The 251,816-nt window shown below is 41.8% G+C and overlaps 1 protein-coding gene across 1 annotated transcript; it reads right to left on the bottom strand.

The window, feature by feature from the left end:
- Positions 1 to 125,034: 125,034 nt before the first annotated feature.
- On the bottom strand, positions 125,035 to 225,361 carry LOC124613902 (venom allergen 5-like). The gene is made up of 6 exons (XM_047142650.1): positions 225,272 to 225,361; positions 172,381 to 172,492; positions 148,065 to 148,229; positions 143,798 to 143,879; positions 134,092 to 134,227; positions 125,035 to 125,568 (listed from the first exon to the last, which is right to left on the bottom strand). The coding sequence occupies exons 1-6, from the start codon at positions 225,286 to 225,288 to the stop codon at positions 125,340 to 125,342; spliced, it is 741 nt and encodes a 246-aa protein (XP_046998606.1). The 5' UTR covers positions 225,289 to 225,361; the 3' UTR covers positions 125,035 to 125,339.
- Between the last annotated feature and the right edge of the window lie 26,455 nt (positions 225,362 to 251,816).

The following is a 251,816-nucleotide window of genomic DNA, read 5'->3' as shown; positions in this document are numbered from 1 at the left end:
TAGCCACTAGATAAACCTACGGTGTCGACATTAAGAGCGCATGAGAACCCACTGGTACGCGCGTAGGAGAGAGAGCTGGTAGGTAAAATAGGATGAAGACCTCTACGCGGGAAGGTCTTTAATGATGAATTGATTGAGGAAGGAAGAAGAGGCGGCATGGGAAACGTAGGGGATCGCGTAAAGAGCGTATAGAGTTTAACAGATCTTTGGAAGACAAACTGAATAAGGCAGAAGGCAGAGATAACACATTTCGAAACTCCCGATATCACTGGTGACGTTGCAGCCGAGCGACTATTCAACTTAACTGTAGACTTTCTCAAAAATATCATCCGCACAGTGCAGAACATCTCAAGAACAGGTAAGTGTCGCACTATCAGGTTAAAGGCTCATGCATCCAAGTTTCTGATAAGAATAATGTGCTGAAGAACGGGAGCTGGCCTCTAAGGCAGAGCGGTTCTAGGCGCTTCAGCCCGGAACCCGCGACTGCTACGGTCGCAGCTTCGAATCCCGCCTCGGGCATGGATGTGTGTGATGTCCTTAGGTTAGTTAGATTAAAGTAGTTCTAAGTTCTAGGGGACTGATGACCTCAGATGTTAAGTCCCATAGTGCTCAGAGGCATCTGATTTGAAGAACGGGAAAGAAAATTGGGATTATTAGTTTCCGTTTGGTTTCTGAAAGGTAAGGGCACCAGAAAGGAAAATCTGATGTTGCGATTGACAATGGAAATAAATCTTAAGATAAATTAAGAGCAAAAATGTATGCATATAAAGTTGGTAACAAAATAGAGAAAAAATTAAAAGGAGTTAAGAAATGTGTAGTTAAACACAGAATAAGTTTACAAGATTACAAAAACTATTTGTTTAACAATTGAGCTGAAGCTTAGAAATCGGTTGGAATGATTTAAATACACTGAATTTAAAAAATCGTTTGAATTAGTCAGAAATTGCGGTATTGCACTAGTGGGTGGTCTAGAACATGCAAAAACAATCTACTGTAATACAAGTTGTAAAATGTGAATTTTCGCGGCCGGAAATGTCACGCTTATCAAAATTTGCCGTGGCCGAATGGAACGTTCCGTCCTTGTCTGTCGAGAACCAGTTGAAGGGGGGTTTTGCAGCTTCTATGAACGTCTGGTGTCTCACTACTGACTGCGCAGAGGTGTACTATCACACGTTTTCAAAAACTTTTAATAAGTTTGACATTTCCATCCGCGAAAGTTTACATTTTACGATTATACGCCTCTGAGAGGAGAAGACGTCAAGAGCTGAGCGACGCTGGAAGACCTCCAGAGGAAGCTTGTGTGTGCTCTCCCCTCACACCTACGTGTCGTTGCAGAGCAGTCGTTATTCCGAAGTTTCTGGGCTACTCGACTCTGCTAAGGTGCCGCCGATTTTCAAATAGACGGAGGCGGTGTTAGCACGAAAGCGCGTTCTGCGCACCCGTCAGAACTTGGCAGCCACAGCATTAAGTAGTCTGTTTCAGATTGCTACCCACTAATAAATTGTGTATAATTACTATTAAAAACAGTCTTGATCACGATTTATTTTACAGGTGACCGGTTTCGACCACTACTGTGGTCATCTTCAGACCAATGAGTAGGAGGTAGGAGCCCCTTTCTGTTGGAGAATCTCCAACAGAAAGGGGCTCCTACCTCCTACTCATTGGTCTGAAGATGACCACAGTAGTGGTCGAAACCGGTCACCTGTAAAATAAATCGTGATCAAGACTGTTTTTAATAGTAATTATTTACAAGACATTGATCACTGCTGTTCCCATAATGCATTCAAAAGTAATAAATTGTGTGTTGATGACAGGGATAAAATTGATAGACTGTTGCATAGTATTATAAGGGAAGCGTATATTGGTAATTTCCAGTGTGATCAGACGACACAGTACTTAGCCGTTTCACGCACTGTTACGGCTTTATCTTAATATTAATTATACCGGGTGATCAAAGAGTCAGTCTAAATTTGAAAACTTAATAAACCACGAAATAACGTAGATAGAGAGGTAAAAATTGACACACGTGCTTGGAATGACATGGGGTTTTATTAGAACCAAAAAAGAAACAAAGTTCATAAAATGTCCGACAGATGGCGCTGGACAGCAAAACGTCAGTGACTGCGCATGACAATCGTATTACAGAATCTCATCATCACCAGTCTAGCTGATAAACACCTGCTGGAACATACGATGTTTATGCAGGATGGCGCTCCACCCCATATTGCTAGACGCGTGAAAGATCTCTTGCGCGCGTCGTTTAGTGATGATCGTGTGCTCAGCTGCCACTTTCGTCATGCTTGGCCTCCCAGGTCCCCAGACCTCAGTCCATGTGATTATTGGCTTTGGGGTTACCTGAAGTCGCAAGTGTATCGTGTTCGACCGACATCTCTAGGCTGTCAGAAAGACGACATCCGACGCCAATGCTTCACCATAACTCCGGACATGCTTTACAGTGCTGTTCACAACATTATTCGTCAACTACATGGTGGACATATTGAGCATTTCCTGTAAAGAACATAATCTTTGTTTTGTCTTACTTTGTTATAATAATTATTGCTATTCTGCTCAGATAAAGCGCCATCTGTCGGAAATTTTTGAACGTTTGTAATCTTTGGTTCTAATAAAACCCCATGTTATTCCAAGCATGTGTGTCAATTTGTACCTCTCTATCTACATTATTCCGTGATTTATTCAGTTTTCAAATTTCTACTGACTTCTTGATCACCCGGTATGATGACGATAGGTCGTTGCTTGCCAGTGACAGGAATTTTGCCGTTAACTTGTTGAGCCTACGGAGGAAATTTTAGCCTGTGTACGAAGCAGGCTTTCATAGTACGGACGTATTGATAGGTGAAGAAATCAGTATGTAAGTGAAAGATGACAGTGCTAGCCATATAAACCTGAACTATTATAATGGGTCATAATGTTTGAACCAATAATCTGACTCATATGCAGATTTGGGAGAGGATAATACACACTAACAAACAAATTATGCGAAATGAAACCAGCTGCCAAAAGGTCAATGACAGATTCTTTTAACGAATCTGAAAGCAATATTTTATCTGCAGATTCTAAAAATGACCCCAAAAAAATTTGGTCCTACGTAAAATCTATGAACGCTACAAATAATTCAGTACCTTCTCCTGCTGACAGTACGGGTAATGTAACAGATGATAAACAGAAGACCGAAATTCTAAACCTAACTTTTGAAAAACTCGTATACGGTAGAGGACTGCAGCACCATTCCCCCATTTAACTATCGAACAAACGTAAGGACGGCTGATATATTGTTTGGAGTACCTGGGATTGTAAAACAGTTAAGATCCTTAGACGCCAGGAAGGTACCTGGCCCATACGGTATCCCCGTAAGATTTTATGTTGACTATGCTACAAATATAGAACCATTCTTATCCATCAACTGTCAGATCACTGGAACAGCGGAAAGTTCCACGGGACTGGAAGAAGGCCCAGGTCATAGCAATTTATAAAACTACCGGCCAATTTGCCTAACATCAATTTGTTTTAGAATCATGGAACATTTTATGCTCAGGACATAATGACCTTTCTAGACTCAGAGGAGCTCATCTGCGGAAACCAGCACGGTTTTAGGAATCAGAGGTCATGCGAGACACAGCTGGCCCTCTTTGTGCGTGATATACAACAGGCTCTAGATACCGGCTCCCAGGTTGATGTCATATTCCTCGACTTTCGAAAGGCGTTCGACTCACTTGCTCCAAAAAGTGCGCGCTTACTTTCTATCCGATGACATATGCGGTTGGATAGAAAGTTTTCTAACAGACAGAGAGCAGTACGTCGTCGTCAATGGGGAGACTTCAAGAGAAACAAGCGTAACATCAGGTGTGCCCCAGGGCAGCGTAATAGGTCCGCTGCTTTTTACAATTTACATAAACGATCTGGTTGATGGTATTGACAGAGGCGTTAAACTGTTTGCCGATAATGCTTTAGTCTACAAGAAAGTATTATCACACGAAAGTTGTGAACAAATCAATGAGGATTTGCAGAAAATAAATGCGTGGTGTAATGACTGGCAGTTATCTCTCAATATTTGTAAGTGTAACCTATGTATACCAAAGCGAAAATCCCCATTAATGTAAGAGAGCAAAATAAATGCCCAGTCTTTGGAAGCAGCAAATCCGTCAAGTATCTGGGTGTGACTGTTCGAAATGATCTCAAATGGAACGATCAGATTACACAAGAAACGGGTAAGGCGAACTCTAGATTGCGGTTTATTTGTAGAATACTGAAGCGATGCAGTCCTTCAACAAAAGAAATTGCTTACAATACTTTAGTTTGTTCAGTATTAGAGTACTGTTCGTCTGTTTGGGACCCTTACCAGCTGGATCTGATTCAAGCGATTGAGAAGATCCAAAGAAGAGCGGCAAGATTCGTGACTTGTACATTTAGCCATCGCGAGAGCGTTACAAATCTCATAGAAAGTTTTAAGTGGGACACACTTGCAGATAGACGACGCGCTAAACAGAAGGGGCTGCTCACTAAGTTCCAAAATCCGATCTTCGCCGAGGATGTAGAGCATATATTACTACCACGAACTTTCAAAATCGCGCAATGAACACTATTCAATGATAAGGGAAATTAGAGCTCATCCTGAGGTGTTCAGACAGTTTTTTTTCCCTCGCGCGATCTGCGAGTGGAACAGACGGGAGGTGGGGTGGGGAAAGAGTATGACTTTGGCGCGAATAATACCCTCCACCACAGACTGCTTGGTGCGTATATATATAGATGTACATACATACATACATACATAGTCCTCACAGCGAATGCTGGAAGTGCCCTCCACCAGCATTGATGAACAACTGTATTTGTTTCACTGTATGGAGCCAACAATCCTGAAAGGTGACACCGCGCATCACACTCCAACCTTTGCGTTATGTCGCTGTGTTTCGCAGATGATACGGGGATTTACATCAGCTCAGTATCCGCTGTTTTGCGTGTCGATGTAATCTGACATACGGAACCATATCTCATCTATAATCGAGGTTATAGAGAGAACGTCTGGATGTTGAGTAAGAAACCCTGAAACCGTCGAGAGTAACGCATTCTTATTTCGTTATCTGTCTCTTGCATTGTTTGCATCATGTGCACTATTACGATGGCAATGTCTATTTATCATAGCTCTCTCATATGTGTCATATGAAATGCCTGTCTCCTTGCTCAATCGACGCAACTATTTCCTTAGAGAGTTATGCAAGCTCTTCGAACATTATCAATAATCTCTGGACTCATTGATAGTCTGTGTCTACCACTGCCACTGTTTGGTGCACCAGTTGTCTCCAACTTCCTTACATTCGAAAAAAATTGTTGTCTTTGTTGGAACATCGCACACAGTGATTCTCTCCGGCGTGCCCATTGTGTTGTATCCACTGAGTGGCTCAATATGCTTTCGCATTAAAAAAGCGCTCTCGAAGAGTGTACTGGGTGTTTCTGCCAGCTAAAGACTGCTAACGAATCCGTTTCCTCGCGACTTTCACGCAGCCCTAACTACACACTCAGACTTCACAAACCGCCAACGACGAGGGTTGTCCGCGTCACATTGGACGGCGCTTCCGCGAATAGAGGTGGAGCGGCAAGGAAGAATGGAAGGGACGGGAACTGCGTGTGCGTGACAGCAGAGGGCTGTCAAAGTCCACGTTGCCGAACTGTGTTACTGCGAACAATACTCAGGTACCTTCGCCCACGATGAACCATCGTATTCTACGTTCACAGAGTTTCAGGGAGAGCATAAGGGAACAATTGACAGGAATGGGGGAAAGAAATACAGTAGAAGAAGAAAGGGTAGCTCTGAGGGATGAAGTAGTGAAGGCAGCAGAGGATCAAGTAGGTAAAAAGACGAGGGCTAATAGAAATCCTTGGTTACAGAAGAAATATTGAATTTAATTGATGAAAGGGGAAAATATACAAATGCAGTCAATAAAGCAGGCAAAAAGGAATACAAACGTCTCAAAAATGAAGTGCAAAATGACTAAGCAGGGATGGCTAGAGGACAAATGTAAGGATGTAGAGGCTTGTCTCACTAGGGGTAAGATAGATACTGCCTACAGGAAAATTAAAGAGGCCTTTGGAGAGAAGAGAACCACTTGTATGAATATCAAGAGCTCAGATGGCCACCCACTTCTAAGCAAAGAAGGGAAGGCAGAAAGGTGAAAGGAGTATACAGAGTGTTTATGCAAGGGCGATGTACTTGAGGACAATATTATGGAAATGGAGGAGGATGTAGATGAAGATGAAATGGGAGATAAGATACCGCGTGAAGAGTTTGACAGAGCATTGAAAGACCTGAGTCGAAACAAGGCCCCGGGAGTGGACAACATTCCATTAGAACTACTGATGGCCTTGGGAGAGCCAGTCATGACAAAACTCTACCATCTGGTGAGCAAGATGTATGAGACAGGCGAAATACCCACAGACTTCAAGAAGAATATAATAATTCCAATCCCAAAGAAAGCAGGTGTTGACAGATGTGAAAATTACCGAACTATCAGTTTAATAAGTCACAGCTGCAAAATACTAACGCGAATTCTTTACAGACGAATGGAAAAACTGGTAGAAGCGGACCTCGGGGAAGATCAGTTTGGATTCCGTAGAAATGTTGGAACACGTGAGGCAATACTAACCTTACGACTTATCTTAGAAGAAAGATTAAGAAAAGGCAAACCTACGTTTCCAGCATTTGTAGACTTAGAGAAAGCTTTTGACAACGTTAACTGGAATACTCTCTTTCAAATTCTGAAGGTGGCAGGGGTAAAATACAGGGAGCGAAAGGCTATTTACAATTTGTACAGAAACCAGATGGCAGTTATAAGAGTCGAGCGGCTTGAAAGGGAAGCAGTGGTTGGGAAAGGAGTGAGACAGGGTTATAGCCTCTCTCCGATGTTATTCAATCTGTATATTGAGCAAGCAGTAAATGAAACAAAAGAAAAATTCGGAGTAGGTATTAAAATCCATGGAGAAGAAATAAAAACTTTGAGGTTCGCCGATGACATTGTAATTCTGTCAGAGACAGCAAAGGACTTGGAAGAGCAGTTGAATGGAATGGACAGTGTCTTGAAAGGAGGATATAGGATGAACATCAACAAAAGCAAAACGAGGATAATGGAATGTAGTCAAATCGGGTGATGCTGAGGGGATTAGATTAGGAAATGAGACACTTAAAGTAGTAAAGGAGTTTTGCTATTTAGGGAGTAAAATAACTGATGATGGTCGAAGTAGAGAGGATATAAAATGTAGACTGGCAATGGCAAGGAAATCGTTTCTGAAGAAGAGAAATTTGTTAACATCGAGTATAGATTTAAGTGTCAGGAAGTCTTTTCTGAAAGTATTTGTATGGAGTGTAGCCATGTATGGAAGTGTAACATGGACGATAACCAGTTTGGACAAGAAGAGAATAGAAGCTTTCGAAATGTGGTGCTACAGAAGAATGCTGAAGATAAGATGGGTAGATCACGTAACTAATGAGGGGGTATTGAATAGGATTGGGGAGAAGAGAAGTTTGTGGCACAACTTGACTAGAAGAAGGGATCGGTTGGTATGACATGTTTTGAGGCTTCAAGGGATCACAAATTTAGCATTGGAGGGCAGCGTGGAGGGTAAAAATCGTAGAGGGAGACCAAGAGATCAATACACTAAGCAGATTCAGAAGGATGTAGGTCGCAGTATGTACTGGGAGATGAAAAAGCTTGCACAGGATAGAGTAGCATGGAGAGCTGCATCAAACCAGTCTCAGGACTGAAGACCACAACAACAACAACATCTGTCACGGGAATAATAAATTTTAAAATTCATTTCTTTCAGTCGTCCTGAGAGAAGTCTTACTTCAGATCTTGACGACGTTGCGTCCACTGCTCCGTAGCTTTATTCTACGTGACGTCGGAAGGCGAGAACAACTGACACAGCTTTGTGAAGGCGCCAAGTACAATTTCCTCAAAATGACTATTGCCTAACGAGAAGGTAATTGAAACTGCTTGCTATAATTGTCAGCTATTGCGATTTGGACTGTGTCTTAAATAAAAACGTAATAAACAGCAAAATTAACTTTAAACACCAACCAGAATCACATTTGCTTGACAACTGCTGCTGCTTCACACAATATTTGCAAATTTCTATAAGGTGTGTGTGGTGTGTGGTGTGTGTGTGTGTGTGTGTGTGTGTGTCTAAGTATACTCAGTCTGCAGAAAAAACAATTGTTGGTAGAAGAGACTAACATAAAAGACTATTGTAAAAATGGTCGGCATGTTGTATTTTTCTCTGTCAGCGGACATTATGAGTGCAAATAAACCCGTTCGACATTACATTTATAATCCATTGAACAAACAACCAGTGAACCATCTTCTGTGAATAACTAAAGGGAATGCTGCCCAATAACATCGAAAACCACCGGTATCTCGACAGGTAATCGTCCCTATCCTTCTAATGTATTTCCCAATTCGTACCTGTGGGAATGTCTGAGTTTTTGACGAATTTATACGGCTGCATTCTCGCGAGTTATTAGAGCATACAACAAGCTTGGAAAGGCTTAACTTCTCCTTGGGCAATACACTAATGAGCCAAAACATTACAGCCACCTGCTTAACAGCTTGTTGGTCCGTCTTTGGAACGAAATACATCACTGATTCTGCGTATCGATGATCCAGCAGCTTGTTGGTAGGTTTGTGAAGTTATGTGGCATTAGATGTCTACGCAAAGGTCCTGTAATCCGCGTAAACAACTGGTCGCTGATTTACAAAATGGTTGAAATGGCTCTGAGAACTATGGGACTTAACTTCTGAGGTCGTCAGTCCCCTAGAACTTAGAACTGCTTAAACCTAACTAACCTAAGGACATCACACACATCCACGTCCGAGGCAGGATTCGAACCTGCGACCGTAGCGGTCGCGCGGTTACAGACTGTAGCGTCTAGAACCGCTCGGCCACCCCGGCCGGCCGCTGATTTACATCCTCGGTGATGGCGCCAGATAGCGACCCAGGTGACTTCCATAGGATTGACATCAGGCGAATCTTGCCGCCGAGACATCAATGTGAGTGGTTCGCTGCTGTCAGCCTGTCTTCGATTGCTACTACAGGCCCCACGTAAACGCAGGAGAATGTCTATCTTTGTATTAATACTGCTCCCACCAACCTGCGTCCATGGCGGGCTGCAAGGTTCAAGCTGCCATTCGCCTCTGGCGGCTTTTGTGGAGAGACAATCGACCTTGTGTAGCAAAAATGTCGTTCACTCGAAGAGCTAACACATTTCTATTGATTGATGGTCTGATTCCGATGGTCCCGTGCCCACTGCAATCTTAACTGACTATGTTGGGTCAACGTGTGAACATGTACTGGTGGTCTGCTGCCATGTTCAGCAATGTACTATGAACGATGTGCTCCGAAACAGTTGTGTGCACTAGCATTGTGCTCTTTCAGCAGAGATGCCACAGATCACCATCTGCCCTACTTTACACAGCCCTATATTCTATGAACAGTCGCGGACGTCCAATAATTTGGCGTCTATTGGTAGTGTCATTGCCTTACCTCTTTCCGTAGATGCTCACGATAGTAGCACGTGAACATTCGATCAGCTTCGCCATTTTCGACATACTCCTTAACAGGCTCTGCTTAATAATAATCTGATCTTTGTCAAAGTCACTTATCTCAATGGATTTACCTATTTGCAGCCCATATCTTCCCTAGGGCGATCCCCCGTCCGCGTCGTCTCCGCTTACATGCTGCTGTCACCGCGTCACATGCCCGCACTGTCACCAGGCAGTGGGCAGTGGTCGTAATGTTTTGGCTGTTCGATTCATGTTGAATAATATGGGACACACATTCCTAATCAATAAAGGCTAGGAAGTTCTCGAATACTACGTGTGTAACTGAAATGTTGACAACCATTTCCTAAACCATGGGTCTTTAAAACTAAGAACTATTATTACTTTACTTTGTTCCAAAATTTACATCGTTGTACCATCCTCACTGCTATCTGAGTGAGTCCAAACCATCTGACTATGTTTACGATAATAGGCTCAGGACCTATATCAATCTTCACCTCTCTGTAGCTTCTCAGTGTGCTGCACAGAATGCGCCCAATGCGCCCTATGCGCCCTATCTGAAGGGGGCAGGGGGGGATTATGTCTGTTGCTTCATGCACAAGCGATTCAGTGTAGTTAGCCTGAATAATGTTTTTCCTCACTCATGGCCTTAGACTGCGGCGCGGCAAATTTCTTTTTATCTGCCCTGCCCGTGTCCAGCAATGTTCATTTGTCTAGCTAAAAGCTGTAGTAGAAAATACTAGACCACTAGTGTCTACTGCAGGTCGCAACATACATAGAATTGTCCGGTAAACGGGATGTGGCTAATACTGAAATAAAAGTTTTAACTTGGCAATGTAAATTTTCAGGTGTAATTTTACGATAAAGATCACAGTTAATACTGCGAAGTCCGTACTAAGTGTCTACACAATGTAAGCTCCCACGCACACCACAATCACACACGTAGCCAGTTGATGGTATTTACACCCGTTACCGAAGTTAATAGAGTTCACTAGACCGTTTAGTTATGAAAATGGTCGCCCAAATGTTGTGCCCTCCGCTCTACACGTAATACCTGTTCCAGTCTTAGACCGCACAACACGCCACGTGGTTTTAACTAACAGTCAAAAGCAATAATTTTGATATTCCTTACGAAATTCCACACGACTTCCACTATACCGTTCACTTAAATACGCATTGTACTACTTCGCGAACTCGTAATTAGTATTTTTCCGCGATTTTACAGTACTTTCGTCGGAGCTGCTTTCAGTGAGATGTTACTAGTTCGAACCCTAAGCCCTGACTTACTTAGATCACACCAAAGGCTTTTTTCCCAGCATAGATTGGCGCGAGCCTGCATTTTTCTTATTGGCTGATATCACAAACAGCAAATTAGGTTGCAGTATTATCCCGCGCTAACCCGCGCTTTACTTCAATGACCAATCATAATAAAACATTTCTTTCTATGGCAATTGCTAAATAAATAAATTAATTTAGGGAAGTATCAAATATAAAATTACTCCTTCTGAAATTACCGATTAGTTTGTGTTCTACTCACGATTCATTAGTACCATAAACTGACTGCACAATTATAGTAAATCCCTGTATAGTTTAACTGGTACTTCGTGAATAAACAAAACAATTTTCATTTACTTCTGTTCTTCTTCACTCATACAACACTCACACTGCTTGTTACTACGCGTATAAAGCAATTATAATTATGCAAATACATTAAATATTAGTCAAACATAACTTTACAACATTGTTTTGACTACGACTGCTAGCACTCTCCATCAACTGCTGACCTCTGCCGCCTACTAGTACAACTACGTGCAGTTCTGTAACTCATGTCCATGTCAGCTGGTGACATCTGACGATGACTCATGCCTATAACGATATCTTCCAACCAAATGACAGGAGCGATGCGAAGGCGCTACGCCTCAAGACCTTTGCCCAAATCAATTCCATGGGATTATACAGACAGTAATATGTGGGCGACAGCAAGACTGTGTGACAACATTCACGTGCAAGGGAGTAAAGTTTGTCCATATAAATAAACGAGCTGCAGGAGTTCGATAAGAGTCTGGTTCGTATTGTGCGAAATATTTCTTATTTTTAAGCCAGGGCAAAATATCTCTACAACAGCTGAATGATAACTGATTCGGTAATTACAATGACAGACTTCGAAGCGAGGTATGGCAAGAATTGTTCAGTGAACCTCTTCACGAAACACACAGCGATCATTTCAAAAGAGTTAAAACCGCCAGTATCATCATACATTTTCCAGCGCGTTTTCCTGGAATGACTGTTTCGTCTATGTTTCAACAAGGTGGCGCACTGTTTAAATACGTTCTTCTCTTACATCGTGCATCTTTATGTGGGAGATGGTTCGTGCTGCACCTATGTCCTTTCTTTCAACTAAAAACTCTCTTCTTAATATACTCTATTTGAAACCTGTGTCGTAAAATTCTTTACATTGACGAAGGGCGACCTTTGAAGCCATGCGTAACTGTAACAAGTTTTTTGATGTCTGATATGGACCGCTTTAAAACGTCGTTGTCAAAACCATCCATTTGCATGACAGGTATCTTGCATTATCGATGCTTTGCAAGAGACACAAAACCAATTTTTCATAAGTTTCCTACAACTCTGACACTTCTGTTTACAGTTTCCTTTACAGTTTTTTTTGCCAACTCCACACGTTCCTGCAGTTCGTTGTTGTGTTGTTCAGATGTCAACAGCAGAACTCTGGTTTTGAAATTCACATTTGAAAAAGTTATAAATGCGGTTGATAATCCCCCTCGCTTGCTTGTGAAGCACTTCACGTTTATTGTCAATACCTGAAATTTTGTAAGCGCATTAAAACATTTGCAGATACGCATTTAAAACCAGATTGCTGCAAAGAGGACAAAAAGCACCGATTGTTGCATAAATAATTCGGTTGTCACGAAGTACGGCAGCACGTAGGAGAGAGTTTCTCGCTGTGCAATTGTAACTCGCGACTAGCCGCTCGGAACAGAATGAATCTTATTGGCTGCAGTGGCTAATAGAGGGGGACGCGCAGAACGGTCGAAAATTGAGCCGCCTTCCTACGTGACGCGGACTTTCAATCAGCTTGCCAACAAGGGTTGGTACTTTTCATTCTCTCAGAGATGAGTAAAACAACTTTCCCGTCTCTACGAACTTTCGAATGGAAATTATGATCCATTTAAGTAGTTCAGGTTTATAAGGATCGCCCTGTTTTAGCTCGGATGGAGACACCTGAAATTTTACAAAAAGGTAATAAAAGTGTGGGTGGAATGAACGCTACGTGATGCCTTTATGACGACGATGGTGCTATACTTCCCGCTGACAAGGGCACTGCAACAGTAGTAATGGAAGTGGTCGACTGTGGTACTAAGAACACGTACTTATTACATCAGCAAACATCTAAAAATCTGAACAAAGACCTTACCGATGAAGTCCTCGGAACTGTAACAATTTCATAAAAACTCTTCATTCGATTTGAACACGCAGAAGTCTGTTCCGTTCAGCTGCGCTACCGCCGAGGCATATGCGTCGTCAAAAATTCACGAAGGAGACGTTCCGCTAAGTGCCATTGGTGCACCCACTTATGCGACTGCGATGTCCTTGACAACTCTATCACGACCGCATTTACGCTGATCGGACTCTTACATCAAGCATGTGATATTAGTAGACTTAACACCACGGCGATCCAGCAGGAGAAAATTTGTGGACTTAAATGTGGATGGTGTGTCCTTGCTGAGTCCGGTTGTAGCAAACTTATTTGTGGAAGAATTAGAAAACGAGGCACTGAGAAATGTCACAGAATAAACGAACATAAAGCTCTTCATTTGTGGGGCCATAATGTCCGTAGCTGCTTAACAGTTCCTGAGGGTATTTTCGTTCTCTCGTTGAAAACCACAAGAGAATGAGTGTTTTTTTTTCACCAGACACGTTTCGTTTTATTGAGGGAAAGCATCATCAGTGGGCTGTAAGTAAAGATGTGTGTAATTTGATTTGTTTTTCAAGATCGAAAACTGTTAACAATATGTTGGTTTTTACTTACGGTGATTTCCGCTTTGGACACCTCCGAATGAACAGACTCCAAACACTTATATAATTTGGTAAGCCTAGCTGGGCAACGAATCCACCTTCTTCAGTGCGGATGCACAAATACGTCCCACCTCCTGTGGGAATCTTGGAAGAGCGAATATGGAGGAAACGGACCGGGGCTGCGGATAGGTAGGTGGAGCGGCTGTGAGGCGAACCGAGATAGTCCATCCAGTTGCGATAACACTGGGTCCCACACGGCGCAGTGTTTACCGCACCTGCCTTAGTAAGCAGGACATCCAGGGTTCGAATGCCAGTCCGGTGCACATTTTCACTCGCCGCCGCCGATTCCGCGTAATTTCCCAGTGCAGCTGACAGCAGTGAGCCCTCCTCATTCCTTTCTTCTCCTCTTCAGCTTCAATTCACATATAATGTATAACAGCTGCGAATTCTGCGTGGTGTCTATTCTTTCGGACATTTCCGAAAGAACAAGCACCACACATTCATAGAATGCCATTACCTGGGCAGCAAAATAAGGAATGACAGACGGAGCAAGGAGGACATCGAAAGCAGACTAGCAATGGTAAAAAGGGCATTCCTGGCGAAGAGAAGTCTTAGTATCTAACAGAGGCCTTAATTTGAGAAATAAATTTTTGAGAATGTTCGTTTGGAGCGCAGCACTGTATGATAGTGAAACATGGGCCGTGGGAAAACCGGAACAGAAGAGAATCGAAACATTTGAGATGTGTTGCTACAGACGATTGTTGAAAACTAGGTGGGCTGATAAGGTAAGGAATGAGAAGGTTCTGCGTAGAATCTGAGAGGAAAGCAATATGTACAAAACACTGACAAGGAGAAGGGACAGGATAACAGGACATCTATTACGACATCAGCGAATGACCTCCGTGGTATTAGAGGGAGCTGTAGAAGAAGAGAGAGGTTTGAATACATCCAGCAGGTAATTGAGGACGTAGGTTACAAGTGCTACTCTGAGGTGAAGAGGTCCGCGCAGGAGAGGATTCGTGGTGAACCGCATCAAACCAGTCAGAACACTTGTGACTCAAAAAGAAAGTACAGGAATTATGGGCAAGGTTTAAATTGATAATATATCGTGCTCAGAAGAAGTTGGTTCCGAGTAACTGGATTAAGGACGGGAGAACCCAACATGAAGTTCAGCTTCCACCGAGAAAACTTTGGTCCCTCGAAGGCTGCTGTCCAATTACTCGTGGACCAGTCTGGTTTGGCACCAAAAGGAAAGCTAAAGTCTCAAATTTCGCTTTTAAAAAATCATTCACAACGACGGTGGTACACTTTTACCCTCGTTTATCAGTCGTATTCCTTTATGACGGACTCACGAATATGTACCTCTGCTGCTGACAAGCAACAGATGAAAAAAAAAAGATTCTAAGTCCGATTGTAATCGCAGCTCGGTTTTACAGGTATTATTCTACGGCACTTGCACCTCAGCTTACATTTATCGTGAATCACTAGCCGAACGCGTAATCCCACCGATTCGAAAAAGTGCATGTGACTCCTGTGTATAAGAAGGGTAGAAGAACCGACCCCAAAAATTACAAACCAGTATCCTTCAGAAGGCGTCGCTCGTGCTAAATTCAGTTCGTCCTTTTTCCACACATCGGACGAACCATATTTCTAGATTTGCGGTAAGCGTTCGACGCGGCGCCCTATTGCATACTGTCAACGAAAGTCCGAGGGTAAGGAATTGGTTCCCAGATACGTGAGTCGGGTAGCAGACATCGTTAACAACAGCACTGAGTACGTTGTCCCTGGACGGCGAGTGTCTTTCAGAGAGCAGAATGTGGTCAGGAGTGCCAGAGGGTAATGTTACAGGACCGCTCGTGTCATCTATAAACATAAATCATCTGACAAAGTGATGACACTGCAATATACGAGAAAGTACCGTCATTGAGTGACTGTAATTTGATGACAATTTCTATTTGTTATGATGAATGGCAGCTTGCTCTAAGTGTAGAAAAATACACACACCAAAAAATGTTCTGCATCATCTCGGTTCTGAGAGTTCCGGAACCTGTGCAGAAAATTGGAATAGAGATCAACATACACATCATTTCAGCCCTTTTTATTGCTCATGAAAACAACACATTGCATGTTGTACCACCATAGAGCGAGACCTTCTGAGGTGATGGTCCACATTGCTGTACACAGCTGTACCTCTAATACCCAGTAGCACATCCTCTTGCATTGATGTATGCCTGTATTCGTCGTGGCATACTAACCACAAGTTCATTAAAGCACTGTCGATTTGGCGTGGATTCCTCAGAGTAGTTGGTGGATCACGAAGTCCATAAACAGCCCTTTTCAACCTATCCCAGGCATGTTCGAGAGGGCTCATGTCTGGAGAACATTCTGGCCACTCTAGTCGAGCTATGTCGTTATCCTGAAGGAAGTCATTCACACGATGTGCACAGTCGGGGCGCGAATTATTGTCCCCGAAGACGGATGCCTCGCCAATATGCTGCCGATATGGTTGCACAGTCGGTCGGAGGATGGCATTCACGTATCGTACAACCGTTACGGCTACTTCCATGAGCAAAAGCGGCTTATATCGGCCCCACATAATGCAACCCCAAAACAGTAGGGAACCTCCACCTTGCTGCACTCTCTGGACAGCGTGTCTAACGCGTTCAGCCTGACCGGGTTGCCTTGAAACACTTCTCCGACGGTTGTCTGGTTGAAAGCATATGCGACACTCAGCATGTTGTTGGGCCCATTTCTACAGCGCTGAACGGTGTCGTGGTTGCAAAGACGGACCTCGCCATCGACGTCGGGAGTGAAGTTGCACATCATGCAGCCTATTGCGCACAGTGAGTCGTAACACAACATCCTGTGGCTGCACGAAAAGCATTATTCGACATGGTGGCTATGCTGTCAGGGTTCCTCCGAGCTATAATCCGTAGGTAGCGGTCATCTACTGCAGTAGCAGACCTTGGGCGGCCTGAGCGAGGCATGTCATCGACAGTTTCTGTGTCTCTGTATCTCCTCCATGACCGAAGAACATCGTTTTGGTTCACTCCGAGACGTCTGGACACTTCCCATGTTGAGAGCCCTTCCTGGCACAAAGTAACAAAGAGGACGCGATGGAACCGCGGTATTGACCGTCTAGGCATGGTTGAACCACAGACAACACGAGCCGTGTTACCTCCTCCCTGGTGGAATAACGAACTGATCGGTTGTCGAATCCCCTTCGTCTCATAGGCGCTGCTCATGCATGGTAGTTTATATCTTTGGGACGGTTTAGTGACATCTGTGAACAGTCAAAGGGACTGTGCCTGTGATACAGTGTCCACACTCAACTTCTGTCTTCAGGAGTTCTGGGAACCGGGGTGATGCAAAACTTTTTTGTGTGTGTGTATAAGTTAATGCGAATGAGTAGGAAAAACAATCTTTAAATTTGAAAACAACCGAATGATGTACTGCCTGTGACAGTCATAACGATAAAATATCTAGTTTGTAGCGTTGCAAGGCGTTATGAAATTGAACGGGTAACTAGGAACAGTAGTAGACAATACGAATCGCGGACTTCGGTTTATTGGGAAGATTCTAGGAAATTTTGTCTACTCCAATCTTTGGAATGACGACGGTATGACAGTGTGCAGACAATGGGCGTCGTTTGGTTCAACACGTGACACACTGTTTAGTAAATTGGGCCCTTTCGTTTCTCTCATATTTCCATTTGCGAATGGAAAAAGGAGGGGGATTATTTGTAGCAGTAGAAAATACACTCAACCACGCACTTTATTGTGGCCTGAGTAGTATGCATCCTCAGTCAGTCACTAATTTCATATTTTCATTGTTATTCCATTATATAACTCATGGTTGACCACAGTCGCAACTGCGAATACGCTCTTTGTCTGCGATCATAGCGAGGCTGTAAATGACAACAGAACTGGCCCAGGCCTGTACATAGAGAGAAACCGTTTGTGCCCGTGACTGACTGGAAGATCCAGGCGGTCTCCGACTCCCACCCTGTTCCACAAATTCATCAGACATGGCTGGTACAGCGTGGCTCGTACAGAAAGACTGTTCTTATGGCACCAGGTTTTGGGATAAGCTTGCATCACGATTAGTGAGCGGTGATTTATTAAAATGAGTCTTAGTTAAAAATAAACAAAACTTGAATATTTTATCACAATAATGATTCATCTTTACCCCAGTGAAGTTTTAACTATGGCACAATTGACTATTAGCAACCATAACCTGTATAAGCAGTTATCTCTGACAATGCTTTAACCTCAGAATATCCGAAAGTAAGTCATACCTGCCTGTGGTTCTTACCTGTACTGTGCATCCACTTAACGTCACAGACCGAACCAAACGGGTCGATTCTGATTTCTCAATCTGGAAATTAAGAAAATTATAGGAAACTTATTATCGAGCAGTTACATTCATGTGGGTGCTAGCTAAATAACAAGCATATGGGAGTAACTTATCATTTCGTCGAACACTTAGGCAGTAATTTTGTAAAACCCATGAACGGATGTTCAAACGATCAGAATTTTGGAAGAGTGCCAGTCGCTAGTTGAGTGAATTTGTTCCACAAAAATGTCAAATGTTTTTTATTTCAGTCTTTGATCACAACATAAAGTCCTCCAACGATGACCGTTTTCAGTTAGTAATGACTTCAGTATGTTCTGTACAGTAACGCCAGCTGCAAAGTGACTGGACGATATGGCCTATTTGATACCATATTTTAGTTCTACGTGACGATGCTTTGCTGAGTGTATTTATATGTTTTGACGATCCCTTAACGACTTTATAACATCAGGACATGGTGTAGAATTAATCTGAAGATGATCATTATTGATTGAAACCGGTCATCGTCGAAGGATCTTTTTATTGTGGTCAAAGACTGGAATAAAAATCATTTGCCGAATGGCGAATGCTAGAAACACAGTGCCCAATACGCAAAATGATCTTGCGGTGAGAGGGCCGAGAGGAGGTCGTCCAAAGCCGCTGGGAACGGCTTAATTCCCCTGAAGTGGTGATTCCAAAGAGAGAGCACCTGCTGACAGACGGAAACACGGAGGTCACAAGAAGAAATGGAAGAACTAGCGGGCCGAGGTACGAGGACTGTAGCCTTGGCAGCAGCGTCAGCGGCTTCTTTTCCCGTCAGACCAACATGACGAGGAACCCACATAAACATCACAGTGGCTCCATCAAGAATGAGCAAGTGACAGTTTTCATGGACACGTTGCACTATGGGATGGAAGGTGTGCAGCACACGGAGGCTCTGAAGGGCACTGAGATACTCGGAGCAGATGCCACAATTGAAAAGCCTTTTTCGCCAGATGTACTGCTTGGCCTAATACAGGGCGAAGAGCTCTGCTGTAAATGCTGGGCAACGTCTCAATACCGAAAATCGTCGGTGAAGATGAAGGCGCACCCGACACCACGGTCAGTCCGAGAGCCATCAGTGTACACAAAGGTACTATCGCGAAGTTCTGTGCGAACGTCGTGAAACTTACAGTGATAGAGCGAGGCTGAAGTAGTGTCTTTAGGAAGGGAATAAAGGCCAATATGTACACGGACAGCCGCACGAAGCCAAGGTGGTGAACAGTTCACACCCATCGTGGAAGTGGCACGTAGCGAGAGCAGAAGCGAGAACCATAACAAACTCCAGGAGATAACAGAAGATGGACGCGCCCCCATACAGGCGATTAAAGCATCATCGAAGAAGGAGGTGTAGGATGGTTGGCCAGGCATGACAAACAAATGGGATACGCATCTGCTGAGGAGAAAGTTATGGCAGTATGGCAGCAGTAGTTAGGTAGCTTTGACAAACAGACACTCAACCGGGCTAGTGTGGAAGGCCCCAGTGGCCAAACAGAAGCCACAGTGGCGGATAGTATTCAGACAGCGTAAGATTGACAGCCGTGCAAATGCATAAAATGTGAACCCATAGTCTAGTTTCGTACAGACAAAGAACCGATGAAAATGGAGGAGGGTGGTCCCATCCGCTCCCCACGAAGTACCGCTGAGGAACGTTGAGGGATAGCGGCCATGCGGACAGATAAACACGTGGGAGGACGAAGAAAGCTTCCTATCGAATATGAGACCCAGTAATTTCGAAGTTTCAACGAACCGAAGAGCAACAGGCCCAAGATGTAAAGATGGGGGCAGAAACCCATTGCGCTGCCAGAAATTAATAGAAACGGTTTTGTCAGTGGAAAAGTGAAAGTCATTGTCGATGCGCCGTGAGTAATGACTATCGAGACATCACTGAACACGCCGCTCAAGGAGACAAATCCGTGGAGAACGGCAATAGATAGCAAAATCATCAACGAAAAGGGAGCCATACGTGCCCGGCGGGAGACAGGAGATTATATGTTTAAGGGTGAGAGCAAAGAGGACGACGCTCAGGACGGAACCATGAGGAACAGCGTTTTCCTGGATAAAGTTGTCCTACAAGGCAGAACGCACACGTACATTGAAAACTCTGTCTTTTAAAAATTCCTGAAGGATACAGGGCATGTTTCCACAGAAGCCGCATGTGTAGAGAGTACGAAGGAACCAGTCCTCCAGCAGGTGTTACAGGCTTCCTCCAAATCGAGGAACATGGTCACAGTCTGGTATTCCCGCAGAAAACCATGGATTGACAAAGTGATGAGACAGCCAATTGCAGATAGGAGCACTCTAAATCCACACTGCAGTGGCTAGTATATTGCGAGACTCGAGCCACCATACCATAAGTTCCATTAGTTTATATACACAGCTGGTGAGAGAAATGGGGCGATAACTAGAAGGAAGCTGTTTGTCCTTGCTGGGCTTACGTATGGGTATGACAGTGGCTTCACGCCAGCGCCTGGGAAACATGCCCTCTGCACAGATGCGATTGTACATATGAAGGAGGAAGAGCTTGCCCGCAAAAGAAAGATTCTGCAACATCTGAATGTTATCGTCTTCCAGCACTGGGGCAGAGGATCGGGATGAAGTGAGAGCACGCTCTAGCTCCCCCCATAGTAAATGCGGCATTGAAGCACACTCAATTCCGAGAAAAGAAGTGTTCGCCCGAGCCACCTCCACTCGTTTCCGATGGAAGAAGATAGGGTGATTGTGGATGGAGCTCGAAATCTCCCCAAAATAGCGTCCCAAGGCGCTGGAGATAGCAGTACATTCCACTATGACATCTGCTACTGTCACGCTGGAAGTTAAGGAATGGACCTTGGTCCCAGAGAGCTGTCGGAGGCTGGCCCACACGGCGGAAGAGGGAGTGGAACTGTTGAAAGAACTAGTAAAGGAAATCCAGCTGGCTTTTCTGCTACACCGAAGAACTCGACGACACTGTGCATTTGACATCGTAGGATGACGGTTGAAAACGTGGAGAGCACATCTCCCCACACAAACTGCGTCGCGGCACGCCTCAGTCCACCAAGGGACCGCGACACAGCGCGGTAAAGAGCGTGATGATTGGTTTGTGGGGGCGTTCAACTGCGCGGTTACCAGCACCCGTACAAATTCCCAACCTTTGCTCAGTCCAGTCTCACCACTTTCATGAACGATGATGAAATGATGATGACAACACGAACACCCAGTCATCTCGAGGCAGGTGAAAATCCCTGACCCAGCCGGGAATCGATCCCAGGACCCCGTGCTCGGGAAGCGAGAACGCGACCGAGCGAGCACGAGCTGCGGACGCGGTGTGGGACGGCGGTTGGAATTGGTCGTTTATATAAATGTTTGGTTTGTAGAATGTAAAACCAGTTCCTATTATTTAGAATCTTATTTATGCTGTCTTTCGCTGTTCTCAACACTGGCTCTCTAACTACAATATTGGCAACCAGAAAGTGATTAGCAAAACGTGAAGCCTGTAATTAGAATTCCTAGTGCCCACTTCATCTGAGAATACACTTATAGTTACAGCTTTTAGCTCTGAGGAATTAGGAGATTGTCTGGGATTTCTAATTAAAAACGGTCGTGAAAAAACGTTCTGTATTCTGAAAGTCACAGATGAAAACAAAAGAATCCACACAATCTAACTAACAGAGCACTTCAGAGTCTAATACGCTGATGCTACTATAACTGTCCAAATTAAATATTTGTCCCGCGGCGGCACGTGAAAATTACGACATACGCAAACTGAAGCTAGATAATGAAAATCATTCCAGAATTGACACTTCATTCGAAAATGATTTCATGGTTACGCGCATCCCGAGCAACTTAATACGGCATCCGAGGCTGTTTGTAGCAATGATACCGACTCGACGCGACTCCTGACACAGATGGCGTGCTATTCAGCGTCTGGAGAGAACTGGGGCCTTCCTTCCTCGCGCAGCGTTCTTATATATAAAGCCGCGGTGCGGACGGCTAAGGGAACGCCTGATCAAATCGGCTCTCCAGACTAGCCGCTGGGCTAGTAATGCACCACTTTAAGTTACCGAATAAATCATAGCTTCTCTTGCTGATGGCCGATGAAGCTCTTAATTTAAATGTGCGTTCAGCACGCAGGTAAGTATTGATAATAAAATTTTGACGTGGCTAAGTTAAATATTTTGGGCGAGAGAATTAATTTAATTACTCTGCACACAGTAGACGAGCTCTGAACTGGCCCTTTGGAGATACGATATCGCTATAGTTTTATAGGTATTCAAATGAAACTTCTCACATCCTTATGGTGATAGCGGATCTCCATTCTACTTAAATATAAACATCCTAGTCTTATTTATTAGCCTACTTAATCTATCTTGCTTCCTTAAGTTTTAAGACAAAAACCAGAAAATATTGAATTTCAACTAAAATCTTAAATTGTGAGATCCAGAGTACTGTTTTTATCAAATTATTATGAAAAATGAATCTAATTATAAATTTTTATCTCTCTAGCTCTTTTCTGTTGCGCCAATGATTTTTACAGAAAAACGTACAAATTTCGAAAATGGCTAAAGTTATCGAACTGATATTCAACACACATTAATTTAGTATTACTCCTGACATGCTAGAAAAATTTTAGGTTATTTGCTTAATTTTTAAAGTATTGCGCAACATTTATGACGTCAGAGCTAGTTACAGCGGACTGGTTGGCACATAATGGAAAGACTGATGTGAATTTACTACAGCGTGAGTAGGCTGCTTCCCTACAGCGGTAAAGAAGAAATGCGAAGTATGGAACGTTCTGAGGCGGTAAGGATAACGTTAGTGTGACATTCTACCTGGGGAAATGTTTGTGGAAAGTCGCCAGGGAGGATTAAAGCCTCCATGCAGCCTTAGAAAGCTGCCATTTGGTGTGCACTTAGGTGGGGTAGGAGTCAGCAATCTAATAGCACACTGGAAATAGTCAAATATGGTTCAAATGGCTCTGAGCACTATGGGACTTAACATCTGTGGTCATCAGTCCCCTAGAACTTAGAACTACTTAAACATAACTAACCTAAGGACATCACACACATCCATGCCCGAGGCAGCATTCGAACCTGCGACTGTAGCAGTCGCACGGTTCCGGACTGCGCGCCTAGAACCGCTAGACCACCGCGTGGAAATAGTCACTCGAGTAGGTGTCAGAGAGAAGGGACCACTCCAGACGATGGGCAAGCTGGGTAGTGCAGAAGGCGAGGTCCAAATGGGAACGGATATGCTTGGAATCTGAAAGGAACATGTGTGCTCATGTGTTAAATGAGGTTAAGAAGATAGCGAAGTCAGCCAAGAGGGCACCTCTCAGACATATTCTGGGTGAACTACAAAGGGGATGGTGTGCTTTAAAGTCACTGAGCAGCAGAAAGGGATGAGAGAGTCACCCAATAATGTGGACGAAGTCTGCCCTGGTGGCATCAAATCACAAAGGGATGTAAACTGTACAAAGGGAAAAGTCAAGTGAGGAAGGAAAGTGTGGACTGCAACATGTGGCAGCTGGGTTGTTAGGGAGGTGGATTGACTATGATCATCATCCTGGAAGGGCAGCATGACTCTTCCATGAGAATGGTTTGCCATCCTCAGGGGGAGGAGGGGTGGTCAAAACGGGACTGGGAAAAATGGCAGAGCTCAAAGTGGTCGTGAAGACTTAATTCTGTTTCCTGGAGGCAGGGAACAAGTCGACACTGTGTTTCTAAGATCAGCCGTAAGTCCTCTTTGTGGAATCCAAGACCTTAAATGTTGTATTGGAGGAGAGTCATGATCAGGAAAGGGGAAGAGGGAACAGACGAAGGGGCGTCATCTAGGTTGCTGAAAGACTCACTGCTACAGGGCGAAGAGGCTGGAGGATCATACTCCACGAGATCTATAGAGACGTCGGCATACTTCTTCTGTTGATCTGGGAAGCCCAGGGCAGAAAAACGGTTGGTAGTGCACACCAGCGACACTGAGGTCGGCTGGGCGAGGGTATCACGTGGCGACAGCGTCGAAGAGGATCTCTTAGTCAGCGAAGAAGAAGACCATATGCCTTTGTTGGACTTCTTCAGGCCTTTTCGGTTGTCAGAGGAAGACAAATGTTTTTTTGGTGGAAGTCTTCTCAGGATCATTCCTTCTGTCCTTTCTGACCTGACAGTTTGTTTAGCAGGTGCCTTGGCCATGTGAGGCGAAAGTTTGGTGCCTTGTTGCACTGCTGGAGGATGAGACAGGGACTCGACCATGACACTTCGCAATTTCACAACTGCAGTGCTGAATTTGATGTCGCATGTCTGCACTGCCATGTCCTTTGTGAAGGAAGAGTAGCAAGAACATTACTGTAAGTGTTAGATGGTAGATTGCACGGTTTCAAACTAGCCGACATCTTGCAAGCGACCAGGTAAGGTACTTTTCCCTTCACTTGGATCTTCTGGATAGCCTGCTCATCGAGATTCATGGGACAATCTCTGGAGAAGGCAGCAAGGTCGCCATTGCAGTTGACACAAGAGCAGGCAGACAATTGCCCTTGTGAGCATCCCTAGCTCAGGCTACACATTCGGGAATGTTTCGACAGGACATTCGAGTTTGATTGGAATGATGACACTGATAGCAGCGCATTGGGTTCGGAATGTACAGCCAGACTACGATAACTTCATAATCTGCTTTGATCTTTGGCAGAAGCAACACTCTACCGAAAGTGAGAAAAGAGTGCGTGTGGGCACTAAGGACGCATCTATCTTTTCCATCACACGATGCACTACAGTGATGCCCTGATCAGAAATGTACGTCTGGATTCCTACCTCACTCAGATCATAGAGCAACCTAGTGTAAGTAACACCACAGGAAGAAATCTGCATTTGATGGGCCTCTACATGAACAGGATAGCCTTGGAGGAGCGAAGCTGGAAGCAGTTATTGTGCTAGAGAATCAGAAGTTGTCTCCAAAAGTGCCACTGCAAAAACGAGAGCAAGATTTCACAGGGCTGTTGACTGCATCAACGCCTTTCTGAATAATAAACGGATTTACTGTAGCAAAGGACTGACTGTCTTCAGTATGTGAAACCACGAGGAACTGTGGTGCAGCTGGGAGGGTCTCTGAATCGTTAGCCTTATTCCGTTTACGTTTCGAAGCCATTGACTGTAAAGATAACTGGCCCATGGCGTGAAAATCCCCATGACTGCTAGGATTTATGATGGTGCACTCCTTCCAGCTGTGGGCCCCCTCATAGGGGGCGCACCCGAATTCGGTGATTGTTCACACTTTAGGTCACATCTTCTGTACACCGGACAGAGGGACCAATTGGCGATTTGGGAACGTAGCAGCTAAGGCAATCACCCCTCCCTGAGCCTGACCTGTACCAGGGGATACGTGTGAACCCTATCTGTCAACCTCAGGCGGGGAATTATGCATTACCTGTTACGTGTCAGATGAGTGGGCTGGCCTTCAGGAGCACTTGGGGAGGAAGAAGAAAAAGAGTAATTTCAAACGCTGAAGCAGAGGAACCAGATGAGAAGGGAAACAAAGAAAGGAAAAGGGAGCGGAAAACAAAGGGGATTCTGTTCTTATGTCAGTGCCAGAATGAAGAACGTTCCCAATAACACCCCAGACATGTGCCCCAAGGGAAGGGAAAAGAACACCAAGACGATAGACATGAAGCACCAAAGGGAAAAAATGCTGCAAAGGCTCGGGGGCCCATAGTAGCCAAGCACGAACCTATGAAAGAGTAGCGAGCCCCCTGTGGGAGGGGTGTACGGAGTTGATATGGTGGAGTGAGTTAGTCGGTCACTCAGTCAGCCAGCCAGTCCCATAAATCTCATCATGAAGGAGAGTCCTCTATTAGAACTATCCGAAACAAAATCTATCTGTAGATTTACACGAACAGTTACTTCCCAATTATTTCTACTTAATCTTTTAGTAGATCCTCGAATTGCTTAATGAAGCTAACGTTTACTTTTGGGGGTCTTACAGACTGGCAGAGAACGTAGTATTCACTAATGCCTATAGCTTGGAACTGTCCTTTTTGTATCCAGCTACTCCCCCTGTCCTCATGTAATGTGGCACTTACTGCTACCCATCTAGTAGTGTCTGTTTCATTTCTTTGACTTCCAAATGATTTGTTAACAGAGCACATCTCTAGAAATATTTCTAGTTGTTTCATTGTTTTGAAATGATATGAGCTATTTTTTTTCACTGAACGAGCTTTTAATGTTTCGATACAAAAGTCCTAATGCAAAATTGTTAACCTTTGTGCTGTCCAACCTACCATTTTTTCGCCAGTTTGGCTCATGGAGCTTAGCATTTACACATTCTACAGAAAACTTAGTTCAGGGCTTGCCATATCACTCAAAGAGATATATGATCCTCATTTTTATGTGAACAACATTAACAAGTTTATTTCTGATATCCTCAATTGGACAGCAAATACACCTGCCTACCCCAATAGCCACTATATGATCCTTGCCAATATCTTTCATCAGAGCCGAAAACACACAACACTGCTGAATCCTACATTCGATACAGGTTTCGTTCCATAGGCCCAGAATAAGATGATTCTCTTGGTTGTGGAACAAGTCAAAGTATTACATGAAAAACACAAAACATTTGAATATGATACTCACTTCCCTGATAATTTGTCAGGAAATTGTCAAAATACGTGATTACATTACAGTAAACTGGAACTGCTGTTATTTACAGTATTAATGGTTGCTGATAATTTATTGAAAACGTTTGTTCCTGAATATTTGCCCCCTTTCTTGGACTAAGGTAAGTGATTTCTCGTCTTTATGTAGATTGTTCTTATTCCTAGTGTTGATACTGTGTATTGAGCTATCAGTTGCAAATAGAGGTATATGACTTGCAGTTAATTTCATTAAGGAATAAATATACTGAGGAGGAGTGGTTAGAATACAAAGGTCATTGAACAGATTTATACATGATGATCTTTAATTTACACCACAAATGAATCTCTATCTGCATGTCTTCATAAGTTATACGTATGCTAGAAGGAAATCTTACATTTTCTGAACTGCATAGAGTGGGTATTCACAAGTTTAATAACAATGAGAGCTTTAAACCATTTATTAAGGGCAGTGAAAGTTTGATTAGCAGTCATTTCTAAATCTGTACTTTGCTTGATATTTACTGCAATGTTTGTATAATCTGCAAACAAATCGAACTTAGCATCGCAATGTAACAGACGAGAGGTCATTAAGGTACACAGCAAAAAGCAACAGAACCTGGAGGGAACCTTGAGGAACATCACATGTAATTATTTCGAAGTGTGACTGGTTACTCCGCAGGTATTTCGCAACGATATCCTTTGTTTCTTGCTAGTTAAGTAAGACTAACCATTTTGCACCACTGCCGATAACATAATATTCTAATTTACTTAACAGAATGCTAGGATTCACACAGTAAAAGACTTTTGACAACTCAGAGAAAATGCCAGTAGGCTATAATTTGTTATCTAATAAATTAAGTACATTCTCACTGTACATGCAAATAACCTCTATTATGGGATCCCCAAAGAACGCAAACTGTGACTGTCTATACATCATTAGCCTTCAGATGCTTAAGAAGATGCTTTAACACGTTTGTTCCAAATATTTTTGAAAAATCATGAAAATGTGAAATTGGTCGATAGTTTGACAGTACCTCTTTATCCACATTCTTTTAAACAGGCTTAACTGTAGCATATTTTTGCCAGTCTGGAAATGTTCCGCTGATGAGAGATCAACGTAAGAACTCAACTCAGATGAGAACTCTTTCATTAACTTCACTGATATGTCATCATAACTACAAGAATATTTTGATTTTAAGGATTTTATGATGGATGTTACTTCTTTTGGAGATGGGAGTGTCATTTTCATTTTACTGACGTTACTTGTAACTGCACTTGGCCTCAAAATACTAGTTACCTGGTATCCCCGACCCATGGAGTTCTGTAAAACATAGTTCAAACATTCACCTCCAAGGACTACTCCCTAATAGAAGAAACTTTTTCGTCTCTACTTGTCTGAAACCATTAATTTTAACTTGGACTATTTTATTTGTCTTGTCAAAATATACAACTCTTTGCTTTGTCTGCACACTTGTCCATGGTCTCCAGAGCAATGGATCCTTCGGAGACATTTAGACTGAGGTGACTGAGCACGGAAGCGGGAAACCCCTGTGTGAGGTCTGGAAGGCCTCTGAGAACTTGTGAAGTGCTTGCGACGCTAGTAAAACAAAGTTCAGTCACTCATTCACTGTGTTTACAATTCATTGCGGTCCCGCATCAGCCTCGACAGATGTTGGTTGTAACTGCCGTATGTTTAGTCACCTCAACATCTGCACCCCCAGGTGATGGTGTCAATTACCACGATGCCACAGAGTGCTGCTGGTTAGCAGGCTGCGGCCGATCCTAGCACGAGAGTTTGGTGTCGCTCTGGCTGTTGGAGTGTTCTCGGTTCCATTCCGAATTCTACGATGATCTGGTGACTTAGTCGTATGGTCGGTTGATCTCCTTCCTATCGACCTGGTAGGTTCCAGCATCTGGAGGATGCTGGGTGCTTAACACGAATGTGGATCCCAAGAGGCCCTATTGCTGCCTACTGCATTGACGTTCACTGCTGGCAACACTGAAATGTAGTGTTGTTGGATCATAGGTTCATACAATATCGTAATCGTAGAATCGAGTGGCATTGCTGTGAATGCCATCGACCCCCATGATCGACCGATGAGAGCTGGAAACTAGTATTTAAAGGAAGCTAGCATGATGCTACGACGTGAGACTGTTCGTAAGGACCGCTTGTACCCTCACTCTGTCATATTCATTTAACAGGCTGATAACTGCTGTATCAGGTCCTCACTGTGTGTTCTTGTGAAACAGGTAGACATTCTTGCCCCATTTCTTACAAGCTAATGGGTATGCTTGTCTCTCCCCCCTTTGTTTTAGTTGCTTGGATGGTTGATTTGTTTAATGATTAAAGGGACTAAACTAGAAGGTCTACGAGGTTATCAGTCCCTCCTACCTGGAACAGAAAGTCAACAAAACTACGCACCAAAGAAGGGCCTAGTGCGTGAAACCCAAAGAAAGAACATCCCAAGGTCTACCTCAACGTCAACAGAGTCTAGAGAAGAGGACGAGGAAGAAGAAAAGGGGAAAGAGAGAAAGGGAGACAGCAAGGTACACCTTCTCAGCAGCAGCCAGAGTCCCTAAAAGACAAAGTGTGGTAGAGAACATATCTCCTGCCACTTATCAGAGGCACCCCACTTGACGATACTCAGCAAAGACTAGCAATATGGATAAGGCAAGAGAAGCACATGAAAACAGAGGAAGACTACTAACTCAAACAGAACACATTAAAAGGGGGAGACGAGCAAGAGAGCTGGTGGGGCGAGGGATGGGGTGTGTCATCAAGCCCAGTAAGCCACTGAATATTCCAGGTAGAAAAGGCAAGAGGGTGCTCCGTCAACCTCTGAGTGGGATAACAGTGATGAGGTACCCTCCATTAGAGATAGTGGTAAAATCGCCCTTCACGAATAAACTGTAAGACCATCTCTGCCACTGAAGCATTGTCCACTGACACCACTGGTAGGGAGTCAGGAAGATTAAGAACCTGCTGCAGGGTGACCGCGTTATGACAGTCTAGCAAAACTTGGAACACCGTCAAACACACCTCACAGCAACAATGGGTGGATCCTAGTGATGGAGGAGAACCACGTCAGCCCAGTATGGCTGATACAGAGCCAGCAAAGGATGATGAAGTACTCGCAAGAGGTCCACATGAAGGACCTCCACAGATTCTTTGTCTCCTTTATCACCCTTAGTTTGTTTTTCAGAGTCGGAGTACGCTACTCCGAATTCCAGATCCTTAGAACTTCATGGCATAATACTGATCGAAGATCCTATTCCAGAATATCTATCTCAAGAAGTGGCTTGCTGGCAGCCAATCTGACCACCCCTTGTCAGCGAGTTCATTCCCCAGGATCCCAATGTGACCCATGGTTCAGTTGAAGTCCAAGTTTCCACCTTGTTCAACAGCAAAAAGGGAATCCTGAATAGTCAGGACCAAGGATACCCAGGATGGCGCTAGTCAAGATGCTTATAAACTGCTCAAACAGTCGCTACAGATGAGGAAGGCTTTGCGAGTGTAGTAATGGATATGCTCAAGAACACGAGAGATGGCTACCAACTCTACAGTGAAAACGCTGCCATCATCCAACAAGGAGTAGAGTTCATTATATCTCAGATGAGAGTAAGTAAAGTCAACATGACTGGCAACCATCGAGCCATCAGTATAGTCTAGTTCTGAACCCTGAAAAGTGCTGAGAATGGAGAAGAATAAATTGGCTGCAGAGGGCTTCAGTATGAGGCCAGTCTTTTGGGCCTTGTGGTAGGTCAAGACAGCAGTAGACAGGGGATGCACCATGGTTGTGCACGTGGGTGGGCCCAAAGAAGAGGTGGTGAGGGGAAAGTTGGAGTTCAGTGGAATGCAGATGGTGAGGATAAACCCAGGTTTGGGCAACTGTTGCAGGAAGTGGATCTCCATACGTGGAAAGAGGATATGGTATTTTCGTTTCTCCAGGGAGCAGCAGATGCTTAACACAAAAGCAATCAATCGTCGTGGCTGCAGAATCTTCAATGATGGAACCCCTGCTTCTATTATGAGGCAGATCATGGAACTAGTCTGAATGACACTATTTATCAGTCATATCCCATAATCGAGTATTGGGTACATAACCTGTAACGTCGAAAGTGATGTCAAGCAGTAAGTGAGACTCCTGTAATCGAGATGGGACTGGATCAATGAGCCAATCAGAGTAGAGTGATCTGCACTCCAGCTGATGTTGCTGAGGTAGTGAAGGGCATTGAGGTGCTATCAACATGTCCGCTATAGTTGATGACGTTGGGGAAGTTGGGGAAGCCATGTCAAACGGGAATCAAAGACCAGTCACAAAAGAAGATGAGAGTACACCACATTGAGAGGCTGGCCATCGTGGTTCAGATCTGGATGGGGGTGCACTGTATGATGACAGAAATGCAAAGCACAGGTCTTGGCAACCGAAAAGTTTAAGCCATGTGTGAGAGCCCCAGATTGTGCTCAGTGTCGTTCTCCCTGCAGTCTCCCAAGTGGACAAACGAAAATAAATGCAATAATCATCAGCATACAAGCAGGGAGTCACCATAGGCCCCACAGCCGGCAGCAGACCTATGGTAGACACTGAAAAGAGAGGGACACTCCAAACAACTATGCAGAACCCCATTTTTTTGCAGATGGGAGGTATTACAGAAGGCACCAACCTGTGTCTGAGAAGTAAGACGTGAATCTAAGTTCTAGTTAAAAGTCGTGAGTGGGCCATGGAGGCCGCACTCACGTAAGGTGGCAAGCAAGTGGTGGTGCCATGTGTTGTCATAAACTTTATGTAGATCGAAGAAGACCGCAACAAGATGATGAAGGCAGGAAAAAGCCATTCGGACAGCAGACTTCAGGTGGACTAAATTATCTGCAGTAGAGTTGCCTCAGAGGAGACCAGCCTGGTACAAAGCCAGGTCTCGGCCGTGCACTCACCACATGTTCAAGTAACTTGCAGAAGACATTGGTTAAAACCATAAGATGGTAGACAATTTACACAATTTCAGACCGGGAATGACACTTTCTCGCCACTGGGAAGGGAATTTCCCTTCGCTCCAGAGGCTATTAAGAAAGGACAAGTATACGACGTTGGCTAGCCACTGGTGAGTGTTGCAGTATTTGGTTGTGGGCTATCCGTCCAGGAGACTTGATGGGATAGAGATCAAGGGCGCTGGTGAATCCCCTCTCACCAAACTGGGTGTTTTAATTCTCCAGGCAGCAGGAAAGGAAAGATAAAGGATTCACTCCAAACATAATTTAAGAAGACAGAATATAGGCGGATAGTGGGCCGACACTGAGGCATGGGCGGAATTCTAAGCAAAATGTTCAGCGATAAAGTCCAGGCTGGTGGCAATGAAACAATTCACGGAAATTCCTGGGACATGTCAGAGACGGCGGCTAAAAATGCTGCTTATTTTTTCCCATATCTGCAAAGAATGAGTATGCAGCCCTATGGATATAACATATATTTCCCAAAAAAAAAAATAAGTTTCTGGTGTTTAAGAAGATGATGAGCCCAGTGAAGAAGCCATTTAAAGGCCAGGAGGTCGTCGGGAGATGGATGAATTGGTAGCGTCGGAGAGCGTAACGGCAATTTTTAATAGCCGTAGAAAGTTTGAGGGTCCACCAAGGGACAGTCTTCTGTCGAGGAGAACTCGTTGATGAACGAATCGCCGAAGCAGCTGTGAAAAGAATGGCGTTGGTCGAACTCCGTACAGACTCATTAATGCCATTCTGTGGTGGAGTGGGTGGGATTAGGGCGATTGATAAAATATATTTTTTTCAAAAAGATACCGGTATACATCGATATTGAAATGTAAATATCGAACTCCGATATATCATTCTATTTTTTTCGCAATTCTTACTACTATTTACTGCGTTCAACTTTTTACAATTTGTTAAGTTCAACCAGCGGTAATTTTTGTTGCCTGCAGGCCGCTAACATCCCAGTTACCTACCCTGAGGGGTTAGTGTATGTAACGGCAGTGTACGTTTCCTCGACTTGCCTCTGCTGTCCGGTAAGGAGTGTAGTTTTGACATTCTTGATTGTAGGCAGTTTGGTGATTCTTCTACTCTGGTAGTAGTGGTTCCTTTCTCGTTCCAGGCGCTCTGAACACGGCATTCTGCGGACGTAGTGCAGACCACCGGTTCCAGCATTGGCGTATTGTTACATCGTTGCATTTGGTTTATCGAAAGCCAGGTTGCTTCAGCAAGATTATCATTAGTCATTCGTTAGACTGCTACTAGTTTGAGTTATCTTGTGAAGTGAATGCAACTATTGGCTGCCTATCTCATCGCTCGCGAAAGTGTTTGCTCCCAGGCCTTCTCAGAGGTAGATTCCTGGAGCACCGTCTGTGGCCCCTTGGTTCTTGTGAGACGTGTGTGTTCTGAAAGGAGGACTGGTGGCCAATAGTTCAGTGTAACGCTCCTTCAGTCCACGCCTTCTGCGGGTATAATCTGCCTCAGTACCCTTTCAGGAACTTATGTACTGGTCTCTGTGTTTTATTATTGTATTATTTATTACAATAGCTTGTAATGCCTACATGAAATGTTATATATGTCTAGTTAATAGTTATGGTCGCCTTCTGGAATAAATCTAGCACTGTAGCGTTCAGTGGACGTTGAGGGTTGTGTTACAAAGTTTACCGTCATCTTATTTCACCCGTCTGGTGATCAGTTGCCTTTTTAAATTAACCTTCGCTATTGTATTTGCTGTTTTACAGCAGGTTTCTAAATTCTTTATATTATTACCGTTCTTGGAGTGTAAGGCATTCAGCCGTGATTATGGTCATTTGCCTTAAAATTCTAATTTGGTATTTGTATTTACGCAGTAAGCCTTTAAAGCCTTATTTAATGCCATTCCTTGCGTCTGGTGCCTTCCGCTGTCTTTGTGGCGACTTGCCTTTCATATTTCAATACCTGTAATTTGTAAGTTGTAGCGAGTTTTAAACAATTCTTAATTTATTGCCATTCCTGGCGTGTAAGGCCTTCTCCCCAGATCACAGTGGCTTGCTTTTAAAACAATATCTGCAGTATCTGTAATGGTGATGTGCTAAATTGTAACTCACTGAAAACACTTATTTACACAGTTGTTTATTCCTTAATTCATAAGGTGTGGTATTTTTATTTATTGTTGAGTCTCGAATTACTGGTTTAAAACAAATTGTGTGTAACTGTAAAAGGCAACCAACAGTAACTGATTACGGCCCCATCCACAATCGTAACCGAACCCTGCCTTCCCTTGACTACCAGGTTTCACACTCTCATGCAACACACCCCCAACACCCTCTGGAGCGCTAGTATTTCGATCACCGCCACGAACCAGAGGACCCAGTCAGTCAGTCAGTCACCTAGTCGAGTCTCAGTCGCGGCCCAGTCACTTGCAGTCACAGAGAGAGTCTCAGTTCCAGGCAGTACATAGCAACCAGAGTAGTGTACATAGCGGTTCTTGGGCTTCACCATCAGTGAGGCTGACGTGGTCTATTACAGAAGAGCTTCTACCACGACAACTTGCTTTAAGGTAAGTAGCTCTGTTTACAGTACTAAAGAACCATGTTAATACACGCTTGCAGTTGTGTTACAGAAAGAGGATACCGGCCACCAAAGAAAATCCTCTCCTTGCTTCCCATTGGACAAGCCTACACTGACAACTAGACGACACGAAAGAAGGAGAGGGGTGGGGGGTTGAACTCTCGACAGATGACAAGAAGAGCGTGTAGAATAGGAGGCCAGTCTGGACGAAGAAAGACTGCATGTCGTTATCACAGACACTACTGCTTCCAGTCTGGAACGAAGAGGAACCCAGGAACCAACTATTTCCATGTGTACCGTCGTACAGACACCACTTTGGGCTCGCAAAGTGCTGACCCACTTGGGCTTGGAAGCTATGAAGAGTCAGCGAATGAGTACCCACAAAACGAGGTTCCTGCAATGCAACCCAAGCCACAGAATAGAGAGAAAGAAGAGACTGCAGTTCTGGAAGGTAACGGTAGTAAACATTACAGTTCCATTGGAGGAGTATAGTACAAGGTACCAGATGGACATTGAACATACTGGAATCAGTCATTGCGCTGAGTCGTCGTCTGTAATCCGAAGGGACATCTGTGAGCGTAAGATCGGATCACAATTGAGAAGTACTGTGCGTCACCCCTTCAGATGTCCAGAGGCTTCATCCCAAGACTTACGATTTTTCTTCTTCTCCTTTGGAGGGTGAGAGAAGCAAGTGTCAGCAATATCAGGATCCGAAATGAGCAGCATTGAGGTCCACAAAGGGCAGGTACCGTGTCTGACTCTAAGCAATAGCCTTCTCGTCCTGGAGACGACAGCGATTGGATTCTGGAAGGGAGCCCCATCCCCATCCTGGGTGAGTGCCAGAGAAGAGGTTTTTTTCTCTGGTCGAGGAGGAGCAGCTTTTGTGGGAGGTGACGGAACAGGACCACCAGGGAGGAGCAAAGTGAATGGAGCGGGATGGAGATGAAGTAGGAACAGTGAAGGACGCAACATAAGCAAAGAGACATTAAAGATACTGGTCGGTGACGATCGAGTTACTGTCGAGCCTCTGAGTAGGACAGATAATCGCAAAGTCCTAAATTCCTGAATATTCCTTTCCTTTTATTAGATCAGACAATCAGGTGAGCAAGGAGAATGTGGCAAGAACACTTCACACACTTTAGTGGCGTGGTGCAAGAACCTCTCTCACATGGAGACGGCGGTCGCAGCCACTACAAACAGGATTCACCTCGCACTGCGAACAAAACAGATACACTGGAAATATTGCATGGGAGGTTGGATAGAGGCTTCACGCCATAACAGTAAATCATGACTTTTTCCGTATGGGTATCCCTATCAAAAGCATGGATGAAACTGCCACTATCAACGCAACTGTCGTTAAGACCTCTCTGGACTCACCAGACGAAAGGAATGTCATGGTATGCCATATTAGTTCACAGTTCCTCGTCAGATTGAAGGATCAGGATTAGTCTCCTGTGGAAAATAATGTCGTGGGTCATGTTTAAGGTCTGGTGGGGATTAACGCTCACCAGGGTGTCTCCTAAGTGCTCGCAAGCACATATGTATGCTGATTGGCAGAGGTGGTTTCAATCAGTAGGGAACCAGATCGCAGCTTAGCAATCAACTCAACTTCACCAAACTTATCCTCGATATGTTCTACATAAAATAGCGGTTTGTCAGCGGTGATAGTCAGCTCGTCTGTACTGGAACGAACGAAGTAATGGAGAAAGGGTTTTGCTCCAAGCCAGTGGGCCCGATCCTCCTCCCACAGGATGGCCATGGAGGAGAGAAGGCCAAGAAACCAGGAGTAGAATTGGAGAGAGAGAAAGAGAGAGAGAGAGAGAGAAAGAGAGAGAGACGTTCGTGTCTGTAGAGACACCTGTGGAAGACTGGCTAGAAGAATGTAGCCTAGTATTTTCAGGTGAATCCAATCAGGGGCTCACCCTGGTGGCACCCCTCAGACGTTGCAAGGGCTGCCTGGTACAGCACTCATTTCCAGGAGTTCCAAGGCTCCCCAAAAGATGAATAACCATTCCTAGGCACACATGAGGCAGTGACAGCTCAGCTAGCAGAAGTGTGGTAATTATGGTGTCACGCGCCTCAGACAGATGGGCACATGACAGTCCCACTACATCGACTGGCTATACATGCTGGTGACCTAGCGAAGGGACTGTTACAGTGGAAAAGGATGGGGGGAAGGGGAGGAGGGAGGGAGACAGGAACCCATGCCTGAGATGCTCTGAAGCGAATTCTTCCCGAAGTGGCTCACACTACGAAAACAATTTTACAAAGGGAGATCAAACCCCCAAGGCAAAGAAAAGAGGAAGTGGAAACAAGACAAGATCAAAAGGGAACAGCAGAACTGAGGTAATAGCTGTGTCGTCACAGAAGGAAACACTGATGGAGAAAGAGAGGGTCGCAGGAAGGGGAAGAGCTAGGCTGAGGAGGATAAGATAAAGGGAGGGGAATGCAACCTGGGAGAGATGAAAGGCAACAATGGCTCGGGGACGCTGCACACGTACCTGCAAAAGAGCTGTTGGCCCGTAGTGGCTCTTCCCTTGGTTTTTATCACAGTCTCCTTGCTGCTGAATATGTGTTACTCAGCACACTGTGTATTAATGTGTCGAAGGTATGACAACTGTACAGACCGGTATGCATCCTGCTTCAGCCTCTGTCTCTAGCTTAACATTATACTGACGGCCGCAAAGTTAACAAAAATCCTTAATTTCCTACCCGTTACGACCCTGTGACTTAACAGATTCTGGCGGACTTGCATCATCTCTATACCCCATTGCTAACTTTACAATGATGAAAGTCGTCTGGACTACTATTCCCATTACTAAATGTGTTCTTCTGTCTAGCAGATCATCTTCAGATTTGGTACTGCAAGGTGGAGACTGCCAGTACCGGTACGAATTCTTACCACTGCTGACGGGCTGCTGCTTGCAGCCTGAGATCTGATGATCTGCTAGTATGATCGAAACCAGTAGTTATTAAGAAACAGTGACCCTCACTGCGTTTTTCATTATAACAGTTCATGGTTCCAGAGACATGGCCTCCATTATGAAACGCTAACTTTGCCACTACCGACTACAGCTCCACTTTTTTAATTCTACTCGTTCTGATGCCACATCAGCTTTGATTACCCACGGCTGCAGAATCCATTGGCTCAACATGACTCAAGGTCCAGAATTAATTCTGATGGTAAAATGAAGCTGCTGTTCTCTTATTACTTTCTACATGGCGCAGAAATAGATTGTACTATACTGATGGAGCTATCCCGGAACACGTTTAGAGCGCATATCATACAAACATGTGAACTATGTAAACAGCAATGAAGTCAGTGTAGCACATTTTATCCAGAATGACATTTTCTGTCTGTAGCATGTGCGTATTTCCACGGAGGAAGACGCTGAGTTTTCCGAGTACTGTCAGTGAACTTCGGAACCAAATGGTTCAAATGGCTCTGAGCACTATGGGACTCAACTGCTGAGGTCATTAGTCCCCTAGAACTTAGAACTAGTTAAACCTAACTAACCTAAGGACATCACAAACATCCATGCCCGAGGCAGGATTCGAACCTGCGACCGTAGCGGTCTTGTGGTTCCAGACTGCAGCGCCTTTAACCGCACGGCCACTTCGGCCGGCGAACTTCGGAATAAAATCTTCAGCAATCACTATTATTCATATTTCCGGAGTAAAACCTAGGACAAGGAAAGAAGAATCTAGACATATTATTAATCAGATAGCTCTCAAGACAATGATCGGGCTACACATTCCTTAAGATTACTACCACATGAATCGTGTGTACAGTACACGATAGCAATGTTTGTCATATATAAAATGAGAACACTGGCAAAAACGTCTTTCGGAAATCGACTTGTTTAAGTAACTTAGCAGTGGCGTACTTGTAAAGGAAAGCACATTCTTGAAAATTTTGTTGCTTGTCTATTACATTTTTATTTATGCGAATATAAATTATCTTCTGTCCCGCCAATTTAGGATTTCTCTTTTCATTTTTATAATATTGTTCTGTTTTAACATTGTTACAATACTTATTTACTGCCTAAAATTCTGTCTAGGTTAGTTTATTCGGACTACTATTCGCAACGTTTCTGGATTAGAAATGGATGCCTTCTGACGGAGAACGCCGAATATTTGTACCTTGTAGAACCGTTCCTGACGATGGACAGCTAGATGGTATGCAATCACTGTGAAGACACTTGTAAAGAAACAGACTATCACATAACAGGTGTAAAAAAAAAAAAAGCATAGAACTACAGTTAGAGAGATGTTCAGTGAAATGCATTTGGCTTGTCAAGAGACCGATGGGTGACGCCATCAGTGCCTACCATGGCTGAATATTCTCTAAAGATCTTTCGCGAAACCTAAAGAACTTTTGGTCCTGTATAAATTCCATTAGTGGCACCAAAGAGGGTCTAGCGATTCAAGGAGACGGAAACAGAGGATAGCAAACCAAAACTGCTTATCTGCGTGCTCAGATGCTTCTGCTACGATGTTTGTTTACAAAGGAACACCGAGGAGTTACTGTCCCAGTTTAATTCTCGTACCACGGAAAAGATGAGTGAAATAGATATTAGTATCGGCGAGGTTGAGAAATAACTGAAATCGCTAAAATTTTACACAACTGCAGGGCCTTATCGAATCCCCATCAGATTCTATAACGAATATGCAGCTGAATTAGCTCTTCTTTTACCCATACTCTTCCACAGATCGTCCAAACAAGAACCGTACCCGCTAGTTAGAAGAAAGCCGGCGTCACACCCATCTAAAAGCAGAGTAGCAGAAGTGATCCAGAGAACTTAGTCGATTATCCTTGACATCCATTTGTTACTGATTCTTATAACACATTCAGAGCTAAAATGCAGTGTGGTTTCTCGCACAGAATAACATCGTCCATGCTAACCAGCATGGAGTCTGAAAAACATCGTTGATGTGAAACGCAGCGCGCACGTTTCTCACATTACATCTACTTACTTTTAACTTTCTGCTGTCGCGGTCTCAGTGACGGTTGGGTCTACTGCTTCGTCAAAGCTGTGTAGTTTTTGCCGTAGTATTTACTAAATGTATCCTTTACCGCACCCTGAACCCATTACGTAGGGGTACTGACATTTCCCCCACGACAGTATTAACGTCTCAAGTCTCTGCACAATTCTGTAAACATGTGACGCTGATGCATCAATATGAAGCACTCGATAGCCCAACGATTTTCTCTGACTCTCCAACATCGCTCCTAATCTGTCTCCTTCGGATAAAATTGTTACGCTGTCCATAGTGGCCTAGGGAACGGGCTGCAGAGTCATTCGATGACTAGGCCCTCCTTCCCTGCTATTAATTTTCTGTATAAGCGTACGTTAAGAAAATAATATCTTTCAGTGGGAACGAAAATATAAATATGGAATACGCAATATATAAGAGGACAGATTGTCACGACTAATACGTTGGCTTCGTTAACTCGCTACGAGTCCTTCACATCCTGATGTGACCTAGACCTCGAACCTTGGTCTACAGATTAGTCTGTCGACACAACCATTTTAGAAAGGAGCTGACTGACGTCAGTGGTAAGAAACCTGTACGTTGTGAATTTCAGTACATCCATTATTTGTAAGTCATGATTAACCCTGACATTCAATAATACACAGACGAAATGTAGCTACTATATCTTTGTATTCGTGAAACGCGCAAATTTTATAGGCTCTGTATGTAGAGCTGGCGCCAGTTTCTGCGTCAGACTGGTCTTGAAAAATTTTTATTCCTCGTATCACTACGCGCTAGTGTAGCGTATCTTGGCAGTTCTTTCTGCCGAGAGCAAGGTTAAGGGTGAGGGGAGGGGGGGCACAAAGAAAGAAAGAGAGAGAGAGAGAGAGAGAGAGAGAGAGAGAGAGAACTGGATTAAGGGCATTAAGAAAATCGACAAACACTGAAAGCATCGGGTAACAGCTAAGAGGCCAAGCTGAATTCCGCATCGTCTATGTCTTCGGAACACATGCTTGTTTTGTAGTGTAGCTTCATCGTTGACTGAAAATAAATTTCTCTTCGTTTGCAGGTTTAGCTTTCTGCAGCATGAGAAGGGGAAGATACGTAGGTATGAATGACAACTTATCTTTGTTTAAAATTGTGTCGTAAAGAAGTTCTCAGACTTTGCACTTCGTAAAGAAAAAATGTGACTCGATTAAAATAATCTTTCTTACTTAAATACATCAGTAAATTCGCTCTGTACACTTAAAATATTTTATTCTCTTCGAAGATAAGCTACTAAATGCGCAATAACATCACATTAATAACGCAAATCCATTCTCAACAATCTAAGACACAAATGTTATGATAATATCGAGGAGAAAAGGAACAATACGAGTATGTGTACATTGCTCTGAGGGACAATAGCGTTCTGAGCAGTCTGTCTTTAGAGGTAGCACACACATTTTCCCCTTTAACAGTTATTACATGAAAAGAGAAAAAAATATAATTTTGGTAGTCTTACCACAAACGCACATTTTAACATACAACTGGTACAACAGTTTGCTCATACCTTGGGTCAACGATTTCAGGTGAAAACAGTCACAGACAGTTTCCAGACACTATAGCTTCCAGGCTGGCCAGTTTGTTCCAGGTACGTCATTCTAAGTCAACATGTGTCTCAGTAAGCCACTGTACATTACGTACCGACAGCTGAGATTTTTCTTTCTTATTCGTCTAGCGAACTGAGCGAAGCAATAATGACAAGACTGTTATCGCGTCTTTATCTCGTCTCATCCTATCTTATTCTCATGATACGTACCCGATATATACCATGATGGTACAACAACTGTCACACAATATCCGATATCGTTTCCGAAGGTTACCAAATGTCGTTTTGAGAGAATACCACCCTCCTTCCAAGAATTTCTATTTGAGCTCCGCAGGTATTTGTTTCACTTTCGTTTGGGTTATATCGACCCGTTACGGTAATGTAGCATTTCTCGGAAACCGTTCTATGTCAGCTGTCACTCCTACACAAGGCTTACAAAACGCTGGAGCAGTACTCAAAAATGTTCGCATTAGCATTTGCGTCCAATCTCTTTCAGAAATTCACTGCACTTAACTGAACGCTTTTATAAAAATCCGGGTCTTTCATTAGCTATCTCTGATACCGAATTTGCGTGTTCGTCCCATTTCTCATCACTTATTTGTGTTACCAATAACTAGATTTATGATATTTTCGTTTCTGATTAAAATTATCCGTCCGGCACAACGTACTGGGTTCTCTAAACCAAAAATTCTTGAGTCAGCAGCATACCTATGACAATACTCGAAACACTAGCATCTTGGCTCATTAAAGTTTAACTTTGTTGGTTGGTTGTTGGTTGTTTTGTGGGAAGAGACCAAACAGCGAGGTCATCGGTCTCACCGGATTAGGGAAGGATGGGGAAGGAAGTCGGCCGTGCCCTTTCAAAGGAACCATCCCAGCATTTGCCTGGAGCGATTTAGGGAAATCACGAAAAACCTAAATCAGGATGGCCGGACGCGGGATTGAACCGTCGTCCTCCAGAATGCGAGTCCAGTGTGCTACCACTGCGCCACCTCGCTCGGCTTTAACTTTGTATATGATACAGTATTGTGCTACCAATAGAACTACGTGACCTAATAAAGTTCTGTTATGGGTTCAGTCTCGCTGCTTTAGTTTTAGTGGATGTGACTTGAGATATTTTTCAGTCCGTTGAAACATTCTTGCCGTCTTTTTGTCAAAGCTATAAAATTGGTCAGGAAACGACTTAACTACACCTAATTTAGTAGCAGTGACAGACTAAATATTATAACTAGCAAACGGGTTTTCATGACTATTGGAGTCCCTAGGGTTAAATTACTGCTCCAACCACAGACTGCTCGCTCCCACGGTTTACCTAGGAGGTTGACTAGTAGTCAGTACTGATTTCAGATTTTGTTACAACATTTATGAAAAACAAGGTTGTGTCCGAAGCTGATTTTTGTAATCAATAGAATTTCTGCGGAGAAAAGTAACAGTTCATTATTAATGAAAGCTCTAGTGACAATCCTAAACCTTTCACGTCATTACCCATCGAAGCACAGTGTTATATGCGTGTCAGTATGACGAAGTATTTCATTTTCCTATTAGGAAAAGTGACGTCTGCCACGGACACTTAAATTTTGGGCCAAGTTTAACTGAAAAATTTAAAACTTAGTATTTCAAATTTTAAAATATAAAGAAACTGACGAGATTAGTTTTTTTTAAAAATAGACGTTAATTCTCCCCCCCCCCCCCCACTTGAAATCTCTTGGTACTGGGAGAGTTTAGTGACGGCATAAATTACAAATTAAGATACTGTTGGGAGCGGGAAAGGATGTAAATGTATAAACTATTTTTCCAAGGAATTAGTGTGCTCTGCAGGCTGTATATCGATCGTTAACTGATTTTCACAAGTTAATTAGCCATCTCTGCTCTCTACACTCTACTGCCAGCGTATGTTAAGACCAAGCTTTGTGGTAATGGAAGCTCTTTGCTTACCCTCTGAAAGATGTTAAAAGAAACTGGATAACTGATTTAGTTTCTTGAAATAAGAGCTGTTTTATCAGCACGATAACAAAGATTTACTCGTATCTTACCACCCTTGGCGCGTTGAACTGCAGTGGACAGTGACGAATGTCTGGTGTGCCATTATCTGCAAAGAAAATTATGTCTGTGTCACTTGTGGGTATTAAGTCACACATGAAGTACATCGTAAGTCAGTAGTATATGGCAACTGCTACTTTCAATGCTGCAATATGTCAACATCAGAATAATGTACTAAGTTCTTGTGAGTGCATCACTTTTTCTCTCTCAATATCTCAATTTTTTATATATAATGTTAGTTTCGAATGAGATTAGCTCGAAAACTATACATCGGGTAAAAATAGTGGTAAGACAAGTTCATAAGCTCAAACGGGGACATCAGATGATACTACACGTGACCTCCAGCCACCAGCCCTTGGGTGGGGTGGGTGGCAACTTTTGAATCTTAAATGGAAACACCCATTTTTTATGGCAGATTCGGAATCTCCTTAAAAAAGTAATCAAGTTTTGTTTGAAACATTTTGAAACCATTGACAGATGGCGCTGAAATCGAGAAAAAAGTAAAATTGCCGAAGAACTGATTTATTTAGAATTATACAAGAAAGATTCATCAAATCGATAAAAATGTGCACAAATTCTTTCGATACGCCAAATTAAGCTATTTTTTGTACAAAATTTACTGTATTCTACTTGTAGCGTTACCCAGGAACGACGACATGGACATAGTAGAATGATGTTCCCATGGGGCGCTTCGTTAGTGTGAGACCCTTGCATCTCCCATGTTGGGGTGCAAAAATTATCCCCATTTTTTCAATGCATTAGCAGCACATCCCGTGGTATGGCTGCACACGCTCTTTATGTACGTTGCTCCATATCGTTTCGGGTTATGGACTGTCTTTCATAAAAAATATTTTTTAAATAACCCACAAAAAAAATCAGATGTTAGGTCTGCTGAACGTGGAGGCCACTGAATTGGTCTGCCGCGTCCTATCCACCGACCAGGGTACCGTAAAATTTAAAACGTTCCGCACATTTTTAGCATAACGGAGAGCTGCTCCGTCCTGTTGGAACCACATTAGTTGCTTAGTTACTAAATAAACATTTTCCATTAGCTCCAACAAATCATCGCGGAGGAGTTGTAAGTAAGATTCCTCAGTAACATGTCGGTCAAAAAAATACGGTCCTATCAAAGTAACCGTATAAAATTACACACCAAACCATTAACGACCATTTGTGTTGATTATTAACGGGTCTGTGCCAGTGTGGATTGTGGAGACCAATGACAATCATGACTGTTTAATTTGCCATTGTTTTTGGATGTGGCTTCATCGGTGAACATAACACATCTAAAAAAAAATAAAACATTGTCACCCCTTATTTCCAAGGCCCATTGGCAGAAATGCACGAGTATTTGCAAATCTTTCGGCGTTAATGGCTGCGTCAATGTGATATGACACGCATGATATTTATATGCCTTCAAAATCCTGCAAACATTTGATTTCGGAATTCCAGTTTGGTGCATGTATCCAGTTGGAAGGTGTATGTATCCATTTCGTCGAGTGCAATTTCGTATAATGTTTCCACTTGAATGTCGTCTGTTTGGGAAACGATCCGCATACAATAGCACAGCTGCAGCGTAGTTGTTACGGCAATCACCTATAATTAACATCATATCAAAAATCTCTGTAGGAGGATAGTGAGCCATGTTTCGCTAAAGAATAATGTACTTTCGTCGGTTGATGTTTACGGTTCACAATCTGAAAGTGAAGTGACGTCTGATCGTATTGCACAGACCTTTATACTGAGCCATAGTTCGCAGTTTGGCCTCGGTAGCACCACAGTCGGGTGAGTAATGCAATTGTGGAAAGTTCCCTATCGAGATATTATTACCATTCCGATTCCCAGCATCAAAAACTGTGGCAGGTAGGATATATTTTGTAAACAAATAGATTAATTTGGCGTAATGAAAGAATTGGTTCACATTTTGTATCGATTTGATGCGTCCTTCTCGGATCATTATAAGCAAATCGGAGTCCTTCACCAAGGGGGCGGGGGCTGGAGGTAACGTGTAGTATCATTTGACGTCCCCCTTTGAGCTTAAGAACTTGTCTTACCCATTATTTTTACCCGATGTATAGTTTTCGAGATAATTTCATCCGAAACTTCAGATGGACCGCCCTATATATATATATATATATATATATATATATATATATATATATATATATATATATATATATATATATATATATATATATATATATATATATATATTCACTAGGGGGGGGGGGGAGGCCTCAAACATGGCTAACTCATTAGGCTTACATTTGGCAAGTCGCTTGCCTACAACCTTAAATGAAAGACTATTTTGATATCGGTTCCTCCTCCCTCCCTCCCCCCTCCCTCCCTCCCTGATTTTGAGAAAACCACCTCAAATTCCGTCGACCCAAAATTGACGAAGTTGACGTAACTGAAATTTGAACATTTTGATCATCATATATGGCATCCGCAAACGGCTGCTTCCCCAGAAATCGATGAAATAAACTTTTTCGACTGCCGTTCGAGATCGCACAACTCTGTGCAGCTGGCATATCGACCAGGAATCTAGCTGTGTGATTCCGAAGTGCATTTATTTCCCTTTTTCATTTACACTTTTTCTCCGTTTTGAAGTTCGTAGTTAAAGGAGGGTTAATGAGATAAGTAAATCAATAAGGAATAATACGAGGGTCATTCAACAGTTAGGGACAAATTGGTCTGGAGAAAAACTTGTTAGTAGGGAAAGTTTTTTACTTTCATGGATTTAAGTTGACATCACCGGGACGAGCCCTGATCAGCTCATGTACCAACATTGTTTTGTTTATCACTTCAAAAATACATTTCAAGATATCGAGACCGCTTCAAACATCCTCATTAGTTGAACAACGTTCTGTTATTCGTTTTTTACTTGCTGAAGGCGAGAAACCAGTGAATATATACCTTATAATGTCTAAAGTTTATGTTGAAGATTGTATGATTCGTCCAAGTCGGTAGAGCAGTTCAAAAATGGTCGCGACTCAGTGACTAACGAACACCGTTCTGGTCGACCAGTTTCAACTCCATCACTTGAAAGTCGAATTGATGAAATTATTCATGCCCACCACCGGGTGACTGTGGAAATGATAGTTGACTAGGTTCAAGTTAGTACTGGTACAGTTCATAACATTATCAGTAACAAGTTGAAGTACCGCAAAACATGTGCAAGATGGGTACCAAAGGAGTTGACGCGGCTACACAGGGAAACAAGGTTGAGAGTGTCCACAGTGGTAAAGGAACGTTATGGAAAAGAAGGTGAGCGCTTCAACAAAATTTTAACTTATGATGAAACTTGGATACACTATTATGAGCCAGAATCAAAAATACAAAGCATGGAGTGGAAGCACACCAACTCACCTGTCAACAAAAAATTCCAAATCAAGCAATCAGCAGGAAGAGTAATCCAGAATGAGATTTTCACTCTGCAGCGGAGTGTGCGCTGATATGAAACTTCCTGGCAAATTAAAACTGTGTGCCCGACCGAGACTCGAACTCTGGACCTTTGCCTTTCGCAGACAAGTGCTCTACCATCTTTTTGTTGATCTCATTTGGTTCGTTGTAGTTTGTTCTATTTGTTCCGGGCGGACGTCCTATGACGTCCATTTTAAGTTCTTCGTTGATCCATTCACTCAGTTTTTTTATTGCATAGGGCAGCTAACCCTCTGACCGAACACGCTGAGTTACCGTGCCGGCTATCCATCTGAGCTACCGAAGCACGACTCACGCCCGGTCCTTACAGCTTTACTTCTGCCAGTATCTCGTCTCCTACCTTCCAAACTTGCCAGAAGCTCTTCTGAGAACCTTGCAGAACTAGCACTCCTGAAAGAAAGGATACTGCGGAGACATGGCTTAGCCACAGCCTGGGGGATGTTTCCAGAATGAGATTTTCACTATGCAGCGGAGTGTGCGCTGCAAGTAAAGCTGTGAGGACCGGGCGTGAGTCGTGCTTCGGTAGCTCAGATGGTAGAGCACTTGCCCGCGAAAGGCAAAGGTCCCGAGTTCGAGTCTCGGTCGGGCACACCGTTTTAATCTGCCAGGAAGTTTCAGGCAAAGTCATGTTGAAGGTGTTGTGGGACGCTGAAGGTCGAGTTTTTGTGATTATCTCTAAGAGCAGCGTACAATGAACAGCCAATACTACTCAGATTTGCTTTTAAACAAGGTGAAGCCAGCCATGAGAGACGTAGTGATTTCCATTTGTTTGGTGCACTGAAGGAGGCACTACATGGGAAGAGATTCCAGGGAACGAGGACGTGAATAGTTTGTGGGAAATTGGTTAAAACGTAAAGATAAAGAGTTCTTTAAAGCAGGAATGAAAAAGGTTGTAGCCCGTTAGAACAAGAGCATAAATGTTCAAGGGGATTATGTTGTAAAGCAGAAAAAGAAGTTTTGTATAAATAAACGGTTTTCTCCAGACCAATTTGTCCCTTTAATTTTTCAATGACCCTCGTAAATAGATGGGCAAATAAATTTTTCAGAGTATTTGGATTAGTGAAAAATTAATATTTATCCTCATTGAATGAAAATATTCCGAATAAGTCTGCTGCGAAGATGAACATTCGGTAGAAAGACTAACCCTTATTGCAGTTGGTAACGAACACAAAATAAGGCAGTCTTACACGGCGCAATGTACCATCACAGAATCTAGAAAATTGTTGCCTAAATTTTTCTCATGGTTGTAACAAATAATCATTAGTTTGGTCCTCGGGGTATAGGAGAGGTCAATCGTTTAACCATGTCAAAGTTTACTCCACTTGCTCCGAGTCCGGTATAGTAATAAATTAAATTTACAAAAATACCTTGAAAACGTTTTAAAACCATCCTTTGCGGGTAAGATGAGTGTGACGCTTGATTTCCGGGGTGGACAAACCAGTAGCGCCATTTATAGTAGCATGCTTATAGACGAGTGTCAACCTACTTGCTGAAGAAGCAATACCGCCAAACTGCATCCCTGTGTGCCACCTACATGATGCGTTTCTAGAAATCCAGCGGGAAATTTATAATAACGTGGTTGTAACGATTCACAGCATCATTCATGATGAACTTTCAGCACCGATTTAGGCATTGTAATCGTATGCGTAGTAAGTATCAAAATTCATTCCCGAGAAAGAAATAATTTTGAACGTAAACGAAATCTTTTTTCCGCCAAACCTTCGGAAGGGCGTAGATGGCCGTTGTTGCGCGAAGATCGCATTCACTGGATGTTTTTGGTGCCGCGAGTACATTTCCGTGTAGTGTCTACACGACAAGTACCATCTGTCTAGCTGTTCGAAGGAAATAGAGGACGTAACAGAGTGAGCAAAGAGACCAGGATTAAATTTTTAATTCTTTATCTATCGAAAACATTTGAGAAATTTACTTACCTACGCTGTTATTATTCCTTATTTATTTACTTTATTAATCCTCCTATTCCTACTCATTTCGAAATGAAAAAATGAAACATGAACTCCAGATTTCTTTGTCGCTATGCCAGCGGCGCTTTCGAGGAGTAGCGTGTACGTTATGGGAACATAAGCAGCAGTCGAAAAGTTTCTTCCCTCTGTTTCTAGGAAAACGCGTTTGCGGACCGACATGCGATGTTTAAAAATTCTAAGTTTTCGTTTATGTATCGGTCCCATCAATTTTGAGCCGATAGCGGATCATCAATCTTATGGACAGTTCTCTCAAAACCGGGATGGGGCGGGGGTGTCTGGGTGGGGGAGCCATACTGTCTTTCATTTTGCCTACTAAATATGAGAGGTATCGGTTGGTCTAGGACTTCCCCTTGTCAGTGCCATTGGACTTCAGTATTTATGAGACACTTCTACAGCAATTTTGCCAGTATCCTGATTCCAGAAGGCATGCACTGGTAATGCTGTGTATTGGAGTTTTAAATTAATATGAACATGTTGACTGGCCGGTGAAAGCCTTTCAACGTGGCGCCGCTTCGGTGGCTCGTGGGTTAACTTCGCTGCTTACTTTACTCCAGCTGCTGACCACAATTTTCCGCGAAGGAAAAATTTGGGAATTAAACACAAGATCTCCGGAAAACATCCAGCAACAGTAACCACTACAGAAACCGAAATGTTATTTAGGTGTTTGGAATCTCAGAGTCTGTTCTGTTCTTTTATAAAGTAAATCGTCATGAACGTCCAAGTTTTTCGCTAAGGCAACCAAATAACTCGGTGCACTTTAGTGTCTATAGTGTGCATTCATGATAGCGATACTACCTTTCTGCTCAGATGAATGACGGTACTATCAGCAAGACAATAATAGTAAATAATAATATGGATGCTATGGAAAGAGTTCTTGCGTAAGCGGACGTCTAGGTAAGGTTGGAATGCCGTAGCCTGGTTCAGAGCTGACATAGCCAGCAAATGGGTCGTGGTAGTCTTCTATACACACTGTGCATGCCGTAGTTTTATTTTCTTACCGGATGAAAATGCCCTATTTATCCCACAGTCGTCAAGTACTTCTTAATTTTCAATGTTTTTGAAAGTATTGATAAGAAGAGTATCTCCGCATAAAAATAATCACTGGTGATGGTACAATGTCACATAGCGATACTGGTTGTTAATATCACTTTCAAAATGGTTCAAATGGCTCTGAGCACTATGGGACTTAACTTCTAAGGTCATCAGTCCCCTAGAACTTAGAACTACTTAAACCTAACTAACCTAAGGACATCACACACATCCATGCCCGAGGCAGGATTCGAACCTGAGACCGTAGCAGTCGCGCGGTTCCAGACTGTAGCGCCTTTAACCGCTTGGCCATCCCGGCCGGCTATCACTTTCAAAGCTGACGGCTTGTATTGCCCTCGGTATATCCGTCCTTTTTCCATTTTTCTTTTAACAGGTTGGAAGGTAGATTGCTTGCAACACGAAACAAGTGATAACTTAATCGACAGATGCGAGACTGCTAAATAAAATCTGCAAGTGATTCAATGGTCTTGAGTTTCCTTACAACAACGACAGCACCAACAACTTTTGTACACGGCACTAGTGATGCAATTAAGTTTTAATTGTTTAGAGAAACGTTGTATTAGTAACAGGACCTACTTAATTTTAATCTTTGAAACAAATGGGAAGCAACAATAAAAGCTTTATGTATCAGCACATTTGGCTGCAATATGGTGTTGGTTACTGGCAACGCAAAGTTACTAGCTACGAGATGTGACTTAAAATACGACTTTCTCACAGAGCTGTGGCTAACATTTGGTTCCAGTAACAGACACACTGTTTGCTGCAATGAAAGTCTGATGAGACTGATTCTACAAACTAGTTCTTTCGACTACATTCTCCATGTCAACATTGAAGTGAAACTTTACGCGCGACTGGTCTTTGTTGAGAGTTTCTTAATGCGCACAGTAGTCTCCACGGTATGAGTTTCGTTGCAGAATGCGCTTGTGATGGGCCTGTATCTTATTCTAGACAGTATTATGTATTGCGTCCGTCAAATAACAACGGAAAACATCAGACTTTAGACTTTTCCCACATTCTTTCCCCATCAAGCAGCTATAAACTGCTTGCTTTCTAATTTCGGAACATTACAACTAGTTTCTATACAATAATTTGTTTAATTAATTTAATGTTATATTGCACCATTCTAGACGATTAATAGTCGCCAATGAAAAAAATGTGCAGCGCTGAGTTTTGGCAAATGTTGTCATGCAAATATGAGAATGATAATGACAGGTAAAATACCGGTTACATGTTTTTATTGATCATGGTGACAGGATAGGTACATGTCTTGTTACGAGGTCAACAAAATACGAATGCATCACCTATACACTTTTTTAATGTTTTCATGTGACCATCAGTATTTCAGTTTTCCATTGCCATTCTCGTGCGTGCTTGCACGACACTAGACTGTTTCCAGGGGGTGCTTGTATTATACCATTGCCCCACCGAGTTAGTACAACCCTAAATTAATAAAATGAATTTTTATACTGAGAATATAGATGCAACACACTGAAAACGATATACAAACAAATTTCGGTAGCTGCTTGGTGAACAAGAATTCCCTTATGCAACCGTAGTTTATGTACTAAAGCAACGTATCACTTACGAACACTTCTGCGGAATTCACTTCTGTCACACTGAAGTGGGCTCGCTTACGGAAAAACCTCGAGTAACGGAAATCTCAGCGGAAAGTTGTAAGTAAAACTGCGAAACCGTTTGACAGACACAGCTATTTTTAAACTCAACGACCTGTTTCACTACATTCACAGCTAATGAGGAAAATAATTAACACCGCAACTGGCAATGTGTTATGACAACAGTTTTTAAGCAACTAGCCGTATCATAACAATAAACAATGCTACCTGGGAATACAGAACGATCCATCTGTGACACAGCAGCGAACGCTCAGATGCGACTGAGAGGCAGAACGCTGTCTGCGTGAAATGCGAGCTGTCTGTATTCGTGAGTTTTGATTGGCAGACGTCAGAGAAAGAGGGGCGCCACCTGTGGGCTATAGCGGTGCGAAGCTGGTCGCAACGGCCGGCCGTACACAGCAACGATGTTCTCGCTTCAAACTAACTTCGTAAAGCTTCCGGGCACGAGATCAGTGACTGCAACACTGGGTCAACCTGCTATGTCCACCACTGCAGTTGGAACATGCTGCTCTAGCCTCTCCCGATGCATAGCAAACGAGGCGTTGGACGAATGTAATGATATTCACTTTTCGTCTACCGAGGTTATTATTTTTTCAAATAACAATAATGTTCCTTTCAAATGTAGTTCCTTCAACAGATAAACACTAGCGTGATCGTTGTTCTCAGTTTTGGTAGCAGCGTTAAAAGACATCACCTGGTAGGGCTTTTAACATGTCGGTCAGATTCTTTTGAGAGTTCTCCAGATTTCCAAAGCGGCGTCCTTTTACGGCATTTTTCAATTTCAGAAACAACAGGAATGCTTTTTTAGGTCAAAAATTCCGTGGTGAAAGTGGCCGCATGATATGTGGCTTTGTGGTAGTGAAACATTCACTTGTGCGCAGTATTTGGTGTCACTCGATTCAGCCTTTTGCTGGGCTTTTCAAGGACATCTTTGGAAAACCCTTGGTTGTCTGTTTCTCGTGGAAGAACAGATTCTTTATGCATTAAATCCCTACTGTAAAAAAAAGGGAAAAAACAACATCTTTGATTTGCTTATTCGAGAGTTTTTCGGTCGAGGATATGTTTCAGTGTGGCATTCCTTACTTTGCCGCTTTGTCTCAGGATCGTACTCAAAAACCCAGGATTCATCACGTGTGATCACGCGACTGAACCACTGACCGTTATTGGCAATCCTCCGAAGACGATCAACGCAAACGTTTCTTCGACAGTCCTGCTCAGTTGTGAGGTTTCCTGCACCATTTTGGCAAAAACCTTCAGCATGTGCAAAACTACGGTCAAAATTTGATGTACGGTGAAAGTGTTCAACAGGTCACTTGTCATGCTTATTGTTTGTTAAACGCCGGTTTGATCTCATAAGAGCATGCTCACGTTCGACGTCATCGTCGTGTTTTGAAGTTGAAGATCTCCCTTATCGACGTTCACCTTCAAACTGTTTTTGGTATCCCGAAAATGATTTGTACCAGCAAAAAATTGTGGTCTTGGCAAGGAATGTTCCCAATGGGCCTAGTTCAACTACTCAAAGGTCACACGCGCGGATTCTCCCAGTATAACACAAAACTTGATGGCATAATGTTGCTCTAAATTTCGCTGTTCCATTTTCGTAACACACAACGAAAACACAACTTCACTGATGGTGCTCTCAAAAATCACGTGATGGCTGTACGGAAGTGAGACTCGGACTGAGCATATGGGAGGGATGAACACGTCGGTGTACACAAGTAGAACAACACAGCGTCGCTAGATCGCTCTCAGTATTGCCAGTCTCACTACTTTTCTGATACACTTCGTACATCTTACATGGGTTCTGTACGGTGGGATTACAGTCTAATACACTACTCATTGAATTCGTGTGATATTATATCAGCATATGAACACAAGAAGAAAACTTGATAAGACTTGTCTGGATCACAAATGGAATGATCCCACGTGCTCTTCATACATAAAGCGGGAGGTAGACTTCGTTTCGTCGCTAGGATACTGGGAAAATTCGATCTGCCTACAACGTTGTATGGTCTAACGTCCGTCACCAACGTGGTCACTTGAAACGGAGCAGAAGTTTGAATTGTGGAAGGTTATTGACGCTCCCTGAAAGAAACGATCCTAGCATTTCGGGAAACCACGGTAAACATGATTCAGAATGGCCAGATGGGAATCTGAAACGTCTTCCTCGCGAATAGGAGTCTACTGTGTTTCCATACGCTAGGTTCTACAAAGGAGATTTCTTACAAAATGTTCGTATGATATTTCCTAGAGTATTGTTCCATGCAATCAGGATTAACACATATCACTGAATGTATACAGAAAAGAGAAGAAAAAGTAATCGCAAGTCTTTTTTCACTCTGGGGAAAGCGACGCAGACTGCGAAAACCCGAGCTAGAGGCCGCTTCAAGATAGTTGCCAACCCGCAAAAGCATGATCAGGACCAGTATTAGGTGAAGAAGCTCTGAATGCACTACACTCCAACGCATAGCTACCGTAGAGACTGTGAAGAGATGATGAGACTAATTCGAGCGAGCACAGAACTTTTAAGCAGTCCTTCTTCCCGCGCTCGACCCGCTAATATAGCTGCACGCATTAGCTCGCCGCTTCCGCGATAGGGGCAGATGCGGAGCCTCCGGACTGGATTCGCCCGGCAAATTAAAGACTTGGGCCGCTGTACCGGCCAGTCTGGATATGGTTTTTAGTCGCTTTCCCACATCCGGATTGGTGAATACCTGGCTGGTACCCAAGTCTCACATCAGTTACACGATTGACAAACATTTAGAAAAACTTTCGCTCACTTTCACATGGATAATACAATACGCAGGCGGTTTGTGGTACTCTTCATCCTCCTTGGGCGATGGGGAGTGTAACGGGACAGCTAGAAGAAGACCAACATACCACCCCTGAGATTAACGATTGCAAATGATCTATCAAAACCAAGAAGAAGACTATTTCTTCCTCACTCCACTCACGATTGTAATGACTATAAACCCAAATAATTTGCATAGTAGGAAGTAACCCTTACCTTGCACTTAACAGTGATTTTGCATGCTGTGGATGTGAACTTAGATGTAGATATTTTTCTGTTTTACTAACTGTGCATGCATTCATGTTCTGTATGAGCCAATATTTATTCCATGGCCGAATCTTAATTAACTGCTAACCCATGAGTTGGCCATTTTCTGCCATATGTTATTGTGACCTAGTAGTGCTAGTCTAGCAACTTATGCATGAGGCGATCCTCTGCAAAATTTCAAAGAGTAAGAGAAAAGTTCTAGAAAACCAATACACTGATGAGGGTTGCGTTAATTGCTCCAGCATTTATTAGTATGGCAATTTTACAATTTTAGTTTACGTTTCTTTTCTTAGTCTTTTCCAAACTGCCACACTTTGTAAGTGGTTGTTTAGGTTTTTATGTTGGTAACGCCATGTAAAGCTCTGTATGAAAATCACTGACTGTGCTGTGTGCAGTCTGTGGCTGGTTTGCATTGTTGGAATATGTACTGTTGTAGTATTGGGCACTTGGATGTGAACAGCGCATAGTGCTGTGCAGTTGGAGGTGAGCCGCCAGCAGTGGTGGATGTGGGGAGAGAGATGGCAGAGTCTTGAGAGCGGACGATCTGGACGTGTGTCCGTCAGAAAAAGGAAATTTGTAATACCGGATGTCATGAACTGATATATATTATTACTTTTGAACACTATTAAGGTAAATACATTGTTAGTTCTCCATCAAAATCTTTCATTTGCTAGCTATGCCTATCAGTAGTTAGTGCCTTCAGTAGTTACAATCTTCCATTTAGCTGGCAGTTTTGGCGCTCGCTGTATTGCAGTAGTTCGAGTAACGAAGATTTTTGTGAGGTAAGTGACTCATGAAAGGTATAGGTTATTGTTAGTCAGGGCCATTCTTTTGTAGGGATTATTGAAAGTCAGATTGGTTGCGCTAAAATATTGTGTATCAGGTTAGTGTTGATCAGAATAAGTGAAGAGAGAAATGTCTGAGTACGTTCAGTTTTGCTCACCTGTTTGAAAATCAAATAACGTAGAGGTTTTCCAGCACTGTTATTTATAAATTTTTTCTAAGGGGATGTTTCATATGTCAACCCTTAGCCGAGGATACCTCACTGGAATCTTCCCTTGTAGTTTGTGTAATTAGTCTAGCTATTGTTTATTACTAGCGCGTAATTGTAGAGAGAATCTTCTTTGTAGTTGTAGTTTTTCATTGTTGTACAGTAAAACAGTTGTGGCATTAATGTAGATTTGCACCAAATATCTTGCAACTGTGCTTGCAATTAATTGGATATTATTTTCAGTGTTATTTTAATGTGTTTTCTTATTTTACTCCTCAAATTGTGCTTTTCTGTGTTAACGTGTGAAATATTGTGACAATTATGGCGTGTGAAAACCGTAATACTATGCTCCAAAATAAACTGAGATATGACAGTGAAGACGAAAGCAGTGTGTTAGCGCCACCATGTAATGGTTGCTTGGTTGTTTTGGGGAAGGAGACCAGACAGCGTGGTCATCGGTCTCATCGGATTAGGCAAGGATGGGGAAGGAAGTCGGCCGTGCCCTTTCAGAGCAACCATCCCGGCATTTGCCTGGAGTGATTTAGGGAAATCACGGAAAACCTAAATCAGGATGGCCGGACGCGGGATTGAACCGTCGTCCTCCCGAATGCGAGTCCAGTGTCTAACCACTGCGCCACCTCGCTCGGTACCATGTAATGCATTAACTATTGTTCAACATAGTAATTCGGTACTTGTGCATAGGGAAATGGACCAGGGGCAAATAATGGTGTAGACAGTGAAAGAATTACTGAACAGGGAAGCATTGTCGATCGATCGGTCGGCAACAGCTCGCCTCAGGATTCCGAAATGACAGGACAAAATTTTGCAAATACTTTACATTCAGGTTTTGCGTCCTCACCTTTTTCTCAATTAAGTCAAGACACATCTTCAGCTTTGCAAAATGCGAATGTTGCCGGTGCAAAAGCACTGCCGAAAAGCATAGAGGAACAGATTCCAGACACTAATATATTATTATTATTATTGCAATTAATGCAACAAATCAAACAAAATCAGAGACAAACACAGCAAAATCTTCAAAAGTTAGACACCATGCTTGAACAAACACTTGGAGGTTTAACCGCAGAGTTACTTAAAATTGAATCTAAATGTCAAGAAGTCTGTAATGACGTGAAAACACAAATTTGTGAGCATTTTCAGACTATTTTTTCGCTTCATGAAAATGCATTACAGAATCATGAAGCAGCCATAAAGGAACTGCAAACTATTGTTCATGAAAATCACGACACCTTTCAAACTAAAATTGACTCAGTTGCATCTACCAATTCGGTTACGCAAATTGCAAAAACCCAGGAAAACTTAAAAGACACAGTACGTTCGATTTCAACACAAATGGACACACTGAAACTTGGTTCAGAAAAACACACTGAGGAAATCAGTTCATTATCGGAGAAAGCAGCCGAACATTCGGATCAGTTCACTAACTTATCTACAAAGGTAGATGATGATCTGAATGACACAAGACCGGTAGCCTTCGCTGACACAGAAGAGTATGAACAAATTAGAAAATTCAAACAAAATCAAAATCAAGTCAATACACCGTACAAAAGAGAAATTCGGGAAGTAGAAGATCGATTGACACAGGTAATACAAGAATTACATATTTCAGAGGAGACACGTGCTCCAACACGGGAAGAGGGACTTAGAAATACAGAAAAGTTACAAAATAATAACACAGGGCATTTCGGAAATTATGAAAGAAATTGGCAAGGTGCACGGAATTCTGAGATGGAACCGCCGACACGACGTAACACTGACCGATATGCGACTCGCCGGCACTATAGCTGTTCATTACTACACGTAAATTCAAAACATGTAAGAATTCTGGCAACGACATTCATCCACAAGCGTGGCTTCATCAATTCTCTCATTGTTTTTCTCCCAACTGGTCATTAGAGCACAGATTAGAATTTGTGTGTGGCTATACAGAGAATGAACCAGCTCTAAGAATGCGATCGGTCATTCACGATTGTCACAGTGAAGGAGAATTTTATCATGCCTTCCTCTCGGCATATTGGTCTCAAGCTACTCAAGGCCGATTAAAACATAGCATCATAATGATGAAACACTTTGAACAATATGAATTTTCCAGTCTTGTCAAATATTTTGAAGACATGTTGCACAAAAATCAGTACCTGTCAAACCCATACAGCCCCTTAGAACTCATCCGCATTTGCTTAATCAAATTGCTTGAACATTTAAGACATATTATTTTGTCAGGACGTTGCAAAGACGACATTGAAGCTTTTCAGGGACTCTTACAAGAGTTAGAAATTGACACAGACTGTCGCGGGATGCGAAAACAGGAAAACAGTCATTGCAGGTCACATGCGTCATAATTCCGTGACGACAGAAAAAATAACTGGACACGAAAAGGCTATTCTTACAACGTAAATCGTGACCAAAACAGACACCACCCATATGACAATCATTGGCAGAGTAATAATAATTACAGGGAAAGATCACCTCTCCATGGTAATGACTATGACAGAGACAATCAGAGAAACAGACAATATAGGAACCAGAACTATTATTATCAAGGGAGACAGAATAACTTCAGACGGAATGGTCCACCGCGCAGTTACGATTCTGGGAGAAATTCTCCACCACATGACTGACAAAAAAGAAACTGTGGAAACTACCGACATAGCGGCAGACCTGAATTTCATCAGAACTGGCGGGATTCAAACAGGGCAGGGCCCTCCCGGCAAGGTGAATTTGTAGAAGTTAGGTCTCCTAATCCCAATAACGACGCGCACCAACAAAGAGACGGTAGGCAATGACTCACACTGCTGGCAGCCACAAAACGTACTTATGAAGATGACGACGTAGCTGCCGTGGCTAGTAATTACGTAACAATGGAAGACATTAGGGACATCTTACTCCAGGAACACGACGCAACATAACAACATTGCTTATCCTATAATTCACATTATAGTAAATGACGTTCGATTTACGGCAGTACTTGACTCTGGCAGTCCCATTTCAGTAATTAGTGAAACAGCCTTTAGCAAATGCAACAAATCGAACAATTGCCCCACACTTCCGTTACATAAGATTAAATTACATGGTGCAATCGTTGGAATAAGTGTAGATGTACGCCAACAAACCAACTTAGAATTCTTTTGTCAAATCCACAGTTTCTCTATGAACTTTCTTATTGTTACATTGTTGTCGACGGAAATTATATTGGGAGTAGACTTTTTGAATGAATACAAAGCAATCTCAAACTTTCACGATGCTGAAATAAGTTTAGAAAAAGAAGGTAAGTCAATAACTTTGAAATTTGAAGATTGGCTCTCAAACCATGACGAGGAAATTAATAGGCTTTACCTCCTGTTAGACAATAGCTCGGAAGTTTCGACGGAACTTGACACTAACAATCACTCTGCAAGTATTGACAGGGATGATATCGACGGCATATTTGATACTAATGACTTAATTCAGAATAAAATTCAGACAATTGAGAATTGTAATGACACTGATAGGCAGGACCTTTTTGAGATTTTACAAGCACATTCCACAGTTTTTACTCACAAAACAGGAACAATCATGGGATTTCAATACCAATTTTGTGTTCGTGAGCGTACCAAATTTTATGTTAGACCATACGTTATTCCGGCACATTTTAGGGACCGTGTTAGAACAGAAATACAATCTATGCTTGACGAGGGCATTATTAAGCCTACAGTAAGCTCATACAACAATCCATTACACGTTGTTGAGAAGAAAAATAGATCGATCAGGCTTGTCTTAGATTCTACACAAATCAATACTATCATCATTCCTGAAACAGACAGGCCGCAAACGTTGGAAGAATTTCTTCAAAATTTTAATTGTGTAGAAGTGTTGTCTTCTATTGATCTCAGATCCAGCTTTCATCGCATCGAACTTCATCCAGAATGTAGAAAATACACAGCTTTTCTTTGTTTCGGCGTTTGTTATCGATTTCGGAAACTTCCTTTTGGTTTGAACATTTCTTCGGCAGCATTCATTCGTGGGCTAAATTCCATATTACCTGAGCTCTTAAAACGTCACATCACCTTATATGTGGACGATATTCTAATAGCAGAAGCCTCATGGGAACAACATAATCGCATCCTCAACAGTGTGTAACGTATTTTTGCAGAATCTGGAATTACGGTTAACTTGGAAAAGTCTGAATTCGGTAGGTCAAAGGCTGTCAGCCGGATCATGAAAAGTTAGAAGCAATCAGAGCCACTCCAGTTCCATCCACAAAAAAACAAGTCCGCAGTTTTCTAGGTCTCGTAAATTTTTACCGTCGTTTTCTGAATATGCAAATTCTAGTCACACCAAAACTTTGTTCTCTCACTGGAAAAAATACTATTTGGAATTGGGACGAACAGGCACAGTTGGAATTCAATTCTACGAAAGAAGCGCTACTTATCGCGCCAATTCTAGCTCATCCCGATCTATCACAAGATTTCTGCCTTAGCATGGGTTCTTCTAAAGCCAGTCTTCGTACCCATTTATTTCAAGAAGCCATAGAAAATGACATTACTGTTCAGAAAACCATTGCTTTTGCTAGCCGAGTGCTAGCAAAATCTGAAAAAGATTATTCCGTTACTGAATTAGAAGCTTTAGATATCGTTTGGGCATTTAAAAAATTCCGTTTCTTTCTTTCTGGTAAGCACGTAAAAGTATACAGTGATCAAAGTCCATTACAATTTCTTATGTCTTCAAAATTAAATCATGACAGGTTAAAACGTTGGGCATTGTTTCTCCAAGAATACCACTTCACAATAGTCTACATTCCTGGCAAGGAGAACATTGTTGCGAACGCACTATCACGTGCACCGGCTGGGCTTGAGAAAAGTGACACAGAAGGCAACCTCGAGAAAAATTTCAGTATTCTTTACATTCAGAAAGTCGCCTTTGAAAACCTCATCACCACATTTTTAAAGGACATTGCTCATGAACAAGATAAAGATCCAATTTGGAAATACATCAAAAGAAATGGCATGAAAGGGCAAACACGCAGATTCGGCATTATTATCTGGTTAGTAACAACATAGTCTTCAAACGCTGCACTGTTGAGGACAAGCTATGGGTACTTTGCATTCCTGACGATTTTGTTAATAAGCTCATTTGGTACATTCATTTCAGCTACGCACATTTTGGTCCAAGAAAATGTTATATTCTTCGGACGACTTGTTATTTTAACAATATGGAAAAGAGAATTCAAAGAGTCTTGTCTATTTGTAAACTTTGTCAAAAGGCTAAACCATCTACTATCTCACTTAGTGCTCCGTTGTTTCCTATCATTCTTTCTAAATTAAAAGAATTTGCTGCTGTTGATCTCTTGGGGCACCTTGTCAGAACATCGAATGGATTTTCGTACGTTCTAGTAGCTGTTGAACTTACTTCAAAATTTGTCTCTTTCACATCGTTACGTAAAGCCACTGGACGATCTGTATCCAACGCCTTTGTTAAAAATTTCTTACGTGAAGTTGGACACGTTAGTAAAGTCATTTCAGATAACGAACCTCAATTCAGATCTGCTGTTTGGTCACGCATGCTTCGGAATCGTAAAATCAAAGCTATTTTTATTTCATTGTACTCACCACACTGTAACCCGTCTGAACGGATTATGAAAGAAATCAATAAGCTTTGCAGACTTTATTGTCACAGAAACCATCAGTATTGGGACAGATACTTACACTTATTTCAAAACGTGCTGAATGAAATGCCTCATGACTCCACTGCTTTACCACCTATTCTTGTACTGACGAATGAAGGACCGCCAAACAGAATCAGAGAGCTTGTACCTTTTCCGAATACACGCAAAGTTCGACATGAAGACATAATTGATTTGGCTATTAAAGATATAAATTCTGCTACAGACAAAGAGAAAACTACACAGTTAAGCAGATGCCAAGAAACTGTGTATTGATCAGAAAGTTCTCATTAAAGCTCATTCATTGTCACATAAGAAGAAACACTTGAGTCACAAATTCTTTCTGATTTACAATGGACCTTACAGAATCCGACATATACCACATGATAATTTCGTTGAAGTTGAAACTCTGCGTACTAGGAAAAGTAAAGGCTTACACAACATTTCCCATGGAAAACCGTTTATTGAGAGATAATCTGCTTTTTAACTTAGTCTTTGCCATAAAATCTTTCACTTCACATTACTAGAACGCTTTGTCACACTTAGAAACTGTTAACATGCAACTATGTTTTAAAGTTAGCTATCCAGTCAAGAACCTAGGGAAATTATTTAGACAGTAATTACGAATGCATTTTTGTAGTGAACAGACGACACAGTATTATTTGTGTACATTCTTCCTTGTTTGGTGCATGATTACGTAACGACTATAAGGCTTACATACTTAGAACATATACTGGTACTGCTAATGAGATTTTAATGCTACATTTTGGTTTACTTGAAAATACATTCTGGATTTAAAGTACTTTCTGAGAGATTCCAGATGACACAGTGGTTAGTTTATTTGACAGCTACACGATTATATCCCGGCGCCGTCCGCAGCTCGTGGTCGTGCGGTAGCGTTCTCGCTTCCCACGCCCGGGTTCCCGGGTTCGATTCCCGGCGGGGTCAGGGATTTTCTCTGCCTCGTGATGACTGGGTGTTGTGTGATGTCCTTAGGTTAGTTAGGTTTAAGTAGTTCTAAGTCCTAGGCGACTGATGCCCATAGATGTTAAGTCCCATAGTGCTCAGAGCCATTTGAACCATTTATCCCGGCGCTACTAATGAGCGACACGATTTATATTACTGCTTTTGAACTGTATCTGTTTCATATCTGCACAGTTTTTCATAATTCTTCATGAAAGTTAAACATGTTTTAGTAGTAACTTTTGTGTTATACACTCCTGGAAATTGAAATAAGAACACCGTGAATTCATTGTCCCAGGAAGGGGAAACTTTATTGACACATTCCTGGGGTCAGATACATCACATGATCACACTGACGGAACCACAGGCACATAGACACAGGCAAAAGAGCATGCACAATGTCGGCACTAGTACAGTGTATATCCACCTTTCGCAGCAATGCAGGCTGCTATTCTCCCATGGAGACGATCGTAGAGATGCTGGATGTAGTCCTGTGGAACGGCTTGCCATGCCATTTCCACCTGGCGCCTCAGTTGGACCGGCGTTCGTGCTGGACGTGCAGACCGCGTGAGACGACGCTTCATCCAGTCCCAAACATGCTCAATGGGGGACAGATCCGGAGATCTTGCTGGCCAGGGTAGTTGACTTACACCTTCTAGAGCACGTTGGGTGGCACGGGATACATGCGGACGTGCATTGTCCTGTTGGAACAGCAAGTTCCCTTGCCGGTCTAGGAATGGTAGAACGATGGGTTCGATGACGGTTTGGATGTACCGTGCACTATTCAGTGTCCCCTCGACGATCACCAGTGGTGTACGGCCAGTGTAGGAGATCGCTCCCCACACCATGATGCCGGGTGTTGGCCCTGTGTACCTCGGTCGTATGCAGTCCTGATTGTGGCGCCCACCTGCACGGCGCCAAACACGCATACGACCATCATTGGCACCAAGGCAGAAGCGACTCTCATCGCTGAAGACGACACGTCTCCATTCGTCCCTCCATTCACGCCTGTCGCGACACCACTGGAGGCGGGCTGCACGATGTTGGGGCGTGAGCGGAAGACGGCCTAACGGTGTGCGGGACCGTAGCCCAGCTTCATGGAGACGGTTGCGAATGGTCCTCGCCGATACCCCAGGAGCAACAGTGTCCCTAATTTGCTGGGAAGTGGCGGTGCGGTCCCCTACAGCACTGCGTAGGATCCTACGGTCTTGGCGTGCATCCGTGCGTCGCTGCGGTCCGGTCCCAGGTCGACGGGCACGTGCACCTTCCGCCGAGCACTGGCGACAACATCGATGTACTGTGGAGACCTCACGCCCCACGTGTTGAGCAATTCGGCGGTACGTCCACCCGGCCTCCCGCATGCCCACTATACGCCCTCGCTCAAAGTCCGTCAACTGCACATACGGTTCACGTCCACGCTGTCGCGGCATGCTACCAGTGTTAAAGACTGCGATGGAGCTCCGTATGCCACGGCAAACTGGCTGACACTGACGGCGGCGGTGCACAAATGCTGCGCAGCTAGCGCCATTCGACGGCCAACACCGCGGTTCCGGGTGTGTCCGCTGTGCCGTGCGTGTGATCATTGCTTGTACAGCCCTCTCGCAGTGTCCGGAGCAAGTATGGTGGGTCTGACACACCGGTGTCAATGTGTTCTTTTTTCCATTTCCAGGAGTGTAGCTACAATGAGACAGCCTTTTCTGTAGCACAACAATATGTTACAGTATAGTACTTTTTTGATCACGGTAATGTACGTAATAACTACGATATCTATAAGCAAAGCATTTCACTTTTGTTTCTTACGAGGTAAGTACATTGACTTCTACAGAACTTTGCTTACGGACGACGATAATTACGACACTTGGCACATTATTTTACTCTTAAGTAATGACAGAGATTATCTTACAAAGAGACGCACGGTTTAGCGCTACAGTACACCTATTTCAGTGATTAATTTTGTACTTAAAACATTTATTTTTAAAGATTTTTGAATTGCATAGATACAAAGGTCTGACGTGATACATTTCATTCCATTGCTGTAATCTGTAACACCTGAAGGTATAATTATATTAATCCTCTGGGGGTACATGCCTACTTTGTGTACTAAGCGTGTGGCAAGCGCTAGGAGCCGTAGCTAATATGGTATTTGCATACACTACTTTACACATCAGTACCATATTTCTCTAACACAGAATTACACAGCTTTCTGATCATTTAACTAAGAGAGACAAACATTTTTTTTTTTACTACGTCAGTGACACATGTTTACGCAATTACACAATTGGACAACTTCACACTTATGAAATTGTATTTTGTCTGTACTTTGTCAACTGGTCATATTTTTTTTTGGAACCATTGTGATACTATGAGAGCTTCGAATGATGTATTTGGTATGGGATCATGATTTTTGAAGTACATTTGAGGTAGTGGACTTATTGAAACGAGCAGAGAGCATTTTTTTAAAGGTTGTGAGATTATTGAAGGAAGCCACAAAGTTTTTGAGATTTGAATGAGGTGTTGTGATGTTATTATTGCGACTACGATGTGTATTATGCTCTTGAGATATGTTTATGATCAATAATATGATGCTATATGAGGAATGTGATTATTTTTTTGTATGTACAGACGAATGAGGAATAGTGGTTAGGAACTCTGATTTGTGAAGAAGGATGTTGGAAACCAAGAATCGTACTTTAAGAGGTATGACATGTGTGTCCATGTGTGAATGTATCACAACACTCCTCTTCATGACATTTCGTTCCTACGCATTTCTACTGTACTTTTTGGACCTGTGAAATTATTTTATATGAGACTGTCACTGTTGCAGAAACTGCTGTCGTAAATATTTCGGTGAGGAAGGTAAGTGACCTTGACGTAATGCGCTATAGGTGCCCAGCTGCGTGACAGTCTGGAAAACCAATACACTGTTAAGGGTTGCGCAAATTGCCCCAGCATTTGTTAGTATGGCAATTTTACTTTTTTAGTTTACGTTTCTTTTCTTAGTTTTTTCCAAACTGCCACACTTTGTAAGTAGATTGTTTAGGTTTTTATGTTGGTAACGCCACACAGCGCTCTGTGTGAAAATCACTGACTGTGCTGTGTACAGTCTGTGGCTGGTTTGCATTGTTGGAATATTTACTGTTGTAGTGCTGGGCACTTGGATGTGAACAGCGCGTAGTGCTGTGCAGTTGGAGGTGAGCCGCCAGCAGCGGTGGATGTGGGGAGGAGAGAGATGGCAGAGTTTTGAGAGCGGACGATCTGGACGTGTGTCCGTCAGAAAAACGACATTTGTAATACCGGATGTCATGAACTGATATATATACAAACTAGAAAAGTCATTATATATATATATATATATATATATATATATATATATATATATATATATATAATGACTTTCGAACACTATTAAGGTAAATACATTGTTTGTTCTCCATCGAAATCTTTCATTTGCTAACGATGTCTATCAGTAGTTAGTGCCTTCAGTAGTTACAATCTTTCATTTAGCTGGCAGTATTGGCGCTCGCTGTATTGCAGTGGTTCGAGTAACGAAGATTTTTGTGAGGTAAGAGATTCATGAAAGGTATAGGTTATTGTTAGTCAGGGTCATTCTTTTCTAGGGATTATTGAAAGTCAGATTGCGTTGCGCTAAAAATATTGTGTGTCAGTTTAGTGTTGACCAGAATAAGTAAAGAGAGAAATGTCTGAGTACGTTCAGTTTTGCTCAGCTGTTTGAAAATCAAATAACGCAGAGGTTTTCTAGCACTGTTGTTGTTGTTGTTGTTGTGGTCTTCAGTCCTGAGACTGGTTTGATGCAGCTCTCCATGCTACTCTATTCTGTACAAGCTTCTTCATCTCCCAGTACCTACTGCAACCTACATCCTTCTGAATCTGCTTAGTGTATTCATCTCTTGCTCTCTCTCTACGATTTTTATCCTCCACGCTGCCCTCCAATAATAAATTGGTGATCCCTTGACGCCTCAGAACATGTCCTACCAACCGATCCCTTCTTCTGGTCAAGCTGTGCCACAAACTTCTCTTCTCCCCAATCCTATTCAATACTTCCTCATTAGTTATGTGATCTACCCATCTAATCTTCAGCATTCTTCGGTAGCACCACATTTCGAGAGCTTCTATTCTCTTCTTGTCCAAGCTATTTATCGCCCATGTTTCACTTCCATACATGGCTACACTCCATACAAATACTTTCAGAAACGACTTCCTGGCACTTAAATCTATACTCGATGTTAACAAATTTCTCTTCTTCAGAAACGCTTTCCTTGCCATTGCCAGTCTACATTTTGTATCCTCTCTACTTTGACCATCATCAGTTATTTTGCTCCCCAAATAGCAAAACTCCTTTACTACTTTAAGTGTCTCATTTCCTAATCTAATTCCCTCAGTATCACCTGACTTAATTCGACAACATTCCATTATCCTCGTTTTGCTTTTGTTGATGTTCATCTTATATCCTCCTTTCAAGACACTATCCATTCCATTCAACTTCTCTTCCAAGTCATTTGCTGTCTCTGACAGAATTACAAGGTCATCGGCGAACCTCAAAGTTTTTATTTCTTCTCCCTGGATTTTAATACCTACTCCGAATTTTTCTTTTGTTTCCTTTACTGCTTGCTCAATATACAGATTGAATAACATCGGGGGGAGGCTACAACCCTGTCTTACTCCCTTCCCAACAACTGCTTCCCTTTCATGTCCCTCGACTCTTATAACTGCCATCTGGTTTCTGTACAAATTCGCTCCCTATATTTTACCCGTGCCACCTTTAGAATTTGAAAGAGAGTATTCCAGTCAACATTGTCAAAAGCTTTCTCTAAGTCTACAAATGCTAGAAACGTAGGTTTGCCTTTTCTTAATCTTTCTTCAAAGATAAGTCGTAAGGTTAGTATTGTCTCACGTGTTCCAGTATTTCTACGGAATCCGAACTGATCTTCCCTGAGGTCGGCTTCAACTAGTTTTTCCATTCGTCTGTACGGAATTCGTGTTAGTATTTTGCAGCTGTGGCTTACTAAACTGATTGTTCGGTAATTTTCACATCTGTCAACACCTGCTTTCTTTGAGATTGGAATTATTATATTCTTCTTGAAGTCTGAGGGTATTTCGCCTGTTTCATACATCTTGCTCACCAGATGGTAGAGTTTTGTCAGGACTGGTTCTCCCAAGGCCGTCAGTAGTTCCAATGGAATGTTCTCTACTCCGGGGGCCTTGTTTCGACTCAGGTCTTTCAGTGCTCTGTCAAACTCTTCCCACAGTATTGTATCTCCCATTTCATCTTCATCTACATCCTCTTCCATTTCCATAATATTGTCCTCAAGTACATCGCCCATGTATAGACCCTCTATATACTCCTTCCACCTTTCTGTATTCCCTTCTTTGCTTAAAACTGGGTTTCCATCTGAGCTCATGAAGTTCATACAAGTGGTTCTCTTTTCTCCAAAGGTCTCTTTAATTTTCCTGTAGGCAGTATCTATCTTACCGCTAGTGAGAGAAGCCTCTACATCCTTACATTTGTCCTCTAGCCATCCCTGCTTAGCCATTTTGCACTTCCTGTCGATCTAATTTTTGAGACGTTTGTATTCCTTTTTGCCTGCTTCATATACTGCATTTTTATATTTTCTCCTTTCATCAATTAAATTCAATATTTCTTCTGTTACCCAAGGATTTCTACTAGCCCTCGTCTTTTTACCTACTTGATTCTCTGCTGCCTTCACTACTTCATCCCTCAAAGCTACCCATTCTTCTTCTACTGTATTTCTTTCCCCCATTCCTGTCAATTGTTCCCTTATGCTCTCCCTGAAACTCCGTACAACCTCTGGTTCTTTCAGTTTATCCAGGGCCCATCTCCTTAAGTTCCCATCTTTTTGCAGTTTCTTCAGTTTTAATCTACAGGTCATAACCAATAGATTGTGTTCAGAGTCCACATCTGTCCCTGGAAATGTCTTACAATTTAAAACCTGGTTCCTAAATCTCTGTCTTATCATTATATAATCTATCTGATACCTTTTAGTATCTCCAGGGTTCTTCCATGTATACAACCTTCTTTCATGATTCTTAAACCAAGTGTTAGCTATGATCAAGTTGTGCTCTGTGCAAAATTCTACCAGGCGGCTTCCTCTTTCATTTCTTAGCCCCAATCCATATTCACCTACTACGTTTCCTTCTCTCCCTTTTCCTATTACCGAATTCCAGTCACCCATGACTATTAAATTTTCGTCTCCCTTCACTATCTGAATAACTTCTTTTATTTCATCATACATTTCTTCAATTTCCTCGTCATCTGCAGAGCTAGTTGGCATATGGACTTGTACTACTGTAGTAGGCGTGGGCTTCGTGTTTATCTTGGCCACAATAATGCGTTCACTATGCTGTTTGTAGTAGCTTACCCGCACTCCTATTTTCCTATTCATTATTAAAGCTACTCCTGCATTACCCCAATTTGATTTTGTATTTATGATACTGTATTCGCCTGACCAAAAGTCTTGTTCCTCCCGCCACCGAAATTCACTAATTCCCACTATATCTAACTTTAACCTATCCATTTCCATTTTTAAATTTTCTAACCTACCTGCCCGATTAAGTGATCTGACATTCCACGCTCCGATCCGTAGAACGCCAGTTTTCTTTCTGCTGATAACGACATCCTCTTGAATAGTCCCCGCCCGGAGATCCGAATGGGGGACTATTTTACCTCCGGAATATTTTACCCAAGAGGACGCCATCGTCATTTAATCATACAATAAAGCTGCATGCCCTCAGGAAAAATTACAGCCGTAGTTTCCCCTTGCTTTCAGCCGTTCGCAGTACCACCACAGCAAGGCCGTTTTGGTTATTGTTACAAGGCCAGATCAGTCAATCATCCAGACTGTTGCTCTTGCAACTACTGAAAAGGCTGCTGCCCCTCTTCAGGAACCACACGTTTGTCTGGCCTCTCAACAGATACCCCTCTGTTGTGGTTGCACCTACGGTACGGCTATCTGTATCGCTGAGGCACGCAAGCCTCCCCGCCAACGGCAAGGTCCATGGTTCATGGGGGCAGGTTTCCAGCACTATCATTTATAAATTTTTTCTAAGGGGATGTATCAACTTCAATGTTTTGCTGTTTTCTGTCATATCCAGAATATCCAACTTCCGCAGTATCAGAAGTCGGTATCTCTGGAAGTAGTATCTCCTTTTTGGAAAATATTACGTACACACTTATCATCACCATTTAAAATCCCTCTTCGTTTTGGAATGCTAATGTTTGTTGGACGGAAAGTCTGAAACCGCATCTAATTATGTTGAAATAAGAGACTGTCGTGATGCAAATTGTGTTCATCTGGTGTAAGTATTGGAAATCGCTTCCTGATACAAGACTTTATTTACGAGTTTAATCAACTTTTTTTTTCTCTTTATGTATATAATCATTTTTCGGAAGGCTTAGTACAATGACAGAAAAAAAGAAAGGGGTTAAAAAATAACTTGCTATGGTTCAGTTAGAACTGGCGAAATGTGTGATGCTGGGTATTAGTAGATGAGTCAGGAAAAGAAGAAAATCGATCAAGAACCAAACAAGACGAAGATGTAATCAAGACAGCAGTGAAAACGCAGTGGAAGAGGATAGGACATGTAGCCTGGCGAATAGCTGGTATGTAGATGATGATGATGATGATGATGATGATGTTGACGATGATGTATGCTTAAGCTGTTTCATTTATTTTCCTATGAATTTAATCGTCCCATCTGAGGAATTAGAATGTTTAAAGCGTTCGCCATTGTTTGCATAATGGATGTGATATTACCTTGAGAGAAGTATTCGATGTAATTCCTTCATTTACAAAATTTCTTCGTTTCCATTACACGGATTCTAGGAGGCTTTTGACATTGGTTGTTATTCGTCATGCACTTTTTTTTGGAGTTTGTGGAATTTTTTTACTAATTGTACCTTGCCAACGTAAAGATATCGTACAAGATGAGAAGAAATACAAGTGACAGAACTAGAGTACTGAGTACCAAAAATTCACAGTTCACTTCTAGTAATTCATGAAATGGATGACGTAAAAAACGTATGTTATGTTGTGATAGACAAAAGTTAACTTTGCGGCAGACAGTAACTAACTTTTTTCAGTGCATTCATCTACATCTACATCTACATCTACATCTATACTCCGCGAGCCACCTTACGGTGTGTGGCGGAGGGTACTTATTGTACCACTATCTGATGCCCCCTTCCCTGTTCCATTCACGAATTGTGCGTGGGAAGAACGACTGCTTGTAAGTCTCCGTATTTGCTCTAATTTCTCGGATCTTTTCGTTGTGATCATTACGCGAGATATATGTGGGCGGTAGTAATATGTTGCCCATCTCTTCCCGGAATGTGCTCTCTCGTAATTTCGATAATAAACCTCTCCGTATTGCGTAACGCCTTTCTTGAAGTGTCCGCCACTGGAGCTTGTTCAGCATCTCCGTAACGCTCTCGCGCTGACTAAATGTCCCCATGACGAATCGCGCTGCTTTTCGCTGGATCATATCTATCTCTTCTATTAATCCAACCTGGTACTTCCTCCTACGAGGGTTTCCCAGAACGTAACGCACCGTTTTTTTTTCTTCTCAGCCGAAAACAATGCTACGAATGCGAAATGTTACGTGTGTGTTATTTGAAGTCTCCTGAGAGAGTACGCCAAGTTTCCGTCACTTCCGACAGATAGCGTAGATGCAGGGCAGTTTCAAAATGGCGTCTGTGGGGATGTAGGTTACAAGCAACGTGCCGTCGCTGAATTTCTCAATGCAGAGAAAGAAACTGAAGTGATTATTCACAAACGCTTGTGCAAAGTCTATGGAGCCAGTCGATATACGTACAGTTAGTCGCTGGGCACAGAGGATGAGGTCATCAGAAGGCGGATCTGTGGAGCTCCATGCCTATCGCACCTGACCTGTTGCAGCGAGCTGATGTTGTTATTGACGAGGACAGACGCATTACAAGGCAGCAGTTGGCGCTGCATTTGACAATCAGCAAAGGAGTGTGGATGCAATTATCCACATTCTTGGATATTCAAAAGTGTGTGCAGGACGGGTCACGCCGTGACTAACGGTGAATCACAGATCACACAGAAAAAAACGTTTGTCTTTATTTGTTGCAACGTTTTGAAGCTGAGGGGGAGGCCTTCTTGTCCCTGGGTTCACCATTTTGAGCCCAAAACAAAACCACAGCTGATGGAATAGCACCATTCCCACTCCTCGCAGAAGAAAAAATTCAAAGCAACTGCTTTCGCCGGTAAGGTCATGGTCACAGTGTTCTGTGACTGTGAAGGTATGATTCTCATTGACGTGATGCCAAGAGGCGGTACCATTAATCCAGAAGCATATGTCAACACATTAACAAAACTCTAAAGACGCGCTTGCGGCGAGTTCGGCGCCACAGCAACCCAGGTGTTGTTTCACTGCAACACGATAACGCTCTGCCCCACACGAGTCTGAGAACTGCTGAACACATCGCGAAACAGGGTTCGACGGTGTTTCCCATCTACGCTACAGCCCTGACGTTGCCCTCTCGGCCTTCCACTTGTTTGGGCCATTAAAGGATGCCATTCGCGGAAGACATTTTGAAGACGATTGGGAGATGATTCACACGCAATTGTTTCGCAGTGGAGGAAGGCCGTAGGACGGGATGGAGATTACGTGGAATAATAGGTTGTGTAGATAAAACACCATTTTTTCCGTGTGTGTAATTTTGATTATGTTCAGTGAAGAAATGCTGAAGAAAAAAATGCGGTGCATTACTTTCTGGGCAACACTCGTATATGGTTATTGTGGTATTCAGTCCGAAGACTGATTTAATACAGCTCTCCATGCCACTCTATTCTTTGCAGACCTCTTAATCTCCGAATGACTTCTGCAACCTAAACCCTTTTGATTTGGCTTACTGCATTCATCTCCTAGTCCCACTCTACGATTTGAATCCACCCCGGCCCCGCCACTTCCCAATACTAAATTGGAGATCTATCGATGTCTCAGAAAGCCTCCTACCTACCGATCCACTCTTCTAGTCCGGTTACACTAAAAATTTCTTTTCTCCCCAGTTCTGTTCTGTACCTCCTCGTTAATTACGTGATCCACCAGTCCAATCTTCAGAATTCTTCTGTAGCACCACATTTCAAAAGTTTCTATTCTCTTCTTGTCTAAACTGTTTATCACCCATTTTCACTTCCATACATGGCTACACACAATACAGATACTTCCAAAAAAACACACCCTAACAATTAAATCTATATTCCATGGTAACAAACTTTCCTTCAGAAACATTTTTCTTGCCATTGCCAGTCTACATTTATTTTATATCCTGTCTGATTCTGCCATCACAGTTATTTTGCTGTCCTAATATCAAAACTAATCTACTAAGTGTCTCATTTCCTAATATAATTACCTCAGGACCACCTGATTTAATTCGAGTTCATTCCATTATCCTAGTTTTAGTTTTGGTTCGCTTTACATCCTCCTTTTAAGACACTGTCCATTCCATTCAACTGCTCTTCCAAGTTCTTTGCTGTTACTGACAAAGTCACCATCTCACCAGCAAACCTCAAAGGTTTTATTTCCTCTCTCACTTTAATTCATACCCAAAATTTTTCTTTGGTTTCCCTTACTGCTTGCTCAATACAAAAACTGAATAACATTGGGAAGAGGCTACAACCGTGTCTCACTCCCTTCTCAACTACTGCTTCCCTTTCATGCCCATCGACTCTTATATTTGTTGCCTAGTTTCTATACATGTTGTAAATAGTCTTTCGCTTCCTATATTTTACCCTTTTCATCTTCAGAATTACAAAGAGAATACTTCAGTCGCCATTGTCAAAAGCTTTCTCTAAGTTTACAAATGCTATAAACGTACGTTTGCCTTTCCTTAACCTACCGTCTAAGAGAAGTCGTAGGGTCAGTATTGCCTTGCGTGTTCCTACACTTCTCCGAAATCCAGACTGATGTTCCCCGAGATCGGCTTCTACCAGTTTTTCCATTCTTCTGTAAAAGATTTGTGTTAGCATTTTGCAACCGTGGCATATTCAACTGAAAATTCGGTTATATCCGCGTCTGTCACCACCTGTTTTGTTTGGAATCGATATTATTATACTCTTCTTGAAATCTGAGGGTATTCTGCCTTTCTCATAAATCTTGCAAATCAGGTTTTTCATGGCTTGCTCTCCCGAGGCTATCAGTAATTCTAACGGAATGTCGTCTACTTCTGGGGTCTTGTTTGGACTTATTTCTTCCACTGCTCTGTCGAATTCTTCTCGCAATATCATATCTCCCATGTCATCTTAACCTACGTTCCTTTCCAGCTCTATAATATTTTCTTCAAATTAATCTCACTTGCATAGACTCCCTACATACTTCTTCCAACTATCTGCTTTCACTTCTTTGCTTGGGATGGTTTCCCATCTGAGCTCATGATGTTTCTACAACTGCTTCTGTTTTCTCCAAAGGCCTCTTTAATTTTTCTGTAGGCTGTACCTGTCTTTTCCCTAGTAATATATACTTCTCAATCGACCTATAATAATTATTATCATTAATCTGAGGAGAGTGTCACGACAAGAAATCTTCTACCTTCTCGCGGTTGCTAACCGTCGTTAAGGAGCCTGTTAATGGCCGACTCTGCGTAGGTCATCTCGAACGTGAAGAAAGAACCGCCGAGTTGGCACTTAGTTCTCGCGTCCCACACGAGAAAGAACATCGAGTTCATTAGAAGCGGAACACAAGCTCGGAAAGCTATAAAGGTGGGGAAGGGAATCGTCCGTGCCCTTTCAAACAAACTATCCCGCCGTATGCCTGGAACGGTTTAGGGAATGGTCGGACGCGGATTTGAACCGGCGTGCTAACCCCTGCACGACCTCTCGCGGCATTAGAGATAAAAACAATAATTTGAAAACTTAATTAGGTATAAAAGTTCGATAACAGAAAGTACCTGACTCAAAAGAGTCACAGACAAACAGCCAGATTCGTTTTTGTTTGTTCAGAAGCTTATTGGGTCACAGTGAGAGAAGTAAAGTCGCTGACCAGAGCGAGACTGAAGGACACTCCGCTGTAATGTGGTAAATGGTTACTCTGCTGCCCCATCACTGAAATTCAGGTGAAGCTGCCGTTTCACAACAGTAGAAAGAGTCCTAATATCTACCGTAATTTGACTTAGTCTGTTGAGGACGGCCCATGTTATCCGGTGTAAATCGAATCTGGTGAAATTTTCTGTGGTACAGCGAAAATCGTCGGAACATAATGGACTTGCCCCACGCTTCAGTGATGTTGGACTCGCCAGCAAGTAGTTTCTTGGCTTCCAAGGACGGAGAGACTCTGCAGCACACTCTGTGAATATCCACCCCACCAGACAGCTGACAAATTGCGAGCAAAGGATTACTTCGTATTTTAGTATATGTACTGACAGGAGCATGGTTTTCTCGTGTTTGGGATGAGTGAGCTCTTGTGGGAATATCGAGCCAATAGGCAGGTGAAGAGCTTATCTTTCCAGATTTCATCCACATGGTGACTCTCAGTTTTATGTCTACCTCCTTTACGTGGCCACTTCTGAGCCACACTGGTGCAGTCTACATAGCAGCAAAACACGCCAGACTCAGTGCTGATATTCAGAGGGTAGAGGCCGAGCGACCCCACATGATACTACTGGAATTTTGCAGAAGGATGTTCCTGGTCTGAAGTTTCGTGGCAGTCTTCACTCTGCCCAGTGCTAACTCCAGATAAGTCTGGGTTCATTGTGTGGAAGAAAAGTGTTTTCAAAATGTTTTTTCGCTTTCTCATTGGATACTCCATTTGATAGGTGTAAACTGCTGGCTTCTGTTTTTGTTCAGCTACGCTGAAGTCTGATTTCATAAAAGTATTATGCAAGATTGTTTAGTTCCAATGCTGTCGATTTTGTATGTTGATCCATTCCTGTTCTGAGTGAGGCAAAAATGATTGTGTGTATATCTGCGCACCTGCGCTAATCTCTCTTAGCTTATTCTCTTGAGTAGTGGGACAAAGCCATTACACAGAGAGTCTGCATTATTGCCAGTTCTCCCAAAAGGTCAAGGGTCAAGATCACCCCTCCCTCTCTCCTGTCCCCTCCCCTCTTGATGTAGGCCATTTGGCTGGCTTAAATACAGAGAGAAGTTTTAAAATGTGTGACTATATTGGTTGGGAAATTAGGACAGCCTGCTTGGTTGCCATATTTATTCTCCAATTCTGAATAAAAAGTGCTTTATCTTCTTATGTAAACAAGTCAGCTTCCTGGCCTAGCTTCCTTATCCCCTATTTCTTTTATTAAGATCTTTCATGTTATTGCATTAATTTTTGTCCAGTCAGTGTAATCTATTAATATTACCAAATAACTGTAATTAGTGAGCTATCTATTTTTTTATCATTACTTACTACCAAAAAAATGGGAAAGCAGATGGCACTGCAGTTGCTTTATCCGCACGTCTTATCCAGCATGCTAACCATCATTCAGCACTCACTATCTGTACCCATAGTGGAAGGATTATGAAGTGCCAACATCCCTAGACAGAATTAGGAAAAAATGGGTTTGGACATTATCCCACTACTTATTGCTATAACTGTTTCTCTGTTATAATTTATTATCCAATTTATTACTCAGTTATTGTGGAGATGTATAAACTAATTATACTGGTTCCATATTTAACAACTGCCACAGACACACTACAGAACATAACTTGAATTACACTGTGCAGGTATATAAAAAAGTGCTGCTTTTACCCCTGAACTAGTCCAAAAATAGAAGAATAAATGATGGTAAATACAAAAAAATTTAGTTAGAGCATTGTCCTACTGATTATTATTTAATTTACTGTTATTTCTATGTAATATAAACAATTACTGCTGCATTACTGTTAGAGTGGGCATGAATCCAGTGCAGAAAGGGCTAGAATTCCACTCTACACAGTCCACAAAAAAAAAAAAAACCTGAACGATTCCGCTTTGTACATACCAGTGTTACATCAACAACTGCGCTCCAGTTGGTCGTATAAATCTACATAGAACATCAAGTACATTCTCGGCACAGAACAATTGAAATGCAAGTCATTCACGAGACGTAACTATAATTACGCTGCAAGTCCCCAGTTAAAATTAATGCTTCTGGTTACGAAATCATGCTGAACCACCAGGTGTAATAGGATATGGCAGGAATGGATATGTTACGATGATTTTATTAGGAAACATTCACAGAGGCCATTGGACCACACCGTGCTGGAGGGGTCACCAGGAACACATTTGCCATAGGTTTACGCCAGCAGCCGCGATCACCTTTGATCGCACCACACCACAATGAGAGGTGAAGCCTTTCGCTACGTCCCTCTAGTACACCCACTCACTCAGCCAAATAAAGCACATCGCAGCAAGCTTGGCACAGTGTGGAGCAGAAGATATGTCATTCCTCTTAGTGCTAACCACTAGTCCTATAACGAAACTTATTCGAGTATTCCTGGAACACTCTTAGCGATGTGCAATCTATACTCTGTATAAGCCGTATGATAAAAGGTATCCAGACTTCTCCTAGTAATGCTACCATTATCTTATCAATTGGAGATAGATGTCCATCGTAACAGCTGTCAGGACCATTTTCTTAGCGGTTTCGGCAGATATTTTCATTTCCGTTTTTGCAATTTGTAACTGATGTAAGTAAAAATAAATGCAGCTAATCACGTCTTTAAAGCGATGCCCATTGTCAACAGAAAGGATTGGTTAGTTTCCCTTTACAAGAAAAAATTATTATTTTGCGGAATTTTATGAGGTCATTTGATAGTGTCCTGACTTATTCTTTTAATATGTATGTTTTAGCACAGACATTAAAACAGGAGGAATAACCAATACTCCTGCAGTGACGTAGATGACCATATTTTATGCGCTGTGCATTCATTATAGGATCAAATGTACCTGTTACAGGAACCCATCTGAGTGTTCAATATACTGCAGCATTTTCTTATGAGCTGCAGATAATAGTATTTGTGGGAACGGTAGCAGTTTGGGCGCTTTTTTTCAGAGATCAGTAGAATAACTCTCAGTTAGAAGTTTGCATCGGTTGACAATATTACACAGGATAATGAGATTACTACAGTTGTATTCCACATTTTTACAGGACTTTACTTGAAGCCCTAGGCTCATCCAGAAGAATAATTGTTCGTAAACCTTCACAGTAAACCTAATATCTCGTTGTGGACATTTCACGAGATGTTTGTGGGAGTGATCAAAAATATGTTTTGTAAGATACTTCTTTCATGGATGATGAATCACATTTCCTTATGATACATTCAGTGAACTTCGGAAAGGCATCTGATTCTCCTCCAATCTGGATTGTGTAATCATTCTATGTTTGTTCGGTCTGGATGATTACTCCTAGGTCTTATATGCTTGTTAATGATTCCAGCGGCTTACCTCCAATAGCGTGATCGAACAGTAACGGGCTTCTATATGCAGAATATGTCACATTTACTTGCGACCAGACTCCACACTAGTTATCTATCCCATGTAATTCTTCTTCGTGTCTTTCGCTACAGCGTAATGGTATTGCAACTCGCCTATAGCAATGTCCGTGAACAATTGACATCCTTCACATAGTCTGTGCAGTGCAGTGCATGATGGAGAATACATCATAACAACATTGTAATACTTACATAATATTTTTTTCTTCTCACCTTCACGGACTGATCAAAGAAAAAGTGGTTGTCTATATGCCTCTGTACATGTCCTAATCCCTCTTCTCTTCTTCTTACGGTCCCTTCGTCAGGTATACGACGGTAGTGACTTAATCGAGACATACCCAACATTGAATGCAGTTCCTTTCAGTGTACCCAATAGCATTTCTAGAGCAATACGCCAGCTGTGACGTTAATGGAGCATTTGTTAATGGCGAACATACTGGGAGAGATTGATAGATAGTTCTCCAGAGTAATGATCAAATATACTTTGTTGCTGTACGTCTAATTATATGTTACTTAGTATGTAGCTGGTCTGTCCTTTTCTTCCAGTCGCTGTTTATTTTCGTAGATTGTGGTAGTGGTTTTCGCTGTATAGTTTTTTTTCTCTCCTCCATTTCCAGTCTTCTTTTGAGTACACGTAACACATTAATTGCACTTAAAGTAGCATTTTATTTAATAGGGAATGGCTTAAGTCCATTTCCTAATACCTGTGGAATTACGTTGTTTGTGGGAACCAATCATAATTCGGTAATATCTATATTTAACGGTATTGTGGAGAATAACATCCTAAAGCGGTATACGCTGTACATCCCCAGTCTATTTTCGACGTTTTTGACGATTGTGATCCATGTTACGGGATTTGAAATCATACGTGTGTATTATGAAACTCTGCCTGTGTTTGCTATATACGCTCATTACTGTTTTGTACCTCCCAAACTCACACTGAGGGAGGAAATTTAATTGCAGATATTAAGTAAAGTATAAGTCTCAGTGTCTTTTTAATGTGAGATATCATTTCGATGTGAACATTACGTGTCATCCAGGCAACTGTCAGTGTCACGATGACCTCACCCTGGTTAACATATGGTGCTGGAAAAATTACTGTGGGACATCACTTTCAGGGATAACCCTGGAGGTGGTCCACCTGAAACTTTTTCTTCTTCTGCGCTTAAGAGGTCAGTCAGCAGCTTACACAGCGTCCGCCTGCTATCTTTAAGCGTGCTTGATGATGCGGTTACTCGGATGTTTTGGGGGGCAGGCATGCTATGTGGGGTTTCGGCATCTGTGTTCTGGGTATGTAGCACGCATTTAAAATATGTGCAGCAGAACGTCTTCTCTCTAGTAGTTACAAGAAGCAAAGTAAAGCATTCCACACTTTATTAATTACAGTGCACTGCCACCATGCCACTGATTCCCTTGCTTATATAAGCAATAGTGAGCTCTTTTTCTTAAAAAGATGGAAAGGGGCTGATGATAAGTTTTCTTTTTAGACCAGGTATTTACCACTGTGGTGTACTCTCCATATAACACACAGCGATGGAATAGCAATTTTCAGTGGATGTATTATTTTATTACATACCCCAAAGGTTTTTGAACCAAAATTTCACTGTCAGCAAAGTAACGTACCCAAATTTTGCTGTAACATTAAGATGTGTGGAATAAATTGTCGCAATTCTATTTGCTTACCCATGAGAGAATACTATCAGAAATCCTAAAGACTATGAGAAATCCTAAAAGAATTTTTTATGCTTATCGATTTTGACACAGATAGTTAGGATGGGGTATGTCAGGATATTTAATAATATCGATAACACTTAGAACACACATACACCTTTTGTATCCATAGTGTTACTATATACCCTAAAACATTTACTTAGGGACGAAATATAATTGCATATGTATGAATGATACTGATACAGTTTTTAGTAGAACTAAGACGAGTTGTGCGACAAAATGATACAGACAATTTAGATGTACAAAGAACATAAGTTACTCAGGTACAAAAACCAAATGAATTTTTGGTTCACAATCAGAAATCTGCAGTCATGCTTATGGATACAATAAATTACCTACTATGCATAGTACAACCATATAGTTATAAATCACAGCTTAATAACATGTTCTGAAGTTTGGGAGAGATGTATCTGGGTACCTGATTAGAAATCTCCGTACATGTGCAAAGTATAATTTAAACTCTTGTGTATCACAATAGAACCACTGTATGCACCCACTACCCCAGTAGTGGCAATATGTGAACCATATGTACTTTTCTACTGCTACAGAGCAGTTAGATTACAACAGTAGTGTTACATATGCGTGTTTTATACTCGAAATCTTTGACAAGGAATGGTTTAAGTCTGTTCAGCACATTATTTTTTTTTGTTTAGCCCCGAGAAAAAATAGTTTGTAGCAGTCAATGCTACTTCGATAATATCTCTATATTTAATGGTATTGTGGAGAAAACTACTTCCGTATTGCTATTACTAAATACATTTAGCTACTCCTCCAAACGATAAAACACGAGTAGCCCATTCCATAATCATAAATCGTAGTTTTACAGGGTATTCCATTTATGTGATGACTGCACGCAAGGGATTGTGTTTCTCACCCACACCAGAAGAGTACAGGACATTCACATGTGTCCCACGTCTCCCTGTTAATGCCGCACTACGCGCCACTTTGGACGGTCTCATTCGAGCAGTGAAACAGATCTGCGAACACAACAATGGCAAAATCGAATTATTCCATTCCACAAAGAGTGTTTCGTTACGGCTCGTATATGTGCATACAAAGTCCTTTCGTGTTGTCCTGAGATTGTTTGAACAGAAGTTTCCAGATGTTCGAATTCCAAATCGTGATGAAATTCACAAATTAGTGAATAAATTTCGTCAAACGCAAGGTATTCAAGACAATAAGCGTAAACAACAACTTACAGTGCTCACAGAAGCTCTTCTTGATGGAATTACGCACAGCCTTGAAAATGTACCTAATATATCTCTCAGACGTCTTTCACAGCAAAGCAAATTTCTTGCGCACTTTGTACAGTGAGCTTCTAGGTTACCTGGGCTAAGGCTCTATTAGGTAACAGTAGTGCAAGAACTTAAACCTGATGATCAGGCATACAGGGTTTCGTTTTGTGAATGGGTTCTGAAACAAGTTTATGGCCGTGAAATATATCCTTATCTCATTCTGTTTTCAAGTGAGGCTTGGTTCCATGTACACAGATATGTTAACTACCAAAACTGTTCGATATTGGAGCGCCGATAATCTATCCTACTTCACGAGGAAGCCCTTCACGATCAGAAAATAGGTGTGTGGTGCGCAGTCAGTGGTGACAGAATAATAGGCCGAATTTTTTTAATGGCTAGATTAATAGAGAAAGACAAGTGCAAAACATTTTTCAACCTTTTTTTAATAAAATGTGTGAAAAAGAACGAAGCTTCGTGTTTTCTAAAAAACATTCGGGAAGAGCTCAAATGGCCAAGGTTTCCTTCCATGCAATTCGTGATGTGTTCCTTGACAGTGTCACTAGCGACAGTATCTGGGCAACTTGAAAACTCAGCTTAATCCCGTGCAATATCTATCTGTGTGGAGTGCTAAAGGATAATGTGTACACAACAAATCTGCACATATTACGGGAACTCTAGGATAATATCCAAGGATCAATTAAATTTCTCAAAGAGAGTTACATTGCGTAATGATAGCTTCTTGAGTAGATGCCAGAAATGTGTGGAAAGCGATGACAGGCAGTTCGAGCATCGCCTTACGTGGCATGGATGAGTGCAAAATTTATTTGCATGTATCTGAAACTTCTAACTGTCGACACAGCATCGAGACAGCATCTGATTTGCTATGGTACCCCAAGGTTCCTCGCGACTTTTCCCCCAATAAGTCTCTTGCTACTGTAACATCGCTTGTGTGTAGGAGAATGGCAGTTTCATGACAGCAAGTGCCCAAAATGTTTAACTCTGTCCCCATTGAAGTACAGATATATGACGTCATCCTTCTCCTATATCTAGTGCTTATATTAAAAAGCCTATAGCTCCTGCCACAAATTCTGGTTACCTCCATTGTATAATGATTTTCTCTAAGTGATCTGTAAAGTAGGTGTAATATTCCTACAGTAGTATTACCTGTGAGTGTAGGTGATGAATTGTAATTGATATGTTACAGGTGGTTTGCGTGGCGACAGAATCAGACATTTTTCCATGCAACACACTGCGATACACCATCGAGTTGCTGTTAGCTTAGTGGAGTGTACACTTTTAAGACCTCTTGTTACTTAATTACCGGATGATATATAACTGTGTAGTACAAGTATTAACAGTAGTACTCTGCAGGGAATAAAATGATGTTTCTAACCCTATGGAAGATTGTCTCTTTCGACAAAGAGTGGTACTGTTTGCCACTTGTATGTTCTGACAATAAAATCACGATTCTTTAATGCTGGCCAGTATTTCTGAAGGAACTGTTATGGTCATGGTGTGATCGTAGTCACAAAATTAACAATTAACCTGTCTATGTTTTATCTATCTCAATATATAATACTGAGGTGCAGTAAATCACTTTAACTAAAACAAGTGTTTCCTTTGGGTGTATAATAATTATACAGCATATTTTTATGTTTTTTGCTAGGTCAACCGTAGGACGATATTCTGTATTCACAGCTCACATCTAGATTCTTTCTTTATACCGTGTTTAAAATAACTTGTAGGCTCTGCCTACACGTTGCTAGTGATCTGCTCTTTTTCAAGTTTCCTCGGGGAAACTGTTTTCGCCAGATACATAAGATCTTTTCTATTCCATTTCCAGCTCTTTTAAGAAGTAATTTCTTTAAAAAGGATCAGCTCTAATATATCCGATTTTTAAGACCTATAGAGTCGCGGTATATAAAATTTTTTGCTTATACTCCCTAAGTTAGTAAACAACCTCGAATCCACCATTTACCGGCCGGAGTGGCCGAGCGGTTCTAGGGGCTACAGTCTGGAACCGCGCGACCGCTACGGTCGCAGGTTCGAATCCTGCCTCGAGCATGGATGTGTGTGATGTCCTTAGGTTAGTTAGGTTTAAGTAGTTCTAAGTTCTAGGGGACATGACATCAGAAATTAAGTCCCATAGTGCTCAGAGCCATTTGAACCATTTTTGAATCCACCATTTTTCTACATGTGACGACTTTCTAGTAATACATACAGTGAATTCTGATACTCTGTATCCCCCATTCGTACCTGGAATTCCTCCATATTCTGTGTAAATGTATATGCAATGATTAATAAGAATGTTTGTATCAGAATTTATCTATTCTCATTCAAACCCTACCAGGCATGGTTTGGTTTCTTCAACATCCAACACTGATTCCTATACCCTCAACCAGCCAGAGAATCTACAAAGTGCTTCAATCAGTATTTATACTCTTTGTGTTCCAAATTACAGCCCAGAAAAGTTCCATAAAGACCGACAGAGGCAACTATTATGTACACTAAAACACGTGGATTGTGGTGGAGGTGGAGTGTGTTTCATTCGTTAGGTGTCTTAAGTAAAGCTTTAAGTTTACTGAACCTTACAAAACCTCACTCCTCAACATTTAACAATGGCGACACCCAGCCTCACTTTATTGGGTGTTAACAACACGGAAAACGGATTAACTGCTCCTGTCAGAGTTTCGTGTGTACGCTAAAGATCCAAGACGTATGCTACAGATGAAAATAATGTTCGAGGAACTGACTTTATCCAGTTGTAAACATCTTACCCTAATTGCACTATTTTGTGCATGTGTTACCCTCCACAAGTATATGTTTGGAGGTGTAAGTAGTAGTGTGTGTACGGAACAGACGCAGGCTGATTGGCGGTTTGTACACGTATGATTTACAGACCTCAAATTGCCCTTCACAATCGTCAAAATCGTCTCAAACACATTGGGGGTTTCCAATATGTACCACTTAAGTACGGTACTCTCCACAGTACCGTTAAATACAGATATTACCGAATTACGTTATTACAAAGGTCTCTGTCAGATGGCCTTATACCATTCCCTAATAAAGAAACTACATGTGTTTGTTGTTTTCCACATTTAACACCGTTTTTCTGAGATCTACTGATGCTGCATTGTTCATCTTTGACACGCCAGAGTAAAAGAGAACGTAACATCATTTAAGAGGCAACATCGCTGCAGTGCGCACATTTATGTACTGAAGTTTACATATATGAGCTGACTCCAGATATTTCGTTTGTCTTTGTGTAGAATCACGTGTGTCACATAAATTCATTCAGAAAACTTTGGTACAAAAAATTTCAGGGGTGACTCATCACTGCACAAAAGCGAGTAGTAAGAATTATATGTGGTGTTCATCCACGGATGACATACAAGTACAATTCGAAGAAGCGAGGCACTTTAACTGAAGCGTCACGACACATACATTCGCTAGTGAAGTTTGTAATAAACATTACGACTTGAGATGAACAGTGATGTCCATACCAGCAGCACTAGAGGGAAAATGACCGTATCACCCATAATTAAAGCTATCAGTGGCTCACGAAAGATTCAATACGTATTAACAAAAATTTTTATCGTTTTCCCAGTAACATAAAATGTCTGACAGGTATCAAAGCCAGTTTTATATATAACTTAAAATCATTTTTCTTGGACGATTCCTTCTATTCCATTGATGAATTTCTACTTAAAAACTGATATCCAAATAAAAAATAAATGAAAATTAAAAGCACTTGTTTTTAAATTTAGTTGCACGAGTAGTACTAAAAATATGTGGTCACTAATGTTAACACTAATTACATATACATACTCTGTAAACTGGCTCGTTCCTCATAATTTCGATAAAAGAATCTTTCAAATCGTCTTTGGAACAAGCTATTAAATAACTATGTTCTCAGTCTGTTGATTGTTGCCAGAGTAGATTGTGGCTCTCTGCTTCTGAGTCGAGTGGATGGATTGAACCAAAGACTCTGATGGTTCTGTCTCAATTCGGGCTACGGCATCCTAGACTTGCGTCATTGGATTGAGAGCCGTAGTATCCTCCTAAATGGGTCTGGCGTGCACTACAAATCAGAGGCAGCTGCTCAACAAGTTGACTCTGTGTGGGGTGCACACAGGGGTTTTTTAGGTTAGGCAACTCTCTACCCAATCCAGATAACGATAGCTGTAGGAAGTCCAGGAGTATCCAAAGAAATGCCTCCCGCAGATGAGAGCATTGAAAACCCAGCGTTTAACTGCCGCAGTATTCGTAACAAAGCGCCAGAGTTTGCAGTGCTCCTAAAAAGCACCAAAGTTCGCATAATACTAGGTACAGAAAGGTGGTTAAATCCTGAAGTTGACAGTAGTGAGATGCTGCGGGGCATTTTAAGCGTATACTGAGAGGATAGCGATAGGGAGAAATGGAGGTAATGTATGTGTCACAGAAGACAAGGAACTGAAATCCACCGAGACTGAACTGAAGATTTGTGTGACTTGACTTTGGTAAGGATTTTGTCTTAGTTTCCCTTTGTAGTTTGGTAATCACTGTTGACAAAACCGCCTCATGATCACTGACTCCAGTGTTGATGTGGACATCGTCCAAGAAGTCAGGTCTACTTTTTACCACTAGATCTAATACATTTCCATCACGAATTGGGTTCCGAACTATTTGTTATAGCTAATTTTAAGAGAAGGCATTAAAAGGTTTCGCAAGATGTCTCGTCACGCCAACTACTAACAAAACTGTAATTTTTGCAATTGATTGTGGATGGTTAAAGTCTCCATCGATGACTATAGTATGATTGGAGAACTTACGTTCATGTGAAGTGAGGTTTCCTCTAAAGTTTTAAGTAACATCAGGAAGTGAGTCTAGTAGGCGGTAGAAAGATCAAGTTACCATTTTATGCCCACCCAAGATTCTGAGTCTTGTCCAAACAATTTCACACCAGCTTCAATTTCTATTTCAGTGGGTTTGTGTGTCTTCTCTACTATGACAAATACGCCACCACTACTTCCCTTTACCTATCCTTTCGATGTGCACTTAACTTTTGCCCAAAAATCTCACAGCAAAAGAGTTTCAGGTTTCGAGCTTTTTTCTGTATTTTTTTGTATTATGTATTTTTCTGTATTATGTGAGCTTCACTGCCTTTTAGTAGCTGCGTAGCAGCTTCTGATGTGTAGTGCAGACCTGACCCATTTAATGGGACCCTAGAAATCTCAACCCTTTGGCGAAGTCGAGCAGGTTGCTGCCTAGCTTGTCACAGAACTCTTGAAGTCTCTAATTCAGTCCTTCTGTTCGACTCAGAACCAAGGGCCATGATCAGTTTTGTGGACAATGCTGCAGATTGTGAGTTTCATTGAAACTCCGCACAAGGCTGGTCTTCTCAACCTTCTCTGCCAGTCGCTGGAATGATACGAGTGTGACGTTGGAGCCCAGAGGATAGAGCTCATTTTTTTCCAACGAGCACCACAATCTGGTGTTGACTGCTCCCTGTTGTCTCAATGTTCCATCAGTGGCTGTGGGAACAGTCTGAAGAAGGTGCCCAGGCATACACACTGAGTGTACATGGTGTTCCGTTCTGTCCCTGCTGTCACTTCCCTAAGGGGTACCATTATTTGCCACTCTTTTGAAGTGCCGACTATTGATAGACTCCCACCCTTTTCCATTTGCCTCCTCTTGACACAGGGAAAAACATTTCTCCAACAGGTGAAATGCGTCCCACTGGCCCTGTTTCAGTTTTAGTGGAAGGTACCACCTCGAACTCGTTGTTTAGAGGGATCGGCATAACATGCTGAGTCCTCTATTACCCCTATCTGACCCGTACAGAACTCCTACATCTACCACTGACATACAACTCGTAATAAAGAGGACGAGTAATGACAGATCCTGAACTTTCCACAGAGGAGACAGGATCCACAGGAGTGGATAGCATTTGAAGTACCTCAGGTGCAGATATCATAGGTAGCGACTCTCAGGAACTCTTCCAACAAACTGATTCGCTGCAGCTGCCAATCATTTGACAGTAGTTCGGGATATTTGCAGCTGCTTATGTACTTCTACAAATTAATCCCATGTTCGAGAACAGCGTTCACAGTAGACCTGCATTAGGGCTGGTGCAAAGGTTTTCAGGACAGTGATCAAATAACTTTGAATTATGCCTACTGAATATCCTTTAATCTGTTGAGCCAAAAAAGTTACTAATTCCATTTAAGAAACACAAAACTATATTTCTATTAAAGCCACAGGAAAAACATTCTTAAAAATTACTAGTTTCCTAAAACGTGTTGAGGCTATAGTCGCTAACCAACTCGAAAATATCGTTAATTTGCCATAAATGAAAATAATGTATACTCCTCCTCAAAGGCAGACTAGATGTAACACAATACATTAGTTATAATATGTGCTACAGTAATTAAATCACAGTCACCGATTTCCTAAGAAACAGCTTATGCATTAGACAATGGAAACTTCCGAAAATTCTCAAAATGTACGTTATTTCCACTGGCATGCATTGAAATTTGGGGAGACCTGTTCTTTGGCAGTGAGTGTGAATAACAGACGCTGAACTGCTACAAAATAAGTTATCCACAGCACCTGTAACTTACTGTTCTGGCGTAACCACAAGCGCCAGAACGAAGACGAAGAACGCAAGATCAGAGAACGCAGTGGAACGACGTCGGCCAATGGTGTGCGGAATTGGAGCGCACCACGACCGGAGCGCCCTCAAGCCAAAGTGTATATAAGCGCCGCTCCTGCCAACCTCCGCCGGTCAGGTCGGCTCAGTATACGGACATTAGTGGACAGTATAGGCACAGTTGTAGACCGGAACTTGCAGATCAGTTATTAGTGATGTGTGTCAAATACGCAGGAACATTGCATAGCCAAGAATATTACTGTTTGCCTGTCACCCATCGCTTGCGACTACGCCTTGTAAATCTCCAAGTTAAGTATTGTTAATCTGCTTTATACAAATAAAACTACTAATGTTATTTGCTTGAATTGTTGTATTGCGTTCCGAGAATGCCCCATCCCTTAGGCACTTTATACGAGACAAGTTGGAAAGACCCAAGACTTACGAAAGTCTTCGAAAACACAGTTCTGTAAGTGTCAGAAAATTGTCCAACATAACCTATGTCCCAAGTAATTATACAATGAAATTAGAGCTCTATTTTTTGAACAAAGCCGGCTGTTCTCATTTTAAAAAAAGTAGTGTATTTTAAGTTTAAGCCCCTAACTGGCGATAAGAGCACGTGTTTATTGCAGCATTTGAAAATGATCGAAATTTCACATACGTTACAGTATATACAAGTATTGATACAATCAACGAATGATTATGCAGAAGTGATAAGAACAGTAAAATATGAGAACCTAGAATTTCATATCGGACACGAACCTGCGACATGCTGTCTCACACAGAAGAAAATTCCGAAATCGGCTTTTACATGAAAATGAATGTTCGACGCAGTATCAGTCAACGATTGACTGAAACAGGGAAAAGGAATACGGTAGAAGATGAATGGATAGCACTGAGAGATGAAATAGTGAGAGCAGCAGAGGATCAAATAGGTAAAAAGGCAAGGCCTAGTAGAAATCCTTGGATAATACATGATATTTTGAACACAATTGGTGAATGAAGAGAATATGAAAAATGTAGCGAATGTAGAAGCGAATGGGAATGCAGATGTGTAAAAATGAGACGGAAATAACGTGAAAAACGGCTAAGCAGAAAGGGATGAAAGAAAAATGCAAGGCTATAGAAGCAAGCATAACTAGGGGGAAGATAGATGCTGACAATAGGAAAATCAAAGACACATTTCGAAGAAAGAGAACTAAATATGCAAATTTCAAAGGACCAGATGGCTAGCCAATTCTAACCAAGGACCTTAAAGATGGAATGAATATACAGACATGGTCTAAAATGGAAATGAACTTGAAAATAATATTAGAGAAAGAGAAGACGAAGCTAATGAAGATAAGATGAGAATAATTTCGCAGAGCATTGAAAGACCGATATCTGAACAAGGCTCCTAGAGTAGATGACATACCCTCAGAATAATTGAGATCCATGGAGGAGCCCTCAGACTTCAAGAAGACTGCAATAATTTCAACTGAAAAGAAGGCAGATGTTGAGAGGTGTGAATACTACTGAACTATCAGTTTAGTAAGCCATGTTTGCAAAATACTGACACTATTTCTTATTTGTAATAAATTTACACTATATTTATTATTTACAATTATTATTACTATAATGGAAAATATGACAGAAAGTGACCTTGGAGACTATCAGTTTGGGTTGCAGAGCAGTGAAGTGACGTGTGATGCAATATTGAACCTTGACTTATCTTTGACAGTTGGTTAAAGAAAGGCAAAACTCAAATCGACATTTATAGCTTTTGTAGATTCAGAGAAAGCTTTTGAGAATATTGTCTGGAATACTCTCTTTGAAATTCTAAAGGTAGCAGGGATAAAGTAGAGGGAGCGAAAGATAATTTGTGACGTGTACAGAATCCAGACTGCAAGTATAAGAGAGGAAGGACGCGAAAGGGAAGCAGCAATTGAGAGGGAAGTGAGACAGTGTTGTAGTATATCCCTGACGTAATTCAATCTGTACACTGAGCAAGCAGTTAGTGAAAGTGGTAATAAATAAGGAAAGCAAACTAAATTTTGGGGTGAAGAAATAGAAACGTTAAGGTTTGCCAATGACATTGCGCTTCTGTCACAGTTTGCAAGGGGTTTGGATGAGCAGTTGAGAGGAATGGGTATTGTCTTGAAAACATATTGTACGATGAACAGCAAAAAGAGTAAAACAAGGGTATCTGAATGTAGTCGAATTGAATCAGGCGATACTAAAGGAATTAGATTAGGATATGAGACACTGAAAGTAGCAGATGTTTCTTTTTTTCATTTGGACAATAAAATGTCAGTGATCACCAAATTAGAGTGGATATTATGAAATGCAAACTGGTATGTGTACAAAGGCGTTTTTGAAAAAAGGGAATTTGTTAGCATCATCTATGAATGTAAGTGTTAGGAAGTCTTTCGTGGAGGAAATCGTCTGGTCAGTAGCCCTGTACAAAAATTAACCATGGGCGGTAAGCAGTGCAAACAAGAAGCGAAGCGAAGCTTCTGAAGTGTCAGAAGAATGCTGAAGGTTAGATGGGTGGATCGAGTAATAACGAGGAGGTAGTGAATCCAATAGGGAAAGAACTGAATCTGTGGCACAACTTGATTAAAAGAAGGAATCAATTGATAGGATATCTCCTGAGGCATCAAGAAATAGTCATCTGGCAATGGAAGGGGGAAATTGTAGAGAGAGACTAAGCGATGAGTACAGTGAGCGGGTACAAATGGATATAGGTGGCAGTAATTGTGTTGAGATGAAGAGGCTTGCACAGGGTATAGTAGCATGCACAGCTGCATCAAACACATCTTTGGAATGAACGCCACAAGTACAGCTTATAGGGGTGTTTAGAAAATGCCAAATGATTTTCATCACTTCCTATTTACTCTACTTTAAAATGTTTCAAAGGAATTCATATTTAATTCCACACTGCAGCACAGATCTTTAGATCATGGTTAACTATATTTCTGTCATTAAAACATATACAATTTAATTCCCTTTATTTCTTAATGCTACTCGTCTGTATTGCTGTCTGTACGAATGGCTCTTCAGTTTGTATTAATTTTCTAATTTACATTGTAGCTCATGACTTTCATATGTCAATTTCAAGCAACGATTTATTTGATCAGTGATGATTGCTCTTATGAATTAGTCACAGTTACCTATCCCAATTTCAATAAAGAGTATTAATTATTATGTTTCCAGTTGAATACGCTTCAACAAAAATTTACAATATGACTGTAATATAATTTTTTAGCAAGACTGCAACTTTTCTCACTGCCCAAACTTTAAATGGTAAGTGTAGAATACGTCATTTATTCTTTAGTATTATTAAACCTCTTTGGTTTAAATCATTTGCGAAGATCAATATTTTATTTTTATGGGGAGTTTATAAAGGCACATTTGCATGCCGAGCGTGAGTTTCCGCGGAAACGCGAAATATTAATTAAATAAATAATCGGTGACAAATAAATAAAGCCTATGGCACACAACTGCAGCGCTGTGTCGCTGATAAAACAAAAGCACAATTACGTTACTCTTATGTTTGATTAAGAAAGGGAGAGCTCTGGTAGAAGTGGTGCGAGAAGCACGTATTTTATTTTATTGTCTGGCACACCGCCATATTTCATGTTATAGAAGAATACTGCGAGTTGCAACCACACTAGGCACTCGATTCTGTAAAGAATTTATATTTATAAAAGTAAGTAGGATTATGAACTGTAGGCTTATTCATTGAATATATCTGATTTAACTAACTGTGTAACTTTTTTATGTTTAGTAGACAATCACCTCTGTACGACGTATTGGCATGGCTGGCAAATAATTGTAATATTGAGATTTAGATTATGAGTCCGCACCTACCGCAGCAGTCTTTGGAAACGATTTAATTACGAAGTCCGATTATTTCAGTTTTATTTCACGGTCAACTACGAGTAACATTGCCTTTACGAAAAAGCCATTGTCAAGCGTCTGATAACGAATAATTAAACGTCCACATTCCAGATAAGCAAAATATTAATTACAATTGCAATCACAATCACCATCATACAGATAGAATAATTAACAGATTTAAAATAACAATAATTTTTTTTATTTATTTTATTTATTTTATATTGGCGACCGTGACAGGACTTGTTATTTTGTCATTTGTTACATTGTTCTCTTTGTTTCATGTAAAAAATTAACTTTCTGGACCTGGACGTCAATGTATGAGAGATAACAAAATCTGAAGATATTTTCCAATTCTGAAATTTTGCGGGAAGACGCAATGAAACTTCCAGCAAAATAAGGTAAGACGCAGCATCTTTGCATTAGCAGGCTTGACCAGACGTATAATTCAGTGTATTAGCTTTTCAGTAAATTCTGTAGTGTTTCTTTTCCGCATAACAGTTTCAGTGATAAATTTCATTCTCAGTACTTTTCCCTAAACAATAACGTATGCAACAATACCAATACACGAGTGTACAATATGGCCGACTTCTGTACGATATCATGTAACATGGCCAGCAGCCATTACCAATAATCTCAAATTCAGTTTATATTTTTAAATTAACAGACAGCCATTGTTGCTACGAGCGATTCATGCTCAACTACATTTTATTTTAAAATCAGTGTCAAAAATTTTCTTGAAACATATATCACGTGTGGCATGGTAATAACTAGAAAACAATACGCAAAAATGGAACAGCAAGGACGTACTATTCAGACGCAATCCGACTCGGACGTGAGACAAGTGTTAGAAAATGACTTTACGACAGCAACCGGTAGTGACGATTCATCAAACATTGACGCAAGTGTTGACGAAAATTTTGACAATAGGCCGTCCACTACAAAAATTTCAAAATCTCAATCAGAGCCCATGTTAATGCATGACGTTACGTCTAATGACGCGGCGGGGGCAGAGACCTTGCAAACGGTAAACATTGCCGACATGTTACAAATGCTAATGAAACAAAACGCAGAAAATATGGCAACCATAAGGAAACAAAACGCCGAAAACATGGCAACCTTAAAGGCACAATTAGAGACACAAAATGAACAGTTAAAAACACAAAATGACGAAATCAAATCTGATCTCATAGCAATCAAGATAGGTAATGACACTTTGTGTAAACGTGTGGAACTTATAGACGCCACACTGACCAAACAGATGACTGAACTCAGTACTAAATTTTCCCAGCTTAATACGAGACAAGAAAAGACTACAACTGACGTAGCACTTTTACAGACACAAGTAAAAAACCTTAATGTCACGTGTGAAGTTCTTACTGAACAAATTCAAACATATCCTTCAGTACATGACAGCCTTGAAAAACGAATTACTGACGTACAGAATAAATTTGACAATGTTGAACAACACCTGACTGACATCTTACAATCAGATGCCACAGCTCATTTTCAAAATATTAAAAAAGAATTTCATGATTGGGTTGAGAACAAAGACAAACATTTTGATAGATGCTTACGTGAAAATTTACCAACAATTGTGCACGACTCCGTAGCGCAATACATTACTAATAACAAACAGCTGATCAGTGACGCAGTAGAATCCGTCACTGCACCCATGAGACAATTCACCGATCAACTACAGTCTGAATGTAACGAAAATATCAGTCAAAATGTACAGTTCAGAAACCAATATACATTCGAGTATGATACACACATTCCGCACACGACAAATACACAAGAACAAAACACACCACGACTACAACACATACCACGATGTGGAAACACAAACACAAGCTATTATCATGGTAAACCACAGCAACATTATCGTAATTACTCGCCAGTTGAACATACCAGTAATTACAGTGGAATAAATCCATATCACAATGCGAAGGAAGATGAAAGCTTAATGAAACACAGGCAATTTCAGATTTGTATCCCAGAAAAACGAACCATTCATCCGGTGATTTTTCTTAAATCTTTTAGTAACGCATTTCCACGCACTTGGAGTGACCGGAAAAAGATTTCATATATTGTCGGTTACATCCAAGGCGATGCAGCTGTCTGGGAATACAGTCAAGCTGACGTATGTACCACGTACAGTGAGTTTGAGCGTGCTTTTCTGAACAAATTCTGGTCGCAATCCGTCCAGGAGCGACTCAGAAGACAAATTTTAGAACCTGAAACTTTTAACAGTAAAAATGGTAACTTACGCAGATATTTTGAAAAATACTTGAACATGGGACACTTTTTAGACGAACCAGTCGCAACGCGTGATATACTCCGAGCGTTGAAGGCCAAATTGCCTTTCAACATTAAGGAAAAACTTCTACATATCCCGGATGACGATTCAGATTATTTTTTAACAGCTTTAGATTCGGTTGACATGTTACTTGAAGATCAGCGCTTCGCGCGGCAAAACAGCAGCCACAATGTTTACACTAGTGGTATGCAAAACATGCAGGCTTGCCAACACAATTCTGGCGCGCCCACAGTTGGATACGCGGTACAACAAAAACAGCAAACTCACATGCCGTCTCAGTACGGAAATCAAAATCAACACGCGTATTCCAATACAAACAATAGTTACAACAGTAATAACATTTCATGCGGCAATCCATACAAAAGGCACCGCGGTAATAACTACAACGGTAACAACGGATACAAAGGTAATAACAAAAACACAAACAGAAATAGAAATAATAGTAACTACGAGCCAAGACAGCATCAAGGTTGGACTCGTAACGATCAGTACTTTCATTCAAACTCTGCTTTACCACAGCAGCCACCAGGTCAAAATTGGAGCATACCTTACGACCGACAGGTAAGTTATAATGCGCAACAGCAACAACAACCGCAAAAGTTTGGAGATCATAATAGGCAATATCCGAATGTGAATATAATAGAAATGACACCTGATGCACAACCTCAATCTGTGTCAGTACCTAGTACAAATGCTAATCCAACAAACTAGAAACAGTCACTACTTTGCCCCAGGTCGTGGCTGAAGAATTCTTGGGGGGCGACTTCAATGTTAATCAGTTATTTGACACCACACTTGAACAACAGAATAATGATATGCCGAGTAATTCTAAACAAAAACTACCTGTTTTATTTATAAGATACAACCACAATAACAATATATCAGATGAACTTTTACAAGACAGTACACAATGTCGTTTAAACACAAATGAAGTTGGCGAAGAGTTCTCGGGCTTCCAGCCGGGTGGCGGTGTCTTCAAACAGCGACGTTTCGACGAGTGACATACTCATCATCTTCGCCAGAAGATGATGAGTATGTCACTCGCCGAAACGTCGCTGTTTGAAGACACCGCCACCCGGCTGGAAGCCCGAGAACTCTTCGCCAGCTGTATACGCCGGGAAAGCATACACTCACATTTACAAATGAAGTTGTTTTAGCATCTACTATTGGTGTAGTAGGTGGGATTCCAACTACTATTATCCTAGATACAGGTGCAGCTGTGAGCGTTTTGTCTTTTAATTTCTATAAAAAGATGTGTGAAGTGGAACCTGTGCCTGAGTTTCCTGCCCAAAACTGTAAAATAACTACTGCACTAGGTAATAAGTCATGTAGGGTTACGAAGCAAGTTTTTGTAAACGTTAAAATAGGTAATGGAACCGTACAATGGCCATTCCTGGTTGTACAAAACCTTGTGACAAATTGCATATTAGGAATAGATATTATGAGCGAGAAGGACTGCATTATAGACTTCTCCAAAGGTAAATGTATTTTAAATGATAAAGGCAGTGTAATTATTATTGATTTGGACAGGAGAACTCTAAAGCATGACAAACACTGTACAGGGTACAAGGTTCAGTTAGTACTTGACAATGACATTCAAGACATGCAAACACACTCATCTGACACAGAGCTAATGGACTTGAAAACATTGCTTGATCATAAGATAAGTGAAGCTACAGCTCTCAGTGTACATGAACGTATAAAACTACAGGAAGTGTTATCCAAATATTTACAAGTTTTTACCAAACGATTAGGTGTTATCAACACGTATGTGTACAAGATTGAAGTTAAGCCTCACAAGATCTTCTACCATAAGACATATAACGTACCGTTATCTCAACGACCTGCTGTGTGGCAAGAATTAAAACAAATGTTAGACTGGAAGGTCATTGAACCATCCACCTCACCTTATTGTAGTCCTCTACTTGTTGTCAAAAAATCAAATGGAAGCATTAGGTTAGTGTTAGACGCACGAGCTATTAATGAAATAATTTTACCGGTTCACACAAAACCTGAAAATTTAGAAGAGCAATTACAGAAATTTCTAGATGCAAAATATTTTTCCACAATAGATCTCGCTAATTCGTTTTGGCAAGTAGGTATCACTCCTGATTCTCGGAAATATACTGCATTTATGTTCGGGGGGCGAACCTATCAGTTTTGTGTTCTACCCTTTGGACTGAATGTCAGCTCTGGGGTATTCATTACAGCCCTGGATACCGTGCTTGGCGACGATTTAGTTGAGACAGTCACACACTATGTAGATGATATACTGATAGCTACACAATCATGGAATGAACACGTTGACACTCTTCAAAGAATTTTAGAAAAATTTGCACAAGCTGGAGTCACAGCCAACCTAAGAAAATCAAAATTTGGTTGCAGTGAGATAAAGTATTTAGGACATATCATTAATTCACAGGGCATACGTCCGGATCCCAGTAAATTAGATGCTATCAGAAACTTTCCTAGCCCTCGAACTAAAAAGCAGTTAAAATCATTCCTTGGGCTATGTTCATTTTTCAGACGTTTTTTGCCACAACCACTTTTGAACAGTAAACATCTGCTAAATCTACTCAGAAAGAATCAAGTTTGGATCTGGTCGGAACAGTGCCAGAATGACTTTAATACAATTAAACATGCTTTAGTGAATGCTAACATATTGAGCCATCCAGATTTCAATTTAGATTTTTGTATGACTTGTGACGCTTCACGTACTGGCTTGGGCTGTTGCTTATTTCAAGTTGTAAAGAATAAAGAGGAGGAACAGATAAGAATTATTGGGTTTGCGAGTCGCACTCTAACTGAATGTGAGCGTACATACTCCACTACTGAGTTAGAAACACTTTCCATAGTATGGGCATTCAAGAAATTCAATTATTATTTATTTGGAAAACATACGGTAATTTACACCGATCACCAGGCCCTGACATTTTTGTTAACTTGTAAACTTGTACATCCTAGACTATCACGATGGGCAGTTACACTTCAGAACTACTCTTTTGAAATTAAGTACATAAGAGGTAAGGACAACACCATTGCAGACACTTTGTCTAGACTTCCACAAGGTATGAATGATACCAACAGTGACTTAGGAAATATAAATGACTACAGGATTCTCTTAATGCAAGACAAGCAGTATCACCAATATTATATTGATATGTGCAGAAACATGGCTGAATTACAAAAATCTGATCCTCACTGGTATAAGATAATAACATTACGGTAGAAAAACACAATCATCCTTTGACTAAGTATTACAAGTTACACAATGATGTGTTATTTTACCGCCGACATCCAAATGCTACTAACTGGTGTGTATGCATTCCCAAAGAGTCTGAACGTAATCTAATTTGGCACACACACTTAGTTTGGGGTCATTATGGGACGAAAAAGTGTTTGGCAAAGCTCAGCACATACTGTTATTTTAGCAATATGAGAAGAAAAATTTACAGGGAACTAAAAACATGTGTCATATGTCAAAAATCAAAACCTCAGAATTTATCCACAAAAACAGATTTACATTCTATTTTACCCAGTAAACCCCTGGAAATTCTGTGTACTGACATCAGTGGACCGCATCCAGCAAGCTCTGGAGGCGTCAAATATATCTTAGCTTTTTACGATATATTTTCTAAACATGTAAAACTTTATGCTTTAAAATCCGCCACTGCAAATGCTATAATACGAAGATTCTCAAGTGATTACCTGACGCACGTGGGAAAACCTAAAGCAATTCTATCAGATAATGCAGCATACTACTCTGGGTACAAATGGAGAAATTTCTTGAAGGACAATAACATCAAAAGTATATTTATTTCGAGGTTTAGTCCACAATGTAACGCGACTGAGAGACTTTTCCGAGAATTAAATCGATTCATGAGGACCTATATTTCATCAAAACATACTAATTGGGTGTCCTACCTAAGTCTTTTCGAAGACGTACACAATAACTTAAATATTTACGATACGAATTACACACCTAACGAGATCATGTTCAATTGCAAACAGAACGATCAATGGATAGAACCATTACCTAAGTTGTCAGACAAGGAAATCACACCTGAACAGAAAATAAAAGAAGTATTGACTACATTGACACATCACGCACAAATACGAAACAAACATCACAGAAACATAATAAAAAGAAAACAAAAATTCGAGGTAGGAATGCTTGTACTACTTCGTACTCATCATAAATCTGTAGCACTCAAACGACGCAACGCTAAGTGGCGTCTGCTATATGAAGGACCTTATATAATTCTTAACATACCGCATCCTGGTGCGTATCTGTTACAACATCCTAGAACTAACAAAATTATTGGGCTATACGCACACCGAGATCTTAGAGCATTTCATGCTGAATAATGTCAAAGTCATACCCATCAAAATATTGCTAAGCAACTCGAAAAACTCTGTTGTTACAACACAGATAATAAGTAGTATAGAAATTTTCATTTCAGCGGTTCCAGTGACGCAGTTGAAGACAGAAGAACTCTTCTTTCAGCGCGCGCCTCCACCTGAAAGACGGAATATTAAAGTAAAATTTATGATTACGTAGCAGTGGATGACATATTAATTTTCACGGAACATTTGTTACTGAAGGTACCACTGACTTGGTGTGACACCTGACGAACTGACAGACGTCATCTGTGAAGCGATCTTTTACTTTGAGAAATAGATTAGACGCACATCTCTCAACACGAAAAGCGTCTATCAGTAGTCAAGGCCACACAGACACTCTACACACACGCACAAAACGCGAGGAATCGAACATTTTCTCTCTCTTACTATTTTGAATATTTATTGAGTAGTGAAAACGCCTGGTCTTGCCTACTGATGTAATGAATGTTGTGTCTAACCTATCTTAATTTCAGATGACATCACAAAAAACATCGATAATATCCCAGCAAAACCGCTAAAGAGGATGTAAATATCTGCAATTCATGAAATCAAATGTGACACAATGTAATAACCTATAGCGATGTAATGATGATGTAAACATGTTTATGTGCAACTACATTATGTTTATGCTAAGAAAATATGTGATGTGTGTATGTATAATTACTTATTTTTTTAACTGATGTATAGTGTAACTGTTGCTATGTAAAAATTTGAACAAAACGAGTGCCAAAAAGACATTGCATAGTGAACCACTGTTCACGGACATTAACGAACATTACTAACTCTGCAACTACGCGGAAACCTATGTGAAAGAAACTGTTAATGCCATTCATTATGCAGCGCATCAATGTAAACGCGATGAACGATTTCCTTGATTAATAACTACGAACATTTAGGTGAGCTATATTCAGCAAAAAACTGAAAATGTGAAGTGCATAATTCGTGCATCGTCTAGTGACATTACTACAGTACCCAACTTCAAGATGTTAACTGGATTAAATGGACACAAAGTGCCTGTCCAGAAAACAACACGACGGGTGGAAGAATTTTGGTTGGAACTTCAGGGAATGAAATGTTCTCGAAATGTGACGGACACTCTTACCTGGACTGTCCAAGGATCGACGCCAGCTATGTGCCGTCCGAGGTTCTGCAACCAAGCTTCCACGGAATGTAAAAAACGAACTGCACGTGGAACAATTACTCGACGGGTCACGTCTGATCTGTAATAAGCAATGCTTTTAGTCACAACGAACTGCATCACTACGACTATAATGGAAATGAAAAATGGACACGCTTATGTATTAATCACGTTGTTATACAACGATGTTACTGTGATCAAAAAACTTTACCACGACGATACTAACCTGTAAAAAATTATTGTGCAGCGGATGAATATGAACTGTAATAACGACACGATGTGTATAGGTCAACGCACCTGAAAAATACGGACATTTTTCTTTGAAGTATTTCAAAACAATACTATGTAACTAAGAACATTCAACAATCTAAGTTGTATTGTGTTATAACAAATATTGTAAATTTAAAACTAAGTTACCTGTCATAGAATGTAGTCTTCATATGTAATCTTGGTTGAATATTTTCTTTGTGCAACGACTGAAAAACGCGCGCACACGAACAATATGATCTGCAATACTGTGCCGCGTGATCTAACTGTACGATATAACGGCAGTGCCACAGTTACACAGACGCTTCTGCGCATGCGCGCACTCTATCTGCCAACATAAGAACTTTTACAGCGCACCCGCGTCATTCAAATTTTGTATATAATGTGTATAATGTGTAATGTAAGTCATGTAAATAGTTGTAGATAACTTAGATTTTCTTGTGCCTTTAGGTGAATTGCTCGCCTGCAGGTGTGTCCTTTCGCCTCGCGATTCAGGGGGCAATATAAAGGCACATTTGCATGCCGAGCGTGAGTTTCCGCGGAAACGCGAAATATTAATTAAATAAATAATCAGTGACAAATAAATAAAGCCTATGGCACACAACTGCAGCGCTTTGTCGCTGATAAAACAAAAGCACAATTACGTTACTCTTATGTTTGATTAAGAAAGGGAGAGCTCTGGTAGAAGTGGTGCGAGAAGCACGTATTTTATTTTATTGTCTGGCACACCGCCATATTTCATGTTATAGAAGAATACTGCGAGTTGCAACCACACTAGGCACTCGATTCTGTAAAGAATTTATATTTATAAAAGTAAGTAGGATTATGAACTGTAGGCTTATTCATTGAATATATCTGATTTAACTAACTGTGTAACTTTTTTATGTTTAGTAGACAATCACCTCTGTACGACGTATTGGCATGGCTGGCAAATAATTGTAATATTGAGATTTAGATTATGAGTCCGCACCTACCGCAGCAGTCTTTGGAAACGATTTAATTACGAAGTCCGATTATTTCAGTTTTATTTCACGGTCAACTACGAGTAACATTGCCTTTACGAAAAAGCCATTGTCAAGCGTCTGATAACGAATAATTAAACATCCACGTTCCAGATAAGCAAAATATTAATTACAATTGCAATCACAATCACCATCATACAGATAGAATAATTAACAGATTTAAAATAACAATTATTTTTTTTATTTATTTTATTTATTTTATAAGTTCCATGTGGGAAATCTACAAAATAAGAACACTGAGAAAATGTCCTTCTTTTCTTTCAAAGATATCAAATCATAATTTATTGCAACCTGCAACTCTTTCCACGCACACACTGTGATGGAAATCGCAAAAAATCCATCAACTTGACCTTTCTCATATAGAAAGGAATCAAAATGAAAACAATACAAATTTTCATTCCACTTTTCATCCGATAAAAAAAAATCAGCCTCTTCAGTCATTGGCTTCCAATTAACTAGGTATCCAAAATGAACATGGACCTCTGAGTGCGGACCTGAAGCCATTTTAAGTTCAGTGTTGTTCCTGTTTGCTACAATTCAATGTTTGAGCTCTAAGGTTTTACAACAGGTGGATGTCAATGTTTTGATGCTTTTGATGGTAATTTTGTGCATCACATTTGCCATGCTGCTTACTGATCTGTGTGGCCTACAATTAACTTCTTTCTTTAATAGAAGAGCTAGTTGCAATGCAACTCCTGGAAATATTGATAAAAACTTTTGGTAGTAGTTCGTTAAGCACAGAAAAGATTGTGTTCCTTTTCCGACTGTGGCATCACAAAATTCTGTAAGTCTTTTATTATCCTGGAATCCACTTGTATTACCTCAGGGTTAATTACATGACCTAAATACGGCACTCCATCTAGTGAAGAGTGAGATTTCCCTACTCTAAACATTAAATGTGCCACACAGAATCGCTTAAACTCTTCTTTTAGCCTTGAGACATGCTCCTCCATGTTTTTCACAAGGACGGTTGTGTAACCTAAACTATACACTGCCAAAGGTTTCATCTTCACAAACCTCTATCTAAGAAATGCTGAAGCATGTCCGGCACATTCTTTAATGCAAAAAGCAAACCTCCTGATGGAACTCCAGCACTACTTTCAGTTGTTGATAGCCACTCCCCAGATCAATGGCAGAAAATTATATGCATTGTTCCAGACTGTCCAAAGTTTCTGATATATTTGGGATCGAATCAGTGTCTGTAATAGCATGTTAAGATGTCTATAATCGCAACAATAAACTTTGGTTCCAACAGCACTCTTCTTAACATCGATCACCACTGTTGCTCCCAAGGAACTGGCACTGTTCTCAGTAATAGAGTACTGTAACTGATGATCTTCAAACTCCTCCGTCAATGGTTTTGGGTGATAAGGCATGCGGTATGATTTACAATACACCAGCGAATAATTCCCAGTTGGGATTTTCTGCTGTATTAATGGGGTCGCCGACATCAGTCCAAAAAGTTTAAACAATTCCTGAAATTCTAATAGCAACTGCTCTATTGCTATTGTGTTCCTTTCAAGCGCTTTACATTTTCCTGTATACGGTCGACTTGCTTATGCTCATAGTCCAATTTGGCTCTTTTCAAATCATGGTTCTCTAAAATACCAAAATTGGTGACCATCAGACTTTTAAAGAACTCCATGACCATGGTGCCACAGTTATCTATTGGAACAGGCACTACCTGCTCATGGTATAATTCTAGTATGTGTACCACACTCCTGTATATGAAACACCATGCCTTGTTCAACACATAATTTTCCTTTATTGGCTCTACAACACATAATGCTTTTCCCGTACTTTTCAGTACACTATCACACAAATTGGTCATTAATGGCTGTGCACACATTTTAAATGTCCTCCTCGCACCAGGGATGAACCCCATGGCAGTGTAGCCCTGTGAGCAGTTTCCCTGCCACAGTTTTGTTCAAATGTTGCGGCGGCTTTCCGTCCCTTTTACGACGGACCTGCACCTCTCCTGTGAACATTGTCTCAGCAGATCATCAGTAGGAAAGCCGTGTGAAACCTATTGTTCTTCGACGTGAACCCGGCTGCAATTAAAATCACTAATCTACGTTTCGGGCGAAACACGAAATGAAAGGTTGGAAATTTTGTCCTTATTTAATATATTCTGAAACTTAGGTGAACAAGTATCACTGCCAAGACCGTGCTAGTCTTAACACAGTCACTCACAATCCCTTTGACTCACGTTAGCAAGTTTATGGTGTTGCATTTCCCGAAAATGTAATAGCTACAAAAATACTAATTGTTTTTGATTAAGAACGCCCGCCAAATATTAAGTCTGTCTGTACCAAATGCAGTCACGGTTTTTAGACACCGACCTGCTCAATACGCCACGCGGAATATATATCTTTTCTCGTCACAAAATTCACTTAAAAATTCCGAAATTTCTACACGAACATCGGAATAATTATGACGTCACTTTCCAACACTTTTGATGTATGAAACACTGCTATATCCGGCAACTTATCATTTCCATCGGAACTACTACTACACACGTCCGAACTGTTTCATGGCTAGGCTCCGACTCCTCTCTAGAATACTCTAAGTCTTCTCTACCAGCAGAGAAATGCGCGCGAAGAATATTGCTTTACCATTGGTCAGTTTACTCAACAGCCAATAGCAAAACAACATTCTCCCGCGTCAGTCCGCGCTTTTCATCCATAACCAATCGCAAAATAGTAAACCTCACGACTGCACTTTTGACCGACGTAATTATCTAATATACTTAAAGTTTTTTTATGCATAAAGTTATTTACTATTGTTATTTATACCCGAATTAACCTCCCCTTTACCATAAATTTACTTTACAAAACTATTCTACAAGAATCCCCTCTGTACATATCCATACTTCTTCGGAATGTTCTCACACTAAATCCTACTACATAACTCGTTAAACAATTATCCTCATATTAACCTTAAACGACACTCATGCATCATTCGTACTGCTAAAACACATTTATAACATTTTACATACACACAAAAAAGTAATAACGCTTTATGAAAATACTAGAACAGTTTATGAAAAACATTCTATTACTTTAGAGCACTCTAGTGGCCAGAATCGAAACTAAAATCACAGTCCCTCTATCCAATATTGTCCTCTATCGGCTGATACATAAACTACATGTGCGTCCAGTCTCGCGTCACCATCTGTCACTATCCAGCTCTGAGACACATCTCCCACTTAACCGCCTCCAAGGCAGGATCGTTATATGGCGCTACGCCTCAATGTGTACTGCTAAGGTCGTCAGTCCCTATGCTTACACACTACTTAACCTAAATTATCCTAAGGACAAACACATATACCCATGCCCGAGGGAGGACTCGAACCTCCGCCGGGACCAGCCGCACAGTCCATGACTGCAGCGCCTGAGACCGCTCGGCTAATCCCGCGCGGCCTGCCAGAGTTTTACCATGCGCCAATCAAAGTAAGTTTAGCATGTTGTTTAGTCAAGAACTCCAACCCTAAGATCGCGCAGTAGCCACCGTCAGTATGAAACAAGATTTTCACACAAACCCTAAAAACCTTTGCCCCAATCCGAAAATTTAATATCGACGAATGTGGGAAACGAACAACACTTACACCCAACCTACTTAATCTACGTCATGGTGGTGAGTAGACAGCCCCATGGCTGCCACCATGGAGAAGCAGCGAGTGCAGACCATGGCCAAAGTTGAAGCGCAATATTGTTATTGTGTTGGCAGGGGCCACGTCAGAGGCCCAGTCTCACATCAGTGCAGGACACATCTGATGACGGTTGAGGAAATACACGTCCTCAGTGCAAGTGCACCTCAGCTGCACTCGAGTTGCAGAAATACTCGTACAGGCGGCGTTTTTGTGACGAATTGCCCTACTTGTTGCCATGTCCACGTGAAAAGCGTAGCCTCAGACGTCGTATATGGAGCAAGCCATACTGTCGTAAGGCAGCTGGCGGAGTGCAGGCCGCTGAAGTAGCAGTGTTACAGTGCCTCCAACATGTGTTAGTAACTAAAGGCACACTTGTGGTCTGCTCGAGCCGATGCTTCAATGTTTCCACCCGTTGGACAATGTTTTCTGCGCAATGCACCTTCACTATATCATACTTACAAAAAGAACTAATTCAGGCTCAAATACAGCAGAGATTCTATTAGGCCTTTGAACTTTTCTCTATTTTAGCGATTTCAGGTCTGTCTCAATGCCACTGATGCTGTAAGTTTCCATTCGAAGGACGTACAATCTAGATTCGGTATGCCAGTCAGACAAAATCACCGTGGGCCTTGAGGTAATCAGTACACCTACGCACCAGGCTGAAGACATCCATTTGGTAAAACACTGTGTCCTGCTGCGTGAAGAAGTCCGTAACTGCTCGCTACACGTCCTCGTCTGACAGGAACCATCCACCCTGAAGACATAGTAGCCGCAGCACTGTAGGGCAGGTGTTCGACTGTCTCCTACTTCAGTTGGCGTGACTTCTGCTTTACGAAATTTCCGATATGGGGACGACTATTATCACCAAGAAGCATGGAACTTGGCAAACCATTCCTCAATGGTGGTGTTCGACAGATTTGCAGCCCCATGCACATTTTTCGTTCTCTGATGGATATCTATCGGTGTATGTCCTTCGTCAACCAAGGAAGGAGTAACAAGAAGTTCGTCCTGTTGGGACGCATTTAGTAATAACGTCGCTGTAGTTCACGTTTCTACTTTTACCACGTTCATATCATACAGATACACATTCCAACCTAATCCCTTGCCTGCATATTCGAATTTATGAAAAGTGTCTCAAACCTTTTGGGTCAAATTGAGACGTGATAGTGGGTCTACAACCGATTGTACTGAGATTGGGAATCAATAGTCGAAAATTTATACATATTGAACCATAGACCTTGCCGTTGGTGGGGAGGCTTGCGTGCCTCATCGATACAGATAGCCGTACCGTAGGTGCAACCACAACGGAGGGGTATCTGTTGAGAGGGCAGACAAACGTGTGGTTCCTGAAGCTAGGCAGCAGCCTTTTCAGTAGTTGCAGGGGCAACAGTCTGGATGATTGACTGATCTGGCCTTATAACACTAACCAAAACGGCCTTGATGTGCTGGTACTGCGAACGGCTGAAAGCAAGGGGAAACTACGGCCGTAATTTTTCCCGAGGGCATGCAGCTTTACTATATGGATAAATGATGATGGCGTCCTCTTGGGTAAAATATTCCGGAGGTAAAATAGTCCCCCATTCGGATCTCCGGGCGGGGACTGCTCAGGAGGATGTCGTTATCAGGAGAAAGAAAACTGGCGTCCTACGGATCGGAGCGTGGATAGTCAGATCCCTTAATCGGGCAGGCAGGTTAGAAAATTTAAAAAGGGAAATGGATAGGTTAAAGTTAGATATAGTGGGAATTAGTGAAGTTCGGTGGCAGGATGAACAAGACTTCTGCACAGGTGAATACAAGGTTATAAATACAAAATCAAATAGGGGTAATGCAGGAGTAGGTTTAATAATGAATAGGAAATTAGGAATGCGGGTAAGCTACTACAAACTGCATAGTGAACGCATTATTGTGGCCAAGATAGATACGAAGCCCACACCTACCACAGTTGTACAAGTCTATATGCCAACTAGCTCTGCAGATGACGAAGAAATTGAAGACATGTATGATAAGATAAAAGAAATTATTCAGATAGTGAAGGGAGACGAAAGTTTAATAGTCATGGGTGACTGGAATTCGGTAGTAGGAAAAGGAAGAGAAGGAAACATAGTAGGTGAATATGGATTGTGGGTAAGAAATGAAAGAGGAAGCCGCCTGGTGGAATTTTGCACAGAGCACAACTTAATCATTGCTAACACTTGGTTCAAGAATCATAAAAGAAGGTTGTATACATGGAAGAAGCCTGGAGATACTGACACGTTTCAGATAGATTATATAATGGTAAGACAGAGATTTAGGAACCAGGTTTTAAATTGTAAGACATTTCCAGGGGCAGATGTGGACTCTGACCACAATCTATTGGTTATGAAATGTAGATTAAAACTGAAGAAACTGCAAAAAGGTGGGAATTTAAGGAGATGGGACCGGGATAAACTGACTAAACCAGAGGTTGTACAGAGTTTCAGGGAGAGTATAAGGGAACAATTGACAAGAATGGGGGAAAGAAATACAATAGAAGAAGAATGGGTAGCTTCGAGGAATGAAGTAGTGAAGGCAGAAGAGGATCAAGTAGGTAAAAAGACGAGGGCTAGTAGAAATCCTTGGGTGACAGAAGAAATATTGGATTTAATTGACGGAAGAAGAAAATATAAAAATGCAGTTAATGAAGCAGGCAAAAAGGAATACAAACGTCTCAAAAATTAGATCGACAGGAAGTGCAAAATGGCTAAGCAGGTGTGGCTAGAGGACAAATGTAAGGATGTAGAGGCTTATCTCACTAGGGGTAAGATAGATACTGCCTACAGGAAAATTAAAGAGACCTTTGGAGAGAAGAGAACCACTTGTATGAATACCAAGAGCTCAGATGGAAACCCAGTTCTAAGCAAAGAAGGGAAAGCAGAAAGGTGGAAGGAGTATATAGAGGGTCTATACAAAGGCGATGTACTTGAGGGCAATGTTATAGAAATGGAAGAGGATGAAGATGAAATGGGAGTTATGATACTGTGGGAAGAGTTTGACAGAGCACTGAAAGATCTGAGTCGAAACAAGGCAGTAGACAACATTCCATTATAACTACTGACAGCCTTGGGAGAGCCAGTCCTGACAAAACTCTACCATCTGGTGAGCAAAATGTATGAGACAGGCGAAATACCCTCAGACTTCAAGAAGAATATAATAATCCCAATCCCAAAGAAAGCAGGTGTTGACAGATGTGAAAATTACCGAACTATCAGTTTAATAAGTCACGGCTGCAAAATACTAACGCGAATTCTTTACAGACGAATGGAAAAACTGGTAGAAGCCGACCTCGGAGAAGATCAATTTGGATTCCGTAGAAATATGGGAACACGTGAGGCAATACTGACCCTATGACTTATTTTAGAAGCTAGATTAAGAAAAGGCAAACCTACATTTCAAGCATTTGTAGACTTAGAGAAAGCTTTTGACATTGTTGACTGGAATACTCTCTTTCAAATTCTGAAGGTGGCAGGGGTAAAATACAGGGAGCGAAAGGCTATTTACAATTTGTACAGAAACCAGATGGCAGTTATAAGAGTCGAGGGGCACGAAAGGGAAGCAGTGGTTGGGAAGGGAGTGAGACAGGGTTATAGCCTCCCCCCGATGTTATTCAATCTGTACCTTGAGCACTCAGTAAAGGAAACAAAAGAAAAATTCGGAGTAGGTATTAAAATCCATGGAGAAGAAACAAAAACTTTAAAGTTCGCCGATGACATTGACTTGGAAGGACTTGGAAGAGCAGTTGAACGGAATGGACAGTGTCTTGAAAGGAGGATATAAGATGAACATCAACAAAAGCAAAACGAGGATAGCGGAATGTAGTCGAATTAAGTATGGTGATGCTGAGGGAATTAGATTAGGAAATGAGACACTTAAAGTAGTAAAGCAGTTTTGCTATTTCTGGAGCAAAGTAACTGATGATGGTCGAAGTAGAGAGGATATAAAACGTAGACTGGCAATGGCAAGGAAAGCGTTTCTGAAGAAGAGAAATTTGTTAGCATCAAGTATAGATTTAAGTGTCAGGAAGTCGTTTCTGAAAGTATTTGTATGGAATGTAGCCATGTATGGAAGTGAAACATGGACGATAAATAGTTTAGACAAGAAGAAAATAGAAGCTTTTGTAATGTGGTGCTACAGAAGAATGCTGACTATTAGATGGGTAGATCACATAACTAATGTGGAGGTACTGAATAGGGTTGGGGAGAACAGGAGTTTGTGGCACAACTTGACTATAAGAAGGGATCGGTTGGTAGGACATGTTCTGATGCATCAAGGGATCACCAATTTAGTATTGGAGGGCAGCATGGAGGGTAAAAATCCTAGAGGGAGACGAAGAGATGAATAAACTAAGCAGATTCAGAAGTATGTAGGCTGCAGCACGTACTGGGAGATGAAGAAGCTTGCACAGGATCTAGTAGCATGGAGGGCTGCATCAAACCAGTCTCAGGACTGAAGACCACAACAACAACAACGTGTAAGGAACGTAAATAGCTTACACCACATAACAGCAACAAGGCTCATAGTAACTGCTCAAAGTGACGACCACCAGTCTCAATGTATGCGTGGTAATGGTGCATGGAGTTCTGCTACATTCTCTCAAAGAACAGTTTGGACGCTAACAAGGGTTTCACACACCATTATCTTGATGTGACTCCTGAGGAAAATGTCCACAGGTGTGACATCCGGTGTTTATGCACAATAGGGGAAAAGACCTCCTCTTCCAATCCAACGATGAAGGTATGCGTTGGTCACGTGCTTGCGGGCATTAACAAGAAAGAGGGCTGATGCACTGTCATATTGAAACTGTAGCTGAGAAGGAGGGGTAGTCCCCAAGAACTGTGGCAGCATATCTCACAGAAACACCAGGTTACGTGGAACACTCAAAGAAGGACGCAACAAATAAGGTTCTATCAGGTGATCTTGGACAATGCCCACCCATACATTGATAGAGAATCGTAGTTGGTGTACACTGAGATGGGTGGCGATCTTGGACAATGCCCGCCCATCCACTGACACAGAATCGTAAATGGTGGACACTGAGATGGGTGGTATGGGGATTGTCCTCACTCAAGTCATGGCTGTTGTGGCTCATGGATGAATGAAGCATCATCCATGAGTAATAAAAACTGTATGAAGTTCGGTACTACAGCACTGTGGTGATTAATCTATTGACAGAAGTGAAAACGGGACTCAAAATCCCTTGATCACGGTGACTGCACACGTAATACCTGCTCCAAAACTCTCCACACTGTATCCTTCAAAGTGTGCATTCCACTGGAAATTTAACAGGTGCGTAGTGCAAGGTGGTTGGCCACAAAACCCGAACCTATCTTCTGAAAGTCTGGTGATCGGACACATCTTTGTCTGGAACTATGGTCGGCTCTCTGTGGCATCAACAACACCATCTCTCGTAAGCTAATATCAGCGGAGATAAACTTCTTCCAGTTGGCTTGTTGGCAAAGAATTCTGTGCACATCTGTGCTGCTTAATGGGCACTACATCCCACTGCACTGCATGTCTGCCAACTCTTGTGACAAGGTGTGTTCCATCTTTGACTATGCATCACACTCTTTACACAGTACCACACCTCAGCATGGACACATCCTAGTTGTCTGATGCAACTGACAACCGACACCAGGAATAATGGTGTGCGTGAAGTGCAGGTTACTGTGTCAGTGCGATGCATGCAGTTGTCACATGAGACATATGCTATGAGATAGTTGTGTACAGTATGTCTGTTTGGTGTCGATGGGTGTACGCTGTTTATCACTTGCTGCCTGTTCCGGTCTACAAAAGACACTTGGAATATTTGTGAGAGTGCAGCAGAACTGCATGCAAAGTTGCAGTACATGCATTGAGACTGGCAGTCGTCACATTGAACAATGAACTATGCTGCTGTTACACAGTGTATTCTGTGCATGGCCACAACACAGTAAATATACATTTCCGACCTTTGGCTCTCTATCTCAACATAACCAGTTGTGGTCCCACTACCCTGTGTTTCCATTTGACCCAAAAGGTTTGAGACACCCTGTACACCTGCGTTGGAGTTGCGCCATATTGGATATGCACCGTGGAGCAACATCCTGAAATGGAAACTTGTTGATTGCACCTTATAGTAACTGTATCTGTCAACATTGTAGTGGTGTGAGAATTAATTTGTAGCGTTTCTTTGTAAAGATATATCTGAAAAGGAAATTTCGCCTTTCTGCTACATAATCAGGTGAAATTTTATGTTTTACTCGACAGGCAGATAGTTGTTTCTGTATTTTATAGTGTGTTTATTTTTACCTACTCAATGTTCCCGTCAAGATGAGAGAGTAATTCGTATGTATATTTTTACTTGCTTGTGTACTTTTGGAGAACATGTATGTGTTTCACTTTGCACATTATCATTACGTGTATTTTTGCGTATGTTAGAGTACTTGCTTGTATTTAGTTCGAATGTAGATTGTAACAATTTTCTTGTAATTTTACATTTGAGTGGAAGTGAATTGTTTGTTATTCAGTAATCTGGAGAATTTATGAAACATGAATGAAAAATGTAGGTAAGTCATTCTTTACAAGGTGAGACATAAGTGCTTTTTGGTACATGTAGGGATGGTGCATGGGGGTTCTTTTTCCTATGTGTTTGTGTAGATTTAACATCCATCTAAACTGTTTTGCTGGCAGTTGGTTCATTTGCATTTTTTGTCTTGTGGATAGGATTAGTTAGTCTACATTGCATTTTGTACAATTTAGGGAATGTTTCACGAAAATATGTTAGTGTGTTAAGAGATGCTGTACTGTCTCATCCTTTAATACACATAGAGATCGATTTTCCTCTAATAACTACACATACGTTTACATGTACAAGAATGGTAGTTCATAAGCGTACATGTGAGCTTGAATCTCTCCATGGTCTTTTCACGAAATATATTTAAGAGGAACCAATATACTGGTTGACTCTTGTAGGAAAATACACTTTTGTAACTTTAAAGTATACCATGATGTAGAATGCCTCTCTTGCAGCGTATGCCACTGATGTTGGCTGCACATCTCTGTGATGCTTCTGCACTTGCTTAATGATCCTATAACGAAATGTGCTATTCCTGTCTGGATCTTCTCTATCTCCTCAATCGATCCCATTTGGTATGGATCTCAGGCTGACGAGCAGTATTAAACTATCGGTGGAACAAGGGTGTCGTGGGCTACTACCCTCGTCAGTGGACTTCCTGTCGTGAGTGTTCTTCCAATCAAACTCTGTCTACATTACCTGCGATTATTTTTATATGGTTGTCCCACTTTAAATAATTCCACACAAATAATCCTAGATATTTTATGGATGTGACTGTTCCAGTGATTGTTCTGAAATCGTGTTAATCACACAATACTGGGTCATTCTGTCTGTTTATATCCAGTAGGCTACATTTGTTAATGCTGAGAGTGAATTGTCAATCCTTGCACCAAGTATCGACCCTCTGCAGGTCTTCTTGCATTCGTTGCAATTTCCTGGTGTTGCAGTTGCTATGTGAAAATCCCCATCGAACTTCTGACGTTATGCACTAGGTCATTTGTATACAATGGTGTGCAAAACTTAAGGCCGAAAGTAACTTTCGCATTATATATCACTGCCAAGTAACATAGCTTGACTAATCTTGAACCATACATAGAAATAACTGCTATTGTTTAGTGCAGATGGTAGGTGAGGGAAACATGCAGTGAGATGTACAGAAATGACGTTTTTATTCAAAGGTGATACGTACACTGAAGAGAACACGACTGATGACGGTCCTCTGAAAATTATAAAAGACGGGACACTGTTCTTAATAGGATGTCTGATACCACAGACCACAATGCATGCATGCACTGCAAATTTCTCCACAGCCAACGACAAGGCTGGTAAGGAGTTTTTGTGGTAGGGGATTCCTTTCCCCCAGCAATGCGGTTGACAACTTCTGCAGGGTCGTTGTGTAATGTACCCATATGGAGGCCAGTTATTCGGCCATACAGAGTTGATATGAGGTAAGGTGAATTTGTTTGTTTGTTTTGATGAGCGCTAGTTGACGGGCCTAGGGAGCAGGATGCGTCCTGGCCAGCGAAGCTACAGCCACCAGTGCGGATCAGCGCATCAGCCCAGATACAAATGCGAGCAGCACATGGCTCGAAATGAGTAAATCTCAAAGCAGGGAGGATATTGACTGCAATTCCTTGCACTGCCAGAGTGCCGGAGATGTTCCAGAAATGACAGAGTTTAAAGCTGTGTGAAATGTGGCTATCTATAATTAGAATTTCAATAATGAATCACAATTGCATAGTAAAGAAAATATGAATATATTTGTGATCTCAGAAAAATGAGGAGCATCCAATGAAACAATAATATTTGCAATAACTAAAACATTACAAGATAATTACATCAACACCCTAAGCTGCCTACAGTCATTGATATACATCAATATACGGGACTCAGTAAGATTGTCTGTCGCGAGTAATGAGTGTAATGGGCAGGTGCACTACGAATGTAGTGTGTGGACATTAAGTTGGGAATGTGGGTCTCGCAGGGAGCGTGCAAGGAATAAATTCCTGCAGTCGCACTATCCTCTGTGCCCTCGGTGGCTCACATGGATATAGCGTCTGCCATATAAGCAGGAGATCCCGCGTTCGAGTCCCGGTCGGGGCACTTATTTTCAACTGTCCCCGTTGATGTATATCAACGCTTGTCGGCAGCTTAGGGTCTTAATTTGATTATGATTTCATTCTAGAGAGCTGCACTGTCACCAATGGTATCTGTTCTTTTGAACATGTCCGAAAGAGCAGATACCATCTTCATATAAAAAATTACAAATGAAATTTCAGATGGTATCATTGCACTACATGAGCTAAGTGTACAGATGGTGAGAGGAGCAGGAGAGGTGGGGATACAATGGCTATATAAAGTAATGAAAATTGTGTGGAGACAGAAGATGATCCCAGAAGACAGGAAGAAGGGAATAATTGTCCAGTTCTTTAAGAAGGGAAATAGAAAAGAGTGCAAGAAGTATCGGGGATGAGTCATTGTGCAAAGATCTTTGAGAAAATTTTGGAAGCACGAATTCTGGCAAAATTAGAAGGAACAATGAGAGAAGAGCAACTTGCCTTCAGTACAGGAAGGTCCACGGTGGATCTAATTTTTGCTGTAAGATAACTGCAGGAACAGCACTATGAATATAGAATATATCTACTAATGGCCTTTCTGATCATTGAAAAAGCGTATGATAGTGTACGTGAAGCAAAGTGTGGAAAGCCTTGGAGAAGAGAGGAGTAGTAAAACAGATTATTTGGAGGATAAGGGAAATGTACCACGGAAGTGTGAGCTGTGTGAAGGTGGGAGGAGAGAGATCAGCTTGGATTGAACAGAGGAATGGCTTGAGGTAAGGAAGTGCACTTTCACCATTACTCTTCATTGTAGTGATGGATGATATAATGAGTACAGTAGTACAAGTAATTGGTGAAAGAAAGATGACAGCTATGGTGTTTGCAGATGATCTGATGATTTGGAGGAATAAGGAGGAGGAAGTACAAGAGCAGTTGGACGTATGGGAACGAACAGTACAAGAATATGGGATGAAATTTAGTATAAGTAAGAGTGAGATGATTATCGCAACAAGAAAGAAAGAGAGAGAAACAACGGAAATAATAATTGGTGGGGAACGATTGAGGAGATTTGAGAGTTTCAGGTACCTAGAAAGCCTGACACAGGAAGATGGAAAAACGACAGAGAAATTAACGAGCGGGAGAGAAAAGCAAAAGCATTTCGCAAGAGTGTCAGAAACCCGATATGGAGCAAGGATGTACCCCAAATCAGTAAAAAGGTACATATGTATCAGAAACCTGGGTTATCAGAGGAGGATGAGTGACAGGCAAAGTTCAAGCTAGCGAGATTAAATTCTTGACAAAACAGTATTGGAGTGCCAAAGATAGACAGGTTAAGAAATGGGAGGGCCAGAGAGTTAATGAAGGAGGAACCATTACAGGAGGAGGTAGAGAAATCAAGACTGAGATGGTATGGACACGCTAAGAGAATGGAGGAGAAGAGGATACCCAGGAGGATACACGAGATGAAACTGGAAGGAAAGAGACCAAGAGGAAGACCGAGAGACAGATGGCTGAAAGGAGTAGAGGAATGCGTCCAGAAGAAAGAAGAAGACTGTGCCAAGGTGAAGACGGAGAGATGGTGGCAAGACAGAAGACGATGGAGAGGACTATGTTCCATACAGACCCGACCAGAGGCTGGAAACTGTCCAAGATGATGATGATGATGATCATTGCACTACAGCTATCATCCCTGAAAACTACTTATCTGTCTGTAATTTATATACTGATTTTATGACGTTTTTGTATCATTTCATTTTGCAAATGTTTGTCAGAAAATATGAAACTCCACAATAACACAGCAACTGAATGCTGCGTGAATACTTCATATCTTGTCACACTTGTGTAGTTACTTAAGGAAAATGTTACTATTTTTGCCAATAAATTTACTAAAATATGAATACAATCGATATTAAAAAACCATGCTCAGTCGCATATTTTAGATGACACCATCGCTGATAAGAGCACCAAAAACGCTTCTGTCAAGCAGACATCAAGTAAATGTTTATTTTAAAGTGAGTCCACATGTGCAAGTATGCTGGCTTATTTATTTGTGAACAAATCATTATTTATAGTTATTGTAAATAGTCTGGGTGTGACTGAATGTTTGTGGGATATTTTTACTGAAATATTCTTATAATATGTCAGTATAGCGCAGAAATTGGTCAAGTTGAGTCATAACACGTCTGTATAACACAAAAACAAAGTATTTTTAGTAGGTATGGCCTTCAACCAGTGGTGAAGTAGGCAGCAGCAGAACACTACTAGGCCGGCCGAGGTGGCCGAGAGGTTCTAGGCGCTACAGTCTGGAATCGCGCGATCGCTTCGGTCGCAGGTTCGAATCCTGCCTCGGGCATGGATGTGTGTGCTGTCCTTAGGTTAGTTAGGTTTAAGTAGTTCTAAGTTCTAGGGGACTGATGACCTCAGAAGTTAAGTCCCATAGTACTCAGAGCCATCTGAACCATTTAGAACGCTACTAGAATTAAGTTGTTGCAGACACTTTCTGAGGGTTGCGATTAAGGGAGCAAGGGAAGACACTTTATGTCGAATTCTGGAAGAAGGCATACCTGCCTGGGGTAATATGGGAGTTTCGGTCATATGGGTGATCTGGGTGGTTAGCGGACTGTAGAAGTCATTAACTTTTGAAGGGACTTAAACTTCTGGGAGGTCTGACTGTTCACCATTTCAGAAACTTAGCTTTTCCACTTGCATTACAGAAGCGAGATTGCACAGTGTATCAGTGTCTATCTTCATCTGTCGTGTTGTGATAGATAAATCATCATGCTGAACTCTGTATTACTTTGAGCTGGCAAATATCTCGTGTACAGGATTCACAAAATGGACTTAGCTTTTTGTGCGTCTTTGATGACTATTTAGTTCGGAAATTCTGCTACCATTCTTTTTACGCACTTAATGCAGCTTCATTGAAATTTAATAAGGCTATTTTTCTGACTGCATTTTGATTGGCAATCGTAGGACCACTTTCCGTTTGTCTGAAATGGCTTACTAGAATAAATATTATTCAATATCATTCTCTAGTGTCGCCTACAACAATTTCAGACGTTACAATAGAACCTCTTTTATTAAGTGTTCGTTTTTTGTTATTTTATTAATTCACTATTCTATCCAATGCATAGACCTTTTGACTGCAGGATCACAGTTGCATGTTATTACTAACAGCGAAAAAGCTGCTGGGCATGAAAGCAGACGTGTACGTCTTGATCCCACGACTTCATCAAGCCTTTCTTTTTAAACAGAGTCATGCATAGTCCAGATACCGAAGCTTCAAGTAACCACAGATAAAATATCAGTTGGTCCATGTATTTATGCTGTAGTACGTCTCCCCATCGCATACCACACTTGCTCGATGAGATTTTTATGTCGGAGGAACGGGCAAGTCAGTCCATTCGCCGAATATCCTCTCGTTCACGGAACTCCTCTACCGACGGTGTTTGCTGCGGATGCGAATTGTTATCCATAAAAATTATGTCAGGGCCGATTGTAATTCTGAAGAAACGCACTTGGGGAAGCAATACAGTGTCACAATGGCGTTGACCGATGAGTGATCAGTGTTCGAAGATTAGGGGTGTCAGGACGCCCATGCAAAATTATGTCTCCCCACTAAGTAACACCTGGACTACTAAAACTATCCGTTTGACAATGCTGGACGCACCTTCATATGGAGAGATCTGAGAACACGTAATGCACCCGAGAACATTGTTGAACATTATCCTTTTGGTTGTCCTGGTGTTATTGCATGTTGTTGTTGTGGTCTTCAGTTCCGAGACTGGTTTGATGCAGCTCTCCATGCTACTCTATCCTGTGCAAGCTTCTTCATCTCCCAGTACCTACTGCAACCTACATCCTTCTGAATCTGCTTAGTGTATTGATCTCTTGGTCTCCCTCTACGATTTTTACCCTCCACGCTGCCCTCCAACGCTAAATTTGTGATCCCTTGATGCCTCAAAACATGTCCTACCAACCGATCCCTTCTTCTAGTCAAGTTGTGCCACAAACTTCTCCCCTATCCTATTCAATACCTCCTCATTAGTTACGTGATCAACCCACCTTATCTTCAGCATTCTTCTGTAGCACCACATTTCAAAAGCTTCTATTCTCTTCTTGTCCAAACTGGTTATCGTCCATGTTTCACTTCCATACATGGCTACACTCCATACAAATACTTTCAGAAACGACTTCCTGACACTTAAATCTATACTCAATGTTAACAAATTTCTCTTCTTCAGAAACGATTTCCTTGCCATTGCCAGTCTACATTTTATATCCTCTCTACTTCGACAATCATCAGTTATTTTACTCCCTAAATAGCAAAACTCCTTTACTACTTTAAGTGTCTCATTTCCTAATCTAATCCCCTCAGCATCACCCGATTTAATTTGACTACATTGCATTATCCTCGTTTTGCTTTTGTTGATGTTCATCTTATATCTTCCTTTCAAGACACTGTCCATTCCGTTCAACTGCTCTTCCAAGTCCTTTGCTGTCTCTGACAGAATTACAATGTCATCGGCGAACCTCAAAGTTTTTACTTCTTCTCCATAAATTTTAATACCTACTCCGAATTTTTCTTTTGTTTCCTTTACTGCTTGCTCAATATACAGATTGAATAACATCGGGGAGAGGCTACAACCCTGTCTCACTCCTTTCCCAACCACTGCTTCCCTTTCATGCCCCTCGACTCTTATAACTGCCATCTGGTGTCTGTACAAATTGTAAATAGCCTTTCGCTCCCTGTATTTTACCCCTGCCACCTTCAGAATTTGAAAGAGAGTATTCCAGTTAACGTTGTCAAAAGCTTTCTCTAAGTCTACAAATGCTAGAAACGTAGGTTTGCCTTTTCTTAATCTTTCTTCTAAGATAAGTCGTAAGGTTAGTATTGCCTCACGTGTTCCAACATTTCTACGGAATCCAAACTGATCTTCCCCGAGGTCCGCTTCTACCAGTTTTTCCATTCGTCTGTAAAGACTTCGCGTTAGTATTTTGCAGCTGCGACTTATTAAACTGATAGTTCGGTAATTTTCACATCTGTCAACACCTGCTTTCTTTGGGATTGGAATTATTATGTTCTTCTTGAAGTCTGTGGGTATTTCGCCTGTCTCATACATCCTGCTCACCAGATGGTAGAGTTTTGTCATGACTGGCTCTCCCAAGGCCATCAGTAGTTTTAATGGAATGTTGTCTACTCCCGGAGCCTTGTTTCGACTCAGGTCTTTCAGTGCTTTCAGTTATTGCATGGGGAGACACAATTTTATTCGGTAATGCTGACCTCCAAATCTTTGAACACGGTACACTCAACGTTTAACGTCAGTGTTACACTGTATTCCTTTGTCATGTGTGTATTTTCAGGGGTGCATTCGGTCCTGTGGTTATTTTTATGGATGACAATGCGCGACCGTATCGAATAGTGAATGTGGAGGAGCTTTTGGAGAGAGAGAATATTCGGCGAAGGGACTGACCCTGCCGTTCCCACGACTTAAATGCCATCGAGTACGTTTGGAATGTGTTGTGGAGACGTACATGCACCAACAACTATCGTGCAGTTTCAACCGTGCTGATCGAAGAATGGAGCACCGTACCACAAATACTCCTTACCAAACTTGTAGCCAGGTGAATGACGTTTCAGAGCATATTCAGTGCCATCCGTGGCTATCACACATCCTATTAAGAACCATGACCCATCTTTCGTGATGTCCAGTTTCATTCTCCTTGTTATTGCTAGCGTAACAACTAATACATTGATAAATGGATGAGATAAAATATGTTGCTACGAAAGGAGCCCTGAAATACCTTTTAGGGATGCTATGCTGTGACTTTCTTTGGATCATTAATTTTCAACAAAACAAAATATATTGTGTTCCTATTATTCTGGATCTGGCTCTCTATAAAACGAACATTGTTTCGTTACTGTAAATCGCTGTAAACTTCAACATTTATTTCTTACTTTACAGTTATTGAAAAGGTTTCCGAAAATTATTTAGCTATCAATACTGATGTTATAGTACGCAATGTTTGTTCAACATCAAAATTTTGAAGTTGATTTTTGTTAACATTAAAACACCAATAAGTACCAAGACTAACACGAAAACAAGAGACTATTGTCAGAGAAAAAATGTTCTTACTGTAATGTTTGCCAGACCAGAACTACGCACAGCAGGATTTCCTTTATGTCGTGAAGGTAAATTAACTTTTTGCACTGTTAATAACATAACATCATCCGCAGCCCGCGTCCACCTGTAAAACACATCACAAAATCTACTGCTCTGTCCTGCAATCCCGAAAGTTGAAAGAAATAATTTTAGTTTACTATTACCTGTCCGCTTCTTTACGGTATGATTGATTTCATTTAATGCAGTTTGAATGCGCCGCGGCAGCGGTTCATTCCTTCGTAGCGCAGCTCTGCACCACGAATAATATTTAAATAGCTGAAAATGTCTTAAAAGGATGGGATTAAAAACCCGGCAAGCTTGTTAGAAATCATATTGCAAGTTTTCACTAAGTAACTCTATTCAAAACATTTAGACATATTAAATTCTTACACACCTTTACAAATCAATGCCTAATGGCGTCCTTCTCTCAGTCTTGACAAAAGAATGCTACACAAGCATACGATATAGCGGCAAAGGCTCTTCCTACCCACGTAACTCCAAAACGACGACAGAGAAATTAATGCTCGGTCACTACTATATATACTATGTTTAATACATTTACATCTTTGTTTGATAATAAGTATCGTCTGAGGCGGTTCCATTACTCGCCGACACAGATATTATCATTAAAAAATCGATACATAATTCTATACAAGTACAAACAGAAGAGGAAAAGAGGCACAATGACAAGAGAGACATAAAGTGAGGTGGCAAACAAAGTAATAGCTTAATCTTAACTGAGGAAGCCCGATAACAAATACGGAATAAACTGGTACAGTGATTCTGTCTAAAAATGAAAACTGTTTCTGCAGGCAATAATATTTATACATGCACATAATGCTATAGTTAAGAGAACTTTATTTTATTTAAAGTAACTAAGAGAGCATTTCAACATGAATTAACTTTGAAGTGTATTGCTACTCTACACAACAAACACAGTGACTCAATAAAGTAAATACAATATTTGTATAATCCCTTAACATTGCTGAATAGTGGTATTATTTCAGTCTTGGTTTCAAACTGATATTCATTTATGCCTAATGTTGGATAGAAAAACTCTTGCCAGAACTTCTCAGAGGAGAAGATGTGATTGAAGAAGCATGCACTTCAACTTCCCATCAGATCTTTGTCCTAGCCACTACTCAGATTCGGGCAGCTATTGTAAAAGAAGACCCGCTCAGAGTGATTATGATGAGAAAAGTGATGATGATTATTATGATTACAGAGAGGAAAAATAAGAATAAAATAATAACAATGAGGAAAATGACATTTATGACTGGAAAACAGTCCCCAACAAACCCCCCAGCACGTATCATCTGGAATGATCTGGAAGAATTGGTAGGGTAATCAGTTTTGAGGCAGTCTTCGAAAGCGGCAGGCAATAATTCACTAGATAATGAAATAATTTCTGTTGAAGAGAAAGTTCGTGAAAAACCAATTATTGTTTGAAGTTGCATAAAATAATGTGAAAGACTCAATGGTAAGCTGCATATGAGAACATTAAATCTTACTTAGAGAAATGAAGAATGTATTTTTTACACTGAACTGCTTCTGCATCATTATGACAAAGTGACTGATTGTTACATTAAGGACACACTGTTGATATTATATATGATTAGCCCACAAAATACAGTTCATTGCCATTCCGATTTAACAGGCATATGCAGCAGTAGAAGCTTGGTTGTGTAATGGAGACACCTCAAATATTCATTCAAATCGTAAGAATTTCCTTTTTGCAATAGATCATACTCTGTTGCGGATGAAAACTAAATTAATTTTATTCCACTTCACGAGACAGCATAAAATATCAAAGTTCACTGTGAAAATGTTTTGGAATCGGATTTCTGTTCATAGTTTTTCTTGTTTTCTTTTCATTCCCCCTGTGACATATTATAATGGTGCAGCAATTGTAGAAATAATTTGTGAAAACACATGAGAGATGAAATTTAATTACAAGGCAGTATAGCATTTGCCGAGGTCGAACGTAATGCAGTGTGTGTGTGTGTGTGTGTGTCTGTGTATTTGCTACTAACAGGACTTGACCTTACATTATTTCACATTTATGTAGCACTAAACTGATGACATAGAGAGATATATGTATAGGCCTACACAATAGAGAAGAGAATTACGCAAATATCTCTGACTTTCAAGTGAAGGTTTGGGAAATAATTCATATCTTTCAACTTGGTGCCATTTCATCGAAGTGACTACCTTATTTTAATACTATGCCAATGAAATACGGAAGTATGTGTGCGTACACAGTATCAGAGGTAAACACACTGATGGAGAAAGATCACAATGCCAATAAATAACTAATGTACAGTAATGAAATTTCGGCAGCATATTTGTCTAGGTAACATATTTAAGTGATTAACATTGCAAGATCACAGGTTCATATAGGTCCGAAATACGTCATGACGAATGTGAAATTCTGATACAATAATATCAGGTGTAATTGTCAGAATGTTGAATGCAAGCTTCCAAGAGTGCACGCCACGCATTGTGTTGTAGAGGTGCCAGATGTCATTTTGAGGGACGGAGTTCCATGCCTGTTGCACATGATTGGTCAGTACAGGGATGGTGTGATGATGCTGGTGTGAATGGTGTGGGTGATTATGTGAGTATTTAGAAAACCACAGAAACCCTAAATCTCAGTGGGTGTATGGGGATGCGACCAGTTGTTCTCCTGAATAGAGTGTATTGTGTCAACTGCCGCATTCACTCAGTTCTCCCATACACTCGTTGTATATTAAGCCAATTGCTGAGTAGGGAACTGCTGCATTCACTCAGTTCCCCCAAACATTCGTTATTTGGTAAGCCCATTGCTGAATAGGGATAAAGACATTTGGGTGCACTTAGGTCAGACTCTACATGGTGAGCAGAATTATCTCACCTATTTTCAATTTTGTTAGGCATCGTGCATTCTGAGGAACTAATGAAGAAATTTTCTATCTATTCACACGCTCACACAGTTATTCTCATGAGTAGCGTCAGGTGCCACGCGATATGTACCTTATTAAGTGCCCATGTCATAATTTAACCGTCTCCTTGAACTCAGAAAACAAGTCTTCTGATTATGGACATCGAAGTGTTCTTTGATGATGCCACTTTGCCTTTTCAGCTTCAATATCACGAACGAGTGAAGAAACAAAGTTTCGTTACAGGTTCAGTAAACATTCTCCAGGAAATGACCAGATATCTTTTTAAACTGTGTTTCATCTCTGCCTGGTCAGACCCCACTCATTCTTTTCTTCAAATAATCAGCTAGTAAGAACCTTGCTTAAGTGGTACTTTGAAGCCGCTCTAGGCTGCTGACGATATTTTAAAATTAGTGGATAGGACTTGTCCTGCCTTGCCTCTGTTCGATATTTGTTTAAAACTCATTTACCATTTTATGTTTCTCATTTAAACTATTTGCACACATCGCCGTAATTTCTGAGCACATCTTCTTTGCAAAATGATCGTGCATGAACTCCGTGTACAATACATTTACGGAATTCTATTTTCTATAGATTATATTCATGATAAACATTACGATATGGAATTTTTAAAGTGAATACAATATTCATAGAAAGTAAAAAAAAAGTATGTTACTGATATATCACTGTTTGTTGTTCTTTACAACCTGGTAGCAGTTCTTATTGTCTATGGGGCTATCTTCAATAATTCCTCTGCAGTATAGAAAGAAATGTTAAGGAGAAATAACTTCAAACTCCATTTGTAAGCTCTTCTGTAGTCTGTCAGCAATTTTATTTACTTGGGCAGATTACCAAAGACTTTTTCACTTCCTCCTGCCCTAAATTTTGATTCACTGGAGGGAAAGAAACGATCATCGGCAAAATAAATGAACGTGAAGACTTCGCTTACTGATTAATTTGCTGGAAATACTTGGAACAAGAAGATATTTTACCAAAAATTGGTTGGGGCGTATCGTCAGACATGCTGAAACTAACATAAGTCTAAAAAGTATAGAAATTAGAATGTCTATCAGTCCGACAAAATTTACAGCAAAAGAAGTCATCTACATGAGTAATAAAAGGAATCCGCTAAGTGTCGGTTACACGATAAATCACGTAAATCTAAATACATAGCGATTACAATTACGAACAACTTCAGTTGTAACGATATCACAGATAATGTTGTGGGCAAAGCAAACCAACGACTGTGGCTTTTTGTCAGAACACTCAGAAAACGCAATAGGTCTACTGAACACATTGCTTAGACCGCATTTGTCCGACCTCTTCTGGAGTACTGCTGAGCAGTGTGGGATCCATATCAGATAGGATCACCAGAAGACATCGAAAAAGTTCGAAGAAAGACAGCTCGTTTTGTAATATCGCGAAATAGTGGAGAGAGCTCCAAGGATATAATAGGCGAATTGGTGCAGAAGTCATTAAAACAAAGGCGTTTTTGGCTGTGGCAGGATCTGCTCATGAAATTTCAATCACCAACTTTCTCCTTAGAGTATGAAAATATTTTGTAGCAGCCCACCTACAGAGGGAGGAATGATCACCATAACAGAATAAGAATAGAGCTAGTAGAGAAATATTTAATTCTTTTTTTTTTCAATGAGCTGTTCGAGAGTGGAATGATAGAGAAATAGCTTGAAGGTGGTTTAATGAACCCTCTGCCAGGCACTTAACTGTGAATTGCAAACTAATGATGTTGATGAAGATGCAGAGGTAGAACAATTTTAGTCATGTTCTCGTGCGATTTTGAACACTGTTCTACTTCTACATTGTCTTTTCCAGACTGTCTATTGTCTGTTACTGTTCCTATATTTTCATCTGCCTTCCAGAGTCTCGATTCCTTGTCTGTTTGTATCCCTGTATTTCCACATACTTCCTTCATTTTTTACACTCTTAAGCAGATAAATTTATAAATGATCTTTTTCTGTCAAATATTGTGTGAAGATTTTCTGCCGCTGGATATGAAATCTATACAGTTTGGACTTGTGTTACCGATAATGTGTGTGTGGATATTCCAGTAACAATGGGCTCCATATCTATGTCACTGTTCTGGATTGTTGAGATAGTCAGTCCTACACCAGCTCTTATCCCTTTCCACCCTGAACACCTTTTTTTTTTTTTGAAAATGGTGAATAAAGTTGAATTCTCTGTATCCTTGGCCATAGTAGACACTGGGAAAAATAATAAAAAAACTCTTCCATAAAAAATGTAGCGGGAAAACAACTAGCACAATCGTTAGGGTGAAGTTTTATTTTACCAAAATTATTCTCTGACTTCCTGCTATTTGTTTTATATTATGAGCTACCTGAGGAACAGTTATGAATAAAAAATTATTCCTTCATTACTTTTATTTATTAGTTATTATAAAAATATTACATAGACTGCAAATCATATTCTGTGGCAAAAAATTAATAATAATTTTTATTTATTTATTTTGTAACACAAAGTCAGGGTTCAGACTGCTTCACTTTTCGTGAAATAATTTGAAACAATCCTTTCCTTTTGCAAGACATAAGTACTGATTGCATTTTATGCACTTTGTCTTTGTTCTGGAACTGAAGTGCTCATACTGACATGTTCGTGGTGGCAAAATATCATCCACTGTCGGCCAGTGATCATACCCATCATATCGCCTGTCCAATCCTGGTTTCGGATGGGGTTTGTAAACTTTTGCCTTTGTGGAGGTGCTTAACGTATCCTCTAACGGTGTTTCAAACTCTTCAGCTCTCAATACTATAGTAGTTAAAGCTACGAGGCAAACTGTGACATCTTCTTCTTACTGTGTCGATCACTGGCTGAAATTTCCACAGTCTATTCGTTTTACCCTCTTCAGGTGGTTTTATACTAGCAAAAAAGTGCACATTATTCCTTAGCGCAAGGAACCGGTCTCTAGACATAGTGTCACTAATAGCTGATAAAGAAATAGATTTCTTCCAGTACATGGGTAGCCTAGGACACCTCATGCGCCCCATCATTAAATTTATCCCAAAAAAACACCTTCAGTTCATGAGCTGCAGTCCCTAGGGATTTCCCTGTCTTTGCAACACTATACATATTTGTATATTTCACTGCCTCTTCAAAAAATTTTTCACTGAAATATTAACAGAAATATTCAGCAGGAGTTCCAATTGGTGAAGGACTCTAGAGTTAAAAAGAATATATTTTAGTAAGAAAATGGGAATGATACACGAAATAGGTAACTCAGATCGCACCTCTTTGTCACTGACCTCAACAGCACTGTAATTAATGTTTGGTGGATGAAACTTCTGAACAAAATTTGATCTCCGAAAAGCAGTGGTCTGACACCTTCTGTGACACTGTGTGAACTGCTGCACTCTTCAGGAACTTCAGGAACTTCTTCGGCACTCAAATCATCATCAGACGAGTCGTCTGCCTGCTGAATATTTGAAGGAGAAGGAACAAACTCGTCGTTTTCATCTGACGAAATGCCACTCAAATCCGAATCCTCTAATACAGAACGAATTTGATTGTCTGATAAACCTGCATACAATAACGGGAATGTGGATAAAAACTTTCCCATTCAAAACTGTATGAAAAGCAGTAATATAGGGAGGCCAATGACACAATCAACAACACCCACTCGAAGATAAAGTTACAGAGTCAACACCTAAACCGCACAATCGTGCTAGTACAAGTTTAACGCACAATTACTGTGCAAAGATATGAAGTTACTAATAATTATCAATATCACAACGTTGTACACACTATTACAAATAACCAGATCCAGCAAATCGCCGAAACAATTCAATTTAACTTAATTATGAGCTACTAATCAGGCGCCGGCATAATGCTCACTTCTCGATCAACTTAAACAACATGTGCTGCAATCTGTTGGCGCCGAATGACAACATAAACATGAGAATCGCGTAGCGCACAACCTGCACGATCGTTTCAGGTCGGTTGGTAGCAAGAAAGAGATTCAGCTTATCGTAAAAAAATAAAAACCGATCCCGCACGATCGTGTGGGTTCGGGTGGAAAGGGATACACCAAATATATCAAAACAATTTACACCAAAGGGCTCTGTCATTTATTTTATTTATGTGTACATATTTTTTATTTAGCAATTACGCAAAGCATTCTGCATTCAAAGAAGATCAGAATTTGGAAAGAGAATTTAATCCTGAACCGTTCCCTCATAGAAAATACAGGTCTTATGCAAATGGCTTTGGATGATTGATGTCCTGTGAGTGTGAAACAGTCTGAAGAAAGACTAACCACTTTTTGTTTCATATACTAAAGTGAGTCTTTGGTTCATGCTATCCAATAACTGTTGCAATCTCGTCATATAACAAAACTGTGGTACGATAATAGTTGATGTTTAATTCTTCTCACTAGGCACACAATGAACTGTAGGTGCTATGACATCCTCCAGGACACCTGGAGCAACTTTTGCCAATTGTGTAGACACGGCGCCCTATGAAGTTCCCAGATGGTCCGTAGTTGCAAACATACAGCTGGGTTGTCCACCGACTTGTCTCATTGTAGACTGTGTAGCCACAGCCAATATATTTTGTGTTGCCCCACACTACCTGTGAGTAGTGTCCCGTTGCTGCACTGAACCTGAAAGAAGATGATGATAATATTTATAATATTACACAAATGAAGCAGAAATACTATGAAAGAATATGTAGGATGTCTACATAACAAGTTGAAAAAAGCAACTTGGCAAACGGAAGGGCTCAAGGTGTTTATAAAAAATACAATATCATTTGAAGGTTATGTAGGTTGCTCTTTCATAAATCTTTTCATTTCCATAAAATATTTATAATCCCCCAATCTAATTTTTTATACTTATCTGGCAAATTGAATGCTAACAAATCATCTTGTTCTACAAATGTTGTAGATTTATTATAAAATATTCTTCAGCTTTATTCAAATTATATAGTTAGGCATATTATTTCTGATTAGAAAATTTTTGAGACTGTATTTGATCTGTTAATCCACTTACATAAGAAAACCAAACATGTAAAGGAGGGTGCTAACAAATTTCAGTTATTGCAATCAATGTGAAAGACACACATACACAACTATAACAGCGAAATTTTATTTTAGATAAATTAGTCTAATAAATATCGTTAGCACAACTGAACAGTTCAACATAATTTTTTTTTTGTTTGCCTGATAGTGAGATTTTTCTGTGAACCTACTACATTCTCATAGCAGGTGGAGAGGTGATTTTCTGACGTCCACCTCCCAGATGGCAGATAGGGGAATCCTCACTGGCTTGCCAGTGAACGTGAGTGAAATAAAAAAGCTCTGGAGGACCAAACTCACAATAACCTCTACAGTTAAGAATCAAAGTTTTAAATCGGCGCTTGCTCCATACAAGTCTGACTACCTTAGAATGTCAAACATAGAAGTAAATCTTGTAAGAAAAACTCCACCACTTAGCAACTGCTAAAGAAGACTGCACTTCACACAGTAGGCAGTCACTTGAAAGGTAACTTAGGTGAGACAGAGCATCTGAAGACACCCAAGACTAGCAAAAGTTCAAAATTTAGACTCAAGACGGAACAGACAAACTACATAACGTTACACAGCATGAATTCCATTATACAATCAGGGAAACTCAAAATTTTGACAGATGAAATATATCGCAAAGGGTTCCTAAGAAGTGGACTTCAGAATCACAAGGAGAGAGAATTTAGAAGGAAATACTGGGAAAAAGAGTAATGAAGGACTACCCACAATTTGGATGGAATTTGTGGTTAGACTAAAAATAACTGAATCTGTCACAGAATTTAAATTACAATCTCCAAAGCTATCAGCACTAACTATAAAAGCTGCAAATAAAAGATAACACAACAAGAAATGTCCAGGATTCAACTAACTATAAAAATAATACCAAATAACACAGAGAATATGTGAATGGACTTTGGGAGCCTTAAGTCCAGATGACAACAAACATAAATAAAAATCACACGAAAATTTTAATTGGCGATTTTAATTCCCAGTTCGAAAGGGGAAAGAAACATAGAGATGTAATAGGGAAATGGGCAGCACAAAGAAGAACAAACAGGAGTGGTATGAAACTAGTTGAAATCTGCAGAAACTATGACAGGATCTCAAAATTAACACATTTCAAGAGAAGATCAAATAAGCTTAAAACTCTGAGACACCCAAGCTGGGAAAGACAGATTGGCCAATGGACCATGTCTGTAGGGATAAAAATTACCACGGAAAAATTTGCAATGTGAAAGTTCTGAGGGGGACAGATACTGGATCAAATCATTATGTGATAAAATAAAAATTAATTCACCCATTGACAAATAAAAACTCCCGCCCCATAAACTGATAAACAACAAGGAATATGAAGAACAAACAAGTATTATAAAAATAACATATAATCTACAGGAAATGCTACCCCAGTCGAAACAAACAGCTGAACAACTACCCCCAATAAATGAAAGGAAAAAAAACACCGATGGTATATCGATGAGTGTGATAAAACAGTGCTATATAGACACCAAGCCTAGTTAAGGTAACAGTGTCATGAAACAGAAGAATCATCCTTGGAACTTTCTGATCAAAGAAACATAACCAAGAAAATAATAAAAAGGATTAAACGAAAATATCAAAAAGATATACTACTAATGACAGAAACAAATTGGGAGAAAATGACTCAAGGAATTACTACAAAATATTTACCAGACACCAACAGGGATATGTCCTGCAACATTAATGTTAAAGGACAAAAATAATAAGATGGCACACAGCAATAGAAAAAATACATAAGTTTTAGCAGAAACATTTACAAAATTACTAAATTGCGAAGATCCCTCCAAAACTACTTCATATAAACACTTATTCCCCTATTAAACCACCAACAGAACACATAAATCCATCTACACTCCATGAAGTATACAAAATGTTGAAAGAGCACAACTGCAAACCAAGTGGAGAAGTTCAAACATTTGTGGAACTTTGGAAACATGCAGCACAACCAGTAAAGATACTGTTGCATCAATGCATAGTGACAATCTGGAACAAAGAAGAACTACGAAAGCACTGGAAAACAGCTGTAATCCATCCATTACACAGAAAAGTACACAAATCTAGACAACTGCAGAGAAATTCCCTTTTGGGTATTCCATACGATTTATTGACAAGAATTCCATGCAGTCGTGATAGAGATCAACTTGAACTGGAACTAAGAGATTACCAAGAAAGTTTTAGACCCTGGAGAAGATTCTCCAGGGTTTAAATACTGCTTGGTATAATTAATTTGAAGTTGGTAATGGAATACCACAAAAGAAAAAAAAACAATAAGTTGTAACCTTTGCAGATTTCAAAAAAGCTTATGACTGTATCCATCCCAAATTAATGAAAATGATAAAATTAACAAACACTAAATCTGAAGTAAAGTTCAGATGGGAAATACCTGAGTCATTTACAATTAAAACTGGGTTAAGTCATCGAGATGGTTTATAGCCATTACTTTACAACTGTGCTCATGAGTATGTGGTAAGGGAATGGTACAATGACAATCCAAAAACATAAGAACTGGAACTAAAAAAGATCAAATGGACTTAAATTGCTTGGGCTTCACAGAAGACTTATTGTTACTAGCTAATAACATTCAAGAAGCCAGAAATCAAATAACAATATTACAAAATACTTCACAAGAAATACGACTCCATATATCATCTGAAAAGACTGAGGTAATTGTAGCAGATCCACTAATAATCAACCACATAACTGTAAATAATAAGAAAGTAAAAATAGTACAACAGTTTAACTACCTTGGACAAATTGTAATGTGCAACTTGGAAAAGAAACCTGCATGGAAAGAAAGAACTAGTAAAACACTAAAACCTCAAAAAGTAACATGATCTACATACAGTGAAAATGTCTATCAACCAAAACTAAGTTAAGAAATTTACAAACGGCGGTTCAGTTACAGATGAAGAATGAAAGAAATGAAACTATTTTTAAAATCGCTCAGGAAAACATTTAAACTGATCATAACTACATAAGATAGGTTTTGTGAAGGCAGGTACAATATTAGGAAAAACAATATGCACGAAGCAGGGAATGAGATATCTCGATTATGAGATTTATTTAAGAATTAGGAGGGATACAAGCTTTAATTAAGCAAACAGTTCAGCATCTTACAAAATGTTGATTATACAGACATAGACGAAATGACATTTACATACTAACTAAGTAAATGGTAACATAGATGCAGGTTCAAAGAAACAGTGGAGAACACAAAACAGTGTGGAAATACCTTCAAGAGGATGTGAAACTGTGCATTAAGGATTTGGTAAAAAACGAATAAAAACAATATGAATATTACGGAAATAAAACAGAAATATACGTTGGGTTGACGTTATAGTTCATCAGCATGTATTACAGTAACTAAGAGCAAAGATAATACAGTAAAACCATTCTAAGGTTTCTTTAAATTTTTTAATAGTTCACGAAACCCATCACTCCCACTTCGCTACTGAAAGGTAACGCCTCAGAATTTTTTATTCTGTTCTCAGCATCGGTTGATGTACTGCATGTCATGCATATTTCTTGGTCGGCTTGTATTGCATGTCATGCACTTTTCTTGATAGACTTCCAAGCTTCGCTAACGCAAATTGAAACCCTTTTTCGCTAGAGCGCTCCGAATTGTAGCGTGTAAAACGGCGGTATGTAATGTAACTATGTCGGTGCTTGAGACACAGCGGGTTGTTTCAAGTTTATAACTGTAGGAAACTGAATCGAAGAGTTCGTCCACGCATTGAGCACCCTCTTCTTCAAAATGACAATGCCAGACCGCACACGAGTGCTATGACATCTGCAAGAAACCAGTCTCTTGGGTTCACTGTCATCGGTCATCCTACATAACACTCGCAACTTGGCCTCATTAGATTTTCATATACACTCCTGGAAATTGAAATAAGAACACCGTGAATTCATTGTCCCAGGAAGGTGAAACTTTATTGACACATTCCTGGGGTCAGATACATCACATGATCACACTGACGGAACCACAGGCACATAGACACAGGCAACAGAGCATGCACAATGTCGGCACTAGTACAGTGTATATCCACCTTTCGCAGCAATGCAGGCTGCTATTCTCCCATGGAGACGATCGTAGAGATGCTGGATGTAGTCCTGTGGAACGGCTTGCCATGCCATTTCCACCTGGCGCCTCAGTTGGACCAGCGTTCGTGCTGGACGTGCAGACCGCGTGAGACGACGCTTCATCCAGTCCCAAACATGCTCAATGGGGCACACATCCGGAGATCTTGCTGGCCAGGGTAGTTGACTTACACCTTCTAGAGCACGTTGGGTGGCACGGGATACACGCGGACGTGCATTGTCCTGTTGGAACAGCAAGTTCCCTTGCCGGTCTAGGAATGGTAGAACGATGGGTTCGATGACGGTTTGGATGTACCGTGCACTATTCAGTGTCCCCTCGACGATCACCAGTGGTGTACGGCCAGTGTAGGAGATCGCTCCCCACACCATGATGCCGGGTGTTGGCCCTGTGTGCCTCGGTCGTATGCAGTCCTGATTGTGGCGCTCACCTGCACGGCGCCAAACACGCATACGACCATCATTGGCACCAAGGCAGAAGCGACTCTCATCGCTGAAGACGACACGTCTCCATTCGTCCCTCCATTCACGCCTGTCGCGACACCGCTGGAGGCGGGCTGCACGATGTTGGGGCGTGAGCGGAAGACGGCCTAACGGTGTGCGGGACCGTAGCCCAGCTTCATGGAGACGGTTGCGAATGGGCCTCGCCGATACCCCAGGAGCAACAGTGTCCCTAATTTGCTGGGAAGTCGCGGTGCGGTCCCCTACGGCACTGCGTAGGATCCTACGGTCTTGGCGTGCATCCGTGCGTCGCTGCGGTCCGGTCCCAGGTCGACGGGCACGTGCACCTTCCGCCGACCACTGGCGACAACATCGATGTACTGTGGAGACCTCACGCCCCACGTGTTGAGCAATTCGGCGGTACGTCCACCCGGCCTCCCGCATGCCCACTATACGCCCTCGCTCAAAGTCCGTCAACTGCACATACGGTTCACGTCCACGCTGTCGCGGCATGCTACCAGTGTTAAAGACTGCGATGGAGCTCCGTATGCCACGGCAAACTGGCTGACACTGACGGCGGCGGTGCACAAATGCTGCGCAGCTAGCGCCATTCGACGGCCAACACCGCGGTTCCTGGTGTGTCCGCTGTGCCGTGCGTGTGATCATTGCTTGTACAGCCCTCTCGCAGTGTCCAGAGCAAGTATGGTGGGTCTGACACACCGGTGTCAATGTGTTCTTTTTTCCATTTCCAGGAGTGTATTTCCAAGACGTAAAGAACAGGATTTGGCTTCGATAGTGATGTAGTAACGCAAGAAGGGGTAACGGTGTAGCTCTATCGACAAAGCTAAACATTCTACACTGACAGCATCAACCAACTCGTTGGAAGAGATTTGCTCGTCGCCGGAGTGACTATGTTGATAAACAAATTTGCAGAAGTGCAGAATAGAGGTGTAGGATGTTACTAAAGTTCTTTCTGTTTAAAAGGCTTTAAAAGTTTTCGCATAAAAAATTCGAAGGCGCTACTTTTCAGCACGCCCTTGTATATCACCAGTTTTGATTTGCAGCTGTGAGTGACGGTATTTTCATGCTAAAATATTAAAAAGAGCTAAACGTTCCCCAGTGACCATTGGAACAATACGTGGTAGCAGCTACTACTGGATGCAGGGAAATAAACAAACTGGTCTCATAACAAGCCAACTGGAGAATATAATTGTAAGAGCATTGAAAAAGAAACACTGATAGATGAGACATACAATCAGCGAAATGGATTCTGGATGAAGCAAGAAGACTCTCTATTGGCTTCCAAGAGATAAAAAGTCTTTTAGATGATGGTGAGAATATGATTAATGAAAAAATACAGCAGCAACATGAATGCATGTATTTTATGATTTTAATGGAGTATAAGCTTAGAGCAGTGGTTCTCAACCTTTTTTTAGGCCATTATCCCTGAGTGCAATCAGACATTAGCTAGTACCCCTACCTTTCCACCCCCTTTCCCTCCCCCACATTATTACGAACTTAATCATCTAACTAAACTGTCGAATGAAGGACTTTCTTGGAACACTTTTATTTTTAAAACGATGAAAGATGAATGATATTTAGTTTTGTGTGTGCGGAGGGGGAGGGGGGGGTATGTTTGGAGGCTGTTAGTATCAATGAAGGAGGAATTCATGGTGCATTGCAATTGCTACCCACAACTTCTTCTGAGATAATGAAGCTAACTATCCACAGTGAAGGTAGACACTTGCTACAAAACATACTTCCCCTGCATTACTCCTCTCCATTGCAGCACTAGCTTGACCTACACACTGCAACCCTATTTAAAATCAAATAAAGTTCAGACGTGTGCAATAAACTTATTGTTTGTGAATCACTTGATTGCTGTACTCCTTACTTCTGAACTGGCTAATGTTGGATGACTTCAGGATGTTAATGCTTTGTGTCTAACCAATATAATAGTACTGTGTACAGCCTTATGTAGTTACAGCTGCATTGTTCTGTTAATAATTCGTTTAACTGTTTCAAAGCGAGTAACGGGCGACTTCAAGTACTATCTACAACTTGGAGAAGATATTTTCTTCAGGTATTTAGCATTTGTTACGTGTATGTCTCATTTTTATCATTAGCAATGTATGTGAAAAAGCACAACTTACGTTCGTAATGGGTGGGCTTTGTGAGGAACCTGTAATCTCCACCCAATTAATGCTAGCAACTGAGAAAATATTGATAACTTATATAATCAGTATATGATCTTTTGAAAATAATTTAGTTTTGTGACTGAAACAGAATTGAATTGTTTGGTTTTCAATCAACAGAAAATTTCATTTTACCCCAGATTGGGAACCACTGGTGTAGAAGAACTATCTGCCAAGTAGTCGATGTCACATGGATAATGATTGTTTGTCTCATAGATTTGATCTCCACTTAAGTGATCTTCGATGTCATGAGAAATCGTAGTGTTTCTGTCCTCTGCGTTACATTCTGTCGGTTATCTGATGTATTCAATGTCCCACATAATCAAAGGTCTTAGCGATAAACTAAAATAAGACACCTACATAAGAGAAAACATTGTTTTCTTCAGAATCGATGACGCATTTTATAAACATAGTTTTACTTCCAAATAATATGCTGTGATGAATCAAGTAATATTTTATAAGTCACTTAACTATAGGTGTAGTTCATTACTAGACAATATTTTAAGGAAGTTTTGTCAACAGACATTTTGCTAAGGATTTTTCTAATGTTATAATCTTAACCCAAAGACATGATAGAGTGAGTTTAAGTATTTGTTAACCTAGGCGTTACTTGAAATCAAAATACATAATTTCTAAGTGGCACTTAATTTGCATTACGTATTTCTCTTTCATTCATCTCTGAAATTTATGTTTCAGCAGTTCATTGAGCTCTGTCGGATCTGTAGATATAGATTAGTTTCATCAGGAAGGATGAGATACATTGTACTATTATATTTGTCTCCTCATTTGAAATGTTTATTAAATCATTGTTCATTTCATATAAGTTTTGTATTATTTATTGACTTATTTTCTGAAAACTTACCTCTTGCTACTTCTGCTGGAAACACTGGAGTATACAAGTCTTGTCATCAGATCGTGCCCAGTTGTATCTGATGCACAGACCAAGTACAGATGACTGGTTTTTTTAATGAGTATTATATGTGGTTTTCTACTCTTATATGTAGGATGAAATAACTGAAATGTCTCACCATAACTGCATACATGTCATTCAATTTAATGTCATTCTTTGTTATTCAATCTCATATGTACATCTCTACACCTAATCTGGGGTCTGCATTTTATAGGAGTTGTTAATTTGGCAGTTAATTATGTTGCGTTACTTCGAAATATCCATACATCTATGGATATCAGGTAGCTGTGTGAATATGCTGTTGTCGCCGTGTCTAACCGCTTTCCATAACAATGTGACTGCATTTTTAGGTCAGGTTAGGTTATGTTAGAGTTATATGTATCTATAAGAACAAACGCAGATTATGATTAAAGTAGGTAGCATCGTAAATAGATAACTTACTGATATTTGTTGATATTGTTTTTGCTGAAAGCTCTGACCTCATCATACCAAGCTTGAACCGCTGTCGACCACTCAGCTCCTCTTATTGGTCCTGTGGTGCTGGAGAGATAGACGTTTTGACCAACTGTAAACCTTTCTGAAACAAAACTTCAGAGTCAATAAATGCATGTTGAGAACGCTAACAGTGTGAAGATAGTTGTTACATCGAATGTAAGAGAACCAAGCGTGTGCTTCTAGTAATCAAAATTTATACTGTTTCATTATTTCCAATTTGGATTAATTTTCTTATGAGCTTAGCAACGCTGTGTTCAAACAAAGGACACAATTTCATCTCTTGTACCACCTCCACTTCTTTGTTATCCTATCCATTATTTTCCTAAATTGTCTTACTTCGGCTTCGGCGATTGGTCTATTATGTTGAAAGGGAGAGATCATGGATCAGTGGAATATTTTTATCTGATGGCGAGGCTTATAGTGAATGCTGTCCTCTTGCCACAAACCAGGGTCGTTTTGTTGAAATAAAAAATAATTAGTACTTGAGTGGAAGTAAAACTGCACAAATAATTGCATTTATTGGTCAGTGAAAAACACATGCACTCTCTACAAAGCCTAAAGTCCACTCATTACCAGTAATGTTCATTCATTGGTAACTTCATTATTTGCTTTGCTGAAGTGATACGTCTTTCACAATTTTTTAACCATTGTCGCTTTTATAAGAGTATCACTGTAAAAGTTTTTTTTAAATTACCGCTACCAGTCACAAACTTTGTCAACTTGAGGACATTATGACTATTTTTCGACCGTGACTGTCTCAAGAAATATGTAAAGGTTTTTTTAAATAACCGCTACCAGTCACAAACTATGTCAGCTTGAAGACATTTTGACTATTTTTCGACCGTCACTGTCTCAAGAAACATGTAAAGTTTTTTATTTTTTAAATTACTACTACAAAGTTTGTGACTGGTAGCGGTAATTTAAAAAACCCTTTACATATTTCATGAGACAGTCACAGTCGAAAAACAGACAAAATGGCTTCAAAGAATATCATTTCGCTATCACTCTGGGCAGCATCAAGCTGATTGTTGCTGAAGTGCTGTATAGTAATTTCCTGCCAAATATCAGCGTTATTATAAGCGGAGGACATCCTCGGATCACGGAAGAATGGGGAACAAGATTGGCTGGGCGCTTTCCGAGGAAACGTCGAGCATTCATAGGAAACGAAAGTAAAGCGCTGTCTTCGTAAATGTAAGTCCAGTTTGCTAACCACTGCTTCAGCCTCCCCGATCGGTAACTCACTTCGAGAACTCAGTGAAGCTCCATGACCTGGAATCAAAACTTGCAGACATCGCCACTCAGAGTAAAAAAGTGGCTGGAGAATCTTTTACCAAGCCTTTATTACCTGCAGCAATGGTTCCTGAACGAATACGACAAACAGACTGGGAACAGGGAGTTCTCAGTGAGAGCTTGTGATAGACTGGGGAAGCAATGGATTCATTGTATTTTTATGAAGGCTCCGACTTGCCTCACCACGCGCGACCGGGTTGGCGTTTGTGGCTCTTCACTTAACGTTTCCAGCACTTCCGCTAACAGCTGGAACCAAAGGAAAGAGGTTCCTATACATTTTGTGCAGATTTTGCTCCACAGCTTGAAAATAAATTGTATTACAGAAAATGTGAAGCACCTTGAAGATGAGCAGGAAACTTAATTGGTTGAGAGGACATGCGATTGTATTTCAGTGATTGCAAAATCGAGCCATATTTTACAAAGAACTTGGTAGTATGAGTTCACTTATCAGTAGGACGTTGCGTGCAGTCTGGCCTGGAAGCATGCACTGATTCGGTTGGGTAGATAGTCACAAAGCCGTTATGTTCTCCTCTGAGGCAAGTAAACCTACAACTGATGAAACAGATCCTTGATGTTTCGGGTACTGACACTGGGATGTAGTTGACGCCCGAGCTGGCCCCACACAGTATCTAGCAGGGACATATTTGTCGTCCTTGCTGGCCATGGGAGTACCTCAACACCACTCAGACAGTTCAGAGAGGCATGTGCCATTAGAGGACCACTATTATGCTATTGAAAAATGGTGTGTCGATCCTGCAGCATCAGAACTAACATGTGACGAATCAGAGATCTGTGACGTACCTCTATGCCGCCAGAGTGCCCCCAACCACCACCAGACGTGACCTGAAGTTGTGCTCGTTGGCTCCCCACACCAAGACGCCAGGAGTAGCACTGGTATGCCTTTAAAAAAACACTGGAGGAATGTAACATCTGCCCAGATCCCAGGAGGACGTAGAAATATACACCGCTCAGAAACAACTGAGAGAGGAGAGAAGGAATCCCACTTCGGTTTCACACAGAGTACTCTCTAACACTGGACCCATAATTAATTTGCTTTTCTTGTGAGTCTCTCGCCCAACAGAAAGTCTCAAGCGACTGGAAAAAGTGGAAATGACCCCTGCATACAAAAGGTTAAAAGAACGGATCTGCACAATGTCAGGCCAATATCTTTAAAACCGATTAGCTGAAGAATTCTTGAGCATATTTTAAGCTACAATACAATAAATTTCGTGGGGCAGAAAAACCTTTGTCCAGAAATCAAGGCCGGCCCGTGTGACCGAGCGGTTCTAGGCTCTTCAGTCTGGGACCACGTGACCGCTACGGTCGCAGGTTCGAATCCTGCCTCGGGCATGGATGTGTGTGATGTCCTTAGGTTAGTTAGGTTTAAGTAGTTCTAAGTTCTAGGGGACTGATGACCTCAGATGTTAAGTCCCATAGTGCTCAGAGCCATTTTGAACCAGAAATCAACACGAATATAGAAAGCATCGCTCTTACGAAACTCAGCCTTTTCTCACATGATATCATCGAGCGATGGATGAAGGGCAGCAGGCAGATTCCCTATTTCTACATTTCCGGAACGTGTTTGACACAGTACCCCACAGCAGACTATTACTGAAGGTCTGAGAATTCGAAATATGTTCTCAGATGTGTTAGTGGCTCGAAGAATCCTGGTGAAGAGTGCTCATCACAGCCAAGGGTATCATCAGGGGTGCCTCAGGGAAGTGAGACAGAAATATATACATATAGACGATCTGACAAACAGGGTGAGCAGCAAATTACGAGTGTTTGCTGATGCTGTTGTAATACATGGAAAAGTATCGTGGACTGTAGCAGGATGCAGGGTGACTTAGACAGAATTAGTGTTTGATTTGATGGGTGGCAGCACACTCTGAGTGCACAAAAATCTAAGTTAATGAAGATGAGGAGGGAAAACAATCCTGTAATGTTTGAATAGTGTTGTGGTGTGCTGCTTGATATAGTCAAGTAGATTAAATATCTAGGTGTACCGCTGCACAGTGATACAAAGTGGAGTGAGGACGTAAGACTGGTAGGAGAGGGAAGGCGAATAGCCGGCTTCGGTATGTTGGGAGAGTTTAAGGAAAGTGTTGTTCAGCTATAAATTTAACATTAGTGCACTCTATTCTTGAATACTGTTGGAGTGTTTGGGATCCCATCCAGCGCGGATTAAAGAAAGACATTGAAGCAAGTGGCAATGGCAGAGTCGATCAACAAGTGTGCATTATGGAGATACTCCGTGAACTCAAATGGAAATCTCTGGTCTTTTTTCGCGAAACACTGTTGAGAAAACTTGATAAGCAGCTTTTTCAACTGACTGCAGAACGATTCTGTTGCCACATTTCGCGTACCAACCGCGCTGCAGAGTTGGGGGTGGAGAAACATCTACGATAGATGGTGGATCAGGGCTAGTATTGGTCAGAATAATATGCAGTTCACCATTTGTAAGTGTGGTTGCAGTAGTGTGGCCGCTGGTTACCACGTGGTTGCCCGACATCCCATCTTGGAAACAACAGTTTCATAGACATATAACATGCTCTTTGTCAAAACTACAACTATCTTGAACTCGCAGTGGGCGCCTGAGTCGCACATTGGCCTACGTGAATGCCGGAAGTACTGGTCTCAGCAAGCAGCTTCGCTGGCACAGTCGACTGCGGGGAAAGCAGGCTGCAGTGACAGCATACTCCGTCAGGAAAGGAACTGCCAAGACAGGGCCCTGGCAAGGGGACCGTGGCTGTAGAGGTTCCTGTAGTCTATTCTGTTGGGTTGGCTGAAGAGCCAACGCCGTGTTAGATCTGGAGGCCGAAATGCATGCGTTTTAGCTCACGCAGGCTGGCGTGAGGAGGGAAGAACTATACTGGCATGAGGTGTGGAACATGGCAAGGAATTAGAATTCAGAAAGTGGATGATATTAGTTTGATACTTAACTTTAATCCATTAATGATGAACGTCGCTCTTGACGGTACATGATTCACAATATTATCTGTTAGTAACTGAATATGGCGCCTTGCTAGGTCGTACTAAATGACCTAGGTGAAGGCTATGCTAAACTGTCGTCTCGGCAAATGAGAGCGTAAGTAAACAGTCCCATCGCTAGCAAAGTCGGCTGTACAACTGGAGCGAGTGCTAGGGAGTCTCTCTAGACCTGCCGTGTGGCAGCGCTCGGTCTGCAATCACTGATAGTGGCGACACGCGGGTCCGACGTATACTAATGGACCGCGGCAGATTTAAAGGCTACCACCTAGCAAGTGTGGTGTCTGGCGGTGACACCACATATTAAAAATTACTTTAGTATTGATAGCTGTGACGGAAGTGGTAGGAGAAAGGCCGCTTTGGACGCACGGTTCGGATTCAGCCAATCCCACAGTCCAGCCCAGCCTGAGTTGCCAAATCTCAGTCCACAACACTTTCGCTTGTGCCTCAATTTAGTTGCAGTGAGTGAGTCTGTGTGATTGCTGCACACTGTGTTTGTTTCGTTGCAGTTTAAGAGTTACTGTATTGTTTCTGTGACGGGTTATTTGTTGCGTCTTACTTAACATGTCGGAAGAAAGTACATCGAAAGTTAGAAGTGGAAAAGTTCGACGTCGTTCTCGTGGACAGGGGATTGCTTTACAAGGACAGTGTAGAGATATGGTTTGTTCGTTAAGAGCTTATTTTGAGAGTGAAAAACTTAATAGTGGCCGACTACTCTCTGTTATCAAGGTAGTAGATAGAACTGCAGCAGCCCTGAATATGAACAAAAGCACTGTCATACAAATTGGGAGAGAACTGTTAGAGACAGAAAAGAAAGTTGGAGAACCATCCAAATTTGGTACATACAGGAAGAAAGGTTCTATGGATAAGCGTGTTACAAATTTAGATTTATTTGTAGCGATGCAATTTGTCGACATGTTTACGATTATTATTTCAAAAAAGAACATTCCACAATCTCAAAGTTATTGGTGACACTTAAAGAATTAGGACTTTTTCAGGGCTGTCGAACATCGTTATTCGGAGTTTTGCACAACGTAGGATTTCACTACAGACAATTTTACGGCCATGAGCTATTGATGGAAAGGGAGGATATTGCTGCATGGCGATGCCAATTTTTAAGACAAAATACTTAGCATAAATGTTAATGAAGTGGTTTGGATCGATGAAATTCTGGTCACGTAGTTAATCAGGGGTGGACAGGCAACACGATTAAAGGTACAATGAAGATGCCAATTGCTAAGGGGGGGGGGGCACACTGATTCTGCTGCATGCAAGCACCTCGCAAGGTTTCGTACCAAACTGTCTCCTTCTCTTTACACCGAAGAAGACAGGAGGTTATCATGAAGGTATGAACCACATTACATTCACAAAGTGGTTCGCAGAATCTCTAATACCCAACAACAATTGTTTTAGACAATGCTCCATATCATTCAGTTGTTGTTGATGAAGCACCTACCATGGCAAAGCGGAAGGAGGAAATGATTAATGGGCTTTAGCGTCGAAACGTAAATGTGTCTAATGACCTTAAGAAGGTCGAGCTTATGGAAAAAATTAATTTCCATAAACCGCAATTTCCAAAATATGAAATAGACGAACTGGCAAAAAAAATACGGGCATACAATCGTCAGGCTGCCACCGTACCACTGCCACTTACACCCTATAGAGTTGATATGGGCCCAAATTAAAGGTTACATTGCCAGAACAATCAAATATTTACGCTCTCCGCAGTAGAAGCAAGCACTAAAGAAGCTATTACTCACCTTACCTCCAAAGACTGGAAGAAAGCTGTCAGACACACACACAATATTACGGAAAGAGCACGGCAAGGTGAAGGTGTTTTGGAGACTTCAGTGGAAGAGATGATTACGTCTTTAAATGACAATAGTGACAGCGAAACTTCAAGTGTCTGCAATAGCGACGAGAGTGATGTCAGTGGAGTTTTACCGTTATCCACATAGAGATGCAGCACAAACGGATTCAGCTACACATTTGGAGTGTGCAGTTTGCACTTGTAAGTACTGGCATCACAAAATTAAGTTTTTAAATTTTAATATAGCAGCATTATCAAATATTAATTCCAAAGAAAGTATATTTTCAGAATTCAATCTGTGCATACATACTACAGTATACAAAATAATGTCTGCAATACATTGGCTATTTTTGTATTGTTTTTGTTTCTCAGAATAGATGTTGCCTAATTTAAGATACCAAAGCAAGCTGTTGTGTTGGAAATAAGATGCATATCAGAAATATATGTCTTTACAAATATAGAGATCTGTTGCCTATCGCTACTGTACGCGAGCAGACGATTGTGCGTCATATTATTTACTGTCCTGTATCTCGCGTTAGAGGTCTTCGACACAGCTAAGGTTTGAATCAGATGAAAATTTGATGTTTTCTTGACATTTCATTCGCATAATGTGTACATAAACATTTTAAAAAATTAAAAATGAAATCATCACATAGTGAAACTATTTCACAACGAATTACAGTCGGCTCCACATTTATAGATCTAATAGTTAGCGTGTGTGAGTGAGTTGAATGAAACATGAGATAACGCGTGAGTTCCGTGCGAGACTTGGCAACTCTGTTCCGCGCTCACCTGTGCTACTTCCGAACTGTCAATCCTAAACTAACTCTGAGTGCACTATGGGTCGGACGAGCACTCCGCTGCGTTGGCGTGCGTTTCAGAGCGCGGCGCGCCAAGGCGTGCACAGGTGGGCTGTGGAGCTCCACATGAGCGGTAGTATACAGAGTTCCAAGAGAACGAATAATTCCTGCTTTCATGTTAACGGCAATGAATGGAAACAGAACTCTTGCAATCGCTCTACTACGTCGATCCTGGAGTGATTATTATTGGCGATGAATAGCCTTCTGTGACGAGTAATTTCGTACTTCACAAAAGGGTTTAAGATTGGCATTACCTGCGGGAAACGTCGAACAATCAACGCTCTATAACGATCATTGAAAGTGTAAGTAGTGGCCGTGTCAGCACTATAACGCGGTGATTAATTTTGTAGCACTTTTAGAACTGTTTCCCGACTAGATGTCACTCTTAACTGAACGGGTCGTATCCACATGATGGCGGTAATTACTTTTTGAACTCAGTTGCCTCGGCGGATTACAAAAAGTATCAGCTGAAACCAGTGCAGTGTGGTACACTTCCGGCCGAGATGGCCGAGCGGTTCTAGGCGCTACAGTCTGGAACCGCGCGACCGCTAGGTCGCAGGTTCGAATCTTGGCTCGGGCATGGGTGTGTGTGATGTCCTTAGGTTAGTTAGGCTTAAGTAGTTCTAACTTCTAGGGGACTGATGACCTCAGAAGTTAAGTCCCATAGTGCTCAGAGCCATTTGAACCATTTTTTGTGGTACACTGGTGTAGTATGGTATTTTCTGTTGGGCATTCCTTCTCGTATCAACATACTGAATTGCTATGTTAGTCTCCACAAATATTTTAAAAACGATCTCCACATTGAAATAGATGGCTGATTATTGAAATCTCTTTTGCTAACTTTTTCATATTTACATTTAAAAGTGAGGTATTTTATAACTTCTGAAGAAGTGCTCACATCTCGTGATTACACATTTAAATGCAGGCATTACATATTTATTGTAAACAATCAGTGTTGTGATGCATACCTTTCGCAAAGAGCCCTAAATACTTCCACGAGGCAGCCATGAATTCGACATGTCAGTGGGGTCAACATTCCCCATTTTATATTTACCGATTCCCAAAACTTTCAGAAGCAACTTCGGCTGCATTCCTCACTGACTGCTACCCCTTTTAACCTGAGCAGATACTAGGAAACAGGCTGTAATGAGGAACCGAGGAAAGCCTGATGAGTAACTCAAGCTCATCTAGTCGTGTCGCCTGATACATACGCCCTGTAGCGTTTTATTGCTGAAGCGATAACATACGCGCGGCCCAAGTTTTCTGTACGAGAAGATACATGATAGCCAGTAATTTACGAAAATCATCAAAGGAGCTGTTTAGGTACATGTGTAACAACTGACGAACTGTGGGTATCTTAAAGAAACGATGATAAATTTGGAGGAAGGAAGATTTTGAGAATCCTGTAACAGCAGCGACTGCAGGGGAAAAACATATTACTTCAAGCCAATGGCATAAAACTGACTGATGTCCGAGTAGATACAGAGAATGCAAACCACAAATTTGGAAGGGATGTAGACACATGAAGAACACTACCTGTCTGACGTCACTCATAACTGATCTGTGTAGTCTGTTATCACTCTTTCAGAGGAACCTGACTTCACTTTCACCTACTGATGGAACTCACCAGCGATCCAGATGAAGAATGGTAGGCCTCTATAATCTGAGACATAACTGGTTAGGCTACACCTCCTGCTACAAGGCCAGAGACTCTTGTGAAGAGAGTAATAAATGCTACCTACTCACAGCACAACGGGGTAATTCTTCCGTTTCACCAGAGGTAACATGACTCTTGGCTCAGATGCGGGAGGAACGTTAGCGAAATATGCACACAAAGCCAATCAAGAGCCCACTATGAATAACTGGCTGTAAATTAATTTTTAACCCAGAACAACTACTCTGAGTGGTACTAGCCTGCGTTTTAATTTCCTTGTTAAATTTCAATTGCTTATTAATAACGGAGTTGTTGATTTTATTACATGCAGTGCTCCATTGGCCACTTTTCCTTCGTTTAATCTATTATCAACTTTCTAAAGTTGCTCGTTGGAAATTTGTATCCAGTGGTCTGAAAAATACAAATCGTTAAAATATCAATACTGGAAAGTCTACCATATAAATTTTGTCAGTGTTGGCCCTATCAGTCTGTCCATCATACTCTAGTATTGGGTGAGGTTTTACTGCTGGTCGAATCTATACTTTTCTTAATCTACGATTATGTAGTGCACAAAACGACTAGCTGATTTTTATTTTCATTTATAAACTACGTGTTCAGCGCACAGTGTACCCTTATCTTCTTAGCGCAACTGCCCACATCTAAGGAATGATTATAAAACGTACTCAGCAGACTGTCAATATAACTCATGATCACGAGAGATTAGTTGTGCAATTACCTGACATTATCCTTTCTGCTATTGGTTGTCATGACAACTTCTCTATTATAGTCGACATTGATCTGACTCTGGTTTCAGAATTTCTCGCTATATGTGTACGCTTTAAACTTTTTAATAACTTTAGTAACACAATGAGAAAAGTTTTGCACGGGCAAAATAAAAGAGGAATATTCTCTGCTACTCAAAGGAAATACTAAAACCGCACCACTTTTAAAACAGTACAAATGCGGTTATTTTCTGTATTATTGTTAAGTAACTTAATTTAAAGAAAATATCAGTTCTAACAGCTAGTTCTAAAGTTTTCAGGTACTTACCAACATCCCTGCAAGAGTCATGACCAAACGTGCACTGGTCGGCCCACCGCTGCGCAATCCTTGCCAACTCATCGTCCCACACCTGTAGAAAACACAATTTTCCACTTACAGCCGTATTCATTTAGGTGAGCATGTTTTGCAAGTGTAACAATCCAGTTGCTACAATTGGGAAGGGTTATCTAACTATATAGATAAGCTGTTCGTAGACCACTGTTTCCAAATCACACTCTAGACGTTTGTGTGGGCGGTGTGTAAACCATGATACAAATGAGATCTCATTTACGAAGTAGCACTGTTCGGTGTAACAACGAGCGATAATATAAGATAAACAGATACAGATTTTACAAGTGTAACTTATTACTTTCTTTCAAAATATTAATTCTCTCAAGTAAATACAGCTAATTAAGATAACTAAAGCCTTTTTTATATTAGAAGCTATCTTTCCTACTAATTTGAAAAATGTTTGAGAGATATCATATTTATCAACACCAAGAGCTGCTGATGAATTTAACCTTTGGTCGCTGACGCTGTCTGCCGAATCATCATTATCAAACGACGTAAAATCATTTACATCATCGTGTACAGTATCATTCTTACTGTGGCGTCAACTAAACCAAAATTAAAGCCATCCTGCAACTTTTTATCTTGATTTCTGTATGTATGTCCATTCCTCAACCTCATACGAGCAATCGCACGGGCCAAACTAAAATAATAAAATTAGTTTTTTTTAGTTTCAACTATGTTGATGCCACAGTAATAATGGTACCATGCGGCTGATTCTGTGTTGGCTGATGATGAACGGTTCGAGTGAAACTGGTAGCGGCTGAAAGTTAACTGCAGCAGCAGCTGTTGGTCGTTCATAAACATGACTTCTCCAAAATACGCTGGTGTCCAACATTAAAGCAACAAAAGGAAAATTTGTAAGGTTGCGTTTATTTTGCCACAAAATAGTGTAAACAGGTGATAGTAAATTAGAAAAATTCAAAGAATACGGAACCCAAGCAACTGCAAGAGGCATAACGGTACACAAAAATTTACTTCGTACTGCACGTATCTGCACACATGTTCCGACAGCTGATTAATGTGCTCTGTATGGAGTGTGAACACCTCTGGCAGCAATACAGGCATGACTGTGGTATACTGTGAATAGTCTCATCAGTCTCATGTTGAGGCAGTAACACCCATTCTTCCTGAAGAACTGCTTGCAGTGTTGCAGAATGGTTGGTGGATGCTGACGTGATACAAGCCGTCTCCCTAGTGCATATCAGACATTCTCTATGGGATTCAATCGGGAGAGCGAGATCGCCACACAATGCGTGCAGTATCTTCCGTTTCCAAGAAAACATCAGCCACTCGTGCTCTATGAGATCGAGCAGTATCGACCACATCTACGGCATATGGGCCCACAGCACCTAGCAAGAACCGCGAATGAGGTCCCAAGATCTCGTTACGATACCTGACAGCAATTAAACCATGCCGATTCACCCGTACAAATTCATGAAGACGGATTCAAGCGGGTAAACATAATCCCTGCCAACAGCTTTAGGAATCCTCCACAATCTCCGTCTCTTTCCATAATGTTTGGACACCGAAATAGTGTTCCAAGTCCCTCCACATGCGAAACCATCGATAATCACTCCCCAGTCAACATCGGGACTCATCTGTGAAAGCAACATTGGCCCACTGCTTCACAGTGGCTTGTTGATGACTGCACTCTAGAGGTTCCCTTCTGTGAAGACTCGTCAGAGCTAGACATACAGTATGTCTCCGACGGTAAAGAACACGCAGCCGAAACCTTCTGAACATCGTTTGCGTCGGAACAACACGTCCAGTGGATGCTCCTAGCTTACATGACAGATGCCGTGCAGTACTAAAGAGGTACTGTCGTACCCTTACTGCCAGATAACGGTCTTCTCTTCTGAAGTCAAACGGGGTCGGCACAGACCTGGTGTCCGGGCTACCGTTTCGGACTTTATAAACTGTCGCGACATCCGAGAAACAACAGAACGATTCACATTAAGCCATCGGGTCTCATCAGTTTGCAACTGTCCAACATCTTTTCTTTCTATGGCCCTCCGCCGCAGAGAGTATGGTAGGCATCTCCTCATTGCCATACTGTACCGTCTGTGATCGTGCACCCAGCCATTGTGGATGTGGGGCTATCCGGCAAACACTACCTCCTTTCATAGGTGCCTTGACGTCATCGTTTCAACGGTTGTCCCTCGACCGGAATGCCATCTTCCGAGCATAGCACAATCTACCGACATCTGGTTGACAGTTTGCCTGATTATATAGTGAATTAGACACCACTGTATTTACGAGCTGCGGGGTACCGCCTGCATAATATGTATTGCGTGATTAAAATTAGCTACCATTAATATTGACTAGCAGTAAGGAATGTATTGATAATTTATCGTAAACGAATCGTACAGATTAATTTTTCATCATTAACTCAAATAATGTTAATGTGTATCTTGATTCGTTGCAACTTGAAGCTTATATTTCTTGATAGGATCTATGGAACACGATGAGGAACGAATGAGTGAAATAACCAATCAGTGTCCTTCCCTCTACTGCGTTTCCTGGTTTAAAGAGGGATAGTACTCTCTCGTGGGTCTGGCGTATTGTGACGAACCAGCTGCTCGGCCACCATTGACCACACGTTTTCAATTGGTGAGAGATCTGGAGAATGTGCTGACCAGGGCAGCAGTCGAACATTTTCTGTATCCAGAAAGGCCCATCCTGCTGAAATGTAGAGTTTCGCAGGGATCGAATGAAGGGTAGAGCCACTGGTCGTAACACAAATGTAACGTCCACTGTTCAAAATGCCGTCAATGCGAACAAGAGGTGACCGAGACGTGTAACCAATGGCACCCCATACCATCACGCCGGGTGATACGCCAGTATGGCGATGACGAATACACGCTTCCAATGCGTTCAGCGCAATGTCGCCAAACACGGTTGCGACCATCATGATGCTGTAAACAGAAACTGGACTCATCTGAAAAAATGACGTTTTACCATTCGTGCATCCGGGTTCGTCGTTGAGTACACCATCGCAGGCGCTCCTGTCTGTGATGCTGCGTCAAGGGTAACCGCAGCCATTGTGTCCGAGCTGATAGTCCATGCTGCTGCAAACGTCGTCGAACTGTTTGTGCAGATGGTTGTTGTCTGTTGACTCAGGGATCGAGACGTGGCTGCACGATCCGTTACAGCTATGCAGATAAGATGCCTGTCATCTTGACTGCTAGCGATATGAGGCCGTTGGGATCGAGCACGGCGTCCTGTATTACCCTCCTGAACCCACCGATTCAATATTCTGCTAACAGTCATTGGATCTCGACCAACGCGAGCAGCAATGTCGCGATACGATAAACCGCAATCGCGATAGACTACAATCCGACCTTTATCAAAGTCGGAAACGTGATGGTACGCATTTCTCCTCCTTACACGAGGCATGAGAACAACGTTTCACCAGGCAACGCCGGCGAACTGCTTTTTGTGTGTGAGAAATCGGTTGGAAACTTTCCTCATGTCAGCACGTTGTAGGTGTCGTCACCGGCGCCAACCTTGTGTGAATGCTCTGAAAAGCTAATCATTTGCATATCATAGCATCTTCTTCCTGTCGGTTAAGTTTCGTGTCTGTAGCACGTCATCTTCGTGGTGTAGCAGTTTTAATGGCCAGTAGTGTATCATTTGCGTCTATAAACTTTGAGAATGTTCATATTTCATTTTCACTCCAATTATGTCAGTGGTTCTGGTTTTTGCCACAGGTCGAAGTAGGAAAAAAGAATTTATTTTCTTCAAAATTTTTTCTAACGTTAGCTTTCATATTTTTTTCTTAGCAGTTGGCAACAATTTTCTTTTGGAGAACTCCACCATATCCTAGACTAAAAACTGAGATGTCTAATATTCTTTCCGAATTTATATTAACATTTGAAATTAGCACTACCTGACAATACTGCAGGGCAGTGAGGTGACCTTTAAGTGCCTGTTTTCGTGACGGCCGCTATGGCTGGTAAGGTGATGACGAAGGATTACGACAAACTATTGCTGATCTTTGACCTAGCTGACACGACTCTCCGGAACACGTTCTTTTACATTTTTCTTCAGGTAGGTATCACAACGTTGAAATTAATAACGTACTACACTTAACAGTAAAACATCAAACTGACGACACTTAGAAGCTAATACTATGTTGTTGTAATTACGCTCAGCAGAAGAGACGCCCTGCTCAACAGTTTAACATTGTGCGACGAGTACAGACCAGAGTGTTCATGTCGGCGGCCGGTGGCTGGGGTCCAGGTCGGCCGCGGCGCTCTCTGCCGGCAGCCACCCTGTCGCGGAGTCTGTTGTGGGCTTCCACGACGGACGTGGCGTCTGCTCCTGTGGTGCCACTGTGTACCACCTTGTGGCAGGCGCTTCCATAACCCTGAAAATCGCCAGATGCACATCGTTTCATACTAAATTGGTATAATTTCACAATCGATTGTCGAAGCAAAGTCGATCGCTACACCTGGCAACAAATTGTGAATCTAATCAAAATTTGCTCCAGGTGTATTCCATTTTTTCTTGTATGTATCTACATCTACATCCATACTCCGCAAGCCACCTGATGGTGTGTGGCGGAGGATACTTTGAGTACCTCTATCGGTTCTCCTTTCTATTCCAGTCTCGTAGTGTTCGTGGAAAGAAAGATTGTCGGTATGCCTCTGTGTGGGCTCTAATCTCTCTGATTTTATCCTCATGGTGTCTTCGCGAGATATACGTAGGAGGGAGCAATATACTGCTTGACTCCTCGGTGAAGGTATGTTCTCGAGACTTCAACAAGAGCCCGTACCGAGCTACTGAGCGTCTCTTTTGCAGAGTCTTCCACTGAAGTTTATCTATCATCTCCGTAACGCTTTCGCGATTACTAAAATGATCCTGTAACAAAGCGCGCTGCTCTCCGTTGGATCTTCTCTGTCTCTTCTATCAACCCTATCTGGTACGGATCCCACACCGGTGAGCAGTATTCAAGCAGTAGGCGAACAGGTGTACTGTAACCTACTTCCTTTGTTTTCGGACTGCATTTCCTTAGGATTCTTCCAATGAATCTCAGTCTGGCATCTGCTTTACCGACTATGAACTTTATATGCTCATTCCATTTTAAATCAGTCCTGATGCCTACTCCCAGATAATTTATGGAATTAACTGCTTCCAGTTGCTGACCTGCTATATTGTAGCTAAATGATAAAGAATCTTTCTTTCTATGTATTCGCAGGACATTACACTTGTCTTAATTGAGATTCAATTGCCATTCCCTGCACCATGCGTCAATTCGTTGCAGATCCTCCTGCATTTCAGTACAATTTTCCGTCGTTACAACCTCTCGATATTATACAGCATCATCCGCAAAATGCCCCAGTGAACTTCCGATGTTATCCACAAGGTCATTTATGTATATTGTGAACAGCAACGGTCCTACGATACTCCCCTGCGGCACACCTGAAATCACTCTTATTTCGGAAGACTTCCCTCCATTGAGAATGACAGGCAGTGTTCTGTTATCTAGGAACTCTTCAATCGAATCACACTATTGGTCTGATAGTTCATGTGCTCTTACTTTGTTCATTAGACGACTGTGAGGAACTGTACCGAACGCCTTGCGGAAGTTAAGAAACACGGCATCTACCTGGTAACCCGTATGTGAGACATATTTATCACAAGATCATAGGATTACTGATCATTTGCTGATTCCATAGACATAGTACAATCCTTTCGAAACTGTATTTCACGACTCCTGCAAGAGATCCATATTTCGAACTTTTAAGCCACTTCAGTTTGTAAGGTGTCCACATTTTCGGGCCTTACATAAGCTGCATAACAACGATACCGAATAAAATCCACAGCAAATAACGATATTATTGACAACAGGAAATAATTAGAGCCATCTCATGTACGGAATAACAAACTGTAACGCCGGAAACGCATATCCTCCCATTTCCATCTATTGTACTATAAATTTTTTTCCTTATTTTGTTTCCTGAAGATATGACAGTTCGGTGCCTTTATGTATTGTAATTGTTTTATAATTTGTATGTATGTATATTTATGCATTTATGTCGATGTATAATTAGTTTGTTTTGTAAATATTATTTGTATTTTTTCGCTGGGTCTTGCCTAGGGAAAACTATGCTATCGAACGATTACATCGATAGGTTGTGTGGAGAACCAAAGTGTTTAGTATCTTTGGTAGTGTTAACTCTGCCGCGTGGAGCGCGGGCAGAGCGGAGTCTGGCGGGAGTAGGGCGGTGGAGTAGGTGTGTTGTGTGACGCTCCCGCGAGTTGCCGCGCTTTCGGGGTTTGGCAGCATGTAATTGCGCTCGACTTGCTATGATAGTTTCTGGCACGGTGTCGCCGACGGGAAATATTAGCTAGCACACATCAAGAGCCCGTTTCGCCTGGTGACCGTGTCGAGAAGAAGGCGCGCCAACATCCAGCTTCTGCAACAGCGACGGCCGACTATGAGTGACTGTCGCCACCTCCCCGATCGATGACTGCAAACCTTCAATCAACCAACAAGGAAGACTGGAAGCACGTAAAGTTTTAGAACTGTATGGCAGACCTCAGCTTTTCAAACTGTTCCATTTTCATAACTAAAATTACAGCAACTTAGCATGAACATTTGTTGCTCATTGTCCCAATTGCATTACCAAGCAAGGTCCCTTCCTTTTCCGGAATGAACCTGAGTGTCGCTGAAATTCAAACGCCAGCATTAAAGTAATATCATTCCATTTCACTGTCTTAATTTCAAAGTTCAGTTAAAGTATTCATAGCTGGTAACAATATTTAGTTTATACAAGCACAAATTAAGAGTGAGAGTTTTGTTACCATATTTTAGCTTACCTGTGACTGCAGCTCAGCTTGGTACGTACTAAATTTTACTATTGTTAGTTGTTCAGAATCATTTAATTCAGGTTCAAAGTTAAATCTTTTATTTCTAAACTGCGTAGATTCAAGTAGCTTTTTAAATGATTGTTGAGGTAGCCCAAGACTAACCTTATTTTATTGAATTTCGTAGTGCTTCAGAAACAAAGTTCACTATTAGTTTCAGTCACTAAATTAACTTACAGTTTTCCGGTTTTATTAATTCTTTTGCTAAATTAAGTCAGAGCGTAGCGAAATTTATTACTTCTGACAAACATTCAGTTTTCACACAACACGTGTCAACCATCAGTTGCCACGCTTTTAGTGCTAATTATATGTCCATTAATCTTTCATTTTCAGTTGTTATAGTAGTTGTCCATAGTATTGGCGACCGTAATTTTCCCCAAATCTCAAATTTCTAATTAACGCCAATTAATTGTTAACGTAACGACCGCACATTTTCTTTCTTTATTAACTTTACCCCTTTTCAAAATTAATTTCCACCAATTTCATTTGCATTTTACATTTCATTTAGATGTAACCCCTTCCTCCCTCTTTACCGACAAATTGACTTCGGTGACGATTGCTTTCCCAAATTTCCGTTAGGTGCATGCGGTTTAATTTTTCACTGTCATTAAGGTCGATAAGTGAGGGGGAGCTTACAAAACGATTTACCCTTTTAACGACAGGGGCATGAGTAATATAACAAAGTGAACGCAGCTTGGAGACCGACAGGGCAGGTGGCTAATGACATTGGAAAGACTCAATTAGCTTTAACAAAGGAAAGCCCAGGTGCACTACAGAAAGAAATAGGCGAAAATCAATATAACTCCTATCAAAATAAACACGGCAGAGACGCAAGTAAGTGGCCAGAGTAAATTAACGAGTGAAGACCCGGGCAAGAAAATAAGAATTTACCTTTAACGTGGGAACAGTAGCCAGACGTGTGACGCAGTAGAATCAAGGTGGTATGATAACGTCATATTAAAGCACTTTGAGAACTCAACTAAGACACAGAGACGGAGAGAGCGGGCGCCCCCGTCTAGCGGCGGATCACGCAAACCTGCGTGTGGTAAAACAGCGATTCTCACTCTGATTTACGTTTGCAAAGTGAGGGCGATACGCTTCACGTATCGTGGCGACAAACGTAAAGCGGTAGTTAAATATTCCTGCGGGAATCTTTTCTGGCTGAATTTTGCGTACGTCGCTTCATCCCAGGGCGAGTGTGCAATTGCCATTAATTTCGACTAGGGAAATTTGAACGTTTCACGGAACACACAGCGTTTGAGACTGATTACTTTCAGTCAAGGCCAAAGTAGGGAATTAGCGATTTCAGATCCAGCACGGAGACAACGCCACCGCAGTTGCCGTTTGGTGATGTACGAAGTGCTTTTGGCGAAATTAAATGTTGAATCCAATTTTGCGAGAGCTGCAGACTCCAGCATGCGTATACTTTGAATAGACAAATTCAAGAGCTAATTACTAACGTACCCTCCAATGGATACATGAGAATAGATTACATAAAGTCATCCTCCCCCAACTTAGTACATTGTACAGCTACGACGTAGGTGTAATTTTCACTGTTAAAGATTTACTTGTTTCAATTGATAACATTTTCACATATAGAGATATAGTTTGATTAATTACATATTCAATATTTAAATATTAATTGATTTATTGAGAGAAGAAGTAATTCGACTTGCTTATTGATTATAACTTGATTCTTGAGATCTTTGGTTAATTAAATGTAATATGGAAAAGGGAGAGATTGTGTTATCATTTTAGGTTAAATCCCAAACTCATCATTAATATAAATTTATGTCTTCTTGGAATGTCACAGTAGCATTTTTGAGTCTTTGAGATAGGGCCAGAATTATTAGCTATGTGGAATGTCTGTTTACCACCCTGGGCTTGAGGAGACAGTCAGAACGTTATCCTTTGCCGCATTCAAAATTAACAACTCCAATGACACATTACAAGTTCATCATCTCATACTTTTTTACCATTAAGAAATGCAATGCATTTTGTTCTGAAATCAGATTGGTTTTATGCAGGATTACAGTACTCCATACTGTTCCTCACTCTTTCGGCTACAAACTCTATTTTTTTAACATGATATCCGTTGAGTGTGGCGGCCTTACATCACGTTAATGGGAGCGCGTGTTTGCTCACACGGTTCCACTATTCTGGTCGACGTTGGAGCCAACGTCTCACTGCGTCAGTAACCTCCTCACCACCCAAGTACTGCTTCCCGCGAAGCACATACTTCATTGGGCCAAACAGAGGGAAATCAGGAAGATGTGAGATCTGGGCTGTAGGGTGGATGAAAAAGAACAGTCCAATGAAGTTTTGTGAGCTCCTCTCGGGTGCTCACACTTGTGTGAGGCCATGCATTGTCACGAAGAAGGAGAAATTCGTTTCCATTTTTGTGGCAGTGAACACACTGAAGACATATCTTCAGTTTCCTGACAGTAACACAATACACTTACGTGATGTTAGTTGCAGATTGAGGGACGTCTTCCATCAGAATACCCCCTCCAGAATCCCAAAAGACCGTCGGAGGGTGCGGCTCTGAACTTTTTCTTCGGAGGAGAAGTAGTGTGGCGCAACTCCATGGATGGCTGTATGTTTCCGTTTCAAAGTAATGAATCCGTGTTTCGTCGCCTACGACGATGTTCAACAAAAAGCTGTTACTATCAGCTTCGTAACGTGCAAGCAGTTCCGCTCAGATGTTCGTTCGGTCCTCTTTATAGTCTTCTGTTAGGCAACGGGGAACCCAGCGCGCATAAACTTTGAGTACCCCTACTGGTGGACGAATGTGGCAGAACTATCAACAGATTTGTCCACAGATATGTTGAGCAGCAATGTATTTGATTGTGATCTGTCATCACCTCGAATGAGAGTGTCCTCTCGTTCCAGCATTGTGGTTGGCGAGCACACGGGAGATAGAACAGATTTGCGCAACCTCGCGATGATTACACATGCCTCGTCCTACAACTCACCATGCTTTTATTCACTGACAGATCTCGGGAGACATTCTGCATGCGCCTATAGATGTTTGTGATGCTCTGTTTTCCGCCAAAAGAAACTCAATGACAGCTCTCTGCTTGGAATGCATCTCCATTACAGACGCCATTTTGAAGGCTTTGAATAGCACCGTTAACTACGAGAACTTCAGGAAACAATAGCGGCTGAAGCGGTATTGTTCTACGATGTTCCACGACAAATTCCACATTTTTTCAAACGAAACTAGCCAAGAAAAAATGTGTTGTATTAATTTTTGAACATCCCTCATACAACAATTAAGCATCATCGTAGAATTATAGGTTACCCCTGCGGACTTACTCATTTGGCTAATGTAGTTACAAAGGCAACTATTGTCCAGTGTTAAAATACAATTAAAAGACGCATATAAAAAGCTACATTTATTCAGCAGATGGTGGAGTACAGAAGAATACATTTTACATATAAAATTGTAATCCTAACACATTAGCTAAATTAATATTACTAAACTATAAATCAATGATATGTACATCTACGTGACTGGTCAGCAATTCAGTTCGGCAGTGGGTTCTTAGAACTTCGTTCAGACTATTTTCTCGACCGTTCCACTCTCGAATAGCATGTGGGAGAATGAACAACTAAATCTGTCCGTGCGACCTCTGACTTCTCTCACTTTATCACGATGGCTGTTTCTCCCTTGTGTACGGCGGAGTTAGCTCAATATTTTCGCATTCGGAGGAGAATGTTGAAACTTGAAATTTCCAGAAAAGGTCTCCCACAACGAAAACCGCCTTGTTTTATTAATACCGATTCCAAATCGTTTATTGTATCCGTGACGCTCTCACCTCTATTTCGCGATAATACTAAAGGAGCTTCCCTTTTTTGAACTTGGTTTTGCCTTCCACGCAAGATTTTCTATGTGACGGATCCAGTTTAAGTTGTTCGTAATTACAATCCCTAGGTATTTAGATTAATGGACCAACTTTAAATCTGTGTGAATTATCTTGTGATCGAAATTTAAGGGAATCTTTTAAATATTAATTTTATGGTTCAGAGTCAATTGTCACTTTTCTCACCATGAAGATATCTCGTGTATATCATTTTCTAATTCGTATAGATCTTTCGACAAATTCACTAGACTGCAAACTACAGATGCATCTGCAGAAAATGTAAGAGGGCTGCACAGATAGTCTCCTAGATCGTAAATTTTAAATTCTTCATAGTTTTGGAAGTAATACAGATTCGCAAAATCTAAAGCCAGTTTTGAAATCAGCACAAAAATTCCTTTAAGATGAGACACTTTCTGTATTAATTTTGAGTCGTTTTAAATCTCGTACAACATTTGTTTATCTAATTTTGCTAAAACGGCAGACAGTGTTATGGAAAGTAATAATTGATTCAAGTATGGTTACTACCACGTTATTCTACATCCAAACATATTTAATATGCAGTAGAAGACCACTTTTAACATTAATAAAGATTAAGTGAGTGCATTAGCTTAATTCTACGCTGAAGCTCCAAAGAAACTGGTGTAGGCATGCCTATTCAAATGCAGAGATATGTAAAAACGCAGAATTCGGCGCAGACGTCGGCAACTCCTACATAAGACAGCAAGTGTCTGGCGTAGTTGTTAGATCGGTTACTGCTGCTACAATGGCGGGTTATCAACATTTAAGTGAGTTTGACGTGTTGGTATAGCCGACGCACGAGCGATGGGACACAGCATCTCGGAGGTAGCGATGAAGTGGGGATTTTCCCGTACGACCACTTCGCGAGTGTACCGTGAATATCAGGAATCCAGTAAAACATCAAATCCTCGACATCGCTGAGGCCGGAAAAAGAGCCCGCAAGAACGGGATCAACGACGACTGAAGAGAATCGTTCAGCGTGACAGAAGTGCAACCCTTCCGCAAATTGCTGTAGATTTCAATGCTGGATCATCAACAAGTGTCAGCAGGAGAACCACTTCAACGAAACATCATCGGTATGGCCCTCTCGTGTACCCTTGATGACTGCAAGACATGAAGCTTTATGCGGCACTTGGACCCGTCAACACCGACAGTGGACTGTTGATGACTGGAAACATGTTGCCTGGTTGGTCGAGTCTCGCTTCAAATTATATCGAGCGGATGGACGTGTACGGGTATGGAGACAGCCTCATGACTCCATGGACGCTGCATATCAGCAGGGGCTGTTCAAGTTGGTGGAGGCTCTGTAATGGTGTGGGGGTGTGCAGCTGGAGTGTTATGGGACCCTTGACACGTCTAGATACGATTCTGTAGGTGACACGTGCGTAGGCATCGTGCCTGATCACCTGCATCCATTCATGTTCATCCATCCCGATGGGCTTGGACAATTGCTGCACGACAATGCGACATCACACACGTCAGAATTGCTACAGAGTGGCTCCAGGAACACTCTGCTGAGTTTAAAAAGTTCCGCTGGCCACCAAACTCATGAGAGCATACGAGGTGCGGCTAGAAAAAAACCGGACTGATGCTGGAAAAAACATTTATTTACAATTATTTACAATTTCATGTTATCTCCTTCAATGTACTCTTCTCCTCGGTCTCTACACCGTTCCATACGAATTTACCACTGTTCATAGCAATGCTGCAGATCATTTTCGGTAAGTCCATACATTACTTCCGTCGCTTTTTCTTTTACTGCTTCAACAGTCTCAAATCTAGTTCCTTTCAAAGCTGACTTGACTTTAGGGAAAAGAAAAAAATCACAGGGGGCCAAATCAGGTGTGTAGGGTAGATGATCTAAGATGGGAATGTTGTGTTTTGCCAAAAACGTCTTCACTGACAACGCACTGTGAGCTGGGGCATTGTCTTGGTGAAGGATCCATGACTTTTTTCTCCACAAATCGTTCCGTTTTCTCTGTACTCGCTCACGTAGGGTAGCCAGGACGCTAATGTAGTAATGCTGATTCACTGTTTGTCCCTCTGGTACCCAATCAATGTGCACAATCCCTTTGATGTCAAAAAAAAACAATCATCATTGCCTTGAATTTCGATTTTGACATTCGTGCTTTTTTTTTGTCGTGGAGAACCAGGAGTTTTCCAATGCATCGACTGGCGTTTAGTTTCGGGATCGTAAGTAAAAAACCACGATTCATCGCAAGTAATAACATTTTGTAAGAAGGTGGGATCACTTTCAATGTTTTCCAGGATGCCAGAACAAATCATTCTTCGGCGTTCCTTCTGTTCAATTGTGAGACACTTTGGAATCATTTTTGAACACACTTTGTTCATGTTGAAACTTTCATGAAGAATCTGCCTAACACTTTCCTTGTCAACTCCTGTTAACTCAGACACTGCTCTGATTGTTAAACGGCGATCTTATCGAACAAGTTTACCGATTTTTTCAATGTTTGCATCAGTTTTTGCTGACAATGGTCTGCCAGTGCGAGTGTCATCACTGGTGTCTTCGCGGCCATCTTTAAATCGTTTAAACCACTCAAACACTTGTGTTCGCGATAAACAATCATCGCCGTACACTTGTTGTAACATTACAAACGTTTCACTTGCAGATTTTCCTAGTTTGAAACAAAATTTGATGTTAACACGCTGTTCTTTCTGTACACTCAACATTTTCCGACGCACAGACAAAACGTCAACTACTTAAAACAGACGCTACGGGCAGACTGACTGCTGGAGGCAGATGAAACTCGAGCAGTAGGCGGAGCGAGAGTCACGTGACAGGCCACGCGACTTTCAGCCTTATTGCATTCGTTTTATTGTTTCACCAGTACTAGTCCGGTTTTTTTCTAGCCACACCTCGTATCTAGGATGCCTAGCATCTTGCTGTCCAGAAGAAATCTCCACCCCGCTGTACTCTTACGGTTTTATGGACAGCACTGCAGGATTCATGGTTCAAATGGTTCAAATGGCTCTGAGCACTATGGGACTTAACATCTGCGGTCATCAGTCCCCTAGAACTTAGGACTACTTAAACCTAACTAACCTAAGGACATCACACACATCCATGCCCGAGGCAGGATTCGAACCTGCGACCGTATCAGTCGCGCGGTTCCGGACTGAGCGCCTAGAACCGCTAGACCACCGCGGCCGGCAGGATTCATGGTGTCAGTTCCCTCTAGCACTACTTCATACGTTAGTTGAGTCCATGACATGTCGTGCTGAATCACTTCCGCGAGCTCGCGGGGGCCCTAAACGATAGGGCCCTTCATTGTGTTATTAACTACATGTTGTACTTCGTCACTGTGACCTCTCATTCCTTAAATAGATGGGAAGAGATATGTCTTTGAATATATTTTAGAGAGGTACCAAACGGCAGTTCAAGGTGGACTGATGTTGCAGTGTATGACAGCAGTACTTTTAATTTCTGTAAACGACATCAGTGCACAAACATACCCGATGTCAGTCGTGACTGTGAAAGTCTTGTGTGAGTTATTTAGGAAATAAATATTGTGCTATGAAGGCATGTTTTTATTTATCAGTATTTACACGGCACATAGAAAAACCTCATAGCATCAGTCAACAATGGGAACATGGACTTGGAGCCGTCTGCAACATTAAGTTGATCACATGACACTGATGAAACTTGCAAGTCTGATCTGCGGCATGAATGAATGTGAGCGCAGATTATTTTCATCGAACCCAATCATGGGAAACGTCACAATGTCTCCTATAGCAGTTGTTGTGGTAGTAATAGTAGTAGTAGTTTCAGCAGCAGTTTTATTCATCCATGGATCACCTTTACAAGGATGTTGGACGTGCCGTGGTATTACAGTTTAAGAACAAAAATAATATGAGTTATTAGAAGAAAAAGAATGACGCATCACAAAGAAATTATCCGAATGGGATGGAAATCGGTAGATGTGATGTATCAGAAAAGTTGGATGATTCAAGAGACAGTGCTTCACAAACTGAGCAAGTCAGTAAAGCGTTGCTTCTTGCGCAAACGGTTACTCGGCTTGGCATTGGTTGACGGAGTCGTTGAATGTCCTCTTGAGGGATATCGGGTAAACTCTATATAGTTAGTGCATTAGATCTTCAAAATCTCGAGACGGTTGGAGAGCCCTCCCCAGAATGCTCTAAACGTTGGGAGGAGATCTGGGGACCTTGCTGGTGAAGGCAGCTTTTGGCAAGCAGTAGAAACTCACGACGTGTGTGCGTGGACATTATTTCGCTGAAATATAAGCCCAGGAATCGGCCTAGAATCTCATTGATTGTCTTCAGTGCTGAACTCCGCTTGGAACTGAGTCCCGACGATCAGCGGAGACCTGTCTGGAGACGCCCGGAGCAGCAGTGAGACACCAACCTGACTGTTGTCCGCCATACGGACCGACAACCAGGAGTGATGGTCTGGGGTGCCACCCTTGGTTGTCAACCGCCTATCCTTACGGTACAGGATTACGTCGAATTATTCTACGCCCCGTTTCGTTAGCCTTCATCGAAATACATAATGTGCTTACATTTCAGCGAGACAATGCCCGGCAACACACGGCGAGAGTCTTCGTGTTTGCCAAACCCTACCTTGGCCAGAAAGATCGCCTAATCTCTCCCCAATTGAAAACGTTCGGAGTATTACGACCAGGACCCTCAAACAGCTCAGGAGTTAGACGATCTAGCACGCCGCTTGGATAGAAGTTAGCACGATATCCCTCAGAGAAACTATATGAGGATATCGGAAGGATAATACTGTACGTAAAGAGAGATGAAAATGTAATAGTCACGGGGGACTGGAATGCAGTTGTAGGGGAAGGAGTGAAGAAATGGTTACAGGAGAATATGGACTTGGGACAAAGAATGAGAAAGGAGAAAGAATAATTGAGTTTTGTAATAAATTTCAACTAGTAATAGCGAATACTCTGTTCAAGAATCACAAGAGGAGGAGGTATACAGGGAAAAGGCCAGATGATACGGGAAGATTTCAGTTAGATTACATCATGGTCAGACACACATTCCGAAACCAGATACTGGATTGTAAGGCTTACCCAGGTATCACAATGTAGTATCGATGAAGAGTAAGCTGAAGAGATGAGTCAAGGAGAATTAATATGCAAAGAAGTGGGATACGGAAGTACTAAGGAATAACGAGATATGCCTGAAGTTCTCTGAGCCTATAGATACAGCAATAAGGTTTAGCTCAGTAGGCGGTACAGTTGAAGAGGAATGGACATCTCTAAAAGGGCAATCAGGAAAGTTGGAAAGAAAAACATAGGCACAAAGAAGGTAACTGCGAAGAAAACATGGATAACAGAAGAAATATTTCAGTTGATCGATGAGATAAGGAAGTAAAAAAATGTTTAGGAAAATTCAGGAACACGGAAATACAAGTTATTGAGGAACGAAATAAACAGGAAGTTCAGGGAAGCGAAATGGTTGCATGAAAAATTAGAAGAAATCGGAAAATAAATGATTGTTGAAAGACTGATTCAGCGTTTAGGAAAGTCAAAATAACCTTCAGTGAGATTAAAAACAAAGGTGGTAACATTAATAATGCAACGGATATTCCTGTGTTAAATGCAGAGGAGAGAGAGTTGGTGGAGAGAGCACATTGAAGGCCTCTATGAGGGGGAAGATTTTTGTAATGTGATAGATGAACCAGAAAGGAGTCGATTTGGAAGAGATAGTGCATCCAGTATTAGAATCAGAATTTAAGAGAGCTTTGGAGGACTTAAGATCAAATAACCCAAAACGGATAGATAACATTCCTTCAGAATTCCTAAAATCATTGGGGAATTGGAACAAAACGACTATTCATGTTGGTGTATAGCATGCATGAGTCGGGTGACATACCACCTGACAATCGGAAAAATGTCATCCACACAATTCCGAAGACTGTAAGAGCTGACGAGTGCGAGAAATATCGCACTATCAGCTTAACAACTCGTGCATCCAAGTTGCTGACAAGTACAATATACAGAAAAATGGAAAAGGAAACTGAGGATGTGTTAGAAGACGATCAGTTTGGCTTTAGGAAAAGTAAAGGCACGAGACAGGCAATTCTGAAGTTGCGGTTGATAATGGAAGCAAGACTAAAGAAAAATAAAGAAACGTTCATACGAGTTTTCGATCTGGAATAAGCGTTTGACGATTTAAAATGGTGTAAGATATTTGAAATTCTGAGAAAAATAGGGCTAAGCTACAGGGAGAGTCAAGTAATACACAATATGTACAAGAGCCAAGACGGTATAATTAAGAGTGGACGACCAAGAACGACGTGTTCGCATTGAAAAGGGTGGAAGACTGGGATGTAGTCTGTTGCCTCTACTTTTCAATCTGTACATCGAAGAAGCAATGATTAGTTGAGATTTTCTTCCTTGAATAAACATTATTCATCATAAATCTCTGTTGTCTACATCATTTACAGACGTTGAACAGAATCATTTTTATTAAATTATTCATGTATCTAGTATTTTATATTTGTGTTTGTTAATTTGTTGCTCTAGCCAATGCATAGACTATTGGAACGCAGGATCACAGCAACAGATTATTATTTGCAGCGAGTTAGCTGCTGGACACGAAAAGAAACGTGTGCAGCTTGGCCTAATGACTACACCGAGATATTCTTTTTAAATAGAGCCATGCGCACCTAAGTACCTAAGGTGCTAGTTAGCACAGGTAGAGACGCAAGTGCTTTGCTCGTAAGGGGTGTTGTTCAGAAGAGCAACAACTCAGCAGTAACCATTAAGTACCTTTGCAACTGGGACGTCGTCTGGGATACGAGTTTAATCCCATTAGAGTTACTTTACCATATTCTGTGATCCAGGTCCCAAATCTATTGTATAATTGTAATTTGTGCGGGGGCTTATAGCGTAAGGGTTTGCATAATTTGATGCCTTTAGAACTACGACTTTAATTCTAAGAATTTACCATATTCTGTGAAGCAGGTCCCAAATGTATTGCATAATAGGCAATTTGCGTGGGGACTCCAAGCATACGAGTTTGCAGCAATTGTGTGCGTGAGACCCAGTAGCAAAAGTTTGGTGTGGAGAAGAATGCTGCTCTAAGGCATGCTGATTTCGAGTCTGCAGCTGCCGGCGGCAGCTGAGATCCCGATGGCGGCAACGGCATAGAGGGCCACCGGTGGCGACTTCGTTCATCAGCAACAGCATTACTTGCGCTGCTGGCTTTAATATCTGTGAACCTACAGGATCATTATCAGAGTTGGAGCTTACAATGACTAAGCAATTACCCATTCTGTGTAGTTCAGATAATGCTAGTAGGTCAGTTAGGTCTGAACTTAGTAGTATTTACATTGTTTCAATGGCGTGGTCAAAGGAAGTTTTGTCATATTTGAACTATAATGTGGAGACAATCCAGTCTAGCATAGGGGCACTGAGTACTAAAACGGAACAGGGAAAGTCTGAGCTCAGTTCAAATTTAGAAAGTGTACAAGATGAGGTGGAAAAATAAAAGTCAGATGTTGGAGGGGTTTTCGACAAAAATTAGAAGTTATAAGACAGACTTGGCAAATTTCTGAGGAGTCAATGCGATAGAAAAATATTTCGGCGGAAAGTTGGAAAAGATTCAGGATGAGCCTGGTAGTGGTGTTAACAATTGTATGCTGAGGCAAAATACGTTTGAGGAAGTGACAACTAAAGCGGTTAAAAAAAATGGCTCTGAGCACTATGGGACTTAACATCTTAGGTCATCAGTCCCCTAGAACTTAGAACTACTTACACCTAACTAACTTAAGGACATCAAACACATCCCTGCCCGAGGCAGGATTCGAACCTGCGACCGTAGCAGTCCTGCGGTTCCGGACTGTAGCGCCTAGAACCGCACGGCCACCTCGGCCGGCAAAGCGATTAAAAGTTTAGCAGGGAGAGTAGTAGAATGAGAGAAAGAGATGTTTAACAGTAGATAACATTTTGAATCTGTATTAATTAAAGAAGGTGTGCAGCATGAACGGTAGTTTAAAGACGTAAGGACAGAAAGGCTACTACTTTGATGGGTGCTCCATGGTTTAATTTAGGAACAACCAAGTGTTTCGCAAATGACACAAAATGCCATCCAGTTGATTTTCTTGTTAGAGGAATGTCGGAAGAGGCAAAAATTAAGTTCGCTAAGACATCTTGAGGACAATGCACAATTACGGTCAAATTTAATGAGTGCTTCATTTACTGCCAGTGAAGTGTATGAGAGTTATTTCCTGAACCAATTCTGGAGTGAAGCGAAATACACGCGAGCTCAGAATTAGTTTCTAAATGGATCAAGTTTCAGACACGGAAGTGCGTCGGTGCGGGATTTTTGTCTCTCAAGCCAGTATGGCACGATTCTGGCTTTGTGACGCGGTAAGCTAGCGGGTAGAGGTCACAGTGTCGGGGAAGGCATCAAACGAACTGTTGCAGGTGGCCCGCAGTATTCATTTAATTTACAGCTATCATAGTGCCTTGAATTACTATCACAGGCCGTATGCAAGCCCTAGTGAATGTTCTACATATCATAGTCCTGCCTCCACTGGCCTGCCACCTCGGCGGAGTGCAAGTGTCGAGCAGCCGTGAATGACGCAGTATCCGGACACAGCCATCCAGCTGGTGTAACAAGAAGCATGATTGATTCCACAAGACGATACGTTGTAACACCTCGGTTCAGTTTACAGTGATAAAAGCTATAGAAAGAATAATTTAAAATTAAGAATAGAATTTTTAGAGGGGAAAATAGTGTAGAATCAGAGTTCGGTAATTGCAGATCAAAATTATAGTATATCAGCAAATAGTTTAACGTCTAAGTACAGCAAAGCCACAGAAGCTCCGTCATGGAGAAGGCAGTGACGTTAAACTCTTGTGATGAAAAACCTGTAAAAAGGCCTGATCGTCGTTATTGCCGCCTTTTTTCCTTGATTGTTTCGTTAAAATGGCGGGGAACCCGTGTCAGTCAGCGAGACAATAATTAGATTGGACTTTATCGTGTTAAGATTCATGATAAACTGTTAGAATATTACGGAGATTAAAAGTGATGCAGTGTACGATCTCTGACTGTTGGTAGCAACGGAGTATTAAGTGGATTTTAGGACTTTAGTGCTAGATTGGAACTTTACGGACATATAGACGACAGCAACTCAAATTATCTGCTGATACGAGTGAATTCAGAGGCACTGGTATTCAGAAACGAGGTGCATTCAAGTTCTAAGGCCTCCGATTTTTTTTCTAATTAACTACTCACCCGAAATCGATGAAACTGGCGTTACTTCTCGACGTAATCGCCCTGCAGACATACACATTTTTCACAACGCTACGCCATGATTCCATGGCAGCGGCGAAGGCTTCTTTAGGAGTCTGTTTTGACCACTGGAAAATCGCTGAGGCAATAGCAGTACGGCTGGTGAATGTGCGGCCACAGAGAGTGTCTTTCATTGTTGAGAAAAGCCAAAAGTCACTAGGAGCCAGGTCAGGTGAGTAGGGAGCATGAGGAATCACTTCAAAGTTGTTATCACGAAGAAGCTGTTGCGTAACGTTAGCTCGATGTGTGGGTGCGTTGTCTTGGTGAAACAGCACACGCGCAGCCCTTCCCGGACGTTTTTGTTGCAGTGCAGGAAGGAATTTGTTCTTCAAAACATTCTCGTAGGATTCACCTGTTACCGTAGTGCCCTTTGGAACGCAATGGGTAAGGATTACGCCCTCGCTGTCCCAGAACATGGACACCATCATTTTTTCAGCACTGGGGATGAATCTGTGTGCTTCCATTGAGCTGACTGGCGCTTTGTTTCTGGATTGAAAAATGGCATCCACGTCTCATCCATTGTCACAACCGACGAAAAGAAAGTCCCATTCATGCTGTCGTTGCGCGTCAACATTGCTTGGCAACATGCAACACGTCAGCATTCGTGGCACCCACCTGGATGACGCTTTTCGCATTTTCAGGTCGTCATGCAGGATTGTGTGCACAGAACCCACAGAAATGCCAACTCTGGAGGCGATCTGTTCAACAGTCATTCGGCAATCCCCCAAAACAATTCTCTCCACTTTCTCGATCATGTCGTCAGACTGGCTTGTGCGAGCCCGAGGTTGTTTCGGTTTGTTGTCACACGATGTTCTGCCTTCATTAAGCTGTTGTACCCACGAACGCACTTTCGACACATCCATAACTCCATCACCACATGTCTCCTTCAACTGTCGATGAATTTCAATTGGTTTCACACCAGGCAAATTCAGAAAACGAATGATTGCAAGCTGTTCAAGTAAGGAAAACGTCGCCATTTTAAGTATTTAAAACAGTTCTCATTCTCGCCGCTGGCGGTAAAATTCCATCTGCCGTATGGTGCTGCCATCTCTGGGACGTATTGACAATGAATGCGGCCTCATTTTAAAACAATGCGCGTGTTTCTATCTATTTCCAGTCCGGAGAAAAAAAATCGGAGGTCTTAGAACTTGAATGCACCTCGCATTAACGTGTGGACTTTTGAAAGTGTTGTGTGCCATTAGTTGCGAATCTGGACGTAGAGCGCTTGCATATCGGCATCCTCCAGGCTAGGAACCTTTTAAATAGACCGTCATCCATCACCATCTTAATCCTCGAATGTAGAGTGAAAGTGAAATACAAGAGTGTTGTACTTATTTCATTTACCTTGTACTAATCATTTAAGGTTTTACGCAACCAAAGCTATTCAGTAGTAAGTCAGCACCATCTAGCGGGAAGCGTAGGCATTAACTAACACGCTTACTGAAGTGAACGATTACGTGTTTTGCGGACTGCTTAATATGAACTTTTGTGACTCTTTGAGGTCCCCACTCCCTCCAAAAAGTGGCGTAGGCTTTCTTAATCATAATAGGGGAGAGTTTTAGCCGGGCAAATTACTGAATAAAAGCGATATTTACAAGACTCGCAGTAATAGAAAAACACAAGGCCCACACCTCATCGGAGAGTCGTCACTGTCACGTCGGGAAGTAAAGCCGGGAAACCAACCAATGATACGTATCTACGAGCAGACGTCGACGTGGAGTACCTAAAAAGGGAACCACAAGAGAGTTCGGGATGCTTTAACGTTTCTATTGATCCAGGGCCCAATCTCGATGGCAGTGTCCTCACTGAAATCGTAACTGACTGTTCATTACGTCAGTATGGGTACATGTAGGAGCTGTGTGCCGTGGAGCATGCCTATGCCTCCACGTCCTGTATCTACCGCTACATACATACTCCGCAAGCTACCGTATGGTGTATGGCAGAAGATACGTTGTACCCCTGGTAGTCACTACCTTTATCTGTCTCATTCACAAATAGAGGGAGGGAAAAACGGTCTTTATGCCTCCGTACGAGCCCTAATCTCTCTAGTCTGACCGTCATGGTCTTTAAGCGAAATGAACGTTGGTGGCAGTAGAGTCTCTCTGCAGTCAGCGTCAACTGCCGGTTCTTTAAATTTTCTCAGTAGCGCTCCTCGAACAGAACGTCGCCTTCCCTCCAGGCATTCCTATTTGAGTTCCTGAAACTTCTCCGTAATACTTGCGTGTTGTTCCAACCTATTGGGAACAGATCTAGCAACCCGACTCTAAAAATTCTTCCATGTCCTCCTTCTACTCAACCGCATTAACTTACACTTTTTGTCACATTTAGAGCTAGCTGCCATTCATCACACCAACAGAAATTTTGTCTATGTCATCTTGTATCCTCCTACAGTCTCTCAACAACGACACCTTCAGATACACCACAGTATCATCACCAAACAGTCGCAAACAGTCGCTTACCACGTCCGCCAGAACAGAAACACCAGTCCTATCACATTTCCCTTTTCTCTGATGAATGCTCGCCGTCGAGGACAACAAACTCGATTTTCTTTCGTAAGAAGTCATCGATCTGCTACTCGTACACCAGGGAATTTATTCCGTGTGCTTGTACCTACGTTAGCAGTCAGCAAGGCGGCACCGTGTCAGAGGCTTTACGGAAATCTAGGAATATATGGTAACCTCCCTCTTACTAATAGATCTATCCTGCTTGCGATATAAAATATGACCGTGGATCGCGTGTATGCCTAATGAATTTTTAAAAAATTGGATAAGGCTATATTTCCCAGAGAAGTGACACCGATAAGTAGGAGGAAAAAGTACAAACGACCCTTCTGATTTACTGCCTATGAAGTATGCTAAAAATAAAAAGTAATTAAACCAAACAGGGCTATAATTTGGAAAATGTAAGTTATTTTGTGCATTCACTCACGAACAACACTGGACAGAAAAGGGGTACCACGAATCACGAATCCTAAAGTTACACTAATGATCGAAAAGGAAATAATTAACGGTCGCCATCCCACAAGGGCAATTTACATCCAAAATCCTGTACAAGATGATGGGAAACAAAAACATGTATTATTAAACACTGACGTGGCAACTGAAGGTTGTCACGTTTTTTGACACTAATTTTAAGTGAACATGTAATGACAAAGAAAACTGAGAAGTCACTCTTACGCTACGTTTGGCATGAAATTTTGAAAAAGGCAATCGAGTAATGCTTTGAAAACATGTAATTAAACTGTATGTTATTACTGAACTCTGTTATGTGAACAATTTTTACTTAGCGTATGGCTAATACAGACATATCATGAAATTACATATACATATGTACATATTGACACACAAGAAACTTAAGTTTGTCTTTACAACTGAATATCCAGTCCTTCAATCCAGCGCACTGCATCTGGAGTTGCTACAATACTCAGCACTTGAGTATACCAAGCCCAGAGCTGAAGTTCGCAGGGTGGTTGCTGAAGATCCCCAGGTAGTTCCGCATAGCTTTTGGAGGATGTTGTTTCGAGTCCTCAGCTTTTGAGCTAAGTTAAGAAGGTGTTGTTTGAAGCATAGTGTACGATCCAGGATGACACCAAGATATTTTGGGTTCCAGTTGTGACGAAGAATTCTGCCTCTGAAACTTACCTCCAGTTTTACGTTCGCCAACTGGTTATTTAGATGGAAGCAACACACTTCTGTTTTACTCACACTGGGTTGGGGTCTCCAGATTTTGAAGTAATTGTCTAATGCAGACAGGTCATTGGCTAAAATCTCTTCTGTTGTCTTCATTTCCTGGTGTTTGACGGCTAGAGCCAGGTCATCGGCATAGCAGTATTTTCTGGACGAAGTGTCAGGTAGATCAGATAGATATAGGTTGAACAGTAAGGGTGAACAATGTGAACAATGACTTTCAGTGACCTCAACATAACTTCATCAAAGAAATTTAGAAAAAAACCATGCACTTTTTACTTTGCCATTACTTATTTAGCAAATTGGATTTCGTATTACTGTCTGAACAACTGTATCTTTTTTACTGACGTGAACAGAATTAAATATTAGAATACGTACCAAACCAAACAGCCATGTGCTCGAAGCTGTATGTAAAATAAATAAAACTTCCGCACTCTTAATTTGTGCATTGCTTTAGATTTGGATTTTTCCAGTGATTGATTCTCAAACTCGAAAAATTAAATTGCTTTACTTTAGTCATATACTGACACCTCTGTTGTACAACAGTTAATTGAAAATAGACTGAGGCTAAAATTCTTAAAAGTGGAATTATTCATCAATAAACTGCCTCTAACTATTCAATTTGTTCCTTATGACACTCATTTAGCATATAAGGGAAAAAATGGAACAAGGATCCTGCTTGATAAGAATGTCTGGGAGCAATGAGGACATAATCGCCCTGAATTTGACTGATTATTATTTAAATAAATTTTATCAATGAAATCACATTCAGTTGCGGGTTAGCCATTAATACTTTCTACCAATGAACAGTCTTACTTCAGTGTTGTGCATACGACGAAACTCGAAGCCAACGACGAAACTGTGTTGCTGGAACTGCTGTTGTCGTTAAAGAAGGTAGCATCTTGTGGACCACAGCTGATTACAGGAGCGTGCAATCGTAGCTAATACAGCCTCTTCCGTCCGTCCACTGTCCGTACTCCCGCTCTAGACATCTGGCCGGCGAGCGTACATGATGCCGCCGAAAATGGTACTCTCTACTGCGGGAGCGTAAACACCACACTTCCGCACACTACAAGCGCTGGAACCCGTCGCTCTCTCTCTCTCTCTCTCTCTCCGCGTGCTCCGCGCAACAACTCTCTACCCAAGATTTTACAACGCACAAGCACTGCTATTATCGTTGCTAGTCGATGCAAATAACAATTTCTTTGGCTTTTTCCCAGAGCTTATAAGTTTCACAGTAAGACACAGATAAATACAACAGACTTCTACCTAAATTTACACATACAGTGAAGCAATGCCCTTACTTATTAAAAGAAAGCATTTAAATTACAAATATTTACATTCAATTTAGAAAAAAATTACATGCATCCTGCATTTTCGTTGTTACAATATAATCCGCCTGTTGCTCTTCAACCGTGGTTTGCAGGATTTCGTGTGAGAAAAGGTCCAGCCGAGTTCCGCACAAGCGAAGCTTTTTAAAACAGTGCTGATTTGTGGACAAAAGCTTTTCCCTCTCTAGGAAATTTGTTACATTCGAACTGAGAACATGTTCAAGGATTCTGCAGCGTCTGTAATATCGTGTGATGGTACCCAGTCGCTTGCTCACGGTTTCATCGACCTTCAATTTAGAAAAAAATTACATGCATCCTGCATTTTCGTTGTTACAATATAATCCGCCTGTTGCTCTTCAACCGTGGTTTGCAGGATTTCGTGTGAGAAAAGGTCCAGCCGAGTTCCGCACAAGCGAAGCTTTTTAAAACAGTGCTGATTTGTGGACAAAAGCTTTTCCCTCTCTAGGAAATTTGTTACATTCGAACTGAGAACATGTTTAAGGATTATGCAGCGTCTGTAATATCGTGTGATGGTACCCAGTCGCTTGCTCACGGTTTCATCGACCTTCAACCACTCTCTACAGATGGCCCCAACAGTAGCACTCCACAACTGACCAGCTTCGTCGAAGTACTCCATCCAAAGCTCCAGGCAGTAGCCATCTGCCCATTGGCAGAGCATCTCGTATCCCTGGATTTACCCCTTTGTGGTCCGTGTTGTCGCTAGAATGATTCCCCATTCGTCTCCGCCTCGCTTGAATACTTTCCTTGGCGCATCACGTGATCTCAGCCACCAGAGGGTATTCAGTCTCGTAATGGTCAGTGGTCATCACATCTGGCTAAAGAAATTTCCGACTTTCGCTGCATTGGAGCACTGAAGTAACTCAGTGGCGACATATGAAAATTTGTGCCTGACCGAAATTCTAACCCGGATTTCCCTCTTCATGCGAACGGTCGCCTTAATCGATTCGGCTATCCGAGTACGTCTCCAATGCTACCAAAATCTCCATATACCACACAATCCAAAGTAGTGTCCCCTGTTCACTATTTCTCTTCGCTCGCAGCCCTACTTAATGTATTACCGCTAGAGGCCAGACTTTTGTGCATCTACAACGAAAGATCGATATGCCATCAGGCGTGTAATTATACAGGAATTGTACAACTATGGTCACTATATTTTGGCTGATCAGAGAACTGTATGTACCGACAGTAAAAGATGTGGATAAAAGGCCACAATCTTGAGCTCATTGTCGCGACTCGCTGTATCAGTCAATCATTCATATTATCTGGCGGGGGGAAGGAGGGGGGGGGGGGGGAAGGAAAGGAAAGGGAAGGGATTAGCGATGTTAGCTGCATCAGGATATTATGCGGAATCAGTGGCGGGAAGTGAAAATGTATGCCGAACCTGGAATCTTCTGCTTAGTAGACAGGTGCGTTAACCACCTGGGGACACAGTGTTCATCGCAGTTGCGCAGACTATCTCGACTTGTCCGAAAGAACGTACACTACGAATTCATATAGCCAGTTATATGTCGGTAGATGACTGTGTCTTGTACCATATATTCGCAAATCGTTTACTATATTAAATACTCATCATATACTAAAATACACTCCTGGAAATGGAAAAAAGAACACATTGACACCGGTGTGTCAGACCCACCATACTTGCTCCGGACACTGCGAGAGGGCTGTACAAGCAATGATCGCACGCACGGCACAGCGGACACACCAGGAACCGCGGTGTTGGCCGTCGAATGGCGCTAGCTGCGCAGCATTTGTGCACCGCCGCCGTCAGTGTCAGCCAGTTTGCCGTGGCATACAGAGCTCCAGCGCAGTCTTTAACACTGGTAGCATGTCGCGACAGCGTGGACGTGAACTGTATGTGCAGTTGACGGACTTTGAGCGAGGGCGTATAGTGGCCATGCGGGAGGCCGGGTGGACGTACCGCCGAATTGCTCAACACGTGGGGCGTGAGGTCTCCACAGTACATCGATGTTGTCGCCAGTGGTCGGCGGAAGGTGCACGTGCCCGTCGACCTGGGACCGGACCGCAGCGACGCACGGATGCACGCCAAGACCGTAGGATCCTACGCAGTGCCATAGGGGACCACACCGCCACTTCCCAGCAAATTAGGGACACTGTTGCTCCTGGGGTATCGGCGAGGACCATTCGCAACCGTCTCCATGAAGCTGGGCTACGGTCCCGCACACCGTTAGGCCGTCTTCCGCTCACGCCCCAACATCGAGCAGCCCGCCTCCAGTGGTGTCGCGACAGGCGTGAATGGAGGGACGAATGGAGACGTGTCGTCTTCAGCGATGAGAGTCGCTTCTGCCTTGGTGCCAATGATGGTCGTATGCGTGTTTGGCGCCGTGCAGGTAAGCGCCACAATCAGGACTGCATACGACCGAGGCACACAGGGCCAACACCCGGCATCATGGTGTGGGGAGCGATCTCCTACACTGGCCGTACACCACTGGTGATCGTCGAGGGGACACTGAATAGTGCACGGTACATCCAAACCGTCATCGAACCCATCGTTATACCATTCCTAGACCGGCAAGGGAACTTGCTGTTCCAACAGGACAATGCACGTCCGCATGTATCCCGTGCCACCCAACGTGCTCTAGAAGGTGTAAGTCAACTACCCTGGCCAGCAAGATCTCCGGATCTGTCCCCCATTGAGCATGTTTGGGACTGGATGAAGCGTCGTCTCACGCGGTCTGCACGTCCAGCACGAACGCTGGTCCAACTGAGGCGCCAGGTGGAAATGGCATGGCAAGCCGATCCACAGGACTACATCCAGCATCTCTACGATCGTCTCCATGGGAGAATAGCAGCCTGCATTGCTGCGAAAGGTGAATATACACTGTACTAGTGCCGACATTGTGCATGCTCTGTTGCCTGTGTCTATGTGCCTGTGGTTCTGTCAGTGTGATCATGTGATGTATCTGACCCCAGGAATGTGTCAATAAAGTTTCCCCTTCCTGGGACAATGAATTCACGGTGTTCTTATTTCAATTTCCAGGAGTGTATTTCACCACTAAAATCAAAATAACATATTTCGAGGTACATTAACTGTAAACCTCCTCTTCCGTTTGTCTAGTACAAATGTTTATTTTACCATAGATTCAACGTCTAATATTGTCATTGCTTTTCTAAACGCCGCTTTGTTCTGTTATCCGAATTGTTACATACATTTCATATCCTAAATGGTTCAAATGGCTCTAAGTACTATGGGACTTAACATCTGATGTCATCAAACTCCTGGACTTAGAAATACTTAAACCTAACTAACCTAAGGACATCACACACATCCATGCCCGAGGCAGGATTCGAACTTTGCGGCCGTACCACCCGCGTGGTTCCGGACTGAAGCGCCTAGAACCGCTCGGCAATTTCATATCCTGGTTAAATAAAAGTATGAACTATATATACGTAAGTCCGATGGAGCTCACCTGGTAGATACACAGCGTGTGATCGCTGCAGATGTCACAGTAGCTACTGTCGCACTCCGTGCCAGGCAGCAAAGCGACAAGCAGAAAACTCGCTACAGCTGCTGCACGGATCCTGCAACACGAGATCGTTAAATTAACATCGGTTTTTACCAGAGAACTGTTCTTCTATCCTATTCTGCATTAAGTACAAGAACATTCGGATAACAATGCTGATGGCAGCAGTAGGAGAGCCTACTAAACGGGCGTCTGATAAGAAGGAACGTAAAAGAGATAGACGTGTCATCGAATTCCTCACTGTTGAACTAACTCCACCAATGGAAATGTGTGAGGCACGGTTCTGCTTTTCAGTAATGGTGAAAAGTACGTGAGTGTGCTCCCTGCCGCCGTTGGATAAGCAGCTGAGCAGCAAGTCGTATACTCCTAGCCCACTCATTTGTTACATAGTTTAATTCTTAATTTCTTTGCGTATTTTTGGTACTTGCATTGTGTAATTCATAAATTTCGGGCGTATTATAGTATTTGAGAGTTGTAGCATCGCGTTTTAGTACCTGAATAGTGTAAATTCGCGTAGTCGTTTGTCTACTGTTTTGTTTTGAACGGCCAGTGTCGGTTGGTCGCAGTCAGTGTGCTCCCTGCCGCCGTTGGATAAGCAGCTGAGCAGCAAGTCGTATACTCCTAGCTCACTCATTTGTTACATAGTTTAATTCTTAATTTCTTTGCGTATTTTTGGTACTTGCATTGTGTAATTCATAAATTTCGGGCGTATTATAGTATTTGAGAGTTGTAGCATCGCGTTTTAGTACCTGAATAGTGTAAATTCGCGTAGTCGTTTGTCTACTGTTTTGTTTTGAACGGCCAGTGTCGGTTGGTCGCAGTCAGTGTGCTCCCTGCCGCCGTTGGATAAGCAGCTGCAGCAGCAAGTCGTATACTCCTAGCTCACTCATTTGTTACATAGTTTAATTCTTAATTTCTTTGCGTGTTTTTGGTTCTTGCATTGTTTAATTCATAAATTTCGGGCGTATTATAGTATTTGAGAGTGTAGCATCGTGTTTTAGTACCTGAATAGTGTAATTTCGCTTAGTCTCCTTCCGCCGCCGAGCAGTGTCAGCAGTGCGCAAGTAGCAGCATTACTGCATTTACTAGGCAATCTTGTATTTTAATAACCGTTTAAATTTTGTCGATTTGTTTGCGCTCTCTGTAGATTAGTTCAGACGTTCTTAGCAAAACAGTTTTTAGCATGGATAGGGACTGCAACTGCTGTGTTAGGATGCAGGCTGAGTTGGCATCCCTTCGCTCCCAGCTTCAGGCAGTGTTGGCTTCGGTCACACAGCTTGAGGCTGTTGCCAATGGGCATCACTGTGGGGGTCGGGATGGGGGTTTGTCGGGGACGGCCAGCTCGTCCCACGCATCCCCTGATCGGACTACGACTGTGGTTGCCCGGGATACTGCCCGCATTGAGGCTGATCCCTCACCTGTGGTAGAGTGGGAGGTCGTTTCAAGGTGTGGCAGGGGGCGAAAGACATCCCGGAGGGCTGAACGGAAAGCCTCTCCAGTTTGTCTGACGAACCGGTTTCAGGCTCTGTCTCAGGCTGATACTGATCTTCGGCCTGACATGGCTGCTTGTCCTGTTCCAGAGGTTGCCCCTCAGTCTGCAAGATCCGGGCAGTCGCAGAGGGTGGGCTTACTGGTAGTTGGGAGCTCCAACGTCAGGCGCGTAATGGGGCCCCTTAGGGAAATGGCAGCAAGAGAGGGGAATAAAACCAATGTGCACTCCGTGTGCATACCGGGGGGAGTCATTCCAGATGTGGAAAGGGTCCTTCCGGATGCCATGAAGGGTACAGGGTGCACCCATCTGCAGGTGGTCGCTCATGTCGGCACCAATGATGTGTGTCGCTATGGATCGGAGGAAATCCTCTCTGGCTTCCGGCGGCTATCTGATTTGGTGAAGACTGCCAGTCTCGCTAGCGGGATGAAAGCAGAGCTCACCATCTGCAGCATCGTCGACAGGACTGACTGCGGACCTTTGGTACAGAGCCGAGTGGAGGGTCTGAATCAGAGGCTGAGACGGTTCTGCGACCGTGTGGGCTGCAGATTCCTCGACTTGCGCCATAGGGTGGTGGGGTTTCGGGTTCCGCTGGATAGGTCAGGAGTCCACTACACGCAACAAGCGGCTACACGGGTAGCAGGGGTTGTGTGGCGTGGGCTGGGCGGTTTTTTAGGTTAGATGGCCTTGGGCAAGTACAGAAAGGGCAACAGCCTCAACGGGTGCGGGGCAAAGTCAGGACATGCGGGGAACAAGCAGCAATCGGTATTCTAATTGTCAACTGTCGAAGCTGCGTTGGTAAAGTACCGGAACTTCAAGCGCTGATAGAAAGCACCGAAGCTGAAATCGTTATAGGTACAGAAAGCTGGCTTAAGCCAGAGATAAATTCTGCCGAAATTTTTACAAAGGTACAGACGGTGTTTAGAAAGGATAGATTGCATGCAACCGGTGGTGGAGTGTTCATCGCTGTTAGTAGTAGTTTATCCTGTAGTGAAGTAGAAGTGGATAGTTCCTGTGAATTATTATGGGTGGAGGTTACACTAAACAACCGAACTAGGTTAATAATTGGCTCCTTTTACCGACCTCCCGACTCAGCAGCATTAGTGGCAGAACAACTGAGAGAAAATTTGGAATACATTTCACATAAATTTTCTCAGCATGTTATAGTCTTAGGTGGAGATTTCAATTTACCAGATATAGACTGGGACACTCAGATGTTTAGGACGGGTGGTAGGGACAGAGCATCGAGTGACATTATACTGAGTGCACTATCCGAAAATTACCTCGAGCAATTAAACAGAGAACCAACTCGTGGAGATAACATATTGGACCTACTGATAACAAACAGACCCGAACTTTTCGAATCTGTATGTACAGAGCAGGGAATCAGTGATCATAAGGCCGTTGCAGCATCCCTGAATATGGAAGTTAATAGGAATATAAAAAAAGGGAGGAAGGTTTATCTGTTTAGCAAGAGTAATAGAAGGCAGATTTCAGACTACCTAACAGATGAAAACGAAAATTTCTGTTCCGACACTGACAATGTTGAGTGTTTATGGAAAAAGTTCAAGGCAATCGTAAAATGCGTTTTAGACAGGTACGTGCCGAGTAAAACTGTGAGGGACGGGAAAAACCCACCGTGGTACAACAACAAAGTTAGGAAACTACTGCGAAAGCAAAGAGAGCTCCACTCCAAGTTTAAACGCAGCCAAAACCGCTCAGACAAACAGAAGCTAAACGATGTCAAAGTTAGCGTAAGGAGGGCTATGCGTGAAGCGTTCATTGAATTCGAAAGTAAAATTCTATGTACCGACTTGACAGAAAATCCTAGGAAGTTCTGGTCTTACGTTAAATCAGTAAGTGGCTCGAAACAGCATATCCAGACACTACGGGATGATGATGGCATTGAAACAGAGGATGACTCGCGTAAAGCTGAAATACTAAACACCTTTTTCCAAAGCTGTTTCACAGAGGAAGACCGCACTGCAGTTCCTTCTCTAAATCCTCGCACAAACGAAAAAATGGCTGACATCGAAATAAGTGTCCAAGGAATAGAAAAGCAACTGGAATCACTCAATAGAGGAAAGTCCACTGGACCTGACGGGATACCAATTCGATTCTACACAGAGTACGCGAAAGAACTTGCCCCCTTCTAACAGCCGTGTACCGCAAGTCTCTAGAGGAACGGAGGGTTCCAAATGATTGGAAAAGAGCACAGATAGTCCCAGTCTTCAAGAAGGGTCGTCGAGCAGATGCGCAAAACTATAGACCTATATCTCTTACGTCGATCTCTTGTAGAATTTTAGAACATGTTTTTTGCTCGCGTATCATGTCATTTCTGGAAACCCAGAATCTACTATGTAGGAATCAACATGGATTCCGGAAACAGCGATCGTGTGAGACCCAACTCGCTTTATTTGTTCATGAGACCCAGAAAATATTAGATACAGGCTCCCAGGTAGATGCTATTTTTCTTGACTTCCGGAAGGCGTTCGATACAGTTCCGCACTGTCGCCTGATAAACAAAGTAAGAGCCTACGGAATATCAGACCAGCTGTGTGGCTGGATTGAAGAGTTTTTAGCAAACAGAACACAGCATGTTGTTATCAATGGAGAGACGTCTACAGACGTTAAAGTAACCTCTGGCGTGCCACAGGGGAGTGTTATGGGACCATTGCTTTTCACAATATATATAAATGACTTAGTAGATAGTGTCGGAAGTTCCATGCGGCTTTTCGCGGATGATGCTGTAGTATACAGAGAAGTTGCTGCATTAGAAAATTGTAGCGAAATACAGGAAGATCTGCAGCGGATAGGCACTTGGTGCAGGGAGTGGCAACTGACCCTTAACATAGACAAATGTAATGTATTGCGAATACATAGAAAGAAGGATCCTTTATTGTATGATTATATGATAGCGGAACAAACACTGGTAGCAGTTACTTCTGTAAAATATCTGGGAGTATGCGTACGGAACGATTTGAAGTGGAATGATCATATAAAACTAATTGTTGGTAAGGCGGGTACCAGGTTGAGATTCATTGGGAGAGTGCTTAGAAAATGTAGTCCATCAACAAAGGAGGTGGCTTACAAAACACTCGTTCGACCTATACTTGAGTATTGCTCATCAGTGTGGGATCCGACCAGGTCGGGTTGACGGAGGAGATAGAGAAGATCCAAAGAAGAGCGGCGCGTTTCGTCACTGGGTTATTTGGTAACCGTGATAGCGTTACGGAGATGTTTAATAAACTCAAGTGGCAGACTCTGCAAGAGAGGCGCTCTGCATCGCGGTGTAGCTTGCTCGCCAGGTTTCGAGAGGGTGCGTTTCTGGATGAGGTATCGAATATATTGCTTCCCCCTACTTATACTTCCAGAGGAGATCACGAATGTAAAATTAGAGAGATTAGAGCGCGTACGGAGGCTTTCAGACAGTCGTTCTTCCCGCGAACCATACGCGACTGGAACAGGAAAGGGAGGTAATGACAGTGGCACCTAAAGTGCCCTCCGCCACACACCGTTGGGTGGCTTGCGGAGTATCAATGTAGATGTAGATGTAGACGAAAAGCCACACAGCCTTTGACCCTCCCGAAGTGTCACTCCACATAATGAACACCTCCTCGATCAAGTCATCTGTAATGGTGAGAAGGTTACGACAAACGAATTGTGTGCACAGCAAAATGTTGGTCTTATGCCTATCACAAAATGCTATACAAGCTACAGTAAAATGTGTTCGCAATGGGCCTTGCTGATACTTATGCGAGACAATAACTAAATAAATCATGGAATGGAAATTTGTCGGAATCTATTCGATCAATACGAAGTTGAAGGCGACAGTTTCCTGCACACCTTCGCCACTGGGAATGAGACGTCATTACACCACGAAGACCGGATCCAAAAGAGAGTCGATGGAATGGCGACATGAGAATTCTTCGACAAACTAGAAGCTGAATCACATCTATCTTCAGCTGAAGTGATATGCACCGTGTGGGACTAACATGGGATACTGAACGTATACAGAGAAGGGCAGAACAGACGGTGGCATGTTTCTACGACCCGTAGTATGGTGTCACAGAGATATTGAAGAAACTGAAGAGACGCTTGGATACAGAAGAAAATTAGCCCGAAAAATCGTTCATACAGAGTTTCAAGAACCAGCTTTAAATGTAGAGTCTAGGAATAATATACAAGCCCCTACATATCGTTCCTGTGGATATTGTGAGGACAAGATTAGATTAATCACAGTGACCTCAGAAGCGTTTTAATAGCCGTTCTCCCCGCGCTCCATAAGTGAATGAAATGGGAAAAAGCACTGATAGTGGTACAACAGCAATCTATAAGTGATCACCGCCACCCTCAGTTCATGGGAATCAGCTCTCTCTTATTCGTCCATGAGATCCAGAGCACCGCGGACAAGGTGCCCAGGCTGAAGTCGTGTTCGTTGACTCGAGGAAACCATTCGATACAGTTCTATGCTGTCAGTTAGCGATCGAAGTAGGAACTGATGGGATATACGACCAGATTTGTGACTGAATTCCTGAAGATCTTGCAGATAGGACTCAACACGCCGCTCTTAATGGAACAAAACTGACATATGTAAAGGTAATTTCAGGAGCACTCAACGAAAGCTACTGTTTACAATATATACGAGGAGAAGTCAAAAAGTAAAGGGACTTTTGCAATTTCTCGCCGTGGGGCTTGGTAACGCTGCTAGTATCCGGGGCCGAAGTATTATCGTCTGCAACAGTTCTATACAACTTGTCGCTCTTATTTCCACGTTAGTCGTTGTATTGTAGCAGACCGTGAAATGTGGTAGCTCCATTGTCTATCTGCACCAAGGAGGAAATGAAGGCAGTGATTCGCTCTTTGTTTGCGGAAGGTGTTAAATTTGCGGAAATCATTCGTGGAATGCAAGTGCAATATGATGACTGCTGTTTGTCGCGAATCAAAATCTGAGAATGAACAGAGTGCTTCAAACAGATAAGAACTTCCAGAATGAGATTTTCACTCTGCAGCGGAGTGTGCGCTGATATGAAACTTCCTGGCAGATTAAAACTGTGTGCCGGACCGAGACTCGAACTCAGGACCTTTGTCGTCCGCGAGAACGGAGCATGCGTGAGTCGTGTTTGGGTAGCTCAGATGGTAGAGCACTTGCCCACCGAAGGCAAAGGTCCCGAGTTCGTGTCTCGGTCCGGCACACAGTTTTAATCTGCCAGGAAGTTTCATATCAGCGCACACTCCGCTGCAGAGTGAAAATCTCATTCTGTAAACATCCCCCAGGCTGTGGCTAAGCCATGTCTCCTCAATATCCTTTCTTTCAGGAGTGCTAGTTCTGCAAGGTTCGCAGGAGAGCTTCTGTAAAGATTGGAAGGTAGGAGACGAGGTACTGGCAGAAGTGAAGCTGTGAGGACTGGGTGTGAGTCGTGCTTGGGTAGCTTAGATGGTAGACCACTTGTCCGCAGAAGGCAAAGGTCCCGAGTTCGAGTCTCGGTCCGGCACGCAGTTTTTATCTCCCAGGAAGTTTCAGATAAGAGCTTCTCCACGTGACGAGGAACTATCGGGCAGGCCATCGACGTCAACAACTAGGGACAATTTGGAAGTCGTTGAGGGTGTGGTGTTGGAAACCAGACTAATCACAGTTTACAATATTGTCAATATTTTACATATCAGTCATGGTTCAGCGTATTCCATCTTACAAGGCAGGCTAAATTTTCTGAAAATACGTGCAAGGTGGGGACCGAAAGAACTATCAGCGCAGTGTAAGGTGCAAAGGATTGAGATCTCCCGTAAACATTTGGCTCGTTATCATTGTGAGGGAGATGGATTTTTACAGCAAATCGTCTCTGTGGACGAAATGTGGGTGCATCTACACGAAACAGAAAGTAAAGCTGCGAGCATGGTTTGTGAACACCCATCATCACCAGAAGTTTAAAAATTTAAATGTCGACCATCAACTGGTAAGATTATGGTAACAATATTCTGGGACACGGAAGGTCTGGTAACCGTTCGTTTCGCCCCAAGAGTCGAAATTGTAAACAGTGAGAGCTATTATGATGTGCTGCGAACTAAACTGAAACCTGCAATCAGATCCAAATAGTGTCATCCAGCAGTGAGATAAACGGACTGCTGGAACAATAAAGGAGTTGGGAGTCGAATTACTGGAACATCGGCCACGCACTCCGCATCTGCTCCAAGCGATTTCCATATGTTTGGAACACTGACGGAAGCGCTCAGGGAAAGAGGATTTGCAACCGATGCAGAAGTCATTCATGCAGAGCAAAACTGGTTAAATGTTCAACCAAAAAACTTTTTTCCGGTGGAATCAAAAAACTTGTGAGACGTTAGAGAAAGTGCATTGAAGTGCACGGATGTTATGTAGAAGAATAATGTGTGTTTCAGTTCCATCACTAGAATAAATATTCCTCTTCTCAAAAGTCACTTTTACGTTTTGACTTCCCCTCCTATAAAAGATCAAGTGGATTACGGTGGCAGCTCCGCGAAGCAGTTCGCCGACGATGTTGTCCATTGCCACGCCAGAAAGCCGTAGCGAAAAGCAGTGAAACCTACACACGGTCTACAACTGGTTTGCGGGCTGTCGGTTGACTATGACAATATTCCTTATAAATTGGCGAAGAGATGAAACAACTGTTGATGATGCCGTTTGCAATCAGTTACTGGAAACACTAATAAAGCAACACTTGAGTACTAACTTGGTAAACAACGATTCCGTTGATTACTTTCAAACGAACTTATAGAAGTTTATGATACATGATGTTTGATTTCATAGATCATTTGGTATGAAGGGCAAAGAGTAAGAGTTCGAAGATGGAAAGGGCATTGCTGGCCAGAACAGACTCACAAAGAAGATTATAGACACTCTTCGTGTGTTTTATGACAAGGGTATCGGACAGAACCTCTCCAGTGTAAGTGACGTAAAATGTGCAGTATGGGCTACACATTTCCACGGGTTGTTAACAGATGAACATTCCATCTGTGTCACATACGCTGGTGTAAAAATCTACAGGCTGAGGGGTAACAACTCCTACATTCACTAGTAGAGGCTTCTAAATTGTATCCTGGATGTTGTGAGGCCCACTTACAGATTACTGGTCAATTTGGAACTTCTAAAAAAACTTGTTCATGGCAAAACCCAGAATCCAAATGGGTCTCTAAATTCGCGCTCCCATGGACACGATGCTCTGAAACCACATTTTCATCGGCTGCAGTTGTGAGAATTCCAATTTAAGATGCAGTTGTTATACTTAATAATGGGAACGGAGGGAGGATGAAGGTATTAGAGAGAATGGGCTTTTAGGTAGAAAATTTCACTCAAGATATCTTGAAATAGATTTACAGCGCCTCTCTACAGCTGAAAAATCAGTTAAAGACCTGATAAACAAAGGAAGGCAGAAAACAAGAAACCAGAAGAGAAGCCTTGAAGTGAAAGAGGACACTGAGAACAAATCATGGACCTTCTGAAGGGGTGACATGAGGAAAAACGTTAGCCTAAACTTTAAATTTCATTTCCTAAAATAACGTTCCTTATAGTTTATGTATCTTTTTCTCAATCTGTGAAGGTTAGAATTATGGAATTTTGTACATTTATTTCTGTAAACCCAGTAAGTGTTTATAGCATTTGTGGACTTAGAAAAAGATTTTGACTGGAATATTCCCTTTGAAATTCTGAAGCTGTCAGGGGTAAAATACAGGGAGTGCAAGGCTATTCACAACTTGAACAGAAACTAGACGTCAGTAATAAGAATCGAGGGGCTTAAAAGGGAAGCAGTGGCTGATAAGGGAGTGAGACGGGTTTGTAGCCTATCCACGAAGTTATTCAAAATGGTTCAAATGGCTCTAAGCACTATGGGACTTAACATCTGAGGTCATTAGCCCCCTAAACTTAGAACTATTTAAATCTAATTAACCTAAGGACATCACACACATCCATGCCCGAGGCAGGAGACGAACCTGCGACCGTAGCAGCAGCGCGGTTCCGGACTGAAGCGTCTAGAAGCCCTCGGAAGTTACTCAATCTGTACATTGTACAAGCAGTAATGGAAACCAAAGAAAAATTTGGAGTAGGAATTAAAATTCAGGAGAAGCAATAAAAACTTAGAGGTTTGCCGACGGTATTGTAATTCCGTCAGAGACAACAAAGGACATAGAAGAGCAGTTGAACGGAATGGACAGTGTTTTGAAAAGATGATATAACAAAGCCAAACAAGGATAATGGAATGTAGTCGAATTAAATCAGGTGATGATAAGGGAATCAGATTATTAGTACATGATTTTTGCTAATTGAGCAGCAAAATAAGTGATGATGGTGAACGAAGAGGGGATATAAAATGCAGACTGGGAATGGCAAGAAAAGTATGTCTGACGAAGGGGGGGTCTATTAACATCGAATATAGATTTAAGTGTTATGAAGCCTTTTCTGAAGGTATTTGTCTGGAGTGTAGCCGTGCATGAAAGTAAAACATGGAAGATAAACAGTTTAGACAAAAACAGAATAGGAACTTCCGAAATGTGGTGGTACAGAAGAATGCTGAAGATTAGATGGATCGATCACATAACTAATAAGGAAGTACTGAATGGAATTGGGGAGACAAGAGATTTGTGACACAACTTGACCAAAAGAAGGGATCTGTTGACAGGAGACATTCTGAGACATCAGGAGATCACCAATTTATTATTTGAGGAAAGTATGGTGGATAAAAATCGTAGACGGAAACCAAGAGATGAATACAGTAAGCAGATTCAGAAAGATGTAGATTGCAGTTGTCATTCGGAGATGTTGATGCTCGCACAGGATAGGGTAGCATGGGGAGCCGCATTAAACCAGTCTTCGGACTGAAGACCGCAACAACAACAACAACAATATCTCCAGAATTGTGGATTTTGTGCGTCTTTCAAGTAGTGTGTGTGTGTCATGAACGTCACCATTAAGAGAACGCTTTGGAGCGCTGTAGATAATATAGAACTGGTACTATGCGGTCACGTGAATCTCTATTGCTGATGTACGTTATGGCAGTTAAGTGGTGCGTATGTGCCAGTCTGCTGTATGAAATCATTTCAGTTATATGCGTCGATGTGAAGAATTGACACAGGCTGAAAGGAGCTATCGTGTTTGGACGTGGCCATGCACGACCCGGCATGAAGTTCTCAATTTGTTAGTATAGCAATGCGAACTGTCGGAGGGGTCTACACGGAATGCTGTACCACTCGAAGCCATAGAACGTGACGAAAGAGTGGTGACTGTATAAGGAACGTAACCGACAAGGTCCAGAGACAAGTGCCACGCCTCGTCTGTGACAATCGGTTTCAAACGCGATAGAAAATGCTGCTGTCAATGAACGCAGCTCCACGTTAACCTGTTTCCGAGCAAACACCGCGAAGAGAAATGCATGCATTTGACATTTGGCGTCATGTACCTCTTTGAACACCATTGTTCACCGCGGCTCATACATCTAATCATTTTCATTGAGCCAAAGGTATTTTGAGGTCGCTAATAACGAATTAGAAGATGGAATTGATGTATTGGAATGTATTATTCGATATTTTATATTTTTCAATCGAAATTGTGGTCACATTCGTCGCTTGCGTCTTATCGCTGTCAGAAGGGTCGCTGGGCAGATGTTTTACATCATGTGGCACATGTTTATCTTTTCAATTGCTATTTTCGGGAAGCTCGAGATGTGTAGATCCGAAAATGGCAGAAGCCAATAGAATACTTCATGCTTCTTTTCTTAAGAGAATATTTGCGCATAAAATCTATGTAATGCTAGATATCCATAGTCCGAGCCGTTCTAGGACAAAATTAATATTATCACACTATTACAAGGCACAAAGTGTAAAAATGAACGATAATCCGAACGCGGATTGAATTCACCACAAATGTAACCGATCCGTTAAACCACTGTTTACTGGCAACGTCAAATAGGTCGCATTTCCGTTAATTGTGTTTCCACCTCATCCACAATTTCGATATAGTAAACCGCATTTGTTTTCCATTAGCAGCAGTCACCTGAAACGGACTGCGTACGTCCTCACACAATTTTGACTGCACAGCTGCCACCTGCCTATAAGAACCTGCTGCACACACATCTTGCACAAAGAGTTATCATACAAAATGTTCACCACAGAACAGTCCTCAATACATTTTTTATTGATTAATTTCCAGTTCAGTAACTAAGCAATTGTTTGATATATTGTTAACTAATTTATTAATTAGAGTACGATATTACGCAATAATGTCCATGATATTCTGCATTATTGCAGAATACTGTGCATTACAGCACAATTCTGTACGGTGTGGTACTGCTGCACAGTAGAAAAACGACTGTCCACTAAAAAGCGCAAATTTACGCACGCAAATACATTTTAAATCTGTATCCAAGGTTCTCGGGTGGCCAGCCGGATCCGATCGTCGAAGTTCCAAGATATTTCAGCGAATAACGGTTCCGCCATCATCAGGTGGTGCTGATGGAATTCCATCAGCACCACCTGATGATAGCGGAATGGTTATTCGCCGAAATATTGTGGAACTTCGACGATCGGATCCGGCTGGACACCCGAGAACCTTGGATACAGCACATTCGCTGGGAAAGCCTCAGATCACATAACATTTTAAATCGTTAAATTCACTATCAAGGTAGTAGAAGAGCCATTTACAACAGCGGACCCACAAAGAGAACATTTTGTAGTCAACCATTTCGGATAATATCAGTAATAGTTTAGTTTTAAGTCGATATCCGTGATTAGGCAGGTTAAAAATGTCTTAAGTATATCTTCTGGAGTGCTACGTATCTTATTTTATCCTATCAACTGGGCACAGTCGCTGTCATATGTTGAACAGGCCATGCAAGCAGTGTCTGTAAAACGTGTCGTCGTCCAGTTCTCTGTTTGCCGGGAACTGTCACGGCACGTATCATGTCGACTTGTGACTCGAATGCCACCGCAGTGCTGGGTAAGTATACGCCATTAAGTAGAAATGCCCTCCTTTGTCTATTTCTATTGCGTCTAGGTTTTGAAACGAGTTGGCGCCTGTACTACTGTGTAATGGCACATTTAACCAGAGGGCTGTGTGAAGAGTGTAGTTCAAGCCGGAGGTGGTTCTGTGATGTTTTGGTGATGATTTCGTACCATGACTTCGCTTTGCTCATTTGGGTTTCCATGAACATAAACCAAAATGGTTTACTTCAGCATTCTTGTGATCCTGTGCTTCCTTTTCTTCTAATCGTCATGATGAATGTGCTGTGGATACTCCTAGTGGTGTCACTGCCAGACACCACACTTGCGAGGTGGTAGCCTTTAAATCGGCCGCGGTCCGTTAGTATACGTCGGACCCGCGTGTCGCCACCATCAGTGATTGCAGACCGAGCGCCACCACACGGCAGGTCTAGTCTAGAGACTCCCTAGCACTCGCCCAGTGGTACAGCCGACTTTGCTAGCGATGGTTCACTGTCTACATACGCTCTCAATTGCAGAGACGACAGTTTAGCATAGCCTTCAGCTACGTCATTTGCTACGACCTAGCAAGGCGCTATATTCATTTACTATAAGTACTATGTGAACAGATAATATTGTGACGAATGTACCATCAAGAGCGACGTTCATCATTAATGGATTAAAGATAAGTATGAAACTAATTACGTCCGCTTTCTGAATTCTAATTCCTTGTTATGTTCCAGACCTCACGTCAGTATAGTTCTTCCCTCCTCACGCCAGCCTGCGTGAGCTAAAACGCGTGCATTTTGGTCTCCTCTAGTAACACGGTGTTGGCTGTTCAGCCAACACTACACTCCCGTCTTCCAAGACGAAGACAGCCCTTTACACTCGTCGACGCGTACACTTCGGCGCCCTACAGCAGATCGATTGGCCCGTTTAACAACCCTATCTTAATCCCGTAGCACATGTCTGGGACTTTTTGAAACAATGGATGGAACATAGAGATAACGTCCGCGTAATTTTGTAGCTCTGCGGGATCTAATCATCAATGGGGGGCTTCAGCAGAATACGTCACACCTAAACAAACTTGCGGACTCTTGGTCAGTTGACACCAGTATTGCAGTTACAGGCGGCGCTACACGGTAATTAGATGATGCCTCTTGAGGGCGTCTAATTTTTTGTCAGGTTTGCTGGCAAACAGCTTAGAACCATCAGTTCGGAAGGATGTGTGGCGACGGCGAAAAGACGTCCACGCATCACAAAGTCCACCCGGCTTACAGTTCGGAAACCGATGTATTATGGACTCAGCGAGTTGTACCGAGTCCAAAAGGTCTGTAGGTTTGGAGTTCAAGAACTGACGGTTAGCTGAATTATGTTCACGTAAGGCACGGGAAGAATGGTTGTAAGAGGTATGCGCTGACTGTGGTATGAGAATCGCTGACCAGAGAGCAGTGTTGACTGCAGTACGAACTGTGTAACTGTAGCAGTTAGTTGTTGCTAGTCGCTAGTCTCAGGTTGTCTGCGCTTGTCTGCAGTCTGCTCTGGTCGGGAATCTGGAGATGGAGTATTATTGTATAAGGTAAAGAAGCAGCGTCGCGCATATCTAGTAATGTATCTGAACTGTCATCCAAATGTTTTAAAAATGTCCTAATAATAATTTTGGTAATATAAAGTAATTTTTTAAAAAAAAGCATTCATTTCAAAAAAATCAGTTGCTTCCTTTCACAAATCACAAATGTATAAGCCAGCATTGCACGGAGCTGTGCCAAAAAAAAAAAAAAAAAAAAAAAAAAAAAAAAAAAAAAAAAAAAATTAGGTAAGAGGAGATATATTCGCCGTTTTTTTTATTGAGGTAAGAATTTTTGCTTTTTATTCAGAATGATCTTACAGGGCCACTACGCAGCACTGCTGTCGTCCAAATTTACCAGGTTACTGAATCTATTTTTTATTATGAGGTTTAGGAATTTTTCTGTTTCGAGCTTACATTAAATGAGAAAACAATTTTGTGGGTACATTGAATGTGAATGCATTTGTGCACGGAGATTATAAATGGGAACCAATTTTGTTCTGAGGTCACACAAAAATTAGAATCGCTATCTATAATAATTATTTTTAATTGCAATTTTTAAATTTTGCGGGGAGGTTACACTTGGCGACATCCGGCCAGGATCGTATTTCTTTGTGAATCTCTGAGAAGTAGTCATATATCTGCTCTTATTTACTTTAATGTAGTTTGCATCTGGCGCAACGCATTTACTAATTTGTCTTTCTTTCTTTCATAGATCATCGGCAATTTATTGCTCTTTGTTGTATTTTTTTTTTACTTTGTCTTTGTTTCATTTTGTGCTTAATTTCGATTTGTGAAAAATGCCGCGAAAAACTGTTAACAGTACATCGCGATGTGCAATGAGTGAAATAGCCGGCTCAAATAATTTGACCGATAATAATTGCGACACACAGTGTAATTGTGATAATCGTCTAGTTACAGATAATCAGTGCGTACCGATCACTAACATTGATTTTGATCCTAATAATGAACAAACAAATTCAATTGTGTCCTCTGTTAATTTAACGACAATTGATGACGCGGCACATTCCATTACAATGAACGCTGCCCAGTTTGACACACCCGGTTTGCTAAATTTGAATGACGAAAAAATAAATGTTTCTAACGAAAATGAACAGTGTAGTCAAAATACGTCAGATTTATTTGATTCCGAAGTAGTAACCAACAGTGCACATCCAATTGGCTAACCTTTTCAAGAATCAGAAAATGACCAAATGGTTACAGAAAACGTGACAAATGCAGATACAGCAACACACAGCATAGAAAAAAGAGTCGCTAATTTTGGCTTGGATCAAATTAATGCATTGTTGCTACAAATTAATGAAAACAGTAAAAAACAAGACAACAATTACAAACAGTCTAAGAAAGAACAAGACGACAATTTCAAACAACATAGTGAAAATCTCAAACAACAACTGAATGAAAATAATGAAAATCTCAAACAACAACTTAATGAAAAACTAGACAACAATTCCAAACAGTTGAATGAAAAACAAGACAGGTCGATCGAACAAATTAATGAGAATTTTAAACAGATTAATGAACAGATTGCAGCCGTTGCCGTGCAATGTCATGATACTAAAGAACAATTACGTGAGGAGATTAAGACTTGTGCTAGGAACAGTAGTGAAGAAATTAGATCTGTGGCACAAGAATTAAATAATACACATGCAGCCACAACTAAATTACTTAGAGATGAAATTAGTGCAGTCGCTGAACAATGCTCTGAAAACGCAACACAGTTACGCGACGAGTTTAAATTAATGTCAGCAGAACTTTCGCGCTCACTGGATGCAAAAGTAGACGCGAAATTTGACCAACAGAACAGCCAAATTGACGAGCGTTTTAATCACCACCTACAAAATAGTGAAACGCGTTACCGTAAATTTATGCAGGAACAGAATAAAGTAAAGCGACAAGTCATGGAAACAATTACTGCACAGAGACAGGAAGATAAACGTAAATTATTTACGAAAGCAAAAACATACGTAGACAACAATATTGCTATAGTCTCGGACGAAATCAAACAGTTGAATACCGAACTGAATGATGAAATCTCCGATCTTAAAACAAAAACAGACACACACACATTAGACTTTCAGACAATGACCAACAGACTTGAAAAATTGGAATTAATACAGGATCCCGATGCCATCAAAGCAGACGTTAAAAAATTGAACGAAACCACACGTAAAATACAAAAACAAATTAACGCTTGTGATAATAAAAACTATGACCAAGTAAAAGCACTGACTGAAAAATATGATGAATTGGCCAGTCGTATTGATGTTATCGAAAATAATAATGATACCAAATCAGACGATACGTCACCAGTTTCGTTTAATCAAACACACGAATTCCAAAATTTACAGCAGACAATTACTGAGATAGGTTCGTCTAATGATACATTACGTAGAAAATTGTCAACTTTACAACAAGAAGTAACAGAGATGAAAAATGTTTCAGTCACTAATACGTCACAGCATATGCCACGTTCCGAACATTTGTTACACTCACACACCCAGTATAACTTAAGTAATTTACAGAGAGTACGTGACTTAGACTCCGAACAATCACAGACAAACAGATTGTTACGCAATCCTGAACCTACTAAGACATACAGAGACGATAATTTTTATTACAAACACTTTCTATCCATGAGAAAATTTAAAGTATTTAATAATGACAGAACACAGAGTCACGCTTTGGAATGGATACAATAATTTGCTTTTGAATTTTGACCGGCATTGCCTGTAACGCAGAAACTAAAATTTATTTGTAGCGCGTAATTGACCTCAGGGGATTCATTACGCTTCGATGAATATGTGCCGTAGCGTGCACAGGGCCCCGAGCCGTAGTAGTGCTGTTTCATCTTTAGTTTTCTGCACTGCTGCCTTCTCTATCAAAACAACTCTTCAACTATCGATCTATCTAGTATTAGGAATGTGTAAAGAAATCTGATATGACGAGTTTTACCGAAAGTGACAGTTTTCATTAGACGCTCCAGAAATGACAACCACGAGAACTTTAATACCAGACAAAAATTTAATCATCAGTATGTGTAAAATTATCAGCAACAACAAACGCATTTTGGTAACAATAGAGGTTTTTCCCCACAACAGCAACAAAACCAGCCGGTTAGCATACCTAACCAACAATGCAGTCTGCAGGGTCAACCAAGCTTTAATGTTTCGCCGCCTACACGTATAGCGTCAGCTCCAACAAATAGTAACGCACAGCAACAAGGGAATCAGTACGTACAGAAAACACACCATTTCAATTCCTGTCGCAATGCACCGTATACAAATGACTATCATGACAGACGTAAAAGTAATGAGCACAATTTTCAGTGTACGTTTAATAACAGTCGGGATTACCAGCAGCAAAATCATCCACAACAACAAATTATCATGAATGAACCAGACAGTAGATGTCATCCCGAACGTAATACGTCAGGAAGAAATAACAGAACAGTACAAATAGTGGAAATGCCACAGCATCCTCCCGAAAATAATAGCACGTCAGATAGAATTTGACTAAATGCAGTACAGGTTGCATCTTCCAGCAACGCAAGCAATGCTTTTGACACGCAGAATCTTGTTCACGAAAATGTTATTACTTTTGACGACATCCGAGACACTCTTTTGCAGGAAAGACCGGTTATTCAAAAAACCATTTCACACCCTGTCATTGAAGTAAAGATTGGATCATCCAAATTTTCACCAGTAATCGATTCTGGATCACCTATGTCAGTTATAAATGAGGAAACTGTCAAAGAATGTAACAAAGAGAATACCTATCCTACGTTACCATTAGGCAAAACTAAAGTAAAAGGAGGAGTATCTGGTAAAGGAATAGATGTAAAATTACAGACACATTTATCATTTTGTATTGTAGGTCATACATTTCACTCAAATTTTTGGATTGTTCCCTTATTGACAACAGACGTTATTTTAGGTACGAATTTTCTGGTACAAACGACGCAATTATTGACTTTCAAAACTCCTATTTAATGTTAAAGGATGAAAATGTACAACTGGCTTTAGAATTTCAGCACTCTTTATCTGCAGAAGAATAAACAATTAATCGTACAGCGGTCATTTTCGGATCACGTGACATAGACTGTCATTCCACATTGTTCACAGATACGTACGTACACAATTATAACACTCCAGACGAAGCTGACTATGACGTTATGCTGATGATTTCTGATAAAGTTAAACAGAGCAGTGCAAATACAGACGACGAACGCACGCAACTACGCAAAATTCTTTTACAGCAAGCTCCAGTTTTTGCAACGTCCCTGGTACTATGTCCGGTTTTATGTATGAATTTCAGGTTAAACAGCACGACACATTTAAAGCCAAACATTATCCCATTCCGTATATTCATAGAGAACAAGTTACGAAAGAATTGCAAGCTATGCTTGACCAAAGTAATATTGAAACGGCAGTAGGTCCGTACATAAATCCACTCCATATTGTTAAGAAAACGGATGGTTCACTTCGTCTCGTGCTTGATTCGCGTCACATCAACGACATTATTATATATGAAACAGATCGCCGACAAACACTAGAAGACCTTCTACAGAAATGTCATGGTACTGCTATTTATTCCACATTAGATTTGAAATCGGGATTTTGGCAAATTCAACTCCATCCGAACTGCAGAAAGTACACGGCTTTTCTCTGTTTTGGTGACTGTTATCAATTTTGTAAATTACCGTTCGGTTTAACTATTTCTTCAGCAGTATTTACTCGGGGTTTGAATAGTATACTTCCGACAGAGCTTAAAGACAGAATCACAACGTACGTAGACGACATTCTTATTGCAGAAGCTAACTGGTCTGATCACAATCTGATTCTTGAACAACTGTTGCAAACTTTTCGTGCACAAGGGATCACAAGTAATCTCAGTAAATCGCACTTTGGCAAAACTTCTATAAAATTTCTTGGACATGTAATTTCAGCAGAAGGCATTGCGCCTGACCCGGAAAAACTTCAAGCTTTACGTGACATTATTGTTCCTACGACGAAGAAACAACTACGCAGCTTTTTGGGTTTAATTAACTTTTTTCGTAAATTTATTCATTACTCTGCTTTAGACACCCCTAGATTATGTCAATTGACGGGTAAAAACACTATTTGATCCTGGGATAGGCAAGCACATTCTGAGTTTATGAATCTGAAATAAGCTTTGTTGAATGCACCACTTTTATCACATCCAGATCTTACTAGAAATTTTTCCATTGCCACCGACAGTTCTAACACCGCTTTAGGCGTACTCATTTTTCATGAAATTGAAGAAGATGGTACTACAGTAATTAAAAACATCGCCTTTGCAAGTTGCATTCTGTCACCTGCTGAACGCAATTATTCTGCTACAGAACTTGAAACATTATGTGTTGTATGGGCATTTACGAGATTTCGGCATTTACTTTATGGAAGACACACTACCGTTTACACAGATCATAGAGCTATACAGTTTTTACTTTCCGCTAAATTTACACACGACAGATTAAGCAGATGGAAACTTTATTTACAGGAATTTAATTTTACAACTGTTCACATTCCCGGCACACAAAATATTGTAGCAGACGCACTATCCCGTTCTCTCAGCAACAATCAGCAAGACATCGCAACCAACTTCTGCAAAGCAAATTTCAGCGTCATGTATATTCAACAAATTGCATTTGAAAATTTCATTTCGTCGTCATTGCAAGACATAGCACAAGAGCAGAGTAAAGACAACGTATGCAAAGAAATTAAACACCTTTGGCAAGATAGGAATAATGTTACTATTAGAAACCATTACATTGTACGGAATAATATTCTGTTTCGCCGCTCTCACCCTGACGGCAACAATTGATTATTATGTATTCCTGACGAGCTTGTTAACAAATTAATTTGGTATACTCATTTAAGTTACGCACATTACGGAGTTAGAAAATGTTTTCTTATACTGAGACAGAACTGTTATTTTACCAACATGCAGAAACGTATTCGACGAGTTTTAGCGTCATGTAAAATCTGCTAGAAAGCTAAGTCAGATACGACTTCACATATTCCTCCGTTACATCCCATTGTACCTGTTAAATTGAGACACATGGCTGCTGTAGATATTTTTGATCCGATTCCCAGAACTAATAGAGGTTTTTGCTACGTCTTTGTTGCTGTTGAACTCACTTCAAAATTTGTTACCTTCACTCCGTTACGCAAAGCTACTGCTGAAACTGTTTCGAAAGCATTTTTAAAACATTTTCTTATCCATGTAGGGCATGTATTGAAAGTAATTTCCGACAATGGATCACAGTTTCGATCTGCTATATGGACACGAATGTTACGAGCTAGAAACATTTCTCCAATCTATATATCCAGGTACCATGCTTCTTCGAACCCTTGTGAACGACTAATTAAAGAAATTGGTAAACTATGTAGAATATACTGCCATAAAAAACATATTGATTGGGGCACACACATACTCTCATTCCAAGATGTAATTAATTCCATACTAAATGAATCTACTATGCTATCTCCGACTGTTATACTGTGAAATGGTGAACCACCTAACAAAATTAAAGAATTAGCATACTTTCCAACATCTCGTCGACTACGACACCATGAAATAATTGACATTGCGCTGAACAACATCAAATGTGCCGCAGAGCGCCGGAGAAGACACCAAAAACAGGTTTGTACATGCCGTGACGTTCACATTGGACAGAAGATATTAGTACGCACACATTTTTTATCCAACAGAGGAAAGAATAGGTGAAGTAAATTTGAACTTCTATACGCAGGTCCACATCGAATTCGCAGCATTCCTCACCCCAATGTAGTACACGTCGAAACTTTGAGAACCAGAAAAAGTAAAGGCAATCACCATGTCTCCAATATTAAACACTTTATTAAATGAATGTACTTTATGATTTATCACACTGTAATGCCATTTCCTGATTTTTATATGACCAATGATGCAATTATATTTATGTGACTACTTACTGATGATTATCGTATTTTTTCTTGGCAAGTGCCCGGCAAGGTAAGGTTAGCAGGTCGCTTTTCTTGTCGTTACACATCAGACCGTGCATATTTTCCATTCTTCATGTATGTATGATTGTTTTCCTGTTTTGTTTGTATGCACTATGAAATATTTAAGATATAACAAACACCAGTTGACTTTGACATTTTGCCTTATGATATCTCAACGTCGTGACTATTTTACATTTTTTTTGCTGCTACATTGTGATATTCTGTGTACATTTTTGCACCTGCACGCTGTCTATGTTTTTGACATATTACGTTTTCTGTCATGCTATGCTGTGTGCTCAATTATATCATTAGAAACCAGTTTTTATTTAATGGGTATATGATTTAAATGCAAGACATTAATCATTGTTCATCATTTTCAGAAAGCAATAACGTGTCAAAGAAATAAATTAAACAAACCGCAGTGGATTGCTATGAAGTGGGAATTTCACCTTCGGAATGAACGGAACAAGATGCAATACCTCGTCACGAAGAGTAAATGGATCAGAATTAACAAGCATTAACAAGAATATACTATACACATCGTATGATAGCGGTCTTAACTAATTTTTTCTTTCAGAATACGAGGCGATTGATGCAGGCTGTCAGACAGAACTACACATCTTAGTTTTAGTGATGAAATATGCTAGAAATAAGGAACTCTATACTATGAATAGCTTATGATGAAGTGTCTTTTTGCAGATGATAATGAATGGTGATGAATAGTGATGAAGAATATAGTAATATGAATAATGAAGTTTCTTCTTTACAGTTGATGATAATAATGGAGTTATGGTGATATGAATAATGAAGTTTTTGTTTACAGGTATTGATAGTGATAAACTTTATATGGCCACTAAACGCACCGCTTTTAAGTTTTTCTTTGCAGATGAGGACAATGATGAAGTTTATGTATTTATGCTATGTAGTTATTTAAGTATTTGTTGCAGTTCGTTTTGACAGTATGTCTTATGTTGTATGGTATGGTGACTGAAGGTTTTGGAAAGGACAGCTAGAGAACATATACACTCCTGGAAATGGAAAAAAGAACACATTGACACCGGTGTGTCAGACCCACCATACTTGCTCCGGACACTGCGAGAGGGCTGTACAAGCAATGATCACACGCACGGCACAGCGGACACACCAGGAACCGCGGTGTTGGCCGTCGAATGGCGCTAGCTGCGCAGCATTTGTGCACCGCCGCCGTCAGTGTCAGCCAGTTTGCCGTGGCATACGGAGCTCCATCGCAGTCTTTAACACTGGTAGCATGCCGCGACAGCGTGGACGTGAACCGTATGTGCAGTTGACGGACTTTGAGCGAGGGCGTATAGTGGGCATGCGGGAGGCCGGGTGGACGTACCGCCGAATTGCTCAACACGTGGGGCGTGAGGTCTCCACAGTACATCGATGTTGTCGCCAGTGGTCGGCGGAAGGTGCACGTGCCCGTCGACCTGGGACCGGACCGCAGCGACGCACGGATGCACGCCAAGACCGTAGGATCCTACGCAGTGCCGTAGGGGACCGCACCGCCACTTCCCAGCAAATTAGGGACACTGTTGCTCCTGGGGTATCGGCGAGGACCATTCGCAACCGTCTCCATGAAGCTGGGCTACGGTCCCGCACACCGTTAGGCCGTCTTCCGCTCACGCCCCAACATCGTGCAGCCCGCCTCCAGTGGTGTCGCGACAGGCGTGAATGGAGGGACGAATGGAGACGTGTCGTCTTCAGCGATGAGAGTCGCTTCTGCCTTGGTGCCAATGATGGTCGTATGCGTGTTTGGCGCCGTGCAGGTGAGCGCCACAATCAGGACTGCATGCGACCGAGGCACACAGGGCCAACACCCGGCATCATGGTGTGGGGTGCGATCTCCTACACTGGCCGTACACCACTGGTGATCGTCGAGGGGACACTGAATAGTGCACGGTACATCCAAACCGTCATCGAACCCATCGTTCTACCATTCCTAGACCGGCAAGGGAACTTGCTGCTCCAACAGGACAATGCACGTCCGCATGTATCCCGTGCCACCCAACGTGCTCTAGAAGGTGTAAGTCAACTACCCTGGCCAGCAAGATCTCCGGATCTGTCCCCCATTGAGCATGTTTGGGACTGGATGAAGCGTCGTCTCACGCGGTCTGCACGTCCAGCACGAACGCTGGTCCATCTGAGGCGCCAGGTGGAAATGGCATGGCAAGCCGTTCCACAGGACTACATCCAGCATCTCTACGATCGTCTCCATGGGAGAATAGCAGCCTGCATTGCTACGAAAGGTGGATATACACTGTACTAGTGCTGACATTGTGCATGCTCTGTTGCCTGTGTCTATGTGCCTGTGGTTCTGTCAGTGTGATCATGTGATGTATCTGACCCCAGGAATGTGTCAATAAAGTTTCCCCTTCCTGGGACAATGAATTCACGGTGTTCTTATTTCAATTTCCAGGAGTGTATATTTAATACACATTTCATTACCTGTTAATTCGAAGTTCAGTACTTTTCAGCATAATATGCGATTCTTCTTTCAGCTTAATAGTCCATTTTGTATTTTTTTCTTCCAGGAGAAGCTATTCATGAAATTAATGTGCTATAAGCAGTTGGTCATTAAACCTGTTCTAGTACTTGCATTTTTTTACCGATTTGTGTGTGTCATTCATGAATGTGATCACATATACTTTATTTGTTTCATAACCTTGCTACAGCTGACTCATGATGAATGACGTTACCTATCCTCATTTGCAGCAATAAGTCAAGAGTAAATATTGTTATGCTCCAGCAATTAATTATCGATCCCAAGGCAATACATTGCTAGTATAAAAAAAAGAAAAATGTATTAACAGCCCCAAATAATGCTACCAGTTTAAGAGAGTTCTGAGTAGTACTGAATGATGTTTTCTAACCACAGACCTTGAGTAATAGTTACAGTGTGTTACATTTTAAATATGTCATATGTCACTTGAATGATGCGTTCTGAGTAATAGCGAATGATATTTTGTAATAATGCATACATGCTCTACACTCTTTAACGCCTGTTTTGAAGGATGACTTCTGATGTTTTGTAACTGGCCAATGAGTGCAAATAATTATTTTTAAATATGTCGTATGTCACTTGAATGATGAAAAATGTTTTGTAATATTCAATACTTGCTATATGTTTAGTAACTGGTCAATGAATGCCACTGTTTCTTATATTTGTGTTATGTCACTTACATGCTATATATATGAATACTAGTAGCTTGATGCTACACTCATTAGCTCCTGTTTTGAAGGATGAATTCTGATGGTTTGTAACTGGCCAACGAATGCCAATGATTACTATAACTAGCTGAATTATGTAAGTAGTATGCCATTAAGTAACTCTTGTTGAATGATCACTTTTGAATAATGCATAAAATGGTCATAACTGGGCAATGAGTGCCAATGTTCACTATAATCAGATGACTTATGAACATTATTCTGTAATACTTCATACATAGTACAGAAATGTTCGGTAACTAGGCAATGAGTGCCACCAATTACTCAGATCACTTGATAGACTAGTTTAATTCTCAATGATGACTGGTGTAAGACTTAATGTCCTTCACCTTCTGACCTAATTACCAGGAATTACTGCAATATCCGTTTGTCCTGTCTATCCTCATGATCATGGAGCACTATATTTGGTTTTTGCACTAATTCTACATTGGTGTACCTTACAAGAACGTGGTGTTGACACGACATGCTGTCCACCACCTTGAGCGATGGAGATGTTATTATGGTCCCACTGTTTGGTGTACCTAAAGTACTACCAAAATGATAACATTGAATATTAATACGACGTTTCAGTGTCTTGGCTACACTGATTAATTCTTCAGGGAAGAGAACTTCAGATTGTCTCACTTGGTGTTGTGCTTCTGTAGAAAGATATGGACTTTCAGTGCAGCTACGTTCAACCTACTGTGCTACAACCATGATGCAATCCTTCCCTTTCCTATCCTAGTTCTTGTAAAACGGTAAAAAAATATATATACTACAGTGCGTGTGCACTTTATGTCATTTGTTAATATGATTTGTTCTCATTTCGTATACATTTTGTGATTTCCTGATATGTTCTGTACTACAGTGCGTGTGCACTTTATGTCATTTGTTAATATGATTTGTACTCATTGCGTATACATTTTGTGATTTCCTGATATGTTCTGTACTACAGTGCGTGTGCAATTTATGTCATTTGTTAATATGTTTTGTACTCATTGCGTATACATTTTGTCATTGCTTGATATGTTCTGTACTCAGTGCATGTGCACTATATTTTATTTCATGTTCTGCACTTATATATATGTATATATTCTGTGACTGTAAAATTAGTTAATTAAGAAAAAATTGTTGCTCATGGTAAGTCCAATTGACTCACCATCGCTGCCAAATTTTTGCCCCCCCCAGTGGAGGGTTATGTAAGAGGTATGCACTGCCTGTGATATGAGAATCGCTGACCAGAGAGCAGTGTTGACTGCAGTACGAACTGTGTAACTGTAGCAGTTAGTTGTTGCTAGTCGCTAGTCTGAGGTTGTCTGCGCTTGTCTGCAGTCTGCTCTGGTCGGGAATCTGGAGATGGAGTATTATTGCATAAGGTACAGAAGCAGCGTCGCGCATATCTAGTAATGTATCTGAACTGTCATCCAAATGTTTTAAAAATGTCCTAATAATAATTTTGGTAATATAAAGTAATTTTTTTTTAAAAAAAGCATTCATTTCAAAAAAATCAGTTGCTTCCTTTCACAAATCACAAATGTATAAGCCAGCATTGCACGGAGCTGTGCCAAAAAAAAAAAAAAAATTTAGGTAAGAGCAGATATATTCGCCGTTTTTTTTATTGAGGTAAGAATTTTTGCTTTTTATTCAGAATGATCTTACAGGGCCACGACGCAGCACTGCTGTCGTCCAAATTTTACCAGGTTACTGAATTTATTTTTTATTATGAGGTTTTGGAATTTTTCTGTTTCGAGCTTACATTAAATGAGAAAAGAATTTTGTGGGTACATTAAATGTGAATGCATTTGTGCACGGAGATTATGAATGGGAACCAATTTTGTTCTGAGGTCACACAAAAATTAGAATCGCTGTCCATAATAATTATTGTTAATTTCAATTTTTAAATTTTGCGGGGAGGTTACATGGTTCAAATGGCTCTGAGCACTATGGGACTTAACATCTGAGGTCATCAGTCCCCTAGAACTTAGAACTTAAACCTAACTAACCTAAGGACATCACACACATCCATGCCCGAGGTAGGATTTGAACCTGCGACCTCAGCGGTCGCGCGGTTCTGGACTGAACCGCTTAGAACCGCTCGGCCATAGCGGCCGGCTACGCAAAGAGGATCACGACCTATGAGATGATTACCTACCAGCACAGCTGAAAATATTTCCGAAAAAATCTCTGTTGGTAACGACTAAGGGCAACTGTTCATTAAGTAACAGTCTGTGCACAACGAAATAAGAGGGACGCTCAATGAGCAATGAAACACTTCTTTCTCTCGGCCATTTTCGGTTAAGAAAAAGTGGAATTTGCTGTGGGACGCCTTGGAACATTTGCGCCTCAGTCCCTGTATTTTCATGAAGTTCCGATACGTAGCGACACTATACATAGCTTTCAAAATGGCGTCTCTAATAGAGGAGTGTATGAAGCAGAGCGCTGTCATTGAGTTTCTTTTGGTGGAAAAACCAGAGCATCGCAGATATTCATAGACACCTGCAGCACGTCTACTGAGATGTGGCAGTGAGAAAAAGCACTGTGAGTCGTTGGGGAGGCGTCTGTCATTATTGCAAAATGGTCGCGCAAACCTGTCCGATCTCTCCCGCCTGTCACCCGGCCACACAAAGCTACAAAGCTGAGACTCCTGCAATACTAGAACTTGCGGACATTCTAATTCTAGGTGACAGTCGGAATCAGACACCTCGCTGCTCCACTGGCCGTCTCTGTTGGCTGTGCTGATTCACTCGTCCACCATTTGCGGTACTCAAAGGTGTATGCCCGCTGGGTTCCTCGAGGACTAACAGAAAACCATAATGAGCAACGAAGGAGCGGCTGCGCGGAATTACTTGCAGGTTAAGAGGCTGATAGTGACACGTTTTTTCGACACCCCCACAGGCGATGAAACATGTGTTCATCAAACCGGAAACAAAACGGCAATCCATGGAGCGGCGACATACCACATCGACTCCGAATAAAAAGTTCGAAGTCGCACCCTCAGTCAGTAAAGTCTTCATGACGGGTTTCTGGGGCTCTGAAGGGGTTATTCTGTTTGACGTCCTCCCTCATGACGCAAATATCAACTCTGAATGTATCGTGACACCCTCAGCAAACGGAAGAAACGACTTCAGTAGATTTTTCGCACAGAAGTGCAAACGAACTTCTCCTTCTCCACGACACACGTAACCGAGAGGAGCTCACAAACCTTTATCGGACTGCTCTTCCTCTAGCCAGGATCTTGCACCTTCTGACTTCCATCTGTTTGGTGTAATGAAGGCTGCAGTCCGCGGGAAGCAGTACGTGGGTGATGGTGGGGTTAGTGATGGAGCTAGACGTTGACTCCGACGTCTACCAGTAGAGTGGTACGATGCAGATATACAGGGCGAGTCAAAAGTCCTTGGACGCCTTCATAAGTTGGAAGATTAAAGGGAAAATTGAAATGTGATGATGGGAACATAGGCTTGACGTGGGGCCGCAACTTTTGGAGTGAATGTCATTCATGGCCGCCATCTTGAAATCCGCCATTTTGGATTCAAGTCTTTTTTTTTTTTAAATGGGAAGGTGGGGTGTATGACACATCAAATAACACTCGCTTGAGCTCTGGAATTTAGAGGTGCCATTTGTTTTTGTCTATCTTGTACAGTTTAGAAGTCAGAGTGGTTGCAGTGACTACAGTTGCGCATTGCACGGGATGGACTACACGTAGAACATGTGTTGTAGCAGTGGGTATGAAGGCAATTTCCAACTTTGAACATTAATAACCTCTAAACTGTACAAGATAGACAAAAACAAAATACGCCACTAAATTCCAGAGCTCAAGCGAGTGTTATTTGATGTGTCATACACCCCCCTTCCCATTTAAAAAAAAATGACTTGAATCCAAATTGGCGGCCATGAATGACGTTCACACTAAAAGTTGCGGCCCCACATCAAAACAGTGTTCCCATCATCACATTTCAATTTTCCCTTTAATCTTTCAACTTTTGAAGGTGTCCAAGAACTTTTGACTTGCCCTGTACATGCCGTCTCTGTGAGGTGGCGTGAGGCCGTCGTACCGAATGGCGACCATGTGTAAAAATAGGATTTTCTAACCAAAAGACAGGGAATAATTTGCCGACTGGAGTTCTGAATAAAACTAACTTGCTTGCAGCAAAGAAAAGTGTTGCTTTTCTTACTGAACGTCCCTTGTACATCTAAATGTACATACATACTCCGATAGCTGCTGTACATTGCATTAACGGAGAACGTACAATTGTACATTGTTATCTTTCCCGTACGATTCACAAATGGACCGACTGAACAATTACTATCCCTGTGCTGTATGCGATCCCTAAACTCTCTTGTTGTATCCGTTACAGTCGTTAAGCGAGATCAACGTCAGAGACAGTAGAACCTTTCAGTAGTCTGTCGCGAATGTTGGTTCTCTAAACTATCTCAGCAGAGTTCCTTGGAAAGACCATCTTCTTCTTCCAAGTATTTCCGTAACCCATACTGATCAAACCGACGGGTAAAAATCTAACAGCGTACCTCTAAACTGCGTGGAATAAATGTAAGTACTCTGTTCATTATTTCAAAATTAATCGCAATAGCCGTTGGTACATTTTCTCAACTGTGATACAGGACTGTCATTGCCTTCACGGAAAAATGTTTTCGGCTGCCTGCGGAAAGATGATTCTACCAGGAGTGCGCCCCTTCGTCCGCAGCAAATCGGTAGCCACGAATGCCTTGCTGCTGGGCTCTAAAAATATGTAAATCGCTTGGGGAGAGATCGGGACTGTGTGGAGCATGTGTAAGGGCTTCCCAGCGAAGCTTCTCCAGCGTGGTTGAAACAAGCTTGGCAACATGTGGGTGGGCGCACGTCTCTCATCGTTCCCGTTTTCATTTGGCTACCCCTACATTTAATCGATGTTTCAGAATCGTGATCCACTCCCCTTCCCAACAACTCATCTTTCCATTTCATTTCATTTCGCAGCGTTACACCTACATATGTTAAAATGGTTCAGATGGCTCTAAGCACTATGGGAATAACATGTGAGGTCATCAGGCCCCTAGACTTAGAACTACTTAAACCTAACTATGCCCGAAGCAGGATTCGAACCTGCGACCGGAGCAGCAGCGCATTTCCGGACTGAAAAGCCTAGAACCCCTTGGTCACAGCGGCCGGCTACATATGTAACCATAGGTTCTAAATCATTCATTGTATCATTAACGCTGTATTCCATCATTACAGTATCGTTTCTCATACCCATTCGAATTAACCTATATTTACTCACGTTTAAAGCAAGCTGCCGTTGATCGTACAAAACAGAAATTCTACCCAGTCCATAGTGAATCTACTTGTATTCACTCTACGATAACACTTTCCCCATACACAACAACTTCATCAGCAAACAACCTCAGAGCGCTACCCAAACTATCCAGCAGACTGATAACGTTCATGGAAAACATAACAGGTCCTACGATGCTTTCCAGACTTACTCCTGACATTGCGTTTGTCTGTGATGATCACTCGCTGTGCAGGACAACGAACTAGACTTTCGACTTAGTCACATGTTTGAGAACCCACTCCGTATAGTCGACCTTTGTTAACAGCCTACGGTACGATACAGTATGCCATGCTTTCCTCGAATCTGCGACAATAGGATCTGCCTACATGGTGAGCTCGATATCATGAATTAAAGGAGTCAGATATGATTTTTCACGAACGGTATTTACACTGAAGCGCCAAAGAAACTGGTATAGATATGCGTATACAAATGTACAGATATGTAAAGAGGTAGATACGAGACTGCGGTCGGTAACGCCTGTATAAGACAACAAGTGTCTGGCGCAGTTGTTAGATCTGTTACTGCTGCTAAAATGGCAGGTTATCAAGGTTTAAGTGAGTTTGAACGTGGTGCCATGGTCGGTGCACGAGCGATGAGACTCAGCTTGTCCGAGGTAGCCATGAATTGGAGATTTTCCCGTACGACCATTTCACGAGTGTACCGTGAATATCAGGATCCCGGTAAAACAACAAGCCTCCGACATCTCTGTGGCTGGAAAACGATCCTGCAAGAAGAGGGCTAAGGACGACTGAAGAGAATCGTTCAACGTGACAGAGGTGCAATCCTTCCGTAAATTGCAGCAGATTTCAATGGTGGTCAATAAGTGTCAGCGTCTGAACCATTCACGAAACATCATCGATATGGGCTTTCTGAGCCGCAGTTCCACTCGTGTACCTGTGATAACTGCACAACACAAAGCTTTTCGCCTCAGCTGGGCAGGTCAAGTTCGACACTGGATTGCTGATGAATAGAAACATATCGTCTGGCCAGACGAATCTCGTTTCAAATTGTGTCGAGCTGTTAGACGTGTACGGGTATGGAGACAATCTGATGAATCCATGGACCCTGCATGTCAGCAGGGGACTGTTCAAGCTGGCGGAGGCTCTGTAATGGTGTGGGGCGTGCGCAGTTGGAGTGATAAGGGACCGCTGATACGTCTACATATTACTTGACAGGTGACACATACGTAAGCATCCTGTCTGATCAGCTTCATTCATTCACGTCCATTGTGCATTCTTAAGGACTTGGGCAGTTCCAGAAGGACAATGCGACCTCTCGCATGTCCAGAATTGCTACAGTGTGTTTCGAGGAACACTCTTCTGAGTTTAAACATTTCTGCTGGCCATCAAACTCCCCAGACATGAATATTATTGAACATACCTGCGATGCCTTGCAACGTGCTGTTCAGAAGAGATCGCCACCTTTTCGTATTCTAACAGATTTATGGACAGCCCTGCAGGATTCATGGTATCAATTCCCTCCAGCACTACTTCAGACATTAGTCGAGTTCATGCCACGTCGTGTTGCGGCAGTTACGCGTGCTGGCAGGGGCCCCATACGATATTAGGCAGGTGTACCAGTTTCTTTGGCTCTTCAGTGTATTAAAATCACTCTTATCTCCTTATCGCCGTGTCCTGAAAATTCAGTGTACTCATACCAAACCTTCCACTGTGTACTCATGTTTATCAAAGGCGTATCTAAAAGGTAGTAACAGCACTGTAAAGTGGAAGTCTCCTGTCAGGGAATCCAAACTCGTATATACGCTGGTCTTATCATATCTACAGCTATATCTACAACCACATGGATACTCTGCAGATCCCATTTAAGTGCCTTGCAGAGGGTTCATCGTACCACCTTCACAAAAAGCCTATATTATTCCGATCTTGAACAGAGCACGGAAAAAACGAACACCTATATCTTTCGATGCGAGCTCTGATTTCCCTTATTTTATGATGATGATCGATTCTCCCTATGTAGGTCGATTTCAACAAAATATTTTCGCATTCGGAGGAGAAAATTTGTTATGGATATTTCGTGAGGAGATCCAGCCAAAATGAAAAACCCCTTTGTTTTAATGACATCCAAGCCAAAACCTGCATCATTTCAGTGACACTCTTTTCCCCTCTTCGCGATAATACAAAACGTGCTGCCCTTCTTTGAACTTTCTCAATCATTCCGTCAATCCTGTTTGGTAAGGATCCCACACCACGCAGCAGTATTCTAAAAGAGGACGGACAAGCCTAGTGTAGGCAGTCTCTTTTCGTATACCCGTTACATTTTCTGAGTGTCCTGCCAATAAAACACAGCCTTCGGTTAGCCACTCCCACAACGCCTCCTATGTGTTCTTTCCAATTTAAGTTGTTCGTAATTGTAATACCTAGGTAATTAGTTGAATTTACGGCTTTTAGATTAGACTGATTTATCGTGTAACCGAAGTTTAACGAGTTCCTTTTAGCAGTCATGTGGATGACCTCACACTTTTCGTTATTTAGGGTCAACTGCCACTTTTCGAACCATTCAGATATATTTTCTAAATCGTTTTGCAGCTTGTTTTGATCTTCTGATGACTTTATTAGTCGATAAACGAATGCGACATCTGCAAACAACCGAAGACGGCTGCTCAGATTGTCTCCCAAATAGTTTATATAGATAAGGAACAGCAAACGGCCTATAACACTACCTTGGGGAACGCTAGAAATCATTCCTGTTTTACTCGATGACTTTCAGTCAATTATTACGAACTGTGACCTCTCTGACAGGAAATCACAAATCCAGTCACATAACTGATACGATATTCCGTAAGCACGCAATTTCATTACGAGCCGCTTGTGTGTTACAGTGTCAATCAGTGGAAATCCAGAAATACGGAATCGATCTGAAGTCCATTGTCAATAGGACTCAACACTTCATGTGAATAAACAGCTAGTTGTGTTTGACAGGAACGATGTTTTGTAAACCCATGTTGACTGTGTGTCAATAGACCGTTTTCTTCGAGGTAATTCATAATGTTCGAACACAATACGCGTTCCAAAATCGTGTTGCATATGACGATAACGATATGGGCCTGTAATTTAGCGGATTACTCCTACTACCTTTCTTGAATATTGGTGTGACCTGTGCAACTTTCCAGTCTTTGTGTACGGATCTGTTGGCGAGCAAACGGTTGTATAAATCAAAGTATCGAGCTATTATATTAGCATACTTTGAAAATAATTTAGCTGGTATACAGTTTGGACCGAAAGACTTGTATTTGTTAAGTGATTTTGGTTGCTTCACTACTCCGAGGATATGTACTTCTACGTTACTCACATACATTGAAGCGCCAAAGAAACTGGTATAAGAATGCATATTCAGATGTAGAGATATGTAAACAGGTAGAACACGGCGCTGTGGTCGGCAACGGCTACATAAAGACAACAAGCGTCTAGCGCAGTTGTTAGATCGATTACTGTTGCTAAAATGGCAGGTTATCAAGATTTAAACGAGTTTGAACGTGTTATTATAGTCGACGCATGAACGAAGGAACACTGCATTTCCGAGGAACCAATGAAATGGGGATATTCCCGAACGAACGTTTCACGAGTGTAACGAGAATATCAGGAATCCTGTAAAACATCAAATCTCCGACATCTTTGCGGATGGAAAAGATCCTGCAAGAAGAGGACCAACGACGACTGAAGAGAATCGTTCAACGTGACAGAAATGCAAACCTTCCGCAAATTGCTTCAGAATTCAATTCTGGGCCATCAAAAAGTGTCAGTGCGCGAACCATTCAACAAAACATCATCGTTGTGGGGTTTCGGAGCCAAAGCCCCTCTCGTGTACCTTTGATGACTGCACGACACAAAGCTTTACGTCTCGCCTGGGCCGGTCAACACCGACAATGGACTATTGATGACTGGAAACATGTTGCCTGGCCGGACCAGTCTCGTTTCAAATCGTACCGAGCGGATGGAGACAACCTGATGGACCCTTAATGTCAGCAAGGGACTGTTCAAGCTGTTGGAGACTCCGTAACGGTGTGGGGCGTGTGCAGTTGGAGTTATACGGGACCCCTAATACATCTAGATACGACTCTAACGGGTGAAACGTACGTATGCACCCTGTTTGATCACCTGCATCCATTCTTGTCCATTGTGAATTCCGACGGACTTGGGCAGTTCCAGCAGGACAGTGCGACCCCTCACATGTCCAGAATTGCTACAGAGTGGCTCGTGGAACACTCTTATGAGTTTAAACACTTCCGCTGTCCACTCCCCAGACATAAACATTGTTGAACATATCTAGGATGCCTCGCAATGTGTTGTTCAGAAGAGATCTCTACCCCCTCGTACTCTTACGGCTTTTATGGACAGCACTCTGGATTCATGATGTCAGTTCAGTCTAGCAGATATTGGTAGTGTTCATGCCACGTTATGTTGCGGCATTTCTGCGTGCTCGCTGGGGCCCTGCACATTATTAGACAGGTGTACCAGTTTCTTTTGCTCTTCAGTGTATTTCCCATTATCTCACCACAACAATCACAGCGACGCAGCTAAGATAGACCATCGAAAATGTATTCGGAATAGTAAACCTGTCAAGTTGCAGAGTTAAAGCAGACAATGTGGTTAACTTTATGACTTAAGCAAGTAATCTTCGACGTTTATGGCTGTCGAAATGGAACCGTCAGTCTTTTTCTGAAACTACATATCGTTTTCTGTGACAAACTATAGAGCCGTCGCAGGGAACTTCAACGATATAACATGTGCGGAACGTGGTCAGTTACTAACTGCGGAATAGCGCCGTAAACTGCAGTGCCTCCGTCAGGGTGGAGATGGCCCTTATCGCTGAAACAACATGTTTGCGGTTACACCGATTCTTTTCGTCTTCAGTTTAAGCCGACTGTTGAAAGTATTCACAACAAACTGGTTCTGAAATAACCGATTTTCGGTTTTTTGTTGCTGTTATTTCAAGTAATAAACGTAGACTTCGAACAAATATTTAAAAAAATTTCGAATGTGGGTAGGAGATCACGATCGATATGGGGTTGAGTGTGCGGCAGAAAGCGGTATCACATTCTCCAGCAAAGATTGCGGAAGTGGAGGAGACGGGCGCGGCGGTAACGAGAGGGAAAGGTTACAAGATGTAGATTTCCCTGCATCGTCACTTTTGGATGGTATCAATTTTAACCCTGAAACAACAATGAAATTGAGCTCGAGTTTGCAACTCGTCAATAAAATTTTACATATATTAATACAATTTATCTTTTCTTCGCAGAAACTTGTGGATGTGCCTCCTCCCGTTGTTAATCTTTCAAAGCAAATGGAGCATTGTACTAAAATACCGCACTTCGTAAAATACTTCCAGTATACGAATGGGACCAGTGTGCAATGCAAACGATTCTCGAAGACGACAGCGAGAAACTACCATATAGATGAAGTGGAGGCAAGTCTTACACACATCAAGTACACCTGTAGTGTACCATGTAATAGGCCACGCCACACTTTAGCACGTACACTATTGTCTTGACACGGCCGTAGCTATTTTTACGTCGTGTGTTTGTTGCTAGACATTAGCTGTAGGTGTCAATATTAAAACAGAGCTGATCGCTTAACCCATCTGTAACAATCCAATATTTCAAAGCGATGGAAATTTTACTAATAAATGTCATTCGTTTTTTAAAAAGTTTAATTTAAGAACCAAACATTTTAGCAATGGTACCATAGTAAATTGATATCCTAGCCTTTCTTTACGTGATTATTAATAAAAAATTAAGAACAGTTTTATAACCGAGACCAAACAAATACCGATGAATTTCATTTAATCAGAACTGATACACCGGTATCGGTTTTAACCTATCTGTTTTCCCTATCCCTACGCTAGGGTAAGGGACGTAGCAACTCAGGTGCGTTTGTGTGCTTATTACTGTTACGACTGTCATATCAAATTATCAAAATTTTAACCCTGAACAATGATGCAAAACTATTCTGCTCTAGGCGCTCCAGTCCGGAACCACGCGGCTGCTACGGTCGCAGGTTCGAATCCTGCCTCGGGCATGGATGTGTGTGATAACCTTAGGTGAGTTAGGTTTAAGTAATTCTAAGTCTAGGGGACCGATGACCTCAGATGTTAAGTCCCATAGTGCTTGGAGCCATTCGAATTTGAATTTGCAAAATTATTCCAGAGAGGCAACAGCGGATGGTGAATTTCATCTGAATTTCTATATTATACGGCATTTTGTATCAGCGAGAGTCGTCAGTGTTTCCTTGCAGACATTTTGTTTTAATTTTCCTCACAGATAACTTTCTAGAAGTGCTGGGTCTGGTGTGCGCGTACGCCATTCCGTGTTTCCCAAAAGACCGGTCAAATGATTTCCGAATATTCTGTTTAGGCGGTCTGTAATCTGCGAGGGGTAGCGGGACATCCTTCTTGTTGTAGTACCACGTGGATTGCCTAATAACTATAGGAATGAGTTCCAGTAACTGCTGCACAATATCCGTTTGAAACTGTAGATTAATCTGTGTATTTAGATCCCCGTCTTTACCGTAAGCTCCTCCTACGTTTGTTGAAATACTTCAGTTCATTTAATTTGAAGTCAGTCGGACCTTTTAAAGGGAAACAACTCGCAAACAAATGACCCCAGGCAAAATGATGAAACAGTGTGCCTATTGTTCTTAATGTGCCTGTAATTATCTTTCACACAAAACTAATACGCGTACCTGCTGATGACAAGGATCATGTGCATTATACGACGATGTCCAACAACACCATTTATTAATCTACAATCAGTAGAAAACTTCTGATTAAGTTTTCATTCGCACTCGTATAATTAATAAATCAAAAATCATTTATTTCAAATAAGTCGCAGTTTATTAATGTTGGTTGAGTACGAATCTGACTATAAATACCTTAAGATTGGTTTAAGTTGTCTCACTGGCTGGTTTCCACAGCAAAAAATGGAAACACATGAAATGCGTACGCTGACATTTAGACCCGTAAATTAACTTCTTCTCAATGTGGAGGATTATCCCATTTACACCAAAGACATTGCCGTTTAAGAGATTTCTTTCATAGCTTCAAAGTTAGAGAAGCCTTCATACCTCGTAAGGTATGCATTTTAAAGCCCATGTCTACTGAAAATTTTTACATCGAATGATCTTTTCTGTTACACCCCTGAATACAGACCGTTCCTCCTTGGACACCCAATATAGGCCGATTTTTTCCACCTTGTACAAACTTTAGGGATTGATCGACGGACGAGAGAATACGAAACAAACGAGCCTAATGAACATATGTCCGGAAGTGCATCGTTTCCTTGTTAGAGACCATTTATGCAAACATACATGGTTAAATTGTTACAGAGACAGGTCTAACATATGCTGTATCATGTAGCCACAGTTACAGAATGCACTGTTTCCTCCTATAGGGTTGTACTGTTATTCATACGTCATGCCCTAGCGCCCTCTCCTGCCATACTAATTGGTAATGTGTCCGATTCACTTCTCTTGCTGACTCACCTTGTAGTGGATGTGATACAGCGTTGTACACAATGGTTCCGTATTCGAATCGAGAGCTTGCCGGCATGGTGTTTACTTACTGAAAGACAAATGACAACGGGCGGCGGGCAGCAAGGTTGTATCAGGACACCTATGCCCTCCGACAACAACCACAGCATTCAATATTTGCAAGAGTGTTTCGCCATTTACCTGAAACAGGGTCGTTTCAGGAAGCAGGAAACCGTGAAGGACGTACCCGAAATGTTCGGGCACCGGACTTGTAAAAGTAATTAACATTGTGGGAGGCGACTGCCATGTCAGTATCAGGCAGATGGCCCGCCAGTTCAGGGTAAGCCAGACAATCGTGTGGAACAATCTCCATGACAATTGTTGCTACCCTTATCACTTACAGTGTGTGAAGAGCTTACCAGTGACTTTCCACATCGGGAGCAGTTTTGTCACTGGTTTTTTCACCATTCAACCACGATTAGGGGATTTGTGTTTTCCATCCTACTTACAAAAGAGGCCACCTTTACGTGGAGTGGTACCTTCAATTTTCATAACAGTTATCTGAGCCATGCCAGAACCCCCAAGGTATGGTGACAGCGAATCATCATCGGCGCAACCGGAATGTGTGGGCCAGAATAACTGGCAACCATATTTTGGGACCAGTCATTGTACCACGTCGCCTAACAGGCCGGAACTATCGGTGTTTCTTGCGGGTGACTGTGCCTCCCCTGTTGAAAGAAGCGCCTTTAATGATTTGAAGGGTTATGTGGCTGCTGCGTGATGGTGCCCCAGCCTCTTCGCCGTTAACGTCCGAACGCAACAGAATCGTGTCTTCCGTTGTCGATGGATCGGACGCGGAGGTCCTGTTGCATGGCCTGCTAATTCACCGGATCTCAATCCGTGCGATTTCTAGTTACCCGGCCATCTGAAAAGTATCGTGTATGCAGAGCCCACTCCAGACGTGGAAACATTTGAGAAGCATATTCAAGCTGCCTTTGACAATATTCGGATGCAGCCTGGCCGATGTGAACGTGTGAGACAACATGCTACGGCGGGTACACGCATGCGTTGAGACACATGGAAACCATTTTGGAAACCATTTTTAACACATAATTGTGACTGCGGATGCATGGTACAGCGCGTATTAAACAGCGTATGAATAAATGAATAAATCGTCCCTCTCATGGAAACCATATATTTTCGGACTTAAGCTCATTAGACCATTTCTGTTCGGTATCCTCTCATCGATCAATTCCTAGAGTTTGTACACGGTGGAAAAAATCACCCTTTATACATCTCAATGTAAATGCTTAAACCCTTCTAACCATATTTTTCACGCGTCTTATTCTCATGTCTCTATGACCAGACGTCAACGGTCGATCTCGGCTTCCAGCCAAAGTCCATTGTTGGCTCCCTGTCCTAACTAAAATCAGCAGTATCGAGGCGACACGAGAATTTCCCGAGCCGCCTGAAAAGACTCGTAACAATAATAAAAACTTGAAGGTTAAGCTCACTGGCTAGTACATTTTACACCGAAAAGTAGGAGTGTTAAACGTACTCTTACAATAAACCAGAGACCTGTAACTACGACGCCGAGCTTTTGTAGAATTTTGGAACATGCTCGCGTATTAACACATTTCTGGAGACCAAAAATCTTGTCTGTGGGGATCAACAACATGTGTTTCGACAACAACGATCGTGTAAAACACAGCTGGCTCTAATCATCCACGACACCCAAAAGCGGTGTTCCTTGATTTCTGGGAGGCGTTCGGTACATTCTGTACTGCCGCCTGATGAGCAAAATATGACGGTGCGGAATATAAGACCAACTGTGTAATTACATGGAAGAGTTTCTTGCAAACAGAACACAACATGTCATCCTAATTAGTCAACTTCTTTACGCGTGCCCCAAAGGGGCGTTTCCTTTTTTTTTTTCCCTCAGCCTTCTTACACTGGTTTGATGCGGCCCGCCACCATTTCCTCTCCTGTGATAACCCTTCACCTCAGAGTAGTACTTGCAACCTACGTCCTAAATTATTTGCTGGATGTATTCCAGTCTCTGTCTTCCTGTACAGTTTTTGCCCTCTACAGCTCCCTCTAGTATCATGAAAGTCATTCCATCATGTCTTAACGTCTGAAGACATCCTGTCATCCTGTCCCTTCTCCTTATCATTGTTTACCACAAAGTCCTTTCCTCTCCGATTCTGCGTAGAACCTCCTCATTCCTTGCCTTATGAGTCCACCCAATTTTCAACGTTCGTCGGTAGCACCACATCTGAAATGCTTCGATTCTCTTCTGTTCAAAATGGTTCAAATGGCTCTGAGCACTATGCGTCTTAACTTCTGAGGTCATCAGTCGCATAGAACTTAGAACTAATTAAACCTAATTAACCTAAGGACATCACACACATCCATGCCCGAGGCAGGATTCGAAACTGCGGCCGTAGCGGTCGCCCGGTTCCTGACTGTAGAGCCTAGAACCGCACAGCCACTCAGGCTGGCTGTCTTCTGTTCCGATTTTACCACACTCCATATTTCACTACCATACAATGCTGTACTCCAGACGTAAATTCTCAGAAATTTCTTCCTTAAATTAAGGCCGATATTTGATATAAGTAGACTTCTCTTGGCAAGGAATGCTACCGGTTGGTGTGGCCGAGCGGTTCTAGGCGTTTCAATTTGGAACCGTGCGACCGCTACGGTCGCAGGTTCGAATCCTGCCTCGGGCATGGATGTTTGCGATGTCCTTAGGTTAGTTAGGTTTAAGTAGTTTTAAGTTCTAGGGGACTGATGACCCCAGATGTTAAGTCCCACAGTGCTCTGAGCCCTTTGAACAATTTTCTGAAGGAATGGCTTTTTTGCTATAGCTAGTCTGCTTTTGATGTCCTCCTTGCTCCGTCCGTCATTGGTAATTTACTGCTTAGGTAGCAGAATTCCTTACCTTCATCTACTTCGTGAACATCAATCCTGAAAATTAGCTTCTCGCTGTTCTCATATCTACTACTTCTCATTACCCTCGTCTTTCTCCGATGTACTCTCAGAACATACTGTGTACTCATTAGACTGTTCATTCCGTTCAGCAGATCCTTTAATTCTTCTTCACTTTCACTGAGGATAGCAATGTCATCAGCGAATCTATCATTGATATCCTTTGAATTTTAATTCCACTCGTGAACCGCCCTTTTATGTCCATCATTGCTTCCTCGGTGTACAGATTGAACAGTAGGGGCGAAAGGCTTCCATTCTTCTGTATATTGCCGGCCGAGGTGACCGAGCGGTTCTGGGCGCTGCAGTCTGGAACCGCGCGACCGCTACGGTCGCGGGTTCGAATCCTGCCTCGGACATGGATGTGTGTGCTGTCCTTAGGTGAGTTAGGTTTAAGTAGTTTTAAGTTCTAGGGGACTGATGACCTCAGAAGTTAAGTCCCATAGTGTTCAGAGCCATTTGAACCATTTTTTCTAAATATTATTCTTGTAAGCAACTTAGATGCATGAGCTGTTAAGCTGATCGTGCTATAATTCTCGGATCTTTCAGCTCTTGCCGTCTTGGGAATTGTGTGGGTGATGCTTTTCCGAAAGTCAGATAGTATGCCGCCAGGCTCATACATTCTACACACCATCGTGAATAGTCGTTTTGTTGCCACTTCCCCCAATGATTTTAGAAATTCTGCTGGAATGCTATCTATCCCTTCTGCCTTATTTGACTTTAAGTCTTCTATCTACATCTACATCTACATCCATACTCCGCAAGCCACCTGATGGTGTGTAGCGGAGGGTACTTTGAGTACCTCTATCGGTTCTCCCTTCTATTCCAGTCTCGTATTGTTCGTGGAAAGAAAGATTGTCGGCATGCCCCTGTGTGGGCTCTAATCTCTCTGATGTTATCCTCATGGTCTCTTCGCGAGATATACGTAGGAGGGAGCAATATACTGCTTGACTCCTCGGTGAAGGTATGTTCTCGAAACTTCAACAAAAGCCCGTACCGAGATACTGAGCGTCTCTCCTGCAAAGTCTTCCACTGGAGTTTGTCTATCATCTCCGTAACGCTTTCGCGATTACTAAATGATCCTGTAACGAAGCGCGCTGCTCTCCGTTGGATCTTCTCTATCTCTTCTATCAACCCTATCTGGTACAAGTTCCAAAGTTCTTTTATATTCTGATTTTAATACTGGATCCCCTATCTCTTCGAAATCGACTCCTGTTTCTTCTTCTATCACATCAGACAAATCTTCCCCCTCTTAGAGGCTTTAATATGTTCTTTCCACCCATCCGCTCTCTCCTCTGCATTTAACAGTGGAATTCCCGTTGCACTCTTAACGTTATCAACCTTGCTTTTAATGTAACCGAAAGTTGTTTTGACTTTCCTGCATGATGAGTCTGTCCTTCCGACAAACATTTATTTTTCGATTCGATGTCTTCACATTTTTCTGCAGCCATTTCGTCTTAGCTTCCCAGAACTTCCTATTTATTTTATTCCTCAGCGACTTGTATTTCTGCATTCCTGAGTTTCCTGGAACGTTTTTGTGCTTCCTCCTTTCATCAATCAACTGAAGTATTTCTTCTATTACCCATGGTTTCTTGATGTAATCTAACTGAAATCTTCCGGTACAGCCCGGCCTTTTCTAAGTATACCACCTCCTCTTGTGATTCTTGAATAGGTTATTTGCTATTACTAGCTGAAACTTGTTACAGGACTCAATTAGTCTTTCTCCTCTCTCATTCCTTGTCTTAAGCCTATATTATCCTGTAACCTTTTCTTCTACTCCTTCCCCTACAACTGCATTCCAGTCCTCCATGACTATAAGATTTTCATCCCCTTTACATACTGTATTGTCCTTTCAATATCCTCACACACTTTCTCTGTCTCTTCATCTTCAGCTTGCGACGTCGGCATGTATACCAGAACTATCGTTGTTGGTTTGCTGTCGATTCTGATAAGAACGACCCTGTCACTGAACTGTTCACAGAAACACACTCTCTACCCTCCCTTCTGATTCATAATGAATCCTACTCCTGCTGCTGTTGATATTACCCTACACTCATCTGACCAGAAATCCTTCTCTTCTTTCCACTTCACTTCACTGACCCCTACTATATCTAGATTGAGCCTTTGCATTTTCCTTTTCAGATTTTCTAGTTTCCCTACCGCTTTCAAGCTTCTGACATTCCACGCCCCGATTCCTAGAACGTTCTGATTATTCAATCTCTTTCTCATGGTAACCTCCCCCTTGGCAGTCTCCTTCCGGAGATCCTAATGAGGGACTATTCCGTAATCTTTTGCCGATGGAGAGATCATCATGACAGTTCTTCAATTACAGTACAGGTGTCCTATGGATACACGTTACGGTTTTTAATGTAGTGGTTTCCATTGCCTTCTGCATCCTCATGCCGTTGATCTTTGTTGATACTTCCGCCTTTAGGGGCTGTTTCCCACCCCTCGGACAAGAGAGTGCCCTGAACCTCTTTCCCTCCTCGGCCCTCTTTGGCAAGGGTGTTGGCAGAATGAGGGTGACTTCTTACGCCGGAAGTCTTCCGCTGCCAATGCTGATTATTAATCAAAATTTAAGCGGTGGCGGGATTCGATCCTGGGACCGAAGACGTTTTGATTATGAATCAAAGACGCTAGCCCTTTTTTTTGTTCATTATTGTTTGTTGTATTTGTTCTGGGCGGACGTCCCACGACGCTTGTTCAAGTTTATCGTTGATCCATTAACTCAGTTTTTTTTAGGGCAGCAATTCCTCTGACCGAACACGCTGAGCTACTGTGCCGGCATAATATATTTAAATGGTTTAATAGGTAACGTCGGAAGTTCCAAGGGGTTTTTCGCGGATGATTCTTCCGTTTACAGAGAAGTCGCAGTGCTAGAAAATTGTAGAGAAATGCAGGAAAACCTGCGGAGAGTCAGCGCTTGACGCAGGGAGTGGCAAATCGACGCTGAACGCAAACAAATGTAACGTTTTGCGAATACATATACAAAAAGAACTTTTCTGTATGATTACACGGTTACAGAACAATTACTACAAGCATGTACAGGAATATGTGTACGGAGCGATATGAAGTGGAGGAACCACATAAAATTAATCTCGGATAAAGCAGACTGCAGACTGAGATTCACTGAAAGAATTGTCAGGAAATGTAGTCCGTCAACCAAGGAAGTAGCTTATAAAACATTGGTTCGACCCATACTTGAATATTTCTGGGCACCCTGGGATCCGTACCGGATATGAGTGACATAGGAAACAGAGGCGATCCAAAGAAAAGCAGTACATTTCCTTATGGGTTCACTTGGTGCGAGGCGCCACGGACATGCTCAGCCAACTCGAGTGGCAGACGCCGTAAGAGAGGCGTTCTGCATCAGTGTTCGGAGAGCGTACTTTTCTAGAAGAGTCACCCAGTACATTGCTTTCTCCTGCGTATATGTCGCGAAAAGACCATCAAGCCAAATTTTGTGACGTCTGAGCTAACACGGTGGCTTACCGGCAATCGTTCTTCCGCGAACCATACACGAGTGGAACAAGACAACGAGGAAGTGCTACTGATACACAAAGTACCCTCCGGCACACACCGTAAGTTGGCTTGCGGGGTACAGATGCAAATGTAAATGTAGTTGAAACGATTCTTGCTAACCCTGGCCGGCCGGAGTGGCCGTGCGTTTCTAGGCGCTACAGTCTGGAATCGGGCGACCGCTACGGTCGCAGATTCGAATCCTGCCTCGGGCACGGATGTATGTGATGCCCTGAGGTTAGTTAGGTTTAATTAGTTCTAAGTTCTAGGCGACTGATGACCTCAGATGTTACGTCGCATAGTGCTCAGAGCCATTTTAACCATTTTTTTGATAACCCAGTATCAGATGTTGGACAGAGCGAGCCAGTGCAGATTTTCAACTGATCAGTATTGCATAAATGCGAAAGCTGATTTTCTCACTGTTTGTAAATAAAATAGTTTACCACAACGCCACAATAATTTACGGCTTACGTAGGCACCACTCAGAGAACTGTGATCGATTTTAGAAATCTTTGCTAAGAACTTGATGGAGTGAACTGCCTTAATGTAGGCTTAGTAATCTCTGAGCATTCCTTTGGGGAACCCCACGCGCACAGTGAAACTGCCTCGAAGTGACAAGAACGTATTGTCTGCGAAAATGTTAGTTGCAGTTCATTCACAAGTTGTTTGCTTTTTGACTTATTTTATCCTTGACATTTCCGATACCCTGAATTTCTTGACATTTCCACTATCTCGAATTTTTTATTATTATTCCATAGACAGGGAATGAATGGCAGAATCACGATGCCTTCCGACATACAAACGCACCCATGCTCTAATAGTCTGACGGCACTGGCCATAGACGAAAACCGTATTCACTTTCTTGACTGATGTATGCATTGCGAAACTCTGCATACTTTCACGAGGAAGCTGTGTGGTCGGTAAACAGCAGATCACAGACTGATGGGTTTCAAGCACACAAGTAGCACACGGCCACGATATTATTGCACTTGGCCTCGCGTGGCTGTTATCAGGAACACGCAGTTACAGTAAACAAGTACAGCGGTGACTAAGAAAACGAGTCGCAGCGACAATGCTTTCAGGTCAGTCATGCATACACTGCCGAGTGGTGCAGCGTGTTGTGAAATGTTATCAGCAGTGAATTGCGGTGTTATCCACAATCATGACTTCCCCCTGACAGTGGCAAACAGACGAAAATGTCTCGAAAGTGAACACAGTCAGGCGGCAAAGAGCTTACATTGGAAGTTGTACAATTGTCCGCCTCTGTAGCTGTCCTTTCAGTGCGACCAGTTGTTAACCGAAGAGGCCCGAGTTAGCTTCCCGGGCGCGTCGGAGATTTTCTTCGCTTAGTCACTGGGTTTTGCGTCGTCCTCATGTTCGTATCGTCGTACTTGACATTCCGCTATTGAGATGGCTATATGAACAAGTCTCTAAAGCCAATAAAAAAAGTAGAAAATTAAAAAAAGTTTTACAATTTTTCAGGAAGAAGAATGATGCCTCTACAGAAAGAATCTTGTGAGCTGTAAAAATGGTAGGGAAGCCAGAAATAACAGTAAAGTACAATTTGAAAGATTAAGAAAACGGAAGAAAATAAGGAAAAGTTAAAACTTCTAGAAACCAAACGCGTTCTGGAAAAGTGTTTCTCTGGTTGATTTCGACAGAGCACTCATTCAAAAATATTTTTGGAAACTTATGAGCAGGAGAAGGAGCTCCAAAAGTTGAGAAACCTATTTATATTTAAAAAAAAGATATTTTCAGGGAGCAAAGGAAACATTTCGGAAAATTGGGACAAAGATGAGATTTCGTTTCAAAAAATGTAAAAAGTAAGAGAATCACTCAATCAGAACGTTTCGACATAGTTTCAAAGCATGCGGAAGGGATCCAAATGAACCACTAATATTCACGGGTGAAACGTGGATAGCTACTCAAGCCATGAAAAAGTGCTAGCAGCATGAAGAAGTTGCGGATGTAACGACTAATAGCAATGAACGACAAAGAATTACACATTAGGTGACAAAAGTCATGGGATACCTCCCAACATCGATTCGGATATCCTTCTGCCCAGCGTACTGCGCCAACTCGACGTCACATGGACTCAACAAATAATTGGAAGAATCCTGCAAAAATACTCAGCCATGCTGTCTCTATAGCCATCCATAACTGCGAAAGTGTTGCAGGAGCAAGATTTTGTGCACTAACTGATCTCTCGATACTCTCATAAATGTTCGATGAGTTTCACTTCGGACGACCTAGGTGGCCAAATCTTTTACTCGAATTGTCCAGAATGTTCTTCACTCGCGAACAATTGTGGCCCAGTGACAGGGCGCATTGTCATCCATTAAAAGTCCATCATTGTTAGGGAATATGAAGTCCATGAATGACTGCATAGCGTCTCCAAGTAGTCAATAATCAGTTCAGTTGGATCAAAGGACCCAATCCGTACCATGTAAACAGAGCCCACACCATTAAGAAATCACCACCATATCGCACAGTAGCTTGTTGACAACTTGTGTCCATGGCTTCGTGGCATCTTTTCCACGCTCAAATCCTACCACCAGCTCTTACCAACTAAACTCTAGAATCATCTGACCAGGCCGCTATGATCCAGTCGTCCAGTATCCGACCGATAATGGCCACTGGCCCAGGAGAGGGCTACAAGCGATGTCGGGCTTTCAGCAAAGCTGCCATAGCCAGCTAACGCCAAATTTCGCCGCTTTGTCCTAACGTTCATGGTACGTCCCACATTGATTTCTGCGGTTATTTCACGCAGTGTTGCTAGTCTGTTAGCATTGACAACTCTATGCAAACGCCGCTGTTCTCGATCGTTAACTGAAGGCCATCGGCCACTGTGTGGTCCGTGGTGAAAGGCAATACCTGAAGTTTGGTATTCTCGACACACTCATGACACTGTGTATCTAGGAATACTGCATTCTCTAAAGATTTCCGAAGTGAAATGTCCCATGAGTTTAGCTCCAATTACCATTACGCGTTCAACTCTGTTAATCCCCGTCGTGCAGCCACAATCACGTCGGAAACCTTTTCACATGACACACCTGACTACAAACCACAGCTCCGCCAGTATACTGCCCGTTTATGCCTTGTGTACGCGATACTAATGCCATCTGTATACGTGGATATGGCTATCATATGTGTTTTGTCACCTGAGTGTAATCTTATTCACGCTGGATGAGCAATGCGATTAATAGAGGGTGGAGAGTTGATGTGTGATTCGTAATCTAAATCCCAAATTAACACAGTTATATGAATGGGTATAACTATGGCAAATGGTTACAAGGGAAGCTGATTTCTAATGTAACAGCTGGTACTATTGTTATTCTTCATAACGTACCGTATCATACTGTTTAGACAAGTAAAACCCTAACAACTGCAACGCGCCGAATGGCTCATTCTGATTAAAATTAATTCTGAATCGAACTTAACAAGAAAAGAGCTTTTACAAATTTTGTGTTACAGTAAGTCAAATCCTATTTTTAAAGGAGATGTTTCGAAGCTTAAGGGACTTACTGTCCTGAGTCGCCCATCACATCAATGTGATTTGAACCCTGCAGAACAGGCCGGCCGAAGTGGTCGTGCGGTCAAAGGCGCTGCAGTCTGGAAGCGCAAGACCGCTACGGTCGCAGATTCGAATCCTGCCTCGGGCATGGATGTTTGTGATGTCCTTAGGTTAGTTAGGTTTAACTAGTTCTGAGCTCTAGGGGACTAATGACCTCAGCAGTTGAGTCCCATAGTGCTCAGAGCCATTTGAACCATTTGAACCCTGCCGAACTAATCTAGAATACAGTGCAACAAAAAGTTGTAGGTAAAACTTGTTTTCATTAAGTTAAGTAACTTAAGACAAATAACCAAAGAGAACTTTATCTAAGATCCCAACATGATTGGTCATAAGCGCATGAACGTGTTAAAGGAAATGAAAATGAATACTGGCGCTGAGGTGTGTTAATCGAAGAATCGATAGAGAATGTAACAATGAATGCTGTTCTGGAAAGTGCAGATGATAACGCATCACATGACGACGACACTGATGTTGAAAGTGACGTGGCAAATGAAACTGGAACGGATTCCAATGAAACAGAAACAGCGGATGAAGAATTTGCTGTCCACCCCTTGTGTAATGGACCATCCACTTCGTAACTCTGATCAACAAGGTTATCGAGTATTCATTGCATAACCGTCGCTGTAGCGTCCTTCCTTGCCTCCACAACACCGGTTACTCGCTGACCCGTAATAAGCCGATCGAAGCACCCTCAGTCCCAGAGGCAATAACAACTTACAAGGGAACCTCCCCATCGCACCCCCCTCAGATTTAGTTATAAGTTGCACAGTGGATAGGCCTTGAAAAACTGAACACAGATCATTCGAGAAAACAGGAAGAAGTTGTGTGGAACTATGAAAAAAATAAGCAAAATATGCAAACTGAGTAGTCCATGTGCAAGACAGGCAACATCAAGGGCAGACTGAACTCAGGAGCGCCGTGGTCCCGTGGTTAGCGTGAGCAGCTACGGAACGAGAAGTCCTTGGTTCAAGTCTTTCTTCGAGCGAAAAGTTTAATTTTTATTTTCAGTCAATCAAAGTTCTGACACTCACACATAATCAAATTCGCTTTCCAAAATTGCAGGACATGTTCAGATTTGCTTGGACATATGCAGGATTTGACGGTCTACACATGGAAAAATTTGAAAACGTTAAAAACATATGTTTTGACAGAGCACAGGGAAAAGTGTGCGACTGTGAAACTGTTGGATTCATTTGTTACAGTTTATGTGACAAACTCTTATGTTTTCATCTCTTTTTTGGGAGTAGTTATCACATCCACAAGAAAACCTAAATTGGGCAACGTGAGAATCTTTTTACCCATTCGCCAAGTGTACAAGTTAGGTGGGTCGACAACATATTCCTGTCATGTGACGCACATGCCGTCACCAGTGTCGTATAGAATGTATCAGACGTGTTTTCCTGTGGAGGAATCGGTTGACCTATGACCTTGCGATCAAATGTTTTCGGTTCCCATTGGAGAGGCACGTCCTTTCGTCTACTAATCGCACGGTTTTGCGGTGCGGTCGCAAAACGCAGACACTAAACTTATTACAGTGAACAGAGACGTCAATGAACGAATGGACAGATCATAACTTTGCGAAAATAAAGAAATTAAAATTTTCACACAAGGGAGGACTTGAACCAAGAACCGCTCGCTCCGCAGCTGCTCACGCTAACCACGGGACCACGACACTCCTGAGCTCAGAATGTCCTTGATGTTGCCTATCTTCTCATGGACTACTCAGTTTGCATATTTTGCTTATTTTTTTTCATAGTTCCACTCAACTTCTTCCTGTTTTCTCGATTGATCTGTGTTCAGTTTTTCAAGGCCTATCCATTGTGCCAACTTATAACTAAATCTGAGGGGGGTGCGATGGGGAGGTTCCCTTGTTAGTCGACTAATAAACACACGAACCATATCTGTGAGTTACGCGTTTACTTACATATGGGAAAGTAGGGAAGACGTTCGTGGGAGCACTTCTCATAACAACAAGACAGCGATTTGCGGTGCAGTTATCTTGTTACTATTTGGTCAAGTTCTACACGTAAACAGTAAACCGACGACTCTTTAAATAACCGAACTCCCATGTGTAAAACATCTTCAAACTCATGACTACTTTATAATTATGAGTTAATGTGTTAACTATTTGACGTTAAGCGAGAAGAAGTTTAGGAAGTGGTTGAAATTATTTTTAAACTTGTTGGTAGTCGTGAAGTGCACTCGTTATCATACACTGAATGAGTGTAGTCTGGATATTTTGCATTCAGTTTTAAGAAAAAGGTATCTTCACGTATCTGAGTGTTTATGAATCGTATCTCCTGAACTGTGTCTGAAAGAAAGATATATTCATGGTATATGTGGATACTTCTGTAAAATGTGCTGAGAATAGAGGTAGTAATCAATAAATAATAAATTGAAAGTCGTCCCAGGTTTACTACATGAACAGCGAAAATGTGATAGCCGATACAGTTTTTCTCTGTGGTCATTTTGTGAGGGAAGAGAGTGATAACAAGTTTCACAAAGGTTTGAAATTATTTATAAAGTTTATTGAAAGTCAGAAAAGCTCTCTCTCTCAAATACTGGATGATTATGGTGTGCATAATCTGCGCTCCGTAAGTTACGCTACCTCGGGACTTATATAGCGTTTTTAACTGCAGTACTTGTCTTATTGTGTTAAGCCTTTAACATAGTATTATGCCTCTTAACGAGTAGATTTTAATAGAATTTAAAATTTTTAAATTCCTGCACTACTTACGTGAAACATTGAAAATCAGATTTTTGTTATCTTGGAATCCGTAAGACTGGCAACCTGAAACGTGGACCATTAACCATGTACCATGACCCATGAACGTGAACCATGAACCATGGACGGTGAACCATGAACCCTGAATCGTGAGCCGTGTTAGTAGCTAAGTAATACATATGTGTGTTTGACGTTCTCTTCGTAGCCTCTCCCCAATGTAACAGAAAAAAAGCTGTGTAGTTCCATTAAACAGCATTTCTTATAATTCGACAGCTATAAACGTTAAGAATTACTTGCTTACGTCGGAAGATTCGTCACATTGTCCAGATACTTTACTAAAACCGCACCGCAATGTGTTTACGCGTTCTGGATACCAGAGAGCTCAAACTTTTTTTACGATAAAAGTATTTGCTTTCCAACGAACATATCTGTTTGAGATTTTGGTTACAGGACCGTCACGCTCCTCTGAATGTGCTGCTGAGTGTCGTTTATCCGCAAAATTCTGTAAACGTCCTCTAGAAGACACTACATTCGTCATTGTAGAAGCCAAATGGAATGCAGATATCTTAATTATACATACAAATGAGGACTTTCAATAAAATACTCCAAACAATATGACTGACTACGACACGCATAGTGAAGCAAACCAAGCTGATCACGTCATAACTACACATTCTACAATATCAATTCTGCACTTCACGGCCAATGACACTTTTAAAGTTACCTTCAGGTTCACCAATATCGAAGCCAGCGTTCTGCTACGTGTAACTAAGCGTTGGTCTATATACTTCTGCGTATAATTGATTGTAAATGACAGAATGCATTTTCATGATGAATAATCTGTCAATCAATTTTGGCTGCGTGTTCCTGTAACGTAGTTTAAGAAATTCTCTTATTCTCTTGGTGTATATTTTATGTCCGGAGGTTGTCCATATTTTGTAGTTTTAGATGGAAGGCTTTTTAAAACTACATCTTCTTCTGCATGCACTTCCAATTGTTCTAGTTCATTCGTATGTGCACACCAGCAGTCACTAAGTACTAGTGAATTTGCCGGCAAATATGAACTCAAACGTGACAGGACTTTACCGCTCACGCTTTCATCTATGAACACATTTGGAGGACACGGTTTTTCTGTTTCCGTTGACACACGGGTTCCAAATTTTCCATTTGGTTCTTGGAAGTTTGCGCCCCCAATCGTTTGTCCATTGATACAGACACGTCGTGTGTTGCACTGTTAACTAATTGCAACGTCGAGACAGTGTTTCTTTCCCATTTTATGGACAGCGTTCTTTCTGAAGAAGGCTCATACCTACACTGACTCTCATCACAGTTCCATACCGGGCCCACCTGGGTATTTTCTATCCTGTTATGTGCACTGACTTCAGCAACAAGTGTTTGAGCTCTTTGAATCATCTTTTCTTCCCCGTCCTTTTCTTTTCATACTTGGAGCATAGTTACACGGCGTGACGTAATCCTAAACACCTTTCTCAAACTGTTAATAATTCCAAGTAACGCCGTAGAGTTTGTACACCCGAGATTTCCGGCTACGTCTGATGCCCCATGTTTTAAATTCCAATAATGAACGGAAGAACCGCATTCTCACGCTTCATCAAACTTAGCCGTAACACGCTGCCTGATGATACTGATCTGCAGCGTACGATTTCCTTTGAAAACTGTATGGCCTTCTCTTTTCTTTTCCAGCACGCTTTTAACATTGCTTTTAGCCTTCACTAGGGTATCCTTACAGGATCTTGTCAGAAGTGTTGATAATCATCGTACATGTATGTGATCTCTTGTGTGTTGTCATCAAACACCGTGATGACACTTTCGACTTTAAACTTCTTGTCAGGAGAAGGCTGGAATTCAGTTTCACTGCTTCCATCGCCTCTTCTCGAACTTGCCATATCACTAACACGTGCAGTGAGGTGTTCATCATTATCATCACTGGCATCACAATTAAATGTTAGCGTTAACCCAGTATCCGTTTCTAACAGGTGATAACATTCTGCACTATAACAAACACCAGAAAACATGCGGATGAATCATCTTCTACGCCAGTACCATCATTACGAAGAACAGTTCGTAACTTCATCTCAGCCAATCGCAGGGTTGATTACCAATCGCCGTCCCATCTGACGCTTCACTACACAAATAACTTCACAAAATGCAACTTTACGTACACTCTGCGCCGTCTCTACTGGTCTCAGCTGGCATAGTGGCAGGAAAAGTTCGAACAGTTTACTCAGCGTTCTCTAGTGAAGGGGTACCGAAGTTGGTAGATAAATGAACATCATCGGAACCTACGTATGATACCTCACGGGAGTGAGGTGTAAAGTTGTTTGTTCGAACTCAGATACTTTCCTTGGCAACCAAGGCTGGATGCGGAACATTGAATTCAAACAACTGATACTAAAGGGTTAAAAACAGCAAAATACAGAACTTGAAGTTGGCTGCAGTTCGCAGCATGGCATGACTACTGTACCTCGGTCATAATTCGTAAACTAGGGCTAAAATGGATATGTTACCATACTGAATAAAGGGAAAGAACTTGTGTTTGGCCTAATGAAAGAAAAATATATTTGTAACGTTAGAAAACCTTTGACGTTTATTAGTACCTTGTGCGAAGAATGTGTGTGTGCATGTGTGAAATCTTATAGGACTTTACTGCTAAGGTCATCAGTTCTTAAGCTTACACACTACGTAACCTAAATTATCCTAAGGACAAACACACACACCCATGCCCAAGGGAGGACTCGAACCTCCGCCGGGACCAGCCGCATAGTTCACGACTGAAGAATGTGTAATCTGTAGTTGACTGATACATATTTGCGTTTGTTTTGCGGCCTGTACCGCAAATTAAGGTATTTACACTCCTTACAAGACTGTAATGCGCAGACAGACGAATAATCTAAAACATTTGGAAAACCCAAGTGGTGAGATGAAGACACCGGCGGAGTATGAACTAACCTGTTCAGTGTGGTCATCCTGATGAAAACTACCTGAAAATGTGCACGTGGTGTACTGCACCTGTGACAGGGAGCTGCAGACCGTCGCCTTTTGTAGACACGGAACAACTGCGCGCCTCGTGGAGTTTCTGCGATAAGCAGTAGTTTTCCTTTTCGTCTTTTCCCGTATCATATCCGTATATTACTCACAGGTGTCAACAGTTTAGTACAACTTAAAACGTCGAGTGAGTTGCGAAAGAGGCATTAAAACGCCGCGAACAGTCGGCCCGTGAGTACTGTTTCTCAGTCGAAATGAGTGATTTCACGAAGTACGTCACGAAGTGCCCCAGTTTACGACCTGCACCACTCACGCCGTTCCAGGAATGCCTGAAGGGCGCGTCCTAGAGGTCAACGCGTTTTAAAGATAATTCTGCTTTTTACTCTACGCCACGTATTCTGGTAGCAAATAAATGTTTAGCGAATATCATTACGGTTTCTTCAAGTTTTTATCGTGGAGTTACCTATGATAAATGGCTACAGTAACAATAACAATTGAAAGATTATTGTTGTGATGACTGCGACTGGCAATCAAAATATAACGCAAATTTACAGTTCTGCGTCAGTCTCGATATTTTTATTCGTGTAGCTGTGTAGCAAATTCAGTGGTCTCACAATCACCGTAATAAATCGACATTAAAGCTTTGCACTCACACATATAAATACATCAGATTATAGATTTTACGTATTTGATCGTAGGCTTTGCGTGATGTTTTCATTTAACTTTCTCATCAGCTATTTCCATTTTATTTGTAATAAATGATTGAGGAAAGAAATGTTAAAACACAGCTGTCATTCGGATTTTTTATTTACACATTTTTAAAGGAGAAAGGACGTCTGTGGGGCTAAGCAATTAACGTCAATGTATTCCTCTTTCTTCGTAACGTTTACGACGTTTTACACGGATAAATGTTACTGACATCCACTAAGTAGCTCTTTATCACAAAAGCAACATTTTTTTATTACAGAGATTATGCCCCTCGGCTTCACAATAGTAAATGAAGAGAAAGTTACTTATTCTTGCCATAATCTCTAGAACAGTAGTCATAAATGTAGTTTTCTTCAGTGTTACTGTATCTCACTTTCGAACCCACACAGATTCATATTGACTCAAATAAAATAGATATAATTTTTAATTATTTGATTTCGCTTTATTTTTCGCTGTTGAGAGAAGTTCCATCAAAAACTTCACATGTGGCCGGAACACCTGAGTCAGCTGTTGCCCTCGGGGAGAACTGGCGCAGCTTCTCGGCGTAATTTTCCATATCTCCATCGTCAGTTCTGAGACTGTCCGTAGCTCCCGTAATATGAAAGGAACGAAAACAGGATTTCAATACAGTGTTATATTCCGTTCTTCTCTCTGATTAACCGAAGAGAAAGGAAAAACTCGTTATGATTCTCAGCTCTTCTGTTGCTCTGTCCATAACTGTTCTTTTGTTGTCAACTCGAGTAATACGTGAGTGCGGGTGCACATGTTTTTAACAAAGCTTATGTAATGGAATTGTCTCTAACAGTAACTATGCATTACGTCGGTTAAACCATCACAATGAGGGACAGAGTATGTCTCACATAATGACAAGCATTGGAAATTTCATACGGTACCTTTCGAGGTGACCTTGACGCAATGTTGCAGCTTTCACAAATAATTAACTAACTTAATTAGCTACAGTTTTTATACACACGGTGTAGCAGCACCTTGAGGAATTACAAGATATTTACACGACCACAACCATATTTTATCCTTCTATTGTAGCCCAAACTGTTTGTTTTTAGCAGTACTGTGTGCCGCACAAGCTGCGAAAACTGTAGAAGGGCGCCTCAAGAAACATAAATGACGCAAATGACGGACATTATCAAGAAATCTCCGCTAGTATGTAAGGAAATTCAACTGAAAGCAGCGGCACATGTTTCGCACCATTATTTCGTGTAATTGTTCGTGAAACTCACGTTATTTCATCCAGTCTTCCGCTGCGCTGGATTAGCCGAGCGGTCCAGGGCGCAGCCGTCATGGACTGTGCGGCTTGTCCCGGCGGAGGTTCCAGTCATCCCTCGGGCATGGGTGTGTGTGTGTTTGTCCTTCGGATAATTTAGGTTAAGTAGTGTGTAAGCTTAGGGACTGGTGACGTTAGCAGTTAAGTTCCATAAGATTTCACACACATATGAACATTTTTTTTATCCAGTCTTTCGTGAAACTCTCGCTAGGTGGTGAGACCTGTGTTATTTCACTACAGTGCAATGTCTAATGAGACATTTACGTACACGTCATGCAGTTACGGAAATGGCTATAATTTTACAGTGCCAGAAAAAAAAAACGCTAATATTAAACGCCGATTATTTACGCATTAAGCGGTAACGGATACAACAGAGAGATAAAAAGCCAGGGATTCTAGACTGAAGAGTCGTCAACTTTGTTGATTCCCCTTCGTTGCAAGAAGCGGAAGATGAAATTCATGCAGGAGATCGTACGGTAGCCTTAGGATCACTTGCTTCAGCGTTCTAGTAGCCTATAAATAGAAGCCATGCCACAAAACGTCTGATACTGACATTTCAATGCGCAGCCTTAAGGTTATCCACTTTCTCTGTGAACTGTCTGCGTGACACTGATCCATTTACATATCTAGCAAGATCCTCAGATCTGCCCCCAGTAGAACATGTGTGGGACCAACACTGACGTCATGTTCGTCACATTACCAGTATCCAGTATATCAAGGACCAGCTACGAAACTCGTGGGCCAACATGTCTCACGAGAGGATACAACAGCATTATGATACTCTTCTCGACCGAATCAATGCATGCATCCAGGCCAGAGGGGGTGCCACGTGATATTGTTAAGTGTGCTCATTCTGAAAAGTTCTGTGTGAATCTGACTCGAATTTGTAATCAGTTTTTTTGTCACACAGAGCCTTCAGTTACGAGTCTTGCCAGATTACAGCTATTCAAGAAACAACCAGCATCATGTAGCTTATTTTGTTATCCAGCCCACTGCAAATGGCTCTGAGCACTATGACACTCAACATCTGAGGGCATCAGTCCCCTAGAACTTAGAACTACTTAATCCTAACTAAGCCGGCCGCGGTGGTCTAGCGGTTCTGGCGCTGCAGTCCGGAACCGCGGGACTGCTACGGTCGCAGGTTCGAATCCTGCCTCGGGCATGGGTGTGTGTGATGTCCTTAGGTTAGTTAGGTTTAAGTAGTTCTAAGTTCTAGGGGACTTATGACCTAAGATGTTGAGTCCCATAGTGCTCAGAGCCATTTGAACCAATCCTAACTAAGCTAAGGACATCACACACATCCATGCCCGAGGCAGGATTCGAATCTGCGACCGTAGCAGTCGCGCGGTTCCGGACTGAAGGTCCTAGAACCGCTCGACCCCACTGCACTTTATCAATGTGTGATCAAGTTTTGACGTGGGCGAAGTATAGCTGTTTAATGAGTTATAACAGGGGTGCAAAATATGACTTTCACAGAGTTTCGGCTGCCATGATCCTATATCTGAGTTACTGCGACATGTCGATAGAAGATGGACAGAAGTCGGCAAACATGTATCACTACACCATACAATAACACTGCTTTATTGTTAAACACTACCATCAAAATGGCGACAGTTTGATTGTGCGTCTTATTTTTGATAGACATTAAGTTCCAGGTTCCGACCTTGAAATAAACAAATGAAATATCATTCAGGAGTTGATTAACACGAACGATACCTGCACATCGTCGTCGATCAAAAATGTGACCGAGAGTTGGTGACCTCGAATCGTTCTCGTGCGTAGGGAATGGACATTTTTATCACTCTCCCACTCTTCGCCGTATTCTCATTAGAGATTTACATGTGTGTGCAAACAAAGTCCAGCTGATAACTTACGCCAGCAGACCATGCACAGCGAGGACAGTTCAGAAATGGATCGTTGAACAACAAGAAGTGATTGCCAGTTTTGTGGACAAAATCTTCTTGAGCGTGAGTCCAATTTTCACCTCGATGGCTGCGTCAGTAGTGCCTATTGTCCACTTTAGGTCTCAGAAAATCAGCCAATGAGTGACAAAAAAATATCACACCGAACGAGTAAGTGACTAGTATGCACTGTGGACTGGAGGTTATGAAAACGAATGAGATTAATGCATTTACGGTAAACGGCGAAAGTTACCGGAATCTAATCCTCCTTTGTGTCTCAACTGGAAAATATTACTCCTGAAGACATGTGATTTCTGTAGAATGGAGACATGTGGTTTCAGTAGGACGGTAAATGGCGAAAGTTATCGGAATCTAGGCGGGTACTTTGTAGGTTACTTGGAAAATATTGCTCTTGAAGATATGTCGTTTCAGCAGGACAGTGCACTTTGCATTCCACCCGTGAAACACTGACGGTCTTGCACGAGCATTTTTCCTGATCGTGTCGCCTCTAGTTTTGGTGACCACGATTGGTCACCACAATATTGGGACAACATACGTGGATTTCTTTCAGTGCGGTTTTCTAAAGCATCAGATTCACACCAACAGGTTCACAGCCACCCAAGCACTAAAGGTCGAAATTAAAGGAAATATCACGACATTTATGCAAAACCATTACGGAAAATTTCATGAGGAGAGTAAGTGTGTCGCCACCGAAGCTGTGGAACCGTTACCCAGACTCATTGTTCTAAATATTATTTCCCAAACTTTTAAATTATAAATCAATAAATATTACAATGCTTTGTTACATCCAAACACGTTTTATTTCAGATTCAAATCATACGCTGTTACTGTAACACCACTGTATTTGTAATGTGTCTCTTCAGTGCTGCATACTCAATTACTTGTCCTCATACCGGTCGTTAGACATTAATTTGAAGTGAATTACATCGACAAACACATCTATATACGAAAATATGAAGTTTTACTTAGCTGATTATCTTGATATAAGCTTCGTTGTTTTCTTTGTAGGCATGTTAATGTCCGCAGGTTTTCATCTTGTTCAGAGGAAATTAACTGATGAAATGATTGAGAAAATCGGGTAAATCTCGAAATAGTAAACGAAGTAAACCATCTGAACTTTTAAACGTTTGTATTATGCAACATTTCACTTATTATTAAAGCGTAATTTGAACAAACAAAACAAGTAACACACTTTCATTCTCGAGCCTCACAAAACGACGCGATTTCCATTCAAAACCACTTCCCGCCTATGTCGTTACACTAATGAAGATCAGAGATACTACATAGAAAGTTTATATGTTTGTCAGACATAATAGCTGGTACATATTTAGCAAAGTTAATGGAAGTTGCAAAATTGTATGTGAAAACTTCAAAACTATTTTAAACACATGGAATATCAATACGTAAAATACTTGATTTTTAGGAAAACATTTTGCTATATGAATTTTAGTCTATGTGAATGACGATATCGATGCCCATTGATATCATAAGATACCTGATATAGAATAGGCTTGATTACATATAGCTAAAAGTGTGAAGTAATACAAAATATATGAATATTTCCGTACAAGCAACGATCGATAGCCTTTGTGAACACATTGGGTATAGAAGCGTTCTCAATGACCAGTAATAAAATATTATACAGATCTGTCTTGATCGCATAAAAGTACTTTCATTCATAGCGACGATATTGCAGTGCCTGTTTAAAGAAGCACGATGTAATGTTCTTCGGACATGCATGTATGTGGGTTAGAGTCCCGGTCTGGCAACAACTTTCGTTGCCGTCATTCTCTTACATTTCATGTTTTAATCATAAGTTGTGACTGGTTTGGACTAGATGTGGATCATCTTAGGACGTATTCTGTAATTCAGAGTACAAGAGAATAGAGGGAAACGTGTAATATAACAAACATCACGTTAAAAAACGATTATACGATCCTGTACCATCCACTAATGCCCACTGCTGACTAGATGGTGGTGCCACGGAGTTAAACAGCAGAAACTCTGCCCCTTGCCTGTCACCTTATGGCATATTTAGCCGACAGGATACAACGTATGCGATAGATGTCATACAGCTTGAATATACACGTTACTACTATGCTGGATATTACCATAATTTACCTCTAAATAACAATTCATAATTTATGTAGTTAAAATTTTACATAGCTCAACGTGAAAAAATATAATTTACTAGGCAATGGTATCAGTTAACTCGTTAGTGGAGCTCCCCCGTTTTCACTGAATAATTTTAGTCTTATACAAGCTATACTAAGCTACTTCCTGTATATTGTAGCCCCAGTTCAAAAAACTTTTGCCCAACAACTATTTGTAGTTAAATTCAGAACAGTGACTACACAGCATTCTCTACGTATTATTAAGATGTCTATATTACCGGTAACGCTGGAGAACGGTTACGTAAGTTTCCTGTAGTTTATATATCACGTTGAAGGAAGACTTGAAACCAACGCACATACTCGTATTAAGATCATTTGATCGCTGTCGATAAATTGTCCGTGTCCCGCAAACAGCAGTCCACTAACGTGTTAACCGATCCCATTGACTGATCAATTATACTTTTGCACGTTATAATATGTAAAATTTTAACTGTATAACTTACAAATTGCTATTTACATGTAACTTTCGATAATGCTCAGCACAGTATTTAGAAGTACTATGTCGTTCTACGCGTATCGCATACGTTGTAAACTGTTGGCTATAGATAACGTCGGGCGCCATTTCTCAACCTCTCAGTATTCACGAGCCAATTTTCAGTCATTATTTTCCTTGCGCCCCCTCTTTCCTCATTCAACAGTAATATAACAGTATATACGAGTATATAATGTATTTTTGGTGTTTTTACGCTAAAGCTACTAGGTTACAAACATCACAAATAATGAAGAATAAGTAAATTTGTTGATGTTGCGTAGCACCTCTCAGATACACTGCAAAAACCGGAAGCGATGGCCCTCTTTTGCTCTCTGTCTTACAAGTAGCGACGTGAAAATACTCCCGAATGCCTGCCAACTGCTGAAGAAATAGTTTTCGTAGAGTTGACGGCAAGTGGCGAAATAAAAAGACAGTTTAGTAATATATCGCTCTTTCCATTTTGGGGCAATACGGACTGACGAGTTTTCTGCGCTGAAAACAAAAGAATAGTGTATATTATTACCATTTTCAACGTCCCACATTTTTTAACCAGATTTTCTGCATTGGCTGTCTTGGAGATAAAGTACGAGTATAAATCTCAGATAAACACAGAAAAAGATCTCAGAATATCGATTTCCTATAGTAAACCCACCATCCAAAAACTTTGCTTTGCAAGCCAGGCTCAAGTGAGTAACTAACAATTACAAAATATGTTTTTAATTTAGTACTGAAAACTTAATTAGTGAATGCATTGTGCCGCGCGGAGTGTCTGTGCAGTTTGAGACGTCATATCACGTACTGCGCGGCCCCTCCTGCCGGAGGTTAGGTTCGAGTCCTTCCTCGGGCATGGGTGTGTGTGTTGTCCTTAGTGTAAGTTAGTTTAAGTTAGTTAAATTAGTGCGTAAGTCTAGGTACCGATTACCTAAGGAGTTTGGTCCCTTAGGAATTCACAAACATTTGAACATTTAAATGCATCGTACAGTACTGATACCCACCTATTTATAAGTGCAATATATCATTGTAAAAGTCAATTTTAGTTTTTAAAATGTCGGAACGTATTTCTTTTTCTTTCAGTTAATTTATCTATTTTTTAATTGATTATTGTTTCCGATAAGTTCAAAAAAATGGTTCAAATGGCTCTGAGCACTATGGGACTTAACTACTGAGGTCATCAGTCCCCTAGAACTTAGAACTACTTAAACCTAACTAACCTAAGGGCACCACACACATCCATGCCCGAGGCAGGATTCGAACCTGCAACCGTAGCGGTCACGCGGTTCCAAACTGACGCGCTTAGAACCGCACGGCCACACCGGCCGGCTCCGATAAGTTCGCGCCCCAGATTTAGTGTTATCACACCCCCACTAGGGAAGGGGGGGGGGGTGGAACTGATGGAGAATCGCTGACGTGGGGTGACAAGCAAAGGGGCGGGAGGGAAGGCGATCTGCTATTTAAGTCCATTTAGTCAGCAGTCATGAGTGGGTGGCATCCACAATTCCTGCTTCGATCCATCGCCTCCACGTCTCATCACGGGGTATAACTTCGTATAATCTATTTTCAACTTCATGTTTATTATATTACATGTTTCCCTCTACTCTGTTGTACTGTAGAATAGAGAGTATGGTCCGAAGATGATCCATATTAAGTCGAAACCGGTCTTGATTTAAAAATAAAATTGTTTTTGAGTGGTCAAGACTGTTCAAGTAACGATCGCCAGTCCGCTAGATTATTTTTGGGAGAAAAGACTTTGTAAAAGGTCCATGACTAAGGAATTTATTGCTAGCGCAGTCGAGCAGGTGTAATTTCGGTGAATTGCTCCACGCTGTCTGCGATATGTAAGCTATAAGAGAATCTCAGACCAGAGAGCAGTGTTGGCTGCAGTAGGAACTGTGTAGCAGTAGGAGTAAGTAGTAGCGAGCAGTCTGGTGTATCGAGTTGGCTGGGCTGGTCGTGGGTAGCGATGGCGGTGCCTGAGCAATGTAGTATAAGGTAAAAGTAGCCTTGCGCGTATGTACTTTTGTTATATCATGTCCCATGTAAAAGTTTTTTTAAAAAATCTCTTAATAATAATCTTTCTTATAAAAAATCAACTTTTGACAGTCATTCATCTCAATTTAAAGAATTTAGTAATTTCTCCAATCCATTGTCATCCCGATTATTGTAAAGAAAAATCAGTTGTTTCCTTTGATACATGACAAATCTATCGGCCAGTATTGCACTGGGCTGTGCCAGAAATTTTTTTTGTAGGAGCAGATATATTGTCTCTGGTGTTGTTCCATTGTGTCTAACTTTTGAAGATTTTGTCCCATTTGTCTCTGATTTTGTTCAAGCGTTGTGTCTAACTTTTGTAGCCTTTGTCCCATTTGTTGCATTAACTGTAATAACAATGTACTGGTGTCTGAAACACGTTCCTCAGTGCTTTTCGGCAGTGAAGTTGCACCGGGGACATTCACATTTTGGCAAGCAGAAAATGTGTCTTGACTTATTTGAGAAAACGGTGAGGACCCAAAACCTGAATCTGCAGTATTTGCAAGATTGTGTCCTGTCATTCCCGATTCCTGAGGCGGGCTGTTGCCGACTGATCGATCGATAATGCTACCCTGTTCACTAATTGTTTCACTGTCTACACCATTGTTTGCCGCCCGCTCCATTTCCCTATGCACAATTACCAAATTACTATGTTGAACATTAGTTAATTCATTACACGGTGGCGCTAACACACTGCTTTCGTCTTCACTGTCATTTCTCAGTTTACTTTGGAGCCTAGTATTACGTTTTTCACACGCCATTATTGTCACAATATTTCCCACGACAACACAGAAAAGCACAATTTGAAGAGCAAAATAAGAAAACACATTAACATAGCACTGAAAATAATATCTCGTTAATTGCAAGCGCAGCTGCGAAATACTTAGTGCAAATCTACATGCATGCCACAACTGTTTTACTGTACAACAATGAAAGACTGCAACTACAAAGGAGATTCTCTCTACAATTACGCGCTAGCAATAAACAAAAGCTACACTAATTACACAAACTACAAGAAAAAATCAGAAGATTCCAGTGAGGTATCTTCGGCTAAGGGTCGACATGTGAAACGTCCCCTTAGAACAATTGTACATGACTGTGCTTAAACTGACACACAATATTTTTTTGGCGCAACGCAATCTGACTTTCAAAAATCCCTACAAAAGAATGGCCCTGACAAACTTTAACCTATACCTTTCACAAATCACTTACCTCACAAAAATCTTCGTTACTCGAACTACTGCAATACAGCGAGCGCCACTACTGCCAGCTAAATAAAAGATTCAAACTACTGAAGGCACTAACTACTGATAGGTATAGTTAGCAAATGAAAGATTTTGATGGAGAACAAACAATGTATTTAACTCAATAGTGTTCAGAAGTCATAATATATATATCAGTTCATGGCATCCAGTCTTACAAATTTACTGTCTCTGTCCAAAACCCCGCCATCTCACTCCCCACATCCACTACTGCTGGCGGCTCACCTCCAACTGCACAACGCTACGCCGTACGCGCTGTGAACAGCCAACTGCCAAACACTACAATAGCCAACAACAATGCAAACCAGCCACAGACTGCACGCAGCACAGCCAGTGATTTTCATACAGAGCGCTACGTGGCGGTGGCGTTACCAATATAAGAACCTAAACAGCCTACTTACAATATATGCGTTATCCAGCGACCTTATTGGGGTAAGAATTTTCATTTTATTCAGTATGATCTTTCAGGGTCAAGACGGAGCACTGCTGACATCCAAATTTACCAGTTTAGATTCACAGTCAGTTAATTATTGAAAGGTTATATATATGTCACATTTTTTATTAGGAGGTCAGTCACATTCTATTATCTGTTGGGAGGTTACGCTGAATGTGAATCATATAATTATATTTTTTACTGTTCGGAGGTTACACCGAATGTGAATGCTATACATAATTCCTTTTTTTTTATCTGTGGGAGGTTACAACTTGTAAGGCTCCCATGTGCCATGCCAAATAATGCATTTGCCAAAATGTATTTCAGTCACAAAGGGTGATGGTTACAGACTCAGTTAGGGGTGCGACTGTGACTGATTGAATTAGGAAGCCGAGAGACGAAGGGACGAGTGCGCCGGCAGTCCGTGGTCTGCACTTTGAAGCATGGACGGAGTCGAGCAGCCCCTAACTCCATTTTGCGGGCTCCTCGCGCAGAGACGCTAACAGGCGGCGGTCGGTGGCGATGTTTGCACGCCGTTCCCGGCGACCACGCAGTCTCCACCTCGGCCGGCTCTTGTCCACCGGAGCGAGAATACAAATTAACGCTCTGCTGCCCAGGAGTAGCGCTGGACGCCCTGCGACAATGGCAGGCGGCGGACGCCCAGAAACAGGGGCTGGGCCTCTGTGCGGCCGAGCGGGCGCTGGAGAGGTTTCATACAGCTGCCGCGGCAATAACACGGGACGAGGAGAATGGCCACTGTCGTCTCGGAGACGTGTTTCCAAACCTGCCGAACGGCACCGATCCGTGTGCTGGCTGTGTAAAACGCTAGTTTAGTTTAGTTAACGTACGATAAGGCTATCCACAGCCATAAGGCTGGTTTCTAACAGCGTGAAACGAGGCTGCTCCGTCACCTTGTTTCACTACTTAGCGTAAGTTTCTATATACACTACTGGCCATTAAAATTGCTACACCACGAAGATGACGTGCTACAGACATGAAATTTAACCGACAGGAAGAAGATGCTGTGATATGCAAATGATTAGCTTTCTAGAGCATTCATACAAAGTTGGCGCCGGTGGAGACACCTACAACGTGCTGACATGAGGAAAGTTGCCAACCGATTTCTCATACACAAACAGCAAATGACCGCCGTTGCCTGGTGAAACGTTGTTGTGATACCTCGTGTAAGGAGGAGAAATGCGTACCATCACGTTTCCCACTTTGATAAAGGTCGAATTGTAGCCTATCGCGATTGCGGTTTATAGTATCGCGACATTGCTATTCGCATTGGTCGAGATCCAATGACTGCTAACAGAAAATGGAATCGGTGGCTTGAGGAGGGTAATACGGAACGCCGTGCTATCACTAGCAGTCGAAGATGACAGGCATCTTATCCGCATGGCTGTAACGGATCGTGCAGCCACTTCTCTAACCCTCTTGCAAGACAACAACCATCTGCACGAACAGTTCGACGACGTTTGTAGCAGCATGCACTATCAGCTCGGAGACCATGGCTGCGGTTACCCTTCACGCTGCATTACAGACAGGAGCGCCTGCGATGGTGTACCCAACGACGAACCAGGGTGCACGAATGGCAAAACGACATTTTTTTCGGATGAATCCAGGTCCTGTTTACAGCATCATGATGGTCGCATGCGTGTTTGGCGACGTCGCGGTGAACGCACATTAGAAGCGTGTATTCGTCATCGCCATACTGGAGTATCACCCGGCGTGATGGTATGGGGTGCCATTGGTTACACGTGTCGGTCACCTCTTGACAGCACTTTGAACAGTGGACGTTACATTTCAGATGTGTTACGACCCGTGGCTCTACCCTTCATTCGATCCCTGCGAAACCGTACATTTCAGCAGGATAATGCACGACCGCTTGTTGCAGGTCCTGTACGGGCCTTTCTGGATACAGAAAATGTTCGACTGCTGCCCTGGCCAGCACATTCTCCATATCTCTCACCAATTGAAAAAGTCTGGTAAACTGTGGCCGAGCAACTGGCTCGTCACAATACGCCAGTCACTCCTCTTGATGTACTGTGGTTATCGTGTTGAAGCTGCATGGGCAGCTGTACCTGTACCCGCCATCCAAGCTGTGTTTGACTCAATGCCCAGGCGTGTCAAGACCGCTATTAGGGCCAGAGGTGGCTGTTCTGGTTACTGATTTCACAGGATCTATGCACTCAAATTGCGTGAAAATGAATCACATGTCAGTTCTAGTGTAATATATTTGTCCAATGAATACCCGTATGTCATCTGCATTTCTTCTTGGTGTAGCAATTTTAATGGCCACTAGTATACTATGAGTTCTAAATATGTATGCATGTAGCTCTCGGGAATACGCCTTGCGCGACAATTCTTTGGCTGATATGCGGTAGGTTGACAGTAATGTCTCGTGGCTTTCTTTGGAGCTGTGAAAGACCAAACCTTGGGCACCGGAATTTTGAATGGGCCGGTTTCTTGCCTTAACATCCGTGGGGAGTCATTGCTGCTGGCAGGACACAGATTTAGACGGTGCCGATGCTGTTTTGACCAGTGTGATAGCACAATGCCGTTGCGCGAAGAGAACGCATTCCTATTCGTAACCGGCCACTGTGGCCGAGCGGTTCTAGGCGCTACAGTCAGGAACCGCCCTGCTCCTACGGTCGGAGGCTCGAATTCTGCCTCGGGAATGGATGTGTGTGATGTCCTTAGGTTAGTTAGGTGTAAGTAGTTCTAAGTCTAGGGGACTGATGATCTCCGATGTTAAGTCCCACAGCACTTAGAGCCATTTGAACCATTCCTATTCGTATTTACTTCATTTAACTTAATTCTAAATGCGATGTTTCTTACGAGAATCGAGAATATACATCGTTAGTTTATGGTTTGCGTGAATCAGCACTAGGTATTTTGCGAAGGGATTTGAGCTTTTCAACCACGAGGACGAGAAAATCCAACCAATTTCGCATAATCCATACTTGTATAATACACACATAACTTTTCTTAGAAGCATGTAAGTGAAACGTTTTAAAGAATTTTGTTGAACATTGTTTTAAATTTTGGGGAATATGAATAGAAAAATTGTATGGAATAGAACACTTCATTCATAAATGGCTGGTACAGTCATTTTCTTACGTTCTTAATTAATGTACTATGAATAATCCACACTGTTACCCCTTCACATCTCCATTCCTAATGGATACGCACAGTATCTTGAAGCATTTCATATAATTATAATTTGCGAATCTTCTTTTGTAACAGACTGGCTTGTAAAACGTTACCAATGGTGAAACGAAATCAGATCTTCTCCACATGTCAATAACAATAGTGGATCAAAGAGAGAACGAGTCCAGTATGCATTGTTGCCAGGTCTCCCAATGATTAAGGCTCACGGTTTCATTGTTGGCAGATCTCTATCTACGGCCCAAAGTCCTCCTATCTCCAACGTCAATCACCCCCTCGCCTCCTCAGTTCGCCCTCCGCTCCTCTCCCCTCCCCACATCTCTGCTCCCATCTGCTCTCCCATCCGCCCTCGCAACTTTATGCCGGTTGTGTGTCATTTGTGCTTAAACATGATAGTGAGAGGACCATGAAGTGTCAGCAGCAGAGATCAGCCACCATACAGAAAAAGAGAGGAAAACTTTCATCTAGGTATTAACCGACTCCTCTCTCACTGTTCATTGTGTATAAGTCTAATTTCACAGATACTTACAATTTTTCTTTTTTCAGCAGCACAACAGCCTCCTGATGCAGCACTAGCTGATGCATTGGAGCAGGAGATAAATCTGTTCACTGCACTGTCACTTTTTGAGCCACAGCATCATCCAGATGGGTTACCTGATATTTCTGAGCAGTACACACAACTATTGACTGCACCACCACTTGTCGAACTGCAGCTAGGTAGTCCAGTATGATTCTGATGGCTACTGCATATAATCTGGCAGCCAGTGTGTCCATATGTGTAAATATAAGTATAGAAGCAGAAAGAGACTGGTGTAGTAATGGAGACTAAGGATGTTCAACATGGTGTTTAAGTGCGGTTTGCAGAGATTGTGTTGGGTGACTTACATTGTAAGATGGAGTACATCGATACTCAGACGTCGACTACGACATCTCTCATTTTCCTATTGACATTCATCACTTTGGCATCGAGACGTCCGTTATTGAAGTGTACAGCCACAGAAAACTCAACGTAATGTTTGGAGACTCCCCTGTTTCTTTACGTCATTCGGGCGTAAAGCACTTGCTTGATCTATACAACGCATTGTGGATTACGGCAAACGAGCTGAGCCACTGGTAACTAAGTCAAAGCTTTATTTAATGGTGTTGCAAGCTCTCTGTGTGACCATAGAGTGCATGTGAATGACTTAGAACAGTGTACAAATTGGCATGCTTATACAGGCCCAAAGTCAGCTACTGTCATTCAAATAAATACTAAAGCCACACAAATAGAATTTACAGACGTAATACCACGGTTTTCTACTCATCCCAGGTGTTTGACTGTGATACGATGTGAATTCGAAGCATAAAAAGAAACAATTATTTGGGAGGCACCATAGGTTAAACGCTGCAGAGAGAGAGAATACCATTATAACTGTGGATGTGGGTATACGAATACAAATTACAAAATAGTTCTTTCCTACAAAATTGTTTTATTTTTTCCCAACCCTATCCTGTAATTAATGTAATTTAAATGTTTATAAAGGTGTGCAGTCATTGTCGCTCAGTGAGTGAGATGTTCGATTGTTAAACAGAGGTTTACGAAGAAATTGAGGTATTACCGTTCTCCTTCCAGCTTCCTGAGCTACAGTCGCTGTGCATTTGCTTGAGGAAAAAAACTATAAATATTGAAAACTTTTTTATCTGTTATCTTTTACAGCCCTCACACTGCAGTTTAATAGGTGAAGGGCCATCAATTTGACGTTACATATTCAAATCATAATAATAATAATAACAAGGTTCATACCGTACGTGCTGGACTTGGTTAGGATGGGAAAATGAGCAGGAAGTGGTGCTAGGAGAAAACTTTCGAAAGAAAAGCCTGTTTCCAATCACCATTGAAGATTTTATTTCTGCAAACGCATGGTACTAACAGTAATATAACAATCAGTTTTTCACTATTGGGTTTACGTATAGTGCTGCAAAATGTGATTCGTCCTCAGTGTTAGCAGCAGTCATGAATGCGCAACTGCAAAGAGTATCTCCAGTCCGATGGGATACACTATTAAATTTCAAATATTTGTAACAGCTTTGGTACTGTGTTTGATCGCTGACGGTCCATTACATTTAAAAATTATTCCAGTGTGTTGTTCTGTTAAAAAGGTCTATTTAATCCAACGTGAATGACCAATAGGGACTGCGTAGTTCCGGTGCGTAGATGGCAGGGTCGCAACGGGCTAAGTGTTTGGGAAACCACTTTATAGTCTTGGTAAGCATGCTGATTCACAGTACACGCAAGAGGTGTGAGTGGAATTCCTGTTTATGCTAATATAGAAAGATATTCAATCAATATTTACTAATTTAGAAGTTGAAAATCGATAACCTCAATGGATTTGTAGGCCAAATACACAAAATCACTTCTGGAAGTTTAGAGTTTTAGCACGGAACTAGTAACTAAATAATCTATTTCACCTTGGTCTGGTAGCTAAATTAGGGACAGTAGTATTGTTTGGACTTAAGCATAACTTTATTAGTAATACTGTTAAAGGTCAACTACATCAGACATGGTTCGGATGTTTGATATTTACTTATCATTATCGTAGCAGGGGAGTCACGAAGATGCACATTGTAGCATGGCCTTGCACCAGGCAAAAGGGGGGGGGGGGTCGTCTGAAACCAAGTGTCTTAGTTGTTGGCTTAATATAATGTTGTTCACCCTGCTAAGTTGACCGCAGTATTAGTTCCTGGTAATCAAACGGCGAAATCAAATTATTTGTGGGACCCAACAAAATCTTTTCAAAGAGCTATGGTTAGTGGACATTGCTATGCAAAAGGTTTACAAGGAAATCTCGAAAGGGTTCAGAACATTCCAGGAAATGAACCATGAATTGTTTCATGTTGATTTCTGTATTGAACATCAAATGTGTTACCAGTTAATCATTGAATCTTCGCATTTAACTGTTTTCTTTCCATTACTTTCGAAGAAGGGCATTACGGCGTAACTGTAGTGGGATCGAAATCTTGTTTTTCTTATCGAGTGGTGGTGTTAGAAATGAATGACGGGGCCAGTTAAAGGCTGCGTGAGTGTTCGTTTTCCTCGTAGTCGCACATGTGCGAGATTAGGGCGAGGCTCAACAAAGGCACAGGCCGCCCATTGTGCCGGTAATGCCTATGTTCGCCTGAGATTACGCGCTTCATGATGGCGAAGGGGAGAACCCGACCAATACAAATTCGCGCTCGGTGTGACATACCTGTGTGGCGTCCTTCACGAAATTTATTGGTATTCTCAGCTTATAACTAAGTTGTTGGGTCTTAACGGGGTAACATGATGTTCTCTAGGCAATCCCCGGGTGCACAGTACGAACACATATTTCTCGTAGTATTGTTTGTGGTACTGCTCTACACCTCTCAGTACGGGCGAAAATAAACTTACCTTGGTAGACTCATTAGTTAAGAAACAGGTTCCTATTATTCCAAAACATATATTACTGAGTGTGTTGGTTTGCTGTCGATTCTGGTGAGAATTATCCTATCACTGATCTATTCACAGTAACTCATTTTCTACCCTAGCTTCCTATTCACAACAAATCCTACTCCCGTCAGGTCATTTTCTGTCGTTTTTGATATTATCCTGACCAATATTCTAACCAGAAATCCCTGTCTTCTTTCCATTTCACATCATTGATCCACTATATCTAAATTAAGCCTTAGCACTTCCTTTTTCAGATTTTCTAGCTTCTGACATTCAACGCCCCGACGCGTAGAAGTCATCCTTTGGCCGGTTATTCGGCCTTTGTCTCATGGTCACCTCCCTGTTGGTGGTCCCCTCCCGGAGATCCGAATGGAGGACTAGTGCCAATGGACAGATCATAATGACACTTTTCAATCCCGGTCACATGTCCTGTGGGTATGCATTACGTATCTTTAATGCAGTGGTTTCCATTGCCTTCTGCATCCTCATGCCGTTGATTATTGCTGATTCTTCGACCTTTAGTGGCAGTTTCCCACACCAAGGGCAAGCGAGTGCCCTGAACCTCAGTCCGCTCCTCCGCCCTCATTGACAAGGCCGTTGGCTGGATGAGGGGAGGTTTCTTACTCCAGAAGTCTCCGACTGCCATGAGTTTTATTTAAAATGTAAGCGATAGCAGCGTTCTAACCAGGAGCAGACCACGTTTTGCTTACTTAACAAAGCCGCTACTCCTAGACCACGAGTCGTTTTGTTATTACCATTCTGTTACCCAAGGGGGTCTTGCGATACAGAAGACCGTCTTTAGTGATAAACCCTGGGTGACATTCTGCGTCTCTCTCTTGTGCTTTCTCTAACTCCGCTATTGGAATATCATCTGTGTGAACAATTCTGACTTTGCGGCTTAACATGACTGCATTTTTATGAAGTCGGTCTAGCTTGTGAACTACTGCATGAAGTTACTCTGCTAACTTCAGCGTCCATCGAGTTAAGCGACTGCTGGGGTTCTTTAAACTTAATAAGGCCAGCATGCTCAGTGACTACAGGGGACAACTGCCCTTATAGGTAGCATTTAAAATAATTTACTCCAAACGTGAGGGTGAAAGCTCTTTCTCGGTAGTGCTATAATTAAGTTCAGCTGAATTCCTCTGTCTTGAGGTGTAACCTATAAGTCTTCACTCGCTATTCTATTCGTGAGAAAGAATTGGGCCCACAGCGTAATCAGTTGTATCCGTGGAAAAAATAAATGGTTTTTCAAAACCTGGGTAGATAAACACAGCTGAACTCGTTAAAACGTCCTTCATTTTTCTCATAGTGATGTAACATCCCTTCTTTAACAACTTCGTCAATGACTTGGCTATCATAGCATAATCCTCACAACACGGCGATACTAATTTGCTTGTCCCAGAAATGATTGCAACTCGTTAACGTTTGTAGGTACTGTTAATTTGTCTACAATTCCTGTCAACCTAGGATCTGGTATAACGCAGTCTGCCCTAATAATATTTCCCAGGCACTGGACGTGTGACGTAGCAAATAAACAGTTCTCTATCTTCAAGCTTTGGCGTGCATTTTGCAACCTACACAACACCCTCGTTAATCTCTCAGCGTGTTCCGTAACTGTCGTCGAAAAAATAATTGTCATCCAGATACACGAGACACAGAATAGGCTTCAAACTTCTCAATAGTAAATCAGCGAACCTCAGAAAAGTGGCAGATGCAGTTCTTAAATTAAATGGCAAACGGAGAAACGCATATAATCCAGTAAGAACAACAAAAGCGGTTTTGGATCGGTATCCAGAACTCATGTCAAGGATGGTGAAATACTTACAATTCCCAAATCGTATCAATGTTTCGTCGACACGAAGCGCTTGCAGAGGGTTGAATTATTGAAACCAGCTGCTGTCGAATAGTTTCATCAGGAAATTGTAAATGATGTAGTAAACTATAAGGTTTCTGAACGATCGGTGTAGAGTCTCCCATGGGAATTTTGTGCTGTACGAGGTCAGTTGCTAGAAAATACTGCCTCCAGAAATGGGCACAAAAGATTTTGATCTCGCTTAGGCAGATACTCCAACTTCTCTCGCAGCTGATTCTTTAATGATGACGTAATTGCATGGATCTTTCTTAGGGACGAGTTTGTAAGATTATGGTCAGGTGGTTTCTTATTCTATGATTGTACAAAACTGTGTAAGCTGTAATGAGATTGTTTAATATTGCAATTTTCTCACGGAAATACATGCTTTTACACAGTTTACAATGTGACAACGTTAAGACGGTTGTCAAAATGACGCATCTCGGCTTCTGAAACTGAACTAATTCTAAACACAACAGTATTAAATTGCAACTCTCAGAAAGTTAAATAATTCCAAACACAACGATATTAAATTTTAACTAGAAGTTTCTTTACAAAATTGTTCTTACGATTACGTTACGATGTTGGCCAGTACTACGATAAATCATCCGATTCCAATTCAAAGTTCGATACTATTTTTAGGGTGACACTCAAGTCTATGTAGGATGGTTAGTTTTGTGACAAGTCGGCGCGGTATGTACCTTAGCTGCGATGAGTTGTCGTGTGCATGGCTGCTCTCGCCCACTGAAATTCCTCTAAAATCTAATTAATTCTTTGCTGAATTTTCCAGCAGAAACACTCCTTACGTTTCTCGATATACGAGAAAACATGAACTCATCCCTAGTCTCAGACTATGGCTATATACATGTGCATGGGTGGAGTAGTGTACATATTATAATGCCCTCTCAGTTCTCACAAGAGCAACTAACTAACTAACTGGCTGGTTCGTTTCTCCACAGTTGGAGCTCAACGAAGCTACAGCTAATTTCTAGCTGGAGGTCAGCCTCTGTGAACGCAGTGTTCACACCAAGTTCTCCTCTCCATCGTACAGAACATTATGCGCTCCATTCTGCAGTTGCTGCCAGTTCAGAGTAGAGTCCCCAAAATTTTTGCTCTCGTCTTTCAAGTAGCCGAACTCTCTCCCCACCTGGGTTCTATCGTTCTCCACGTCATGGCGTTTTTCGACCAATAGGAGCGTTCCTCTTATTTTGTGGAAACACTTTCTGCCAATCACAAGGGTCCTACCATAAAACTGCGTCGAAATCTCGGCACTTTACTCCTTCTCAATGCGTTTCCGCCAGTCGGACGTTTTGTGCCTGCTGCAGATGCCTGAAAAGGTACATGTGTATCACGTGTGTACCACTTGCAGTTCACGTAATCGAATGCATCGCTAATTTTGTTCATATCCATTTGGAATGCCGAATGCAGTTTTGTAAAGCTTCTTTCTGTCCTCCTCCTGGTGGCCCCTTATTCGCCCTGCGGTATGCGCCACCTGTCTGGTCGCTGACCAGCTGCATGACGCGCCCCCTTAAGAGCTTTCTGTAGGGCCTCCCGGGGTGCGACCTCTGTTTCTGTTTGTGCACGTTTCCACACGAAACGCCTCCTCTCGCTGCTTGTTTCACCTTCTGCTCATTGACATGCATTTATAGGAGTGGTGCGTTAATATTGTCGATTGAATGTCATCTCTTTTGCCTTACATACTTATAGGCAAATCTCCTCATCACCGCCAAAGTAAGTCAGGTGTCATATTCACCTTCCCGTTATGATGTATAAAATTCTCATGTAAGGTGCGAAATTGACCTCAATTTATTCTGCCACCTTACAAGTTCTTCCTCTTACTTTGCGTAAACTCTTGGTTCAAATGGCTCTGAGCACTATGGGACTTAACATCTGTGGTCATCAGTCCCCTAGAACTTGGAATTACTTAAACCTAACTAACCTAAGAACATCACACACATCCATGCCCGAGGCAGGATTCGAACCTGCGATCGTAGCGGTCACGTGGTTCCAGACTGAAGCGCCTAGAACTGCACGGCCACACCGGTCGGCGCGTAAGCTCTTCTTCACGTTGAACTACTGTTTTTATAACCTCTTCTCCACCTACCAATATTATTCCACGTGGGATCTTGGGATCTCGTGGAGCAAAATTGTCAACAAAAACTGCTAGTATGAACTTCTTTCCTGAAACTTCTGGTTTACTTATGCTTCTCTCAACAGGATTACCAGAGAACGTCGTTCGGGCTGAGCGGATCGACAAGAAAGAAGTCCAATATCGGTGGTATTTGAGTTTTGACATCAATCCTGAGACCTTTTCCCATACTGACACTGACAGGGGTGACAGTTTCTAACGTCCACACACGCGGTTCTATTGGAGCTTGTGGAAGAGGCCTCATACCACAAGTTACTCTCGACTCAGGCTCACACTTACTAAGCAAAACATTGGGTTGCCTCATCGAGTTGAACCGTTCACGCCCTGTAATCTATCACCACCTGAAAACGATGCAGGAAATCATTATCTAAAATGATATCGAAATCTGGTCTGCGTCTCCTCACTGCCTCCGTGTAAAACTGATAACTTTTCCCGCACATCTGCAGATCGACAACGCACGTTACAGCCAGTATTATCATCTTCTTACCCACCTAAGGCACTTGTATTATACCGTGGCGGTTTTAGCGCACGCTTACCATGTTGGGACACAAAATAGTAATCTGTGCTCCGATATCTACTAACAAACGGACAGTCTTTCCTTCTGAGCTTCTTACTTAATTCGCCATCTCATTAATCTTTCCTTCTTAACTGGAGTCATATTCTGGCTGGGTGCAAGAGTGGGCGGGAGGCCTAGCCCTTGCTCGTTGCCCCCTTGTGTGTTGTTGCACTGGGGACACCTGTTTCTTCTGTCACTTTACGGGTAAGACCTCTGTGGAAAAGTTTGTGGACATTTGTCATTTGGATGCCCGATCGTGCGGCATTTTGTGCAACAAGGAGCGCGACAACGCCCTGTAGTTTGGCTTTGCACTCAGCTGGGAATTGTTATCCTTAGCAAAATCGCAGCACGATTCATTACTGCGGGCATGGATTGAAACGAACCGTTCTGCTTTTTCGCGTACTGATAGCTATCGAACTGCCTGATGTAGAGAGGCGTGGGAGGTTACTTTTGCCTCACTTTCGACCTGATAGTTCATTCCCCGTAGAAATACATGAGTCGCTGTGGCTTCGGCCTCCTCGATTAAAGTGCGCGTCATTTATGTTGGCGGCCGAGTTCAGGTTCGTTCTGCGCATCTGACGTCACAAAACACAGTCAGCCAATGAACAGAGAACGACGTTGCCAGATCTCGACTGCAGAGCAGAGCATGGATGAGTGTCTTCAGTTTTAGAAACGTTCAGTCATAAATAAAGCAATAGAACAAAAGCAATGTCTTGATAGCAGACTTTCTTTTATAGAAAGTTTGGAAAAAGCATTCTATATACCAATTGCTTCATATTCTATTAATTAATTAAACCAAACAAGCAATAAGACTCCTAATTCAGGCGATAGGAAGGAAAGGTGTTTGTATCAATCTCACGAACCGCTTTTTCGCATTAAAGAACGGCAGCAATTTTTTATTTCCTATTGTACTTCGACGAAGCGTGAGTAATTCATAGTCAATTTATGTGTCAGTATTTTGCGTGACGTGTTATACTCCTCAATGCAATCAGCAGCCAGACGAGTTGCGATAGCGTAACGGTTAAGGTGTTGGGCTACTATGCAAAAGATTATGAGTTCAAACCTTGTGCGGTGCTTATTATTTTCATTATTTAAAAACAATATCGAAGTGCCTTTCGTCACGAATTATATTCGTTTGAATGCAATTTTTTGAAATTTCTAGTGCTTCGTCTCTTCATTAACCCTTTCGCTGCTGCAAACACGTGCTCTCCGCATCCCGCACTGTGCGCGATTTTGTCATCACTGCACTGCTCGCCTGTGCAGACACATGATGTTCCCACTGCTTTCACACACTTATTATTCGATTTCACAAAAACTATTTGGCCCAAAAATTAGATTTTTACACGTCTTCTTGACTGATACCTTCCACCCATAAATGACTTAATTTTGTTTCGATGTTCAACGCAGTTATTATGCAGCACAAAGCATTGCACGAAATTTTGAAACGTTTCCAGAGGTATAAGTCCATAGCGTATACTTTCCGTATGGTCGATTTTAGTTGCCACAATGTTGAGAATGAAATGTGGACAAGATACCTAAATTTCATATAAAATTTACTGTATAACAATATCTCATTTAAGTACCACATAGGTGTCGTATGTAATATTGAGAAATATTCTGTCTTTCGCGACTGTAATAAAAGTTTTATTTACACCGGATGCGTTTGGCTTTATTTTAAAGCGCTTCAATCAATGAAAGGTATGGCACATACACAATGGTACTCACGTTCTCTTTCTTGTTTTTGTTCCACAGTCGCAGTTTTACCAATAGTACTGAAATATATTGCTCTTCTGCAACTGTAATAAGCGACTTATTTATACCAGACGCGTTTCTCTCTTTTGAAGCATCTTCAGTGGACAGTATTTTGTCTCCTCCATTGCCAAGTCACCTTTCGTAGTTTTGTGCTGCGGTAACACAATATTCAATATTTGTGTTGGCGGATCAGTGTTTTAGAAAATAAATGATGTTTGTGTGTGCCACACACAAAAATTATATTTGACATAGCTCAGAGCACTTCACTGATAGATGGGATATTCAAGTCCTAATATTTTTGTAAGTCCACAGTTTTGTTTAATGTATTTTGTCTACTTCCTTTTGACTGATTGAAGTGCTTTAAAATAAAGCCAAACGTGCTCAGTGTAAATAAAACTTTTGTTACAGTCGCGAAAGACGGAATATTTCTCAATATTACATACGACACCTATGTGGTACTTAAATGAGATATTGTTATACAGTAAATTTTATATGAAATTTAGGTATCTTGTCCACATTTCATTCTCAACATTGTGGCAACTAAAATCGACCATACGGAAAGTTTACTCTATGGACTTATACCTCTGCAAACTCTTCAAAATTTCGTGCAATGGTTTACTATATTTAATGCTGCATAATAACTGCGTTGGACATCGAAACAAAATTAAGTCATTTATGGGTGGAAGGTATCAGTCAAGAAGATGTATAAAAATCTAATTTTTGGGCCAAATAGTTTTTGTGGAATCGAATGATACGAGTGTCAATGCAGTCGGAACACGATGTGTCTGCACAGGCAAGCAGTGCAGTGACAAAATCACGCACAGCGCGGAATGCAGGGAGCACGTCTTTGTAGCAGCGAAAGGGTTAATGCGGTCGTTGTGGCTTTACTTCATGAACTGCGCGCTCCCCCCTAAACGTAAGCTTGCGAACTATGCTATACTATGGCGCTGCTTCTATTGGCGCGTGTGTCGTGTGCAACTGGCAACGCAGCAATCTCCCGCGTCTGAGCGGGCATGTGCGAGCCGCCAAGATAAAAGAACTGAACTTTAGTAAATCATTACGGGTTTGGTTCTTCCCTATGGCATAAGTGAAGTAAGATGCAGTACTGTTGCTGTCAGCAAATGATTAGATATCTTGTTCTCCGTTTTCTGTTGGAGCGTCGATAACCGATCTCGGTGATACTGATACTGCATTTGTTGGAGTAGCGCTCTGCTAACCTATTCGCCAGGACATCGAAAGTGATTGCGTCATGCAAGGCATCGACTGACTCCATATACGGCGTGCATCGCAAGAGAGTTTCAACTTTGTTACGTTTGAAAGAAAGCTGTCAGGCGAGGTTGGAGGAACGTGGTGACATTTTAACCTGGTTTTGTGGAAAGTGAAGGTACATAAGTAATTGCGAGGAGGATATTGGCAAATCAGGCACTTACGTGATAGGTTCAACTGTAGCGGCTTCGGAAGAGTTTGCAGCAGCCTTTATGGACGCCTGCCGGGTTTCACGGCAAGGCTCATGTAAAGCATTAATTGTCAAGTGGTATTTTATTAAGCTGTGTTTGTAAGAGACGATCTACCTTATCATTTAAATCAGCAGTGGCTTCTGAAGCCGATTCTGATTGCTCTGGCGAAGAGATTGAACGCGTAACAGGCATGGTTACAATATTGGGGCCGAGATTTCAGCAGACGAACAACGTTACGAAAGAAGGATCTCGACAGTACTAGATTCAGTAGCGACGAGTTCCCATGCCGGAAGCTCGCAGCACGGGCGGTGAACAAAGGTAAGGACGCATTACATTGCAGCGACACTTAAAGTAACGTCCCCTGGCGACGTAGACCGCGAGGAAGGCGGCGCTGATGAACCAGTGGTTGAGTGAAGCCAGGCTTCGAGATGACGAGGGCGGCGGCGGCAGCTTCTGCGTCTGCGGGCGGCGGTGAGATGCCGCGGCTACGAAGATGCGGCGTGGTCGGCGGAGTGCGCCAGACTGCGCCCGCAGTGTAGGCTAAGATGTGGCAGCAGCATGACGCGGTCCGGGAGAGCGCGCCCACGCAGCAAAGGCTCCGTGTACGGCCTAAAGCATTGACGGTACGTTCCGTATGCGTTGACACGCGGGAGCGCACAGTATGCGCTTCCGAGTACAAACAGGACGTCGAAGTTCCCTGTCACTGGCCAGATTACGTGATAACTATTAGGCAAACAGGCTGTGCCAGTGCGTATGAATCAAATTAAAGCGGCACAAATCGACAAAGGAAATGTGTCAGCTGGACCTAACGGTGAGCTAATACCACTTCAGCAGACACCTCCTGGTCCGTGCTGAACTTTGATACGATGGAAAAATGCGCGGGAAGCGCGACGTATGATGGTGTTGAAACGGAACTTGTACCGTTCCATCCTCATTTCAAGACACCGTCCATTCTATTCAACAGCTCTTGCAGCTCCTTTGATGTCTCTGACAGTACAATGTCGTCGATAAACATCAATGTTTTTATTTCTCCACCATGGAATTTAATTCCTACTGCAATTTTTTTTTTTTGTTTCCTTTACCACTTGTTCAACATGTGGATTGAATAACATCGGGGATATTCTACAATCCTGTTTCACTCCCTTCTCAACCATCCTTCGTGCCCACCGACTGTTAACTGCCTTCTGGTTTCCACACAAATTGCAAATGGACTTTCACTCCCCGTATTGTACCCCTACCACCTTCAGAATTTAGTAGTATTCCAATTAAAATTATCAAAAGCTTTCTCTAAGTCTACAAATGCTAGAAACCTCAGTTTGCCTTTCCTTAACCTATCTTCTAAGATAAGTCGTAGGGTCAGTATTGCCTCTCGTGCTCCAACATTTGTATGGAATCCAAACTGATCTTCACCAAGGTCAGCTTCTACCAGTTTTTCCATTCTTCTGTAAAGAATTCGTGTTAGTATTTTGCAACGGTGACTTACTAAACTGATAGTCCGGTAACTTTCACACCTGTAAACACTTGCTTTCTTTGGAATTAGAATTATTATACTCTTCTTAAAGTCTGAAGGTATTTCACTTGTCTCATACATCTTGCTCACCAGACGGAAGAGTTTTGTCATGGCTGTCTCAAGGTTGTCAGTAGTTCTTATGGAATGTTGTCCACTCCCAGGGCCTTGTTTCGAACTAGGTCTTTCAGTGCCCTATCAAATTCTTCACGCTGTATCATATCTCCCATTTCATCTTCATCTATGCCCTCTTCTACGTCCATAATATTGCCATCAAGTACATCCCCTTATGTAGACTCTCTAGGTACTCTTTCCACCTTTCTGCTTTGCCGTCTTTGC

This window comes from Schistocerca americana, chromosome 4, assembly GCF_021461395.2.
Source record: "Schistocerca americana isolate TAMUIC-IGC-003095 chromosome 4, iqSchAmer2.1, whole genome shotgun sequence".
NCBI lineage: Eukaryota > Metazoa > Arthropoda > Insecta > Orthoptera > Acrididae > Schistocerca > Schistocerca americana.
Note: the sequence above shows the minus strand (reverse complement) of the source record. Positions and strands in the feature narration are given on the sequence as shown.

Bases quoted from the DNA above. Each gene is read 5' to 3' on its own strand.
- LOC124613902 (XM_047142650.1), bottom strand. The intron at 148,230-172,380 runs GTGAGCTCCATC...GGCGATTTTCAG, and splicing joins ACACGCTGTGTATCTACCAG to GGTTATGGAAGCGCCTGCCA. The intron at 125,569-134,091 runs GTAAGTTATCTA...ATCTTCTTTCAG, and splicing joins AACAATATCAACAAATATCA to GTTCAGTGCAGCAACGGGAC.